Genomic DNA, 288,358 nt, shown 5'->3' on the forward strand with positions numbered 1-288,358 from the left:
AGAATTAGGACTGTCTCACCTAAATCGGGACAGTTGGAAGATATGTTGGACTGAGGCATTAAGGGCCCACCGGGGAAGCAATGGTTGGAGCCCACCTAATAACATGTAATGCTGCAATGTGCCACTGGGATTGTGGTCAAATTGAAAGTCTACATGTACATTGCTGATTTATAGTACAATACAATTAGGTGTTAAAAAAATGGAGAAATGTATTATCAATTCTACCTGTAATTGGCAGATGTCTATGACCTGTTGATTCTGAGTCTGTGTTACTGCTAGATACAGTCTGGTCTGGTCCAGGGCCCCTCTTGTAACTTAGTTCTTGCCATTTCCTTGCACTCTCAACTTTCTCAGATCCCTACAGTACCACCTCCAGTTTTCAGTCTTTAACAACCCTGGACCTCATACCTCATGTCTCCGCTTACTTCCTTCACACAAAAATGGTGTGTGTGTATATGTATGTCTCTGTTTACCTTTACCCCACTCTCTTTATCCCATTTCTATCCCCATGACTCATATTCTCATCCTTAGCTTTCTTTTCTGCCCCCTTACTTCTATCAAGATTCCCAATTAAATTCACAGAGAGAGCGTAGTGAAATAAAGTGTTTTTTATTAACACCGGTTACACAGGTTTCAGGTTGCAGTATGGTAGGGTATGGCAGAATTAGCTAAAGAACACAGTGGATAACAGATGAGTCTTTTTAGGGACACAGGGTTGTTCAAATTGAATAGAACATGAAGGTTACTCCAAGGCTTGGGCAACTGGAGACAAAGAAGATGGCACAAAAGACATGCAGGGAGTATGACCGACAGGTGCTGGAGCAAATTCCTTGATCACTGCCTCAAGTAAAAGCTGTAATTCAGAAAGAATGGGATCTCTGGTCTCAATAAGGGGCTTGCCCATTCCAAAACTTTTCCTGTAAAGTTGGATAACAGGTAAAACACTTGCTTTCGTTGGATATCTAGGAGGTCAGGTACTGATGAAAAACAAGACATACAAAATTTATAAGAGCATTAAATTGCTGAATATCCCCATTGAAGAAAGGTGGTTGGAAGTCTGGAACAGAAGATGAATTTGGTTTAGCACGAGACTTGGTCAGCTCGGGTTAAACATACGTCTCTGGGGACTCAGGCAGGACACCCTTGGCAGAAGACAGCCCAGACTGGGCGGACGACTTGGGAGGAGGCCCAGACAGGGTGAACAACTTGGCAGGAGGCCCGGACAGGGCAGATGACTTGGCAAGAGGCCCAGACAGGGCGGAAAACTTGGAAGGAGGCCCGGACTGGGCAGCCCTGTGAGAAGCCTCAGAGCAGACAGCCCTGTGAGAAGCCTCAGAGCAGACAGCCCTGTGTAAAGGGCTGAACTGCATGGAATGGCAACTTAGGCTGAACCGCATGGAATGACAACTCGGGCTGAACAGCATGGATTGGCAATATCTCTGGAGATGACTGGAGGGACAGGACCCTCTCTGGAGATGACTGGAGGGAAAGAATCCTCTCTGGAGATGACTGGATCAGATCATTTACTGTATCCCCAAACTATCAGGCAGTCCTTGATGCCCCAGAACGGACCTTTGCGTTTCACATACTACATAATTACACACATTTTGTGACTCAAATTAAAATACTTTTAATGCAAAAGCACAATAATAATTTTGGAATAAGACTGGTCAGAGAGCCAGTAAAAAATGTATCTACTGAAATTATATGTGACGGGCAAAGCCTGCTTGTTGTGTACCAAGGACAAATCCCAACCTCTAGATATACTCACAGGGCCCACTTAGTGACATCGCTGTAATTCATTCTTCCCCTCCATCTCTTCCACCCAGTCATTCATGTCTCATCTCGACTACCCCCATGTAATTAATTTCACTGGGACCATAGAGCTGCTGTCACTCACCAGACTGTGAGTGCTTCTTCCCGTGTGTTTAGGAACCGTGGCCGTCCACCATACTGAGGGTCTGCGCATGTGCAGCCCTTTCAAACCTTCTGTTCATGTTCCTTTTAGTTAATTGGTTGATCAGGCAACACTCCCTATTTAAAGCACCTGAGTTCCATACCTCGTTGCCTGATCTTGGAGTCTCATTCCCATGAGCCTCTGAAGGTGTTCCTGTGTTTCCTCATGTATTCAGCTCAGCTGATTCCTGTGGTTTCCAGACCACTTCAACTCTGCTGTGGTTTCCAGACCACTTCAACTCTCCTGTGTTTCATCGTGACTGTATTAGCTGATTCCTATCCGCTGCCTCCGTGCACTACAGTTATCTACTCACTTCAACTCTCCTGTGTTTCATCGTGACTGTATTAGCTGATTCCTATCCGCTGCCTCCGTGCACTACAGTTATCAGCTCACTTCAACTCTCCTGTGTTTCATCGAGACTGCACCAGCTGATTCCTATCCGCTGCCTCCGTGCTCAACAGTTCCAGCTCATCTCAACTCTCCCGTGTTTCATCGTGACTGCACCTGCTGATTCCTATCCGCTACCTCCGTGTACCTGCAGTGTCCTGCTTGCCGCTACCCTTCAGTTCTATTCGTGTCTGCAGCCAGCTGATCCGCTCTCCGTGCTTCTACAGTGTTCCTGCCTGTGTCAACTCGCCAGTCTGCATCGGATCAACGCCTCGCTGCTTTCATCTCGTCTAGACCATCTCTACTCTTCAGTGTTCTCCAGGTGTCCAGTTCTATATACTACTGCTTCCTGAGTATTTGTTTCTATCTCTGCTGGTCTACCTACCTGTGCGCTGCACCTACTTGATTACCGCTTCTACTCTCCTGGGACTTCGCATCCTGCCGGCCTCCAGCCGTTCAGGTATCTCTGCACTCCTGTCTGACAGCCTGCTCCTGAACCACGGTATGCATACTTCTCATTGACTGTGTTGGTGTATTGCATATCTTGCTGGACTGAGTTGTTCTCCTCTGGAGTTTACTATCCGCTGAGACTATTGCCATCATTTGACTGTGTTACCTTTTGCCCGGATATTTCCTGTGACTTTGTATTATTGTGCAGTACTGTTCAGTCATTACTATATTGTGCATATCATCGTGGGATCAAGTTCAGTGTGCCCGTGTATACTCTGTATTGCAGTTCTCTCCCCGTGCTCCTCCTCACATATATATTCAGTGGTGCAACTTGCTAGAGGCAGACCACTGTTCCCTGTTTCCTGAGTCACCTGTTTCCAGTATCCTTTCACATAGCAGTGGTACAACTTGCTAACGCAGACCACTGACTTCCCGGATACCTCCACCTGGATTCCATTCCTTCACATAGACAGCGGTACAACTTGCTAAACGCAGACCGCTGACTCTCATCACCTCCTCGTTGCTTCTGGACATTCCTCCTCACTATAGCAGTGGTACAACTTGCTACCGCAGACCACTGACTACCCTCACGTTTCCTTGTCCATTCAGTTCCTCGTGTACTACTACCTATATATTACCAGTGCTGCTAGTCATAGACTTTCCACGAGCATTCTCTACTGTCTGCTGTCTCCTGTTCCGTGATCACCCCGCTACCAGAGTACCATATTACCATCTATACTGCTCTGGTAAGTCCATCACCTGGTGATCCCTGGGTAAAGACTCCTAGTGCCTGTGACAGCTGCATTATGTTGTCACAGAGCTGCACCATATTGCAGCTTATCATTGATGGAGAATGAGCAGCCAGCAGCACCACATCACTGAGACTGACATTCTCCTTTTCTACATTAGGTAGAAAGTGGCAGGGGAGGGAAGGAAAGGGTATGCTCAAATAATTTAAATACTCAAACACACCCCTCTTCCAAATTGTTAATTATTGAGGAAGGGATGGTGTTTAATTTAAATCCCCTGTAGGGATGATGCCCAGCACAGCAAAAATTAAAACATTAATTAAGTGATATCACTCATTCAGTGCTTTAAATGCCCTTGAAATGTTGGCATCCTATGCGGTTGTAAAGTCAACGATGTTAGCTGTCATTTTCACAACTTTGTTATTGACTTCTTTCTCTTGCAGGTTTTTTGTACTACCTTCTACATTAGGCACTTATATACCTAGTGAAGTTTACTGGATTCAGAAACTTTTAGCTGACCTTTATTTTCGACTGTGTTATGGCTTATGTCTACAAAAAAGTGTTTTGTTTCCAAAAACATTTTTTTTAAAAAGCTAGAGAACTGAACACAAATATAATAGCACTTAGAAAAGGATCTCTAGAACTATCTTGAGAATCCCTATAAGTATAGTCCGTAACATTGGTTCTTTGTTTAGAGCTTGAAAGGACTATAGACAAGCTCCAACCCTACACCAACTCAGAGGTTAAACTATTACAGTTGCAGAGCATCGGGGTAACTGATAAGTCATGGCTTCACCATTTTGTGAGTCGTGACAGGCTACATTTTTTGATGTTAGGAAGATAGAGCGATGCAAATAACGACCACTAGAGGGAGCTGGAGAAAATTCACATGCACATTGAAGTGGACCAGGCTCAAACAGGTAGATTTAATGAAAGTCTTAGGGCTAGATTTACTAAAGGGAGGTTTGAGGAAACCACACATTTACTAAAGGAGAAACTGCCAGTAAAAAGGTCAGAATCAACAATTTTAAAAACCACCATTTTACAGATCTCCATCCCAATTTTAACAATGATGAACATAGAAACAGCTAGATTTATTTTACAAAGCTGGGGTTTGCTAAACCTCTTCCAAGCCACTATACAAATAGCCAAAATAAAAGAGGTGGTAAAGAGAGATAAGATTAATCAAATCACATTCAATTGGCCTCCAGTTAATCATGATGCCTATAAAAAAGTGCCAAAAACGTGATTGCGGGTATGGATTTGTTTGATTATGGTGATTACAGACAATTTGGTGCATTCATGCTACTGCATGTATGTTGCACTGCATGTGATGGTGACAGAAAGGAGGGAGGATTATGATGAACACCAGCCCTAGGTTCCCCAGAGGCCACACAGACCACGTGCTTCAGGTGTTTTTGACGTTTGTTTGAACTTGAACTCCCTGTGTAATAAGGAGGTTTTGCAAATGTTTCGCCTTAACCGCGCTAACCTCCTTGGGCTTTACGAGCAGGTGAGAATTGATTTGGAATCAGAAACATCACGCTCCCATGCAGTGTCTTGGTGGCACAAATTATTGTGTGCTCTCCACTGTTTGGGCACAGGCTCCTTTCATTCTGTGAACTCAAAAATGGAAGGCATAAAACAGGCAACATTTTTCAGGCACTTTTCACAGGTGGTAAGTGCCCTAAACAGAGAGTGTTGCATACATCTATCTGCTTCCCCAGCCAGACAGTACCATGAGCTAAAGGTAGCTTTCTATGGGCTCTCAGGACTACCTAATGTCTTGGGAGCTATAGATTGCACTCATATTGGTCTGAGGCCACACAGGGCAGAGGTTTTCATTAATCACCACCACTACCACTCCTTGAATGTGCAGGTGGTCTGTAATGCTAAAATGCGTATAATGAGTGTTTTGGTTGGGTATCCTGGGTCATTTTATATGGCTCAAATTTGTTTGTTCAATAGCTGAAGCAATTCTATTTAAAGTAATGTTGTTCCAGAGTTTGTGCATTTTAGCTGGATCAGTGGTTTGTTCCTGGAGACTTGAAGATTGTACCTCAGCTAGGTTTAGGGTCACTAATGTGTTGTCTTCTTGCTCTCCAGGAGATGACATCTGTGCTGGTTCAAGATGAACATCATGTTGGTGTTGTGATGTTTCTGTAGATTAATTAAAGTAAACTGTAAGTATTACGAAAATTAAATAATTACTGCTTTCATTTTTGACAATGCAAATAATTAACTATTTTTACTATGGTCATACAAGAGGTTTGGCAGCATGCAAACTCTGTGGCAGAAAAATGTTTCAGGACACAAGGTGTATCTAGCAGCATTTAAACATGCTGGTGTAAAAATAAAAACACAATGTATCATGGTACATAGCATTTGTATTTTTAATCAAATGTATATATTTTAAAAACACTAACCAGATTGCTGTTGAGTTTCCTGCACAGTTACCCCCTCAATTATTTCAGGGTGAGCGATTGGGCACAGTTCCTCCTGAAATTGAATCCACACGAACAGGTGGATCCCCACCTGTGCTTGCTGCAGCCCTCCTCTCCTCAGCCATCGTTGTTTTCAGTCTCCTCAGTCTCCTCTTTATGTCTGAGAAGCACTTCCTACAGTGGGACACAGACCTCTTTAAGGACCCGACTGCCTTCACAGCATCACAGACCTGGCCCCATAATTGCCGTCTATGTCTTAGAGAAATCTGGGTCGCCTGACTACCAAAAATTAGCTCATATCAGGGGAATGGGATGTACTAAGACACAATTTTCATCATGGAGAAACATATTTCTCACTGCCTTTGTCTTCATCCCCTCACCTGCCTCTCTAACCCTTCCTGTGCTTCCTCTGCCCCCTACTACTCAATGTCCCTCACCTCCTCTAGAGTCTCTGCCCCACTCCTATCTCTCCATAGCCCCAAACACTAAACAATAAACAATTAACAAGAAAGTATAGACAAACACAAATTATTATCTAGTTTAACATTACAGACAATCACACCATACTCACACACAAAGGACTACACAATAAAAACATAGACTTAAATGTAAACATACAATAAGCCAACAGGACAGAAAGAAAAGCACAAGACTACTCACACACAATCAGATAATTCACCAGATAACTCCTCAAAACCAGCTTCCACTGTAAAAACTTACCTGCTCCACACTACGGCACACAATCGCGGCACTGGCCTTGTTTACATCTGGCCGGCTCCCTGCACTCATGTGATTCTAATGAGGGAGTTTGAATTTCTCTTCACTATATAAGATATGCTCTGATACACTGCCTGTGTTAGAGCAACAGGTTGCTAACCCCTGCTTCTGGCTCCCCTTGTACTTCTACTGGTTATCCTGCTCCTTGTGAATTTCTCCTGGCTTGTCTGACTACGATGTCTGCTTAAACCTTGCACCATGCCACTAAGGTTATCCGACCCAACTTGTTCATTGACCATGGCTTCTGGATTACCCCCTGTACTGTGCTGTCTCTGTGTACCAGACCCGGCTTGTTTCACTGACCACGCTTCCTGGATAATGCTTTATACCACATACGTCCGTGTATCCCACCAGGCTTGTTTTATTGACCTTGGCTTTTGAATATCCCTGTGCTTCACACTAGCTGTGTATTGGACTCAGCTTATCTTCTGAACTCTCTCTGGGAGATTCCTATTAGAGGTATACCTTTGGTTTAACTCGTAATCCTCTATTGTGGATCATTTGGTACGTGGTGTTATTTCTTCTGCAGTTCCGGATTACCCTCCCGTGTATCCGGTTGCTTCCATCCATCTGCACTCTGTCACATCAGGGGGCTACCCTAAGTGCCGCGACCTTGGGGCTCCCGGCAGCAAAATCCATCCTGCCTTGCGGCGGTTCTTGGTGAAGACCCAGGTGGTCTACTATACTCAGCACCTTAGGAAGGCCAGCACAACCCTGATTGATAGTTGCCCTCGGTGACCGTTATAGTTTGCTCTGACCAACCTAATATGGACAAGTATGGCAACCCCTCCTCGAAGGACCTTTTGGAGAATCTTATGGCGCTGGTTGAGGAGCAAGATAAGAATCAGACCCAACTACTACAATATTTGCAAGGTTTTTTTTCCCATCTAGATGCTCTGCAGAATACATTAGACACTCAGACTACTCCTTCGGTTCCTCCTCCTGTAGTGCAAGGTCCATCTGCATCTGCTTTTGAGTCTTCACAGCTTCAGATTTCAAATCTGCCCAAGTATGACGGGGATCCTAAGGCTTGCCGTAGATTGCTCAATCAATGTGCCATCCAGTTTGAGCTTCAACTTGGGATTTTCACACGGAAAAAAACAAGGAGGCATATATTATTTCCCTTTTGTTCAGCCAAGCCTTAGCCTGCGCCTCCTATAGGGTACTTTGTCCGTGGTCCAGTACGCCATTCATACCCTGACCTCTGAATTAGGCTGGAAAAATAAAGCCCTTATGGCCGGCTCAGAAGAGGCTAAGTTAGGTGTAGCTGCTTCATCTTTGTTTTTTACCCACTCTTATAGAGTCTGGGGCAGCTGGAAACTTCGGTCACCGAGTTATCCTTGTCTACTATTCCCTTGGATCATCCTTTTGTTATGACCGCCATTGATGGTAATAGAATTGTAGGGGGTTCTATCAAGAAGCTTACCACTCCTCTCAATCTTCAGATTGGAGATTTTCAAAAGGGGATGGACTATTCTCTTCTTGGCAATCTCTGAGGCCATTAATCCTTTGGTACTCTGTCTTCCTTGGTTACAACTTCACTTTCCGAGTCGGGATTGACACCAAGCTCAAGTTCTCTCTTGGGGGCCCACTTGCCATTCCTGTTGTCTGCATAAAGTGAAACTTCTACAAAAGGATCCCTCTTCCACTGCCGACCCATCTTCTGCCATTCCACCACAGTACAGAGCATTTTCTGTTGTCTTCTGTGAATTTGAGGCTTCTAAACTCCCTCCCCATAGAACTTGGGATTGCTGTATTGAATTGCTACCTAACAAAACCCCACCTCGGGCTTTTATCCCTGCCTGAGTCTCAGGTTATGTTGACCTACAGTGAAGATAATCTAAGAAGTGGTTTCATCTGGAAGTCTTTTTCCCCTGCTGGTGCTGGGTTCTTTTTTGTAAAGAAAAAATAGGTGGTCTGCACCCTTGTATTGGCTACCAGAGATTAGACGCCATCACCGTTATGAATAGATATCCACTACTTTTAATCTCTGAATATTTTATCACATCAGAGGGGCTTCCTTGTTCACCAAGCTGGACCTCAATGGAGCCCAGAACTTAATTTGGATTAAGCATTGGGTTGAGTGGAAAATGGCATTTAATATGTATGATGGCCACTTTGAGTACCGGCTTATGCCCTTTAAGTTATGCAATGACCCCTGTTTTTCAAAATTTCATTAATGAAATCTTCCGAGATCTCTTATATCAGTTCCTGGTTATATATATGGATGACATCCTCATTTTTTTCTCCCAATATTTTCTCTCATCATAAACAAGTTTCTATTGTTCCCAGCTAGCTCCGCCAATGCAGTTTGTTCTGTAAATTGGAGAAATGTGTATTTGAGAAAGGACAACTCCCTTTTCTTGGGTAGCCGGTATCTGGCTCGGGCCTCCAGATGAACCCCGGGATACTTAAGGAAAGGTCTCAGGGTGGTTCGGCAATTTTTAGGTTTAGCCCACTGTTATAGGCGCTTCATCAATGGCTTTTCCTCTTTAGTTGCACTCATCATTGCCCTATCAAAATAAATTGCCAATTCTAAGCATTGGTCTCCAGATGCTATAGAGGACTTGATGTTACTAAAAATGGCCTTTAGTTCTGCACCTATTTTACAACAGCTCGATTCCTCCTTACTTTTCTTTCTCAAAGTAGACGCCTCCTCCATCAGAGTTGCAGCAATTCTCTCCTAAAAGAGTTATGCAGGGCAACTTCGTCCTTGTGGCTTCTTCTCTCAAAGTTGTCTTTGGCTGAGAGAAACGATGTTATAGGCGGTAGAGAGCCCTTGAAGTCATCTTTTAATAGATTTTATCACAGATCTGCCCTGTTCTAAATCATGGCCCCCTGGTATGGGTGGTCACTGATCGTCTTTCCCATGCAGTTCATTTTATTACATTGAAGCCTTAAACCGCCCAATACTATATGCAGTGACTTGGATCACAAAACTGCCTGAAAATTGTGGTGATGAGTGGCAGTTACAAACCGCCACCAAACACTATTTTTAGTAAGTGTGAGCCTTAGTGTGTCACATAGGCATAGGACGCTATGTCTTTTTTTGCTATGCAATCCCATTAAATCTTGCACAACAAGTCTTTCATTTCAGATAATTTACTTATTTTTTCTCCAATGGTTTTCACTTCACTGCAAGTCTATGTAGGTGAGAAGAAAAACAAACCAGAGCTTTGATTTAAAAGCAAACATTGTGCCTTTTGTTTAGCATTTCTCTCACTTTATTAAAATAAATAGTTTGCACAAAGTTTTGTGAAAGTCTGTGATAGATGTATCTTATCCTTTAAAAATAACTTACTTTGAAGCACCCTATGTCTGTGTATGGTTACATTTGTGGACTTATGCATTGTGTTTCTATTTTATTAGTTTCTATTTTTGTATTCTTTCTATACTATTTTTCATAATACATTTATGCATAGAATGTGCGATGCTTGGTTATCTATCACGTCATAACAGCTGACCAGTGGTTTTACATCTGTCCTTAAGTGTTACAATGACCTATATACTGTACATCTGTACACCATTTCTTACCTATAAATCTATGAACTGAAGTTGCTTTTCAACAAGATTTATGTAAAGCTGTTTCCCATGTAAAAGTAATACATTTAATTTTAAAAAGCTGGTATTTTCAAAGCACTGGATTGAACTTGTCTGCTTATCGGTCATGGAGAATTTCATTAGGAGGTTGCAGATTTGTACACAAGAGAAATATATACAATAGCTATATATCTAGCTTTCCAGTGAATATTCAGCACGCTATTCATTAACATGAAGCAGGCAATAGACAACATAACATATAGTACTCATATAAAAAGTCTATATTGCTCAACTTTTCTTAAAATCTTAAACTTAAACTTGTGCAACTTATTTTACGTGTAAAGCAGACAAGAAAAGCAGAAATCATAGTTGTATCATCATCATCATCGTCAGCTATTTATATAGCGCCACTAATTCTGCAGCGCTGTATAGAGAACACACTCACATCAGCTGTATAGTGTAGTGAGTTAATGTTCAAACTTCTATATAGGATTAAAAAATGTGCATAAATAAATTAGCAAACCTTTACTCAGAATCCTATAGTTGTTTAAGTCCAGGTGATTAGTGGTAACCTCACCATGTCTCCCAGTTGAATAAAACTTCCGAGAAGGATCTAAGTCTCTCTATTGCGATAGCCCATTGCACCTGCAGTGATCCTTAATCATTACCTACGCGTTTCATCATTGATGATGTCATCACTTCATGTGCTGCACATTCCATCCGAGTGCAGATGAAGTCCAGGGGGTAAATGTATTAAGCTTCGGGTTCTTCAACACCCGCGAGTTCGGCGTCTTTGGCGTTTAAATTTAAAGCGGCGCTGCCTTGTAAAGGGAAGTTTCCCTTTACAAGGCAGCACCGCTTTAAATTTAAACGCCGAAGACGCCGAACTCGCGGGTGTTGAAGAACCCGGAGCTTAATACATTTACCCCTAGATGAAACTTTAATCAAGTATTCAGAGAAATTTGAGAATAGACTCTATTGACATCAAACTTTCTATGTTATATTATAAAAGTAACAGAAAACCATTATTTTAATATTCGGTTACAAATATGATAATTTTATGTTCAAACCATAATGCAGTCTTGAAACAATAAGTGGCCTGGGTGCCCTAAAGCTGCATAGTAGTTTCTGTTACCGAAAGCAACCAAGCTAGGCAATATTACTCCACAGGGGTATCAGACAGAGCTGTACTCTTTAAACTAAGGCTTAGAGGTATCACATTGTACTGACAAATATGCATTTTTGGGCTTAATAGATTTAATGGATGTCACCTTTATGAAAGTGGACATGTCCTTTAAATGACACTGTAGTTTAAATGAACTTACTGACGAAAAAGACATCATACCTGTATAAACTATTTCTACATTAAAACCTTAATACATGCCTATTTACATCCACAGATAATATGCTAAGTGTATGTGCTTCTTATTAGCATCTTATGCCCCTGGCTCAGATAAGTGCACATGTGCACACATAACACTAACTAACTCAATATGTTTGTATCAGCAAGTCAGTAATAAGCTATAAATCACCCATGGTGACATGTATTTGCAGTCAATGAAGCATAGAAAAATAATGAAACAAGCTAAAGAAAAGTTAACACCACAGGACTCACAAATTCTCTGAGTATATAATTCCCAGTAACTAATACAATGAATATGAAATACTGTCCCTTTTAGGGAATAACACTGTGCTTTTGATTAGCATAAAAACATGCACAAATGTAGACAGCACAATACTGAAACAATTGCAATGTACATTACAAAATGCAATTACAATGTACATTACAAAATGCATTGGATTGTCTTCTCTGCGATTCCTGTAATTCTGTTATCTGGTTATTGGATATATACATGATCACTCTAGACAATTGTGTACTAGTTGCAATTATTACACAATCAACACATCCTGATTGTAATGTGAATAAAATGTTTTTATGTGGTTGTTATGGATACATCTCGCCCAGGTTAAAGCTACAAAGCAACATTAATATAAACCAGTGATAGGCAACTTGATACTCTTCAGTTGCTGCATGGGGGGCCCTCTAACCTTCAAAGGGGCCTCACATTACTGTTAATCTCAATAATAAATTAAAATAATACATTTAATAAAAGAAAGAGACACCTGTCTGTACTAACAAATCAGCAGGCATTTTAAACAAATGTTATACAAACAAACAAATCTGTCTATAAAGCAGGAAGGAGCTGGAGGTCACGCTGGATGGTTTGGAAGGTAGTCTGTTGCTCATCATTGATTTAAACTATCACTAGTACTAAAAAAAAATGTACATTAGAAATACAAAACGGCAATGAGAGAACCTTTATGAAAACTGGCGCAAAGACAAAGTGTAACTGTGAAGAAATTTTGCTCTAACTCCTAGCAACCAATCAGATTTAGGCTGTCATTGTTTTACAATTTAGATAATGAAAGTGAACATCTATTTGGTTGCTCTCGTTTACAGCATATTTTTTCAGTTATCTGTGTACCAGTATTCATGAGTATATCCTCCCATGTCTTGTCATCTTATTCTAGCCTTTAAAACACTTAACATCTTTGATGGCAAAGTGGTTAGCACTTCTGCCTTACAGCGCTGGAGTCATGAGTTCAATTCCCGACCATGGCTTTATCTGTGTGGAGTTTGTATGTTCTGCGTGGGTTTCCTCCGGGTGCTCCAGTTTCTTCCCACACTCCAAAAACATACTAGTAGGTTAATTGGCTGCTATCAAAAATTGACCCTAGTCTCTCTCTCTCTCTCTCCCTAGTCTGTATGTGAAGGGAATTTATACTGTAAGCTCCAATGGGGCAGGGACTGATGTGAATGAGTTCTCTGTACAGCGCTGCAGAATCAGGGGCGCTATATAAATAAATGATAACGATGTGATGCTTATTTTTGGTATCTTAACAATTTTCTTATCTAGGGTATTCAGTTCCTTCTCAACTCGGGATAGTAATAAATATGGACTTGAGGCAACATCAAATCGACTACTTATGACTGATAATTTCCACTCTCATAACCACACATATCCTACCAGAAAAATGAAATAGCAAAACAAATTAGAAAATGACAATTACTTCCAGATGTTCTCAGCTGTTATTAGATATATATTTTTCGCATGTAGCCCAAAGTGAGACTGCATTCTTTATATATTTTGTTTAGCTATCTTCGTCTGGGAACTTAGGTTGAATTACCAATTGAGAAGAGTCTCACCAACTATTGGCTTCCGCATGTGTTAACATATTACCCTTTGTGGCCATATAATTTTACATTACTTTAGATAAATATAGACAATCTTTGGTTCTCTATGTCAGCTAAGGAACAATGCATGTAGCGTGACATTGGGTTAGTTATAACATTTAATTATAACATATATATAGGAGCACAACGTTTTAAAGATTCTTTCACATTTTTAGCCAACCACATATATAAACATAGATTTTTTGGGCACAATAAAGTACATTTTGAAGGTTTACCTCATGTGACATACTCTATATACAGTTTAGAACCTAAGTCTCCATAAACCCCTTTACATGCAAATTAATAAAATCAATAACTGCTGAGGCGACAGATCCTCTTTAAGACCTAAATTAAAAATAAAGCTTGTCCAAGCACTATTCCATCTGGATCCACAATCTCACAAAAGGTCAAGCGCATCATTTTTTTTTTCCATAAGAGGAAAACGGACATCCACCTAGTTATGCAGTAGGTACTTGTGATAAACTATCTGCAGATTCTGTGGTTTTAAATTAGCCATATTGACTTGAGCAGGATTACAGTTGTTACGAAGATATAGCATGCAGGGTGTTTAAAAAGCAAATGCTTTAGCTTGGAATGGGTATTTTCTGGAACAAAGAAATACACACTGAACCATAACATGCAAAAAATATTATTGAGCTTTTCATTTCCTCTACATGGCAAGTCCATCCTAACGATATGGTATCTTTTATATCTCTCCATCCCTGGTAACTCACACTCAGTTTATATCATCTGATGGCTTTGTTGCACTGGGCAGAGAGAAGACAAGTTTGAAAAAAGGGGGAAATTGGTAAGAAATGAACAGTACTCTTTTTCAAAAAGTAATATCTACTTTAAATAGAAAATGGTTTACTTGATTGCCCATATTTAACATCTGCGGGTAAATGTATCAAGCTGAGAGTTTTCTAGCGGGTTTGAAAAGTGGAGATGTTGCCTATAGCAACCGATCAGATTCTAGCTGCTATTTTGTAGAATGTACTAAATAAATAATAGCTAGAATCTGATTGGTTTTTCAAACCCGCAGGAAAACTCTCATTGACAGACTTATTATTATGCTTTTACTACTGGATATTGTATTACCTAGTCAGATGATGACCCTGCCATGCCACTAGTGGTTTGAGATGTGGAGAGGACCTCTGCAGGACCATGCAATGGAATTTGGACTTCAATATGAGATGCCCACAGGTCTTGAACATCAACCTAGCTCCACAATGGGGCTGTTGACTAAACTTGGCCCCAACTGGGCTGACCTTTTCACGCATCTTTAGTGCAGAGTGAGCGGATCAATGTAAACTTTGTTTATACATGTATGTGGAGTTCAAGTGGTCTGATCACGTTTGGCATAATTGGGGCCCTTTTATTGCAGTTGGAAGATGATTGTACATGCAGGCTCAGGGTTATCATAGTCATATTGCTCTATCAGTATATTTAATCATGATCTGATCAAGTTTGTGCATTGCAGTAATTTTTGGTATTTCGCAAATTGCCTGGTATCATTGGCGATATCACAAGAAATGGGAAGCAAGGGTAGGCAAATAGTCAGGGCAGGTGGCAGAGATGCTAAAATAAGACGCACGCCGCTGATGTTTGGTCAACTGGAGCACTTGTGAGGTCAAACGGACACCAGTTAGCAGACTCAGAATTTCACTTAAACACAACTGTTGCTCGGGCGAAGAGTAGACCGTAGACCATGACATAGGATTTCTATAGTGAAGGCCAGTGATGTCAGTAAGGATGGCCCAAGCATATGCAACCCTCACTGGCAGGTGCTTAAATGTGTTTAAATGAACTAGCACCCAGTGTCTAAGGAGGTAGGCCTGGAAATTTATGAATAGATAAGTGACAAATAATTTGTTTGTGTTATTAAGCTGGAAGCAGCATCATCTGCAAGGGTGTAACATAGTTATAGTTATACATGCAACTACTATGGGAACCTGCGGCATAGGAGGCCCTGTCCCAGATGAAAAAATGTGCCTTAAAGTACAAACGTAATATGGCTTTATAACAAATTCATCCAGACAGTCATATACTTTGGAAAATAATGAGGAAAAAATGACTATATACATAGCTCAGACTAATGTGCAAGACTCCAACCAATGCAATTTGTATGGTGCCCTATTAGATACTGACTGAGGATGGAGCAGACATTGTGGTGAGTATGTTTTGGGGCCCTCTAGTGCATAGAGGGCCCCATGACAATTTCCAAATGGGGACAATACATTTCTAGTCATGTCTGAAGTGACCTGCGTTTGTCTTTTATTGACGAGGAGCTTTCTCACACATACATGGAACATGGCTTCTGACCTGCTGACTGCATGAGTGTCTTGGTGAGGTCAGACATCTTTGAAGTAAACTAATTGAGTATAGTACAGTATATTTCTTTTGGTAGGCACTACAAGTTGTCCTTTTAAACTTATTGAATCATTGCCTTTTAAGAAGCTCACTAAGCTAATTGAGGATGTTTTCTGCATTTAGTTCCGGGTAATAGAGCATAACACAGGTTTTAGCAATGTGTCTGTTTTCTTGCAGTCATCTTATGTTAATGAGGAAACCAGAGCTATACACACATCCTTCAAGATTTACTGCATCAACCCCTAAAACTGTCTGTTTCATGCCTTTTCTTGGACATGATTATGATGTTCTTCACTTTCACCATCTACCGCCTTCAAAACTTAATTTTCACTGTTGATAAATTAAATTGGCTATGTTCAGCCTCAGTGCTGTGATCTGCTTCTCTGTCTACAGCTGTTGAAACACATTTTTAAATCACTGTAAGCTGATTACTGATTATTGAAGTATGTTGGTGGAAGTCATCCATCAGTGACAATAAGCTGCAGTCTTCAAATTCAATTCTATGCGGCATGAAGAAAATGGCAAATAACTCGGTGGGGAAAAATGTCTCAGGACTAGAAAAGATCATTTCCATGGAGCAATTCTTCACCAAGATGTCATAATGCACATGCACGAAAAATCACAAAAGAAAAATAAATTATACATGTATTAAATGTTCAGAGAAAGGGATGTGTGACTACGATTAACGGTTTCTATAAGAGAACATTTTCCCTTTTATCTGTCTCCCCTCAACTTACTTGCTTTAATGCCAATGGCTTTCCTAATAGAGATAAGAGAGGAGACAGACTGAACAGCCATTCTATTAGTTTAAGAAGAAAACTGATCCCTTGCTTCTCTTGCTTTAGGGAAAGTGAGCAGAATGGAATTTTAAAACTGACTTTCTGTTTTTAACACAAAGAAATTATTATTATTATTATCATTTATTTGTAGGGCGCCACAAGGTTTCCGCAGCGCCGCACACAGTACAAACAGTAGACTATACAGTAGACTATACAGGGTAGAACAGTACAAAACAATAAACACACAGTACCAGTACTTCAGAAACTCCGGGAGGGCAGATACAGTAGAGACGGAGCAGAAGAACAGGTATGGAGACTGGAGGGAAGAGGGCCCTGCTCATTCGAGCTTACATCCTAAGGGAGGGTAAACAAAGTCAGGCACAAAAGGGAGCCAGTGAATCAAAGGGGAGAGAGAAGAGGGGTCAAGGGAGGATGAGCAGAAGAGATGAGAGGTTAAATGGATGGTTGGTAGGCCTTAAGGAACAGGTGAGTTTTAAGTGCCCGTTTGAAGGAGCACAGATTGGGAGAGAGACGGATGGAGCGAGGGAGGTCATTCCAGTGAAGGGGGAAAGAAATCTTTTGTTTTGCTGTTTTAAAGATGTCAATGTGTTTCTTTTAATGGGATTACTTTAAAATGCATTTTAGAAGGAGTTGAACAAACATGCAGCACAATTGCCAGGGATACCAAGCACCTACTGAAATAGTGTAGCACACTTTGCACATAATCACATGCACATTGACAGTGAACTCCTTAGCAGTCAGTTGATATTATTAAAATTTTTATAGTTTTCTGTGAATAATAAAGGTATGGGCTGCACATGGGGTCAAAGACAAGGCGGCCAAGAGAGAGTAGAGCCTCCGGTGCAGCAACTCTCCAACTACACACATGTACATAATCACCACATAATTGTAAAATACAAGAAGAATATTATTAATAAGTAATTACACAAAGCGCTGGTCTATACTGTACAGGATAATTAGACAACATTGCCTACAATGATTTTTATACAATCAATTTAAGGTTATTATTACAATCACTTATTACATAAACACCTACTTTCAATGTCTATTCATTCAGACAGAATAAATAAAGAATAACCTTGAAACATATTTTTCTATACTTTACTAACTCAACATTCTAATCTGTAAATCTTTTTAAAGACACCAGGGGGAGCTGTCTACTATTAAACGTATGCTATCGGCAAGTTTCAAGCTTAGCTGCTGAAACTCTTATGACATTCTAAAAATGTATTAAGAGGAGCATTGAATTAATATTTAAAAATATTTACACACATTTGCAGAACCTGTATATGTTACACTGTCTTATAGCAGTATAAGCCTAGGTAAAGTTTAGTGTACCGTTTTTGAATGATTAAAATTGGCAATGTGTGTCTTTAATAGCAAAGCATGCAATGTACTGTTGTGCAAAATATCTTGCTAATAGAAATGTAATAAAACATAGTCGTACAAAATGTGTATTACATCATTTATATGTTTTCCATTTAGCACATTCTCACAGAACTTTGATTTTTCATTAAGTAAAATGAAAAACTTAAAATGTTTGATAAACATGATTTGGGTAATTTCGAAAGAATATTCCCAAATGTTTTAATTTGGGTTTAACAACATTGTTTAAAGGCAAGTGCTGATTTTCTAGCTTTGAAACAGTGAGAGTCTTAGGGTGGCGTCAGATGGGAGTTTTGGACACTAGTGATTTCAGGAAGAATAGCTAGAATAGTAGAATAGTTTGCTTGCAGCATCTTCAGAGAGTAATTACGACAGAGGAGAAGCACTCACCTTTAAATTCAATGTGTCAGCATAGAAGGTACTGAGCACCTTGAACGCTTCTAGTTGGAAGTGCACTAGCATTTCAAGTGCTTGTTTTATACCACCCTTACAATATTGTGTCCTCTAAAATTGTTCAACATCCAAACATCAGAATACAGAGTGATTTAAACGGGCTGTGCGGTAAAGGCCGGTCATTTCTTTTGACAGTCATCAGCTGGAAACTTGGCGCCACTCTCTCTGGCATTGACCCCTTTTAAAAAATTTCCCAATATGAATTTCCTGCAAGGAGAGTATACAGCCCGTTTCATAATATGATGCACAGATGACCTGTAACTTTGCAACCAACAGCACATTTTCTCTGTTGGTCAATTTTGCAGCAGCTTCATGAAAGTGAAAGTTTTTTTGGGTGCTATATAGATTAAAACATGATTTAAAAAGCATTTTATTAAGAATCACTTTGCTTAAACTTTTATTAAACAGAGGATGTCATACCATGTTGTTTGGTAAACAATACTTTTTATTAATGATTAGTGAAAATGAGAGACAGTTGTCTGGGTACATCAGTTAACACAACAGAGTGACAGTTCATGTACACTTTCAAACTGTGACAGAAATTGATCTGCTTAGTACACATCAGACACAACAGTTGGGGGATGTAGCTCATGTGCCTCTAAATAGGAGTTCTAAAGTTGTGTGGCTGTATAAATATACCAAGGGACAGATTTGGTTACAAATATAGGTTCATCATCTAACAATGTACAGTATGCATGTTATTGCAGATTTAATACATTACAGCCTGTACAGTGTCTCCTGGCTGAACTTGCATTACATAGTTTAGTGCATAACACATGATGCACAATCTGTTTTTCTGTAATAGGTTGTGACATTGGTATATTTACCAATTAATTTGTTACTTAGCTCACGCTGTGCCAGAGTTCCTACCTGCACATACTGCATGTGCACATGTGTGTATGAGTTTAAGCTCCATGTGATGTTTTTGCATTGGCGTTGTAAGTAGGTCTGAATGCTGAAAATGAGAGATGAACAAAATTGTGCTGGAATTTTGATCCAATTGAGATTTGCAGCGATACAGTTTTTTTGGCCAAGGTAGCATTTTAATTTTGCCATTCTGTAAAATACCATTTCTCACTGTATATGTCACACCGGAATTCCTGGAAATTATAAAACAGAACAATGATTGTGAATTTATTCTGCTTTGTGGGTTGGTTGGAAAAGAACTGGGCACACTTCTGCACGGAGAAATGTGTGAAATCTTACAGCCAAATGCAGAACGAGGCAGATATTTAATGCTCATCTATAGTGGCAATAAAAATTCTTAAATATACTTATGTTTGCGTGGACACAAGAAAAGTGTGACTAATGTGTGTCTATACTAAAATGTCCTTCTCATGTCAAATAAATGACTGCACAAGGTAATTTTGAGGGAGTCGGGCAACTACTCCTAAAACAGTACGTTATACCACTATCATGATATGTTCTCAAAGATATTATATATTTGACATAAAAAATTACATTCATTTAAATGTAAACTTCTGAACTTAATGACTGAAATCAAAATTGTTTGAAGCTGCTTTACCATGGGAGTTATTGTGTTCACCATGATTGTGAGGGGAAGGTGTGAGCAGGAGCTCCAACCGGAAGCTGCAATCTCTGTGAAACAAACATTACGGCTTATAATTAGTCCTCCCACTCACATTCCCTTTACGGTTTTCAGCTTGGACTGTGAGACAAACCATAGAGCCACTAGAAAATGGCTGCATGACTCAGCCCCCAGGGTTATGGTGAATAGCATGCTGGGAATTCTTCACCCTACCTAGGAGTGCTGCTTTAATTTGCAAAACCTTTAAAATATATGTTATATTACTCTCAGGAAAAAAACCATTTTGTGGTTGCAGAAGTTTTTAGGATACCTCTTTACCAAATTTATTTTCCAATTACGATCTAAACATTGCATAGGTTACATGTGCTGTGTAAGCAGCCTCTGTCAGACAATATCTGTGCTAATCTACCCATGTATATGAAGAACTTCATAAAAATAAAGAGGTGGTGAGAACAATGCTCATGTTGATGCTGTTTGTGCAACTCTAGCCACCAAAATCTCATTAAATTACCTCATTACCTTATCTCATTTACCTACATCTCATGACATTAGTATTTCGGAATAAAAATAGCTTTTTACAGATGATGAATTAAAATTATTTTAGGATGGATTTGTTTGGTAGATAAACAGTGGAACCTTAACAGGCGCAGGCTGGCAAAGTTCAGCCCGGGGGGCGCACAGGCGGCTGCATCACATGACACGCGATGCAGGCGCGTGTAATATTCATTAAATATTGTATTCAACAGGGGGGGGGGCGGCCCAAATAGCTGTCAGACTGAGCGGCCCGAGGGCCCGATGCCCCCCTGCCCCCCGGCCCAGCCCGCCCCTGAACCTTAAGCACGGTCGGATAAACCCGAGGTCTAACTGGGCTACAGCCCAGGGGCCTCGGGCATCCAGGGGGCCCTTGACAGAGCTCAGCAGAATTATTGATCGGGACAGGGGCGGGGGCGCCCCTGGCCCGATCAATGCTGAGCTCTGTCACTGCAGTCCTCCTTCTCCGGCGCTCAATAATCTCCTTACTGAGGAGATCTCGCGAGAGTGTCACGAGATCTCCTCAGTGAGCAGCTTACAGCGCACCGCGGAAGGAGGACTGCAGTGACAGGAGAAGGTAAGCGCTTGGAGGGGGGGGGGGGGGGGGCGGTCGGCTAACAGGGGGGCCAGTCTGCTAATGGGGGGGGCCTCACAGGGGAATGGGGGCCCCCTTAGCCCAGGGGCCTCCATTCCGTTAATCCGGCCCTGACCTTAAGACTTGGAATAAGATAGGTTACATGGAGCCTAAGATTCTACAATTAAATAATGCAGAAATAAGCTATTCTGCTTTATACCAACTAGTATTATCCCACAGAATTAAAGGTTGTAGGAATAAACCTCACCTTAGAAACTCTGGGTAAAATTATGCAAATACTGTAGAATTAATAGATAGATAGATAGATAGATAGATAGATAGATAGATAGATAGATAGATAGAAGGTAGATATATTTTAGATAGATAGATAGATAGATAGATAGATAGATAGATATGATATAGAAAGATAGATAGATAGATAGATAGATAGATAGATAGATAGATATGATGTAGATAGATAGATAGATAGATATTTGATAGATAGATAGATAGATAGATAGATAGATAAATATTAGGTAGATATATAGATAGATAGATAGATAGATAGATAGATAGATAACTAGATAGATAGATAGATAGATAGATAGATAGATAGATAGATAAATATTAGGTAGATATATAGATAGATAGATAGATAGATAGATAGATAGATATGTTATGCCCATGATAAAAAGGTATACTTAGCTGTTTGTTTTCCTGGAGTGCTGGGTGGAATTTGTCTGGAGTCCTGTGGCTTGGGATATTCCTGTTTTCTTTATGTTGGTCCAGACCACAGGAACAGTATAGGGCTTAGACACTAGACCTCCACCAGGCCAGATAAAGAATAGATATGCAACCTAAGGATAGCAAGAATATTCAAAGCTGTGTGACTTCATACACAGACTCCACTCAGCACTCTATGGCAGCAAGCAGCTAAGATTAGAAAAGACACAACCAAAAGTGCACTTGTCCTTTAAGTGTTTTTCGGCCACATGCGCAAGTCCCACAACAAAAGAATGCTTCTGAATGCGCATCCAGTTAGTTAATAATACTTTTGTAATACAGTAATTATTATATTATGGGTTGTTTACAGGCAACTATGAATATATTTACATACATTAAGGTTTGTATTAGAAAATGTGCAAATGTGCTTTTACCAACAATAATAAATTGCCTTTTAATTTCATTAGACCAAACAAAATAAATTGCTGATTGCTAATGGGTTGCTGCACATTTGCACTTCTTTTTCTAAAATAACATTATGAAATGCATGTTCATTAGAAACAGGTAAAGAAAAGAATTAAACATATATATGTAATGTTCATAAAGCTGTTGAAATACAACTACACTGTGATGCTTATGACAAGAGAGAATACAACTACACTGTGATGCTTATGACAAGAGAGGCATTTTAAGCCGAACATACTTAAACGAATACATTTGGGCTCATGGGACCAGATTCATTAAGGGAAATTAAGTAATAAATTTGAGTAAGTAGTCTCCTGGACAAAACCATGTTACAATGCAAGTGGTGCAAATTAGTTTTCTATTTTGCACATAAGTTAAATACTGACTGTTTTTTCATGTAGCACACAAATATCAACTTTAAATGCCAGTGAACAAATAAGCTATCAAGTATCTGTGTGCTACATGAAAAAACAGACAGTATTTAACTTATGTGCAAAATAGAAAACTAATTCACCCCTTGCATTGTAACATGGTTTTGTCCAGGAGACTACTTACTCAATTTTTTTACTTAACGTCCTTTAATGAAACAGGCTCATGGTCTTTAACACTTACCTGAAAGTGTTGACTTTTAGAGTCAGTTTTGAATTAGCCAATGAGAGTTGGTGGGGGAGTGGTTAAGGTGAGGTTATATAAACCCTCATTTGACAGTTATTCAGCTTCAGTTTTTCTTCACAAAATCCCTCCCTCCCACCCTCGTTTAAGGAGTAGTTATAAGATATGTGTTTGTTTGTCACTAACCTTGTTTTCTCCTTGATCCAGAGCAGGCACAGTTAGGTGGGAAAGCACTGCGAACAGCGACTGATACACATTTTGGAAAAAGCAGATGAGCAACAATGTTATGTAGTTTAAAGATAAATTTGATATTCTGTTTCTGATCCATATTTGCACCCAAAGCTTAATTGCAGCTGCTTATCCGCTAAGAATCAATTGCGTGTAGCTTTGCAAGGTCATAAGCTACTTTTTATTTACTGTCCTGTTGGTACAGATTCATAAAATTGGATGAACAGGATCATTTACCATCATACAGTATGCAACCGAATCGACCTCAAGACTCTTCCCTACCACTGGATTACAATATCTAATTTAGCTTCCTCCTTAGACAGATCGCATGGTTAATCACAGTGTTGTGTTGCAAGGTTATCCTCTCTGAACAGATCAATGTAATAACATCTGTGTACAACAGCATTCTTATATTGCTGAGACTGTGCAGTTATTGTTACAGTGAGAACAAAACTACAATCTCTGGGGCTAATAATATCGCAGTTGCAAAAGAGACAATTATTATTGCATAGCATCCTTGTAGAACACCTTAGATATATATATATATATATATATATATATATATATATATATATATATATATATATATATATATATATATATATTTTAATCAAATAAACAAGCCAATTCCTACTAAAGAACAGGACAGATTGGATATATTCCATGTAAGCTGCATGAATAGCCCTTTAGGTCATACAAAGTCAGTGCAGTTCCCATTTTGCAAAAAAACTTACATTGTTAATCCCCACATGCAGTCAGTTTGCTGTAGAATATTATTATGCTTTTGCTATTGTGGAAGTGCACAAAGTGTGATCTCTGCACAGGGCACGTGTAAGACATGGGCTGGCCCTGATCCTAGCCTTGCACTGCAAATAAACTAAGGCCCTGATTCCTCAAGGCACGCATACTGAGCGCAATATATGTTTGTTTCAGAACCCATGTAATTCGGGTCTGGACATGCCTGAAATCAACAAGGAGCGGATCTGAAGATATGCGCACTGAAAAATACGGGTGCAGGTCTGCTCTGCTCTGCTCTACTAGACAAGACACTGCAGGACTGGTCCAATACCTATGGGGAATATAAATTCTCAACAGAACGCACAAAAAGAAAGTCACCTGTTAATAATATAGGCATTAATGACAAAACATTATAAATGTAAAAAAAAAAATCATGAAATACATTTATTAGGATGCTGTTACTGTTTAATGTACATAAAAAAAAATCATTTTAGCAGTTGCTCCTGCTTGCATACACCTGTTATACACAGTCGTCAACACTTATAATCGGTACTCAGGCTAGACTTGTAGTTGGAGCAAGAGATACGACTGAAAAACAAGAACTTTTGAGATGCCCAGAGCTTGAATCAGACACTGCCTTGTGTGCTCGCGATTGGCACGCCCTTACATTGGCTATGGGCATACTCCCTTTCCCTGCACCATTCTCTTATCCAAATGAGAGGTTCTTTCAAATAACAAATATACTGTAACCCATAGCAATCCTATGGGTTATAGTATAATGTGCGCAAATGTATTGTAGTTTCATTTTGTAACCTGTGCTTGAAATATGGCAGTTATAATCTGACGGGTTACAATACATTTGTGCACATTGTAGTGTGTTGTTAAAGAAGCCTCATTATACCACAGCTCAACTGTGTGATTTAACATATAGCAACTAAAAAACACCAGGGTTTTCCCCCTTTTTACATTAGCCTAATTAAAGCCCCTATGGCCTACATAAACTATTTTTACTACAAAAACAAACAAAACAAGCCCATTTGAGTAGATGTAGGTTGCCTTTGCATAAGAACATATACATAACAATATGTCTATTTAGTCTGCTTATGCTAATATGTATATTAGTATTGCACTAGTCCTTGTATACTGTTCTTCCCCATCATTATTCTGCTGTTATTTTTCTTTCTCTCTTCCCTTTCATGTAAAGAACACAATAAACTCCGCATCTCTTCACTTTTTGTCATCTGTCTAATTCAATACGGCTCTCCTTCCTTTAATGAACCAAGCTGGTGTCAATCATCTCCTTTTCTCAGCCAATGAGAATAGGTGCTGTCAGATTGGTTCCACCCTCAGGAGGTGCAGCTGCCTGGAGAGGAGTGGTGAGAATCAGCAGCAGGAGGAGTGGGAGTGTTACAGCAAAAACCAAATAGAGTTGAATGATTGAACTTTCTTTTTTAGTTTGTGCAGCACCCATGCCTATATCCCCTTCCCACTGAGTCTGCTCAGCACAGGGAAGCTAGAGCCATCCTCTCCTTGATTGATCTCTTATACAAGATGTTGCTGAAGGATCACGGCTGTTCTATGACCCTTTTCCTGTGGATTATCTTGCTGTGGGGCAGCCTTTCTGCCACCAACTCAGCTGCTGCTTCTTCTTCTCGCAAGCAGGATGAGTCGTTCTCTACGCTGAGTGTCTATAGAGCAAGATGCACATCCAGGTGCCTGAGTCTGCATATCACTCGTATCTCTGCCTTCTTCAAGCACTTTCAGGTACAACTATGTGCTGCAAGTTCGAGCCCATCTGCACCTACATAGCATGCATTACTATTTTCTATCGCTTACTTATATCAGTTTGGTGCAGAGATAGTAACAGCATACAGTAATATTTAGTGCTGACAAACGTCTGTGTCTTTATATCAGTAGATGACTGTTAGTATTTGCTTTAGTGACCCTTTTTATATAGTACTATATCTTTTGACAGTTTCAATTACAGTAATAGGGTACTGTTGTCAGAGATGCATACCATCCTTAGGTGCCAACTGCAACATCCTGAGTTCGAATCCAGTCTGACATTGATTTTAGTGTGTCAATAAGTTTCGGATTTTTTTCTTGGTTTTCAAATAATGTAGCTGAAAGAAAAAAAGTGATGCTTATTCCATTGGGAATATTTAGCAAATATTAGACTGAGCAAATATTATTCCCATAATGGGAATAATGTCACATTGGACACAACAGACAACTTTGCATTACTCAAAAGGTAACTTGATAACTAATGCAAAAATAATTAAATTTTTTATTTTTTTTACACCTTTCAAGTGGTTATTAACTATTTTACTGCTAGAAGACTAGCGTGCACTATCATCTGCTGAACCTGTACTTGTGATGTGTGTGTGTGTGTGTGTGGGGGGGGGGGGGGGTCACCTTTGTGTGTTATTCACTTACACTTGAGATCTTCCCTGAAAATCTTAGCTTTAAACATTTTTTTTTATTTCTAAATACATTTTAATTGAATACTTGATGTAATTTATTTTGTACCCAGCTATGAGCAGATTTAAGGTTCATCCACTGGTCTTTCTAGCAGTATAACAATTATATTACTGTAACAATTAGTCATGTTCAAGTCAGTTTGGTACAGTCTGGTATTTTTTTCCATTTCACATTAAATAAAATTGCAGTAAATTAAATATGGTTTAATTTGACCTGATTGTGGCTCACGTTTGTTTAAGAAGTGTGTGCATACATTTTACTGGAATGGATCAAAGTGTTTATTTTGTGTTAAATATTTGTTTATTTTGTCTGCTGAAGAGTCCCAGACAGTGATTGTTGTGTGGAAGTGAATAGCACCTGTTGGGTATTATAGTGACAAATGCCACCTCTTAGAATGGTCCCTCTCAACATGCTGAAGTAATAAAAACTAAGAGGAGATGACTTCAGAGATGATAAGTTTACCTCATGCTTCGCTCTTAGCCTCAGGCCGCTCATTGATAAGTCAGCATTGGCTTACACTGAAAGGCTGCATTTTATTTGAGACGAGAAAAGAATATCTGCACTCACCTATTAACCTATGAAATCCACATAATTATTAGTTGACCTTTTGGGGGCAATAGCTGAAAAGCTAAAACTAGCAGTGTACATGTGTGATACATTTATTTCCACAACATTGGGAAAGATCTTGGCTAGCTGTGGGGTAGCATATCATGAATCACACACACCATAAACATTGTCTTTTAATGAGTGAAACAGTGAACTCAGATTATCTGCCTGCCAAGATGACATGCAGAAAATATTACATTCTCTTAGGTATTTCACTGAAATACTAGACACGATGTAGGGCATTCCTCGTAGTCTGAGTGCTTACAGTTATTTCTGTGTAGTTTTTTTGCAAGTGTTCCATCTTTACGTTTTCTGAACTTCATGTTTTGGAGTTCTTGTGTTTGAAATGGTTGCAAATCTGTAGCTAGTTTATTTTTATCAGCAAAAGTGTGTCACTCAGTTGTTTTTCCTATATATATATATATATATATATATACACACACATATGATTCACAAAGGATGCAAGCCAATCAATTTTCACAATTGTGAACGATTTGAATACAAAAAAATTATACATATGTAAATGTTCAATATGAGAATAGAATTGTATACTATAAAATTCATACATTTAAAATTTGTGCCTCTACTTCTCATCATTCTGATGGGCAAAACAGTTAGGAACATCGCCAAATGAAGTGGACGCACAATTGCCAAACTGAGTGTGGCTCACTGGTTGTCTTGTACAGAAGAGGGAGCTGCAACTGTAAATTACACATATCCAAAGTACATGAATGCATGTATGTAATTACTTAGCACCACTAGAGAGAGAAAGTACATCAATGTAACGATACACTAGAAGTACAACAAATAAAAGATTAAAACATAAGTAGATAAACAGGATGCACCAATAGTACATTAATATAAATGAGAGTTTTTTAAGGTTATTAAATGCAAAAAAACAAGAACAAAGAGTAAAAATACTATTTATGCAATTTATAATACCAATATGAGAATTATATTTATTCAACCTGTAACTGGCTCACTTCTTACAGTGAGCTGTACAATGTAGTGCGTGAAAGTAGGAAAACACACATATGTGTTTATGCTTTAAATTATAGAGAAATGATTCATATGCAGATATCATTTATTTTATTATATTATATGCAGTACATACTGATGATAGATAGATAGATAGATAGATAGACAAGGATGGCAGAACAGCTATATAAAGAAGGACAGCATGTGTCTGAAGTACTGTATATTGTTTATTATGCATTTTATAAGTATATAACAAACTGCACTTTTAAGGCGCTTCCATGAAAAGGTTCCATCTAAGAGAAGTGAAATGAAGTGGGAGATGCCTTTTACAATGCAGCGTACTGACAATACAGCTGTGTTAGGGGTTTTCAAAGCACAAATGTCTGTGCTCATTGTTGTGACTTAACTTTCAAGTGACAATATTTTAAATACGGGCTGAAATTTTCCCTCGAGCCATTTGCCTGTGACCATTTGTGAAGCACCAAACTGCTGCAGCTCATTTCTGTTGAGGAAACTGCTTAACTTACATGACCTTTGTCTCATGCTTCTAATACTGAGCTATATTTCAGCCAGACAGTTTCTATATATCATAGATAAGATTCTTGTAGGACATGCACGTTTCCTTAGGAGGATGACTCCATGTGTTAGAGAGACATAAAAACACCACTCCTAAATACAGGTGTTGGCAATCTAAGGATAGGTTAATATAAATGAAAAGAAATATACTTTCTAAATTTAATTGGAGAGGCCAGTATTTGTCACCTCCTGGCTGAGTAACTAAAAACTACCTTTTCTACTTAACTTTACTGGGTTCATCAAAAGAGAGACTGGTGTGAACAATACCTTAGTGTGAGTGTTGTATCGTCGACACCTCCACCCTTTTCTTATGGAGGTGCAAACCCCCGACATTTCCACTAGAGCTGCATAGAGCCTAAAATGAGGCAACCTGAGACATCTGTCTCATGCAACAGCTTTCAAAGGGCAGCATTATATATGGATGTCATTTATGACATGATAAAATTCTTGCTACAATAATCAAAATGAGTCATTTCTACCTTTTTTTTAAGTCCTAACAATGATTAAAGTGACAATATATGTCTTACATAGTGTGAACTGCTCATATACAGATATCTATGGTAGTCTGCATAAGGAATAAGAAGGGCGCTATTAACAATTAGACACACTCTGACTACATGTGTAACTGTGACCGGCATTTGAAACACAGTACCAGTTAAAGCATTTATACCATTCACGCATTGTGTCCCTTTCTTCATAGATTGGTGCTTTGGTGGCACTTTTATATTAATGTCTATGGATACAATATCATTACATCCCAGTAGTGCATCAGCTGATATTCAACACATTGAGAAAAAAATCATTATGGATTCCCAAATTAAAAGCAATTCAGCCTACGCTTATAAACAACTTGTAATATATATTATTTATGTATAAAATGTTTTGCTAATACACATTGTAATCAGTGAGTTATGTTGTCAGAACCCACTAATCATACAGTTATTTTGTATGTTATTATTCCCCTACTCAGCTGTAAGATGTCCCTTATACATAGGACTGTTGAATTGCACTTAATAGAATTCTAATAGAATCACTGTAATTAATGACCTCCTTCCCCAGGGAGTTTCAGTAAGAGGTGGCAGGAAATCTAAGGGTCCTGGATACCATTATGGGAGGTTTAGATGCTGCTTAAAAGGCATCATTAGAAATAAATGTTTTCCATGTCATGATGTTTCTGCTTTAATTTATCTGATGTAGCTCTAACAGTGCAGTATATTTATCATTATAGCAAGTGTAGTTATCATTATAGCCAGTTATGTCTTGATGTAAAGCAGAAAGGGCAACTTTATTATAAACAGCACTTGTAAATGAACACCCAGTCAACCTTTAATATATTCCAGCACTGCAACAGGGATAGAACACTACAACTCCAGGCCTGTAGCAAAATATGGTGGAGTAATTCAGCTCCAGCCTCCCTGGCCCCTGATCTGGCCTCCCTCCCCCTCCAGGCACCATTGCAGCTGCACCCAGGGCCGTCAAGAGAAATTTGAGGCCCCGGTACAGCAACTTTCTGGTTCGCCTTCCGCACACAGCAGGAGAAGGGATGGACGACGCCGCGCAGCGGCTGTTGGAAGGGGGTGTGGTCACATATTGATGGAGGTGTGGCCAACATGGGCTGTGGCTGCGCCTCTTTACACATGACATTATGGGGGATTTCAATTACCCACAATGTGTCTCTGGAACGTCCGTGAGGCACTTTGCAGCTGAGTTTTTGACAGAAATTTTTACTGTAATTGCCGGCAATGTGTGCGGCACGATGTCCGCACAACATCGGCAATTAAATTCCACCCATTATGTATTAAAATAGTGTTGCTCTCACCTACCTGTTATTGCAGCTTTCACAGCCTGGTACTGGATTCTTGTCTGGATCCTGGAATGTTGGGACCTGTTTGGAAAATGTACATGAAATGTGGAAAATAATTAGTGAACACAGTACACAACACAGATCACACAGTATATATGTATATATAAAGCAAAATATGTGTGATAGAAATAATCATAGATATCTATATGTTTGGACTAATGAAACACAAGTGTAACTGTACAAGAGAAATGGCTGCCTTTAGGCGCTCTGTAACCCCATACTAAGATAAATACACAATAAAAATTAAGAGGCGCTTAAAAACACTTAAACATAAACTCAATAATGATGAGAGAAAATGACGCAAAATTTTAAACTCCAAACTAATTTATTCATAAATTAACATGGGGGAGATTCAGTTGCCAACGATGTCACACATGGACAGTGAGCTGTATATATATATATATGCTTTTGAGCACCTCTTATTTGAGAACCTCTCAATAAGTCCCCCCAAGAAACAGCATAAGTCCCCCAAGACACCGCATAAGTCCCCTCAAGACGCAGCAGAAGTCCCTCCAGAGAGCCTAACCCTAACCCCTCCCCCAGACACAGAATAAGCCACTCCCTGACACAGTCAAAAGTCCCCCCCAGACACAGCCTAACCCTCCCCAGATACAGCATAAGCCCCCCCCCCGGACAGCATAAGCCCCCTACACAGCCTAACCCACCCCCCTTGACACAGCCTAAATACCCCCCTGACACAGCCTAAGTTTCCCCTGACAAAGGCTAACCCTCCCAGATAAGGCATAAGGACCCCCAGACACAACATAGGACTCCCTGACACAGTATACTTACTTAAGCTGTGTTGAGTTGGAGATGGAGCTCCTCCTCCTTGCTCTGCTGGCTGCTGGGAACTGCTGACAGCTGTCAGCTCGCTTCCTCCCCCATAGCCCCCCTTCCAAAAAAAATTGCGTGTGCGCGCGCCACCCACTGGGGAAACATTTAGATATTTGCATTTAAACTGCACTAGAACACTTACAGTTAGAATGTGATTGGTTGCTGTGGGCAACACCCCATTTTTCTGTACTCCAGTTTTCATAAATGTCTTTCATAATGCTTAAATTACAATAATATACAATACTTGTCTTCTCTTTGTACCTCCCCTTTTTTGACAAGTGCAGGGGACGTAACATTGTGATTTGCATCATCACAGCCAAGTTCCCTGCTGCTCAATAACGTTATTAATAATGGTCGGGATTCACTTCACCGGCTTCCCCTGCTTCCACCTCACCACCTTCATTCTATACTCAACACAGCTGCGAGACTTACCTTCACTCCTCTCTTTCTCTGCCTCCCCTCTCTGCCTTGCCTTACACTGGCTGCCCTTCCCCTACACAATTCTTTCAAAACCCCTCACCATCACCTACAAGTATCTCCCACTCAACTGCCCCTATATCTCTAACCTCCTGACTGTCACCTCTCCTCACTCTGATCACCTCCTCCAACTGAAGAAGTTTTCTCCAGTGCTGCCCCCTTCACTAGAACAACCTCTCTTGGTCCATCCGTCTGTCCCCTAAGTTGTGCTCCTTCAAACAGGCACTTAAAACTCACCTGTTCCTCAAAGTCTACCAGCCATCCACCTAACCCTCTCTCCCAGCTCATTCTCATCTCCTCTCTTGTCCCGGCGCATTTATTCACTTCTCCTGTGCTATATCCCCTCTACTGACTCCCCTCTGTGCTTGATGTCTGTTTATCCTCCCTTTAGGATGTAAGCTCTTCCCTCCTGTCTCTCTACCTATTCTTTTGCTCCAACTGCACTACAATAGCCATGTCTGGAGTTTCTGAAGTCTTGGTATTATTCGTTTATTGCTCTGTACTGTTTTACCCTGTATGGTCTACTATTTGTATTGTTCGGCGCCTTGTAAATAAGGAATAATAATAATAATGATGACGCATTTTACAGCATTCGGGAAAGTGGTCTACTCTGCTGGATGTCCGGGAGGATTCCTTGAAACTCGGAAGCCTCTTCTAAGTAGTTAGCCTGGTTTAAGCTGAGCACAAGACAATTTATGTTTTGTCTTAAATAATTAACAATTCATCTAATGAGAGTTACTAATAGTGCAAAAGAGCATCACTTCTGAAAGCTGCAAGCAATGCCAAAACTAATATAAAGCAAAGTGAATAATTGTTGGAGAGTATGTGTTGAGGACTCCATTCACTGATATTCATATAGGCTTTGAGAATGTGAACTTAAAACTTTAAAATACTGCCCATGTCCATGGCCTGAAGCAAACAATATGGCATTTGCTTTCATTGTATAACTTGCATAACATCCATCCACGAGTTGCAGACTAATTGCTATAGACTGTTGCAAAATTGTACTTTCTCAGTAGACAGACCCCAGTTTGTTTAATTTCATTTGTTAACATAAAATACATGTCAGGAATATTTTACTTGGTTAATAAATACAACAATATAACAATGTTGTTTTTATGAATGAATTTTACTGGGCAGCACGCATATACGGCAGCCATCTTCCCTATGATCTGGTCAGCTGCCGGCCTATTGTGGCAAGCTGTACAATTAGTGCAAACAGTGGAGCTTTGGCATTAATAAATTTCAGTGTCCTGGCTCTGGACAGTTGATGATTACAGGCACAGTACAAGTGTAGTTACCGGGTGCTAAATCTGCACCTGGGAAAACCATTTTGCACTGGGGGGGGGGGGGGGGGTGGATGTATAATGAACAACCTTATTTAGAGTTGTTTGCTAGCTGTGAGGTTATTTTAAACTATTAGTAGGCATAGTCCTGGCAACAGGACCTTTTACATATGCCTGTCAGGGGCGCACGCAGGGGGGGTTTCTGGTTCTCCAGAAACCCCTCCCCTCCGCGAACGAACGGCACTATACAGCAGCCGCGGTGCTGTCAAAGAAGCGTCCGCGGCAGTGCTGTCCAATTCAGAATCGCCTAAATGGAGCTGCTGCGCATGCTCGGGCGCATGCGCAGCAGCTTGTGCTCTCTCTCCAATTTTTTTTTTGGTGGGGGGGAACTCCCCCTTAAAAATCCTGCGTTTTCCCCTGCCTGTATGGGGTTCAAAAAGCCAAAGCTAAAGCCAAAATGTAGTTATTTATTTAAATAATGCTAATGGCTTTCAAGAGTGATAGCTAAAGTAAATATGTAACACATTATTCATTGTGTTGGTTCAATGTGACTCCAAAAGGGTGTAATGACTGCGTAACATGTTAATGCATACTTGCCTACTTTTGGCAAGTTGTGTCCGGGAGAGGGGTGTGTCTAGAGGGTGGGAAGGGGTGGGGCGCGACCAAACGCGTCATTTTGGCCCCGCAATTGCGGGATGTGGGAGACTTGCCAGCTCTGCCGGGGGGTCTGTGAGACCGACCCGAATTTCGGGAGTCTCCCGGACATTCAGGGAGAGTTGGCAAGTATGCGTTAATGGTGTAGTCGCGTTACTATGGAGTGTGGCCAAGTCATGTGTCTAGCTTCTACGAAGTTCTAGGCTGCCCCCCAGCTCTTTCCTGGAAGCACCACTAGATTGCTGCCAGCACCCGTGCTGTGCATAGCAACAGTGAGCGTAACATATCTCCCAACATTCTCAGCAGTCGGAACAAATGTCTGGGCTGCTGGGACTGACCCGCCTAAATTGGGACATTTGGATGATAAGCTTTCTTTGGGTTACTTGATAGTATATTATGTTTTGAAACCATGCCCTTAATAAAAAACATTAATTTACATACTGGTAATAAATCATCTACCTTGTCACTAAGTTAATGTGCTGACTAGGGCATAGTATATATTTGTGATAATCTGTATACAAAACCAATTTTCCACACTTCATATAGTAAATTATGACCTTGTCTCAACCAACAAATTATAAATTGGGTGAAGATGAAATCAATATTACACATTTTCTCAATGATATATTCTCTAAGTCATTTTTCATTCTCTGTCTAAATGTCGGTAGGCTGCTGTATATATATATATATATATACAAAGTGTCAGCAGAGAACAAAATAAAAACTCATTATTATGAAGCACAGCCAAGGGGAATTAATTCATTATCCAGATGTTTTTATTGTATTGGATCTGAGTTTGGAAACCCATGTCAAAACATAATTATTGTCTATAAAGTAATGAGATAATTATTCTGTGCACATATTAGTTTCACCATATTTCTTATGTCAAAACATGTATGCTTTATGTTTTTGAGTTTGAGTGTTTGTTTCCACGTATAAATGTGGAAAATATTTTTCTTACTGTTTATTTACTTCAGAGGAAAGTGATTAGTTTTGCTGTCTTTCACATTTACAAACTAGTAGCAATCTTGGATTTGTGAGACCTGACTGTTTCAAGAAAGACTAAGGTATATTTACTAATCTGCGGGTTTAAAAAAGTGGAGATGTTGCCTATAGCAACCAATCAGCTTCTAGCTATCATTTTTTTAGTACATTCTATAAAATAACAGCTAGAATCTGATTGGTTGCTATAGGCAACATCTCCACTTTTTCAAACCCCCAGTTTAGTAAATATGCCCCTAAAACAGGTGCTGATGCAGGTGCAAGTAGCGGATGATGATGAGTCACCAGCAATAGCAAGCCACTTGTGATTGGCTGTTTGTTGATGCTCTGCTGATGCTGATAGGTGCTTTCTTTGTTGCACATGCATATATTATGCTTTTGTGTACGCGTTTTAGCATTTTTTTTATGTACACTAGACAGATAGTTTTTCTGTATTGAAAACAAAACAAATGTTTATAAACAGGAGTTAAGTTTGTTTAGTACAAACCAGGTGCATATGCTACTGACCTGTATATATCATGTCCTAGGTGCAGCTTTGTATATGCCCACAATTGCGGATTTTTATAGAATACAATTTGCGCCTGCGATTTGGGTCGCAATTGCGGCCAAGTTTGCATCAGCCCCTTAATGATTTAATTAAACTGTTTATCAGTACTTGGCTGGATATGTTCTTTTGAGGACTTCTGTCATAATTACCTTACTCTATTTGAATCTATAATTGACTCTTAAATAGAGCAAAATATATTTTAATGATAACAAGGTGTGCTGCCAGTGAGTATGTGTTATATCCCTGATTGGAAGTAATATATTACTCATTTGCTTATGTTTCTCAGAAATTAAGCTATGAATTTTCGCAGCCAACAAAAAGCAGATTATGATTAAAATGCATTAGGTGGTTAGGGCACGGAATGTGTGTATGTGCCAGCATGGTGTAAACATCTAGTTCATTGCAGTTTACAAAGTCCCCTATGGTTTAAGTACATATTATTGGCAGGAAAGTTTCTTCCTTTCATGTAGAAATACATGAAGTATCTTAAATAATGCAGAACACAATCAGCCTGCCTCTGAACTAATCCTCAATTGGAAACTTTAACATCAAAGCAACTTCCAAGTAACTCTCTGTAGATTGCTGATTTTACTAGACTATGGTATGCAAGCAATATGTATTTGACAACACAAGCTGCAATATTATATTATATTGTTAATATACTTCGCAGGAAATCAGATGAAACAATGCACTTTTATGCATTACAGCATCATTGTGTAATAAGAACGTCACCATTAGTTTTTCAAATGTGCTACCATGTTAGGATATCTTAAAACTAATATAATACAGTAGCTGTATCTATGCATTAGACTGTCAGTAAGCCTTCTAAAGGACATTACAGGGAACCATTCTGAGTATAAGATAAATAATAAAAGGAGGTAACATAATATAATAAAACGGATAGTGAGGTAGACATAAAATATCAAAATTATAAACCATGTTATTATATCCAGAAAGCTTTCTATTAATTAAAGCAGACATTGTTCATTGTCGTAATTTGCATAACAAAGCTCCTAGGTAGCAGATATTTCCTATAGAGGCTGCAGATTGGGGAAATCATACTATTGTTGGCAGGTTTACAAACTCAGGCTCTCGACTGACTCCATTAGTCTAATTTCAGCTCCAGACTAGTTCTAGGCCAAGACAACCTCTCAACTCCTCCAGGACCCCTGCTCTAGCTCCAGTCCTCTGACCCTCTGCTCCAGCTATGTTTCACATTATTCACCTCAAGCTATTAATTAATTATACTGTATATATTTTTCATACTTGCCAATTTTTCTCCCAGAAGGAAGGTGAAGCTCATGAATCACGTCATTTTTCTTGCCCACTTTACTAGTTAGAGGACAGGATCCGGGAGAATGGCCTGCTCCCCTGGGAATACGGGAGTTCAGGCAGAGTGGGCATATGTAATATTTTTGAAGGTTTAGGGCCTCATTTAGAGTAGGACGCAATGTGCGTCTAAGACGTGGAGGAGTGGGAGTGTCCCGCAGCTTGGTAGGGTATTACGAGTGGCATGCAACCCCAGGGTATTACGAGTGGCATGCAAGCAGTTCATGTAGCTAGCTAACTACTTGTCCGGCCTAATTCTTGCCGCACAGTTTTAGCCCTTTTTTGATGTGTGTTGCGTCTGCGTCCAGGATTTACCTACGGGGTCACACCCCCTGGGTCTGTATTATACAAGTTCAAGCCTTCACAATTCCACGTTTCGCCCTTTCCCTCGTAGTAAGCCACAAGTTGTCGCAAGTGTAAATTGCATCCAAGATGCAGGCGGATATGGTGCTTGCTGCACATGAGTGATAGTGGTTTTGTGGTCGCTGCGCCTAAAACGAACTTTGCGTCCCACTCTAAATGAGGCCTTTAATGTCCATTTTAAGCAAATGTAGTATTTTGGTGGAATTGCACAAACAATGTTATTTCAATATAAATACTTGTCTAATTTTACATTTCATTAGAAAATTGTAAGCTAGCAGAAAGAAGAGCAACCACATAAACTGATCTCTATCTCCAAGCTCCATAGTCCTGCTTCATCAGCTTTGCACCAGATCCCCTGTAGTAGAGCATAGTTAAAAAAATTGATCATCTCCACTCCAGCTCCTGGAGCTGACTCTTAGGGGGTATTCAATTGTCCGCAGGTTCGAGCGCGGAAAAACTATTAGCGTTAATACAGTGATCTCTCGCTGGAGTTCAGCTCGCAGCTCAAGGAGATGCGAGCTGAAATCCAGCGAGTAAATTACTGTATTAACGTTTTTTCCGTTTAGGATTACGGTAATAACGGTAATCCTGCGCAGACTGCGGTATTTTCAGCAATCCCGCGGACAATTGAATATGCCCTTTAGCATTGGAAAGTAGCCAGCTCTAATTAATACACAGAAAGATGAATACTGATATCGCAGTAAGCAAACATGATGTGCTTTGCAATTTGAGATTTTTGATAATCATAAGACCTACAATGTCCTAAAGATGTAGGATGTACGTTCAGCTGCTTGTAATGGGGTTGGAGGGATTGATCCAAACCAATTAACTTTTTAAAAGAACTGAACTGCAAAATCAGGATGAACAATGCATTTTAGATTTTCAAAAGTTTGGGGATCATTTGCACTTTAAGTACAGTTATGAGCATTTACTTATACATTTGTAAATGTTCAAAGCCAGGTAAAGATTAAGCACCTATTTCCTTCCCATCACCACACTGTTATCTTTTCCACTGCAAAAACAGGAAACCTGGGAGACATGTAATAACAGAATATTTAAAATAACACATCATACAGTAGAACTGAATTTTTTATCTAAGGAATGTAATTGCACCTGAGTCAGCAGATGCAGCACCTGCAAATGTGAATTCTCAGCAAATATTATGTCTTTCACATGTCCCATAATTCCCAGGACTGTCCATTTTTCTTATCATGGAAAACGTTCATTTACAGGATTTCATTTTCATACTACTAGGTCTCATGGATTAACGGTTTATGGAAATGTATTCCTCATTTTCCAAATGTAGGTAAAAGATGACCACCACTCCCAATATATTTCTGATCATCATCCTGTTTGTCGAAGTCAGCAAATTGGATAAAGTCATTTCAATTAATATTGAGCAAACTTGGTTGTCTTTGTCTGAAATTATGCGTAGAGCACGTATCCAGCCGCAACACGTGGCAATAATAGGTTTTACACTTTTACACACATTCACACGAACATACACATTTGTAATTAGTACACATTAATTGTAGTTGCAACACATAGTTATTTATGTCAAAATATAGCAGTATTTATGTTTAATATTATAAGTTATATGCATGTTGGTGAAACCCAAGGTTCAGGTTGCAGGAACTGTGTCATGTTTAGTATCATTTTAATCCCCTATTCATCAGCAGTTGTCCGGTTCATTTGCCGAAAGAGATCGCACATTGCATACTCTAGTTAGCGATGTTAGGGAATAAATGTTTAAAGTGCTACCAACTGTAAAATGCAAATAGACTAGTTGAAACTGGATTCTTGGCGGGAAAGTCGGAGCACATCCCCTGGAGAGATGACCGCCACCTTTGGATATTTTGGTTTGAACTGGCCTATGACCTGCAGTACACTGGACCTTCCTGAAGCCTGGAGCAATAGAAGCAAGCCACACCATCTGCATTGCTTTACTGTATTTCTGACTGCATATAAGCAGGGGCTCTGGGCTTAGTGACCAGTCTTCTTTGACCACAGCCTTCAAACCTGAATGACTGTTCACTGGATCCAGAGCGCCTGCGATAAGTAATGGCTGTACTTGTTTTATTTCACATCATTAATCTGCTACTTTTGGATAATAAATTACTTTGTGCTTTGGAATCACAAATCGAGATTCGACAATCGTTATTGGATAGCGACAAAATGTGCATAACATGTTTCATTTAGTTTTCTTTATTTTTTACTTCAAATTTTCATACACAGCTTTAGTACATGTAGGGCAGTTAATATGACTGGGGTGACAGAGTGTTTCCAGTATAATAAACAAATACTCATGTTATCCTTCCACCTCCTTGTTCTTCTAAAAGATACAGCACTTTCTATAAACTATAAATGCCCAGCCTCCAGCTAATAGTCTGGATGCCCCCTCTCCCGCACTATTGGGGCATACAGGGTTATGGAGTAATTATCAGACCTCAGATCCCACTCACAAGGTCATTGTACAATGTACAAGAGGACAACCTGATCCCAGTCCATTATACATCTTTATATATTGAGAAATAAGACACAGGTTTTCAAGTAAAATTTTAATTGAACAAACCACATGCACTTCCCTTGCAGTCTGATTAATGTTTATAAAAAGAAGAGATAAGCAGGAGATAACTTATTCTGGAAGTGAGGAACGTGCTGGAGACATTGGGCCTGAGTCATTAAGGAAAGTAAGGCTAAAAAACGAGTAAATGTTTTCAGGGACAAACCATCTTACAATGAAAGGGGTGCAAATGAGTTTATCATTTTGCACATAAGTTAAATACTGGCTGTTTTTTCATGTAACACACAAATACTTGATAGCTTTATTTTTACACTGAAATTTAAAGTTGATCTAGGATATGCCCTACTCCAACTTTAAATCTGTCCCCACATTTTATATCTATCCCCCCTCCAAATGCAACATGGTTTTGCCCAGGTGTAAAGTTACTCCTTTTTATGCTTTGCTCTCCTTAGTGACGCAGGTCTATGGTGTTTTACTACAGCTGTGAAAATGTAGATGATAATCCAGGGTAAGAAAAATAAATATTTTGTTAGGCAATCTGCATAATGCTGCGTCAGAGCAATAACACTTTAATAATCATTTCCACCTGCAAATTTAAATTAACATTCACAAATATTATGTTAAAATACCTTAAAAAAATGAAGATGCTGCATCCACTGTAGCTTACACACTTCTACAGCTCCAAATAGCCCAGGTCCAGTTGAAATGGTGTGAAAGAGCGACCTCCCCAGAGATTAGCCGGCTGAGCTGTATGGAATGGATAGGTGGACAGCTGGGCTATCATCTCACGTTTCAGGTAGCATCTTCCGAGTGTAATCCCAAGGTCTTAGTATTGTTTTACTATCTTGTCATTTGCTAGAAGGTTGGAATGTTCACTGAAATATGTTTTAAATGTTAAATGGTGTATTTACAGATTTTTCATGGTGTTATTTTAGGACATATAAAACTGACATTAGGGTTCATTTGTGGTTGTGGTGTTTGTAGGCTAAACTTTTGTTCGGGCCCCAAAGAATACTTAACACCTTGTAAAATAAGACCATTTTAAACATCTGTTACAAAAAGAGTGAAAAAAAAAAGTTGTCAGAGGCATTTTTTATGTTACTCGATAATTTATATAATTATATACTTGATAATACTTTAATAAAATAGATTCTTGCAATTTTTGATCATAATGTACAGTAAGCAGACTGCTTTCCGAAAAGTATGTTATTATAATAGTGATTACTCTTGTATTCATCTGTTTACAGAGCAACAACATATTCCTGAACAGAGTATGGCATCTACATAATACATAGGATGCAGAATGTTAGGATATTGCTGACTTACATCTGACCCATTCTAAATAAAAGAGCCACATCTCTCCAAAAGCAATCATTGTGTACCAGAGCTGCCATACTTCATATGGCCAGTAATTAATTTCAGTTTGTTTATAATCTATCATTTTCTAATCTGGTTTCTCTCCAGTTCAGTAATTATTATCATGAGAGCATGATGACATGTTGTTTGCACTCCTAAAGTGAAATAAACCAAACATATAAAATTATTATTTTCTGTTGAAATAGGGGAACCTCTCAAACAGGGGAACCAGGGGTGTGCCGTGTTCAGGACCCCAGTTCCTTAGACACTCATGTCTGCCAACGGTAGTGATTATCATTTCTCCAGGGTTGACACCCTAGGAAAGTAAGGATTAGCACACTGGTGACATTGCAGGGTATGAGGCCAGCTTTAAAAATTCTTCTTTCCTGTTTTATCAAACATGTGCTTTGTCTCTTCTTGGTTTTATACTCATATTCCATATGGACACCCTTCAAGCATGAAGAAAGTGCATAAATAAAAATAAAGACGTTGAATACAGTGGTACGGGTGGGGTACGTTATACTGAAGCTTATAATTCCAACAACTTGTATAACAATAAAATAAAGACGATTCCAATAATGATGATATAGAGGAAATGCAGACTTACTATAAATAAGACAAACCACATGTGCGACACACTTGCTCCATGCCTCCTAATTGGAATTGACGTCACTTGCAATGCAGAAAGTGAGATTTGGGGGTAAATGTATCAAGCTGAGAGTTTTTCGCCTGGTTTGAAAAACCAATCAGATTCTAGCTATCATTTATTTAGTGCATTCTACAAAATGACAGCTAGAGTCTGATTGGTTGCTATAGGCAACATCTCCACTTTTCAAACCCGCCGGAAAACTCTCAGCTTGATACATTTACCCCTTGGTGTTTTAAAGCGGCAATGCCAGGAGAGTAACCCTAATCCTAACCCTAACCCTAATGGTAACCCTAACCCTACTCCTAATCAGGGCTGCCAAGAGGAATTCAGGGCCCGGGTACAACAAATTCATGGGGCCCCCCTCATAGTCGAGTAAGCCCCAAAAAATTTTTGCAACGCCTAACGGCGGGTGTGCTCATCCTTTCAGGGGCATGGCAATGTGCCATTGGGGCGTGGCTAGCCTAACGGCGGTGACATTTTTTTGGGGGGTGTGGTCATACATTCAGGGGCGTGGCAATGTGCCATTGGGGCGTAGCTAGCCTAACGGCGGTGCAAAACATTTCGGGGGTGTGGTCATACATTTGGGGGCATGGCAATGCGCCGAAGGGGCGTGGTTAGCACATCAAAATCACTACATCCTGAATTCACCAGAGTGTCACATATGTCCCAGCACTCCTGACTTTTAAGACATCTAGCACCACAGTGTAGTATACAAACAATGCAGTGTGTACACAAAGAGTTCAGTCTTTGCCTGCACCTTACATTGGGCATATTTATGTATGCTTGTATTTAATAATATGAGAGTTAGCTGTTATGTTGATTGTACAGCCGTAGTAGAGTTATTATTCATAGAATTTCAATGATCAGTGTCCCCCAGTGTCCAAACTACCATGAAACATAATAATAGACTCTTAGCTCAATAAATATTGTATGTTGCCGAAACACGTTCTGTCCTTTTGTGACTCTGTATGTGTTATTGATTTTTTTTTTTTTACCTTTGGGACGCCATAAGCCAAGGCCTAGTGTGGCAGAATTTCAGGGAGAGCAGATTCCCCTTGTTTCATCATCTTACCATAGCTTCTAAAACACATTATTTGATATAGCCGATATGTGGTGGAGGATGGATCCGTAGTAGTAGAGAGAAAGTGAGACTATCAAAAGTGACAAAATCTGAGCTTAATACCTTATTAGAAAACAACAAATGTGTGAATTATATTGCATATGACGCAGAGCAGGACTAATAATACATAATATAACATTCACTCATATTATTGCATTTGTTAAGAATATAAAAATCATTCTCTCAACTTAGAATAATTGTTTCTTACATATATCTTGTGAACTGTGGTCATCAAATGATCACTGTTAGTGGTGCAAATGTAATGGAGGTGATTTACAATGAGCAGACAGAAGGCAACACGACTCAGATTTGCAGGGTGAGTAGGGGCTGTATGTTCAACACGGTGCAAACAATGCACAGATAACTTAGAACAAATACCTTACATTAGAAAACATTAAGAGTTAGATTTACTAAACTGCGGGTTTGAAAAAGTGGAGATGTTGCCTATAGCAACCAGTCAGATTCTAGTTATCATTTATTTAGTACATTCTACAAATTGACAGCTAGAAGCTGATTGGTTGCTATAGGCAACATCTCCACTTTTTCAAACTCGCAGTTTAGTAAATATGTCCCTAAGTGTCTGATTCTTTAAGGCACGCAAAATGAACGTAATGTGCACATGAAAAAGCTATATGCACGTCCGTATTCAACAAGGAGTGGATGTGAAGATATGTGTGGTGATGACTATGGATGTAGGTCTGCTCTGCTCTGCTAGACCAGACACTGCAGGATACGTCCAATACATATGTGGAATTTATACTCACAAAAGAGTGACACAGAAAAAAAAATATTCATCTAATGTCACTTGTTAATAATATAGTCATTAATGATAAAACATAAAAAAAGAAAAAGTTGTTTTTTATATCTTTCTTTTTCCATGAAAAAAACATTTATTAGGATGTAATTAATGTATACTGTACATAAAATATTTTTTTACATTTGCTTCTGATTGCAAACGTATACTCTAGCATACATACTCTGCTGTCATCACTAGTAATAAGCACTCAGACTAGACCTGTAGCTGGAGCAAGAGATACAGCTGAAAAGCAAGTAGCTTAGAGATGCCCAGAGGTTGAATGTGATGCTGCTGTGTGCACTGGAGCTTGGCACTCCTTTACTGTACATTGACTACAGGCATCCGCTCTTTCCACACCCCATTCCCTGTTCCCTCCTTGAAATTGTAGGCTGTAGTGAGCGTCCTTTACACTCGACGGGGAATTGGAAGCTGATGCATTCTGTGTCGTATGGTCTGATTCTAGGCAGGCGCAGAGTAATTATGTGCATTATATGCAAAAAATTGCTAATTACGCTCCTTAATTAATCAGGCCCTAAAAGTCAATTATGTTAAGTTTCACAAAACTGTATTTTGATTAGGAATTTTGTTTGAAGACTAGTTAATAGGTGAACTTTATTTATTTTCAAATGTGAGGAACTGATGTACAGGATTTTTTTTAAAGTAGTCTTTTTCACCAATAATGGCTTATGAATTTTTTTATTGAAATATTAGTTTTTACAAATGTTGCAATCAATTTCCTTGACTTCAATTCCTTCCCAGGATTATACTGATTTCTACAAGTTACAAACCCCTGAGAGGCACACTTGTAACGGTAAACTTTAAAAGCAGGTGTTGTACTACACCAGTTTCACACGTTTTGTAATATTAAATAAACTGGCTACTTTGTGTGAGATCTGTGTTGGGGTTATTCAATACTGCAGTATAGAGTACCTGCCAGACAATTTCACCAATGTTACTTATTGCACCAATATTAAAATGTTCCAGGAACTGCTACATTAGTATGGGTGTTTCCTTTCAGCCAAACACGTTCTTGATAATTGTGTGGGATGCAGTTCTTTATGAGTGTATTTCATTTGGATACCATACAGTCTTAAGAAAATATTACTTTATCTAAAGGAATTTTCCATGTGAAAAAAACTTGATTGACACCTTTCCTTACAAGCATTTTATTCACTATCGGGATGTTGCTGTACAGAATGAACCTTTGCTTGGGAACTCATGCACCCATGCTGAAAGTGCAACCTAATGGTACGGAAACATGTAGCAAGCTTTGCAGGGATCTAAGGCAGTTCTAAAGAGTTGTACTGTTATGACTCATTTGTTGGATAATGTATGTTAGAATTCAGTGAAGGATTCTGAGGCCATATAAAGGGACGAGGCTGCAGGCCAAATGCTTCTATAAAGGGTACAATGCTCAGAAGACATTTTAAATATCCGTCATTTTATCTAACAAAAATTTTATCCAGGAAGTTCTGAAAATTTAAAAATGGAACAAATGATGTAATTACATCTGCTGGTGATAATGTCATGCATAGACATGATTAACAAGTGCATCCACCTATATTCCCTCTAAGGAGCATTGCTATACACGAAGTAGACAAAAAATGCCAGAGACAGTGTGAGAAATTTTACAGAGGTTTATTCTACTAAAGACAAGATCTTTTCGGAATTCTGCAGAGGTTTATTCTACTAAAGACAAGATCTTTTTGGAATTCTGCAGCAGCTGACTGAACCAAAAACAAGTCCGCTCTTGAATGTGGGTGACTTGAGAACTTTCTCTTTTTTTCCATGGTGACACAGATGTGTGCTATAATGGTTACGTCATGTATCCTTCATAATGTTGTAGAACATTGGTATTCAGATTGTTGCCCCTTTTGGGGGCAAGGACAAGCTCATAGGCAAAGCATGGCATCTCACAATAGCACCTTAAAATTGAGTTTTTTGGTTGTGTTGCAGAAGTGAAAAGTGGGTCCAGATCCAAAATGAAATAAAAAAAATCAACTCTGTTGTGGACAGCACGGTAGCTAAGTGGTTAGCACTTCTGCCTTACAGCACTGAGGTCATGAGTTCAAATCCTGACCATGGCCTTATCTGTGAGGAGTTTCCTCCGTGTGCTCTGGTTTCCTCCCACACTCCAAACAAAAACCATACTGGTAGGTTAATTGGTTGCTATTAAATTGACCCTAGTCTGTGTGTGTGTGTGTGTGTGTGTGTGTTAGGGAATTTAGACTGTAAGCCCCAATGGCTCAGGGACTGATGTGAGTGAGTTCTTTGTACAGCGCTGCGGAATTAGTGGCGCTATATGAATAAATGGTGATGATGATGATGAGTTGCTTGACCATTCTGCGAGCAAATATCAACGTTGACTTTACTTTACTGACGGTAATAATGCACACTATTACTGTAGTGTTCTCTAGCATTACGCTGTCAATTAAATTCCCCCATTGAGTTGTACTAGAAAACTACGTACAAGAATATGTCATTTACAAACATGTTTCATAATTTAGCACAATTATATTATTTATGTGATATTCTGAGATAATACAAGCATTTCCTCTTCAGCTTCCCTCTGTTCCTTAGTGTCAGTTTGCAGCAACCTAGCACATGTCTACCTCCTGGCGGTACTGATTCTGTCTGACCATGAGTGTAACAGTGTTTCAGATTATTTCATTGCGCAGTAAATCACATTCAGCTACATTTGAAAGACACACTGTCCACAGTCCTGTAATGATGCAGTCGCAGGTTACATTTTGGTTCCTTCTGTGTAATGACTATGATAGATCTGCAACTGCAGCAGCTGCAAACACATGTCCAGGGCATTGATCACCAAATGATTGTCAGACATCCTGGCTTACCGCTGTGAAAGACCAACATTTCATTGCAGGTATTCCTCAGTGTTTATTTGTTTTGTACCCTTGTATTAAAGCTAAAAAGACAGTGAAGTGTAAGCCCATGTTTGCATAATAATCAAATAAATTTTTATTAATTCGAAACTACTGTTAATATTTTAATAGTTAATCTGCTGGTGTTCAAAGAGCAGGTAAGATAGAAAAGTACAAGTAGGGAGAGAGCTTCTACAAATCCAAGTTATCCAACATAAGAGCTTATTGGACTCAGGGATGCCAAGAGGGAAGGGGGGGACATATCCAAAGTATCCGTCACGTGACTGCATTGGGGGACCTGTTGGTGGCAGACTTTAATGTGGGCGACAGCCCCGCACACAGGGAGACCACAGCACGTCCCCATCTGTCCATCATCTCCCCCATTTTTGCTGGTTTATGAGTGGGGGAAAGTGGAGGCATATCAATAGCTTGATATTGGCTCACACATCCCTAAGATGCACTCTCAGCTTGGGTCACATGAAGCACAAGAAGCCATCCCTGCATTGGGGTCTAAAGCTTATTTTTCTTTACATGCCAGACTTAGTATAATATATGGTATTGCAGAGAACAGTGGTGGATTGTATGAAAAATTTGGTTCTAGGAATCTTATCAAACTGATCCATATGATTATAAAAAACAGCACTTCCAGTTAATATTAAAATTACCTGACTTGCTTCTTCCCATTATTGGAACCTGATTCAACAGGTGTAAGCTGAGAAGATTCTAACTATCTGTCTATCTCATATCTATCTATCTATCTATCTATCTATCTATCTATCTATCTATCTATCTATCTATCTATCTATCTATCTATCTCTTATCTATCTCTTATCTATCTCATTTCTATCTTTTTCACATTTTCATATCTATCTATTTAATTTATGTCTATCTCATATCTATCTCTTTCATATCCATTTATGTATCTATCTATCTATCTATCTATCTATCTATCTATCTATCTATCTCTATCTATCTATCAATCTAAAATAATCCATTACAGAATAAACGTTATTGCAATGTTAGTATTAGTAGTAAATTATCATTGTGCTATGAAAAGACTTTGAAAAGTAAGAAAAGTACTTTGTATTATCTGTAGCTTGCTGGCTAGGGATTTAGCAGGCCACAAAGGAGGTATTTTAAGCATTTAGGTGGATAAGATTCGTCTTTCTTCTGCAGATTTTATATTTGGTGAGTATCATGTACTAATACAAACATTCTTAACACAATGAAGAAAGTATGTGCAGAGAAATATAGAATGAAATTGGATAATCTGTTTAAATTATTCAGTAATTAATTTAACTTTATTGTAAATTGGAAGAAAAATGTTTTACTTTATTTTAAATTAGACCAGCAATTCCATGAAAAAAATGATGTTTCTTCTTAATGTAAATCACTCTGCAGGCTATAAGAAAAAGCTTTGTGATGACCATTTTTCTTGTTTTATTTCTATGGTCTACTGTTAATTATTTATTATTCTACATAGTTTCATGTTACTACCATGTCAACCACAGTCACTTGGCACATGATGTAGTGATCATAGAGACTTTTGAATGCTCCTCTAAGCTTTGTCTGCACTAAAAATTCCTCCTCTTCCATCTACCTACTCTGTCTTCAAATAACACACTAAGAGTCTGAGTCTGTAACTGACAGTTATACTATTCCTCCAGAGTGATTTTGAAAAGGAGATAGTGATTTGTAGGATTTCATCAGATACATGCTTAAAATGTATTTAAGTTGCTATTTAAAGAAAAAATTACAGCTTCTATTTAAGTTTGCTGCTTTAAGCATATACTGTTATTACTGTTCTGCTTAATATGTTTTTATCCATCTTTTTTAATTTTTGAGAAATTCAGAATAGATAATTTTATAACCTTAATCTTGATTGAATATTTTTAACAAGTTTTAAGGTGTAAATTGGTTATCATACCCATAGGCACGAAACAGATTTTATAATTCTAGTACTTGGTGCTGGAAATAAACTGGCCCCATAGGGATAGAAGAAACGAGAAAAGAGGGAATTACATCAATTTGTAAATTAGATATTGAGGAGAAAAAACGGGGTATAAGATGGAACAATGCAGATACAGGCAATATAGAAAATTGCTTTATTATTGAAAAACATACAAAACATTTTGATGAGCGCTGCCATTTATGCATCTGTACAACATTAAGGAACATGTCTGGTGCTTTATAAATAAATAATGATAATAATAATAATAATAGATATAGATTTGTTTTTCCTTGCAATTTTAGAAATGTTGCTCTCCTGAGAACCTATTTATCAATAGGAGAAAAGCCCTAAAGCCAGGTATTTTGTTGACGAAATAAAGCATGATTTATGTATAAAGATTGTAATTTAAATTTGACATTTCTAAAATATTTTTTCGCTATTTTTAACAATTAATTTTTATTTATTTTTTGTCCACCAAGTGGAACTGTAAGCCAAGGTGTGTACTTTCAGCATGTGTGAGTCGGATAGACAGCTTGCGCATGCGCATATAGGCAAACACTGACCTGTCGAATTGGTAAGTCAACTGTAATCTGAGTATAGCTCAGCTACTTGCGCCAAATTTTATTGATGATAAATAAATAAATTATAACAGATTTTCTATCTGAGACAAATGTTTACCTTGATATAAAGGTTGTTTTGTAGGTAGGCGCGGGCTGGCAAATTTCAGCCCGGGGGGCGCACAGGCGGCCGCATCACATGACACGCGATGCGGCCGCGTCATCAATGACGCGGCAGCATCGCATATCATGTGATGAGGCCGCGTCAGCGCACAGGCGGCCGCATCACATTATATGCGTGTCATGTGATGCGGCCACCGGTAATATTGCATCCATGGGGGAGGAGGCAGGCCCAAACAGGGGTCAGACTAAGCGGCCCGGGGGGGCGATGCCCCCCTGCCCCCCGGCCCAGCCCGCCCCTGTTTGTAGGTACTACTGAATTGAGTATTGTTATTTCTTAGTGTCAAGATCACTTACAGACAGCTTAGTTTAACAATTTTTATTAGGGATGAGCGCACTCGGATTTATGAAATCCGAGCCCACCCGAACGTTGCGGATCCGAGTCGGATCCGAGACAGATCCGGGTATTGGCGCCAAATTCAAAAGTGAAACTGAGGCTCTGACTCATAATCCCGTTGTCGGATCTCGCGATACTCGGATCCTATAAATTCCCCGCTAGTCGCCGCAATCTTCACTCGGGCATTGATCAGGGTAGAGGGAGGGTGTGTTAGGTGGTCCTCTGTGCTGTTTAGTTCTGTGCTGTTTAGTTCTGTGCTGTTTAGTTCTGTGCTGTTTAGTGCTGTGCTGTGCTGTGCTGTTTAGTGCTGTGCTGTGCTGTGCTGTGCTGTGCTGTGTTCTGCAGTATCAGTCCAGTGGTGCTGTGTGCTGTGCTCTGTCCTTCTGAGGTCAGTGGTGCTGCTGGGTCCTGTGCTGTGTCCTGTTCAGTCCAGTGGTGCTGTGTCCTGTGCTCTGTGCTTCTAAGGGCATAGTTATTTCCCCAATATTCCCCTGTGTTTAAAAAAATAAAAAATTTTTTTTTTATAAAATACCAAAAACTACTTTAATATTTTTTAATTACCACAAAATTTTCACAACCAATCCTGCAGTATAAGCCCATTGGTACTGCAATATTACCAAGTTCACACATTCAGCAGTAAAAGTCCAGTGGTACTGCAATATTACAAAGTTTACACATTCTGCAGTATCAGTCCAGTGGTGCTGTGTCCTGTGCTCTGTCCTGCTGAGTTCCGTAGTGCTGCTGGGTCCTGTGCCGTGTCCTGTTCAGTCCAGTGGTGCTGTGTCCTGTGCTCTGTGCTTCTAAGGGCATAGTTATTTCCCCATTATTCCCAAGTTTTTAAAAAATAAAAAAAAAGTAAAAAAAAATAAAAAATTAAAAAAAAAAAAAATATATAATAATTATAACCAAATTTGCAAAACCAATCCAGCATTATAAGTCCATTGGTACTGCAATATTACCAAGTTCACACATTCTGCAGTATCAGTCCAGTGGTGCTGTGTCCTGTGCTCTGTCCTGCTGAGTTCCGTAGTGCTGCTGGGTCCTGTGCCGTGTCCTGTTCAGTCCAGTGGTGCTGTGTCCTGTGCTCTGTGCTTCTAAGGGCATAGTTATTTCCCCATTATTCCCAAGTTTTTAAAAAATAAAAAAAAAGTAAAAAAAAATAAAAAATTTAAAAAAAAAAAAAATATATAATAATTATAACCAAATTTGCAAAACCAATCCAGCATTATAAGTCCATTGGTACTGCAATATTACCAAGTTCACACATTCTGCAGTATCAGTCCAGTGGTGCTGTGTCCTGTGCTCTGTCCTGCTGAGTTCCGTAGTGCTGCTGGGTCCTGTGCCGTGTCCTGTTCAGTCCAGTGGTGCTGTGTCCTGTGCTCTGTGCTTCTAAGGGCATAGTTATTTCCCCACTATTCCCAAGTTTTTTAAAAATAAGAAAAAAGTAAAAAAAAATAAAAAATTTAAAAAAATAAAATAAAATAATAATTATAACCAAATTTGCAAAACCAATCCAGCAGTATAAGTCCATTGGTACTGCAATATTACCAAGTTCACACATTCTGCAGTATCTTGTGCTACATATAATGGAGACCAAAAATTTGGAGGATAAAGTAGGGAAAGATCAAGACCCACTTCCTCCTAATGCTGAAGCTGCTGCCACTAGTCATGACATAGACGATGAAATGCCATCAACGTCGTCTTCCAAGCCCGATGCCCAATCTCGTAGTACCGGGCATGTAAAATCCAAAAAGCCCAAGTTAAGAAAAAGTAGCAAAAAGAGAAACTTAAAATCATCTGAGGAGAAACGTAAAGTTGCCAATATGCCATTTACGACACGGAGTGGCAAGGAACGGCTTAGGCCCTGGCCCGTGTTCATGACTAGTGGTTCAGCTTCACCCACGGATCTTAGCCCTCCTCCTCCTCCCCCCCCTACAAAAAATTGAAGAGAGTTATGCTGTCAGCAACAAAACAGCAAACAACTCTGCCTTCTAAAGAGAAATTATCACAAATCCCCAAGGCGAGTCCAAGGGTGTTGGTGGTTGTCAAGCCTGACCTTCCCATCACTGTACGGGAAGAGGTGGCTCGGGAGGAGGCTATTGATGATGTAGCTGGCGCTGTGGAGGAACTTGATGATGAGGATGGTGATGTGGTTATTGTAAATGAGGCACCAGGGGGGGAAACAGCTGATGTCCATGGGATGAAAAAGCCCATCGTCATGCCTGGTCAGAAGACCAAAAAATGCACCTCTTCGGTCTGGAGTTATTTTTATCCAAATCCAGACAACCAATGTATGGCAATATGTAGCTTATGTAAAGCTCAAATAAGCAGGGGTAAGGATCTTGCCCACCTAGGAACATCCTCCCTTATACGTCACCTGAATAACCTTCATAGTTCAGTGGTTAGTTCAGGAACTGGGGCTAGGACCCTCATCGGTACAGGGACACCTAAATCCCGTGGTCCAGTTGGATACACACCAGCAACACCCTCCTCGTCAACTTCCTCCACAATCTCCATCAGATTCAGTCCTGCAGCCCAAGTCAGCAGCCAGACTGAGTCCTCCTCAATACGGGATTCATCCGAGGAATCCTGCAGCGGTACGCCTACTACTGCCACTGCTGCTGTTGCTGCTGTTAGTCGGTCATCTTCCCAGAGGGGAAGTCGTAAGACCGCTAAGTCTTTCACCAAACAATTGACCGTCCAACAGTCGTTTGCCATGACCACCAAATACGATAGTAGTCACCCTATTGCAAAGCGTATAACTGCGGCTGTAACTGCAATGTTGGTGTTAGACGTGCGCCCGGTGTCCGCCATCAGTGGAGTGGGATTTAGAGGGTTGATGGAGGTATTGTGTCCCCGGTACCAAATCCCCTCGAGATTCCACTTCACTAGGCAGGCGATACCAAAAATGTACAGAGAAGTACGATCAAGTGTCCTCAGTGCTCTTAAAAATGCGGTTGTACCCACTGTCCACTTAACCACGGACATGTGGACAAGTGGTTCTGGGCAAACGAAGGACTATATGACTGTGACAGCCCACTGGGTAGATGCATCCCCTTCCGCAGCAACAGCAACAGCTGCATCAGTAGCAGCATCTACAAAATGGCTGCTCATGCAAAGGCAGGCAACATTGTGCATTACAGGCTTTAATAAGAGGCACAACGCTGACAACATATTAGAGAAAATGAGGGAAATTATCTCCCAGTGGCTTACCCCACTTAGACTCTCATGGGGATTTGTGGTGTCAGACAATGCCAGTAACATTGTGCGGGCATTAAATATGGGCAATTTCCAGCACGTCCCATGTTTTGCCCACACCATTAATTTGGTGGTGCAGCATTACCTCAAGAGTGACAGGGGTGTGCAGGAGATGCTTGCGGTGGCCCGCAAAATTGCTGGACACTTTCGGCATTCAGCCAGTGCCTACCGCAGACTAGAGGCACATCAAAAAAGCTTGAACCTGCCCTGCCATCACCTCAAACAAGAGGTTATGACGCGCTGGAACTCCACCCTCTATATGCTGCAGAGGATGGAGGAGCAGCAAAAGGCCATTCAGGCCTACACAGCCACCTACGACATAGGCAAAGGAGTGGGGATGCACCTGAGTCAAGCGCAGTGGAGACTGATTTCCGTGTTGTGCAAGGTTCTGCAGCCATTTGAACTTGCCACACGAGAAGTCAGTTCCGACACTGCCAGCTTGAGTCAGGTCATTCCCCTGATCAGGCTGTTGCAAAGCAGCTGGAGAAAGTGAGGGAGGAGCTGGTAAGCCATTGCGATTACAGCAAGCATGTAGCTCTTGTGGATGTAGCCCTTCGTACGCTTTGCCAGGATCCGAGGGTGGTCACTCTTTTAAAGTCAGAGGAATACATTCTGGCCACCGTGCTCGATCCTCGGTTTAAAGCGTATGTTGTGTCTCTGTTTCCGGCGGACACAAGTCTACAGCGGTGCAAAGACCTGCTGGTCAGGAGATTGTCCTCTGAAGAGGACCGTGACATGCCAACAGCTCCACCCTCATTTTCTTCCACATCTATGGCTGCGAGGAAAAAGCTCAGTTTTCCCAAAAGAGGCACTGGCGGGGATGCTGATAACATCTGGTCCGGACTGAAGGACCTGCCAACCATTGCAGACATGTCTACTCTCGCTGCATTGGATGCTGTGACAATAGAAAAAATTGTGGATGATTACTTTGCTGACACCATCCAAGTAGACATGTCAGACAGTCCATATTGTTACTGGCAGGAAAAAAAGGCAGTTTGGAAGCCCCTGTACAAACTGGCTCTATTTTACCTGAGTTGTCCCCCCTCCAGTGTGTACTCGGAAAGAGTTTTTAGTGCAGCGGGGAACCTGGTCAGTGAGCGGCGAAGGAGGTTGCTTCCTCACAACGTTGAAAAAATGATGTTTATAAAAATGAATAATCAATTCCTCAATGAAGTACAGCACTGCCCTCCAGATACTACAGAGGGACCTGTGGTTGTGGAGTCCAGCGGGGACGAATTGATAATGTGTGATGAGGAGGAAGTACACACTGTAGGGGGAGAGGAATCAGAGGTTGAGGATGAGGACGACATCTTGCCTCAGTAGAGCCTGTTTAGTCTGTACAGGGAGAGATGAATAGCTTTTTTGGTGTGGGGGCCCAAACAAACCAATCATTTCAGTCAAAGTTGTTTGGTAGGCCCTGTCGCTGAAATGATTGGTTTGTTAAAGTGTGCATGTCCTATTTCAACAACATACCTCTCAACTGCAGCTCATCCCTCCTCTGCGGGGATAATGTCTCCTGTGCTCTGACACGTCACTCTGTGTACTCTCAGCCTCAGGATCTGACACTACAGCTACCATGCCTCTTGTAGCAGCCCTCACTCCAGGGCCTCTTCCATGTGCAGTGTCCCCCTCTCTCTTGGGTTCACTATAGTGGCATGGAGTTCTCCCCCTCATCCAGGGCACACATTCCTTGCCCTGGCTCAGTCACCACGCTCAGACTTCCAGGCAATGCTGGGGTAGCCTGGGAGCTTCCACCCCAGGTCCCCAGCTACAACTCTCCTCTCCTGTGTCTTCTCTCTCTTTCTGACACTTTAAAGATCGTGCCTTTAAATGAAAAAGTCAGTCTTCATTGCACGACTATGTGCAAGTGCAACAGGGACATTTTTTTGGGTTTACAAAGTCAAACAATAACACTTCGACCCTGTCTGTCTGGGGTCTCTCAATGACGAATTGTCTGTAGCATGTTTGGAGGAGGTATTGTGGCCCCGGTATCAAATTGGGTACCGGGGCCACCCCACTATGCAGTCCAGATACTTGTTTGGTGGAATTCCGACACGTGGAGGGTTTTTTAATTATATTGTGGCCTCGGTACCAAATTGTGTACCGGGGCCACCACACTACGCAGTCAAGATACTTGTTTGGTGGAATTCAGACCAGTTGAGGGTTTTATTATTATATTGTGTGGACCACTCTATCTATACCACACTACAACTCTATACCACTCTATTTCCTACTTTAATTCTATTTAATTCTATTTCCTACTTTAATTCTATTACTAATTAATTACCATAAAGAGGAACAAAAAAAACCAATTTTACCAAAAGTATAATATGACTTAGACTTACAAACACTACACTTTAAAGATCGTGCCTTTAAATGAAAAAGTCAGTCTTCATTGCACGACTATGTGCAACAGGGACATTTTTTTGGGTTTACAAAGTCAAACAATAACACTTCGACCCTGTCTGTCTGGGGTCTCTCAATGACGAATTGTCTGTAGCATGTTTGGAGGAGGTATTGTGGCCCCGGTACCAAATTGTGTACCGGGGCCACCACACTACGCAGTCAAGATACTTGTTTGGTGGAATTCAGACCAGTTGAGGGTTTTATTATTATATTGTGTGGACCACTCTATCTATACCACACTACAACTCTATACCACTCTATTTCCTACTTTAATTCTATTTAATTCTATTTCCTACTTTAATTCTATTACTAATTAATTACCATAAAGAGGAACAAAAAAAACCAATTTTACCAAAAGTATAATATGACTTAGACTTACAAACACTACACTTTAAAGATCGTGCCTTTAAATGAAAAAGTCAGTCTTCATTGCACGACTATGTGCAACAGGGACATTTTTTTGGGTTTACAAAGTCAAACAATAACACTTCGACCCTGTCTGTCTGGGGTCTCTCAATGACGAATTGTCTGTAGCATGTTTGGAGGAGGTATTGTGGCCCCGGTACCAAATTGTGTACCGGGGCCACCACACTACGCAGTCAAGATACTTGTTTGGTGGAATTCAGACCAGTTGAGGGTTTTATTATTATATTGTGTGGACCACTCTATCTATACCACACTACAACTCTATACCACTCTATTTCCTACTTTAATTCTATTTAATTCTATTTCCTACTTTAATTCTATTACTAATTAATTACCATAAAGAGGAACAAAAAAAACCAATTTTACCAAAAGTATAATATGACTTAGACTTACAAACACTACACTTTAAAGATCGTGCCTTTAAATGAAAAAGTCAGTCTTCATTGCACGACTATGTGCAACAGGGACATTTTTTTGGGTTTACAAAGTCAAACAATAACACTTCGACCCTGTCTGTCTGGGGTCTCTCAATGACGAATTGTCTGTAGCATGTTTGGAGGAGGTATTGTGGCCCCGGTATCAAATTGGGTACCGGGGCCACCCCACTATGCAGTCCAGATACTTGTTTGGTGGAATTCCGACACGTGGAGGGTTTTTTAATTATATTGTGGCCTCGGTACCAAATTGTGTACCGGGGCCACCACACTACGCAGTCAAGATAGATAGATGCGTATTGCGTATCATAGATAAAGTACATTCAGTGGTGTGGGGCAAATTGAAAAATATTCCAAATGCACTGACATTATCAAAAACAAGAGGTTGTCACACGCTAAAACTCCAACATGTATATGATGGAGAGGATGGAGGAGCAGCCGTATGTGTAGTGTAATGCAGATCTGTTGAAGGTTTTTTATATATTTTATTGTGGTGCCCAGTGCCCACTCCTCTACGCAGTCCAGGTACATTTATTGGTGCGATTCATAAAAGTTCAGGGTTTTTAAGATATCTTGTGGTGACCCACTCCTATACGCAGTCCAGGTACATTTATTGGTGCGATTCATAAAAGTTCAGGGTTTTTAATAGATATTGTGGTGACCCACTCCTCTACGCAGTCCAGGTACATTTATTGGTGCGAATCATAAAAGTTCAGGGTTTTTAATATATCTTGTGGTGACCCACTCCTCTACGCAGTCCAGGTACATTTATTGGTGCGAATCATAAAAGTTCAGGGTTTTTAAGATATTGTGGTGACCCACTCCTCTACGCAGTCCAGGTACAATTATTGGTGCGAATCATAAAAGTTCAGGGTTTTTAAGATATTGTGGTGACCCACTCCTCTACGCAGTCCAGGTACAATTATTGGTGCGAATCATAAAAGTTCAGGGTTTTTAAGATATTGTGGTGACCCACTCCTCTACGCAGTCCAGGTACAATTATTGGTGCGAATCATAAAAGTTCAGGGTTTTTAATATATTGTGGTGACCCACTCCTCTACGCAGTCCAGGTACATTTATTGGTGCGAATCTTAAAAGTTCAGGGTTTTTAAGATATTGTGGTGACCCACTCCTCTACGCAGTCCAGGTACAATTATTGGTGCGAATCATAAAAGTTCAGGGTTTTTAAGATATTGTGGTGACCCACTCCTCTACGCAGTCCAGGTACAATTATTGGTGCGAATCATAAAAGTTCAGGGTTTTTAAGATATTGTGGTGACCCACTCCTCTACGCAGTCCAGGTACAATTATTGGTGCGAATCATAAAAGTTCAGGGTTTTTAAGATATTGTGGTGACCCACTCCTCTACGCAGTCCAGGTACAATTATTGGTGCGAATCAGAAAAGTTCAGGGTTTTTAAGATATTGTGGTGACCCACTCCTCTACGCAGTCCAGGTACATTTATTGGTGCGAATCATAAAAGTTCAGGGTTTTTAAGATATTGTGGTGACCCACTCCTCTACGCAGTCCAGGTACATTTATTGGTGCGATTCATAAAAGTTCAGGGTTTTTAATATATATTGTGGTGACCCATTCCTCTACGCAGTCCAGAAAGATACCTTGTTGCAACGTTTTGGACTAATAACTATATTGTGAGGTGTTCAGAATACACTGTAAATTAGTGGAAATGCTTGTTATTGAATGTTATTGAGGTTAATAATAGCCTAGGAGTGAAAATAAGCCCAAAAACTTGATTTTTAAACTTTTTATGTTTTTTTCAAAAAAAATCCGAATCCAATACCTTAAATCCGAACCGAGACCTTTCGTCAAGTGTTTTGCGAGACAAATCCGAACCTCAAAAATAACGAAAATCCGGATCCAAAACACAAAACACGAGACCTCAAAAGTCGCCGGTGCACATCCCTAATTTTTATACAATGTATTAAACTCTTGTTGAAGAATACTTTTTCAGTTAAAATAAATAAGTTGTCTAAGGCACATTATTTCTGAACCCATGCACTGGCGGAATGAATTTGTAACTCACCCTGAACTGTGCAAAAAATAAAAGTTAGAGTCTTCTAAAATTATTTTCATTTACAAACAGAATTTGGGAATCTTACACTCAAGTGAATAGTGCGGTGTTCCTTCTTAAACCGTTTTGAATCAGGTTATCTTTTAATAGTACACATGCATTAGGCAAGTGTCAGACAATGTGTTGATGCATTGTTGAATTTTTCCATGAGAACATCATTAGATAGGAATGTAGTCTCAAAAGAAACATTTACTTGTTGCTAGTAAAAAGCTGTCATTAAGATAAAGCCTAACGATATTCGGTACAAAAGAAGACATACAATTTGTAATAACTAGCAGCATATACAATGACGGCATCATTCCAATTATGCTTTTATGTGGTTAAATGGATATATGAATACACTATTTACCAGTTCTTAAATGTAAAACAATGATGACATGTAATGTTTTATTTGCTCCAGACAAATATTAGGTGTTTTTGTATATATAGGCTTGGAAATTGGGACCCTGCAGTTATTATAGTTGGAAATTTCCAAAAATGTCAGGAACTGCTTTACAAGACATATTTAATCCTCTAACAATATAATATTTTGAATGCCTGGTCAACTACAATAAAACCGATGCTCTACGACCTGCACAAATTTACTTTGAAGCTATGTAACACAAAGTATGAAATTGTATTAAGTGATTAGAGACACAACTGTTATTTCTGCTCTGCATCCCTGTTCACCTGTGTGGTCACAAAGCAGCATATAGTGGTATATAATAATATAGGGCCAAATGGTATAACAGCTTACAAGGGTATAAGATTTGTTATAGCAGCAAAACCTTGCATGTTGTGTCTTATGTTCTTATCCTTATAGCAGTAGCGCTATTAGAGTTGTGCCTTCTATTATGTATCATAGTTACATTGTAACCATTGTATTAGGATAAGAGAAAGTAAGATTATCTGGTATATGTTATTGTTATGCTCTTACTGGTTACATTTATGATATCATTTATCAACATTAGTTTGGACAAATTAAAAGTCAATGTTAGCGTTGCCTTGACCTTTGTTACTTTAGAGACATTGTTGTTTTTCATGTGTCCTCCTAATGATTAGTAATTGGAAGTAACAATCAATCAACTTGTCAAACAAGCCACCTAGTAAAGGAAATAGTTACATAGACAAAAGATAAAGGAGAAGTGATGGTTAGCGAATGACCGGATCACTGCTTGCGACCTACTGCATGTTTATGATGAGCAAGCAAGTGAGGGTATAAACAGAAGTTCTGGGGGAGAATTCTATTTACTCCCTCACTTGCTCGCTCATTATCTGGTCATTCACTGACATGTCACAGCACATCCCTTATTGAATGCTGCCTGAGGTGTGGTACTCGCTGCACTTCATGGCACGAATGCCCTTGATAACTGATATCCGACTGCAGGAACAATTGTGAGGTCACAGAAAATTTTATTCTATAAGATTTCTGCAATGAGCATGTAAAGTTATTCAGTTCCCACATCCAGGCTTTTCCATGTGTTTACACATTGAGCTGTTGGTTGAGGAGTTGAGTTTATAAGGGTATATTCAGCAAAGGGTGAAAAACCCTATTGCTGTTGAAAATGGGTGTTTTTGCTGATTATAGGGCCGCACCCTAAATATCAAAGGGTGAGATTCTCCGGGTCTTGTTAGCGGTAGCTTCCCCATGCAAAGTATGGCAAAGCCTTTTTAACAAGGATCACGTTGTGATATTTGTTCTGTTATTGCTATCTCAGGATATTTTATTATTTGAATTAAGTATTTTTTCATTGAAAAATATTTGTTTTTATTTATTTTTTATTTTCTAATTTAAAAACAATATTAGTCTATTTTGTTATTTTATTTATTTTTAATTTTATTCAATATTTTAACTAAGTGTAACTGCAAGCCCAAGTATAGGCTTTTAGTATAGGCTAGCAAGATCACACATCTGCATACTCCTCGAGACTGGCTCGGCAAAGGAGTAAATTACCCTCTGCCAATCCTGGACAGTGTGGCAGAGGCAGCTGAGTATCGTTCATCTGCCTCGTCAAGATTGTATTGATAAGTTGTGGCTATAACAGACTTTTTACCACTGCAACAAGTAGTGATAACGTATCATGATTATCACGGCTGGTTAGTAAATAGGCCACTATCTAGTACAATCTGACTTGAAATATACACGTGATCTTTATGGACGAAGACTACGGGCCTCATGAGTTGGACATAATTTCCGTCTTAAACGCAGGTGTGAATTGCTTCCATAAAAGACATTCTATATAGTATGCTGAGTTGTATGCATCTCAGCTGATCATCATCATTATCAATTCGTAACTTGGTAGAGCACCCGCAACACACGTATCTGTGTGTGTGTCCAGGACTACATCAGTCACATTTATGCCCTTATTGTATGTGGCTTAAGCTTGAACACCCCTTGCCTTCCCTGATCCGTCTCTATAAATGTAAGGAGTTGTATATGCAAGATGGGATTGACTTTGCATACAGGCTTTGTGGGCATATGCAGTCATAAAAATTGTAGTTTACGCTAATCAAGTGGACTTGCGCCCATGAGGCCCTATGCGACAGGCTGTACTTTTATATTGTAAATCTTCTGTTATATATTTTGCTGTAATGGAACAGGCACTTAGTATTGCGCTGCTAGTTCATACAGACAAAATAAGGGAGTATATTTACTAAACTGCAGGTTTGAAAAAGTGGAGATGTTGCCTATAGCAACCAGTCAGATTCTAGTTCTCATTTATTTAGTACATTCTACAAAATGACAGCTAGAATCTGATTGGTTGCTATAGGCAACATCTCTACTTTTTCAAACCGCAGTTTAGTAAATATACCCCAGAGGTTTTTTCTGGCACAGCAACCTGCTCTTTTCAGTACATTATAGTTATACATTATGTTGTAGCTCTAGTTGCACAGTTAGAGTAGACTGGTATATCGTTTGTAGTACACCATGCTGAGGATGTCACATGATCTCACAGATAACCCACATACACTTCAATAGAAAAAAGAATTCCGGCAATCCTTCTTATTATTGCCAGTTTGATAGGCCAAGTAAGCTAAAATGCTTAAATAAAAAAGCCTCATCTGTATTTTGCCATCAATTCACTTGTAAATAGGGCCATGTGTAAAAGATCAGCTGCCCATACCCTTGAAATATCTGACATGTTAGTCTGTGGGATGTCAGTTGGTCAACACTTAGACTCAGCAATCTGCTTACATCAACTGGTGAATAGAACACTGGATTATCTGCTTTCATTTGCTCTTTATTAATAACATATTATGTTTCTTTAGTAAAACAAACATGACCATATAATTTAACAGACGGCCACAAGTGCCAATGTTTCCTGCTGCTTTTGGGGGGTCTTGTTTTAAAATACATAGCAAAAGGTCTGTTTTAAGAGCAGGCTTGTGGTAATGATTGTTTTCTTATGACATATTATCCTATGTCTTGATGTGCGTTTCTCCGCTGTCAAGAAATGTTTAAGAGCATGATATCTGCAGAGCTGTGGCATTTTCTCTTCCTGACAGACCTGTCTCCGTTCCATTCACAAAACTGTGTCTTGAATCATGTCCACTAAATCATTTATAGCAGCAATAAAACTCAAGTGGGTGTATTGTAGAAATGAGTAATGCAAGTATGTATAAAAACAGTTACTATGTATTTAAAACAGATGTAAAATAGATTGATGTTACTGGGTTCTGTAATTTGTCCTGCTAACTTTGGTATTGATCTTGACCGTACATTATATTAACCTTTCAGTTATTGCCACCAACCACGAACCTGTGCCTGCTCGCGATCTTAGTTGTGCCTTAAGACTCTGTGCTGTCTTTCCTGATTTGTTTGACCTGATCTCCCTAATAATATATACACCTATGTCCTCATTCTCCCTATTCTGTCAGCTCTTTCCAGGATTTCTGTTGTATAGTGTAAACATGACCCACAGACTTATGCTGAAGGGCACTAAAGACATCCACCCAACTTATACCTGGGGGTAAATGTATCAAGCTGAGAGTTTTCCGGCGGATTTGAAAAGTGGAGATGTTGCCTATAGCAACCAATCAGATTCTAGCTTTCATTTTGTAGAATGCACTAAATAAATGATAGCTAGAATCTGATTGGTTTTTTAAACCCGCTGGAAAACTCTCAGCTTGATACATTTACCCCCAGGGTGTCACTTGCCTTCCTATTGGAGTGTGATGATCACAGACAATTATTTATTTAACAACATTTTTGTAAAATATGTGTATGATTCAGTTTTGGAACATAGTTGCCAAAGTGCACACATCAAGATAAATATTCTCATTAAAATGTTTTAATACAGCTATGATTTTTTCTTTTGGGCAGCCTAAAACAGCAAGCATTTAATACGTTTTGTTTCAATTAGGAATACCATGCTGTTAGTTCTTTTAAACATTATTTTTAACTTAAAATGAAAGCTTTGACGGTAATGTCGGTAGATGTTCATAGTTTCTTCGCCTTGAACAATTTGTCTCTATTCCAGCAATAACATTAAGTTGAGTCTTGGTTTGGCAATTACTGACCACAAAACGGGGCCAACAGCTTAACTACTGCACTAATCTCTTCTTAACTATTAGACTGTTAGCCGGTAATTGTATTCCTCTGCCAAGTCTTGTGTGGGTGTTTCATACTGCTTAAATGCAAGACTGTATGGCAACTGCCAGTAGGTTTAGAATGACTGCTTACCAATAAAGCCAAATGATCATGATGCAGTTGTTTCAAATAGAAACAAGATGCACTTCTGTAATGCAAAAGTCACTCATATTTCATAGTTGTTTAATCCTACGTAGAGATCACCTCCACCAATCCTTCAACCAATGTATTAAGAAGCTTAAAAAACACAAAAGTAGCACATGTAATAAAGACAGTCTCAATGTCACCTCTGTCTCATATTTAATTTAAGCCGTAAACCAAGCAGTATTTTAGGAGAAAGAGGCAAATGTTGAAATGGATAAAGTACAGCTGTTCCAGCGGGGTAACGCTGCTTCGCTGGTCCTTGCAGATATTTGTAGCTGAATCCAGTGATGCTGGTCCATCCCCTTGGCCACCATTCTGCTTTTCTAAGCATGCTCTGAGTAAGGTTCATGCTCTGTGAATTCCAAATTGGGCTTTCATTTCCACAAATATAAGTCCAAATGGCCTTCAAATCTCATGTGCTGGCCCACACACATGCTCAGAAGAGCATACCAGGGACCTATGAACCGTCATCGTCTAGCCCCCTGTCACCTCCAGGGCGCATAGTCACCTCACCTCCATGCAATGGCAGTAGTTCTGCCACTGGGTGGCAAGTAGTACTAAGTTGCTTCAGTCACAGGGTCTTAATGTGATAGCAGCTTGGACTTTGTTGAGTCATTTTACTGTTTCCACTATGTGCATTTTCTGGAGCATCTGTCAACCTTTAAAGCTAAGCACAGACTGTTTTTATGGTGGTGTTTCTTTAGACCACTGAGTGGGCGTACATCTTGAAATGTGCTTAGCGGACAATTATGAGCACTTGCACTCATAGAAAAGTATAGTACACATATATGAAACAGTATGGGTCATTCATGACCACAGTCTTCAGCATCACTAATTATCATGCCTTGTTTTGTAACCATACAATGGTCTGTTTGTGTGGCATCTTGTGCACCTAGATTATTTCTATTGCAACATCTAAGGTAGTTCTAAGATGTTTTGCGCTGTGCTAAAGCTCTTAACAGTGGAAGAAATGGGGAACACCTTCAAGATTGTTTATTAAATTTAAACGTGCTGTATTTATGTCAAACAAATATTAGCTTTGACTAGTCTAGTGGACTTTAGGCAAAATCAATCATATGATTGGCTGCAGTATGTGTTATTATCACTATGTTATAGACTATATAAGTCTTTAGTTGACCGTAAAGAGGAAAGGGTCCATTTCTAAGGATAAACCCAACTGTCATTGTCACCTTGCTCAGCAGATTGAACCAACTTGGAAAGGAAGAAAAGAGACACTGGCAAATCCTTCTGTATCAGATATAGATACTATATTGTATATCAGATATAGATCTAACGTTACTTGTTTGAAATTGCTTCTGGTGCATTTGTACTAACTGTGTTTTCTGTTTTGTTGCAGAACAATGGTTCCTTGATTTGGTGCCAGAATCACAAGCAGTGCTCTAAGGTAAATTGATCATTTTTGACGCTTTAATGTTTATTGTTTCTTTAAATAAAAAAAGAGAAAGTGAGAAAAATGAACCATTAATAGATGTGAAAAAATGTTCTCTCTTTGTGTGATTCATCCTTCTGTTGTTACTCCCAGGGCTTTCTAAGCACCATAATAACTCCTTCACTGTTGAGGACTCCATTTAAACATTGCTTTTCAGTGATAGTGCTTATTCAAGACTTGACAAGTCTAGAATAGAACTAAGAACTCTTGTTCATTTAACCCCTTTGTTTTCAGGGAGGGTCTGCAAATCATTTCAGATAGAATAATGTATTAGGGGCTGAAGGCAGCTATAGCTCATTATTTACTGTGGCTCTGACATTACAAACCCGCAGAGCACATAAACTTATGACTAATTGATTCTATTAGACAGAAATCTCATTAAGCTGCGTAGATGAAAGATGCATTACATCAAACCTAATGTTAATTCAGCTCAAGTCCTTCTCAAACAATGATAGGAATGCTCTGTAGTATATAAATTGACATGATATGTTTGAAAACCCTTTCGCAAATGCTTTTCATGTTCTATTTCTGTGCACTGGAAATGAATACATCTGTAGAAAGGTGTTTTTTTCACATGTGTGCTATGAAAACTCTATAGAAGCATTGATGCTTATATGTGTCCATGTGTATATATATATATATATATATATATATATATATATATATATATACATATATATATATATATATATATATATATATATATATATATATATATATATATATATATAAAAACAAAAACAGACATAGGTCCTCTGCACTCAGCATGTACGGACTGGGGTGCAAGAGGGGGTTGCCCACATTTTATAGACAAGAAAACAGGGATACTCTGCACTCTCCAAACACATGATTAATGCTATACCAAGTACTGTTCTATATTAAAAACAGGGAATGTTAGTTCCACATATTGTAATATATGTTAAGCTGACCAACTGACGCCAAAGTCTTCCCATTCTGGTCAGTCCTAACATGATCAAATGCTATGCTATACATATATATATATATATATATATATATATATATATTTATACACATATATAAACACATACCTAGTATGGTGCATGATACTTTGTCAAACAACTGTATCATATCACACCCACTGTGCATTAGCCATTACACAAGCAGAGTACTAAGAGATACCGTGACAAGAATTCTATGTGACCACATTGGTAGTAAATGAATACAGACAGAGATGGGCCAGTAATAAAGGATAACTAAGGCAACAGGCGCCAGGCATTGTCAAAATGTAGGTAATTGTAATCATTTAAATAATGCAAATTTTATTTCTGCAAATGTGTGATCAGTGACAATACTTTTACAGTCCTCACTACTTATATACACATATACTGTAAATATTTATGATGATGGCTTAGGCAACTTGTGGAGCCAGAGATACTGTGACATTTCAAGTGCCAGAAGTTCATACTTGGGTAGTTTGTGCTTGCCTTGGCGTTCTGATACTGGTAGATCCTCAAATGCTAGAGTATACTTGACAACTTTTCCTCGTTAGTTTCCGGGAGATCCCGGGGGAGGTGGGCGTGTGGGGCCGGGGCTTGACGAATCGCATTATTTTGGCCCTGCCCCCTGAAGATTGTCACAATTTTGGGCAATTATGGCAGGGTGTGTGGCTAAGTGATATTTGCATAATTAAGACCTGCCCCCATCACTTATCTATTGCGGGGGCGAGAATCGGGAGGTTGCCCTACTCTCCCGGGAGCCCAGGAGGTCTCCCAGAAATCCGGGGAGTGTAGGCAGCTATGCGTTAAGGAAAAGCAGCTAATGAATATCTAGAGACTGAAGTGTCTTACATTTCTGTCTCCATTACTGAAGTCATGTTGTCTTACCTGTCAGTCTTTGATTAAATCTTGGGGGTCTATTTACTAAACTGCGGGTTTGAAAAAGTGGAGATGTTGCCTATAGCAACCAATCAGATTCTAGCTTTCATTTATTTAGTGCATTTTACAAAATGACAGCTAGAATCTGATTGGTTGCTATAGGCAACACCTCCCTTTTTTTCAAACCCGCAGTTTAGTAAATATACCCCTTGGTCTCCATGAAAATGGCCACCTCCATAGGCATTAATACATGGACATAGGACACAATTTCTGAACTGTGTCATCATGCCACAGATGGTGAAGCCAACCACGTCTTGTACTGGCTCAGCATCAGGGAGAATGCCAGACTCTTCAGGCAGTGACGGAGATCACCCATATTTCCGGGAGACTCCCTGTCATTCAGGGAGAGTTGGCAAGTATGTGCTAGAGAAACACAAGTTGCTTACTTCTGGTGTAAGAGAGGAGAAGGGAGAAGTTGTATTATGATGACTAGACACAGTCCTAAGTGCAGATATTACTATGAGAATGCGATAATATCTTGTATGTGGGAAAATATAGCACAATACCTTTTTGTAAAGTAAAATGTTGATGGCTCAGAGAAGTAATATTTCAATCTAAAATATAAATAAAAATGTGAATGTCTATTTTTATTACTCGTTTGTATTGATGTTTTTGTCAAAAACTTGGTGCCAATTTTCATGACTGAATCATTAACCAACAAATTAGAAACACATTTATTCACAAATCAGATGAATAAGTCTTTACTCATTTTACCACCAAAAGACGTAGGTGGTATAGCTGTTTGCTTTGGAAACCTTTGTGGACTTAAGAAAAAAGTTTAAATTTTTTTAAAAAAGCACAGCTGCTACTGTTGTGTTCCTTACTCACTATGGGGTCGATGCATTAATAATATCCAGTACCAGCAAATATGCATCACTTCAAATCTTAGCGATGCAGGCTTATGTATCGCTGAAATGCATTATGCCGGGGCTTCTCTGGGAGCCCTGGCGAAGTGACCCCTGTGATGCGATTACTATTTCCTGCTTACCGGCAACTTATCACTGCTGGTGAAAGGAGGAAGTGCGCACAGCGTTTCCACTGTAGCAGATTCTGCAGAGCCAGAGAGGCTTCAGTAGAATTCCATAGGAAAAGACAGAGGACTCCATCCTGAGTTGGTGTTAACTGTCTGAGCAATGCAAAGATTATGAAAGCTTCATGCATTGCAGAACATCGCAGGCCCCATAGTAATCTATGAGGACTGGGATGCTGCTTGGTATTTGCCTAAACGGAGGAGATTTCTGCCATATCTCCTCCATTATGCATGTTATGCATAGCAACCATCAACTTTATGCATAGACCCCTATGTACCCCTCCTTCCCCTCCCGCCCAACTTAATGTCTCCCCCTACACTCTTTTTCTTTTTTATTTGTACTCTTATTTGACATTTTTGCAAAACTTAATAAAATTTCTTCAGTTAAAATAAACACAGCTGAGGACCTTATAAAGACATTTATTATTATTAATATTATTATTATTATTATTATTATTTTTATTATTATTATTTTTAAAATTGATTTATATAGCGCCAGCATGCTCCATAGTGCTTTACAATGGAGGCAAACATATTTATGAAACAAGACTGGGTCTTAACAGACAATCAAAGCGGTAAGAGGTACCGTCTCTCAAGCTATAATAGGCCAATGTAGTAAGAATTGAGTTCGCACTCTTAGGGCTAGATTTACTAAACTGCGGGTTTGAAAAAGTGGAGATGGTGCCCATAGCAACCAATCAGATTCTAGCTATTTATTAGTACATTCTACAAAATGACAGATAGAATCTGATTGGTTGCTTTAGACAACATCTCCACTCTTTCAAACTCGCAGTTTAGTACATATACCCTTAGTGTTGATAATGTAGGGAGCTTACCGGGTCTGGAGAAATGCCAGTCAGCCCAATTAACATGCACGAATTGCACTTAACTGCTACTGACCTATGTTATTAACAGCAGAATAAGGAACTGGCACATCTTTTCATCAGGAATTTATTAAGTGGTCAATATTTTATATAACACAAATACACCCCAGATTGAAGATATTTATTTAAAGTTAATAAACTCAATACTGAAATAATGATGACACTGTTTAAAAAAATCAGAAGTGACTACATATCGATTATAACTTTTAAATGACCTCTCACAAATGCTAACAACACATACAGTAGATTATCAGTATCACATTACCTCATTGTATAATTATTCTACAGTGCATTTTCAGAAACATAAGCAGAGCTGAGGTGACCTTTAGACTGATCAAAATAACTTCTAGGCAATGTTAAATGGATTTTTAAACTACCACCATTCTTATTATTCCCACTGCTAAAATATCTATGTATCTCACATATTTTTGTTAAGCCCAAAGCCACAAGTCCCTGTGTCATTTTTGCCATTTTTTAAGTTGAATTATTTTAATTGACTTCCAGCAATTTATTAGATATACTTTATGGTTGTGTGATGCCAATACAAGTATATCTATAATTCACATAAATTACCTCTTACCAGTGTCACCTAACTTTATACCATGGGAGCATGAGAATAGCAAAAGCAAATGTGGTGATCTTAGTTATGAGAACCAACCAACACTTGAGAACCAACCAACACTCATAGCTGCATTCTGGAATAACATTTACATTAGGTCATTTATCATTAAGGGGGTCTATATATTAAGACCCCTATGTTAAGCAGGTTTTATTTTCTCTCCATTGGCTAAACAGACCCCTGTAAATTAGCGAATATGATAGCATGTTCTCTCTTTAAAGTATATTGTCCACGCTTCATACCTACAATTCACTATCATTGTGGAATACATTGAAAATGTACATCTGCCTTTCTTTGTTAGAACCCATTCAATGATAAATCAATAAGATTAATGTGGAGAATACATAGCTTTCTCCCACCTGATTTTAATATGGCACTAGATTAAATCTGCAAACAGTTAAATACTTGGCCACCATTGAAACATTTAGTCTAATCTGATTAGAGATGTCCAAATTATATAAATGGTCTGCAGATTATGGATCATCTTGCTGTTTTATGATCCTCTTGAGATTCCTGGTCTTTAGCCTTTGACAGAGGATAACAACTAAGAACACAAATAACACAGACAATTATTCCACATTATTGGTGTGCTTTCTGCCATAGCAAACAATCTTAATCTTGGCAGTGCTTTCCAGTTCAAACCCAGTTTAAATTAAGAAATAATAAAATTCTACTACAATGTCTTGTCCACATGAGGAATATTGCCTAGAATTTAATTAAAATATCTCCTTTTATTTGTAGAAGATTATTTGACAATTCAGCAACAGCACAGGAATAGGATTACTGCATATTATATTTGTTGCCTGCTCTTGTAATTCTTCAAGTGGGAATGTAATGTATTATCATATGTCTTTATAGATGAAATACAATTCATTTCTCTGTGCAGTCATTTTGTTTCATAAAACACTTCAGGGACAGAGAGTATTCTATAAGGAACAAACATTGGTGATTAGTTTACAAACAAATGTTTTACCTTAGGTGGTATTCTTTAACATAATATAAAATATAAAATTATATTTGCCTTTGGTATAGTGTTAATATGATCTTTCATTACCCCAATCCAATGTTACCCGATGCAATGCCTCTTTGAAATAGGTTCACCTGTATAGGAGTATGGAGTGTAACACTAGACCATTGGATTGTGGTAACACCAGGTCAAGGTGACATTGGATTCGGCAAACATTGCACCATACCTCCCAACAGAGGGGGCATGGCTACGACACAATGGGTGTATGTCCCGATTGGAACGGCGGGACAGTGCCCTCGAATCGGGACTGTCCCGCCGAAATTGGGATATTGCACTGAAGGTAAGTATAACTTTTGATCCTTTCTTAGTGAGCTTAATGAATTTAGTTTTGGGTGGAATTATCTTTTAAATGATGTAGTTTGTAGAGAGCTACAGATCATATGGGCATCACGGTGGCTCAGTGGTTAGCACTTGTGCCTTACAGCACTGGGGTCATGAGTTCAATTCCCGACCATGGTCTTATCTGTGAGGAGTTTGTATGTTCTCCCCGTGTTTGCATGAGTTTCCTTTGGGTGCTCAGGTTTCCTCCCACACTCCAAAAACATACTGATAGGTTAATTGGCTTCTAACAAACTTGACCCTAGTCTGTGTGTGTGTTAGGGAATTTAGGCTGTAAGTTCCAATGGGGCAGGGACTGATGTGAATGAGTTCTCCGTACAGCACTGCGGAATTAGTGGCGCTATATAAATACATGGTGATGATGATGATGTTGGTGCTGTTACTATATAAATAATTAGTAGTAGTACTATAATCACTTATTGTATGTAGTGGGATACATAGTTCAGGGTTATCCTCCTCTCATGAAGTGTTCATGACATACAGTACATTTTAAGGTGAAAAAAAAAAAGCTCAACCATGTTCGCTGAACTAGAATACATCTGTATGTGACAGTGCTGAGAAATGACTTCTATCAGTGGCAGATTATAGTGGGAGCATTTGAGGAAGTAGCCTGGATGTTAGAGCTCTGATGGAGACCAAGCATTCCCCATTCAGAATGAGGCCTTCAACTTTGAACCTGACAAAAGATAACATTAACTTGGGATGGAGGGTCTACTGTATTATCCATGCTATTGCTGTTTATGGCAAAATACTTTGAACGTGAGGACTACTGTGTATATGTGGAGTCACTTGGAGGGATGGGATTGCTCAATGTTCTGTTGAAAACTTATACTCATTTTATCTTGGAAGGAATATCAAAAAATAGTGCATATTTCATTGGGCGATGAGATATGACAAATGGGGTGGTTGCAATAGTCCTGTTTTTTTAGGTTAAAAGGGGTATTACTTGCTGGAAAATCTTCTGTGTAGAATGGGGATTTCGATTAATTTGTCCTGATTTTTCATGTCAGGTTAGTTGGGAGGGTTTAGTCTAATGTTGTCCTGATTTTTCAGTCAGGAATGTTAGGAGTAGGATTTGAGGCACTATAGCTTGATCACTGTCACTCAAGCTATGTGTTAATCAGGTGCAGTAAGCAGGTAGTATCGTCTGTGTTCAGGATGACAGTACAGGTTTTGCATTGCAGTATATGTGTTTTTGCTGCTCTTTAAAAATAAAAACACATTATTTTTGCCTCAGGCCAAATGCTAAGACAAAGCAACAAGAGGATAGTTGTATAGTGTGCAAAATGGTCTTGTTTACCTGGCTACTTTTCAGCGCCCCGAGTTGTAAATATCCCCTGTGCTTTGACAGCAGGAAATGATGTGCTTGTGTTAGTTCTTTGAACAGATGCTCTAAGCCGACAGGTTTCATTACATTGTTTGTCAAGATGAATTATTAGCTATAACGCCTGCAGTCAGAGACAGAAAATATTCACTGCACTACTTGCTGAAGAAAGATAAAGATCAGGCTGTACAGCAATTAGCTAGAAAAGCTTTGAAAGAATCCTGGTCAAGAGCTGGCTGATAAAGATTTTATTTTTTATTACCATTACTTATGTAGAATTTTGGAAGCATTTCAATAAAATACGCTCTGATCGTGGAAAACCACTATTGGCAACAGTTATTATTGCAAATTTTACATTAGTCTATAAACTGCTAAATAGAGTGAGTGATATGCAGAATGGTATGTAGATACAGAGGTCAGCAATAACCTGCATCAATTATCTTTAGTTGTATGCAGAGTTGACAGTTTTGCAGGTAATTATCCTTGTCAAGTGAACCTTACAATCAAGTGATGGTGTCTGGGACACAAAGGAGCACATTTATGTACATTGATGAACTGGTAACTGTGCACAAATGTGTTGTTACTCATAGGAACCAATCATGAAATTGTCTTTCAGCTGCTCAATCATGCTAGAAAATAACAGAATAATATTGGTTGCTATTGGTTACAGTGCTTTTTGCACAAATTTTTGAAATGTTATGTCCAATGTCACATATAGTACCATAATAAGCGTTTCCTGACTCTTAAATTGAAAACTAAGATGGATCATGATCTAGTTTATTCTCCTTTAGAAAAGCCTAACAAAGCAATGACAAGAGTCAAGGAGAAGATTGAGCTACATACACAAGGGGCAATATGCAAACAGGGCCCTTCAAAAAAATAAAAGTCTTCTAGGTAATGACATTTTCATTTCAGCCCTTTGGGTGTTTAGAATATGGCTCACTTGTGCTGATCATACACTTACAGGCAGCATGTTTCATCCTTTTTTAAACTCTTCAGTGCAAGATAGATTGCTGTGGTCAGCATGTAGAGTGCTATGGACAAAACATACATAAAACAATGGCAAGAGATAGAGACAATATATACTGCACTGAGATGAAGCAGGCTATTAGTAGTTGGATGTACTGAGTCAGCAGATGCACATGTAATACTCTTAAACATCCAGTGGGTAAAACAAGCTCAAATGGCTGCCAAATAAATGACATTACCCTAGAGATTGTTTTTATCCCTTTGGAGTTGCTTATTTGCAAAAATCAAAAGCCTATGCATTTGTGCCCTCTTTCCAACATTTACCATAATCAATACTGTACATTCTATTCCCATCACTGGGGCAGTGTCAGTCGGCAGTGAGGTTCCATTGTGGCCTTGCTCGCTGTGATTATGAGCACAAAAGCGGCAATTTTGGTAACAACAACAAAAACAGTGAACGAAGACCATCTGGACATCTCAATAAAACATAACGCATTATGATAATACGGCAAATAGTGGCTAATTGAATTGGCCCCAGTGAGTAGCAAACTACTGTATGACAGCTATAACTTTCGGTAGCCTATGTCTTCATCTGGAGCTCAAGGGTTCCCTTGGGCTGGGTCTTCATCTGGAGCTCAGGGGCTATCTTGGGCTGGATCTTCATCTGGAGCTCAGGGGCTAACTTGGGCTGGGTCTTCATCTGGAGCTCAGTGACTAACTTGGGCTGGGCTACCTGCATTTTATTTTCTTTAAAATGTTCCTAATTGGCTGCTGAGCTGAGTCTTGCCCCTCGGGGTGAAATTTGCCATCCTACCGCTGCTGGAGGAAAGGTATTTTGCTTCTTTTTGCATGAAAATAACAGTTGCAGAGTTGTAGCATCATTGACCATCTCATTAATCTGATCATGATTGCACTAGGTGTTGATAATAGGATTCACACTAGATCTTCTGCAGGTTTTTCTTTGTAAGTTTTTTTTAGCTGTGGTTTATAGAGTAAACAATGTCTATGAGTTTGGCTGCTCTCTGTTTTATCCCAATTCGGTTGTGACTTTTACAAGTGATGCTGTATTTGAAGTCAGAGAAAGTGGCAGTTACCTGTTATGGGTTTGAGGAATGATGCACGATGCTATTAGCATTGCAGAGGTACAGCATGTTCTTGAATAAGTAAAAGCACAAATCAGTGATGCCTGTTAGCAGTAATCTTTACCTGCGAAAAATAAAGAGTAAAAGATAATTTATCATCGTAAAGTAATGTTCTTCATTGTAATTCAAAATCATTTAAGTGAGTACTAATGATTTTATAAAAGATCATTTGTATGCACTCACTAAGCATTTAGCATATGTGAAAAATGATACTGCTGTTAATCTAACTAGCAAAGTTGCTGTAGGCAAGGCAATATTTAGAACTGATGCTTCCCTAAGCTCTGTAAGTGAATATGCCCTCACTTAGTTATTGTGTACATGTAGAGCTCATGTATTTTCTCTCATTTATTGCATTTACTTAAAAAATAGGAAGTCAGTAAAGACCGATTAGCAAAAAAGAAAATTGAAAGAGAAAAGTTAATAACATCATATCATATCATATCCCTGGAGCTCTCTGGACAATTCTGCCCTAGACCCATGACCAGTTTGCCTACAATCATACTTGCCAACTTCATACTAAATCCCGGAAGGGTGTGGAAGTGTGTGGACAGAGGGGGGTTCAAATCGCGTCATTCTGGCACTGCCCCACAACGCAATGATGTGAAGTGGCAGTTTGCCATGAGGGGGGGGGGGGGGGGGGGGCAAAATGACACGATTCACCGCCCACTTTACTAGGAAGTAGGATGCAGGAGAGTGGCCTGCTCTCCTGGGAGTCCAGAGACCTACCTGAAATTTAGCAGTCTCTCGGACATTCCGAGTAAGTGGGCAAGTATGGATTAAATACAGCTCTGACATTCTTTGGATGGGGAATACAGAATACTCCAGTATGTTAACAACACATTCATCCTACAGTATCTTAAAGAATGTTAATATTTTTTCAAACAAGCAGAGGAATTGTCCAGCATTAAAAAAACCTAGTTTTACAATCCTACAGTAGTCTAAACAAATAGAGATTTATGGAGTAGCTAGTGAGCAACCTGAAATGGCATGCTGTGAAAATGGCTATATAAAAGTATTAACAATCTAATATTTCAAAAAGACAGCTACATCAGAGTATGCCAGCAATGAATGTGAACTCCAGACAATAGTTTGATGTTATATTGAAAACGTGTGTGGCGCCTTTAGCTAATCTAGTTTATTTACTATGTGACAGACTTGCAGTGCATTATATTTAGCAGCAATATTCAATCTCTTTACTATTTGGAGAATTTTTTTTTACTGATGTTTTTTAATAGATATATTCTTAAAGAAGAAGTGGACATTTGCAGTACACATTTATCTAGCAGTAAAATAGAAATTGTAAAGTTGGTTTTAGATTTACCTTTGGAAGCATTGTTATAAAATAGTTATATTTATATGTCAGGTCTACGTGTATGTGGGCTTTTATTTCCACATAGCAGTACAGGCACCAAGAGGTATGCTACAAACTACAGTGTTTTTCTCTTTAAAAAAATGTGTTGTTTTTGCTTACAAGTATTTACACTGTGACCACAGAAAAGTACACACATGTAATATGTTGCAGATATAGATGCGATCTTGTATTTATATCTTTGTCAGTCCATTTCCTCATCACTCATTAGTGGGTATAACAATGAGAATGTATACAGATGGACAAACTGTTTTCAGTCTAACATCAGCATCGAACATATCTACTGTGCTGCACCTCCAAGCCACCATTATAGTGTAGGTGAAGTTAGTGCACTGTATTGCAGAGTACCACACGTCCACTGTAAAAGGCACTGGATCAAGTTTACGGGGTCCATTTATTTTAAGGTTTTCACCACATTCCACAGCGCATTTGTGAGTCGGCATGCCGGCTACTGCATATGCAATGTATAAGAGAGCAAAGAGGTAAGATTACTCTTACCGCTACCAGCCAGTATCGCTGAAGAATTGAACATTGCTCAGCTGCCCCAGCAACATTTTCATGTTAAATAGAGGTAAAATAATGTATTCTAACTCTGTGATAAGCAACAATAGAAAATCTGTGTATTTGAAGCTAGACCAAAATAGACCTCCTAGTCTGTAAAGCGTTTGCTCCTGCTGAAGTAGTTTAGGTATCTCGGACCCACTAAAGACTTGAATTTAAGTCCCTTGTTGTCTATTGCCTCCCCGTTGCCTTTTTGTGAGGAAGTACAGGAGTTAACACTTCTGTAGCCTGTTAGGCATATAGGGAATAGGAAAGGGCACTGCATGATGATACAACTATAATCGCACAATATTCTACAATATAACCCTGGCCCCTTATCTTAGTGCTTCTACATTACGTACACAGTGCACTGACTACAGCACCAGGAACCATTCATCATCATCATCATCATCATCATCATCATTTATTTATATAGCGCAGCGCTGTACAGAGAACTCATTCACATCAGTCCCTTCCCCATTGGAGCTTACAGTCTGAATTCCCTAATATACATACACACACACACACACACACACACACACACAGACAGAGAGAGAAAAAGAGACTAGGGTCAATTTTGATAGCAGCCAATTAACCTACTAGTATGTTTTGGGAGTATGGGAGGAAACCAGAGCACCCGGAGGAAACACACGCAAACACAGGGAGAACATACAAACTCCACACAGATAAGGCCATGGTCGGAAATTGAACTCATGACCCGAGTGCTGTGAGGCAGAAGTGCTAACCACTTAGCCACCATGCTGCCCATTCTGAGATTTCTGGTCCTGACACAGAGCCTGAAGGGTATAACTGACCAAGGGCGGACCTAGACTTTATTTTTAGGATGGGGGGGATTTAGCATAGTCACGCCCCTTCATTCTGATTGGCTAGTCCTGTTTGACCCTGCCCCCTGGTCCCAATTGACCCAGCCCTCATCTTGGCAATTTAAAACGTATGCTTGTGCTGCTAGGGGGGCGATTGCTCCGATCGTTCTCCCCCTTGGGATTTGCCACTGTAACTGACATTTGGTGTGGTCTAGTAATGGTAGTGGCGCTGCTGTGGGAAAGCAGCAAACTATATAACAATATAACTTAGCATATTCAGGTCTCATGGCAGTGATGACTTTTGCAACTGTTGCAGCTTGACCACTGTGTAGTAGTATAAATATCTTCTCTACAATAAGTGTTGCTCATGAAATACTTATATTGTCTCTTAAATAAGCTCTAATCTCACATATTTTTTCTGCATACATGTACCTATTACAGGTAAATGCATGTGCGAAACATCATTTAGCCTGATGTGAAAATGCCCAGAATGATGTTAGACCATGCCTAAATTTCATCAGATCCACCCAAAGCGACCAGACCTCAGCCTAGTTTTTTGCATTTTAGCAGAATTATAATACATAAAAAAGACTGACGGAAGGGTTTTAAAAGGCGGCTATGCAACATAGACAAACATAAGGCAGTGCAATAAAATGTTAATTATACATTTATCTATTAATATTTGCATTATATATACAAGTAGAAAAACATAATAAAAATGTAATCTGGCTTTAAAAAGTTATAATAATTTTTGTTACACATTTTTGTAGGAATTTCCTATATTAGACACTGAGACAGTAGCACAAGAAGACAGTATAAACAAGTTAACAAGTTCTACAAATGCGCTACCCTGATAAAGTCAAAATAAAAATGTATTGTCTACTAAATATTCAGTAGTCATTCCAAACTTCCTGGTGAGTCGCTTTTAGGGATAATCCAGGTGGAAAGATGAGTTAATGATTTCAACAAATTTCCTGCTCCCTCTTGTCAGTCAAAACCCACTTAAATCAAATCTTACAATGTGTGCCTTAGCATCAGAACCAGCCAGGGACTGTGTCGGTGATATGCCAAGCTCATGCTTGAGCCATTCTTATGGTAAATGTTTTGTGCTTTCATGCTGAGAGACTTTTATCAAACCTATTAGTCTACGTTTGGGAAATCATTTGTCTTCAAAGACTGAAGAAACATTCCAAGTTCCTTATCCTAGGAACACTCATGTCAGCTAGATGGCATGCAGAGGATACATTTATACAGCCTTTACAACAGATGAGAACTCAGTTTATGTGAATGCTAAAGGTTGTGTCACAATTTTATTATGGGAAAGTTATATCATTTAATTCAAACGCTGCTCTATGCAGCAAGGAATGAGAAAAATGCTGGGACTGATCTGATTAGGTTACTGTAGAAATCACAGATTTGGTTTCACCAAATTAGGGACCTGACACATGTATTTAACTGAAGCCGAGATGGAAAAGTTTAAGTAGATTCAGAATGTCAATCTGAGTTAACAGAACACTTTATAACAGAAATGTATTACTTTTGGCAGATGCTAATGAGCTAATTAATAGGAATGTAGACATATATAGATATGTATTAGATACAGATATACAAGCTTGTTGAGGTTTGCGCCAAAGGCCCTGTTTACCAGTTTTAAAAGAAGCTCTCTAAGCCCAGTGATATTGTATTAAACTACATGACCACTTTTCTATGCTTACTAACTCAGGGCCCTCAAGAGCATTGTTGAGCCTCAGTGGGCAACTTCTTTGGCCTTCTCCCCAGTCTGCGCATCCAGCTTTGGCAAAAGCCGGTGCTGAATACCCAACCTTGGGGAGGGGGGTGACTGCACATTCCAATAGGAAGCTATTAATCTGCACTTTTGCCTTCTCTCAACCATAATCAGGCTCTGATGGGGCCATACACAGGTGGCACCATCTGTCCTCACCATAATCGTCACCACCAGGCTCCCATGTAAGGTGTGGCCCCAATTATATTATGCCCACCAACCATCTCCCTCTTTGCTCCCTTGTGTCTGATTAAATTATGCCACCATACAGTTTGCTGAAGAGCTTTTATTCCAGAGAGAAAATTCTTCTGTTCGTATGTTAATTTATTGGATCTCCATTTCATGATAAGAAAACATTAGTATGCTCCACTAAGAGGGTGCTAAAAACAGAAGAAGTTTCTTTTTCCTTTCTTTCTCAAACGCTGCGTAGTGTACATAGCTTTAAGGGTGGGTCATGTTTCAATGAGGGAGAATTTTATTAAAGCTTTATTGTTTTTAAACCATTCTATGTTTTATAGTTGTCTTTGTACTGAATATGAAGTAGTGCCTAGTCCTAAAGTTATTACACGGTAACTCCAAACTTGGGGCAGCACAGTGGCTTAGTGGTTAGCACTTCTGCCTCACAGCGCTGGGGTCATGTGTTCATTTCCTGACCATGGCCTTATCTGTATGGAGTTTTGTATGTTCTCCCTGTGTTTGTGTGGGTTTCCTCCGGGCGTTCTGGTTTCCTCCCACACTCCAAAAACATACTAATAGGTTAATTGGGTGCTATCAAATTGAACCTAGTCTGTGTGTGTATTAGGAAATAAATGAAGATGATGATGATGATGATGATGATGAAACCTACAAATATTCACATTCTGTCACTGGGGGCACTGTTTCATTAAATATTTGATCTTACTTTCACCTAGCAGTTGGCATGCTAGTTCCCACATCATAGCGGCTAACTTCATAGCGTACAGTTGTCATTGTACAGAGCAGGACTTAATCATAGGAGTGCTGAGCCCCCCCACACACCCATCTTTATAAAACACGGAAGAGGTATGGGAAACAACCAACCTGTTCAGTTGAAGGTGCCCTTTTTATCCAATAAAAGATGAGCCCCCTATTGTTATGGGTGCCAGTATTACATAAGTATATTTTTCACTGAAGTCCTGTGCAAAAGGTTGAGAGGGGAAAGGACTAAATGTATTATGGACATGGTAAGTTAATATTATTTGTAAATGTACATGTAACAGGTTTGTTACTATTTCGTTGCCTTGTATTCGCAACAAGTGTGGTACTGTAAAGAAGTCTAACTCAAATACACTTTGACAACTGGAATCTAATTTGGACAATGTGGTTTAATAATGCTTCCCATATTTAGTGAATTTAAAGTTGCCAAACAAAATGGAAAACCCATTAGTATTGCCAAAAATAATGAATGTGTTCTTCTCTAACCAAGTTTTTAGTTTTGTTCAATTCAGTTCAAAATATTTTAGACTGTATTAAATCCATGCATACAGTAAAGAATTAAGAAAATGAGAAGATATTCAAACAAATGGTGTTGGAAAAATATATAAAATGGATGTGAGAGATAAATTGTTTAGTAGGTTTACAAATCTCCATTGCAACTATTGGTACAATTTGGAGATTCAATTAATGTGGTTCTCTTTGTGTAAGTTTCATTGCTACTAGCTATTGTGAGTTCTAAGCAATCTAGATCCTGTCACTTCAACAATAATGAAAGAGTTTATTATTCTAAGAATAGTTTCACCACTGAATCCTAGACTTGTAACTTTAAACATTGCACTGGTAAAAACCTTAACTTACCAAGTAATGCATTTTAAATTTGCACAGAAATAAATGCAATAAATACAGTTGTGACTTGGAAACGTTAACACACAGAAATAGTATTGATGGTGCCCTGCTTGGGAAATAAATGCATCTTTAAATTTGCTTTATCCGCTCTACTGAACACTGTATTCAGAACGAAGGGGTATTCACACAGCAGATTCAGAGCAATCCTTCTTTCATTAGAGTTACTTGGGCAAAAAATAATCTATGTTTAAAAAGGCAAGTGAACTATGCAGACTAATCAACTGTAAATCTTTGCCATCTAGAGAGTAGTTGATTAGGTAGTGTCTTGCAGTAGTCCAATTACCAGTGAACCATAGCTGATCCAGCACATTAGGAGAAGACAGTGCTTCAGAGATGCAAGGCAAATTAGTGACACAAATGTTTTAATGCAAGTGTCAGTATCTGCCAGTTTCTGTTAAAGATCTGCTGCTTCTATTCTATTTATAAAGGGGATTGCAGTGGGCAAGAACATGGGAGGAAACGAAGAAGGAAATTGAGGGGAATAAAATGCCAGAAATCCATCTATCTATCTATCTATCTATCTATCTATCTATCTATCCATTTCCCTACCTATGTCTGTATAGTTAGTTACCTATCAATGTGTCTGTCTATCTATCTATCTATCTATCTATCTATCTATCTATCTATCTATCTATCTATCTATCTATCTATCTCTCTGTCTGTATCTCTGTCTATCTATCTATCTATCTATCTATCTATCTATCTATCTATCTATCTATCTGTCTATCTATCACAGTGGCCTAGTGGTTAGCACTTCTGCCTTACAGCACTGGGGTAATGAGTTCAATTCCCAACCATGGCCTTATCTGTGTGGAGTTTGTATGTTCTCCCCATGTTTGCGTGGGTTTCCTCCTGGTGCTCCGGCTTCCTCCCACACTCCAAAAAGCATACTAGTAGGTGAATTGGCTGCTATAAAAATTGACCCTAGTCTCTCTCTTTCTCTGTCTGTCTGTGTGTGTATGTTAGGAAATTTAGACTGTAAGCCCCCATGGGGCAGGGACTGATGTGAATGAGTTCTCTGTACAGCGATGCGGAATTAGTGGCTCTATATAGATAACTGATGATGATGATGATCATCATCATCTATTTATATAGCGCCAGCAAATTCCGTAGCGCTTTACAATTGGGAACAAACATTAATAAAACAATACTGGGTAATACATACAGACAGAGAGGTAAGATAACCCTGCTTGCAAGCTTACAATCTATGGGACAATGGGAGTTTGAAACACAAGGACATGTGCTACATCATATTGCAAACTGGACCAGCTAGAACGCAAAGGTAAAAGTACTGAGTGGGCTGTGTGTGTACCAATGTTGGTCAGAGGGTTGTTGTCTTGTGTTAGTTGTGTAGAGGGTGGTAATAGGGGAGATTAAGATGGTGGTTGAGGAATATTTTAAGCTTGTCTGAAGAGGTCGGTTTTCAGAGAACGCTTGAAGGTTTGAAGACTAGAGGAAAGTCGTACTGTGCGAGTGAGGGAATTCCACAAAGTGGGTGCAGCCCGAAAAAAGTCCTGTAACCGAGAATGGGAGGATGTGATGAGAGTGGAAGAGAGATGCAGATCTTATGCAGAATGGAGGTGTTGAGTTGGGAGATATTTTGAGACAAGTGAGGAGATGTATGTCGGTGCAATTTTGTTGACGGCCTTGTATGTTAATAGAAGAATTTTATATTGGATTCGCTGAAATACAGGCAGCCAATGTAGAGACTGACAGATTGGCTCAGCTGAGGAAGAACGGTTTGCAAGGAAAATCAATCTATCTCTGTATATCTATCTCTTTGTCTATATCTCTACCTATCTATCTCCCTACCTATGTCTGTATAGTTATCTATCTATCTATCTATCTATCTATCTATCTATCGCCCTACCAATGTCTGTATAGTTGTCTATCCATCCATCCATCCATCCATCTACCCATGGCTAGTCTCACCTTAGGATAACAAGAACCGGTCACCCCATGCAGCTAGAGGGGGAGGGCTCCTGTGTGGTATCTAGATGGGTGAAGACAAAGCACACTGCACAGACCAGGACGATCATGTCATGTGACATTTAGCATCCGTTTCCAGTATACCATCAGTTGAATCCTATGACACCTGAATTTGGAGATAAGGATTACAGATAAACTTGATTTTATATTTATATTGTGAGTGTGATTCCTATATTGTGAATAAAGTTTACTTTTTATGAACATACTACACTATATGGGACCTTTTTCATTTCTGTTTGCCTTTCCTGAACCTGTGGATGGAGTGAATTGAACAAGGGAGAGTTCCAGCTACATAAAGCAACCTTACAGATAAGCGCTCTATTATTTATTTCTGGTACGCACCATCTATGGTGGCCGGGCATTTATGGGCTCTACTTGATTGATGTTATTGCACTATTGGTTTTTTCTTCTCTCAGTATGAGTATACAAGACTGGAGTGGATCCATATGATATAGTGTAGTACCCAGACTTTGAGTACTGATGAGTATGTTTTCTAGTATATATTTGGTACGCATATGCACACACAGGGACTATATCTCCTAAAATACTACACAAGAGGCGCCTTTTCACCTCTGTTTTGCTTTGTAGATTTCCTTATTGGCTTTACCATCCGGACTTTGAAGGGAGGCTGCCACTTTGCATGAAGGAAGTGTCTGGGTGTGATTAAAGATTAAAAATCGGACTATTACCGATACGATCTTGAATTGAGCACCACGATTATTGTTATTGGTCTTTTGCTATCTATCTATGTGTCTATGTAAACTACTGCTCAGTTTCGGTGCTGTATTTATTACATGTCACCAATGTGTGTGTTGGAATGTTTTTATTACATTGGTCAAAGTGTGCATAGAAGCGGAATTTCCAGTAAAAGTGCATCTGGAAGGTGCAAAGTGCATCCATTGAAGTACATGGACAAAACCCAAGAGGTGGTGGAAAATTCAACCTCTCTTGCGGGGAGTCTGTGCGGCCTCTTGCAAAGCGCCTTCACTGCCCATTTATCGTATTTAAATAATCCCATCACACAAAATGTAAGTTTGTTTCTGTTGTGCAAAAGTAGGTATTAAGTAAAGGTCATCTGATATTTAAGCTCCACCTGTCTGTTCATTTCTATTTCTCTTATTGAATTTATAAAAACATTTGTACATCTTATTGGTACAAAACAACATTATATTTTCTCTTATCAGGTACTATCAACTAATACAACAGTTTTCTAGAGGTTACTGTCTAGTTAACTCTTCACTAGCCTGTGTCAATGTCTGATATCAGCTAAATTAGGTGCTCACTAACATATTAATCCTTTCACAGCAACCTCATCATCATCATTTATTTTTATGGCACCACAGATTCCACATAATTGAAATAAATGAGATACATGAATATATATATATATATATATATATATATATATATATATATATACATCTGCTTATTCTTGCCAGTGTCTATCATCTTACCTTGATGTAAGTGCATTATTACCTTTTTTAATAAATTGCTATTGTTTTTTATACCATACCTTTTTCTTGTTATTATCGCCGCCACGCAACGAGGCTGGGATGGGAATATTTTACATTTGATCTACAAGAAGCAATTACATGTTGTCACTCTGAGACCATCTGGTACGCAGTTTATAATCTTATATATGGTTGTTCCACATGGGTGTTCCATGTATTATATTTATCTTCACCTGGGGCATTTGTGTTGATTCACGTTAAGGAAGCCCGGTGTCAATAGGTGATATATATCCACCAGTGGTGTTGGTTCAACTGTTTGGCAATACTACTCCATGTTGCTTTTCTTTCCACATTGTCTGAATTTCGAAAAATTGGGAGGAATAGTCTATGAGGAGGATTCCCTGTCTTTGATTTGATGATCTACTATTACCTCATGGTACGCATCATATTACATTTATTTATACTATACATCTGATAATACACATTGAGGCGCCCTGCCTGTCTTTTGTTGCAATATATATATATATATATATATATATATGTACAACATATTAAACAGACAGGCAGGAGCATAGTGAAGATTGAAATTTAATGTGAGATATAATAATACATTTACATAGTCATGCCTATATATATATACGTTTATATATATATATATATATATATATATATATATATATATATATATATATATATATATCCCAAAACATAGATCTCACTTTAATTACATATGTTTTGTATCTCTGTAAAAATAGCAGAGTAAACTAGTGGTGTGTTTCATACGTTGATTTAATTTTGTGAAAGTGGACGCAATGACAAGAATATTTTGTAAAAGTATTTCCCTATTTTTTTCCCTTTAAGTGAAAATATATTTTCTTGGTTATAGAAGTCCATATCGGCCCTCTCTACTTGGACAAAACTAAAATACCATTTGTGTGGGTGGAGTAAAATATGGAAGAGTTATTCCTATAAAGGACAGCCAACACATGGAGAAAAAGTGGCATGGCCTCATAATTGCAAATATGGCAAAGACAACTGGAAGGGAAAAGGTTAATACAGTGGGCTGTCACCACTGGGAAGACCCATGTTTAAACTCTGTTTGACTGAAGCCTTGTAGAGTTCTGGGTGGCATGTGTACCCAGCAGGAAGGCCTCGATTGGCTACGGTTGTTAATTTTTGTTTGGTTCTGAACCATGCTGCTGACGGATATTTGTAGGCTTCATTATTCACTCACTGGGTGGCAGATGCAGAAGTAACAACTTCTGAAGGCCTTTTTACACTGCTCTGGCCAGGGTCAAATGCTACTGCTGAGAAGATGCTCAAAGACAGCTGACACATAGAAACAACATAACAATATTATATTAAGTTTCCACTTTATATGCAAACATTCAAATCATTTGTCCATGTTTTTAATTTAGTTTGCAGAAATACAGATACCTTTCTCTAGCTGATAGGACATCACGTGGGTAAAACAGGAAAGTATTATTTTATGCCAATACTTACTTTCAGGTAGTCGTCCCTGGATTTATTTTACTTTTAGCCCTTACTTTTTTTTTTAACCTGGAATCCTCTTGAAATAAATATAGTCTTGTCAAGAATTTAAACATTCCAATAATAAAAAAAAATGGTTTAATAGGCTATATCCTGGTTTGCTTGGAAAACTAAGGACAACATAGTATTGACTTAATTTTAAGGTTGCTGTCATAAAAACGTATATCTATATCTATCAGCAGCAGCTATTTATATAGCATCACTAATTCTGCAGCGCTGTACAGAGAACTCACATCACTGCCTACCCCATTGGAGCTTACAGTCTAAATTCCCTAACACACACATCGAGAGAGACTAAGGTCAATTTTAATAGCAGCCAATTAACCTACTAGTATGTTTTTGGAATGTGGGAGGAATCTGGAGCACCCAGAGGAAACCACACACAAACCTACAAACTCCACACCATGGTCGGGAATCGAACTCATGATCCCAGTGCTGTGAGTCAAAAGTTGTAACCACTAAGCTGTACTTGAAATATTTGCAATATAATAATATATAATATTAATAATATAATAACTTTGGTGAAGGTTAGTTGTAGTTGATGGCACTGAAAATGTAATAGTGTTTTCTATGGGCTTAATTATTGTAGGTGGTCACTTTAACACTGCAGTAAATGTGTAATTTACCACCCTTTGCTTTCTTAAGGTTGTCACATACCATAAAACAGTTATAATACTGTCATTCTTGGGGTGTAAGGAGTACAATTGCTAGGAAAAAACAAACAACTAAATATTTTCAGCTTTCAAAAATCAGGACATTCTTGGGAAAGCCAGGAAACAGTTCAACTTTTCATGTATTATGAAAGTTGCAGCCTTGGGAAAAAGTGGCTAAATGGGTGTTTGTATAGTACAGAAAGGTCATCTTACAATGCATTACATCATTCTTGTCTTGACATCACTGGCCATGCCTCTTTGTGTGTATTCACTAATGACAATGCTTCATTATCCAATAGTCTGACCAGACTGCAGCCTAGGGCACATGGATTTTAGGAGGCGCAAGATTTTTGGGGATGCAAAATTGTGAAGTATAAACTGAAATTACTATTAAAATATAGGAGAATAGTTGTTTTCCAAAAGAAAAAGATATATGAAAGAAAAAGATAGTAAGTTTTTATCTTGACATATTCCCATGGTAAAGGGTGAAGACAACAAGTCATCTTAAGCGGGAGCTTGAGGATAAGCGAGTAGGAGAGAAAAGGGTGGTGACAGATGCAGGTGAGATAGCCCGCCCCACCTCGGCAGTGCTCGTTCATGCCTCCGTTCCGCTATACACTTCTAATTTTAATGAAAGCAAAAAGAGTGTAAAAACTTGCCTTGTTTCAAAAAAAACCACACAAATGTAAACATTGATGGGTAGGTGAAGGAAGACGTTTTTTAAATGAAGGATGAGTTTGTTTTTACTTTTAGCTTGTCCTTGAAGGCGAGATGGCTCTGCGAGCGTATCACCCTAGGGTGGCCTGAACCCTTATTCAGGCCCCGACCGATGGCCTGTTAACTTGGAGATTGAACACTTACATTTCTACACTATCCCAAAGTGAATGTGAAAAGTAACTATCAAAAGATGCCAAAAACATACTGGTAGGTTAATTGGCTGCTAACAAATTGACCCTAGTCTATGTGTGTGTGTGTGTATGTGTGTGTGTGTGTGTGTGTGTGTGTGGGTGTGTGTGTGTGTGTGTGTGTGTGTGTGTAAGCTCTATTGGGGCAGGAACTGATGTGAGTGAGTTCTCTGTACAGCGCTCTGGAGTTAGTGGTGCTATATAAATAAATAGTGATGATAATGATACCAGCTGCAGCAGAGGACATATTAGGACATATCGAATATTGAATAGATTTAGTTACTTGTAAACAATATCTCATCAGATATATTATTTAGCTACACAGATTGTAATAATATTGAATTTACCTGATTTTTAACAAACTGCTGGTGAAATTTAAACATGAAAGATTATGCCACCTTTTACTTACATTATTATATAATATACATTATTTTTTTTCTAACATATGCAGTGATTTTAGTGTAGTTCTTTTTCAAAATTAGATAGTTTAATGATTCCATGACAAATGAAAGTGTCTATATGTTTTATACAAACATAAGGATGATTAATCACAACATCAATAATGCAATGTAATACTGAAAATTGTAATTGATAAATAGTGCTTATATCTGCTCAACTGTATAACATTTACTATGTAAGGTAACATGGTTAGTTTGTTTCAAGTATCCCAATATGCACACAATAACTATATTAACTTGCTTTAATGGGTTATATATAATACAGTTACTATGCTTACATTGCATACAATTATGTTAATCTTAACTTTGCTGCTGTCATACATAATTAGAAATAGTGCTTTACATTAAGATGTTTAGATCTCTCCATAAAAGTGCATTATGTTGTTGAGAATATAATAAGCAAAAATAACCAAACATAACATTGCACTTTTGCAAATAATATGTATCTTAAACATCTGGTTTTGTAGTTTTGAGATATACATTTACAATTTTTACAATGCAGAATAATTGTCTCCCTGCCTACTTGTAAAAATAAACCTTTATCTTCTATGGTTGTCACTATAATGAGCTGTGAAAAAAATCAATTCTGCACAGCTGGTCCAAATAGTTATATTATTAAACAAATCTACAGTTGTGTAACACCTGGGACTTATAGTACATAATTGTGTAACTTCTATACACATCAGACATCTGTCATTTTGCTCATAAGAGCTTTGCTGGAACATTGTTGTCCTTTGGTCCATTCCCCTTTATTTCTATTTATAATTTTCTTGAAGAGTTTATTAACCTTTACAATGTAATTGTATGTTGAAATGGTTTGTCATCATCATCATCATTTATTTATATAGTGCCATAAATTCTGCAGCCCTGTACAGAGAATATTTGTCCCTCACATCAGTCCCTGTCCCATTGGAGCTTACAGTCTAAATTCCTTAACACACACCCTAGGGTTATTTTGGAGTGTGGGAGGAAACCAGAGCACCATGCAAACATGGGGAGAACATACAGACCTATCAAAGAAAAGGCCCTGATTGGGAAGCAGAAATTACAATCATCATCGTGGGCTTCTCTTTAGGACAACAAGCACAAAAGTGTGGTCGCATACAGAGACAGGACTATCATCTGTTTGGTTATAGGATAATGCCATCATCATATACAGATGGGGTGCTCTTTCTTATGTTAATAGTCATAATAAGGAAAATAAAAGAGAAAGAACAGGAGAGGCACTCCAGTCCCCCAAAAAATATTTACATATTAAAACTTAATTTTATTGAAAGTTTGATAAAAATAATTTGATTTTCAGACACAAAGGTGAAATATTGGTTAAAAATGATGGTGTGTGTGTATATGGGGTATGTATTAAAATATAATAGAGGAACCCTACAGTGGCGTTGTCGACTATTATGGGAGCAAAACTCTATTCACATATCATATTAACTCATTATAGTGTGTTTGAATACATATAAGATTCCAACTAATAGTTAATCAGCAATGGGTATCTTAATGACAATATGAAATATTGAGTCTCTTATTTGCTCACAAATTTCTTCAAATAAAGTCCCAAATACAATATTTGTTGGTTTAATTACATATGAAACTGGACTCAAAATGCCAAGGAATAGTTGATATGTGCATGGGTATCAGTCTCTACGCCCAGGTAGAATTTAAATATATGGGTGTTACAGAATTGGTACCAACGGCAACCCCCTATAACCTGGTTAGATGCTGGATTTAGTTGCACTCAATTCCTACTGAATGCGATTTACATATAGTGTATCATATCAAGCTTATCTTTTTATTAATGTATAGATACTTAGTGTTATACACTGAGTTCTAATAAGTGCTATACCTGTAGCTATATATCAATTAGGCACTCCACCTGAGATGTATAATTGTAAGGTTCATTATATATGTGAGAGGACTCAAATTTCCAAGAAATGGTTAATATATGCACTGGTGTTAATCTCTATTTACAGATAATACATTACTGCATAGGTGTATAATGCCAATACAATAGATTCAACGCCTACCACCTGTACCACTGTATCTTAATTAGATACTACACCTAATTGTGCTCAGATATTTCTCAGCATAAGTCACAGATAGTCTATTATGTGAAATGTTTTATTCTATGCCATCGATTCTCATATTCGCCTTCTGTGTGGCTGCATGTTGATTAAATACTGCACTCAATGGTGTTTAATTCCTCCTATCTCCAAGACACAGGTGGTGCATTGTATCAAGTTCCACCATAACCTGATAAATACTGTCTGCAATTATATCTACTATGCTAACAATTCTTTTAAATAATTCTATTACTATGCTAGCACACTCATAGCCTCACATATGTACATTCAAGTATTCAATATCAAGATCAAAGGTATTCACCAGTCTTTAAATAGTGCCTAAATTGCGTGTATATATTGTGCTACATGCCGGTGTCAGACGCCACTGTTCGGTTCCGTGACTTCAGAAATTACGTCACTTCCCAACGTATGTTTCACCTATCGCTTTATCGAGGGGTTTCTCTTTAGGACACATGCAGTGGCGGAACTACCATTGGTGCAGCAGGTGCAGTGCACTGGGGCCTATGGTGAAAATGAGGGCTGCTGCACTGAGAACTAGTGGGTTATGGGCTCTGGTTCCCTCCTCCTTTCTTCCCTGCATCGGGGCCCACAGCTCGCTTGCTCCACCTCTGGACACATGTATGCATTTTCTAAACTTTGCATAACACATGCACTGCAAGGTCTATGCTACACTGAGCTTAGGGAAATATTACATGTGAAATCTCAGTAAAATTAGTTTACATAATAAATGCCACTGTGCATATTGAAAAATGTTGGGTATCTGCAATTACAATACTCTAGTTGCACCTTTAATACTGCATTTCTAGAAGGTTTATCTTACTGCTAGATGGCTTTGCTGATTTCATTGGTCACTCTCTGCAGTTGAAACTTTCCATAACAATTATTTCATTGTTTATCTTGTAAGTAAAATTAAGTTGTTTGGTCTTGGCTCTTTATTTGTTTCTATAAAGCTAAAATAATAACACAGATCTCCATAACCAACAATATCACTCACCCACTCACTGCAATTAAGAATATTTTCCAAAATGAGCACAGTTTTGAATAATGCATTTTCCAGTAAATGCTTTACCATTGCTGGAATCAACATGGCGAATTGGCGTTGCACATTTTACAATACAAGTTCAAATAGAACTGAAAAAATGAGAGAAACTGCAGCGCTACACCCTGTATCTATATGTAATCTCTAATTATGTTCGGTGTCCCAATCCATCAAGGGGAATAATGTCAATATGTAGGTGAATTAAACTAATTGTTACCCAATGGCTTCCTGTTGGTTGCGACTGCTTGTTCTTATTTGCGGTATCATTTGCTTCCAAAGGAATGAAAAAGGTTTCCCTTCGATTAAGTTCTCTTTTCTTATTAGAAAGGACAGTGTCCTAAGATCAAAATAACTGCTTGATCTCAGTACGAACATTCTATCTGCAGTTCAGATGTGAGAGCAATTCTCACTTCTGACTGTTCCTCGAGATTGTAGTCTCCTGTTGTATTCCCTATATGAGTTTCACTGTGGAGCAAACAGCAGTTTCTGGATGCTAGTGTCTCCGTATCTCTGATATAGCAGTTAATTAATGCATCCTGATTGTAGGTTTAGGACTCTTTCCTTGTAAAGTAGAAATTTCTGATTCGTGCCCACACCCAATGCGTTTCAGATGCTTGACAGCTTTCTTCAGTGACAAACTGCAATTTATCTCCTAAACTGCTATATCAGAGATATTAAGCCACTTCCCATCTATAATAGGGAATCACATGCAAAGAAAGGCACGCAGGCTAAGTTACTAATATTACTTTTAGGTGAAATATATTGCCCAATCAGGCACTTGCTTTCAATAGACATTTACTTTCATTATGTTATTTATCACAAAATTATCACAGAGAAGAAACGGAATATAATCATCATCATCTATTTATATAGCACCACTAATTCCGCAGCGCTGTACAGAGAACTCACTCACATCAGTCCCTGCCCCATTGGAGCTTACAGTCTTACAAACTCCCTAATATACTCACAGACAGACTAGGGTCAATTTGAAAGCAGCCAATTAACCTGCAAGTATGTTTTTGGAGTGTGGGAGGAAACCCATGGAAATATGGGGAGAACATACAAACTCCACACAGATAAGGCCATGGTCAGGAATCAAGCTCATGATCCCAGCACTGTGAGGCAGAAGTGCTAACCACTAAGCCACTTTGCTGCCAATATAATGAGCAGTGTAATATATTAGTTATCTTATGGTATTTTTAAAACACTATTTGTGGTAAGAGACTCTGACCTGTTTTTGTAGTTTGCTGTGAGGATGATAGGGATTGTAATTCAGCGCTGAAGGGTAACAACTTCTGATATGTTATATTGCATAAGAGTACAGTGCCTGTCCCTCTAATCAGAGTTTTATTGCTCATGTAGAAGAGCCATATACATACGCATCATTCAAGCACCAGTATTATATGACAGCTTCTTAATGAAATGACTTGCAAGATGATTTAGCTTAACCTTTGCATCTTATGCTTAGCATGTGTATGTGATGCTGATGCACACACAATTGTTTTATTTTATTAATGAAATAATCGGATTAATGAAGTGTTCCAAAATGCTGCAAGATGCAGTATAATATTTCTCAGTCAAGCTATGAATCTGTTGTATGAACTTTAATGTCTTTGGGACCATTTTTAGATTAAGCCCATAAAACAGTATTTCTTTAAACAGATTAGGTGCAGACTTAGTTCCATATAGTAAAAAAGAAAAGACAATGCCTAGAAATATGTTTTAATGAAAACTAATATAAGTATAAACTATATAAGTAAACATAATTATCCATAAAGGTCAAATTAGTGTTGAGTTTAGAGATGTGGCAGAAATACATATCTAAAGAATTGGCTTAAAAATAAATATTGTATTGAAGAAAATTCACCAAAATCAAATATATCTAAATCCTAATAAAAATCATCAAAAAAGGCTTTATTTAAGATGCATATAAAAAACACACTATACTTTCCTAATCCTTAATCACTCTTTAAACTATTGAAACTGACGCATTTTGCCATTGTCTATAACTTTCTCCTTGTTACATATAGGTATGATCGCTACAGTGGTCTTCATATGGAAATATGAATTAGCATTAACAGTAACATTTTACATTGTATGTGCTTATTATTATTTGAAACAATAGTATTTACTCACTATTTGACTCACTATTATGCATAAATATAAATACTTCCAAGCCTATATATTACTGAGCTAAAAATATATCTAAATTAACAGCCGTATTCATATTAAGTCTGTACAACATGCTACTACAGTGTCTGTCACATCTATTTGCTGACAGTTGTTATCTTAAATAAGCTTCCAATGAGGCCAGAGCTTATCTACCCTGCATCCCTCCGGAACAGAACTGAAATCTATGTCTAAGTGACAGCATTACATTCTCATAGCAAAAACTGTGTTCTAGTTCTACATAGCGGCATGGCCAGGCCCAGCCTGGAAATCTGGTAACTCTGGCATTTTCCAGAATGGCTGGTACACCTGACAGTCTTAGTGGAATGGTCAGGATTCCTAAACGTTTGTTAAAATGGTTAGTTCATACTTTCCAATTCTTAAATGTTGGCTTCCAGGAGATCCAGGGAAGAGTTGGGGCGTGTGGGGTGGGGCTCAGGGAATCGCGTCATTTTGGCCCTGCCCCCCATGGTGCAATGATGCAAATGCATCATTTTACCATAGCGACGGGCCAGAATGAAGTAATTCCTTGAGAAATGCGTCTTGGAGGCTCCAAATCCTGCTCACTTCACTAAGAAGGGAGCAGATGCAGGAGGATGTCTTACTCTCCTAGGAGTCCGGGAGCCTATCCGAAATTTGGGAGTCTCTAGGACATTCCAGAAGAGTATGAGTTTGCTCAGCCTCAATCATATAGCACTGAGCTGCAGTTGCTGCATGCTCTGCGTTGTATGTGACAGTAGTATATTGAAACAAAATTGAGCCACCCAATGAATAATGGAACTCTTTGCAACATAATTGGGTTAGGCACAACAATAATTGTTTTGATATGTCTGGAGCAGCTTTATTTTTACTTTACTCTGTGTGCCCGAGCTTGGCACACCCTTACTGTACATTGACTACAATAGCATACGCCCATTCCCCACCCCTTTCAGCCCCTGAAGTCGTAGGCTGCCATGAGGATCCTTTGTGTTCGAAGATTATTTGAATGTACTTGTGTTCACTGCGTATGGTTCGGTTCTGGGGATGCACAGAGTAGTTTTATGCAAAATACTGAAATTTAAGCAAATTTGCGTTCCTTAATGAATCAGGAAAACTATTTTTTTCCCCCATAAATCCCCCTAACCAAACAACGCTGCAGGGGTCTATTAATGCCTGTAATTGGGGTATTCTCCAGGTCTAGCAGCCTGGAGAAATTTGAATGCGTGCAGTGTAAGTTTGTCAGTGGCAGCAATCAACTTTAGGGTACTTATCCATTGGCATTAAAAATGCATATTTTAATAGTAGAAAACTATTCGCTTTCAAAATGCATTTGATGGTGTCTTTTCTCTTGCATTTTTACTAGTGTTTCATAGATGACTGTATGCTTTCAAATGCATTGAAAAGGGTAAAACCAAGAACTTAGGACAAGGAGAAAAACGCTACAATGCAAATGAGTATGAACTTACCTGGAACAATGATTTTTAGTGCTAAATTAACGTATATGTGTTTTACAAATGATAAAAATGCATGTAAAATGCATAATTCAAATACCATTGGATATATAACCTTATACTACACTGTACTGTAGAACACTCATTTTGGTGAGTACCTTCTTACCTGGGAGGGATGTCCACAGTTCTGCTGTTCAATAAGAGTGGGTGATTGGGGGGAGGGGTTGTCTGAAGTGCTTCTTTGACTATTTCTCGTTGTCTATTTAAGGTGTTGGTAGCTACACTGTTAACCATTACTTATGTTTTGCTTGTAGGTTTATTCAACAAAATAGCAATCTCACTATTATAGCTTTTAGGTATTTACAAATAGAATGTTTTGCACAAGGGATTCATTGTCAATTCTTGTTCTCCTTTCATGAATAACAGTATTACTCTGCATACTATAATTTAAGTAAATTCCCTTCAATTCTACTTGTCACCAAAGTAAATCCTAGCTGAAAATGTGCAGGCAATTGTCAGATTTGCCTGTCTCGAGACTTCACCTTCACTATTGTCCCTGTTAAGTTACAGTGCATAGCCTTGACAGTTACAGGGGCACAATCAGTGCTTATAGAGAGCATGAAAGTATTGGCTTAGCATGTACAAAGTATGTGCTAAAATATTATATCACTTGCATTAACTACAATAATCTGCTCTATCCCAATTAATACTTTAGCAAAACACGATTCAAATAACTTTAATTCCTAAAATAATTAATTTACATTTATACACAAGTGATTTTATTGATAGTGTATTGTATTAATTGCTTTAAAACCAGCTGATATTTACAAAAGCTTGACGTTCTGACATTCTTCTCCTTCAACTGACATTAATCAGGTCACCATACATGCTCCATCATGAAAGTCGTTTGAGGAATTAACCATGAAACAATAGTATTTTCTTATTGTGTGAAATCAGAATAGAAAGCCTAAGGCTACTGAGGTCTTTTTATACAGGATGCATCCTTCATGTGTGGATCGTAGACTTAAAAGAGATTTAGAATAACTAAGATACCCAATTTCGGATAACTAACAGAGTTGCCATTCAGACAAAGCAGCAATTTTAAGCCAGTGGGGGTCTAAAAGGCTTTTATTGAGGAGGGAGATGCTATTTGAAGTGTGCAATGAATAGCAAACTGCAAGAAGATGTACACACAATAGCTAATTATATAGGTATTATGAAAAAAAATAGAAGTGTAAACTGCATTTGCTTTGTATGCATTTTTGTGTTTTTTTTTGTTTTTTTTTAAACCTATGTCATTTTATTAATATCACTTTCTTGATTGGTGAATGCAAAAAAAAATTTGGGGATTGGTCAAGGTAAAATGCTAAGCCACAGCTATATAATGAGTGCTTGCTTATACAGTACATTCACTTTTTTCTTATTTGAAAATGTATCTATTGAGTTTATTTAGGAATACTTAAAATAAAAGGGAAGGAAGGAAGGGGTGTACAAAGTCTAATTGGGACCAATGGAATTCTGATAATAAATATATTTGTATATATACATCATTTAAGCATTATTCACAAATAAACATATATATAAATCTTAAACAATATAGTAAAGAGGAGATATGAGGTCCTTTACACTTTGATGCTTTATTTAAATATATTTTTTGTAACATTGTATCTTTCACATTGCTCTGGAATAGATGCCATTCTGTGCAATAGATACGAAAAAGTAGGTTAATTTTCTGCTCAGCTGAATATGAAATGATTTTATATTGTAATTTACCATAGACAACATTATGAATAGAAGATGTGCATAATGTAATAACTAATTGCCACAGGGTTGTTGTCTTCTCATTGCTATGTACTTTCTAACCAGCCAGGCGGAGCGATTATGAACACATATGCTTTTCTGTGTCATCACGGTTTTCTGTTTCTTCTGGCTGTCAAATTCTCAACATAGTGACAAGAGTCACCAGGAACGTTTCTGTATTGGTTACACAGACATGAAGTGTTCTCCCCCAGCAAAACATTAAATACAGAACATGATGCAAAACATTTTTTGGAGTTGTTCAGTGTCACATTCCACCACCCGGGGATAGTATGGCTTCATTAAATAAACCAAATACCTTTTTAAGATTCTACAGATTTTTCTTGACACCCAGTTAACATTTAAACTACATTGCAATCATATCTACATGCATCATGTTCATAGCTATTGATATTCACGCAGATCCAGATTGGATCTTCTCGTTGACAGAGTAACTGGTGACATTGGTGATATGATATGGTGTTGACAGAGCAAGAGTTCAAAGGCATGGTTGAAAGTTGGATTACTCATGTCTTATTAAAATCAATCTAACACCAAAATAGCCTTAGGGGGACGGTTGCAGAGCTATATACCATGGTAAAAAATGACTATCAACTTTAATGATGGGGATGACTGGAAAGTATTGCAATCTATATAATATTATCAGCCTAGAACATGTTTTACATAAAGTTTAGTGTCAGTTGAATCAGAAGGAAGTAGATCTCAACTATGTTTTATCATTCATGTTGTGCTGTTTAAACAGTCTGGGCTACCTTAGGAAGGTAATATGTCTATTTAAAAGAATCTCTCTTTCCATACCAGCGGTGGATAACAGGCGGCTTGGACCCGTTGCCTGCAGCCCCCCAACTGACTGCCTCCGATCTTATCAGAATGGGGGCAGCAGACTTCCGCGTCATATAGCCTCCTCAGCACAGTGCAGGGAGATCACGTGGCATACCCGGAGGAGGCGAGAGGGCACGGTGCACTCCCTTCTTCCTCTGTGCGGCCCTTTTGAAGGCTGGAGGGCCGTTCATGTGACCCAACAGCTTATTCACGTTGCCCCTCACTGATTTATACAATATCATCACTGATCCATCCGCTGGAGTCTGGATTTGTTAGCAACTTTGTAAAAAAAAATCTTGCGCACCTATATAAATTAGAAATGGTGGAGAACAATAGTTAAAGGCTCATTTGGGGCAAGAACTCATATGAAAGCTTTATAATGACAATAAAAACTTAAAATAATAAAAATGTGATGTAACCCATAGCAACTGTAGATGAATAATTAAATTCAGAAATTCTATGGGAATGAAACTAATCCTCAGAATGTGTTTTGCTTTTAGTGTTACTGTTAAAAATACTGCAAAGTCATGTAGAATGGAAAAGTTAGTTTGTTTGTTAGATGAAGTGATGGATCTAAATATCTGGCCTGAGTTTTTCATGATATGGGTGATTCAATTTGGCTGCTTCTAAAATTCAGCTGTATCTCAGAGATTCACCTTCGGCGAAATAAGGATCCTCTTAACTGTGTTTAATGAAAGTCTATTAGACCCCCCACTACAATATAAATGGGAAATATAACTTTATGCTGCCATTTCCCTTTTATCTTGTAATATTTTTGTCACTTGTTTCATGCCACCACTTATAAAGAGCACAGGTCGTTTATTCAACTACGCCTGGAACCATTTTGATGTGAAACCATTACTTTGTAAGGGATAAAATAGAAGAAAGAACATAATCATTAGCAAAATATATTAAAGATAACTCTAATAAAAAAAAATGGGTGGAGTTTAATTAAGTAATAATAATAAAAAAACAAAAAAAAATGCTTTGTCTTAATTTGTCGCATCTGACAGAGTCTCCATTGTGTTTGACAGTCCCATGCCGCACTCCTCTATTCTATGCCCACTTGGCAATCTGCTCCATGGTTTCAGGTGAATGGAAAGTTCACAGGGGAATAACATCCATATCAGTTCGGCTTGTTTCAGTCAGGCAGAATGGAAAGGGAAGAGTGCAATGTGGTGTGGGACTATTAGACCCATTGAGGATCCTGGGCAATCTAGCAAATGGTTTGTGGAAACGATGTTAAAATTAGTCTTTTATCTCATTGAACACCATCTAAAACTTTTATTTTAGTTTTGGGTGGAGTTATACTGTAATTTAATGTTCATATGCATTGTTCTTGGAAAAGCTTATTCTTTTGTTGTTTTACATTTTAGGAAAGCTCTAAGATTTAGAGTGTGATAACTCGCAAAACTCTTTATTTGTCCTTGAATTATGACGCATTGATATCTTGAAAACAATAAAATGTCAACACAGTTTAACAAGTCATGTCTGCGTTAATGTGTATTACTGTTATGTCTGGAGATAGCCATAACATACACATCATTTGTTTCAACTGTCCACTGGCCTGCTAAATATATTCTGGCACTGAGTCAAAATCAACCAATCAATTTACAAGTACTAAGATGTCAGATGGTATCATCCAAATTCTCGAGTATGCACAAATGTATCCTGAAATTATGGCTGAATTACCTATATAATTAAATTAAAACATGGGAATTCAATCTAGAACATACTGTCACATTTTCCAATAACACCCAGTACATTGAAAATACTAATCAGTAGTAGGGCTGGTAATAATTAAGTGAAAGCTTTGGTGAAGGTATGCTCAATTTTTTGTGGGGTACTGTAATTCCTTTTGTAATATGTCATATGTACATGATATTTACTGAAAGGTGTTTATGTATTTTAGAGAAAGTATATCATTGCACTGAAGTGTCCACATTCTGATATCTGATAGTGGCTATTTAACATGTTAATTTACTACTGTTGAGGTCAAGGAACCACAATATTTATTAAAATAGTTTTCTACTCAGGAAGAGTTTTACACATCCCATCAGTCTATTACATCAGTAAGGATCCCTCCCTTGAGACCCCCACAGTTAGGACCAAGCTGATGCTCATTATATAGAGCAGATGCATGGAGGCAGAAGCAGTTTAGAAAGCAATCATCATCATCATCATTTATTTATATAGCGCCACTGACTCCGCAGCACTGTACAGTGAACTCATTTACATCAGTCCCTGCCCCATTGGAGCTTACAGTCTAAATTCCCTAACATACACACACACACAGAGACTAGGGTGAATTTTGATAGCAGCCAATTAACCTACTAGTATGTTTTTGGAGTGTAGGAGGAAACCGGAGCACCCGGAGGAAACCCACGCAAACACAGGGTGAACATACAAACTCCACACAGATAAGGTCATGGTCGGGAATTGAACCCATGACCCCAGCGCTGTGAGGCAGCAGTGCTAACCAGAAGCCAGTAATCTTTCCTAGTAGCATGGAGGTGAGGCAGAAGCTCAAATGGAGATAATTCATCTCTATGGAAAGACACAGCTGCAGTGCACATGACATCTTAGCAAGGTAGATGATGGGGCAGTAATATAAGAAAGAGCAGTAGGTTCTACTTTCTCCCTGTCCCTAGCCTGTTACCTGATTTGGAAACTTGGATACAGTGGTGGAATATTGCCATTGTGGGAGTTGAAGAAGATATGGGGCCTCTATGTGTGGGGGGCCCTGCAAAACCAGTCCATCTGTTCCCCATAGTAATGTTTTTGGGTGGCTGTCAGTGATGCTGGTCCATCCTCCAGAGGACAGAGGATGGATCTAATAATCTACATTACATTTCAGCTGCCATTTAGTTGCCCAGTTTGCCATTTTATCTACATATTTGTGTAGGAAGTCACTCTCCTGCTCTGTGTTAATAATCTACATAGCAATATGGACCAGACATTTTATGCCATCTACAAGTCACTGATAAAAAAATACAAATAGACAGGGCCCAATATTGATCCATCCCTGTGGTGCATCATTAATAACCTTAGCACAGTTTCAATATGTTCCAAAAACTGAAACTAAATGTTATATTATAAAGCTCCAATAGCCAAAAAAGCGAACAGAAAATTTAATGAATAAATGAATTAAGCTTTACATATGAAGGGACAACTTTGCTGTTCCCTTATTCACCTGATGAAGTTGTACTACAACAATACACATAAGGATCATAGCTAATTTAGGGTCTTGGAGTATTTAATCACTTTGGGATCAGAAAATGATTCCTGATTGTACATGTACTTTGGCATCCCATGACAACTACAAACCACTAAAACAAGAATACACATAGAACATATGGAGACATATATTTAATTGCAAGTACTGTTTGCTATGTGCATCCGTTCTTTGGTTTTTCATGTCTATTATTATTAAATTTTATATTGGAAAAGTCTGGTCAGTTGTGCCGGGCATAACAGTTGTATTTGGGACTATTGTTCCTAGTTTACTCATTGTGTGATCATTTATCAATGGTGGAATTGTGGTTTTAAGAATATGTTTGATGCATCTATTAGTGTGATATACTGCAGTAATATGCTTCTTGATATAGACTTAATAACTTAATATGAACCTAAATACTCTTCAAGCACTCCACTGAGTGCTGCCATATTTATACATAATGTGCAACCACATCTCAACAATTACCTATTAATTAAAGCATAGTATTACCACTTAGGTACTCTTAATGGAGGCATCAAAAGCAATAAATGCATTTTTGATTCACTTCTCATATCTCCAAGTTCATGGATAAACTAATAAATATAACATGGATAAACAAATAATATAATATGGTGAATTAATTTTCCTGTGTATTAATACACAGGGAAATTACTGCACAATATAATATTTGTTTCAGTGTACAATAACACAGGGAAATTACTGCACTATATTAAAATTATTTATTTTTTATGTTAAGAGTACATAAGTGGTAAACTGACACTAGTTATATTTTATTATTAGTTCATTCTGTGTTTTTTTTTTATGTTGGAGCGCTATTATTTCTACAGTTTATTGACTAATGCTTATTGATATGTCAGTGGAGTCATACATTGTTTTAGTGATTTAAAGTTACTGATTAATTTTTCGTTTTAAAATTTTGTCTCCCAAGTAAATGTGTTTTATTAGAAAATTGTGTTTGTGTTTTTGGCTATTGGAGCTTTATATTAGAGTATTTAGTGCTGTTTTTCCTGTGTTCTGTGGAATTATATTGAACTCTTTTGCAAAATCCAAATATATTATATCATTAATTTGCATTACCAAGATCCAGTTTAAAACGTCCTCGTAAAGACTAATTGCATTTGTTAAGCATGTCCGGACCTTCATGAAACCATTTGTGTTATCAAATTGCTTTCTACAATATATTTCAGAATAGCAAGTTAATTATTTTCTTTCAAAATTAATGTACGAATGTACGTATTATAGAGACTTGTAAGTAATTGACACATCTTGTGTGAACATTACCGATACTTTAAGGAAACATTGTCTAAGTGCTATGTATATAATATACAATTTCAAGCTCTAAACACTTTATGTGAAAGTGCAAATGTTATGGGAAAGTGACATTGATCCATGTTTATGTTTATGTTTATGTGCCGAGTAGTCCTTAAGGTTAACAAAATGTCTGCTCTTTCCAGCTTGTTATCTTACATTACCCATAACCTTCCATCCACCCCATACAATATCCTTCATTGCTTTTCAAGTAAGAACTCTCACAATCCACGGTTATTATTCATAAGTCTGTTTAAAATTATTTTGTTTCTCCATTTTGCAGATTTCCATTCCACATTGCATTTGTATATCCGCATTTTATTGTCTAAGTCTTGAGCTGGGACCGTCACAGTCAGTTCATTCTGCTCTGTGGTGTAGATCTGTGGCAAAATGTTTGAAATTTTGCAGCCAAATCTGTAATGAGGCGAATATTTCGCTGAAGATTTTTAAAAATTTTGCTCCCCTACCCAAAGAAAAGCTGAAGCAGGGAGGATGCTGTAGAAAACATCCAGGGATATTTTCCGTTAATGAAAATTAATTTGGAAAACTGTCTAATTAACAATTCCTAAAACATATTTAAGTTGTCATTTCAGAATACTTTGCCCTTATAGTATTTGTTTCCATTGTTAATCGGCCCTGTTGACGCATATTATTATTGTATTACCCTCATATGACTAGTTGAGACCAGCACAGGGCCTGATGTAGAGGTGGATGCAATTTATACTGAAATTGTAAATTGCATCCCGTAATTTATAAGTCGTACAAACGGTGTGCAACCCCCCCCCACTGGGGTTGGATAAGCTGATTGGGGGTGGGGGTTGCATTTTTTTTATCTAATAATTTTTTTCTTCTTCTTTTAATATAGTAAGTTCTGTGCTGATGGTGATGATGATCAGCACAGAACTTGCGCAAGAAGAGAGCACCTGCAAAAGATACGTCTCCGAGAGACCTATCTGCAGCTGCTTCCAACACTGCATAGCATGTAAAGAGCATGTTTCTCAGCGTACAGAGGTACAAGGGGGCGATCCGTCTCAGCCTGAGTGCAAACTGAGACGGATCCTTTGCTAAAGTAGTCGAAAGTGCTTACAAGATTGACTGCATCTAACTCTACATGAGGCCCACAGTATTCAACTCACCAGGTTGCATTTCACCCTTGCAAATAGAGTGTGTGTGGTGCGGGGAAAGCTGTATACACCTATCCTTTTTTGGTTTATCTGTGACAAATTTAGCCTTATGTTGTGATACACAGTTGTGTGAATGCTGTAGGGCATTTAAAGTATATTGATTATGATTATTATTATGATTATTATTATTATTATTATTATTATTAATGTGTCCTAGTATCGTATTTTTTTTAAGTACTGTTGCTAGAAGCATATTGTCAGCTTTCTAAGTTATAAATAATTAATTTTGTTAATTGTAAATGCAGGAATGCCATGATAGAATTTCAGAGGGATCCAATTTCCTTTAAACATAGAAAAAAATATAATATGCTTTTTGAAATAACCATTTCAATACATTTTAAAAGAAAAGCTTCATGGGTGGACTGTATTTCAGATATTACACTCCGCTAACCTCTCAGTTCACAGGAGTCAGAGAACATTTAATGACAGATTCAAAGTGAGTCACAGTAGAAGTTATGCTGTTATGTCTGCCGCTGTTATTTTTTTCCTGGTTTTGAGTATTACGTTCCCAAGAAATAAAAATAAAACACATGCAGCAAAATGACAACCGTTTGACTAGGTGTTTGTTCAATCTTTCAACAGTGCTTGGAACCGTGCAAGGAAACCTGGGATTTGAAAAAGAATAGCTGCCAAAGTCTCTGTGAGGTATGTCATATTTATTTTGGGCAAGGAAAGTCACTTCTCTCATGGAAGATGCCATGCAAGACCCTCACCCTTGATGTTGGAGATTTATGATTAATTTAGCTTTCTATAAAGCTATTATTGTAATGTAATTAAAATAAAGATCAGAATGTTGCACCATTTCCAGAGGCATTTTGCCCCCTTCTGCTGCCAGAGGCAGCTTTTGTGAAAGGAATAGGGGGAGAAGAGGTAGAATAATCCCTTTCATTGTCCTGCCCCCCACTGTATGTTAATGATCTGCAGGGATTATAGAAAGGAGTGCAGGTTTGTCATGTCTTCCTGTAATCAATTATTTTGCAGCATCCAGTGACCGTAGCGCTGATATTTCTCAGCTCTTCCCGGGGTCTGACAGGCCCTGCCTTTTGAACTTCTCTTTAAAGACAACACATAGTAGCATAGCTTCCAACGTTGTGGGAATTCAAATCAGATGGTGATGGGGCGTGGCCACCTCACAACAGGGCGTGGTTTTGTCATGGGTGTGTGTACCTTCTGCTTCTCACCCCTCCCTTAAAAGACCATGTAATTGCTGCACACATATGTGGCACCCGTTCACCGCTGCCCTGCTAAGTTGGGAGGGATGTACTAGGGAGCAAATAGGTAGGGTTAGATAGGTGTAAACTTGCATACATTTTATGCTGCAATATTAGCTGATGCTGGCTATACATTGTTCTTTATTAACCTTTATTTTGTGCCAGTGTGATAGGCAGAGTTTACAGAGAATACTTTAATTAGCCTCTGCCCCAGTGAGATTATAATATAAATTCTCTACCACACACAAATTATCACCAGAAGTCAATGAACCAAACAGTATGTTTTTTAACTGTAATAGGAAACCGGAGCACCTGGAGGAAACCCGCACAAACACAAGGATAATAGACAACTCCACACAGTGCGCTGACCAGAATAGAACCCATGGCCCCAGTGCTGTCAGGAAGCAATGCTAACTACTGTTCCCCTCTGATGTATAACAGTCATCCAGCACGATTGTCCAAATGACTGGGGCCGTTAGACCACAAGTGTGTAAGCCCAATTATCACAGATCTCTTATTATTTATGAAAACTTAATAATACAATGATGTATTCCCCCCAATTAAAAGGTAAAGATATTATTAGACTTCACCTTATGCAGCATGAATTTTAATTATAGTTTTTTATTTTCATTTTACTTTTAATTTTACCATGCAGTATTTTATCCATGAACAAGTTGCTTTAGTTTGATAGTCATCTTACCTAGGTGTTTTGCCCTTACACAGTAATGTATATTGTATGTATATCATCATGACAAACAAAAGAACAAGACATGTGACAGGTTTACAAGATATGTATCTTAAAAGCTAATTTCACAGAAAAATGAAAAGTGTTTATTTTTTCTGTGGAGTGAAAGCTGCATCACCACTTGTTGTTTCAAATCAGCTCCTTCCCCACCTTGGAACTCCGTAGGCTTCTCCCTGCTGCCACTTTTCCTGGGACTCCATGATTTGTCTCTCAGCCCTGGCTGAAATCCCAGGATGTGTGATGCTGCAGCAGGGGACCAATCAAAAACCACAATCACAGAGATTGCATCTTCGGATTGGTCCTCCAACTCCTTCCCTACCCCTCTGCAGCTTAAACCTTATGCCTCCTAGGTGACAATGCAGCTTTAAGTAAATTAAGCTAAAATATAACCTTTCTAGGCACTAGTGATACTGTAATGGTGAAACCAAAGTTATTCTTTCTCCTGCTACCACTTGCCTGAATAAAGGAGGAAACCTGATGAGTTTAATTCTACCTTTAACCACATTTTTAGTTTAGACCAATGGATCCCAAACTTTCGCAGTTCGAGGCACCCTTAAAGTCTCCATAGTTTTTTCAAGGCACCCCTAAGCCAAACTAATTACCAAGTAGCCCCACTGCTTTGCTTACCACCGGCCCTGGTTGCGGCACCTCTGTGAGATCGCCCGTTGCAGCGGAATCCCAGGCAGCTGCAGCACCCCGCTTGGGAACCACTGATTTAGACGTTTTAGTTTTAAGTGGAATTAGACTTTACGTACACTGGGGAGAGTTGTGCAATCATGTAAAAGCATGACACAAGGACAAATGAAATATTTTTAAATAAATTGCCTGGAGTACTTGAGATATTTTATGTACAAATATAAACTATTGTAGATACCATATTTTCTTTGCGTGTAATATGTTCTTTGGTACTCGCTGACTGCAGTAAGAGAGACCACCATTAGCAACAGGACATTCTACTTTTAGTAGACACTTAAGCTATCTATCAGTTTTCTTTCTGCTAGCAAACAGTTGCAGTGCAGCTGTAGACTATGCAATTCTGGGTAAACATCTTACTGATTAGTGACTGAACCTAAATTTAGAACTTCAAAGACTAGTAATGAAGAGCAAAACACTTTTGCCTGAGAAAAAAAGCTGCAAAATAGAGCAAGTAAGAGAAGGCCATGGGGTAAATTAGACCCCAAGGGATAATAAACAGTTTTAATTAACTAGCTGCAAATTCACACAGAAGATTGTCCTTTTACCTTCTTGTGTGTATTGTTTTTATATGAAATAATTAAAAGGCCACTAAACCTACAGAAAATTGTAATCTATTGTATATAAAAGTACTATATTAGTAACATTCACAATTTATATTTGGAACATTTTATGAGAGTATGTGAACGGAAGATAGTCAATAGAATGTTTTCATCACAGTGGACGTATTTGTTCCTAAGTACAACAGACTTCCTGACAGAAAGACTATCTCAGCCTAAAATAGCTCAAATCACAGGGCTGTAGGTTACATTGAAATATATAAGGTTACAGTATATACAAGTCATATGTGTTAACTCCTAGTGTATGGGGACTTTTACATATAATAGTAGATGTCACAAGTTTGTGTTTCATCTAGGATAATGGTTCAGTAATCCTTTAACAATGTCCTTTAGTCCTTTAACAATATAATATACCTATCCATTAATTAAGGGACATCAGAATAATAAAAGAAAAATTAAAGCAAAATTCAAAAGCTAATATTTACAGATGTGCATTTTTTTTTGGAACTTGTCTCAGGACAAATATGTTTCACGTGGGAAGTTTTTTTGGCTGCTTACATAACATTATGGGCCTGAGTCATTAAGGAGAGCAAAGCATAAAAAAGGAGAAACTTTGCACCTGGGCAAAACCATGTTGCTTTGGAGAGGTAGGCAAATTTAAAAAGTGGAGACAGATTTATAGCTAATGTAGGGTATTTCCTAGATTAACTTTAAATTTCAATGTAAAAATAAAGCTATCAAGTATTTGTGTGCTAGATGATAAAAACACCCAGTATTTAACTTATGTGCAAAATAATAAACTAATTTGCACCCCTTGCATTGAAACATGGTTTGTCCCGGAAAACTTCTACTCCTTTTTTTGCCTTAATTTCCTTAATGACTCAGTCCCTAAATGTTTAAACATAATCACACTTTAGCAATCAATAGGAACGTGTTATACCTAAATACACAGGGCAATGACATGCACTAGGTTAAGATTTCAAGCAACATCAACTATTTTAAAGGGGAAGATCAACTATTTGGTTCTTAAAGGATACTATGAAAGGAGTGGTTTATTTTTTGCATTAGGGCACCTTACTTCTTTTAGTTTTTAAGGTATACAGTATGCTTCTATATACTGTAGCCTTTATTATTTCAACCTGTTTGCTGGAGGAAACAGTCAACCTGGCAGATAGGTGTGGGTCCACATGACAGTTATACAAGTTCTCCATTGTCTTTTATGCTACAAATGTATGTTTTTTTGTGTTTTGTTTGGTTGACTTAGTAATGCTGTGTCATATACGAGAGCAAATTTTGATGTAAGCTGTTTTAAGACACTTTACCCCTCTATTCCCTCTGGATTTTAAAACACATACTTCAAAAGCCTAGGACAAGTGTAAATATCATTAAACACTTACTCTGTGTTTCTCTCCAAGTACTTCATTTATTATGTGATTTTTATTACAAGGTTTATGTTTATTTACACTCGATGAGAAGAACTTTTTGTTTCTTTCCAGAGTTAAGGTGTAGAGAGTGGCGAACTTTGAGGCATCACAGTTTATAACCGTAAAGTGTAATGTTCTTTTTTTTCAGCCGCTGTTTCCCAAGAAACACTATGAATGTTTAACCAGCTGCGAGTTTCTCAAATCCGTCTTGTCAGTGAAGCAAGGTGATTGCCCTGCTCCAGAGAAAGCCAGTGGATTTGCTGCCGCTTGCGTAGAAAGCTGTGATGCTGATAATGAATGCTCTGGGGTAAAGAAGTGCTGTTCAAATGGATGTGGCCATACATGCCAAGTACCTAAAAACTTGTACAAAGGTAGGACTTTTAGGAAGTTTTTTGTATTATCATAATTTCAGAAGCCAATCTTTGTGTGCGATAAGTTGTATCAAAATTTTTAGGTATATATTAGTAATATGCTTGTATCATTACCCTTGATTTTATAGAACCATACAGGGAGATATAATGCAAACAAAATTTTATTTCACTTTCAAAGTGTAGTTTATATCACAGTCTTCTAAAAAGAAAAATTGGACGTGTTGCCCCTAGCAACCAATCAGATTCTAGCTATCATTTTCTACAATGTACTAGATAAATAATAGCTAGAATCTGAGTGGTTGCTACATCTCTACATTTGCTTGTTAGAAGGTTTTGATAAATATATCCCCAAATGCATTTTGTTTCTCAGTTAATCTGAAGCAGCATATAATGTTAAGACTATATACTATAATAAGAAAATTAAAAGGGTTAAAATAAATAAAATTAACATAAGCCCATTTCTACAACTTTTAGTCTGTATATATGTTAAATAAAGCAATTTGAAGAAAACAGGTGATTAAATGAAGTTCATAGATAAAAGTTCTAAATAAAAAGCAATGTTCCTAACAAAGGACATTAGTCTAAGGGTTTATGAAAGCTGGTGTTAAGGAACAAGTTAGTTTAAAGCATAGACAAAACCATATACTTTGTCCTTGCTTTAACAAAGTGTTGATAAACCCCCCTCAAAGCTTCTCTACAGTATAGTGTTCTATGTACTTAATGAGTGTAAAAAAATATGTGTGCACTAACAAAATCAAAATGTGTTTAATAGGCTGTAGCATTGCATATTAAACATTTAAAATATGTGAACAAGGCATACAAATGTGTGTATGTAGTTTCATTCCGAAAGGCTGACATGTGATGTAATAATATCAAGCTTATCCTTTATCTCTTATAGTGAATAAATATATATAGCAATGTAAAGTTGCAGTCTAGAGAAATGACAGTTCATTATGTTACTACTTCCCTCCCAGCAAATGTTCAGTGAATAGTCTGACATCAGTTCATTGTTCAACTACTCACAGCAGGCTCTCAACACTCAATGAAAGGCTCTTACAAAGCAGATGCTTTTTACCTGGAGGATAAGAGGCTAATTGTGCTCTCTTTATTGCCCTTTCATTATCTAAAGAAAGTGATACTAAAGAGTAGTTGGACATTATAAAAGACACATTATTAAAGTCAGGCATGTCCAATTCTGCAAATGTAAGGTACTTCTCAGTGACTGGAAACTAGTCATTAGGAGGGCATGTTGTTCAGACCAGGAAACCATGTATATATCACACCCTTTCATTACTTGATAAATTAAAGGAAATACCTAGCTTAATAGTACTAATGATATCAACCACATCTGGCAGTGTATATTGGTCTAACTGAAACATGCTGACACGTACTATCACTAATGAATTCATATGAACTAAAAGAAACATTCCAAAGCAGAATCCACTGACTTTGTGAGAACACAAGTAAAGGAGACTTGATATTTACAACAGAGTCTGCTCCGATTAGATGATTTTTTAATATAATTCTGTATTGCTGTAGTTGACTTTCAAATGAACATTTTTAAGTGTATATATCAGAGAATAATGGATGTAGTGGGACCCAGTGAGCCAGGATTTGCCCTTATTTCAATAAATTCCATATTTTATAACAGTAGTATCATTTAAGATACCTGTAAATAAAATCTAACATTATAACAGTAATGAAGCATTATTTAATAGTGGTGGACACTTTACTTTTGTCCTAAATAAGAAAATTAAGTTTAATAGACACAGTAAGTTGCAGATTAAGACCTTCTTGGGCAACAGTCTTTCAGTTGACCCCTTTCCCTGAGAGCAACTACCTACTGTATTATATTTCTGTGTCTGGTCTGGTTGTTCTCTGGTTGCTTTATTTAGATGGTGTCAAAATTAGTCTGAAAGCCAATTTGTGTACATAGAACACATTATTCTGTCACAGTCTATCAGAGAGTTCAACTCAGTTGAATGGATATATGTATCTGAGTTATAGAGATATATTTTGCCTCTTAGCACGTCACTAGTGGTTTTGTCTCAGTGTACCCTGGTGTACTATAATTCCAATCATTCCACGTTTACACACTGGTTATAACATACTTTTGTGTATTTTAAATAATCCTTCTCAATAAATGTTAACGTATGGGGGTATAGTGACTAAACTAAGGGTTTGAAAAAGTGGAGATGTTGCCTGTAGCAACCAATCATATTCTAGCTCTCATTCTGTAGAATGTACTAAATAAATGATAACTAGAATCTGATTGGTTGCTATAGGCATCATCTCCACTTTTTCAAACACGCAGGTTAATAAATTTACCCCATGAAGTTCAGAAAATAAGCATGGAGGATAAGAATTAAAATTAAAAAAGAGTGAGAAATTGGGAAAAGTTTCACATGAATATTGTAATATAAATCTATTATAACAGATTATATTATATCTTGTCACAAAATTAAGAAGCTCCATTCCAATGTGTCCCAGCGCTGATAACTATAAAGTACTCAACTTAGATTGCAAAATAACAAAGTAACTTTATGCACACGTTCTTAAGTCTTAATAAAACAACAATAAGCATACAATAGAGAAAAGCTAAACCTTTTGAATAGCCTAAGTGGTCCTGAGGCCCAAATTAATATTGCTCTAGTTCACTTCTGTTTGGGAAAGGCATAGATTTATCAACAGATAATAAGCGATTATAGCCTTTATCTTGACTTGATGAAAGAAATGTAAAGAACTGGTACATGTGCTGAATACATCCAAAAGACAGTGGGTGTCCAGCGGTGGAACTAGAAATCCTGCATGCCCTGCCAGCCTCCAGATGAACTGGGTATAATTATCAAAGGGCAAATAGCTTTATGGAGGGCATAAAAGGGTGTTTTACCCGCCAATAGGGCTACTACTGGCAGTAGCACTGTGGTAACTCCAGCCAGCAATAAGATTCATCGGGTTTTCTCCATCGGTAGGATTTCACAAGCATTGCAGCACATGTACTGCTGCAATACTTGTTTGACATCTCAAAATAAAGCATTTCTCTATGTTTAATTTTTTTTAGTTTATTTTTTTTTTACTTTTTACTTTTTGTACAAAGTGGAACTGAAAGCCTAAGTCTGGGTTTGCGCAAGCCAGCTAAATGGCATGTGCATATTAGCAGAGACTGTCACGGTGAAGAGGTAAGTTATTGCTCCGGGCCAGTATTGCTGAGGCAGCTGAAATCTTATAGAGAAAAAAATATATAAAAAAATCATACTATCGCCGTATTTTGATAAATATACCCCTATATATCCTGCCACCGCCTGTGGAAAAAGAAGTCCCATCCTGCCCTGTCAGACAGATGCTATTTCTGATAAACTTTATTCACCTCTGGAATTTTTGCAACTTTCTTGTTAAAACATATTTTTTTTATTTTGATTGCTTCAGATTGTAGGTGTAAAAATATTATTTTATGGATTATATAAAACAAGAAACTTCCTATATTAGAATTGTCAACTATTCATATTAATTATATTGAAAATGTTGTATTTTATTTGTCACAGGGCAGTTTTTGATTGTGTATGCCTGAGCTGCTGATTTTCTATCTGTTAAAATGATATATATTAAATAAGTATATAAATATATATAATATTATATAAGACAACAGTGCTAATTCCAGCCAATGAAGATTGCACAAATCGCTTTTATGACATTAACCTCATTGGTTAAATGCAGACTTTCCCTTTTCTGTAGATGTCAGTATCTATGTATATCTGTGAATATGTATCAATGTATATTTACTGCATTTCACTTGGCATAAGATAATTGTCAACTGTCACTAATTCCTATGAGTCCAGTTTTTTTTTACCCTGGATCGGTCCCAAATCCAACTGACCAATATAATTTCTCTTATTCTGTGCATAAGATGCTGTTCTCAATATAAGTTATTATTCAGATAAGGTAATATTATTTAAGAAAATATAAGCTTGTAGATATATTCAGTAATCATTTAAGAACCACGGTCACATAGCATCCACCCTCCAACATGCTAAGTGTTCCTCGCAAATATTTTCAAATGTTGACGAATATGGAATTGATGTGGTGAATTCTCTTATGAAGGAACATATTATTATGTTGTTTTAAATCATTTGTAGAAGATACAATTAAAAGGGAACAGATAGATAAATGAAATATATCCTTTGATAAATAAGTCTTGTTTTTTACCATAAACAAAAACAGCAAATAACTAAATATCACTAAATCTGAGGCCCTTCCTATCAACATACCTCAACCCTCTCTAGTGACTCTACAAAAACAATTCCCCTTTTTGTGGGTAAAGGAGTCTCAAATTTGGGTACATACCGCCTACCTTATCTACTATATTTGAAACTGAATCCTATTTTCCTCCACCTCTCTACCTTGCCCAAGAATTGGATTAACCACGAGGTCTCCTGGATGGGCTGCATAGCGGCCTTTAAAATGATGTTGTTGCAAAAACGTATGTATATTTTCAGCGTATGATGGCCCGTTTCACACACTAATGATGACCTATGTGTGGAGACAGAAGTTCTGCCTTCTCAACCATAAACGTATGTCCTTACCTAAGTCACGAGGTGGCCTAATGCTCCCCAACCTAACACAATACCAAGATGCCTGCATATTGACCCACCTACCAGACTGGGCACTTCCTCAGGCCTCCAAACCTTGGGTAGACATTGAAAGGGCCCTGTGCCCAAACTATCCTTTAGCTGACCTTCTTTGGACTCCCAAGTCTGCCCACCCTCCAGCTGCTCATAGACTATTGTCCATCTCAGATCCCATGAAGGTGTGTGATAGGTTCATTGGACTGCACACAAATTTCACACTCCCATCCTGCAATCTCTGGCTTCAAGCGATATTCAAACTCATTCCGGATCTAAATCTCACCACCTGGAGAGAGAAAGGGATTACTTCCCTATCAGATCTGTTCCCCCAGAGCCTCCTTCTTCCTTTTATTTTGTTCCAAGACTGTTTTAGCCTCCCTGCCTCTGAGACATATAAATACTTGCAAATCAGTCATTGGGTGGTGACCGTTTCTAAAACCCCATAGTCTCTGTCTCCTCCACAAGCTTCGGTCTTGGATAGACTGACAAAGGACACCAATAAAAGTGTAATAACGTTCTGGTACCAATACCTCCATTCCTTGAACCCCTCCCCTGAAGCCCCAGCTCAATTACGCTTGGAAGCTGATATCTGTTTAACCCTCACCTTGCAACAATGGGAAAATATCTATATAACTTCCCACCATATGTCAAAGAGCATTAATCATACAGAAATGCAGGGCAAGCTCCTCAACCAGCTATATCTCACCCCGGACTGGGCACATACCATTTGACCAAGCCAAACAAAATTTTGCTAGCGCCAATGTACTCAGGTGGCGTTTTCCACGTCTTTTGGACTTGCCCGGTGCTTCAACTGCTCTGGGGCAAGGTTTTTGCCCTAACTTCCACTTTTCTGAAAACCACAGTCACTCCAGACCCTGCCTTATATCTTCTCCATGTATACCTGACTTCCATTCCTAAACATGACCGTTATCCTTTCGGTCATATACTGATATCTGCTAGGGCCCAAAACTGGAAGTCCCCTGCCTCCCGTACCATCACCCGAATCATCTAAAAGATTCAATATAGCAGCTTTGAAATAGAAACAATAAAGTTGCCTTTATCCACATCTGCATCAGCACCCATTATCAGATGGTTTTAATGGTATGAATATGTCACAGATGTCCCTGGCGTGCCTCAAGGTGCCTCCTAATCCTCATTCTCTCCCTCTCCAGTGGTCCTTATTGAATCACCCCAACCTATTGAACAAGCTACACCCTCCTGTTACCCTTGTTATATCACTAGTACTCCTTTGATCGGTAATATGGAGGATAATATTGCCTTACTGATCAGTCATTTTCTCTGTATGTAAATTACTAATATTAGAGTGTTTTTTTACTTGAGTGACTCCCCCCCACCCCCCCAACTTGAGGGCTCCCCTTGTATTTTCCCCTGTTTTGACCTTCATTTTTTTTAGTGATGAGCGCACTCGGATTTATGAAATCCGAGCCCACCCGAACGTTGCCGATCCGAGTCGGATCCGAGACAGATCCGGGTATTGGCGCCAAATTCAAATCTGAAACTGAGGCTCTGACTCATAATCCCGTTGTCGGATCTCGCGATACTCGGATCCTATAAATTCCCCGCTAGTCGCCGCCATCTTCACTCGGGCATTGATCAGGGTAGAGGGAGGGTGTGTTAGGTGGTCCTCTGTCCTGCTATATCTCGTGCTGTTCAGTTCAGTGCTGTGCTGTGCTGTGCTGTGCTGTGCTGTGCTGTGTTGTGCTGTGCTGTGCTGTGCTGTGCTCAGTCCAGTGGTGCTGTGTGCTGTGCTCTGTCCTTCTGAGGTCAGTGGTGCTGCTGGGTCCTGTGCTGTGTCCTGTTCAGTCCAGTGGTGCTGTGTCCTGTGCTCTGTGCTTCTAAGGGCATAGTTATTTCCCCAATATTCCCCTGTGTTTAAAAAAATAAAAAAAAGTTATAAAAAATATTAAAATAAAAAATTTAAAAAAAAAAGTAATTATAACTAAATTTGCAAAACCAATCCAGCAGTATAAGTCCATTGGTACTGCAATATTACCAAGTTCACACATTATGCAGTATCTTGTGCTACATATAATGGAGACCAAAAATTTGGAGGATAAAGTAGGGAAAGATCAAAACCCACTTCCTCCTAATGCTGAAGCTGCTGCCACTAGTCATGACATAGATGATGAAATGCCATCAACGTCGTCTTCCAAGCCTGATGCCCAATCTCGTAGTACCGGGCATGTAAAATCCAAAAAGCCCAAGTTAAGAAAAAGTAGCAAAAAGAGAAACTTAAAATCATCTGAGAAGAAACGTAAAGTTGCCAATATGCCATTTACGACACGGAGTGGCAAGGAACGGCTTAGGCCCTGGCCCGTGTTCATGACTAGTGGTTCAGCTTCACCCACGGATCTTATCCCTCCTCCTCCTCCCCCTCCCTACAAAAAATTGAAGAGAGTTATGCTGTCAGCAACAAAACAGCAAACAACTCTGCCTTCTAAAGAGAAATTATCACAAATCCTCAAGGCGAGTCCAAGGGTGTTGGTGGTTGTCAAGCCTGACCTTCCCATCACTGTACGGGAAGAGGTGGCTCGGGAGGAGCCTATTGATGATAGCTGGCGCTGTGGAGGAACTTGATGATGAGGATGGTGATGTGGTTATTGTAAATGAGGCACCAGGGGGGGAAACAGCTGATGTCCATGGGATGAAAAAGCCCATCGTCATGCCTGGTCAGAAGACCAAAAAATGCACCTCTTCGGTCTGGAGTTATTTTTATCCAAATCCAGACAACCAATGTATGGCCATATGTAGCTTATGTAAAGCTCAAATAAGCAGGGGTAAGGATCTTGCCCACCTAGGAACATCCTCCCTTATACGTCACCTGAATAACCTTCATAGTTCAGTGGTTAGTTCAGGAACTGGGGCTAGGACCCTCATCGGTACAGGGACACCTAAATCCCGTGGTCCAGTTGGATACACACCAGCAACACCCTCCTCGTCAACTTCCTCCACAATCTCCATCAGATTCAGTCCTGCAGCCCAAGTCAGCAGCCAGACTGAGTCCTCCTCAATACGGGATTCATCCGAGGAATCCTGCAGCGGTACGCCTACTACTGCCACTGCTGCTGTTGCTGCTGTTAGTCGGTCATCTTCCCAGAGGGGAAGTCGTAAGACCGCTAAGTCTTCCACAAAACAATTGACCGTCCAACAGTCGTTTGCCATGACCACAAAATACGATAGTAGTCACCCTATTGCAAAGCGTATAACTGCGGCTGTAACTGCAATGTTGGTGTTAGACGTGCGCCCGGTGTCCGCCATCAGTGAAGTGGGATTTAGAGGGTTCATGGAGGTATTGTGTCCCCGGTACCAAATCCCGTCGAGATTCCACTTCACTAGGCAGGCGATACCAAAAATGTACAGAGAAGTACGATCAAGTGTCCTCAGTGCTCTAAAAAATGCGGTTGTACCCACTCTCCACTTAACCACGGACATGTGGACAAGTGGTTCTGGGCAAACGAAGGACTATATGACTGTGACAGCCCACTGGGTAGATGCATCCCCTTCCGCAGCAACAGCAACAGCTGCATCAGTAGCAGCATCTACAAAATGGCTGCTCGTGCAAAGGCAGGCAACATTGTGTATTACAGGCTTTAATAAGAGGCACAACGCTGACAACATATTAGAGAAACTGAGGGAAATTATCTCCCAGTGGCTTACCCCACTTAGACTCTCATGGGGATTTGTGGTGTCAGACAATGCCAGTAACATTGTGCGGGCATTAAATATGGGCAATTTCCAGCACGTCCCATGTTTTGCCCACACCATTAATTTGGTGGTGCAGCATTACCTCAAGAGTGATAGGGGTGTGCAGGAGATGCTTGCGGTGGCGTGCAAAATTGCTGGACACTTTCGGCATTCAGCCAGTGCCTACCGCAGACTAGAGGCACATCAAAAAAGCATGAACCTGCCCTGCCATCACCTCAAACAAGAGGTTGTGACGCGCTGGAACTCCACACTCTATATGCTGCAGAGGATGGAGGAGCAGCAAAAGGCCATTCAGGCCTACACAGCCACCTACGACATAGGCAAAGGAGTGGGGATGCGCCTCAGTCAAGCGTAGTGGAGACTGATTTCCGTGTTGTGCAAGGTTCTGCAGCCATTTGAACTTGCCACACGAGAAGTCAGTTCCGACACTGCCAGCTTGAGTCAGGTCATTCCCCTGATCAGGCTGTTGCAGAAGCAGCTGGAGAAAGTGAGGGAGGAGCTGGTAAGCCATTGCGATTACACCAATCATGTAGCTCTTGTGGATGTAGCCCTTCGTACGCTTTGCCAGGATCAGAGGGTGGTCACTCTTTTAAAGTCAGAGGAATACATTCTGGCCACCGTGCTCGATCCTCGATTTAAAGCGTATGTTGTGTCTCTGTTTCCGGTGGACACAAGTCTACAGCGGTGCAAAGACCTGCTGGTCAGGAGATTGTCCTCTGAAGAGGACCGTGACATGCCAACAGCTCCACCCTCATTTTCTTCCACATCTATGGCTGCGAGGAAAAAGCTCAGTTTTTCCAAAAGAGGCGCTGGCGGGGATGCTGATAACATCTGGTCCGGACTGAAGGACCTGCCAACCATTGCAGACATGTCTACTCTCGCTGCATTGGATGCTGTCACAATAGAAAAAATTGTGGATGATTACTTTGCTGACACCATCCAAGTAGACATGTCAGACAGTCCATATTGTTACTGGCAGGAAAAAAAGGCAGTTTGGAAGCCCCTGTACAAACTGGCTCTATTTTACCTGAGTTGTCCCCCCTCCAGTGTGTACTCGGAAAGAGTTTTTAGTGCAGCGGGGAACCTGGTCAGTGAGCGGCGAAGGAGGTTGCTTCCTCATAACGTTGAAAAAATGATGTTTATAAAAATGAATAATCAATTCCTTAATGAAGTACAGCACTGCCCTCCAGATAGTACAGAGGGACCTGTGGTTGTGGAGTCCAGCGGGGACGATTTGATAATGTGTGATGAGGAGGAAGTACACACTGTAGGGGGAGAGGAATCAGAGGTTGAGGATGAGGACGACATCTTGCCTCAGTAGAGCCTGTTTAGTCTGTACAGGGAGAGATGAATAGCTTTTTTGGTGTGGGGGCCCAAACAAACCAATCATTTCAGCCAAAGTTGTTTGGTAGGCCCTGTCGCTGAAATGATTGGTTTGTTAAAGTGTGCATGTCCTATTTCAACAACATAAGGGTGGGTGTGAGGGCCCAAGGACAATTCCATCTTGGAACTTTTTTTTTTGCATTATATGACCAATCAACAGTCGTTTGCCATGTTAAAAAAGTAAAACCAAATTTAAACAAATTCAAGAAATTAAACCAAAAGTAAAATGCCCTGTCATAATTTAAAACAAGAGGTATTGACGTGCTCTAAAACTACTGTATTGTTGTTTATATTTTATAAACACTACACTTGAAAGCTTGAGTCTTGCAATGAAAAAGTAACTGTCCATTACATTGTCACTCACCGGACTGTGAGTGCTTCTTCCCGGACATTTAGGAACCGTGGCCGTCCTCCATCCTGAGGGACTGCGCATGCGCAGCCCTTTCTATACCTCCAGTGTATGTTCCTTTAACTCAATTGGCAGATCAGGCAACCTCCCTATATTAAGCACCTGTGGTCAACACCACGTTCCCTGATCTTGGAGTCTCATTCCCCATGAGTCTCTGAAGGTGTCCTGTGTTTCCTCGTTTATTCAGCCCAGCTGATTCCTGTGGTTTCCAAACCACTTCTACCTCTGTGGTTTCCAAACCACTTCTACTACTGTGGTTCCCATACCACTTCTACCATCTACTGTATCATCGTGACTGTGAGCTGATTCCTATCCGCTGCCTCCGTGCACTACAGTCTTCTAACCACTTCAACTCTACCTTGTATCATTGGGACTGTTAGCTGATGCCTATCCGCTGCCTCCGTGCACTACAGTCTTTCATTCACATCCACTCACCTGTTCATGATTGTGACTGCCAGCTGATTCCTATCCGCTGCCTCCGTGCACTACAGGCTTCAACCTGCAACTCGTCTGTGTTTCATCATCGTGACTGTTTGGCTGATTCCTATCCGCTGCCTCCGTGCACTACAGTCTTCAACCTGCAACCCGTCTGTGTTTCATCGTGACTGTTTAGCTGATTCCTATCCGCCGCCTCTGTGCGCTTCAGTCTTCAGCCCTTGTCAACTCTCCCGTGTTTCCTTGAGTCTGCTGCCACTATTGCTACCCGCTACTCTCCGTGATCAACTGTTCCAGTTCAACTCTGCTCCGGTGTCCCATCGTTACTGCACCTGCTGGTTGCTATTGGCTACCTCCGTGTTCCCGCAGAGACCCGCTGCTGTTACTTCTCAGCGCTACGCATCCATCTACTGCTGATCCGCTCTCCACGCCTTCCTGGGTTCCCTGCTGGTCTACCTACCTGTGCGCTGCACCTGCTAGACCACCGCTTCACCCATCCAGGGACTTTGCATCCTGCCGGCCTCCTGCCGTTCAGGTATCTCTGCACTTCTGTCTGACTGCCTTCTCCTGAACCACGGTATGCATACTTCCCATTGACTGTGCTGTGTATTGCATACCTTGCTGGACTGTGTTGGTTCTCCTCTGGAGTGTACTATCCGCTGAGTCTATTGCCATCATTGACTGTGTTATCTCATGCTGGATTACTTCAAGAGACTTTCTATATTGGCAGTGTTGTTCAGTCATTTATACATTTATATTGTGCATATTACTGTGGATCAAAGTCAAGGTGCCCGTGTATATATTGTGTTGCAGTCTCTCCCCGTGCACCTCCTCACATATATATTCAGTGGTACAACTTGCTAGTGGCAGACCACTGACCCCTGTTTCCAATTTCACCTGCTCCAGTATCCTCTCACATAGCAGTGGTACAACTTGCTAACGCAGACCACTGACTCCCCGGATACCTCCACTTGGATTCCATTCCTTCACTCAGACAGCGGTACAACTTGCTATCCGCAGACCGCTGACTCTCATCACCTCCTCGTTTCTGTTGGACATTCCTCCTCACTATAGCAGTGGTACAACTTGCTACCGCAGACCACTGACTACCTTCACGTGTCCTTTGTCCATACAGTTCCTCGTGTATTACTACCTCCATATTGCCAGTGCTGCTAGTCATAGACTTTCCTGAGCATCTCATCATCTGCTATTTCCTGTTCCGTGATCACCCTGCTACCAGAGTACCATATTACCACCTATACTGCTCTGGTAAGCCTATCACCTGGTGATCCCTGGGTAAAGACTCCTAGTGCCCGTGACAGTAAGATCAGGCCATGACAGACCCAGATACGGAACCTACCGCTAAAGAGATGCTGCAGCATCTGGTCAGCCGTGTGGAGCAACAGGATGCTCGCCAACAGCTGTTACTTCAATGTTACCAATCGTTAACCTCCCAAGGAACATCTGGACAGACTGTTACAGCTAATATTGAAGCTCCTGTGCTTTCCTCCGTTTCCCCAGTGCCATCCCAGGTGTCTACAGTTCCTACGCTTCACCTGCCTACTCCGTCAAAATACGACGGGGACCCCAAAACTTGTAGAGGTTTCCTTAACCAATGTTCAGTCCATTTTGAACTTCAACCTCAAAATTTTTCTACCCATCGTTCCAGAGTGGCCTATCTTATCTCATTGTTTTCTGGACAAGCCCTGGCTTGGGCCTCCCCTCTGTGGGAGAGAAACGATCCAATTCTACAAGATAGTGCCAAATTCATTTCCACGTTCCGAAGTGTGTTCGATGAACCAGGTCGTGTGACCTCCGCTGCTTCCAGCATCCTTCGTTTGCGACAAGGCTCCCATACAGTAGGACAGTATGATATTCAATTTAGGATCTTAGCCTCTGAACTTCAGTGGAACACTGAAGCATTAGTTGCCGCCTTCTGGCAGGGGCTCTCCGATAAAATTAAAGATGCACTGACTACCCAAGAGCTTCCTTCGTCACTAGAAGATTTGATCTCTCTTTGCCATCGTGTAGATATGAGATTTCGTGAAAGAGAGTCTGAGAAAACAACAGCTGTCAAAGCACCTCTTCGTTTAAACCCTCAATTTCGTCCAGCTCCATCCTCTGTGATTCCCATGGAGATAGGACGTTCCAAATTATCTTCAGAGGAAAGGAAACGAAGAGTAAAGAATAGACTCTGTATCTATTGTGCTGATTCCACGCATATGCTCAGCTCTTGCCCTAAGAGATCGGGAAATGCCAGGCCCTAACTAGTTCTGGAGAGGTGAAGTTAGGGTCCCTGGAGTCCTCTCCATTGTCTATGAAATCTAAAGTCTGCGCTTTTGATGTTACGATTTCCTTTGCTACCAAATCCTTTGAGTCACAGGCATTGATTGATTCCGGAGCAGCAGGAAATTTCATTTCTAAATCACTAGTGAATCAATGGTCCCTACCAGTGATCATTTTAAAAACACCCATTACTGTGACGGCTATAGATGGATCACGCCTCATCAATGGTCTCATCACCCAGAGTACGTCTCCAGTAACCCTTCAGATTGGTGTACTACACCATGAAGAAATTTCGTTTTTAATTCTTCCAGTTACGACAAGTCCGATTGTCTTAGGCCTTCCATGGCTTCAGTGTCACTCTCCCCAGATTGACTGGCGCACCCCTCAAGTTACGTCTTGGGGGTCTGAATGTCACCATCGTTGTCTCTCTCAAGTTATTCCTCTTAAAGTACAGCGATCTTCCATCTCATCTTCCTCCCCGGGACTCCCTCCTCAGTATGCTTCATTTGCCGATGTGTTTGATAAAGCTCAGTCTGAACGTCTTCCTCCTCATCGTTCTTGGGATTGTCCGATCGACCTTCTACCTGGCAAGACTCCTCCCAGGGGTCGGGTCTATCCTCTCTCGTTACCTGAAACTCAAGCCACATCTGAGTACATACAGGAGAATCTCCAGCGTGGGTTCATTCGACCTTCCACCTCTCCCGCTGGAGCTGGGTTCTTCTTCGTCAAAAAGAAGGATGGATCATTACGCCCTTGTATAGATTTTCGTGGACTCAACGCCATTACTATCAAGAATCGGTATCCCATTCCGCTGATCACTGAGCTATTTGATCGCATCAAGGGAGCTCGGATATTTACTAAGTTGGATCTTCGTGGTGCCTACAATTTAATTAGAATCCGTTCCGGTGACGAATGGAAGACCGCGTTTAACACCAGAGATGGGCATTACGAATATTTAGTAATGCCCTTCGGGCTGTGTAATGCCCCCGCTGTTTTCCAGGGTTTCATCAATGAGATCTTTCGGGACTTATTATATGTATGTGTCGTTGTCTACCTGGACGACATATTGATCTTCTCACAGGACCTGCCTTCTCATCACCAACATGTGGCAGAGGTCCTCTCCAGACTACGGAAAAACTCGTTGTTCTGTAAATTGGAAAAATGTTCATTCGAGTTACCCCAGATTCCATTCTTGGGGTATATAGTTTCCGGAGTTGGCCTGAAGATGGATCCAGACAAAGTTAATGCTGTACTACATTGGCCTCAGCCAACTACTCTTCGTGCCATCCAGCGTTTTTTAGGTTTTGCCAATTACTATAGACGCTTCATTCAAGACTTTTCATCCATTGCATCTCCCATTGTGGCCCTAACTCGGAAAGGGGCTAATACTAAGCAATGGTCATCTGAGGCTCTCCAAGCCTTTCAAATCCTCAAAGAGGCCTTCTCGTCTGCTCCCATTCTGCGACAGCCTGATGTGACACTCCCCTTCTTCCTAGAAGTAGATGCCTCTAATGTGGGCTTAGGAGCTATTCTCTCCCAACGCTCGGAGCAACAAAAATTACATCCTTGTGCCTTCTGCCCGCAGAGAAAAATTATACTATCGGGGACAAGGAGTTGCTGGCCATCAAAGCTGCATTAGAGGAATGGAGATACTTGTTGGAGGGAGCTCGCCATCCGGTGACGATCTTCACGGATCATAAGAACTTGTCATATTTGCAATCTGCCCAATGCTTGAACCCTCGTCAAGCAAGATGGTCTCTTTTCTTTTCCCGTTTTGAATTAATTATAACCTTCAAACCAGCCGCTAAGAACAAGAAAGCTGACGCTCTATCTCGAGCTTTTGTGACGTCCTCTGATGTAGAAGAGGTTCCCAACCATACTATTCTAGACCCCAAATGTATTTCTCTGGCTGCTTCATCCACCAAAATGCTACCATTTGGGAAGACCCTCGTGCCTCCTACTCTGAGGAGGAAAATCCTTTCGTGGTTCCATGCCTCTCGTTTTTCTGGACACGCCGGTGAACACAAGACCTTTGAGATTCTCTCTCGAAGGTACTGGTGGCCTTCAATGAGGAGAGACGTCAAAGAGTTTATTGCTTCCTGTGATTTATGTTCTCAGTTCAAATCCTCCCGCAGAACTCCAGCAGGGTTGCTGCGACCGCTACCCATTCCGTCCAAGCCTTGGACCCATATTAGTATGGATTTCGTTACTGATTTGCCACCAAGTAAGAATCACAATACTATTTGGGTAGTGGTAGACAGATTTTCGAAGATGGCCCATTTCGTCCCTCTGTCCGGTTTACCTTCCTCGTCTACTCTGGCTGAACATTTCATTAAAGAAATCTTCCGCATCCATGGATGTCCGTCTGAGATTGTGTCGGATAGAGGAGTACAATTCGTTTCCAGATTCTGGCGGGCCCTTTGTAAAACCTTGGGCATACGATTAGCACTCTCATCGTCTTACCATCCGCAATCTAACGGACAAACGGAACGAGTCAATCAAGATCTTGAGACTTTTATTAGGATGTTCTCTTCAGCCAACCAAGACAACTGGGTAGAATTGCTCCCTTGGGCTGAATTCGCCCATAACAACATGTACCATGAGTCATCATCCAAAACTCCATTCTTTGTGGTCTACGGTCACCATCCGTCTTTTCCGGAATTTCCTGCCCTCCCGCCCACCCAAGTTCCTGCTGTGGAGACTGCTTGTCAGACCTTCAAAAATATCTGGTCTCAGGTCAAAACCTGTTTAAAGAAGACATCTAATAAATATAAGTCTTTCGCAGATAAGAAGAGGCGGGCTATTCCACCACTAAAAATTGGAGATCGTGTCTGGTTATCTACCAAAAATATTCGTTTGAAGGTTCCATCTATGAAATTCGCCCCTCGTTTTATTGGTCCATATAGGATCATTCAAGTTATCAATCCAGTATGTGTTAAACTTCTTCTTCCTAAGAATCTTCGGATTTCCAATGCCTTCCATGTGTCCTTGCTCAAACCTCTCATCATCAACCGTTTCTCGACTCCTCCCTCAGCACCGCAGCCAGTTCAAGTTCATCAGGAGGAGGATTTCGAGATTACTGAGGTATTGGATGCAAAAATTTCGCGAGGAGTCCTCCGTTTCCTCGTTCATTGGAAGGGCTTTGGTCCTGAAGAGCGTTCATGGATCAAAGCTGAAGATCTTAATGCTCCTGCCCTTCTGAAGAAGTTTTATTCCAAAAATCCGGACAAGCCCGGTTCCAGGCGTTCTGTGCCCACCTTTAAAAGGGGGGGTACTGTCACTCACCGGACTGTGAGTGCTTCTTCCCGGACATTTAGGAACCGTGGCCGTCCTCCATCCTGAGGGACTGCGCATGCGCAGCCCTTTCTATACCTCCAGTGTATGTTCCTTTAACTCAATTGGCAGATCAGGCAACCTCCCTATATTAAGCACCTGTGGTCAACACCACGTTCCCTGATCTTGGAGTCTCATTCCCCATGAGTCTCTGAAGGTGTCCTGTGTTTCCTCGTTTATTCAGCCCAGCTGATTCCTGTGGTTTCCAAACCACTTCTACCTCTGTGGTTTCCAAACCACTTCTACTACTGTGGTTCCCATACCACTTCTACCATCTACTGTATCATCGTGACTGTGAGCTGATTCCTATCCGCTGCCTCCGTGCACTACAGTCTTCTAACCACTTCAACTCTACCTTGTATCATTGGGACTGTTAGCTGATGCCTATCCGCTGCCTCCGTGCACTACAGTCTTTCATTCACATCCACTCACCTGTTCATGATTGTGACTGCCAGCTGATTCCTATCCGCTGCCTCCGTGCACTACAGGCTTCAACCTGCAACTCGTCTGTGTTTCATCATCGTGACTGTTTGGCTGATTCCTATCCGCTGCCTCCGTGCACTACAGTCTTCAACCTGCAACCCGTCTGTGTTTCATCGTGACTGTTTAGCTGATTCCTATCCGCCGCCTCTGTGCGCTTCAGTCTTCAGCCCTTGTCAACTCTCCCGTGTTTCCTTGAGTCTGCTGCCACTATTGCTACCCGCTACTCTCCGTGATCAACTGTTCCAGTTCAACTCTGCTCCGGTGTCCCATCGTTACTGCACCTGCTGGTTGCTATTGGCTACCTCCGTGTTCCCGCAGAGACCCGCTGCTGTTACTTCTCAGCGCTACGCATCCATCTACTGCTGATCCGCTCTCCACGCCTTCCTGGGTTCCCTGCTGGTCTACCTACCTGTGCGCTGCACCTGCTAGACCACCGCTTCACCCATCCAGGGACTTTGCATCCTGCCGGCCTCCTGCCGTTCAGGTATCTCTGCACTTCTGTCTGACTGCCTTCTCCTGAACCACGGTATGCATACTTCCCATTGACTGTGCTGTGTATTGCATACCTTGCTGGACTGTGTTGGTTCTCCTCTGGAGTGTACTATCCGCTGAGTCTATTGCCATCATTGACTGTGTTATCTCATGCTGGATTACTTCAAGAGACTTTCTATATTGGCAGTGTTGTTCAGTCATTTATACATTTATATTGTGCATATTACTGTGGATCAAAGTCAAGGTGCCCGTGTATATATTGTGTTGCAGTCTCTCCCCGTGCACCTCCTCACATATATATTCAGTGGTACAACTTGCTAGTGGCAGACCACTGACCCCTGTTTCCAGTTTCACCTGCTCCAGTATCCTCTCACATAGCAGTGGTACAACTTGCTAACGCAGACCACTGACTCCCCGGATACCTCCACTTGGATTCCATTCCTTCACTCAGACAGCGGTACAACTTGCTATCCGCAGACCGCTGACTCTCATCACCTCCTCGTTTCTGTTGGACATTCCTCCTCACTATAGCAGTGGTACAACTTGCTACCGCAGACCACTGACTACCTTCACGTGTCCTTTGTCCATACAGTTCCTCGTGTATTACTACCTCCATATTGCCAGTGCTGCTAGTCATAGACTTTCCTGAGCATCTCATCATCTGCTATTTCCTGTTCCGTGATCACCCTGCTACCAGAGTACCATATTACCACCTATACTGCTCTGGTAAGCCTATCACCTGGTGATCCCTGGGTAAAGACTCCTAGTGCCCGTGACATACATGAATATTTGCAACAGGGACAATTTTAGGGTTAAGAAAGTCAACTAATAACACTTCGACGCTGTCTGTCTTTATAAACACTACACTTGGAAGTTGGAGAAGGTATTGTGGCCCCGGCACCAAATTTACTACCGGGGCCACTCCACTGTGCAGTCCATATTTAGGTGTATCAGATATTAAACAACGGTGACAGTTGATGCCCAATTTTTTAATTATATTGTTGGCGCTGTAAAAAATTGTGTTCCGGGCACACCACACTACGCAGTCCATACCCTTTTTTGGTGGAATTCTGACCCGTGGAGGGTTTTTTAATTATATTGTGGCCTCGGTACCAAATTGTGTACCGGGGCCACCACACTACGCAGTCAAGATAGATAGATGCGTATCATTGATAAAGTACATTCAGTGGTGTGGGGCAAATTGAAAAATATTCAAAATGCACTGACATTATCAAAAACAAGAGGTTTTCACACGCTGAAACTCCAACATGTATATGATGGAGAGGATGGAGGAGCAGCCGTATGTGAAGTGTAATGCAGACCTGTTGAAGGTTTTTTTATATATTTTATTGTGGTGCCCAGTGCCCACTACTCTACGCAGTCCAGATACTATTTTTGGGTGTAATTCTGACCTGTTGAAGGTTTTCTATATATTTTTTATTGTGGTGCCCAGTGCCCACTACTCTACGCAGTACAGATACTATTTTTGGGTGTAATGCAGACCTGTTGAAGGTTTTCTATATATTATATTGTGGTGGCCAGTGGCCAGTCCTCTATGCAGTCCAGATACTATTTTTGGGTGTAATTCTGACCTGTTGAAGGTTTTCTATATATTTTTTATTGTGGTGCCCAGTGCCACTACTCTACGCAGTCCAGATACTATTTTTGGGTTTAATTCAGACCTGTTGAAGATTTTCTATATATTTTTTATTGTGGTGCCCAGTGCCCACTACTCTACGCAGTCCAGATACTATTTTTGGGTGTAATTCCGACCTGTTGAAGGTTTTCTATATATTTTTTATTGTGGTGCCCAGTGCCCACTACTCTACGCAGTCCAGATACTATTTTTGGGTTTAATTCAGACCTGTTGAAGGTTTTCTATATATTTTTTTATTGTGGTGCCCAGTGCCCACTACTCTACGCAGTCCAGATACTATTTTTGGGTTTAATTCAGACCTGTTGAAGGTTTTCTATATATTTTTTATTGTGGTGCCCAGTGCCCACTACTCTACGCAGTCCAGATACTGTTTTTGGGTGTAATTCTGACCTGTTGAAGGTTTTCTATATATTTTTTATTGTGGTGCCCAGTGCCCACTACTCTACGCAGTCCAGATACTATTTTTGGATGTAATTCTGACCTGTTGAAGGTTTTCTATATATTATATTGGGGTGGCCAGTGGCCAGTCCTCTATGCAGTCCAGATACTTGTTTGGTGGAATTCAGACCAGTTGAGGGTGTATTTATTTTATTGTGGCCCCGGTATCAAATTGGGTACCGAGGCCACCCCACTACGCAGTCCAGATACTTGTTTGGTGGAATTCAGACCAGTTGAGGGTTTTATTATTATATTGTGGGGACCACTCTATACACACTACCACTCTATACCACTCTATTTAATACTTTAATTCTATTTAATACTTTAATTCTATTACTAAATCCCATAAAGAGGAACTGCAGCTTCTATTTAATACTTTAATTCTATTAGTAGTTACCATAAAGAGGAACAAAATAAACCAATTTTACCAAAACTATAATATGACTTACAAACACTACACTTGAAAGATGGTGCCTTTAAATGAAAAAGTCAGTCTTCATTGCACGACTATGTGCAACAGGGACAGTTTTTTGGTTTACAAAGTCAACCAATAACACTTCGACCTTGTCTGTCTTTAACATACTTGATGGGATCTCAATGACGAATGGTCTGTACCATGTTTGGAGGAGGTATTGTGGCCCCGGTACCAAATTGGGTACCGGGGCCACTCCACTATGCAGTCCAGATAGAGGTGTATCAGATATTAAACAACGTTGACTGTTGCTGCAAAAATTTTAAATAATATTGTGGGGAACACTACACTACGCAGTCCATAAACTTTTTGGGTGGAATTCAGACCTGTGTAGAATTTTTTAATAATATTGTGGTGACCCACTCCTCTACGCAGTCCAGGTATATTATTGGAGCGAATCATACAAGTTCAGGGTTTTTAATTTATATTGTGGTGACCCACTCCTCTACGCAGTCCAGGTACATTATTGGTGTGAATCATACAAGTTCAGGGTTATCTTATTATATATATTGTGGTGACCCACTCCTCTACGCAGTCCAGGTACATTATTGGTGCGAATCATACAAGTTCAGGGTTTTTAATTTATATTGTGGTGACCCACTCCTCTACGCAGTCCAGGTACATTATTGGAGCGAATCATACAAGTTCAGGGTTTTTAATTTATATTGTGGTGACCCACTCCTTTACGCAGTCCAGGTACATTATTGGAGCGAATCATACAAGTTCAGGGTTTTTAATTTATATTGTGGTGACCCACTCCTCTACGCAGTCCAGGTACATTATTGGTGCGAATCATACAAGTTGATGGTTTTCTTATTATATATATTGTGGTGACCCACTCCTCTACGCAGTCCAGGTACATTATTGGTGCGAATCATACAAGTTCAGGGTTTTTAATTTATATTGTGGTGACCCACTCCTCTACGCAGTCCTGGTACATTATTGGTGCGAATCATACAAGTTGATGGTTTTCTTATTATATATATTGTGGTGACCCACTCCTCTACGCAGTCCAGGTACATTATTGGTGCGAATCATACAAGTTCAGGGTTTTTAATTTATATTGTGGTGACCCACTCCTCTACGCAGTCCAGGTACATTATTGGAGCGAATCATACAAGTTCAGGGTTTTTAATTTATATTGTGGTGACCCACTCCTCTACGCAGTCCAGGTACATTATTGGAGCGAATCATACAAGTTCAGGGTTTTTAATTTATATTGTGGTGACCCACTCCTCTACGCAGTCCAGGTACATTATTGATGCGAATCATACAAGTTGATGGTTTTCTTATTATATATATTGTGGTGACCCACTCCTCTACGCAGTCCAGGTACATTATTGGTGCGAATCATACAAGTTCAGGGTTTTTAATTTATATTGTGGTGACCCACTCCTCTACGCAGTCCAGGTACATTATTGGAGTGAATCATACAAGTTCAGGGTTTTTAATTTATATTGTGGTGACCCACTCCTCTACGCAGTCCAGGTACATTATTGGTGCGAATCATACAAGTTGATGGTTTTCTTATTATATATATTGTGGTGACCCACTCCTCTACGCAGTCCAGGTACATTATTGATGCGAATCATACAAGTTGATGGTTTTCTTATTATATATATTGTGGTGACCCACTCCTCTACGCAGTCCAGGTACATTATTGGTGCGAATCATACAAGTTCAGGGTTTTTAATTTATATTGTGGTGACCCACTCCTCTACGCAGTCCAGGTACATTATTGGTGCGAATCATACAAGTTGATGGTTTTCTTATTATATATATTGTGGTGACCCACTCCTCTACGCAGTCCAGGTACATTATTGGTGCGAATCATACAAGTTCAGGGTTTTTAATTTATATTGTGGTGACCCACTCCTCTACGCAGTCCAGGTACATTATTGGAGCGAATCATACAAGTTGATGGTTTTCTTATTATATATATTGTGGTGACCCACTCCTCTACGCAGTCCAGGTACATTATTGGTGCGAATCATACAAGTTCAGGGTTTTTAATTTATATTGTGGTGACCCACTCCTCTACGCAGTCCAGGTACATTATTGGAGCGAATCATACAAGTTGATGGTTTTCTTATTATATATATTGTGGTGACCCACTCCTCTACGCAGTCCAGGTACATTATTGGTGCGAATCATACAAGTTGATGGTTTTCTTATTATATATATTGTGGTGACCCACTCCTCTACGCAGTCCAGGTACATGTTTTGGTGCGATTAAGACCAGTTGATGGTTTTCTTATTATATTGTGGGGACCACTCCACTACGCAGTCCAGAAAGATAGCTCGTTGCAACGTTTTGGACTAAGAACTATATTGTGAGGTGTTCAGAATACACGGTAAATTAGTGGAAATGCTTGTTATTGAATGTTATTGAGGTCAATAATAGCGTAGGAGTGAAAATAAGCCCAAAAAATTGATTTTTTTAACTTTTTATGCTTTTTTAAAAAAAAATCCGAATCCAAAACCTTAAATCCGAACCAAAACCTTTCGGCAGGTGTTTTGCGAAACAAATCCGAACCCAAAACATCGAGAAAATCCGGATCCAAAACACAAAACACGAGACCTCAAAAGTCGCCCGTGCACATCCCTAATTTTTTTTTCATTTCTGTAGCTCCATATGTTCTTGAAAACTTTCAATAAACACTATTGACATTAAAAAAAACAACAACAAATAAAGCTAGCTAACGATAGTATTTAACCTTCAACTTCATATTTGAGTATATTTGAATATTTCAGTTTTAGTGCTTCATAGTCCTTATAAAGTGTATCTGAATGAGACATCATTGGGGTACTTCACACAGGACTTCCTAGTGATTTGTAACAGAAAAAAATGTGCATTTAAATCTCTGTATTTTCTTCTCATTATAAGCTACATAGATTGCAGGATCCTTTCAAATGACCAACTGTTCCACGTGAATGTTTTGCAGCATTACCTTGACCATAATGGAAAGGGTAATGCAGAGATTAAATTAGCTGCAAAACGCTGTCTAAGTGTAATTCTGTGTCACATTGCCCTTATATGACAAAGTGGTGGATTATGAGCAGAGCCACACCCACTTTTACCATTTTTAGGACTTGATTCTAAGCAAGTCATAAATGCATACTGTACTGATTAAGGCAGGACAGCCTCGATTTATAGACCCCAGAGGACACAGTGATTATAGTGAACTGGAGGGGCTTTGGCAGAAAGGTGCATGGTTGGGCAGATTAGGGTGTGTTTTGTGGGGAATGGGGGTGTGGATTGGCGTGGGGCATATTTTGTCCCAATTTTGCTTGTATAAATGTTAGAAGGTGTGTAAATGATCAAACATGTTTTATTCATCTGAAATATAACTAAAATGATTTGGAGATTGGCAATTTAACTTTATATGTTATTCTCTATGGATGTTATGTTCCCACAAAGAGGTACATACATTAGTACCAAGAATTGCACATTGTTTGTCTGCACTTTACCTCACAAAAACTACATGAAACGATTATCAGAAGAATCAAAGTGCAAAGTACAATATCCAACACAATAGTCCAAATGACCATCTTGGGCACCTGTGTCAAATTGTCTGGTTTACACTTTGTAGCTTTTTGTTTCTTTTTAAATTGATCGCAAATGACTTGTTCTATATGGTAGCTTTAAGACCATGTATTCTTTCACTGTCTTGAGTTTGGTAGTTAATTTCTATTTTATTTCTTTAGATACAGATTGAACAGTTACACAATGAAATAAAAAACAAAGCATACTGATCAGCACACATCTGGTTTAGGTGTTCATGTCTGTAGCTCTATAGAGCAGTACACTGAAATGCACTTGCACTTGTTCACCTCCTTTGTGATTTTGAAATCCATATGCTGACAATTACATTCAGCAGAGCGAGGTTGAGTTATTTCCAATCAAGTGAGTCCAGTGGACTTTAATGTAAAGCAGATGGGGCATTTCTGCATGCAAATTGCACATCATTGCACATCACAATTAAGGATGAAGTCTGAAGCCTACAAATTCAACCTGACAGAGTTTATAATTCTCATCAACTAAAGTTAGAATTGATGACTGCTGGCTTACAGGCAACTTGTAGAGTGTAATGTTTAGTGCCATATCAGATGTTTATCTTGCTCTTGAAAGACAAGAAATATTTGTCAGTGTTCGCTATAATTGATGGTATAAGTACATTCATAGTACAGTAAACTTTTAGCTTTGGAAAACAAGTCCTTCATACAGTTTGGGCAACTTAAAACTTGTGTCATTCCCTGTGGATATTTCACCTGCACAACACGTAGACAGCCATGTTGTACACTGAACCATGAGAATGCAATATACTGACCTCACTGAGGCATCTTTTGATGGCATTAGTTCGTAGTGTATCTAAACTTAGCATCATTATAAATATAGGTTCATGCCGCACAACAACTACCTCCACTGGAAGTCATTTGTAAAGCACAACATGGTAGAGATGTAATTCACATCAGCTTTGGTCCTGATGGGCACCCAGACTTGCTCACCTACATCTATATTTCTGTCAGAGTGTAGGTTTGTGGAGCAAGATTGTGGAGATCAGAGGAGCAAAAGTCTGGACAGGTCAATGGGAGGAGTTGGGCGGAGTGAAGATGAACCTTGCAAAGTACCTAGTAGGCACTCTGGTGCTACTTAGTTTTGTGACGCAGTCTAAAAAATAAGATTGATTTTGTGGAGTGAGATTTTTGAAACAAGATAGAGGAGTGTAGAGGGTTCATTTTTAGGGACTTCCCTGGCTGTGTTGTGTCTTCATGTTTCACTTTGGCAGAGAAGCACATGATACATACCTCCCAGGGGGAGGTGAAGTGCAAGTATTGAGGGGTGATGGGGCGTTGCAAAGTGCATAATTTTGCCCACCCTTTAGGAAGTAGACAGGATGTGGGAGAATGACCTGCTGTCTTGGGAGTCCAGGAGACTTACCCAGATTTCGGGAATCTCCTGGAAATTCCGAGAAAGTGGGCATGTATAACATGATATAATAAAAAGCTTCACACAAAAGTCTCACGTCTCCGCACTTTGGGCCTTAGTCTTTAAGGAGAGCAAAGCATAAAAAGTGTCACGGGCACTAGGAGTCTTTACCCAGGGATCACCAGGTGGTAGGCTTACCAGAGCAGTATAGGTGGCAATATGGTACTCTGGTAGCGGGGTGATCACGGAACAGGAAATAGCAGATGATGAGATGCTCAGGAAAGTCTATGACTAGCAGCACTGGCAATATGGAAGTAGTAATACACGAGGAACTGTATGGACAAAGGACACGTGAAGGTAGTCAGTGGTCTGCGGTAGCAAGTTGTACCACTGCTATAGTGAGGAGGAATGTCCAACAGAAACGAGGAGGTGATGAGAGTCAGCGGTCTGCGGATAGCAAGTTGTACCGCTGTCTGAGTGAAGGAATGGAATCCAAGTGGAGGTATCCGGGGAGTCAGTGGTCTGCGTTAGCAAGTTGTACCACTGCTATGTGAGAGGATACTGGAACGGGTGAAACTGTAAACAGGAGTCAGTGGTCTGCTACTAGCAAGTTGTACCACTGAATATATATGTGAGGAGGTGCACGGGGAGAGACTGCAACACAATATATACACGGGCACCTTGACTTTGATCCACAGTAATATGCACAATATAAATGTATAAATGACTGAACAACACTGCCAATGTAGAAAGTCTCTTGAAGTAATCCAGCATGAGATAACACAGTCAATGATGGCAATAGAGTCAGCAGATAGTACACTCCAGAGGAGAACCAACACAGTCAATGATGGCAATAGACTCAGCGGATAGTACACTCCAGAGGAGAACCAACACAGTCCAGCAAGGTATGCAATACACAGCACAGTCAATGGGAAGTATGCATACCGTGGTTCAGGAGAAGGCAGTCAGACAGGAGTGCAGAGATACCTGAAGGGCAGGAGGCCGGCAGGATCCAAAGTCACTGGATGGGTGAAGCGGTGGTCTAGCAGGTGCAGCGCACAAGTAGGTAGACCAGCAGGGAACACAGGAAGGCGTGGAGAGCGGATCAGTAGTAGATGGATGAGTAGCGCTGAGAAGTAACAGCAGCGGGTCTCTGCGGGAACACGGAGGTAGCCAATAGCAACCAGTAGGTGCAGTAACGATGGGACACCGGAGCAGAGTTGAACTGGAACAGTTGATCACGGAGAGTAGCGGGTAGCAATAGTGGCAGCAGACTCAAGGAAACACGGGAGAGTTGACAAGGGCTGAAGACTGAAGCGCACAGGGGCAGCGGATAGGAATCAGCCAAACAGTCACGATGAAACACAGACGGGTTGCAGATTGAAGACTGTAGTGCACGGAGGCAGCGGATAGGAATCAGCTAGCAGTCACGATGATGAAACACAGACGAGTTGCAGGTTGAAGACTGTAGTGCACGGAGGCAGCGGATAGGAATCAGCTAGCAGTCACGATGATGAAACACAGACGAGTTGCAGGTTGAAGACTGTAGTGCACGGAGGCAGCGGATAGGAATCAGCCAAACAGTCACGATGATGAAACACAGACGAGTTGCAGGTTGAAGCCTGTAGTGCACGGAGGCAGCGGATAGGAATCAGCTGGCAGTCACAATCATGAACAGGTGAGTGGATGTGAATGAAAGACTGTAGTGCACGGAGGCAGCGGATAGGCATCAGCTAACAGTCCCAATGATACATGGTAGAGTTGAAGTGATTAGAAGACTGTAGTGCACGGAGGCAGCGGATAGGAATCAGCTCACAGTCACGATGATACAGTAGATGGTAGAAGTGGTATGGGAACCACAGTAGTAGAAGTGGTTTGGAAACCACAGAGGTAGAAGTGGTTTGGAAACCACAGGAATCAGCTGGGCTGAATAAACGAGGAAACACAGGAACACCTTCAGAGACTCATGGGGAATGAGACTCCAAGATCAGGCAACGTGGTGTTGACCACAGGTGCTTAATATAGGGAGGTTGCCTGATCTGCCAATTTAGTTAAAGGAACATACACTGGAGGTATGGAAAGGGCTGCGCATGCGCAGTCCCTCAGGATGGAGGACGGCCACGGTTCCTAAATGTCCGGGAAGAAGCACTCACAGTCCGGTGAGTGACAGTACCCCCCCTTTTAAAGGTGGGCACAGAACGCCTGGAACCGGGCTTGTCCGGATTTTTGGAATAAAACTTCTTCAGAAGGGCAGGAGCATTAAGATCTTCAGCTTTGATCCATGAACGCTCTTCAGGACCAAAGCCCTTCCAATGAACGAGGAAACGGAGGACTCCTCGCGAAATTTTTGCATCCAATACCTCAGTAATCTCGAAATCCTCCTCCTGATGAACTTGAACTGGCTGCGGTGCTGAGGGAGGAGTCGAGAAACGGTTGATGATGAGAGGTTTGAGCAAGGACACATGGAAGGCATTGGAGATCCGAAGATTCTTAGGAAGAAGAAGTTTAACACATACTGGATTGATAACTTGAATGATCCTATATGGACCAATAAAACGAGGGGCGAATTTCATAGATGGAACCTTCAAACGAATATTTTTGGTAGATAACCAGACACGATCTCCAATTTTTAGTGGTGGAATAGCCCGCCTCTTCTTATCTGCGAAAGACTTATATTTGTTAGATGTCTTCTTTAAACAGGTTTTGACCTGAGACCAGATATTTTTGAAGGTCTGACAAGCAGTCTCCACAGCAGGAACTTGGGTGGGCGGGAGGGCAGGAAATTCCGGAAAAGACGGATGGTGACCGTAGACCACAAAGAATGGAGTTTTGGATGATGACTCATGGTACATGTTGTTATGGGCGAATTCAGCCCAAGGGAGCAATTCTACCCAGTTGTCTTGGTTGGCTGAAGAGAACATCCTAATAAAGGTCTCAAGATCTTGATTGACTCGTTCTGTTTGTCCGTTAGATTGCGGATGGTAAGAAGATGAGAGTGCTAATCGTATGCCCAAGGTTTTACAAAGGGCCCGCCAGAATCTGGAAACGAATTGTACTCCTCTATCCGACACAATCTCAGACGGACATCCATGGATGCGGAAGATTTCTTTAATGAAATGTTCAGCCAGAGTAGACGAGGAAGGTAAACCGGACAGAGGGACGAAATGAGCCATCTTCGAAAATCTGTCTACCACTACCCAAATAGTATTGTGATTCTTACTTGGTGGCAAATCAGTAACGAAATCCATACTAATATGGGTCCAAGGCTTGGACGGAATGGGTAGTGGTCGCAGCAACCCTGCTGGAGTTCTGCGGGAGGATTTGAACTGAGAACATAAATCACAGGAAGCAACAAACTCTTTGACGTCTCTCCTCATTAAAGGCCACCAGTAACTACGAGAGAGAATCTCAAAGGTCTTGTGTTCACCGGCGTGTCCAGAAAAACGAGAGGCATGGAACCACGAAAGGATTTTCCTCCTCAGAGTAGGAGGCACAAGGGTCTTCCCAAATGGCAGCATTTTGGTGGATGAAGCAGCCAGAGAAATACATTTGGGGTCTAGAATAGCATGGTTGGGAACCTCTTCTACATCAGAGGACGTCACAAAAGCTCGAGATAGAGCGTCAGCTTTCTTGTTCTTAGCGGCTGGTTTGAAGGTTATAATTAATTCAAAACGGGAAAAGAAAAGAGACCATCTTGCTTGACGAGGGTTCAAGCATTGAGCAGATTGCAAATATGACAAGTTCTTATGATCCGTGAAGATCGTCACCGGATGGCGAGCTCCTTCCAACAAGTATCTCCATTCCTCTAATGCAGCTTTGATGGCCAGCAACTCCTTGTCCCCGATAGTATAATTTTTCTCTGCGGGCAGAAGACCCCGAGAGTAGAAGGCACAAGGGTGTAATTTTTGTTGCTCCGAGCGTTGGGAGAGAATAGCTCCTAAGCCCACATTAGAGGCATCTACTTCTAGGAAGAAGGGGAGTGTCACATCAGGCTGTCGCAGAATGGGAGCAGACGAGAAGGACTCTTTGAGGATTTGAAAGGCTTGGAGAGCCTCAGATGACCATTGCTTAGTATTAGCCCCTTTCCGAGTTAGGGCCACAATGGGAGATGCAATGGATGAAAAGTCTTGAATGAAGCGTCTATAGTAATTGGCAAAACCTAAAAAACGCTGGATGGCACGAAGAGTAGTTGGCTGAGGCCAATGTAGTACAGCATTTACTTTGTCTGGATCCATCTTCAGGCCAACTCCGGAAACTATATACCCCAAGAATGGAATCTGGGGTAACTTGAATGAACATTTCTCCAATTTACAGAACAATGAGTTCTTCCGTAGTCTGGAGAGGACCTCTGCCACATGTTGGTGATGAGAAGGCAGGTCCTGTGAGAAGATCAATATGTCGTCCAGGTAGACAACGACACATACATATAATAAGTCCCGAAAGATCTCATTGATGAAACCCTGGAAAACCGCGGGGGCATTACACAGCCCGAAGGGCATTACTAAATATTCGTAATGCCCATCTCTGGTGTTAAACGCGGTCTTCCATTCGTCACCGGAACGGATTCTAATTAAATTGTAGGCACCACGAAGATCCAACTTAGTAAATATCCGAGCTCCCTTGATGCGATCAAATAGCTCAGTGATCAGCGGAATGGGATACCGTTTCTTGATAGTAATGGCGTTGAGTCCACGAAAATCTATACAAGGGCGTAATGATCCATCCTTCTTTTTGACGAAGAAGAACCCAGCTCCAGCGGGAGAGGTGGAAGGTCGAATGAACCCACGCTGGAGATTCTCCTGTATGTACTCAGATGTGGCTTGAGTTTCAGGTAACGAGAGAGGATAGACCCGACCCCTGGGAGGAGTCTTGCCAGGTAGAAGGTCGATCGGACAATCCCAAGAACGATGAGGAGGAAGACGTTCAGACTGAGCTTTATCAAACACATCGGCATATGAAGCATACTGAGGAGGGAGTCCCGGGGAGGAAGATGAGATGGAAGATTGCTGTACTTTAAGAGGAATAACTTGAGAGAGGCAACGATGGTGACATTCAGACCCCCAAGACGTAACTTGAGGGGTGCGCCAGTCAATCTGGGGAGAGTGACACTGAAGCCATGGAAGGCCTAAGACAATCGGACTTGTCGTAACTGGAAGAATTAAAAACGAAATTTCTTCATGGTGTAGTACACCAATCTGAAGGGTTACTGGAGACGTACTCTGGGTGATGAGACCATTGATGAGGCGTGATCCATCTATAGCCGTCACAGTAATGGGTGTTTTTAAAGTGATCACTGGTAGGGACCATTGATTCACTAGTGATTTAGAAATAAAATTTCCTGCTGCTCCGGAATCAATCAATGCCTGTGACTCAAAGGATTTGGTAGCAAAGGAAATCGTAACATCGAAAGCGCAGACTTTAGATTTCATAGACAATGGAGAGGACTCCAGGGACCCTAACTTCACCTCTCCAGAACTAGTTAGGGCCTGGCATTTCCCGATCTCTTAGGGCAAGAGCTGAGCATATGCGTGGAATCAGCACAATAGATACAGAGTCTATTCTTTACTCTTCGTTTCCTCTCCTCTGAAGATAATTTGGAACGTCCTATCTCCATGGGAATCGCAGAGGATGGAGCTGGACGAAATTGAGGGTTAGAACGAAGAGGTGCTTTAACAGCCGTTGTTTTCTCAGACTCTCTTTCACGAAATCTCATATCTACACGATGGCAAAGAGAGATCAAATCTTCTAGTGACGAAGGAAGTTCTTGGGTAGTCAGTGCATCCTTAATTTTATCGGAGAGCCCCTGCCAGAAGGCGGCAACTAATGCTTCAGAGTTCCACTGAAGTTCAGAGGCTAAGATCCTAAATTGAATGACATACTGTCCTACTGTATGGGAGCCTTGTCGCAAACGAAGAATGCTGGAAGCAGCGGAGGTCACACGACCTGGTTCATCGAACACACTTCGGAACGTGGAAATGAATTTGGCACTATCTTGTAGAATTGGATCGTTTCTCTCCCACAGAGGGGAGGCCCAAGCCAGGGCTTGTCCAGAAAACAATGAGATAAGATAGGCCACTCTGGAACGATGGGTAGAAAAATTTTGAGGTTGAAGTTCAAAATGGACTGAACATTGGTTAAGGAAACCTCTACAAGTTTTGGGGTCCCCGTCATATTTTGACGGAGTAGGCAGGTGTAGCGTAGGAACTGTAGACACCTGGGATGGCACTGGGGAAACGGAGGAAAGCACAGGAGCTTCAATATTAGCTGTAACGGTCTGTCCAGATGTTCCTTGGGAGGTTAAAGATTGGTAACATTGAAGTAACAGCTGTTGGCGAGCATCCTGTTGCTCCACACGGCTGACCAGATGCTGCAGCATCTCTTTAGCGGTAGGTTCCGTATCTGGGTCTGTCATGGCCTGATCTTACTGTCACGGGCACTAGGAGTCTTTACCCAGGGATCACCAGGTGGTAGGCTTACCAGAGCAGTATAGGTGGCAATATGGTACTCTGGTAGCGGGGTGATCACGGAACAGGAAATAGCAGATGATGAGATGCTCAGGAAAGTCTATGACTAGCAGCACTGGCAATATGGAAGTAGTAATACACGAGGAACTGTATGGACAAAGGACACGTGAAGGTAGTCAGTGGTCTGCGGTAGCAAGTTGTACCACTGCTATAGTGAGGAGGAATGTCCAACAGAAACGAGGAGGTGATGAGAGTCAGCGGTCTGCGGATAGCAAGTTGTACCGCTGTCTGAGTGAAGGAATGGAATCCAAGTGGAGGTATCCGGGGAGTCAGTGGTCTGCGTTAGCAAGTTGTACCACTGCTATGTGAGAGGATACTGGAACGGGTGAAACTGTAAACAGGAGTCAGTGGTCTGCTACTAGCAAGTTGTACCACTGAATATATATGTGAGGAGGTGCACGGGGAGAGACTGCAACACAATATATACACGGGCACCTTGACTTTGATCCACAGTAATATGCACAATATAAATGTATAAATGACTGAACAACACTGCCAATGTAGAAAGTCTCTTGAAGTAATCCAGCATGAGATAACACAGTCAATGATGGCAATAGAGTCAGCAGATAGTACACTCCAGAGGAGAACCAACACAGTCAATGATGGCAATAGACTCAGCGGATAGTACACTCCAGAGGAGAACCAACACAGTCCAGCAAGGTATGCAATACACAGCACAGTCAATGGGAAGTATGCATACCGTGGTTCAGGAGAAGGCAGTCAGACAGGAGTGCAGAGATACCTGAAGGGCAGGAGGCCGGCAGGATCCAAAGTCCCTGGATGGGTGAAGCGGTGGTCTAGCAGGTGCAGCGCACAAGTAGGTAGACCAGCAGGGAACACAGGAAGGCGTGGAGAGCGGATCAGTAGTAGATGGATGAGTAGCGCTGAGAAGTAACAGCAGCGGGTCTCTGCGGGAACACGGAGGTAGCCAATAGCAACCAGTAGGTGCAGTAACAATGGGACACCGGAGCAGAGTTGAACTGGAACAGTTGATCACGGAGAGTAGCGGGTAGCAATAGTGGCAGCAGACTCAAGGAAACACGGGAGAGTTGACAAGGGCTGAAGACTGAAGCGCACAGGGGCAGCGGATAGGAATCAGCCAAACAGTCACGATGAAACACAGACGGGTTGCAGGTTGAAGACTGTAGTGCACGGAGGCAGCGGATAGGAATCAGCTAGCAGTCACGATGATGAAACACAGACGAGTTGCAGGTTGAAGACTGTAGTGCACGGAGGCAGCGGATAGGAATCAGCTAGCAGTCACGATGATGAAACACAGACGAGTTGCAGGTTGAAGACTGTAGTGCACGGAGGCAGCGGATAGGAATCAGCCAAACAGTCACGATGATGAAACACAGACGAGTTGCAGGTTGAAGCCTGTAGTGCACGGAGGCAGCGGATAGGAATCAGCTGGCAGTCACAATCATGAACAGGTGAGTGGATGTGAATGAAAGACTGTAGTGCACGGAGGCAGCGGATAGGCATCAGCTAACAGTCCCAATGATACATGGTAGAGTTGAAGTGATTAGAAGACTGTAGTGCACGGAGGCAGCGGATAGGAATCAGCTCACAGTCACGATGATACAGTAGATGGTAGAAGTGGTATGGGAACCACAGTAGTAGAAGTGGTTTGGAAACCACAGAGGTAGAAGTGGTTTGGAAACCACAGGAATCAGCTGGGCTGAATAAACGAGGAAACACAGGAACACCTTCAGAGACTCATGGGGAATGAGACTCCAAGATCAGGCAACGTGGTGTTGACCACAGGTGCTTAATATAGGGAGGTTGCCTGATCTGCCAATTTAGTTAAAGGAACATACACTGGAGGTATGGAAAGGGCTGCGCATGCGCAGTCCCTCAGGATGGAGGACGGCCACGGTTCCTAAATGTCCGGGAAGAAGCACTCACAGTCCGGTGAGTGACAAAAAGGAGTAACTTTGCACCTGGGGAAAACCATGTTGCATTGGAGGCGGAGGTAAATTTAAAATGTGGGGATCTACTATATAAAAGCCTAGTGGCGTGTGTCTGTGTGTGGAAAAAAAAAACAAGCTGCAGCGCCACCTGCTGGGCGAAGTTATACACTGACCTACTAAATTCTTAGTGTGTGTGGAAAAAAAACTCAGAAAGGGCTGAAATTTGCTGCAGCGCCACCTGCTGGGCAGAGTTATACACTGACCTACTAAATTCTTACTGTGTGTGTGGAAAAAAAACTCAGAAAGGGCTGAAATTTGGTATACTAAGATGTTTTTAATTTGTTAATTTAATTTGTTAATTGTTAAAAGTGTTTATAAAGATTTAAAAAAAAAAAATATATATATTTCTTGAAGGAGAAGTGACAGTTGGGAGTGTTTGGTGGTTGCCGGGGGTGACAGTTGGGAGTGGTTGGTGGTTGCCGGGGGTGACAGAGCGAGAGGAGTGTGATACTCAGGACCGCTGAGAGAGATCCCTGTGTCTGGATAGACATATGGATAGATGTGGCGATAAAGATGAAGGATGAGGTGATGGAGAAAAATGATGAGGTGGTGACATGTGGACAAAACCACGTTAAAAAAGGGCGCTTACGTTGGGAAGTAACGCTCTTCCCCTGAGGAGGACTGGCCTAGCCCCAAATGCATGACAAGAACCTTTTTAACACCTTAAGTAGCTTGATTTGACTAGAATGCATGAGTATCATGCACAGGTTAACTTGTAGATTTATAGTTGGGGTAGGGCATGTCTAGGTCAACTTTAAATTTCAATGTAAAAATAAAGCTATCAAGTATTTGTGTGCTACATGAAAAAACAGCCAGCATTTAACTTATGTGCAAAATAATAAACTAATTTGCACCCCTTGCATTGTAACATGGTTTGTCCCAGAGAACATTTGCTCCTTTTTTTTTTACCTTACTTTCCTTAATGATTCAGGTTCTTTATGTTTAATTTAAGGCTAAACTGAGCAGTATGTTAGGTAAAAAATTTAATAATTAAGTTTCATGGAAGAAGTGCTTCTTAAGTGGTAAGATATGTGACAACACATTTGTATAGGGGGCAGATTTTTGTGCCTTTCTGCATATTTTAGTTTGCAGACCTGTCTCCCCATATTGGAGAACTGACATGTACCTTGATGTGTGTTGCTTCCTGGTGCATAACCAAGGTGGTTTGTGATGTACATCCAGTGTTTCCTAAATGATGTGCTCTGTGCGTAGGTGACATGTATGCATGAGGTTACACATTAAAGAGGTTCTTACAAATTGATTTACATTGTTATTGGTGCTAAAATAAATCAGCAAGAAAAAAAGGTTGTCTGTGTCTCTATTCAAGCATAATTAGATGGAAAAACTATGATTCACATGTTTTTTCCATGTGGTAAATTGCCTTCTATGATCATCTGAATTGGTACCATTTGTTCCTAATATTTTATAATTGTCGGAGGAACTATCTTACTAATTGTTATCAGACATTTCAGCCTCTGAAGGAGCCCTCTCAGTCTTTGCTTTGACATTTCAGTGCATAAAAGGTTACAGATTTCATTTTCCTCTCCATGTTTTAGGGGTTCCGTTGAAACCAAGAAAAGAACTTAGCTTCAGTGAACTCCAGCCTGGAAACCTTGTAATTAAATGGTCATCAAAATTCAACATTTCAGTTGAGCCAGTGATCTATGTGGTTCAAAGAAGATGGAATTATGGGATACATCCAAGTGAGGACGACGCTACAATCTGGCAAACTGTCACACAGGTTTGTTTGATCTTGTTATCTAATTGTTATATATTTTGTTACGAATCATGAGCATATACAATAAGTAAACTCACCATTGCTTAAGAATTGCCTTTTTTCTGTGTTATGGTTTTGGCACTCAACTGGGAGGTTATTGCACCTGGCTAATCAGGTACTTCTTCCATCCAATTGGGTGTAGCCCCCTCTGAAGAGCTCAGAGGGCCTGGTCGTACCTCCCTCCCATAGGACCACCACTGTTATTGCATTCAGTGCAAATCCTCAACAGCAGATAAGAGTCCTCCACTAAGCACTGAAGAAGGCATGTAACTCAAATATACCGTATCTGGAGGTTTGTTGTGCATGTTACATCTGATTGGACAGGTGCTACACCAATAAAAAAAATAACAAAGCAGGTCTTATTTAGATCATACCCCAAAGCAGAAATCTCCCTTAAGCAGTCAGTGTATATAGGCATATAATTGCTACCTATCCATAGTTGGGCTGAAGGCAATTCTGTTACAAAGTTCATTTGGCAATACAATTAACCTAAATTACAACATGTTATTTAGATTTGCACAAATTGGCTCTACACTGTGTGCATTGGCTTTAGTGACTTTCATGTACAGGTATAAACCCCGAATGAGTGTCATTTGGTGTATATTCAACATGTTTAATTTATATTTTAAATAAAAAATGCCTCATCTGGCTCAATACTGCACCAAAACCAGTTTTTCCATCCAAAGCAGAAAACGTCTTTTACATTACTTATATTTAAAATAATGCCAAAATAAACCTATGAAAGGGAGTACAATTTTGTGGTTAAGCACTAGTCTATGAAGTGGGAGCTTTTGGCCCAGGATCAATATTAACATTGTGTGGCCTTCCAAAAGTCTCCAACTGGCTGCATTACAATAAATTAGATTGTAAGCATTGAGGCCATATGGATTTTCTCTATTTGCTGACAGGTCAATAGAGTTGAGTTATTGAAAGTAAAACATGAAATCCTGAAAATCAGTATAGAAAGTATGAAATATTCACATCTTTGCTACCTGACATCTCTGGATATTGGTTAAATGTGAGTATTTAAGGTCATCTACATTCAAATAAAACAATGTTCTTTTAATCACTTGCACATAAATAGTTGCACTTTCTTTATTTGGGAATGTATCCGTGCAACTATTTGCAGGATTGTGGTCCTAGATGGGAATGCTCATTTGGTAAAAGTGTAGTCAGTCCTTCAATGTCCTTCATGCTTTCAGTTTTAGATCAGCACATAATTGCAAGTTTTCCATTGTCCACAGTAAAGAGACATTGGCATAATTGTCAACTTCCCTACATTTTAGGGACAGTCCCAGGTTTTAAAGTTTTGTCCCTGAAAATGTAACTGTTTTTCAATTCTGACCTGCTACCCAATACCAACTTATCTTATTCTGTATATTTGATGCAATTATCACTCTCTATTCTTAGCTCTGTTCTTTACTATTAATATTTATTGGAGGTGAACATTTAAAATGCAGAACAATATTACCTTATAGCCTAGCTTTGTAAACATGTTATGCTGGGGATTGTATTACACAAGTAAACGTCTGCCGAGTAAGTACACTCCGTGTGATATTTGTATATAGCTGGTCAAGTGGTGGTCAAATGCCTTCTTGGCGTTGAAGGGACGACTCCATGCATTTGTTAATGTGATGTAGTAAATTTATGGTCCATCTGGTGTTGTCTGCTGCTTTAGAGAGGGCTGCATAAGGATTCACATTTAAACCTTTAAAGGCTTACAGCTTATTCAATAATTTCAGCTGTATAAATCTATATTTGAAGGAGTTTGCACTTGCAAGTTGGTTGCTGTATTCTACTATCTATGGTTGCAAAATTGTACACGTCTGTGTATCTGGTGCTCTCAAAACAAATGATAGTCAAAATACAGGAGAAAAGACAGTGTTATTTTTAAATGAATGTGGCTAAAATACAAATTTGTATGAATGTAACCACAAAATAAGTAATAAAAGGGCAAACTGTAACTTCATGTTCAATTTCTTTTTCTGCTAATAATCCTTTATATTTTTTATCTTGCAAATTTTCAGAATATATTGGAGTTCATTTATTGGAGGTCAAAACATCCACTCTGCAGTTTTTACCTAGAGTGTGCCTCGATTTGTTCAAATATGTCTAGATTATTGCTTTGAATCATAGGGCCTGAGTCATTAAGAAGGGCAAGGCAAAAAAAAAAGGAGTAAACTTGATCCTGGACAAAAACCATGTTGCAATGCAAGGGGTATAAATTAGTTTATTATTTTGCACGTAAAGAAAATACTGGCTTTTTTGTCATATAGCACACAAATTCTTGATAACTTTATTTTTACACTGAAATTTAAGGTTGCTCTAGGACATGCCACTATAAATCTGCTCCCACACTTTAAATTTACCTCCAATGCAACATGGTTATGCCAAGGTGCAAAGTTTTTTGCTTTGCTCTCTTGAATGACTCAGGCCCATAGTTATTTGGCTTTGAATGACCCCATTTGTGGAAGAGCAGATGGAAGCGGTTGGATGGAATTGCGGAGAGTGACTCTCAGGATTTATTTAAGCCAAAGATAAGGCTAAACCGAACAGCATTTTAGTTGGCAATCTTTATTTATTTGGAAGGTGTAGGGGCTTCTCTGCACATGGGTTGTACAAAGTTTGGGTGTTATGTGCACTCGTCAAGGTGCAAATCCAAGGTGCACATGGTGACATGTCTTAAATCAGATATCCATTGACGGTAATTTTGCTAGATTTTTGGCTGTAATTGAAGGTAAACTGTGTTCAAATAAACCTTTTACAGAAATTTTTCAGAGGATTGGTTGCAATCCTTCAGTTAGTGTCTAACAATAATAACAAGCAACTGGAAAGAAAGTCTTATGTGTTAATAAGAAGGAAAGTATAGTTTGGGCAAATAATAAATTATTAGGCAGATATTACCTTGTTCTCTGAGTTCCATTTGAAGGATATATTCTGACATCCCAAATCCTCTAACAGCCGGCAGGCTTGGAATAAATTTCAGCAGAGAACCTGAGCATCCTTCCTGGGGTTAATGTCAGCACATGTAGAGATAAAAATGGAGATCAAATACAAAGAGCAGTGATAGGGCCACACAGTGTTTGAATGCATTTGACCTGTATGGTAGTAACCTAGTCACATACATTTAGCCGAATAGCTACATTAAACTAATGGGGTCATTGAACAGTCCTTTTACAAATCCATTGATTCTTAGTCAGCTCCATCCTTGATGGCCAAATAAAACACATTTGCTGCAGCAATGCTTGGATGGTGAGACTAACATAATAAATGCCGACCATTCTAAAAATACTGCTTAGTTTTATATATTGTAAATTATCAATTATGTAGTAAGAAAAACAATTGGAATGTGTGCAGAATTATAGACAAGCTTATTTGTGCCAGTTTTTGCAGGTAATAAATTGAAATAATTTGAATTTATTTCTTACTGCTATTTTGAGTAATATATTTTAAATATGCAGTTAATGTTGGACTAAGCCAAATTGGCGTTTAAAATGTAAGCCTCACTTAAATGTTTCACAAATACTGCTGGTCAGCGTAGTCTAAATTTGTGGAGAAAGGCATTAATGCCATTACAGTAAGACAATCGTATATATAGACATGTGGGTGTGCCCCTATCTTTGCCTACATCATAGCTAACATGTGACATTCTGGGCTGATCTGTTTGGCAAATGTCAACCCCATCTTTACCAAGAGTGTATAGTGAAAGAAGACACACAAAATGAATACTGTATAATATACATTTGCTCAGTCAAAATTCTTAGGGCCTCATTTAGAGTCGGACGCAAAGTCCATTTCAGGCGCATCCTGCACATTTCCACTGATGGTACATGCGCAGTAGGCAACAGTTCCCTGCAGTTCCATCTGCTTTTCAGACGCAAGTGTACACTGCGACAGCTTGCACCTCAATACGAGGGAAAGGGCGGAACACGGGGATATGTAGGCGTGACCGTGAATAATTTAGATACTGTGGGCGTCTACTCGCAAAAACTATCCTAGTCGGATCAAAACACAAGCGGAACACACTTCAAAAAAGACAGAAAAAGTGCATCAGGAATTAGGTGGCGCAAGTAGTTAGCTAGCTGTGGGAATTGGTTGCAGAATTGGTCCGTTTCAGGCGCATCCTGCACATTTCCACTGATGGTACATGTGCAGTAGGCAACAGTTCCCTGCAGTTCCATCTGCTTTTCAGACGCAAGTGTACACTGCGACAGCTTGCACCTCAGTACGAGGGAAAGGGTGGAACACGGGGATATGTAGGCGTGACCGTGAATAATTTAGATACTGTGGGCGTCTACCCGCAAAAACTATCCTAGTCGGATCAAAACACAAGCGGAACACACTTCAAAAAAGACAGAAAAAGTGCATCAGGAATTAGGTGGCGCGAGTAGTTAGCTAGCTGTGGGAATTGGTCGCAGTTTGGTAGGGTATTGCGAGTGGAACGCAACTGGGGTTGCATGCCACTCGTAAGACCCTAACAAGCTGTGGCACACTCCCACTCCTGCTCTTTCATGTACGTCTTAGACGCACATTGCGTCCGACTCTAAATGAGGCCCTTAATATGCATCAAGTAGCAGGGGAGCAAACTTTATTAAATGATTGTAGGTGCTCACATAACCCTTCCCCCACATGACTGAAAAATGCCAGGCAAAGATATGGTTAGTGGCTGCGGCTCTTCTCAAGCACGCTCATCACTCACAGAACTTGCTACTATGTCAAACAGATAATACTGCCTATGCAACTGCTTGAATTAAATCAGGCATCTGGTATTTTAGAACCAACCTGTCAGTTTTAGGGTACATACTCATGAGTATACCCATGGTGTGTTAGTCTGCACTGCATTAAATACACACTTGCCTAGTCTCCCGGAATGTCCGCAAGACTACCAAATTTTGGGCAGTTCTCCTGGACCCCAGGAGAGCAATGACATGTTCGTGGGGGGTGGGGTCGCTGAGGTTGCCTGCACTTGCCAATGGAATCTCAAAGTTAGCAAGTATGATTCAATCAAATGTGAATTAATATTGTGTTAACTGAATTCAAAATATAAGCCCATTATAGGGGGTAATCTATAGTTTATTATGAGCACTGCACTCACATTACTTTAAATATGGAGACCAAAAAAGTATCAATCTGCAGCCAGAGTCCATCTTGTATTTGAAATTGGTACCATAAGTAGCAACACTGCAGCCCTACTAGTAATCTATTGATCACAATTTTGAATTCCGGTAAAGGGCAAACTTGGCATCTGCTGTAGAATCCCCAGTGAGTATGTACCCTTTATTTGTTGTGTGAAATTAAATGTAACATTCAGGGGTGAATTTCTGGCATGAAATAGCTTCATATAAAATAGCTTCATATAAAATAGCTTCATATAAAAATTGGACTTTGAAAGGAATCTGGAACATTTCTGTAAGCTGGTGCTGGGTGGTCAAACTTTCATGGAATTCTCAATTTCTGAATACTCAAATAAATTGAAAAAAAAAAAAAAAGGAATATTTTTCTTTCCTTTTTTCCATAATACATATCAAGATATTCCTCAAAAATGTTTTTAAGTATAACCAACTAATAGGGTAAAGTAATGGAATGATTATAAAAGCATATAATGCTTTTCAGTATTAACACATAAAACTATTGTTTTTAAGCTTTTGTGAATATAATATAATCTTTACATTGTAACATTTTTATAGCATGTTCAGCTGCCTTTTTCAATGCATAGGTTTCTCTGACAATTTGTGTGTGAGTAAATTCAGCATTTATTGAAAATTACAAAACCGTGTATCAAACAAAAAGTTTAAATGTATTTAATTATTTCCTAATCACTTTTTTATGAAACATCTTGTGTAAGTAACAAGCACGCTGTTTCTATTTAAATCTAATCAGTGTGTGGAATTTTCTTGATCAGACTACAGATGAAAGGATACAGCTCTCTGATGTCAGACCAAGCAGGTGGTACCAGTTCAGAGTGGCCGCTGTTAATGTGCATGGAACACGAGGCTTTACAGCACCCAGCAAACATTTCCGTTCATCAAAAGGTTAGTGGCACTTCTCCATATATATTTATATTCTTTGTTTATAGCACAGTATATATTCTCTTGCAAGACTAGGACACTAGCAGTGCTGGTCCTATCTGTCCTACAGGTGATATGACATACACTTAAACTGCTGGAGCGATTCCTGTGCCTATAAATGGCTCAATCAGGTGCATGTTTAACCAAATAATATGCAAAAGATCTCACTCAATCTTCTACATTCTGTTGTATAGGAAATGCAACGTACCCAGGGACATCTTAACAACATTATGGGCCCCCGGGCAAAGCAGTGCACCGGGGCCCCTACATATATATATGTATATATATATATATATATATATATATATGTATAGCGATACAGATATAGATATATAGAGATAGAGATAGATAGATGTACTTGCTCAGTGACCCTTGAAGGTTTTTTTTTCAGGACTATTTATTCTAATTAAGAGCCCTGCCTATAGGGCCCCCTTGTCTGTGGGGCCCCCGGGCACCTGCCCATCGTGCCCAATGGAAAAGATGGCCCTGAACGTACCGTTCTAGAAGTAGCAACACATCTTCATAGCATATAGATTGCACCATTTCTAGTAGAAAAACCTGCTTCACCTGTATCTTGTGCTATAATATAATGCTCAGTTACCTTGGAATACATTCTTCTTGTCATTTACTGTGTGAAGCCCTACTGTACTGTGACGCCCTATACTTACTTCAAATTTGCTATTCATTGAGCCTCACTGTGCTAACATGGACTTCTACTTCATTGAAATCAATGATAGCAAGATTGAAAGTTGTTTGGGCGCCTTGTGATTTTATAATTACAAACACAAACTGCGTCATAGAAACGCCTGTGTCTTTATGCTTAACCTATGTATAGTACTATTTTATTAGCCTCTTTTCAGTATAACAACACTATATTCTTCACTTTGGTGTAATAAGGGAGATGAGTATATCATAAAATTTCAATAAAGGAACATACATTGACACAAAGGGCTAGCTGGCTCTGTTCACTAGAGATTTCAGTCTAAATATATATACTTGTATCATATTCAGGCTTTACATCACAAACTCTCCTTATCGGTTGAGCGCAGCAAAAAATTCAAATTGGTAATCTGCGCTAGACAGGGTGGCCCATTTTCACCCCTAATATGTGTCGAACCACTAGCAACCAGGATAAGATTTAACTCAAATATTCTATGAGCCTAACTAGGTCCACATCAATATAAAGTTTCACTCTTCCTCAAAGCTCCCTTGCAAATTTGTTTCAAGAACTTGAAACTTATGTAACGTATCTGGTTCTAAAATTAACTATTCCAAGTCAGATGTTCTAGTATTCCACCTCTCTCCTCACACAGAAAAGACTGATAGAAATGGATTTCAATGTTTTAATGTAGATCTAAAGCCATATAATATGTAGGTATGTCAATCACCAAAGAATATAGCCAACTTTTTCAATTGAACATACTACAAACATACAGAATTAAAAATCCTGGAACTCCCTATACATATCATGGATAGCTAGGATAAGCACAATAAAACTGAGCATCCTTCAAAGATTGCTCTAGCTTTTCCAAACCATTCCCATGTTCATCCCAAAACAACTTTTTCAATCTTTCAAAACATACTGTAGTTAATTCATATTAGCCAGGTAATAAAACTATTATAAGTAGCAGGGGGTTAGGACTTCATGTAATTAGGAAATATTACCAAGGGGTTAGGACTTCATGTAATTAGGAAATATTACCAAGCCTCTCAGCTAAGCCCCTTAATCTTGTGGCACTCTTGCCCCAGGCTGAATAAATGGAATTAAATTATAAAATCTCACTTTAGATATGACTAGTTGGACTTTCTTCCCTGGATCCCAAAGAGTCTTCAACTGGCATAGGGCTAGGAAATCCTGACAACCAAACTGACAGTTACAGTCTAGGATGAAACTAACACTTATTTTAACCTAGTGTGATATCCCTCCCCACTCACCCCCCACACCCCCACGGGAAATCCTCTAGTTTTACTCTTTCCCTTGACTCAAAGCTGATATTAAAAAATAAAATCTGTACCTTAGGAGACTTTTTCTCCAGCTACCTTTGCTGAATTAAAGGACGAATGTGGACCTGCACAAACTAATTTGTTACAATATAAAGTTAGGAATTTCATTCAAATGCAGATGAAAGTATTAAAATGATGAAAGTTTAGCTTGGTTTGAGTTTATCTGTACATGCTCAGTATATTGCAGAGGTATGATATCCATACTCTACAGCTCAGTATTCTGCAGTGAGAAAAAAAGCACCTGAATTACATGAAACCCTATGAGAGTGAGCTCTAGACATCACACTAGAAGAGAACTGGGTACACATTAGCTAAAGCTAAAGTCTCAATTAACGGGGTGCTAAGTATACAGTAGACGGTATTTAGTACCATCTAGACTTCATTAGATGTACCCACAGACTTTGCTGGAGAAATTGCGGGAAAACTGGGATCTTTCTACAGGTTTGTTGGGAATGTCCCTTTATAGCTCAGTTCTGGCTCACAGCTATCAGTCTAATTTATCAAGTAACAGATGTTCAGGTCCCAGCTGACCCATAAGCCCTACTCCTCAATAGACCAATTAGATCAATAAACAAACATACAGATAGGCTGGGTACTTCCAAAATGACACAGCAAAACACTTGATTGCGAGGTAATGGAAGAAAATGGCAGACTGCGCCGTTAAAGCAAATCTAGTTTAGTTCCTTAAAGGAGTATTTGTCTTGCCTACTTAATTATAGAATACCTGCCTTCCATAGAATTTGAAACCCCTCTCTCTCAAGAGCTTCATAAATAAACCAATCAACCGCCTTTTTCCCATTGACCACTTCTCTTGCCCCACCCTTTTCCTAGTCTTGGATCCCTCTCTTCCCATCACCTCCCTGTATTTCACCCCCTATCTTTTATTTTACTGTTTCACACACTGTAATCCCCAAAAAATAAAAAATACTGAACAGAATCTCAGCCTTTTATATTTTGATGTACCGCACTGCCTAATATTTTGTAAGATATATATATATATATATATATATATATATATATATATATGTTATTTGTTGAATATTCTGGTTGTCAAGAAAACAATTGTACAACTGAGATGGTTTACAAATGGTAAGATGCAAAAAAACATTGGGTATTAGCATACAAGTATAGAACACCAGAACATTTCTTTTTGTACATGAAACATAGTGAGTGGGAAGGCAGGTACGGTAAGAAGAGGGGGAGGGAGGATTTAGAGCCAAGGACCATGAACTAGGGAGACCAGAACCAGAGAATGTAGAAATGTTATAAGTGCATTGAGGGTGAACATGCCAGAGTAAGGCAGCGTCATGGAGACCACGGAGGTATGGGTTATAGACTAGGCACTCTAGATACCTGAACTGCAGGTGAGGCTAAGTCTCTATATCCCAGGATTCCGCACAATTGGCTTTGGAATCGAAAAGCTCATCATGCAGTATCGTATAGATAATACAGAAATAGAAGTGGCTCAATCAATTTATAGGTTCATAGCAGGTTCTTGAAAGGGTGGGGTTATACTGAAAGGAACAAATACAGAGAAAAAAATCCCCCAGCACATGAGTATCGTATATGACATGTGTGAGGCATTCTGTTAAGCACAGAGGGTCTCAGATTGGGATAGGTCCCTACCAGATATTGTGTAAATTTAATATATGCAAATTGTATTTTGTGTGTATGGCAAAGTTCAGAGTTTGCCCTATTTGTTCACTTACCATTCTATTATTTTCATAAATACAGAGATTTAAATCACAAACATTGAGGAATCCTAGTATTAAAGTGAGGGTCGTACCTTTGGACTTGTGTTATATGAAATTGTCACCTGTATAAAATGAAATAATAAACAATATAATAAGATATCTCAAGCCTTTGCTATTGACTTAAATAAATATCAAACATATATACTCTCCCTGTAAAATGAAGATATTAAACTTGTTAACTTGCAACCACGACAAGAGACTCTCGCGTGACAAACTGAACTTTGTGTTCTGAATGTCATTTAGTCTGACAAGTTCCCTTTTTTCTCCTCTCAATTCCTTAATATTCTTCAATTATTCTCTGTGTTTTGGTTGCTTAACTGGAAATGACAGTTCACATTCTACAACTTGTATTTCTGGTTTCGCTTCAAAATATTTACGTAATAGATCTGGACACGACCTTTTTCGAATGGTATTTTCTTTATCATCTGTCTGAGAGGGAACAGGTAACAGAAATGATGTTTTACGTCATACACTACAGATAGCTGACAGGGAGATAAGAATAGATATCTTTTTTTTGTGCTGTCACTAAATATAACTTTCTCTCATATTCTCATGCTCCTCATATTATCTCACTGTATTTAGTCATTTGTATTTCACTGGTAATTGTGCACCCCAAATTTATGCTGCATTGCTCAACAAATCCTGCTAAGTGCTTTTAACTGCATAAATGGGTGATTGGTACCACTATCAGCACAGAGCCCTCCTCTCCAAATGTTGCAATGGAGCCCGGCGATGTAGCATTTCGCCCATTCAGACCAGAACACTACCATGAAAATGCGAATGTGGCTGGTATCTATAGCAGCCGGCAATGCTGCTTTGTTCTGTACTAGACATGTACTCTCCTTTGCCTGTACACACTATTCTATGGGGTAGATGCAATAAGTGTCAGAGAACCTAGTATGAAGTGTACCTGTGCAAAATACCAGCAATTATGCTACACAAATCTTTGCTTATTTTTACTTGCACTTCTGCAAGCAAAAATGAACAAAGACTTTAACCATAAACACTGGTGGAGCCACTTGTTGCGAGTTCTGCATAAGATACAGGCAAATACAACACAGTACTTCTGGCTAATTGAATCTGCCCCTATATATCTGTTTCAAAGTGTGTAAGATAAGGGAAACCCACTATCTATATATTTTAGTGTCTTGCCGTCTATGGACAAAATATCCTTGTTAGAAATATGTTGCCAGCTGGGTATAGTCCATTGGGGATTAGGGCACAGCATACACTACAACACAATGAAATGCTAACATTTTCTCATAGTCATCTCTTTGCGGTATTTAAAATACAGTAAGAGGAACCACAAATCTGGATGCAGTAATGTCAGGGACATTGTTTGTAAGGACTCTGGGCTGAGTGGGAAAGGAATTAAATGGCATTTAGCACACCAGCAACATAGCAAATTCTTATTTAATATTTTAAGGACAGCCAGATGTTTTGTAGGATAACCATTACATTTTTGCTGGTATATTTCCTACTATGATTTTGTTGTTGTTGTTGTTGCTGCTCTTTTAACCTATGAACAAAAGCAAATAACTCATAATAACACAAAGTAAATCTTGTTTTCAGGAAGCATTTAGCTTTACTCAGTTCAAGTAAAAGGCAGGTCAAATGTTATCATATATCAGCCACTTTCTGCCCATTATCTGCTCTCAAAGGCACCAGTTAACAATTAAACATGAAGGCAACAAAAGAATCAATATATACTTTACAAATGTACACTTATCAAGTTAATGTATCCACTGAGATGACAGTGTTGCAGATAGTAAAGATACAAATACAGCAGATACTTTGTTTGCCAAGCACAAGAACAATGATTAATACACAGTGTATGCTTTCCCATAATATACTCTTGATACACCCAAATTAACAGGACAGGTGGGTATAGGTTCCTCTACCTGTTTAAACTTCTTTGAATTCTAAATAGAAGTACGGGGTGAAGTTAATGTCATACTGATGTCCCTATTTTTTGTTTTAAATTAAGTGAACCATAACTAGAATGTAACAATCTTTAGCAGTCAGCTGTTATAAACACTAATGCCACACCAAACACAACATAACAGTTAAATCATGTTATTGTGCGTACTGAAAAAATTCAAAGTTTGAATAGTTCACATGAGTTGTGTGTGTGTGTGTGTGTGTGTGTGTGTGTGTATATGCTTTTTTTTTATTTAACGCTTTAATGATATTTGAAAACAACATCATCATCATCATCACCATTTATTTTTATAGCACCACTAATTCCGCAGCGCTGTACAGAGAGCTCACTCACATCAGTCCCTGCCCCATTGGAGCTTACAGTCTAAATTCCCTAACATACACACGTACACACACACACACACACACACACACATACAGAGACACAGACAGACTAGTGTCAATTTGATAGCAGCCAATTAACCTACCAGTATGTTTTTGGAGGATGGGAGGAAACTGGAGCACTAGGAGGAAATCCACACAAACACGGGGAGAACATACAAACTCCTCACAGATAAGGCAATGGTCGGGAATTGAACTCATGGCCCCAGTGCTGTAAGGCAGAAGGGCTAACCACTGCGCCACCGTGCTGCCAAGAAAGTTATTGCATCTAATGGCGTGGAAACCCCCGGCTGCATGGTTATATTCATCCCAATTGGCTGACAATATGACAGTAGTGACAATAGTCGTGTTTGAGTGGATTACATGACACTCACATACAATCATGGTAGCTCTCTTAGACCATGTAACCCAAGCTGTTGTTAAGTCCCTTTGCTAATCACAATTAACTTTATGAAACAGTCGGGCTTTTCCTTCCCTTAAATTTCTGGACTGCAATGCTTATCATATACCTCAGAAGTGTCCTAGATTGCTTGGGAGCAATGCCACTGTCTCAGATTATCTCTTAAAGATCCCATGCTATTCTAAAGTGCTCTTGGCGGTGTCCAGTGTCTACTCTTTATTGCATTTCTACCATTGATATTACTTGCTCACCACTTCCACAGAGAGGTCTTCAGTGCTGTTTTGACAATAGACTCATAGTGCTCACACACATTACAATCTGATCATTCAGCATTGCAGCCAAATGTTTGTATTAACGAGCTATTGGACCACACACATAGATGATTCACACTGTAGCCTGTACTTCCAGGTCAGAAAATGACCCCACGTGTTTTATTCTGCATGCATTGACAGTAACATTCCATGATAGATCATGGTCCTGTGATCCACTGGTTGGGGCTTTATTGGTCCTTAAGCTTCATAAAGCACACCTACAATGTGAACTTTTCTGTATTGCGTTGTCATAGTTAAATGCTTCTCTAAACAGATATTCTCAAAATAGCAGGGTGCTGCTTCAAAGTGTAATATTAGTCATATATAAATAAATGGCTACTTTTACTACCTCGTAAAAATGTGCATTTGGTGTGTAAAAGCATTGTTTTAACACTTTAACCCGGAAAATTGTACATCCAATGTGGAACAGCAAACATTTTGTAGATGTTTTGACAGAGCTTGTTAATACACTTCCCAATCCCAAAGTAAGCAAATACTTCACAGATTGCTGGAAAAGGCACTGTGTTTATATTTAGACCTCTTCCGTGCTTATGAGGATAGGCAAATAAACAATTTTGTTGAAAGATTTTCTCTCTCATAGCTGTTAATTTGCCTAATTGTTACTCAATTTGCGAGATAGATACGAGGCCATTTACTTTCTCTTAATGCAAAAATGTATATATTTGACAGATTTGTATACCTTTCCACATGACCACAGAAACATTGATAAACTAACAAGACTGTTGGTGAATAGGTAATTTTTCCTAGAGTCAGTAGCAGGTGCAAAGCACAAAAACGGTGGTGCCTTACTAATATTCGATGATAATAATAATAATAATAATAATAATAATTGGTGAAGAACTCTATTGTCCAAAATCCTCTGAGCCCTGTACTCCATGAACAAAAAATAAATACATTTATTTTACCGGCAATTAAATGATCATTGATGGTTTTTTTGTGACAAGGATATGGCAATGTGATAAGATAAAGAAACAAGGCAACCTGCCATCCCTGTAACTCTCCCATTCTAGGCCCTATTTTATTTGACCTTTACACCAATCCATTCCTGTACAAGCAGTCAGTTCTGCTTTTCCCCCAGATGAATGCTCAGTATTGACTATCACCATAAAACACAAAAAGCTGCTATCCGTTTTTTCTTTCTTCAGACATAAATCCCATGTTCAGAGCGATTTCATGGTTACATTGCTGTGTGCTTGTAAAATTAAAACAGACACCCACAGCCTTCAATAAAAATCTTTCTCTCCTCCTCTTGGGACTAATGATTTTTAATGTTGAGCAGCTGGCTTATGTGTGTCATTTGCTGAACACTGAGGAATCCTAAGGATATGTCTTTAATGGTTTAAGTGCTGGAAAGCTTGTCTTTAGCATCACTCCAAGGCTTCAAGGTTGCAGGTCAGAATAATAAAAGATAAGAATTTTGTTTTTGTTTTTTTAGACAAAATCTTCTAAATTGTACAGTACTCAGAACACTTATTAGAATCTGAAACTCTACAACAGCGATCAAATTACATTTAAATTTTTATAAGAACATGTATTGAACACTGTATAAAAATGTACATCCATATACTTGTGTTTTCTGTTATACTTATTACTTGCATTTTACCATAGACAATTATTTCTCCAAATAATTATTAGATGAAGTTAAATAATGTTTTCTTTAAAGACAGATCATTGGAGCTTACAGTCTAAATTCCCTAACACACACAGACACACGGGGAGAACATACAAACTCCACACAGATAAAGCCATGGTCGGGAATTGAACTCATGACCCCAGTGCTGTGAGGCAGAAGTGCTAACCACTTCGCCACCGTGCTGCCCAATCACAATCAGAGATATGACAGAATCTGAACAGATATATCAGCATTCCATAAGTACAAAAGGAACAGACAAACACTTGAATTAAATTTTCACTCAGATCAATAGTTTAAATGGGAAGGTAGAAAAGGGTGTTGTGTGGAAGAGGGAAGGATAAGGTTGATTAGGGTTTGGTATTAGTGATGGATGGCTAGGAAGCCATCCATTGAGTTAGATCAGGGTGCCAGTTTCTACAGATGACCAAATAAGCCATAGGGGGTTGTTCTCCTTCCAAGAAAGCGCAACTAGGAAGTTGGCTGCATTTCCAATGTCCCAGACAAACATGTTGGTATGTTTAGTAGCACCAAGGACTGAGAAGGACATAAGTAGATATTCTGGTGAGCTATGGACTTCTACTCCTGTAATGGTATGTACCAATCTCCTGACTTCCTGACTTCCACCCAGAAGGGTAGTAATTTGGGGTAATTCTACCAAATGTGCTTGAATGAGCCTAACTCGTTGCAGTGGCTCCAACATAAATTGAACGAGGTGGGGGAAAAGGAGTGTACGTTAGAAGGAACCAGATACCACCTTTAAAAGGAAGTATTGTGTGTCTATGCATGTTCATTTTAACCAAAAACCATGCACAATACGTTCAACATGTGGCATTGCTACATGCACTTGGCGGTTGCCTAATGCATACTTGCTATTCTGGAATCCTATTTTATGTTGTAATATTACCTTTTCTACCCTGATTGTGTTCTCCTGTTGCAATGAACAGTCACACTTGTGAACAAGCCTCCTTTTTCTGTCCTGCTTTTTTTTACTTTGTTCATTATGTGAACATCTGGTCACCTCAAACAAGAGAAGAAAAGCAAAACTGATTGATATTAGATAATTAAATACATAAAAAAGTTACTAAAATAATGTGTTTATAGACATGGAAATGTACATTCATGGGCAAAAGTTTTGAGAATGACACAAGTATTGGTTTTCACAAAGTTTGCTGCTTCAGTGTTTTAGACCTGTTTTGTCAGATGTTGCTATGGTATACTGAAATAAAATTACAAGCATTTCATAAGTGTCGAAGGCTTTTCTTGACAATTACATTAAATTTATGCAAAGAGTCAATATTTGCAGTGTTGACCCTTCTTTTTAAAGACCTCTGCAATTCCCCTGGCATGTTGTGAATCAGCTTCTGGGCCACATACTGACTGATGGTCACCCATTCTTGCCTAATCAATGCTTGGAGTTTGTCAGAATTTGTGGTTTTTGTTTGTCCTCCCGCCTCTTGAGGATTGACCACAAGTTCTCAATGGGATTAAGATCTGGGGAGTTCCTGGCCATGGACCCAAAATGTCGATGTTTTGATCCCGGAGTCACTTAGTTATCACTTTTGCCTTATGGCAAGGTGCTCCATCATGCTGGAAAAGGCATTGTTCATCACCAAACTTGGATGGTTGCGAGAAGCTACTCTTGGAGTATGTTTTGGTACCATTCTTTATTCTTGGTTGTGTTCTTAGGCAAAATTGTGAGTGAGCCCACTCCCTTGGCTGAGAAGCAACCCCACGCATGAATGGTCTCAGGATGCTCTATTGTTGGCATGACACAGGACTGATGGTAGCGCTCACCTTTCCTTCTCCAGACAAGCGTTTTTCCAGATGTCCAGATCTGAAAGGGGATTCATCAGAGAAAATGACTTTACCCCAGTCCTCAGCAGTCCAATCCTTGTACCTTTTGAGGAATATCAGTCTGTCCCTGATGTTTTTCCTGGAGAGAAGTGGCTTCTTTTTTGGCACCAGGCCATCCTCCAAAAGTCTCACTGTGCGTGCAGATGCACTCACACCTGCCTGCTGCCATTCCTGAGCAAGCTCTGCACTGCTGATGCCCCAATCCCGCAGCTGCTTCAATTTTAGGGGATGGTCCTGGCACTTGCTAGATGTTTTTGGGCGCTCTGAAACCTTCTCCACAACTATTGAACCTCTCTCCTTGAAGTTCTTGATGATTTGATAAATGATTGATTTAAGTGCAATCTTCCTAGCAGCAATATCCTTGCTTGTGAAGCCCTTTTTGTGCAAAGCAATGATGACTGCACGTATTTCCTTCCAGGTAACCATGGTTAACAGAGGAAGAACAATGATTTTAAGCACTGTACCCTTCCAGTCAGTTATTCTAACTCATTCAGCATTACAGAGTGATCTTCAGCCTTGTCCTTGTCAACACTCTCACCTGTGTTAACGAGAGAATCACTGACCTGATGTCAGCTGGTTCTTTTGTGGCAGGGCTGAAATTCAGTGTAAATGTTGTTTTTAGGAAAAAGTTAATTTTCATGGCAAAGAGGGACTTTGAAATTAATTGCAATTCATTTGATCACTCTTCATGACATTCTGGAGCAACGGTGGCCAACCTTTGGCTCTATAGCTCTTTGAGCTTTGAAATGTTGCTCCTGGCCAGGGGCATCAAACAAGTATAGTGTTCCAGGCAGGGGCAGATTCTAAAACATTCAGCTGCTCAACTGACAAAGAGCAACCATATCTTGTAGCCTCCTCTGTACAATGCAGGGAGATTGCAGTGTCACAGATGTTCAAGTCAGGGAAGGAGGCAGTGGCGCACGCAGGGAGGGTTTTGAGTCTCTAGAAACCCCCCCCCCTGCGCTAACTAAGTGGCCACTGTCCTATACAGCAGCCGCGGCGCTGTCAAAGAAGCATCCGCGGCGGTGCTGTATTGTATACAGCACCGCCGCAGACGCTTCTTAGACAGCGCCGCCGAAACGGAGCTGCTGCGCATGCGCAGCAGCTCTCTTTTCGTGTTTTTTTTTTCTTCGGTCGGCGGGTAGAAACCCCCGCCCCCCGACAATCCTCCGTGCGCCCCTGGGAGGAGAGAGTGTAGTGTGCTCTGCAGGGTGGGAGAGGTAAATAGGGGGCATGTAAGATCTGAGGGCATGTAAAGAGACTAATGGGCATGTAAGGAGATGTGATGGCATTTGGGCAGATCTGATGAATGTGTGGATGTCTGTTGACATGTGGGGAGGTTTGATTGGCATGTATGGAGCATGTAGGGAGGTCTGATGAGCTTTTCTGGGCATGTAGGGAGATTTGATGGCAGTGGCGGAACTACCGTTGGTACGGTAGGTGCAGAGGGTTAGGGCCCCAGTTCCATCTTCCCCGCCTCCCTGCACCAGGCCCACAGCTTGCTAGTTCCACCTCTGTTTGGTGGCATGTGGAGAGTACAGAGGGGCATATACCCAGAGGTCTGAGGGATTGTTTATGCAGTAGCAGTGTGAGCTACTGTGAAGAGACTATAAGTAACCCTTTGAACCCTCATCCACTGGACACAGCAGAGAGGTAAGACCTGTGCAGTACAGAGCTGTGCTGATTTGATGATTATTCTGAACATTTTGTTAAAGTGTTGGATATTTTCTTTTTCACTTAGAAAGATATTGTAATTTCTGTTATATTTTAAATGTATGTGTGTAAGGTTTGTATGAGCATGTTTATACTGGGTATATGTATATGCACACACATATAAAAGTTAAAGTTGGCTCTATGCGGCACCTATAGATATTTTTTGGCTCTTGGTCTTTGACTGGTTGGCCACCCTTGATCTGGAGTATATGCAAATTGTCATCATAAAAACTGAGGCAGCAGACTTTGTGAAAAATAAAATCTGTGTCATTCTCAAAACTTTTGGCCATGACTGTAAAATTGATAGATAGATAGATTGACCCATAGATATTTGCAAAAAGCTATAAGAGAAATACATATATATGAAGCCAGAGCATGTGCAGTTTGGACTGATCGTTCTAGAACTCCCCCAAATCTTGCTGTATAACCTCACAATTTAATTTTATTCCTCTGGATAGATAGATCTGACATTTGAAGCATGTGAAATTTAAAGAACATTTGTCTCCTACAGACAGAGTAGTTGCAGTCATTTTGTAGGCTGAGCCCAAAATCTTACGTATGCAGTCAATCATTTCAGCGTGGAAAGAAAAAAATAATTTAACAGATTCCAAATCACGTTTGCATAATATTAGTTAATTTATAAATGAATTTAGCCCACTTATAGTGATTTTTTTCCATGAGTTAGTAATAGAATGCACAGTTTCAGCATTCTATTTATACCTTAGACAGAATAATTGCCTTCTCTAGTCATCTAATTTTTACTGTGAATCTTTTTTTATTTTTCGTTTCCTTATTTTTAACATCTGTTATTCAGTGAATAAGAACTACTGTTCCTTTCAGCGTGATAATGGAAGATTACTTCAAACAAAGACTGGGGATTCTACTTATTATGTTGATTATTTGACTAATGCAGTGAGTGTGGAAATGTATTAAATAGCTATTTTAGCACTGCAAAAACATCCAGGTGCATTCTGAAGTTAAAAGAATGCCTGACCTCATTTTGTTAAATGCTTTTAAGTTCTGTCTCTTTTTGTTCTCGATCTATGAGTGACGCTCCACTTGACCTGCTATTTTTGTACTCAGCGAGGCTCATGTGAAATACATTTCTGTGACTGTATTGTGACATATATCAAATTGAGCAGAAACGCATTCTAAAAACAGCTTAGCATACAGTATAAAATAACACAACAGTAGACTAAAAAAAAAAAAATCACACCTAGCAAAAATAGACTTTATGCCTGATGTGTATTTCAGAAGGTGAACATTAACAATGACAGTGATTTACAGAGCAGTTCTATTAAATTGATAATGTATTATTGTTTTCAAGCATCATGTGTGATTTTCTATAGATATGTATTTTAACAGGTTATCTCAGTTTCATGATGTTATTCACATTGTTGTCAATGAAAACTGTTGTGTTGTAGGTGGATGTGAAAAAAAATGGGCGGTACATACTAATGTCATTTTAATGAAAAATTCACATGATGTAAATCAAATAATGAGGCTTAACGTCAATAACAGCCATAAGTTAAAATATTAAGCCTAACAGTTTATGTTTTCCTTAAATAAATGATGAATATAAATATAGATTATTGTGTATGTAGACTATTCGGGTGACTTTACATGTTGTAAGTTCACAAACTGCACTGTACCAAACTTAATTTATTCATAGTTTGGAAAACATTACCCACTGCTGAAGTGGCAGGGGTATCTGAGGACCAGCTACCTCTGGATTATACGCACATAATTGCAGTTCACATCCTTAATAAATTGGGCCCATGATGTCCAAATAACAGAATAAATAAGAATAGATTCATATAAATATTTTACTTTACTTGGGAACTAAAATTTAATATTGGCCCATCAAGCTTCAGTTCACATGGGTATCCTGGCTTTTCATTTAAAATTATGGGAGCCCTAAGAATAAGCAGTTAACAGTAGGAATCCTCTATTTAGATTATTCCCATCCTACCTGACATGTCATTTTTCACAACTATAGAAGTTACATAAATAAAACATGGACATTCTCAGCAGCCAGCAATAACAGTGCCAAGATCAAAAAAGACCAATCAAGGTGGTGCTCTATATTTTTTTTTCTAAAAGGTCAGATTTGCCCTTATTAACTTTGGAAAATAAATAAATAAATATCTCTAACATAAAAATGTAAAACCCCCAAATCCACTTTCTTTTCTAGATCCATCAGCTCCGCCAGCACCAACAAACCTCAAAATTGCCAATTCAACCACAAGCAATGATGGCACCATGGCTGTACGGGTTACATGGGATCTCCCAGAAGAACCTGACATTCCAGTACACCATTATAAAGTGTTTTGGAGCTGGACATCCCATGGCAAATCTATTGTTCCTGCAAAGAAAAAGCGTAGAAAGACAACAGAAGGGGTGAATAAATAGATTTTTTTTATTAGCACTTATTTGTTATTTGTTTTATATTCATACCATGTACCTCGTCATCAGTTGTCCACATATTAAGATATTGACATTCAGCATGATAGCCGAACTACCAGATATTTGTCCATTATCACCACACATGTGGGTTTCCATTTTGGATAGATCTACTCGTTTGGAGGTCATTTTGAATGGTCAGGTCACATAATTTTGGCCAGTGTGGTCTACACTGGCCAAGTAAGTTGATAAAACTGGCAAATGTTTTGCCAGCTTTAGTATAGTCCAAGAACTAGATTTACTAAGCTGCGGGTTTGAAAAAGTGGGGATGTTGCCTATAGCAACCAATCAGATCCTAGCTGTCATTTTGTAGAAGGTATTAACTAAATGAAAGATATAATCTGATTAGTTGCTATAAGCAACATCCCCACTTTTTCAAACCCGCAGCTTAGTAAATCTAGCCCCAAATGTTTTATGAAAAATCTAATACTATATGACTGACATGAAATGCAAGATAAGATATGTATCATGGATATAACTATGTATATAATTTTACATTTCAGAACCAAAACTATGTGATGTTAGAAGGATTACAGCAAAACAGCAATTATATGGTAGATATTCAGGCCATTACATACTGGGGACAGGTTCGTTTGAAAAGTGCAAAGGTCTCGCTATACTTTTCCTCTGGGCCAACAAGTTCATCTAGTAAGTACATGTGTGTGTAATCGTGCTATACATCACAGAAATAAGTTTGCAGTTGTTATCAAATATCTATAATATAAAATTAGTTATTCAGAGAAAAGCAGCAATCAAACTTATCTTAGGTACATAAAGGAGTGCAGAGGTATAAAATATGGGCTATCACGTTAGGGCCATAGATTTTCATAAATGTTCTACTTGGTCCATGATCATGAACCACAAAACTCAGCGAGACTCATTTTCTGAGTGTAGTTTATAATAGAATATCAAGAACATTTGTCAGATCTTCATTTAAGCTAATATGTACATTGAAACAGATGATTGTCAACCATCAACATATTGCACCACTGGTATTGCACAGAAAAGAAAATGGATAAAGTGTTCCCTGTATTTCCTTGTTTGCAAGCTTTTTGGTGAGATGCCCGGTGGTCCTTCCCAAACGTATTCCCTATCTGGGTAGAACTCTATTTAGTAGAAGTAGATTGAGATCGGAGGCTCAATATCTGGTTTGTGGTAACTGACATTAGATGCATAACTGTCATAATAAGGGGTAGGGTACAAAATAGCGACGCAGCTAATGCAGACACTTACATTATGCAGATGGGTTAACAATGTTGTCAGTGTGATTGATGACATTGACAGTGTCGCCAATCACAATGCCGACAGTAAAAGACCAATGTCGCCAGTTTCGGGGTATAGCCGCTGTACCAGGTGACATTGGTCTCTTAATATCAGCATTGTGATGGGTGACATTGTAAATGTCGCCAATCGCACTGACGACATTGTTAACCTGTCTGCATAATGTAAGTGTTGGCATTTAGCATGTTGGCGGGTTAAGTGCCAACATTAGCTCCCTCAGAATTATGGCCGCCAGCGATAATAAGTGGATGGGCAGATATGCCCTGACAACTACATATCTCCTGATTAGGAACATGGTCCTGAAAGTTTTCTTTCTTTTTTATTAAGCCTTGTACTCTCACTTAACTAGTTCAATGGTCTAATGCTGTTCAATATTATTTAAAACAATTCACAGTAAATTCATGTAAATATAGTTTTCTAGCTAAAAAAAAGATGCAGGTTCGTTTCTAATAATTATTTTCATTATTTTCAGAGGATCAAATAACAAAAGTCAGCAAAATGAAGACTGATATTCTAGTGCCACCTCAAAGAAAGCTTACGGGTCACATGCTTGAAATTGGAGCTCCATTCTACCAGGATAATCAGCTTCAGGTTAAAGTTTACTGGAAAAAGACAGAAGGTGAATACAGTTTATTTTTATAGTACCTGATTTTTCTATGCATCTCTGTTATACATATGAACATGTCAATGTGCACAGATAAAAGACTTTCTGTGCAGTAATGATACAAAGAATGGGAGCTGGGAAAGTTGCCAACATTTCCCATTCTGTCCACCAGTTAAGTAGTTAGTAGCTGTAGTAATTATGGGACTGAATCACCCCTATATCATTGAAAAGCTCAAAGAGCTAGTCCCACTCTCTGCTTCATGTTTAGACTTTTTCATACAAAGTAGCGCAAATTCTGTTTGCCAGTATGCAAAACGTATGTTATAATGCAGACTATAATATAACACAAACCTTATCCTGGTAGTTGATATATAAGACAGACCATATTCTGGTGGCAGGTATATAAACCAGAGCTGATTCTTAAGTCTAGTATAGAAAGCAGAGGCGAGTTTTATGTCTGGTGTACAATATATAGTCAAAGCTGGATGCTACGTAACTAGTGTACAGTTTAGACCCATTTCTTAAATGGCTAACTGGTAGTTAGTGTTAAAAACAGACCACCTGTTCCTAGTAGCTAATGTACAATACAGAGTATTTTTTGGTACTGGACAGCCAGTGGATTGACGTAATTCCTGCTTCCCCAACATTCTAGCCCTATTTCTTTGAGTTCTTATATTTATCTATATGTGGGAGCTATAATTTTGCTTGCAAGAAAAAAAACTTTATAACTTCTATAGGGTTTGTTGATAATATGCAATTCTGGAAAAATGTCATCCTAAACCAGTGGATCCCAAACATTCTCAGTTAGAGGCACCCTTAGGGTCTCCATAAGTTGCTCAAGGCACCCCTAAGTCAAAATAATTACCAAATAGTTCCCCACCTGGCATACCACTGGCCCTGGCCGCGGCACCCATGTGAAATCATCGTGGCACCCCAGAGAGCCACGGCGCACAGTTTAGGAACCACTGTCCTAAACATTTATAAAGGTCAAACATATATATATATGCTAGAGCGTAGTTTTACAGTGAAACAGGCCATTTTGCAGAGAAACAATGTTGTGGCAATATACTCCTTTGCTTTAAAATCCATGTGTATAGTGCCATACATACAAAAATAAATAATTAAAAATGAGCATTTTGTCCCTGTTCCTAAATCTTCAATCTGCCCCAGTGTTAGAAAGCCTGGGCTTCCATTATAACAGGAAGACCATGGGCATGGCCTTCCTATGCTTTAGTTAAAACCAAATTCAAGCTAGTCAGTTCAAGGCTGGTTCTCCAAGGGAACGAAAAAAGACAGTGTGCCCTAACACCCATAGACTGTGGGGTCCGGGGTAATTAAAAAGTCTCCCCTGAAATGACAAATTTGCCATCCTACTGGTCGAATTATAATGAGCAAGGGTTCCTAGGACCTAAAAGTGTAAAAAAATACACTTTCATAATTTTAAAATAAAATTTAATTGAATTAACAACTCTTCAAACCCCTTATTAGACACTTTATTAAATAAAAAAGTAATCTCTGCATATTTAAATTTTTTTATTATACAGTGCACTATGTATGGGAAGTTTTTGTCCCAGCTAAATAAAAATGATAAGGGAATCATAGGGGAATTCTGGGTGCTGGACAACTTAAATCCCAATTCCACCCGTGAAACATTAAATATTTTGTAGAACCGTTTTGAAAATGTAACTTTTTTCAACCATTTTGTATATTAAAAATGTAACTAGATCAATATTTTGCAGGCATTAGTATTTATTAGTAAGTGGTTACTGTAACGTCAAATATGAAGTTCTGGATATGCCCTAAAAAAGTCACATTTTAAATTGAAAAAGAAATATTGAAAGTGCATTCTCAGTTCAACCATGTGGACATTGGAATTTTCTACTTTTAGGATTATTTCTTTAAATAGGATTAGTAAATTTAATTCAGTGTCAACTTTTTTTGTGCATAGTGCATTTTATAAATTAAATGGTCCCATAGGTGAAAGATTAATTAGTTTAATATATGGTACACGCTGACACAAAAAATAAAAAATTACATTTGCACAGGGACAGAGAAAACTATAGAAAGACCTAATGGAAAAAATGCAGTTCTTTTTTTTAATCAAAATTCATATTTTATTTATTAAAATTCATATTTTATTTATTAAAATTCATATTTTTAATAGAAAGTTACCAATACATCCATACTAAAAAAGACATAAGAAAGTTAACACATATGTGAGAGATTTATGTTACCTACACACTGGAGTTAAAATGATGCATAAACATGTGTTTTCTAACACTAGTGAGGCGCATGTATATGCCAAAATAAACATGAGACCCTGGATTTTTACATGTCATTGTGTTGCACTGTAGTGCATTATTTTGAACATTTTCCATTTCGCAGAACCTGGCAGGTGAAACCGTACATTAATCTCAATTGGAGTCTTTTATAAACCCAATGACATGTGGTTCAGATGAGTTTACATATGCAATTTCACATGCTTTTGCTTGACAAAAATAGCAAAGTCCTGTTTTGCCATAAACATAGGTTTACAAAACACAGATTGATGCAGTTGTAAATGTCAAGTGCATATATAAAAGCAACACTGTTTATACATGCATATTAACATGTATTTAAAAATGCATGACAAACATAAGTGTGTACATACCTTAAAAGAGATTGAATATTGGTTCTCCAATCGCAGGTGTGTGAGATAAAAATATTTTTTTCATGTGCTGAAGGGAAAATAGGAAAATGGCATCAGAAAAAACTTGCATTACCCACTAGGAGAAGAAAGTAATATAGTTTGAACAGGAGAAAAATAGTTTGAAGAGATACCTCATACTCTTTTTTTTTTAGCGGATGGTTTAATGTTTTGTGAAAGCCTATAGGAGTGCCTGTTCCCAAATATGAAACTTTGTTGTGGTTTTATAGTGCGGGCAAACACCTTCTGTTGGGCAATGAGTCTGATTATTATTCTGCCTGGTGCAACTACAGCTAAGGCATAGAAAGCGATTCCAGGTGCCATGTGCCCCACCGGGCACCCCCAGCGCACCTGCACAGAATTTTTTTTTTTTTGGTATGGGCTCTAAACAAAGCAGGTATTGAAACAGGCACGTGGGTATGGAAGAGTGATAAGGGGCTTCAGAGCTCATGCATTGTCTCTGGGCAGGGGCACTGGAGATCCCAGGACCTGCCCTTGTGCACCATATAGTACACACAATATTTGTCAAAAAGAAGATACAAATATGGGCAATTAATATCTACCAAACCTGGATCTTCCCATACATGCTTCTAGCTAGGCTATGGTTTTATGAGACCAAAAGGTTGAAGTCACAGTCAAGTGTTGAGAATGCACATTCAATTCCTAAAGAATTGGAGATTATTCTTTTGGAAGAAAAGTCTTGTATCTCAATCGTAACTGTTCAAATATATACAACAGTATTCCAGGAACTTTATTCAATTCAGAATGTTCAACTATAGTTAAATTATAGTCATACATTGTTTGGATACATTTGTTTATTCTCGATAATTTAGTCTACTGATTTTATGTAACCACTTATCAAAAATATTATTAAATATTAAAATATATTTTGTTGGATTCAGTACCCCACTGTGAAGGAGACTAAGGTTAACTGTGACCTGCTGATTTCTGAATTAGTTCTGAACAGGGTCATCTTGCATCATACAACAACACTACACTAAGGGGGAATTCAATTAGACGCAAGGTGCTTGAGTCATTAAGGAAACTAAGGTAAAAAAAGAAGTACATTTTCTGCAGGACAAACCATGTTACAATGCAAGGGGTGCAAATTAGTGTATTATTATTTTGCACATAAGTTAAATACTGGCTGTTTTTTTCATCCAGCACACAAATACTATAGCTATAGATAGCTTTATTTTACACTGAAATTTAAAGTTGATCTAGGACGTTCCCTACCACAAATGTAAATCACTCCCCACATTTTAAATTTACCTCGGAGGGGCATGCAACCCAGGTGCAAAGTTACTCCTTTTTTATGCTTTGCTCTCCTTAATGACTCTGCATTCAGGTGTCTCTGGAAGGTCCACAAGTCACCTCAAGGCAGAGATTTGACAGAAATCTCTACTCATTTTTCCTCATACCCCATAGAGATGCAAGGGGAAATAAGTTAATAATAAGTGATCTTTACCGTAATCGCCAGCAATGTGCAGATCGCGTTGTTCACGCGCCACATTGTCGGCATTTGAATCTCTCCCTTAAAGTGCTGTTTCTCTAACAACCAATCAGATTCTACTGTAACTGTAATTTCTGTAGCAGTTTCGAAAATTAAAATGAACATCAGATTGGTTGCTGTGGGTCCCAAGAAATTTGTTTATGTTTTTTTGATTATTCGATATATTTCTTTCATTGAGCGGATGCAATTTGAAGTATTTTAAGTTCTACCAATACCAGCACCATTTGTGGTGCATGCATGTTATATATTGCTTCCCAACAACAATATATATTCTTCCAATTTTATTGTCGAAATCCAATATTTTTATTGGTTATAAAGTTGAAATTGCCTCTGTGTAAACCGTAATATAAATTAATTTAAAGGATGGACAGTTTTCTTTCAAGAATCGGTAAACCCTCTAAAAATATGTTTTTTTCATCCCGGTCATTATAAATGCATTCCTGCTATTTGTATGTAGGGTTTCAAATTAAATAAAAGCCCCGCTGGGTAACACCAGTAAAATAAAGAGTTCATCTTTTGCTTGGCAGCATAGCTTAAATGTGTAGAGTAGGCTGCATGGACTGGAATGACACCCCGTTTATGCATTTCATAACAAAAGGGGGGGGCAGAGATCATATCTGCTGCTGGGGTAAGAATATTACCCCAGTGGAACCACTGCACAATAAGGGGGGGGGGGAGAGGGGCAGGGATGTATCAGAGGTTTTTCACAGAAATTGTATTTAGGGAAGGTTTATAGGTCCTTTAAATTCTCCAACTAGGTTATATACCTAATGCATTCATTTTTCCTCTGCCAGCATTGAATTGTCCAGCCATGCATCAAAAATTCCCCTTCAGACATAGCAGCTTTTTCAAAGTGAGGGCTGTAGTGTTAGATCATGTGAAATAGTAAGGAGATTAATAGGGTGTCCTTATATTATTTGAAATAGCTTCCTTAAGAAAAATATTCAAACAAAATATATATTGACATTGATGTGTATTCATCTCACTGACTCATTTGTATTTGAAATTGTTTTGACATATCTGAAGTTTATGTATTTTGAAATGGCCTTTACGGCAGTAATATTTAGAATATACATGGATCACTAAACTTAACTCCAACTGCTTGTAAAACCTTTAAAATCGTCTCAGTGATTTTTCCATCTACAGTGGACTCACATTTTAATTAAAAAGTAAATGGGTTCTTAACTAAATACTAACTGAAATTGCTAAAACTTTGAAAGTTGGCTGATATTTATATTAATAAAACCTTACATTTCTTTTTTACTGTCATGTGATGATGATGATTACGATAATATCATGGACTGCAAAGTAGAGAGTAGCCCTTTGGCCTCCTTCTGCACACCTTTACTTTCTTTCTGTTCTCACTATCACATTTTTTTTCTTAAACATTTGATTCCTTATTGTTGAATTAGGTAGGGTACCATACTGAATAACAATGTGTATATCCCCTGTATCTATTTTAATTGCCACATTCTCTCTGACCCAATGTGAATGCTGGGAGTTACTATTATTGTATAGATGACATAATCAGGAATAATCGGGTCAATTTCTGGAAATACCATAAATCCCAGTTTTAGGGCAACATAAATGCAGGAAAAGTCATTATTTACTTATTTTATACTTATTTGAACTTCTGGGGGTAAATTTATCAAACTGCTGGTTTGAAAAAGTATAGCTGTTACCTATAACATCTAATCAGATTCTAGCTGTCATTTTGTAGAATGTACTAATAAATGATAATTACAATCTGATTGGTTGCTATAGGTAACACCTCCAATTTTTCAAACCCGCAGCTTGATAAATTTCCTCCCTGGAGTGTGCTGGGGGTCACGTGACTGCCAGCATAAAGAATCCATGTTAAGATCTAATTAATAGAAAAATACATATATTTAGTTATGTTATATTAATGGGATAAGGTAGAGGTGGGGCTGTGAAACTCTGCAGTGATGGCTGGGAAGGGAAGTAACACAGCAAATGTGTACCAGAAAATGTAAATCCGGGCAGAAAAACAAATCAATTACTGATGCATTATTAAAATAAAATATATCCAGTTTGATAATTTACCAATAAAATTAAAACCATTACAACCTTGCAATGCAACACTGTATATAATAGGGTTTTTAATGGATCTATTGTTTTGTAAAGTTTTTGTTCACAAGCTGTTTATTCACCTATACAAATTTCTTATTAAAAGCTATTCATTGAGTGAAAAAAGAAAGGATGTTAAACAAGTGAGCTGAAGCGTTAAACCAAGCAAAGCACATCACTTTCAATGAATGGTTATGCTAGAAAAATATTACTTTTCAAAGACAAGCACATTAAGCCACCTGAATATCAATGGTATTTCTTGATACAATACAACTTTGTTCTTCTTCCCTTACACTATATGGAAGTACAGTGCGATGATCGTATGATTTACGTCTTCCTATCTCTTCCTTCTTGTTTCAAAAAAGCTTAAGGATAGCAGCAAAGAACCAAGCATTCCTGTCTGATTAAATGGATTAGCAACAGACTAGAACTAATCACTGTGACCAATTCTTAATTCAGCCAATGTGCATCATGTTGTGCCCCATTTTCCTTAAGGCACTTGTAAAAGAATGTCATTTGTATCTCTTCTGTCAATTAACTTTGCTTTGAGCCTTATTTATACAGATGTGCCCTGGATTTTTTTTGTCTTGCTTCTTTACCTTGTACATGGCAAAAAGAAGGAATTTTAAATATTCATCTTTTTTTTGTATTTTATGTGTGAAGATAATATAAATGGTTTTTGGAATGTAAATAGTAATCATCTGTGTAATGCAAACTACACATTGCCTGTAATTTAATATTTACCGAACAAATTGTACATTTCCTCCCTTGATTTCCCGTAGATGTTATTGGAGCTCTTAAGCTTTAACCACTGATTAGGCAGAAGATTTGTTCTCGGGTCTAGATTTAAAGTTTTTGCCATACTTAGCCATGTTTGTTGTGTCACTCCCCAGCCATCACTGCAGAGATCCATGACTCTACCGCCACTATTTCCCATCAATATATGTACTATATGTAACCTTCCAATAATTATTTATTAGCATGGATGGCCTGCAAGCATGTAGGTCCCAAAACACATATTCTAACAGAAGTAAAAACATATAAAATACGTGCAAAAAGTTTGGTGTTCAACTTAAAGTTCTTGAGCTCTTATTTAATGCATATTTGCAAAGTTAAAGAACTTGTCCCAAATTCTTTTTCCAACTTCCAGCCATTCTTTGTAGCTCTGAAAGAGTTATCCTCCCTTCCCAAAAACCCCTCCTCCAGTGATTGTAGGAGGAAGTGCTGGGTGACATGTGTCACTGTGTGCTTCCTCCAGCTGTCATTGTAGGAGTAAAGCAGCACCAAGGTACTGAGATGCTGGGTTTGGAGAAAAGGCTGCAGATCTTGGAGACAAGGTTATATCTATGTCTAAGCTGTCCCTATAACTATAACTCATACCACACTAAGTACAGTTTTGAATTGGTTGGTAAAAAATTATATATTCAATTCAAAATATTTGGCAAGGGGGAAATCATAAACCAGATAGCATTGTAAAAATAGAAATAAACAGGGAGATTTTTTTTAAAGTTGCCAGCTATTTGTATTTTTTTTACAACAGACTAATCTTGCCAAAGTGTATCTTTTTTGTGTATGAGGCTGTGTGGTCAGAAAAAGATGCATAAAAATAATATAATAGTAAATCCAGAAGATTATTTGTAGGCAAAGTCATATGTGGGAAAGTATAACTAGAGAAATTGGTTGCAATGGGGGAAGGGGGGGGGGAGAGTCAGAGGGAGGAAGGGAAGAGTATAGTAAGAAAGAGTATAGTTCCCGTTTTCTCTGATTTTCTTGACTTAATGGAGAAGTTCGTGTAAGGAGAGTCTTATCATCATGCATGGGTCAGAGAGGAGAATCAGAAGACAATGGAGGAGGACTGGGACCTGTTCTCTAAGCAGAACCAGTGGGCTTTTATGTGGTTAAGTACATAGATTCTGCAAGGGATATAATAGGTGATTTTCTCCATTGTCGCCATCAGGATGTAGTCATCCTGGCAAAAATGAATATGTCGACACTTATAATGTTGACATTAAGATGGTAATAGTATAAACAACGAAATATTCATTCTGTCGAGATGTTTAAAATACTGACATTGTGACTGTTGACGGGAGGAATGTCGACAATTACAATGTTGATATTCAATGACAGTACATCTGGTGGGTCCTGCACAGAATAGTTAATAGTAACAAAATAAAAAACACAAACAGCTGTCGACGGGCCCACTGGCTCAATGCAACCAACACACCCGCTGGCACAATACAGTAAATAAATAAATAAACAAATAAATAAAAACAGATTGTGCATTTTTTCAATCATTGTGTATTTACTTTGAGTGTCAGTATATATATATATATATATATATATATATATATATATATATTTATTTAAGACTTTTTATTTTAATATTTCGTATACACATAGTAACAGACATTAGAAACTGACGAGAAAATAAAATTGTAATTAACCAATGAACAGTAATAATTTTCAAAACGCACATTACATGAAATTATTATAGTGTATAAGGTGACTTAGTTATATGTCTGAGTGCAATAAGAAGAATTAATGAGTTTGGAGGAGACGTGAGAAGTGGGAGGGGGAGGGGGAGGGGATTGAGACTAACGCCGAGAACCCCAACAAGATCAAGGTGGGTTCATATTACTTTAAAACATAAATATATTATAATGGAAATATTTATTATTACTCTTTAGTAAATAAGCTCTGAAGAACAGTAGAACAGTGAATAAAATAACATATAATATGTACTTGCTGTATATATTTTATAATATGAAATAAATTGTACAGTATAATACACTGAGCGTGAATCACTGATTCCATTTGCATTATCCTTCCACGTCAATGCTCAAAAAATATTTAACGCTGCAAGCAATGTATTCTATCAACAATCAAAGCTTGAACAGTAGCTACATAATTGGACAGTGTCATAAATATGTCAACTCTACATCAATTAACAATAGTTGACATTTACAATTTAAAGACTATGGAACATGGCAAAATGTAATCTTTAGTAACCCATCTAGAAATATTTAGCATTCATTAGATTAATATAATTTCAATACTATCTTGAAAAGAAAAGATATGGGACAATTACACAAAGTACAAATATTTACAATTCATTTAACAGGTACTATAGTCATTTGCTAGATTTAAGAAACAAAATGTAAATTTATTGTTATTTTTCATATTTTTATTTGGACTATATACTGTTTTTTTAAGCTTTGCACTTTTTCCTTTTTTTTATTTATAAAAATGTCAGTTTGTAGAACATGTTTTGTACTAGTTTATTTCTAAAACACAGAAACCTGGAAACAGTCCAGCTTTGATAAGATGATGAAAGATTTCGGAGTACGATGCTATCTGAAGATTGTGAGATACACGTTGATGTTTTCAGTCAGATGAATAAAGATAATGATAAAGCAATTCCAAGAATATGTAGACATGGTTGGTTTTCAAAATGACCTTTATCAGAATGGCATCTTTATTACAATCATTTCACTTCAAATCTTAATTTAGTAGAAAATGATACACCCTATCAACAACCTCAATCAATTAGATTTGATGTGATCACTTATGATAGGTTTTTGTAAGCATTTTAAAGCTTTGAAAGTTGTGAACTAAATCCTAGGGCTGGTGGAACATTCTGCCAATACCTTGTATTGTATGTCTCAATGATTGTGTTGCTAAAATCATTGCGTAGTGGTCAATTACATTTTCAATAGATTGCAAATACCATACTACAGTATACACCGGCTCGCGCCTTTTTAGTACAATCTAAATAAATACAGTCTCAATAGATACAATATTTCAAGGAGCTAATTGGTTGGCAGTACTCCATCAACACTTGAGTGTAGCCCTGTCTATACAGCAAGGCCACACCTAATGTACATAGGATACTCTCAGTTTATTGCAGAACAATGTCCATGTTTCAGTTGTGTTGTAGGTACCATATTAAACAGTATGTCTTAATAAATAAATTAATTAATTAATTGATTAAAGTCTGTAAGATTATAATTTGCTTTCATTTGCAATCATCAAACAAACAATTATCAAAATAGTAATGCTGTCTAACATTTCAGAATTTAATATTGTTCATAATCTTTACTTTCTATTTGCTTGTTGCAATGTATGTGGGCATTGCTTAGCCTCCTGTCCAAATATATAGAAAATATATTTTTAAAAGCTACTTTTGCACAATGTGCAGATAGGAGGGCATGGCTTTAAGTGCTGTAGAGGGAGGCATACAACTGGTTATGTGCAGATAGGAGGGCATGGACTTTAGTGTTGTAGAGTGAGGATTATAACTGGTTATGTGCAGATAGGAGGGCATGGCCTTAAATACTGTAGAGGGAGACATATAACTGTTTATGTGCAGATAGGAGGGCATGGACTTTAGTGTTGCAGAGTGAGGCATATAACTGGTTATGTGCAGATAGGAGGGCATGGCCTTAAATACTGTAGAGGGAGACATATAACTGTTTATGTGCAGATAGGAGGGCATGGACTTTAGTGTTGTAGGGGGAGAAATATAATGGGTTATGTGCAGATAGGAGGGCATGGACTTTGTGTTTTAGGGGGAGACATATAACTGATTGCTTGCAGATAGGAAGGCATGGCATTTAGTGCTTTAGAGGGAGACATATAACTGGTTATGTGCAGATAGGAGGGCATGGCATTTAGTTCTGTAGAGGGGAGCTTTCGATTGGATTTATGTATGTCCAAGTCATTTATAGGTGAAATTTATGCTCCAACTCCTTACAAGTCAGAGAGATAGAAAGATAACTTTCTAGTTAGCAGGTTTTGTGCACACATATATTCAGCATGCAGATAGTATTGTGGTAAATGTTTCTAAGTATAAGGTCTTGAATCAAACAGCTGTTGCACTAACCTGTTTTGACTGTTTCTGCACATTAAACTATATAACATAACCAGTTTAATAAATGTATAGTATATGGGTAGGAGCATGAAAATATTTTAAGTGAAAGAAGAATGGGGGGAGGAAATGTTATGATAGGCCATGCTTTGTAATGTCATTTTCACTTCTGACATGAGCCTTTAAATTTTACCTTCAAAACCACAATAAGCATTTACATAAGATGCACAGATGAACCATGAACTTGAGGGCATGCACCTGTGTATGCACAGACCCATAAAAATATGCACTATTGTGCATATATAAATGTGGAAAGTACATCTGAATTAATGACACCCACTGTGTGTTATTGAATATTTCTGTTCTTGAAGATGTTAATAATAAGTTAATAAGAAATTTAATAGCTTGATTTTGTATGTAATGCACCATGATCATGGATTGAACCAGCAAACGGAGGTCATACATTCTGCTTTGAAATGTGTCCGGACTGGGAGAAGGTTTGACGCCCCTTCACCCCCAACCATCTGGCTGTTCACATTATGAAGACTACCTTACCAGAGAGGGCAGAAGGTACCAGTGCGTTCACATGTGGGACAAACCTGTGAATGCTTCCAAGCTGCATTCAATTACTAACACGTTTCTATCAATCATTTTATATATACGTGATGGATTTACATGCATCAGGATCAATTTAACTCAAAGTTGTTGATAAATATTTTCCTTAAGATTGCATTGACAGTAATTTTTCTTGTCGAACATTTCTTTTCAACAAATAAGACATTTGATGATAGAATGAAGTTTGACTTTGGTGATATATCAATTTTCAGTGTAATTTCAAGTTAATATTTTTAGGAAAATATCAGTTTAGTTGCATTTATCTGTCTGTTTTTATTGTTACTACTAACTGGATGGGGAAAGCAACTTTTTATTCTTTGGATTTGGCAAATTAACAAACTCTAACACCAATATTGATGTACAATGTGTATCTGCTTAACAGTTAATCAGCATTGGTAACAACTATTAAAATAATATAGTCCATGCCACATTTTTGTTACTAGTTAGTAATAGAAATCTAAGTTTACTATAAGAGAATAAATGTCTGGTGTTTGGTATTTTAGCAAATCTTCCTTATTTAGATGCCAACTCACCATTAGATCTGGTTATTTGGCCTTATTTTCATTTGTGTTCAGTATTACAGAGTTTAGTGATTGCGCTGAACACAGTAAAACAAAAAGTTTTTAAGCTGTCAAAAAAAAAATACTTTCCTTTGAAAAATATGGCTTACTGATACATCTGACATTATTTCTATACTTTATATAGCACAGCGCTGCATGGTCATGTTGTCTGTGTGTTAACTAGTGATTTTATCTTTATGTTTAATGTAACACATGGCTCTATAAGGTCTAATATAAAATGTAATTAACCTGTTCTTTCCTGTTACCACTTACTAGCTATGAGTTATGAAACAACCACTAAGCCTAAAATGCTATATAAATGTTTATGCAAAAATCCCTATACAATGACAGGAATAAAGAATTTTACATTTGATGTAACATTGTCATCTACCTCAGTGTCTGTTATTGTCTTCTGCTATCTGTTATTTTAGGCATTAAAAGGCTGTCCATATCAGGACAACCCCCATTTATTTCAACCTGCCCCTCCATGTGACAAATAGGGGGTCCCCTCACTTTATTTGGCACTTTAGCGGAGACAGGGAGTGAGCAGGTCATAATTAGGGGTTAATGGAATTTTTCTGAAAGTGGACAAACCCATTAGAAGCATTCCTTGTCTGCCCTTCTAAGCACATGGGCCAGGAGCTGGAATCAAAACATGTTTGAAGTTTGAAATCTTGCCAGTATTGCTAGTCAGATGATTTTATATTCAAATTGCATTATGTATCAGTCGTAAGGTATAATATATGCTTTGGTGACATATGGTATTGATTTCAAGGTTTATGAAGACACAAAAATATGTCTTTGTTCTAGTATCTGTAGAAACAAGGTATTATATTACTAACTGTAACAAGATATTATGGGTTGTGATTAATCAAAGTGAGCAGTTATACTTAAGTTGACTTAACAGTCCAAAAATTGATTTTACTTTAAATAGGCTTAGATAGATTGTAATAGGTATAAGTTGATTGTAAGTACACTGTAGGTGGATGATCATGATCTTTTTTGACCATTTTCTGAAAAAATATTATCTATTTTCACTAACCGAAAAGGGTATGGCTGAGTGTATTCTTCAACGTTTCCCTATTTTTAATTCAGTTGAGATAAAGCGATATAGATAATTAACATAGCTGTGTGAAACACAGCAGCTGCTCCACTTATCATTAAAGCAAACTTGTAAATTAATCTTTCATTCCCTAATTAATTATCATTTGTACTTACATAATGTATAAGCCATTTAGGGTTTTATTACTAATTGACTGGTTCTGCTGTCTAGTTATTTACAGCAGCCAATTAAGTTTATGTTTAAGGCAATTTAACAAATCATAATTATTTCGGGTAAATCATAAATTAATGTGAGATATTAATAACAGTATACTAATTAATTAGAATATGTATAAAACATTTTGTTCGATCTTAACCATTTTGATGTGACTTAAAGGATTGCTTTCCCCCAGGATAACTCCCCTACCAGGCTTCACCTACTCTTAGGTAGCAATGTAGGGATCCCTCCCGTGTCCTCACTGTAATATCTCGATTACCACTTCATTGTCCACAATTCAGTAACCAGACTTCAGTGCTCCACTTGCCAATAACCATTAGAGCCATAGAGAATACATATCACTATGTAAATATTGACAGCTTATTAATTGAGTCCAGGGATCATCTGACTGGCCAACCTTCAGTTTCAAAGGCTAAAGGCTTGAGACTATTATTTTTTGTGATGTCTATAACTAGAAATATGAATGAGAGCTGCATAATTTATTTCATCAGCAGCAGCTATTTATATAGTGCCACTAATTCCGCAGCGCTGTACTCACTCGCATCAGTCCCTGCCCCATTCACTCATATCAGTCCCTGTCCCATAGGAACTTACAGTTTAATTCACTAACATACACACACAGACCGAGAGAGAGACTAGGGTCAATTTTATAGCAGCCAATTAACCTACTAGTATGTTTTTAGACTGTGGGAGGAAACCGGAGCACCCGGAGGAAACCCATGCAAGCACAGGGAGAACATACAAACTCCACACAGATAAGGCCATGGTCGGGAATCGAACTCATAAACCTAGCGCTGTGAGGCAGAGGTGCTAACCACTAAGCCACCATGCTACCCTGTAATTATGTTATTTTTTTGGCTGTTGATTTCATGTTTTAGTGCTATAAACTGATATGTACCTTTGCTAAAACTTATTTGTCAACCTATACCACTTTAATCCATGCAGAGGATAACTAATTAATGATTTGGGTCTTTTCCTCTTCTTTCAACACAGATCATGTTTTGGAACTCTACCATGTTCAGTGGCTTCCTGATTCATGTGCACATAATGAAACCAAAGGACCAGAGAAAGCAATAACACAAGTAAGTTTTGTGTAACTGCCATATTAGTTCTCTAAGAATATGGGGTAGAAAAGATTAGGGGCTAGATTTACTAAGCTGCGGGTTTGAAAAAGTGGGGATGTTGCCTATAGCAACCAATCAGATTCTAGCTATCATTTTGTAGAAGGTACTAAATAAATGAAAGCTAGAAGCTGATTGGTTGCTATAGGCAACATCCCCACTTTTTCAAACCCACAGCTTAGTAAATCTAGTCCTAGGTCTTTTGACATGTGATAAGTGGCTCTGACTTTGCAACAGGCCCACAATGACCATCTGACAATTTTGACATGTGCCAAATGGGCTGTTGTGCTGAAAGGTATTAGTGGGCGCTCTGGTTCCCGGAACACTTGCCAAAATGAACTGTTCAGTGTCAGTCATCATCCGAGCCATGGCTTCAGTATAGTGGTAATAGGATGTAGTATGCGGTCTGCACCCACTACGTAACAAGTGCCAATAGATAGATATGAGTATGGGCTGTTCCACAGTAATAATAAAAACATCAGGTCAAAATGGCTTTCAGATATATCTTTCACAAATGGGACACTGAAAGTGTGAAACATGTTATAAAAACTGTTTATTCACATCAAAGCTACTTGTGATTTTTGCAGTTAAGGGTATATATTTTTTAATCATCCCATATCTATTAAAGGGAAACAAACATAAACTTTATTTTTATCCAAAGGAAGTTTTAAAAAAAAACACATATATAACTTGAATACGCATTTCACACACTATAAGAGAATGGCATGTTTTTTAAAATTGTAAGCAGCAGTCTTGTTACCAAGCTGAAGCAACATAGGCTCCAAATGTTATTTGAGACTGGAATCAATGGGCCTGAGTCATTAAGAAACGGAGTAACTTTGCACCTTCGCAAAACCATGTTGCATTGGAGGGGGAGGTAAATTTAAAATGTGGGGACAGATTTATAGTTGGGGTAGGGTATGTTCTAGATCCACTTTAAATTTCAGTGTAAAAATAAAGCTATCAAGTATTTGTGTGCTTGATGAAAAAACAGCCAGTATTTAACGTATATACAAAATAATAAACTAATTTGCGCCCCTTTCATTGCCACATGGTTTTGTCCATGTTTTTTTTTTCTTTTCTCTCCTTAATGACTCAGGTCTAAGGTTTGCATTAATTGCTTACCCCACAAGTTACAGCTTTCTATTAAATATTTTCATTGCTGAATTGTATACATTATAATTAAGACGAGAACATTGATATTCCAGTGTTTTGTTTCGCAGGTTGTTTTGCAATATTGAGTTAATAGTTTTATTTTTAGAACATTAACAAACCTGTAAAGCAAAAAAAAAAGATAATTCAAAAATGTGTTGTAAGTGTAAAAATAGCCGTGTACAATGTATATTTGCAATTATCGTTGATGGTTTTTACACATTGTTGTTCAAAGATGATATTTACAAAGACAATCTGATTCCTAATGGAAATTACAGGGGTCAGGGTGTATTGGGTATCAAGAGATGGGTGTGCTGAGTTACCACCCAATCATATGATTCAACATCCAAGATATCACACCCTTCTCTTTTTAAACAGGAACTCTATACCCCTGTAGCCTTTAGTAGTACTGCCCAGGCAACACCTAATATATCAGAAATGTATATTTTAAATGTATTATTTATTTATGACCGTTTGAAAAACAGCTCACTTTCAATGCACATTTTTTAAATAATAAATATATTTAACACATTTTGTCAAAATGTTAGTTTGCAATAAACTGCATTTAGTGTCCTATTCCATCCCGTGACTGATTATTTGGTATTGAAATGGGATAACATTAGCAAACCGTAGAATAAAAAACTGAATGTGAATAACACTCCCTTATTTATACAGTATGATGTAGAGGACTTGGTGGTGTATCCTAAGCTGGCCTTTTATGCTGGCTCTAATACCCAGTTGTTTTGCATGGATAAACATTTACATTCATACAATACTACACCAGCTATCATCACGTCATGGGAATTTTGTTTTCTGTTAGAAGTAAGAAGCTTTGATGCAGTGCAACCCAGGTGATTCATAACATACGGCTGAACCAGCGCCTTTCCAGATCATTTTAGTAGCCACCCACTGTGTAAACAAGTCTGCTCTGTTTACAGTACAGTACTATAGTATCATATATTAATGCTAAGTAAATACTTTGATTTTGCAAACAATACAAGTTCAATCAATGTGTCACAACCGGTTTGCAGTCAGTATTTTTTTTTTTGTAACATAACCAAAGATCTCAGTAGCTGCAGTTTGAATGAACGGCAGAAGTAATGAGCATGAAACGACTGATGAGGTGGCTGTGAATAAGAAATAGATGTTTAACGATATATTTATGAGTGGCAAAAAATAATCAATAAGTATTTTGAAAACACATAATGCTGTTTTTTTCGAACCCAAAAAATCTTAAACACTTTTTAGCCCCATCAGAGCTGGCTCACTTCTAAATGAGAACTAGCTGACTCTCCAGTTTTTCCCACAGATCCAACCATTTTTTTGTTATTTGCACCGATTTACTGTTTGCCACAAAATGACGTAGATTTTGACATATGATTGACGTTTTATCGATATGGTCAGCGTTTTTTTGTCCAGAGTGGGTGGAACAGGGCATTCTGTGCAAAATGTGGGATATATGCAATACTACTTACACAGAAATACTAAATTGAGAATTACATTTTGAGGACAGCGTATTCTAATAAACTTCAAGGTATAGAGATTGCACCAAACGTGACAATAATCAGTATGTGGCCACTACACCCTTTCCTCAGTTTAGGATCATTTTACAGAGAAAGTGCATCAAACGTCATACATATAGTAAAGTAATTTTAAATTTTAAATTGTGACACTTGGAAATAAAGGTAGCACTGATGTCTATTTGCTTCATTGAGTAATATAACATATATAGTTTTAATGAGCAATATATTTGGAAAGAAAGGGGGGTTGTTCCAAATGTGATAGTAGATAGTACAGTATCCCTTAGACTCCAACACCAAATGCAGAATAGAATAGCATGTAGCTGTATCTGTGCTGGGTGGTAAATTAGGCAGTATTTCTTTTCAAGAAATGCTGTACACACAAAAGCACTGCTGAATTTCTTGTAATAAATAATTTACCCAATGTTCTAATTGTTATAAGGATATTTGACCTAATTTCAACATCTCAGGACCTTTTTAAAAGCACTTCAACTGCAGTCGCACTCCAGAATTTAAACATCAAAATAATTATCCCATAGTTAATTAATCCATACATAATGTATTGCTCCGTTCAGTAACCTAACTCTAGCTTTTTCCAAGCAAAGTTAAGTCTGATGTATAAAGTTTATAGCGTGTAAATATCATTGCAACAAGCATATGTGTTTAATCTATATTTGTCATATCTGTTACCTATTATGATACATATCCAACTTTCTTACTTAGGATCACCACATTATACTACCAGCTTTAATGTTTTCGTGCAAATACAAAGTTACAATACATCCAGCCAGATCTAAAGGCCATTTAAAGGCTGAAAGTATTTTCTTCACAACTCCTCCCTGTTCAGCGCTGAAAGGCAAAAACCACAAACACATTAACTGTCCAACTGAAGGAGGTAAGAACAAGTTTGGCCATGCATCTGGAGCAAGGAATGATCTATAGTTTATATTCTGTATGCTGGCAAGCTGCTGTTTTTGGCTTGCATGTAATTTTGCTTAATTAAGAGTTATATCAATGTAAACCGTGTGATTTGGCTGCTAATGTTGTTTTTGTTCACCTTCCATGTTATATCTCAGGTCTGGCTTTTGTTCAATAAATCTAAATATACTCAGGCACCCATACAGTGCAATATGTCCCGGTTCTCTCAGGACAGCTCAAGATTTTTTAGAATGTTTATTTTTTTTAGAATTGTGGCCCCTGATACACCTATAACAGGGGTATTTTAAAGGCCATTTAAAATGTACCTGTCACCTACACAGAGTGTAGATGACATTCATGAGAATGCAGCGTATCAGTTCACTAGGAACCAATGACTGAAGCATTTAAACACTCGCACATCAGTTTGACACATGGTACAATCATTTAACCAGTGGCTAGTGGATAGACAAGCCACATTATCATCATCATCACCATCAACATTTATTTATATAGCGCCAGCAAATTTCGTAGCGCTTTACAATTGGGAACAAACATTAATAAAACAATACTGGGTAATACATACAGACAGGGAGGTAAGAGAACCTTGCTTGCAAGCTTACAATCTATGGACATTATCATGTTTGTGTTCACTGTGTGAAGCCAGTGGGTCCACTGTAATTATTTTAATGCTTTTTTGTACTTGAAAATGTGGAAGAGAAAAGCAATATTGTATTTATTTTTATGGGTCTTTATCGAATTTTGTCACACATTAAAATTTTATAGGTCAGGGTTTGGAGGGGGGGGGGGGGGAATTGGTGTAGTCACGCTCCTCCTTCACGCTGATTGGTTGGCCCCACCCCTTTACTTCCCGATCATTAGACCACTCAGCAGTAAACGTAAGATATGAAGATTACTGCTGGGGGGAGGGGCGATTGCCCTGATTGGCTCCCTCTGGATCTACCAGTGGGTTTGGTAAGCTGTTACTTTATTACATCTGTCATGATGCTCAGTCAGCCTGGTGTATCTCAATATCTGGAATGTCAAGTTTTCGTTTTATGTCACTTTCATCATTTTTGTTTTCCCCCAGGTTGGTGACATATACATTATAATAGAATGCATGAGTCTGATGTAATTTAATAAGACGCCATAAGTTAGTGGTTATCCATTGTTTGGGTGAATTGACACCTACATAAAACCTTGCATTCAGCCCATTAGCTGGACAATGCTGCCTAAAGCTGGGTACACACTACAGAAATTTCGACCAACTTTTTATGCTGAGCGATTTTACATGCGACCGATGGTCCGATCGCTCAGTCCATGGACTGCATACACACTAGCCTTGTTTAGGACGAGAAAGGGAAGAGCGGACGTCCCGTTATTGGACGAAAACAGTGTAGTGTGTACCCAGCTTAAGCTAATCAACACAATTATTTTCGAATGGGACTACATGTTGAGATAGGAAGCTAAAAAAAAAAAAGATAGTTATATGTTTTTGTTGCCTGATTCTAATTTAAATTCTCTATTCAACCTTAGTTTGAAAGACAAAAAAAAACACCTGGCTGTACCCAAAGTACGTTTTTGTATTACAAAATAAACTAATGTAATGGAATGTAAACTCTTTAAGTTAGAGCTTTTTGGGTCAATCAAGTTACTTTTATTACAAAACATTTCCAATTGATGTTTAAAAACGTAAAGGCTCAGAACAAATAGAGACTTTCTTTGTGTTTGGCGAGGTGTTGAAGTTCAGTTAGCAGTCTTTCATACCCCTGTTGCTTTTACAGAGATTTAGCATTGAAGTTAACTGTAATTCAGTGAAATGTTTGTGAAGTCCTGCCAGATACTGGTAAAAAAGCTTTCATTGTTGGCATATCTGCCCTTAGTCAACAGTGTTTCAGAAGGAGTTAAAAATCTATTTGTGGGACATTCAAAATTTTACTTGTCTTACAAAAATAACACAAACTGCAGAGAACAAATAATTCTGGCATAGCACTGCCATTCAATAGTATGTTTCCTACTTTCCAATTTTTGTATGGACTAAAATGTATATTTTAATGTGAGCTATACCTAAACATGGTCCTTTCTACGTAGATGTAGGAAAGTCAATGGCAGAGGGTGTTATGATTGTATAATATATGAATTTTGTTTCTTGCATTCACAAATATGAGTAAAACAGTTTTAAAAAAACTATTATCTTTTATTTCATAGAGAAATTAATTTTCCTCTGCACTTCTCACTTCCTGGAGCCTTGTAACTGTATTGTATTATACCATGGGAAAATTTAACTACAGTTACCAAATCAGTTGCACAATGAGTACACTGTGCTGGACCTTTTAAACCCCTTCCACTCAATGTTGGTAAATTTATTTCCAAATTGGGCGGACTTTGAGGTCAATTTACATCATACTTGCCAACTTATGGCAAGTATCATCCGGGATCCTGCCGGAGAAGGTGGGCGTGCAGGGGGTGGGGCTCAGAAAATCACGTCAAACCACCTAGTGGGCAGTGAAGTGGGCAGATCCGGGAGATTGCCACACTCTCCCGGGAGTCCGTGAGACTCTCGTGAAATGCGGGAGTCTCCCGGACATTCCGGGAGAGTTGGCAAGTATGATTTACATGGCAGCCTTAGGTTGTAGGGTTCTATAGGTAACGGATCCTGGTTCTCAGATCAGTGGGAAAATAATTATTTGCTCATCACAGGAAATCCCAATAGTGATGTCATCGGCTCTTCCCTGTGGGTAGGGAATCTCACCCCCCCCCCCCCCCCTGTTAGTACTGATAAGTACAATACATGCTGAACATAACATAGGCTGAGATGCCAGCTGCTATTATATACAGTTTACACTGAATATCTCAGTGATGGCTGTAGGGTAAGCCTGAGATACATCCCCTTGGTTACATAATCATAGGGTTACCTTGCATAACATAGCTTATGTTACCTTCCATAATACACATATATATTGCATTACTATGTGTGAGAGAACTAGCCAATTAATGTCTGGGGTAACTTTCCAGGGTTTGACTAACTGGCTAAAAGAAACACATAGAATATCTGTGAAATGTGGTCTGGTCACAGACATATAAAATACCCCAGTCGTGAAGTTATAGATATAAGTATTTATTGTATATTTTGTGTCTCTGACAGAGAACTGTTTTGGCTCCTACCAATGTTTTTTTTCACATTGTAAAACTGTACAGGTATGGATCTGTTATCCAGAACAATTGGAACTTAGCGTTTTTCAGATAATCATGCCTCGTATATACAATATTACATTTACAACTATTCCTTGTCTTTTCCTATACAGTCCCTGACATTTCTCACCTGATTAAATAGTGCAACAGTGCTCCTCACTGTGAGGGTTGGTGATCATATCTAAGTGTAGGACCTCATCACCAAGCACCATTATTTATTTACATTTCTTTCTGTTTTTTGAAATTTAATTTTTGCTTTTGGAAACATAGAAATATAGAAACATAGAATTTAACGGCAGATAAGCACCGCTTTGCCCCTCTAGTGTGACCAATTTTTAACCTATGGTAACCTGAAACCCTATTTGCTCCCTTTTTCTTTGTAAGGACACCCTTGTCAGGATATCCTTATGTCTATACCAAGCATGTTTAAATTGCTTATCCATTACCCTTTCTGTGAAGTAGATTTTCCTCAAATTTCCTCTGCACCTACTTCCCTCCAGTTTCAGTCCTCATATTCTAATATTTCTCTTCCTTTGAAGACAGTTTCCCTTCTGCACCATGTTAAAGCCATTGATATATTTGAAAGTTTCTAGCAAGTCTCCCCGTTACCTTCTCTGCACTAAACTATACATGTTAAGATCTTTTATTCTTTCTAGGTAAGTTTTGTGATGTAGCCATACACCATTTTAGTTGCCCTTCTTGGTACAGTCTCTAAGGTATTTATATCCTTCTGGACATATGGCCTCCAGTATTGTACACAGTATTCTAGATGAGGATGACCTATACAGTGACATTATTACTTCTTTCTTTCTGCTACTGATTCCTCTCCGTATGCAATCAAGCATCTGACTTGCCTTTCTCATTGATTTGTTACATTGCTTATTTGCCTTTAAGTTACCTGAAATTGTGACTCCTAGATCCCTTTCCTGCTCAATAGTTTATGTTATAGTGGTGTTAATACTATATTTAGCCTTTGTGTTTTTTAGACCCAAGTGCATGATTTTGCATTTTTTGTCATTAAACTGTAGTTGCCACCAGTGTTCCCTCTAAGCTGAGCAATCTGGAAATTATAGAGTTAAACCTGTATCTTACTAGGAAACATCCTGCAGATTGTGAATGCAAACCTTTCGGGTGGAGCCCTCATTAGAGTGACCTTTTAACTCTTTCCTTTCCAGATTGCTCAGCTTAGAGGGAACACTGGTTGCCACTCTCCTGACCATTCCGGTGATCTACGTAGATCATCGAGCATTTGTTTTATCCCTCCTGGTGTGTCTACCCTGTTGTATATCTTTGTATCCAGTGGAGGAACTACCATTGGTGCGGCAGATGCCGTGCACCGGGGCCCATGGAGATAATGGGGCCCGCTGCATGGCAGATTCAGAGGGTTGGGCCTCTGGTTCCCTCCTCCCCGCCTCCCCACCTCCCTGCATCGGGGCCCACAGCTCTCTAGTTCCGTTTCTGTCATCTGCAAAAGGGCATACTTACCCTTCAATGGCATTTGCAGTTTCACCAATAAAGATATTAAAAAGCACTGGTCCAATTACAAATCCTTGGGGTACTCCACTGTTAACCTTTTCCTCCTGTGAATGCACTCCATTTACTATAACTCTCTTTTTTTTATTCTGCAACCCAGATCTTATCCATTCAACCATCTAAGAATCTAATTCCAAGCTTTGAGTTTATTTAACAGTCTGCAATGTGGGACAGTGTCAAAAGCCTTACTAAGATCTAGATAAGCTACATCTACAGCCCACCCTTGATCTTTAACTTTAGTCACCCAGTCAAAAAAGTCAATAAAATTTGTTTGACATGATTTCCCCCCAGTAAATCCATGCCGTTTGTAATCCTGTAAGTTACTGGATTTGAGATATTCTACAACTCTTTCTTTTAAGAGTGTTTCCATCAATTTCCCCTTTACTCTAAAACTAAGAACTCAGGCTAAATAGCTAGGACTAGTAGGAATGGGTTCCTTTGGTACCAATAGGGATATCTATTATCTATTTTGTACTGAGTAAACTTGTTGTTACATGTCATATGCGTTTTGTATCTTATTTGTTATCAAACCATATGCAAAATATATCAGCTTGCCATTTACAAACCAAGTCATGTGTAAATGTGTGTATCAAACCAATCATAAAATTAATTAAATTGCCTCATTGAGACACTATGTGATTTGCAGTGCAAAGATGCAGAGCATACATTTTATGGATAAAGGATAGAAACAAAGCAACCCATTTAAACCTATATGCCAACTGCAGAAACAGTAGCAGATTTTGCAAATCTGTACACAGTCCAATTATTATTATTATTATTATTATTATTATTATTAGAATTGTTTTACAAAAATAATAATGTTACCATGGATAGGTTTACTTTTCATTTGTCACAACTTTGAATGAACGGTTCTTTTTAATAAAACTCAATAATGCTTTTGACGTGAGTATAGATAGCATTTGTCTGTTGCAACTTGACTAGTTGGGGTTTATTGCTAAATTTCATGCCTGCACAATTTTAGAACCTCTCATAAACATATTTTTATAGAAATATACTGCACCTGTTTTACCTTCAGTATAGACTATAAAACATAATCTGTAGATATTTATGAATGCATGCAAAGCTAAAACAATCTCAGTCTATGTATACATTATTTATTAAGTACCTCCATTCTCTCTTAGAATTAGCATACTGAATTAATTTAGACTGCACATGAACTAGGTCAACAAAGCCTTTCTGAAATGCACTAATAACATTTTGCTCTTGAAACAAGCTAAATCTTTCGCTGTGTTTTCATTCTTTCAATTACAATCATTTTCAGAGGTTAAATAACAATACTACATATTGCAATATTTGTTTCTATTATATACAGTGTAACATATCTGTGCATCTTTACCTGTTTGATTATTAAAATTGTAAACATTAAAAATATTTTAGCAAACACATTTTACAGTTTATATATTTACTAAAGACGCACAAGAAAACAAAATTTGCTGACTGCATTGAAAAGATTAAATATAGGGAATATTAATGTTATTTACAACGTATGAGTGATGTGAATCTATATAATTTTTATGATATCAAAACACCCCATTACCTTATAATAATCATATAATTTACAGTAGAGAGTACGTTATTTCTTGTACTTCGATCAGCCACAACATTAAAACTACTGAAAGTGATGTGATAAACATTGATTATCTCGTTACAATGGCACTTATCAAGGGGTGGGATAGATTATGCAGCAAGTGAACAGTCAGTTCTCGAAGTTGATGTGTTGGAAGCAAGAACAATGGGCAAGCGTAAAGATCTGAGCAACTTGACAGTGGGGAAATTGTGATGGCTAGACAACTGGGTCAGATCATCTACAAAACGACAGGTCTTGTGGGATGTTCTCGGTATTCAGCGGTAAGTACCTACCAAAAAAGGTCCAAGGAAGGACAACCAGTGAAGTGGCGACAGGGTCATGGGCACCCAGGGCTCATTGATGTGCTTGTGAAATGATGGCTAGCCCGTCTGATCCAATCCCATAGAAGAGCTACTGTAGCAAAAATTGCTGAAAAAGTTTATGTTGGCTATGATAGAAAGTTTTCAGAACACTCAGCTCATTGCAGCTTGCTGCCCATGGGGGTGAGTAGCCACAGACCAGTTAGAGTGCCTATGCTGACCCTTGTCCACCGTCGAAAGTGCCTACATTAAACATATGAGCACCTGATGAATCATGTTTTCTTTTGCATAATGTAGATGGTGCATATGAATTGTTTACCTAGGGAAGAGATGTCACCAGGATGTACTACGGGTTAGAAAGCAAGCCGGAGGAGTCAGTGTGATGCTCTAGGTAATGTTTTGCTGGGAAACCTTGGATCCTGGCATTCATGACGATGTTACTTTGACACGTACCACCTACCTAAACATTATTTCAGACCAAGTACATCTCTTCATGGCAATGGTATTCCCTGATGACATTGGCCTGTTTTAGCAGAATAATGCCCCCTGCCATACTGCGAACATTGTTCAAGAATGGTTTGAAGAACATGACAAAGAGTTCAAGGTGTTGACTTGGCCTCCAAATTTCCCAGATCTCAATCCAATTGAGCATCTGTGGGATGTGCTGGAAAAAAAGTACGAGCCATGGAGGCCCCACCTCGCAACTTACATAACTTAAAGGATCTGCTGCTAACATCTTTGTGCCAGATATCACAGGACACCTTCAGAGGTCTAGTGGAGTTTCTTCATCAACGGGTTTGAGCTTTATTGGCAGCACGAGAAGGACCTACACAATATTAGGCAGGTGGTTTTAATGATGTGGCTGATCAGTGTAAACAATTGTGAAACATAACCTTTGACATCTCTAGTCATCAAAGGTAATAATATATTTTGCTATGATGGTCATGTTAAGACATTCTTCACCCAAGTTAAAGAGTAACAAAGATAATATATTACACATTTGTTCATATACTGTGTTTGAACACTATGTTAATATTTTCTTCTTCTTCCCTATCTTTCTATTTCAAATTCACTTCACATTTACCTCAGATAGACATTAGTGTATACAATACACTTCACAGCCACTTCAGATACAAGTTGAGATCTTACATTATCTCATTAAACACCAAGAACATAAATAATGTACAAAAAGAACTATACAGAAACATAATTCAGCATAATGGTAATTCAAATAATAAAATGGTTTAATTTCCTAGACTTCCTAAACTTCTACTCATGTATTATAAAGAATAATGCATGTCTTACTGTGAAATATAAGCATATTAGAAGTCACTTAGGAGTTTTGTGGCCTGTATAAAATACTTGTTCTTTGGACAAACTGACCGGTCTGTTATTTAATATTGGAAATATATTTGTTAATATTTATTATTACTTATTATTATTATTTATTTATTTATACTTATTTGTTGACTAGAATGGATTCATTTTATATGCTCAGACATACCTCTAATTATATCACTATACAATTGCCCCATGCTTCTGAACTAATAACATTTTAATAATGCCGAAATTGTATATTTCATACGTGTCGAGTTTTAAATAGAGGACCATAGTGGACCTTACAACTGTAATGGTATAAGTAGGGCAAACCATATTCTGTTCGGTGGGTTCAGTGTTGAGGCAAAGGATCATGCTATTTGGTTCCTATCTCTGTACTAGGTGCATCTGCATAGTGAAAAGTCAGTCCTGTGACTCAGTAAAGTAACGTAACTAGAATAAACCCAAAGAGAGGTGAAGTTAGTAACATAGTAACATAGTTGATGAGGTTGAAAAAAGACACCAGTCCATCAAGTTCAACCTATTTGAATCTCCTGCGATCTTTCACTTATATTTAAAATTGATCCAACCTCCAAACTGTTTCAATTGTGAAGATCCCCCATACCCATAATTGCAGTCCTATTTTTACCCTTTACCATCCTTCATTTTGATTAACGGTCGTATCCGCTAAAAATTTGTCTAACCCTTTCTTAAACATATCTATTGAATCTGCCATCACAACCTTCCTTGGCAGTGAATTCCATGTCTTGGCTGCCCTTACTGTAAAGAACCTCTTCCTCTGCTGGTTGGGAAATTTCCTCTCCTCTAACCTTACGAGGTGACCGCGTGTCCTGTGTACAGTCCTTGGGGTAAAAAGTTTGCATGAAAGTTCTCTGTATTGACCCTTAATGTATTTGTACATAGTAATCATATCTCCTCTTAGACGCCTCTTTGCTATAGTAAACATGCCTAAACTGGTTAATCTTTCTTCATGGAGAAGCATTGGCACTGGTACCTCCTCCTATCCTTCAAGGCTTTGAAATGAATAAAAACAATAAATATAAGTAAACAAATACACTGAAATATAAGAGAGCTTAGTAACTTTAGCTGGGCTCACGATAATGGGCCCAAGATAATATGTAAACTGGTATTTTTTTAATGGCGTGTAAAGAATCATTTATATTGCGTTCTGCTCTTACCTTACACCTAATAATTCACATATTTGATAGGAAAAGTTTATTATTTTACGTATATTCTAAATCAGTTTGTGCACTCTTTTTCTACTTTAAAGGACAAGTTGTCTCTAAAGTGTTGGCAAAACCCGAAAACCTGTCTGCTTCATTTAATGTACACGAGGGTAACATCACGGGACATTTTTCATGGAAACTTTCAAAAGTAAATCTTCAACAGCCTATGACAGGATTCCAAGTCACGTGGGCAGAAGTGACGACAGAGAGTCGACAGAACAGCTTGCCAAACAGTATCATTTCCCAGTCTCAGATATTGCCAGCGGTAAGCGGCAACACTTTATATCATTTTTACAAATATATAGATAATATTTTTATTTATATTATATTTTACATTTACAAATTATATTACTATATTATTTAAAAATAGATACTTGATTTTAAGCCCTTGCTCATAACTAACATAAACTATCTGCTATACACAGGACCATTATGTTCTCACTGTCCATAATCTTAGAGCTTCAATGCTTTACCGACTGGAAGTCCAAGTATTGACAACAGGAGGTGAAGGGCCGGCAACAATAAAGTCTTTTCGAACACCAGATGTGCTTCTACCGTTGCCTCATAGTAAGTGAACTGAGGTGTCATAATATTGTAGATATTTATATTTATTATCCATCTCTAAGGATGTTTTTTTCTAGAATCTTTGTTCATCTGTCCTTTCTATATATTCAGAACATTTTTTTTCGAGGCTTAACTGGTAAAAGATTATGACATAAAAAGACACAGAGCCTGAATATCACTATAACACATACAAAACAAGACATATTTACATATTGCTATGACCTGTATAAAAGCGTGTTAGTAGATAGGTTAAGCTGGCCACACATGGGTTGGTTCTGACTCTCAGGACCAGGTCAGTGTCCAGTGGCCAAATTGGACTAGATCTAGCCGTTTTGCAGCTTGTTTTGTACGGCCGGATCACTGTCTGGGGCCTGTTAATGCAGTCACACACAGGCTGTTATCTGTGATCATTTTCCAAACACATTTACAAACATGCTGATAATACCTAATCGCAATAATATTCTCATTGCGTGAGATATGTATTAAATAGAAGACAAGATGGAATCTAATTATGGGTATCTGTAGTAACAGCAGAGCTCCTGAACAGGGACCCAGTATAAAAACTCGTTTGGTAGCAAATTTGTATTTATTTCCATTAATAGAAACTGTGATATGTACGGTGGCACAATGATTAGCATTTCTGCCTCACATTGCTGGGGTCATGAGTTAGATTCCTGCCCAGAGGAACACACAGACATCTCCACACAGATAAGACTTTGGTCTCCACCGAGTACAGAGTCTTATCTGTGTGGAGTTTGTATGTTCTCCCCATGCTCAAGTGGGTTTCCTCTGGGTGCTCATGTTTAATTGACTGCTGACAAAATTAACCAACCATAATGTGTGTGTGTGTGTGTGTGTGTGTGTGTGTGTGTCTATGTGTTAGGGGATTTTGATAGTAAGCTCCAATGGGAACTGATCCAATGGCGCTATATAAATAAACAATAATAATAATTGTGGATGCATAAATGAATTGAATGATGTGATGTTTTCTTGCTAAACAATAATTTTTGAACAGTACAATAAGTAGTTCCTTGTTTTATTCAGTAACTACAGTACTTTGAAATCTGATACATCTGGCACAATGAATGTTCTGTATAGTTCCCCTTTAAACAATTGTTTCATGCATTTCTTTGAATTAAATTGATTATATTGCCAATTCACAAGCGTTATGTGGCTCAGGGGCATATGTTGCAGGTGCCACTAGGCCAGGGGCATCCTTCTCTTCTTCTGCCAGACAAGACAGCAATTGTACTGACATCCCTATAGACACTCTAGTCAACAGCCTCTGACTTCTGTAGCACAGTGACTGATTCTGTGAGTGGAATAGGAGGAGAGGAATTCTTCTTCTCCTCCCTCTTGTCCCTACATCGCTCACTTTGTTAGTAACTGCAATGCTTACAGGAAAGAGCCAAGGAGACTCATGCCATCCTATGCCCCTTCTGCAATTAATTATTGCAGAGCGTCCAGTGACTGGAGCACTTGTGGAGGGAAAAAATGGAAAGTTGGGGGCAAGGTGGTGAGGTGGAAACCTTGTCTCTGCCACTCTTAAGGTCTCATCTCGCCTCCTGAGAGGAATGGTCCTGACCTTACTTCCAAATGTTTAAAAAAAAAAAAGCAAAAAAACAAAAACTCCTTACGACTAGTAAACTAATGGGGTTCCTTTCATTTAGTTGAATGTGTGGTATAATTAATATTGGCAGCAGCATGGGGATGTACCATTTATTTTATACTGTACACTGAATTGTTATTTGTTTTTTTACATACAGAAATACTGTATAAGGAAGCTTTCTTTTAAGATACTTTTCTTGAAAAATTCCAGGAACCTTCTTTGCTTTTGACCTTTCGCAATGTTTAAACACAAAACATGGAACACAAAACAATTTGGTTAGTGGTGAGTGCAGGTGCCATTATCATGCACAGCTGCACAGAAACTGTGGTGTAATTGGCAATTAAGACCAAAACTGTGTTTGTTGTCAAATTCTTCCCTTAGTTTACATTCTCTGCTGGGTAAGGAGTGCACTGTGCAACCAAGCACAAATGATTGATTCTAAAAACCACCTTTGATCATTCTTTTTTTTTCTTCTGTTTTGCTTTACTTTTCTTTTACTGTGATATTTATATAGTGGATGTCAACATAACAGGTTAAAAGTGTTACTATCATTTTCTTATACATGGTTTAATGAATGTATATGTTTGAAAGTTTACCAGTTGCTCCATGTGTTTAAATATGTGTGTTATCTTGTTTACACTTATATTTTTATTGTCATTGTTATTGTGGTGATTAAGAAATCCAGCTACATATCCTTCAAGATCAGCAGGGTTTAACAAACTAAAGCTAGGTACACACTACACGGTTTTCGTCCAAAAATCGGCTCAAACAGCCAACATACGACCGCTCGTTCAAAAGTCGGGTCAGTGTGTGTTGTGACACGATGGTCAAAAGTCTGCCCAAATGGATGATTGTCGCCTCATTTGGTTGGTCGGACCGTTAAATATTTTCGTTCCAATCTCGTTTCTGTTGTGTAGTGTGTATAAACTTCCCACCGATCCATAACAGTGAGTACGAAATCATTGCTCACGACAACATGGCTGTAAAAAGTCGCTAAATGGACGTCCGCTCTTCCCTTTATCGCCCTAAACAAGGCTAGTGTGTATGCAGTCCATGGACCGAGCGATCGGAACATTGATCGCATGTAAAATCGCTTGGCATAAAAAGTTGGTGGAAAACTCTGTAGTGTGCACCCAGCTTAAGACTTGGGCACAAAGTACTCTCTTCTACCAGAACAAAATATCGTTCAGTCTTCTTTGGTGACTAAGTTTTGACTGAACAGATACACAGTTTGTACTACTCTTTAAATAATGTAAATGCAAGTTCTCGCTCTAGAACGTCTTTGTAACCGCACTGTTGTTTTAATTTTCTTCAGGGCCTCATATGAAGCAACACCATCCTCATCACTACAAACCATCTCCGGATAAATTTTGAAACCGTTTGTAGCCACAATTAAATGAAAGGACTTTGCATGATGAAAAACAAACATTCGGAAGGACAATGTATGCATTTTCCTGAAGATTTATCAACTTAATGATAACAGGCGGTCATTTCTGCATCAATGTGTCCTGGATGTTCCGTGTGGCTTCTTCTCAGCTCCCAGTATGCAATGTGTAGCACATATTGAAGGATAGATTTCAGCTACCCATGTTGCTTTTCCTTAGATTTCACATAGATTGTAAAGTGCTTTGTATGGCACATCTGTTTTTTTCTGTGTACCAATTATTCCTTGTAGTTAATGGGTTTGTGAATATTATATATTGTAAATACAACTTAATATAGATACTTAAATAATTATTAAGGAACAGGAAGGAGGCCAGTAAAACTAATGGAAGCAATAAGATATGCACAAGAGATAAGACATTTAGCATTTAAGGATGCTTATTAAGAATTCCATGGATTAACAATTAATCAGTAAAACAGTCAGGGGAGGGCTGGCAAATTTTAGCCTGGGGGGCAAGACTCAAGTCAGCAGCCTATTAGGAAGAAAAAAATGCAGGTGGCCAAGTGACCCAGCCCAAGGTAGCCCACTATGAGCCTTCCCAGATGCCCCCCTGCCCCCAGCCCAGCCAGCCCTTGACAACAGTAACTGTAATATTTATCCATATTTTGCAAGAGCATAGTTTATTTCCATTTGGCAAAGCCAATAGACACAATACCATTAATTGAAATGTGTAATCACTTTAAGACAATTTTGTTCTTTATAAAAGTCTATGTTCCATTCAGCCATAAAATAGTATTGTATATGTATCATAATATCCAAACTATGTAACATTTCAGAATTGTCATGGACAACATTACAGATAAAAGCACAGAATAGAAGTTATTAGGGCCTCCATTTTATATAACTTATTTGTGCTTCATTTGATAAGTTGGACTGTATATTAAAATAAAATATATTTTTTTCATTTACCTATTCTGTTTTCCAATGCAATGTCTTCCAGTGGATACTTGCGTCATCTAAATATCATGCAGAATTTGTATTCTCTGTAAACGTATATTAGTGACAGAACACAGTAGCTTGAAGATATAATTATCAATGTTAGTATATATTTTGGTAAGCTTAAGTATTTCTATTAACATAAAACATTGTTTTATGTGCGTTGTTTTAATTATAATAACATAGCACTCCTCTTGTTTGTATATGTATGTAAAATACGGATTTTAAGGCAATTTCACAAAATTAATAATGGTGAATTGTATATGCTTAATGGTGTGTAGATTATATTGTTTTTTGATTAACTTTGTTGATCCAAAGTACATTTAAGTAATAAGCTATGCAGTATTTTTCTAGTTTAACTTGCTGAAATTTAATTTTATGTTTAGCATGGCAGCAATAACAATAGACATAGATTTAAATGGTGGCATAGATAGTTTGAGTACTTAGAAATGGTAATAGCTAATTAGATTGCAAATGAAATAACACAGCTTGTAGAGAAAAACTCTGAAATGTTTGCTGAGTTTTAAGCCTACAATATATCCATATATATATATATATATATATATATATATATATATATATATATATATGTAGATCTATATATATGCATACACATATATATATATATATATATATATGTATACATATATATACATAGGTATATGTATTCACGCACAAACACACACTGGTTGAAGTGGAAATTTAGAAGTGGCAATATGGAAAATAGTAAGTGAATGGATTTTGCTAGTTGTACAAGGAAAGCACAGTATACCAGCCAACTTTGGACCTTGACCAGTGTGAGTTTTGTGTGTGTATGTGTATATATATATATATATATATATGTGTATATATATATATATATATATATATATAAAAGTAAAAGTCAAATCTGTGATATATATATGTATATATATATATATATATATATATACAATCACAGGCGTCATATATTTACAGTACTGATATTGCAACATTTGCATATACTTGTTCATATTACTAGAGGCTTTCCCAATTTACAGTTCTATGTTAACGAGAGTAATTATAGTAATGGGAGTAACCATTTTTCCATGTGCTTTTGACTTCCGATCTATATTCACAGCTCTCATATTCATACACAGTCTGACCTATTGTCAATGCAGTGATACAGTCATACAAGTTCTGACTGAAAAACAAGTATGATTCTATGAGATAAATATTTTTCTATGCAAGTTACAGTATATCAGGCAACTCATGAAACATTTCTGCATATCTTAGTTTGTACTTTAATACATTTTCTTAATGGTATATCCTTTTCTAGAAATACATTTATTTTAATTTATGTGCCATATTAAAGATAATTCTAAAATAAATATATAAACATAGATACATGAACAGAAACATAATACCTTTTTAATTGATTTATTTTATGGGGAAACAAAATCTCAGTTTATTACCAAGTAATGGCCATACCTTACTATATTCTGTAGTCAGTACCTACCGTTATGTTTTTGGTGCATGTTATTAAATCCATTTCGATTATTGTCAACATGTTATAGCAGAGCATAGAGCAATGTATGCATTTATTGCCTTTAATGGGATTTGCTTGTGATGCATAAGCCATGAAATAATATAGAACACTAGTAATAATTGGCATTAGTTAGCGGGTTAATATTCACATTTAAAGCCACAAATTGTATTCTGATCAGTAACAATGCAAACACTTCTTCTGTTGAAAATAATATTACAGTTTGCTTTCAGTTTACAGTAATGAAAATAGGTTCTGGCCAACTTGCATTTGCTTGTCAAAGCAGCTTTACCACCTACATATAATATTTTACTACTGTGCAACCCCAGTAGCCAGTAATATAGAATTGGCAAACCAATTTTGTTTACCAACATCATATGGCCATGGAGATGGATTTGGCGTTGAGATGGGGCAATCACAAGTCACAATATTTATGATTTGTTATATTTATGACTTGTGGATTAGTCCTCCTGCTAACACCCACTTAGTTTTTGTCCGATGCTGTAGGAGGAACGTAGGGAGCTAGTGCAGCTTGAAGAACACAATTTTGCCATCTGTTATTTTAGAAATAAACTGGAAAGGCACACCATTGTTTTTTTCTTTAATGGATCAGTAAACCTAAGATGCATCTTAATTAAAAATAAAAATAAAGCTTGCACATTTTACAAATATGTAAAAGTTTCCATACATTGAGATGTTTTTATTAGATTTTCCATAATTGTGCACAGTCTTCTAGTAAAAATAACATATTGTGTATTTGGAGATACAGTTCCCTCTACTGCATTCTACATTCTGTTACAAAATGTAACATTTCCAATATGAGGTTTGCTTCACATCTGGTTGTGTTGTGCCTTTAATCATTATATTAAAAAATAATTTTCTAAAACAGTATTCAACCTTGTGATGCTTAGCTTCAACAGAGGGACATCTGTCGATTCCATGCATACAGATAGTCATACATACAGATCAGGGCATCTAAAATAGAATTCTGTACACAAATTTCGATACAGTGGAGTGGATGGAACAAAAGTGCCAAACATTGTATTTATATTCTACAGTGGCACAATGGACAAGTTTAAAAATATATCATTAGCACTGAGAACCAGTTAACAGTTTCTCTTTTATGTTCTGTACCTTCATACAATATGTATTCTGCTTACCGTTCTTATATTGTATTTATTTCCTTACGTTGTGGACCCACACTACTCATAGTAACTTTATGCATTAGAGAAAAAAATGCTTTGTAGAAATTGCTATGATGTGAATAAAATGTTGCATGTGGTAATAATAACATTTTATTTAAGCTGTAAATGTATACATGTGAATGCTACTTATAGTGTTTAATGTATTGTGCATGTCAAAAAGTCTTCAGTTGTAGGCATGATTCATTTATACACATCTAGCATTTCCACAATATATCTGTATAAAATCAGTTGTCATCCAAACAGAGCAGTCTGTAGAGTGACCTTTAATGTGTCTAGGCTAGTTTGGCTAAAGACAGTCATGGCTATCACATACTTATTTATATGTAAAAGAAAACTTTTTTTTTATGTCCCATTAACTAAGTTTATTGCATAAAAGGAAAACGTGTAAAGATTAAAGTGCTTTGTAAAGAAATTTATAAATGTAAATATTATATGTTACCAATTTTCATGTTAGAATTTGTACATAATGTTTATGTAATAAACTATCCTTAAATGTAGAAAAAATGGAACTAGTGTTCATCCTTTCTAATGTGAATGTTTTCTTTGTACTAGATTGTTTGACACTAACTAGATGATATTTGGTATAAATTTTAGTTTATAGGTCGACGGAGTAGGATTGTTTCATTTGGTTTTCAATGTTTTAAGTGATTGTACAATTTATACACTTGGTAGGGATTTCATATCACTCAATTGTCTTTTGGCTGTATACACACACAAACATACACCACAACAGCAAAGATTCAACACAGCATAATAAAATCTGCCTTTGTGTCATTATTATCAATTATACACATACCAATTGCAAGTTAACATATGACCCAACAGTTGATATTAAATCAAGAATATAGTAAATGAACACCTGCATAGGGATGAATGCACTTAAACTCCAAACTTGTAGGTTTCTGTCTTAACTTCAGGGGTTTATATTTTCCCTGCTTGTTGTGAATTTATATCCAATAGTCTGCCACTGGGAGTGGCAAACAAGCCTATATAGCATCCAAGAACAGCAGTTCTCCTTCTTTTGCTTCACGAAATCAAAGGAATAAGTAACTGTCTCTGTGATTGGTAGCTATTGTATTCTATAGTCTTTACCTGTATCTGCTCCTGGAATTTTCTTGTCTATCTTCTTATTATCTTGTCCTTTTTCAGCTCCCTCCTCTTCATCTCTCTTGTTTTTTTTTTTTTTTTACTCTTTGATACTATTTTTCATATTCCATTTCTTTCTTCCCCTTTTCTCTACCACCCCAGCCCCCCTTCACCATCGCCATCAATCCCTGCCTGTGGTTTTCCTCATCCCTGTACTTGCACCTGTCATTTTCCCATCATTTACTGCCCATGACACTCAGCCGCCCCTGCCATCACCCCCCCATCTTGACTATAGGACCATAGCCCCTCTGCCATTTCCCCCTGCTACCTGGTCTGCTTGTAACTGCGGCTGCAACTGTGCTGTGGTCTGTTTAGGGCAGCTGGCAACTGTTTTCAGTTCAGGGCAGATCTTTTGCCCACATGCAGGGGGGTCTCCCTCCCACCACCACCGCCCCCGCATGTCTCAATAAAGTGTCTCACTGTCCTCTTCCTACTTAGATTCATTACCCCGCTCCCCCTCCATGGTAGTTCTGGTGCCTTCAGTATCAAAGTATCTGACATCTGCAGGCAATAACCAGTTGCCAGCAGTTGTTGGCCCCCCATTGACAACTGTTGATCCTCCCTCATCAGTTTAGCATCCACACTCCCAACCCCATGTCCTATTTCAGGGCTCCAATGTTCAGATGCAGAAATGGACCCGCAAACTGCAGCTACAACAGTGGGTGCACATCTGCCTGGCATAGGTGGCTCAGGGCGAATCTGGGATTTCTGCGGGTGTATCCAGCATGCTAGTTCCCGGTGAGTATGAAAGAGAGCAGGGGACTGGGGGCTGGGCATAGGTTCGGACATTGTAAGTACAGGGAAGGTTTCCTTCAGATCGGGGCAGAGCCACAATACATTTTTGCATCTGCTGCAATAATGCATGGAAGGGAGTAACTATGGGGATAGTGGACAGCTGAGTACTACAGTTGAGACGTAACAGCAAGGGGCAACATGATGCACTGCGCAAACATAGCTATACAGGTTCTGTGGGTTAGTTCTTGAAAAAATATTGATTGGTGTCTCTTTGTGGACTTGATTAGAATTACTGATGTAGAAGGAAAAAAGTTAGCACAGACCAGTGTGAAGGATGGGATTGGAAAGAAAAATTTCATGTCCTACATTAATTGGAGTCTAGGCCCAGTGATTACCAGGATGTGTTGAAATATTTGCACATGATCCATGATATGCTCACTAATGGTGATACAGTTTGGAGGGCTTACAATAAAGCGTTTAATAAAAAAATTAACAGGGTGGCTAGCATTTCTTTTGAGTACAAGGATGAAGAGATCTGGATGGCAGTGCAGCAAGCTAACAATATGGTAAGGGTGTGATATGCAGATACAAGCACGCTTGCATGTGGTGCAGGGGTTGAAACACTGCCAAGGAATGCATCCGAGGGTCGAGTCCTGTCACTACCAGTAGAGGGGCACAGAGCGTTCCTACTAATTAAAGCCTCTTCCCTATCACTGTTGAAGTCCTAGCTTGTTGGCTTCGGGTGTACCTTGATCAGGAACTGGTGGTTTTCCTGTTTCAGAGTTTTAATGAGGGCTTCAAGTTGCCCATAGCAAGGACTTTGCGTGCAATCAGATTACGCACACCTTCACATTCTGGTGGATAAAATACAGAAGGAAATTGATTTAGGATGCTTCCTCCCCTTTAGATGGGCTGATTGTTTAGCACATAGGTTTTGTACCCAAAAAGGCCTCAAGTAAATGTCATCTGACCCAGCACTTATCCTTTCTGGAGGATCAGTAAACAATGCCATTGACCCACAGCACACTAGACTAGTTTACCAGACTTTTGAGTTTGCCTGGGTTTAGTGAGGGAATTTGATGAGGGGGATTTACTGGTGAAGGTTTATATATAATCGGCCTTCCACTTCCTTCCATTGCAACCTGAATCCTTTAGATTTATGGGTTTTCGAACCAGAGATGGTGCTCTATATCATGAGCCAACTTTGAACATTTCAGTACATTTTTACACTGGTGCATAGAAGCGGGTACAGGTCATACAGGAGTGGCTCACTACTTACATGATCCCCTTATTATTGGTATTCATGACTCTCTGCCATGTGGCACGGTTTAATCCAATACCCAGGCCCTGTTCCATGTGATTGGTGTCATGATAAGGCAGAAGACCCATCTATGTATTTGTCCTTCCTGTGCATCAAAATTGACATATAGTGTGTTACTGATACTTTCCTATAGAAAAGGTGGCAAAATTGAGAGAGCAGGCATTCAGTTAAAGCATCCTTAGGCAGATCCATTCAGATGTTATGGTCTCTTAATTTTGCTTGCTGCATTATCCATATGGGTAAAGTTTTTTGTTGGAAATTGCAGAGGGCAACAGCTGGTAAAAAGCCCAGGAGCATATTCGGGTTTCCCTAGAAATTAGAGATAGCTTGTCGATTTGGGTGCATTTCCTTGAAGAATTTATCATGCTGCCCATATGGCCAAGATCTGTAATATCCAGCCATGTGTTTCAGCTGCATATGGATGCTGCAGGTTCTAGGGGTTTCGGGGCCTACCTCGAGGAACATGGTGTGCACTACCGTTGCCGTCAAATTGGGTTTCGTCAGGCATAATCTGTTGGTGTTAGAGCTTTTCCTCATGATTGTGCCTGTAGAGCTCTAGGCTTCTTGATTAGGGGTCGTGACATTATTTTCTGGTGTGACAATTTAGGAGTTATCCAGTCCATCAATAAGCAAAGCGACACATCTTTCTCTGTAATTAGGTTTATTAGGAATTTAGGTTTGCTCTGCCTAGAGCATAGCATCGGTTTTAAGGGCTAGGCATATGCCGGAGATCAATTACACATTGATTGGCGCTCTTTCCCATTTTAGCTAGGTGAAATACAGGGAACTTGTTCCTCATACTGACCTTAATAGTACCCCTTATCCTTCTCATGTTTGGCAGATTATTGAGCCAGCATAGTGGGACTTGTAGAGACATCTTTGGCATCATCCACCCTGAAGGCATACAGGGTATCTTGGTAGGACTGGGTTCAGTTTTCAGACAGTAAAGAAGCCAGCACATGAATCATTGGCACTGCAGGATGGATTGTGTGTATTATATGTATACAATAGGTTTTTCCAAGGTGGAAATCTCAATCTCTTTTACAGCCCAGTTGCAGGAGGAAGTGGATTCTACAAATGTTTTTTTTAATCAAGAAGGCTTTGAGGAGGTGGGCCAAAACACAACCCAGTAAAGCTGATGCCGGTGGCCTATTGAATCTCCATAGTTGTATAAGATGATTGATGTGGTTAGGGGTGATGGATAATGAATATGAAGTCTTATTATTTAGCAGAGCTTTTCCGGGGCATTTACAGTTGGCGAGCTAGTCTATGCATCTAAACTATCACCTACTTTGGGTTTATTGGCTCAAAATAATATTTTAAGAGATGCATCCCTAATTTGCGAGTTGCACAAATCAAAATCTGATCAATTTGGCAGGGGGACTTGAGTTACGATGGAGGCACAACCAGATCCCATCATTTGCCGAGTTGCTGTTGCTAAGGCTTATGTGTTAGTTAGACCTATCAGTGGGCATGTTTGGTTGCCACATCTGGACTTTATGCCTATTACAAAATGCTTATTTGAGTTTATATTTAAACAATGTATTACAATTATAGGTGTCACTCACCGGACTGTGAGTGCTTCTTCCCGGACTATTAGGAACCGTGGACGTCCTCTATCCTGAGGGACTGCGCATGCGCAGCCCTTTCCAAACCTTCAGTGTATGTTCCTTTAACTTAATTGGCAGATCAGGCAACCTCCCTATATTAAGCACCTGTGGTCAACACCACGTTGCCTGATCTTGGAGTCTCATTCCCCATGAGTCTCTGAAGGTGTTCCTGTCTTTCCTCGTTTATTCAGCCCAGCTGATTCCTGTGGTTTCCAAACCACTTCTACCTCTGTGGTTTCCAAACCACTTCTACTACTGTGGTTCCCATACCACTTCTACCATCTACTGTATCATCGTGACTGTGAGCTGATTCCTATCCGCTGCCTCCGTGCACTACAGTCTTCTAACCACTTCAACTCTACCTTGTATCATTGGGACTGTTAGCTGATGCCTATCCGCTGCCTCCGTGCACTACAGTCTTTCATTCACATCCACTCACCTGTTCATGATTGTGACTGCCAGCTGATTCCTATCCGCTGCCTCCGTGCACTACAGGCTTCAACCTGCAACTCGTCTGTGTTTCATCATCGTGACTGTTTGGCTGATTTCTATCCGCTGCCTCCGTGCACTACAGTCTTCAACCTGCAACTCGTCTGTGTTTCATCATCGTGACTGCTAGCTGATTCCTATCCGCTGCCTCCGTGCACTACAGTCTTCAACCTGCAACCCGTCTGTGTTTCATCGTGACTGTTTAGCTGATTCCTATCCGCCGCCTCTGTGCGCTTCAGTCTTCAGCCCTTGTCAACTCTCCCGTGTTTCCTTGAGTCTGCTGCCACTATTGCTACCCGCTACTCTCCGTGATCAACTGTTCCAGTTCAACTCTGCTCTGGTGTCCTATCGTTACTGCACCTGCTGGTTGCTATTGGCTACCTCCGTGTTCCCGCAGAGACCCGCTGCTGTTACTTCTCAGCGCTACGCATCCATCTACTGCTGATCCGCTCTCCACGCCTTCCTGGATTCCCTGCTGGTCTACCTACCTGTGCGCTGCACCTGCTAGACCACCGCTTCACCCATCCAGGGACTTTGCATCCTGCCGGCCTCCTGCCGTTCAGGTATCTCTGCACTTCTGTCTGACTGCCTTCTCCTGAACCACGGTATGCATACTTCCCATTGACTGTGCTGTGTATTGCATACCTTGCTGGACTGTGTTGGTTCTCCTCTGGAGTGTACTATCCGCTGAGTCTATTGCCATCATTGACTGTGTTATCTCATGCTGGATTACTTCAAGAGACTTTCTATATTGGCAGTGTTGTTCAGTCATTTATACATTTATATTGTGCATATTACTGTGGATCAAAGTCAAGGTGCCCGTGTATATATTGTGTTGCAGTCTCTCCCCGTGCACCTCCTCACATATATATTCAGTGGTACAACTTGCTAGTGGCAGACCACTGACCCCTGTTTCCAGTTTCACCTGCTCCAGTATCCTCTCACATAGCAGTGGTACAACTTGCTAACGCAGACCACTGACTCCCCGGATACCTCCACTTGGATTCCATTCCTTCACTCAGACAGCGGTACAACTTGCTATCCGCAGACCGCTGACTCTCATCACCTCCTCGTTTCTGTTGGACATTCCTCCTCACTATAGCAGTGGTACAACTTGCTACCGCAGACCACTGACTACCTTCACGTGTCCTTTGTCCATACAGTTCCTCGTGTATTACTACCTCCATATTGCCAGTGCTGCTAGTCATAGACTTTCCTGAGCATCTCATCATCTGCTATTTCCTGTTCCGTGATCACCCTGCTACCAGTGTACCATATTACCACCTATACTGCTCTGGTAAGCCTATCACCTGGTGATCCCTGGGTAAAGACTCCTAGTGCCCGTGACAGTAAGATCAGGCCATGACAGACCCAGATACGGAACCTACCGCTAAGGAGATGCTGCAGCATCTGGTCAGCCGTGTGGAGCAACAGGATGCTCGCCAACAGCTGTTACTTCAATGTTACCAATCGTTAACCTCCCAAGGAACATCTGGACAGACTGTTACAGCTAATATTGAAGCTCCTGTGCTTGCCTCCGTTTCCCCAGTGCCATCCCAGGTGTCTACAGCTCCTACGCTTCACCTGCCTACTCCGTCAAAATATGACGGGGACCCCAAAACTTGTAGAGGTTTCCTTAACCAATGTTCAGTCCATTTTGAACTCCAACCTCAAAATTTTTCTACCCATCGTTCCAGAGTGGCCTATCTTATCTCATTGTTTTCGGGACAAGCCCTGGCTTGGGCCTCCCCCCTGTGGGAAAGAAACGATCCAATTCTACAAGATAGTGCCAAATTCATTTCCACGTTCCGAAGTGTGTTCGATGAACCAGGTCGTGTGACCTCCGCTGCTTCCAGCATTCTTCGTTTGCGACAAGGCTCCCATACAGTAGGACAGTATGTCATTCAATTTAGGATCTTAGCCTCTGAACTTCAGTGGAACACTGAAGCATTAGTTGCCGCCTTCTGGCAGGGGCTCTCCGATAAAATTAAAGATGCACTGACTACCCAAGAGCTTCCTTCGTCACTAGAAGATTTGATCTCTCTTTGCCATCGTGTAGATATGAGATTTCGTGAAAGAGAGTCTGAGAAAACAACAGCTGTCAAAGCACCTCTTCGTTTAAACCCTCAATTTCGTCCAGCTCCATCCTCTGTGATTCCCATGGAGATAGGACGTTCCAAATTATCTTCAGAGGAAAGGAAACGAAGAGTAAAGAATAGACTCTGTATCTATTGTGCTGATTCCACGCATATGCTCAGCTCTTGCCCTAAGAGATCGGGAAATGCCAGGCCCTAACTAGTTCTGGAGAGGTGAAGTTAGGGTCCCTGGAGTCCTCTCCATTGTCTATGAAATCTAAAGTCTGCGCTTTTGATGTTACGATTTCCTTTGCTACCAAATCCTTTGAGTCACAGGCATTGATTGATTCCGGAGCAGCAGGAAATTTCATTTCTAAATCACTAGTGAATCAATGGTCCCTACCAGTGATCACTTTAAAAACACCCATTACTGTGACGGCTATAGATGGATCACGCCTCATCAATGGTCTCATCACCCAGAGTACGTCTCCAGTAACCCTTCAGATTGGTGTACTACACCATGAAGAAATTTCGTTTTTAATTCTTCCAGTTACGACAAGTCCGATTGTCTTAGGCCTTCCATGGCTTCAGTGTCACTCTCCCCAGATTGACTGGCGCACCCCTCAAGTTACGTCTTGGGGGTCTGAATGTCACCATCGTTGTCTCTCTCAAGTTATTCCTCTTAAAGTACAGCGATCTTCCATCTCATCTTCCTCCCCGGGACTCCCTCCTCAGTATGCTTCATTTGCCGATGTGTTTGATAAAGCTCAGTCTGAACGTCTTCCTCCTCATCGTTCTTGGGATTGTCCGATCGACCTTCTACCTGGCAAGACTCCTCCCAGGGGTCGGGTCTATCCTCTCTCGTTACCTGAAACTCAAGCCACATCTGAGTACATACAGGAGAATCTCCAGCGTGGGTTCATTCGACCTTCCACCTCTCCCGCTGGAGCTGGGTTCTTCTTCGTCAAAAAGAAGGATGGATCATTACGCCCTTGTATAGATTTTCGTGGACTCAACGCCATTACTATCAAGAATCGGTATCCCATTCCGCTGATCACTGAGCTATTTGATCGCATCAAGGGAGCTCGGATATTTACTAAGTTGGATCTTCGTGGTGCTTACAATTTAATTAGAATCCGTTCCGGTGACGAATGGAAGACCGCGTTTAACACCAGAGATGGGCATTACGAATATTTAGTAATGCCCTTCGGGCTGTGTAATGCCCCCGCTGTTTTCCAGGGTTTCATCAATGAGATCTTTCGGGACTTATTATATGTATGTGTCGTTGTCTACCTAGACGACATATTGATCTTCTCACAGGACCTGCCTTCTCATCACCAACATGTGGCAGAGGTCCTCTCCAGACTACGGAAAAACTCGTTGTTCTGTAAATTGGAAAAATGTTCATTCGAGTTACCCCAGATTCCATTCTTGGGGTATATAGTTTCCGGAGTTGGCCTGAAGATGGATCCAGACAAAGTAAATGCTGTACTACATTGGCCTCAGCCAACTACTCTTCGTGCCATCCAGCGTTTCTTAGGTTTTGCCAATTACTATAGACGCTTCATTCAAGACTTTTCATCCATTGCATCTCCCATTGTGGCCCTAACTCGGAAAGGGGCTAATACTAAGCAATGGTCATCTGAGGCTCTCCAAGCCTTTCAAATCCTCAAAGAGGCCTTCTCGTCTGCTCCCATTCTGCGACAGCCTGATGTGACACTCCCCTTCTTCCTAGAAGTAGATGCCTCTAATGTGGGCTTAGGAGCTATTCTCTCCCAACGCTCGGAGCAACAAAAATTACATCCTTGTGCCTTCTACTCTCGGGGTCTTCTGCCCGCAGAGAAAAATTATACTATCGGGGACAAGGAGTTGCTGGCCATCAAAGCTGCATTAGAGGAATGGAGATACTTGTTGGAAGGAGCTCGCCATCCGGTGACGATCTTCACGGATCATAAGAACTTGTCATATTTGCAATCTGCTCAATGCTTGAACCCTCGTCAAGCAAGATGGTCTCTTTTCTTTTCCCGTTTTGAATTAATTATAACCTTCAAACCAGCCGCTAAGAACAAGAAAGCTGACGCTCTATCTCGAGCTTTTGTGACGTCCTCTGATGTAGAAGAGGTTCCCAACCATGCTATTCTAGACCCCAAATGTATTTCTCTGGCTGCTTCATCCACCAAAATGCTACCATTTGGGAAGACCCTTGTGCCTCCTACTCTGAGGAGGAAAATCCTTTCGTGGTTCCATGCCTCTCGTTTTTCTGGACACGCCGGTGAACACAAGACCTTTGAGATTCTCTCTCGTAGTTACTGGTGGCCTTCAATGAGGAGAGACGTCAAAGAGTTTATTGCTTCCTGTGATTTATGTTCTCAGTTCAAATCCTCCCGCAGAACTCCAGCAGGGTTGCTGCGACCACTACCCATTCCGTCCAAGCCTTGGACCCATATTAGTATGGATTTCGTTACTGATTTGCCACCAAGTAAGAATCACAATACTATTTGGGTAGTGGTAGACAGATTTTCGAAGATGGCCCATTTCGTCCCTCTGTCCGGTTTACCTTCCTCGTCTACTCTGGCTGAACATTTCATTAAAGAAATCTTCCGCATCCATGGATGTCCGTCTGAGATTGTGTCGGATAGAGGAGTACAATTCGTTTCCAGATTCTGGCGGGCCCTTTGTAAAACCTTGGGCATACGATTAGCACTCTCATCGTCTTACCATCCGCAATCTAACGGACAAACGGAACGAGTCAATCAAGATCTTGAGACTTTTATTAGGATGTTCTCTTCAGCCAACCAAGACAACTGGGTAGAATTGCTCCCTTGGGCTGAATTCGCCCATAACAACATGTACCATGAGTCATCATCCAAAACTCCATTCTTTGTGGTCTACGGTCACCATCCGTCTTTTCCGGAATTTCCTGCCCTCCCGCCCACCCAAGTTCCTGCTGTGGAGACTGCTTGTCAAACCTTCAAAAATATCTGGTCTCAGGTCAAAACCTGTTTAAAGAAGACATCTAATAAATATAAGTCTTTCGCAGATAAGAAGAGGCGGGCTATTCCACCACTAAAAATTGGAGATCGTGTCTGGTTATCTACCAAAAATATTCGTTTGAAGGTTCCATCTATGAAATTCGCCCCTCGTTTTATTGGTCCATATAGGATCATTCAAGTTATCAATCCAGTATGTGTTAAACTTCTTCTTCCTAAGAATCTTCGGATTTCCAATGCCTTCCATGTGTCCTTGCTCAAACCTCTCATCATCAACCGTTTCTCGACTCCTCCCTCAGCACCGCAGCCAGTTCAAGTTCATCAGGAGGAGGATTTCGAGATTACTGAGGTATTGGATGCAAAAATTTCGCGAGGAGTCCTCCGTTTCCTCGTTCATTGGAAGGGCTTTGGTCCTGAAGAGCGTTCATGGATCAAAGCTGAAGATCTTAATGCTCCTGCCCTTCTGAAGAAGTTTTATTCCAAAAATCCGGACAAGCCCGGTTCCAGGCGTTCTGTGCCCACCTTTAAAAGGGGGGGTACTGTCACTCACCGGACTGTGAGTGCTTCTTCCCGGACTATTAGGAACCGTGGACGTCCTCTATCCTGAGGGACTGCGCATGCGCAGCCCTTTCCAAACCTTCAGTGTATGTTCCTTTAACTTAATTGGCAGATCAGGCAACCTCCCTATATTAAGCACCTGTGGTCAACACCACGTTGCCTGATCTTGGAGTCTCATTCCCCATGAGTCTCTGAAGGTGTTCCTGTCTTTCCTCGTTTATTCAGCCCAGCTGATTCCTGTGGTTTCCAAACCACTTCTACCTCTGTGGTTTCCAAACCACTTCTACTACTGTGGTTCCCATACCACTTCTACCATCTACTGTATCATCGTGACTGTGAGCTGATTCCTATCCGCTGCCTCCGTGCACTACAGTCTTCTAACCACTTCAACTCTACCTTGTATCATTGGGACTGTTAGCTGATGCCTATCCGCTGCCTCCGTGCACTACAGTCTTTCATTCACATCCACTCACCTGTTCATGATTGTGACTGCCAGCTGATTCCTATCCGCTGCCTCCGTGCACTACAGGCTTCAACCTGCAACTCGTCTGTGTTTCATCATCGTGACTGTTTGGCTGATTTCTATCCGCTGCCTCCGTGCACTACAGTCTTCAACCTGCAACTCGTCTGTGTTTCATCATCGTGACTGCTAGCTGATTCCTATCCGCTGCCTCCGTGCACTACAGTCTTCAACCTGCAACCCGTCTGTGTTTCATCGTGACTGTTTAGCTGATTCCTATCCGCCGCCTCTGTGCGCTTCAGTCTTCAGCCCTTGTCAACTCTCCCGTGTTTCCTTGAGTCTGCTGCCACTATTGCTACCCGCTACTCTCCGTGATCAACTGTTCCAGTTCAACTCTGCTCTGGTGTCCTATCGTTACTGCACCTGCTGGTTGCTATTGGCTACCTCCGTGTTCCCGCAGAGACCCGCTGCTGTTACTTCTCAGCGCTACGCATCCATCTACTGCTGATCCGCTCTCCACGCCTTCCTGGATTCCCTGCTGGTCTACCTACCTGTGCGCTGCACCTGCTAGACCACCGCTTCACCCATCCAGGGACTTTGCATCCTGCCGGCCTCCTGCCGTTCAGGTATCTCTGCACTTCTGTCTGACTGCCTTCTCCTGAACCACGGTATGCATACTTCCCATTGACTGTGCTGTGTATTGCATACCTTGCTGGACTGTGTTGGTTCTCCTCTGGAGTGTACTATCCGCTGAGTCTATTGCCATCATTGACTGTGTTATCTCATGCTGGATTACTTCAAGAGACTTTCTATATTGGCAGTGTTGTTCAGTCATTTATACATTTATATTGTGCATATTACTGTGGATCAAAGTCAAGGTGCCCGTGTATATATTGTGTTGCAGTCTCTCCCCGTGCACCTCCTCACATATATATTCAGTGGTACAACTTGCTAGTGGCAGACCACTGACCCCTGTTTCCAGTTTCACCTGCTCCAGTATCCTCTCACATAGCAGTGGTACAACTTGCTAACGCAGACCACTGACTCCCCGGATACCTCCACTTGGATTCCATTCCTTCACTCAGACAGCGGTACAACTTGCTATCCGCAGACCGCTGACTCTCATCACCTCCTCGTTTCTGTTGGACATTCCTCCTCACTATAGCAGTGGTACAACTTGCTACCGCAGACCACTGACTACCTTCACGTGTCCTTTGTCCATACAGTTCCTCGTGTATTACTACCTCCATATTGCCAGTGCTGCTAGTCATAGACTTTCCTGAGCATCTCATCATCTGCTATTTCCTGTTCCGTGATCACCCTGCTACCAGTGTACCATATTACCACCTATACTGCTCTGGTAAGCCTATCACCTGGTGATCCCTGGGTAAAGACTCCTAGTGCCCGTGACAATAGGGCTGAATGCAGTCGATTACAGCACCCATTCCTTTAGAATAGGTGCGGCTACCTCCGCTTTACCTTCATATTTGTTGCCTTTTACCTCTCCCCCCTGGTCTGACACTGAACTAGGCCTGCTTTGCTTACACGATTGCATTTAAATTTTGTTTATGTTGTGATTGCTCATAGTGTTTGAAGATAGCTACTATGCATATAACTGACACTCGGGGTGTATTCTGAATTACAGATCATTTCTCTAAACCCCTTCAAGTTTGAGTGGTTGATCACTCTTTCATCTTCTGAGCTGCCAGATATTTCTTGGCACGGGTCTTGTCCTTATTTACCATCCCGATGGAGATCAATTGGTTTGGCAGAGTTGGGATGTGTTGGCCCGGTTTCAAGGATTTAGTGTTTAACATGATTGCCAGGAATCAAGCTCCAGATTTTTTAATGATTAACAACTTGGGTTAAGGTAAATCTATTGGGCTCATTTTACACATCATAGCAGATTTGCGGCTGATAGCCGATAGTTGGCAAGCGATTAAGATTTCTTGTTCCAATATCATCCCTAGAGTAACTCGGAGGGGTGCTCGTAGTGGAATGGTAATGGACAAAGTTAGATAGCAGGTTAATAGATTTATTTCTAATATGATGAGGCGCTCATGGGGTGCAGTTATACAACATCCTTTCGTTAAATTTTGTCACCTTCATCATGATGGAATGCATCACACAGACGACAGAATGGTTATTTTTATAGTACAAATTTATAGCTCTTCAGCGGAGATTCTAGGGTCAGGTGGTGGGCTGTGTGTCCATTAAAGGAACACAGTTTTGGTGGGAATGCAGTGCAGTCAGCAGTTAATACATTGGGCAAGAGTTTATTTTTGGCCACAAGATTCTTCCCCTTTCGATCTATGTCTTTCTTAGGGTCCTTTCTGCAATGGCAGATGAGGAGCCTATATCACCCATTGTGTACCTGTTCAAATCACAGGTCAGCAGTGGCATGATCCTCGTCCTTGCACTCTGGGCAGTTACCCATGTTGCACAGCCCTGGCTACAGCTGTAATCACTATCATCATGAATCTCCAAATTCTGTTAATTGGGAAAGGTGGCCTGCTGGTAGAAAGTATTGTCCACTGAAACTGTAAAATAAAGGCTAATATACATTCAGGATATTGAAATGACCTGCGGTTCCGGCAGCTATCTGCTGCGGCTTGTCTGGGTGTCCATGACAGCGCTCTGTCACCCCCTTTGCCATGTAAAAATCTAAAAAAGTAATGGGAGCCAGCAGAGGAGAGCGTGCTCCTCCCTCGCCTCAGCTTCCTGCTGGCTGAATGACACTGACGTGACCCTAAAGTCGCGTCAACATCATTCAGTTCACAGAGAGCACGCCGAGGAGGAACAGAGAAGATCCAGGACCAGGACAACACCTGAGTGAAGGAAAGTAAATAAAAAAAATATTTTCTTGGGGACTGCATAATAAAAAAGGGACCTACAAGAGGGGACTACATTTTAAAAAATAAGACCTACAAGAGGGGGCTACATTATAAAAAAATAGAGCCTACAAGAAGGGGCTACATTATAAAACATAGGACCTATAAGAGGGGGCTACATTATAAAAAAATAGGACCTATAAGAGGGGCCTACATTATAAAAAAGGGACCTACAAGAGGGGGCTGCATAATAAAAAAGGGACCTACAAGAGGGGGCTACATAATAAAAATGGGACCTATAAGATTGGGCTACATAATAAAAAATAGGACCTATAAGAGGGGGCTACATTATAAAAAATAAGACCTACAAGAGGGGGCTACATTATAAAAAAAATAGGACCTATAAGAGGGGCCTACATTATAAAAAAGGGACCTACAAGAGGGGGCTGCATAATAAAAAAGGGACCTACAAGAGGGGGCTACATAATAAAAATGGGACCTATAAGATTGGGCTACATAATAAAAAATAGAACCTATAAGAGGGGGCTACATTATAAAAAAATAGGACCTATAACAGGGACCTACATTATAAAAAAGGGACCTACAAGAGGGGGCTGCATAATAAAAAAGGGACCTACAAGAGGGGGCTACATAATAAAAATGGGACCTATAAGAGGGGGCTGCATAATAAAAATAGGACCTATAAGAGGGGGCAGCATAATAAGGGTTTTGTGGCTCTCGAGATTTTTTTTTCTCCGGAAAATGGGTCCAAATGGCTCTTTGGGTGTTTAAGGTTGCCTACCCTTGGTGTAGACACCTCCCCCTATCCACAATACTGCTCAGATGGGGCACTTGGGGACCCCTACTGTAATAGCCACAGCCAGGTCCTCTTCACAAAGTGATACTCTGTCCTATTCTAAATGAGCACTAGTGTAATCTTTTTTTTAATTTTGCTTTGTTATGGCAGTAACTCAGGTAAACAGCTGACTAACCATATTCAAGCCCCCAACTGACTAACTCCAGACCTATCATTTGTTGCCCTGTCCCCTTCCTCAGTTTCAGTCCCATTGGTTGAGTTTATTATACTATCTCATATTTATCCCTGAATTTGTGAATTTAAAACTAGAATCTCTAACTGAGCTCAGTGGAAAAAAGATGCTCACTTTGAAACTGCACTCCCCTGTGGTGATTAGCAGGTGTCTGCAATATAAAAATCACTCATTAAACTGACTTGAATGGAGAAAAAGGCTCACTCTCCTGTTTTGTGCCACGGTTTATATGCAATGACCATGGAGAAACGACCAAAAGAAAGCCAGATAATTGTCTGAGGAATTCAGACAGAAGATTGTAAGCAACCATGTGCAATCTCCAGACTACAGACCAATCCTTGATGTCCCCATTTCCATAATGTTGCTAGGAAGTTAAAAGCCCGTGGCATTTAACCTGTAAAGAGAAAACTTGGAAAATTAAAGCATTCAGTTCAGGATTGTTTGAAATGGCGGAAACAGCACCTTGCTCAAATGCTAAACAGATTCCAGCTGACCTTCAGACACAAGGTACGTGGTCATGGCATCATGACATCTGGAGATTAAGGTAATTTTGGAGGGCAATGTAGAAAACTCAATGTCAGAATGCTGGGTCTCTGTTGAAGTTCATGGGTCTTCCAGCAGGGCAATGACCCCAACACACAAAGATCATCCAGGAATGGTGCAAGACAAGATGTTGGACTATTCTCAAGTGGCCAGCAACGAGTCCAATCTAAATCCTATAGACTATGGAGAGGTCTGAAAATAACAGTTGGGAGAAGGCACCTCTCAAACCTGGGAGAATTGTAGCAGTTTACAGATGAAGAGTGTGATTAACTGTCAGTAGAGAGATGCAGGAAACTCATCCTTAGTCATAGAAAACGGTTGATTGAAGTTATTTTGGCCAAAAGCTGTGCTACCAATTATTAAATCTAAGGTATCAATAATTTTGTCAATTGCATTTCTTTTCATTTTCTGATTTAAATGATATGCAGTATCACATTTAGAATACAAAGCAAAGGTTCTGTATATTAACAGAAAAGGAATACTTTCTGCTGTTAATTCTACTTGAAGTTTAGAGAAAATTTTTATTTAAAAGGGTGCCAATAGTTTTGCCATGACTGTAGATATTGTGGGATTCCCACCTTCTGGTCCTATGAAGACCAAAAGGTGGGATACCATAAGTGGGGTACCTTAATTGGATACTATACTACTACTACTATGGATATTGGAGCTAAACAAGATTTTAATGATAACTTTCGTTTGTCAAAAATCTAAAAAAGTAAAGAAATAATAAAGCATATATTTTTAAAATGTTTAACAATAGATTAAGAATAAATATTTTAGAAGAAAAAAGCAAAATACCAATGGTTTTAAGAATAGTTGTAAAATAACATTGATACTTGCTAAATTTATAAAATATAATTGCCCAGCATCCAGTGAACAGTATTTTCCTTTAAACTGCTAGTTATGTAATTCAAGAAACTAAAAGTTAAAGTCTATTTTATGAGGATTTAATATGTACAAATAGAATTCAGTAACCAGAAAATAGATGGAAGTAGAAAATAGGAAATGTGTTATGGACACAAACCATTAGTTTAAATTACTACACAGCCATACACACCTGTGGTTACTAACAACATGTTTATGTGAACAATTTTCTGAAAGCCTTAACATCTGTCTCAGTAGTCCAAATACAGATTTAGGAAGGAAATCATTTAAGACCACCAAGAATTCTGAAAATACTAACCCAGTCACTGTGAGTCATATTATCTCACATTTAAAAAAAAATGTGTATAGCATATATATATATTGCTGACTTGCACTAGTAAAGATGTGGGTTTCTTTAGCCAAGAAAAATGAAGTTCCTTCATTCATATTATCATTTACATGAAAAATCTAGCTATGAGGATTATATGGTTGAATATAGTTCATGAAGGCCAGCTTTCACCCACCATCCTTCTTACTGAGATGAGAACAGAAGGTAAAAAGCTTACTGGAAGCCTTTGTGACTACATCAGGACATTCCATTCTGACTTGAAGAATGATAGTTTTATTTCTCCCTTAATCGACATCTTGCCTATATTAAGATACCATTTCCTCAGTAATGAAAGCTAAAGATAGATAGAGATACACAGACAGACACACAGATAGATAGATAGATAGATAGATAGATAGATAGATAGATAGATGAAGCCAGAGCATGTGCAGTTTGGTCTGTCATTTCCAGAACTCCCCCAAATCTTGCTGTCGGGCCCTGTGATTTAATGTTATGCTCCTAGACAGTGGTTGAAGTGGACCTTTAGAAGTGGCAAAATGAAAATTGTAATGGGAATGTAAGTGAATGGAATTTGATGGTTTTACAATGAAGGTAGTAGGAGAATGCATACCACTGTATACACCCCCACTTCGACCACTGCTCCTAGATAGCATTATAAGCACGTGTAGATGCATTTGCCTTCTACATACACAGTAGTCGCAGACATTTTGTAGGCTGAGCCCAAAATCATAAGTATGCAATCAATCATTTTATTGTGAAAAAAAGTACTTTAACAAATTCCAAGGGCTAGATTTACTAAGCTGCGGGTTTGAAAAAGTGGGGATGTTGCCTATAGCAACCAATCAGATTCTAGCTATCATTTTGTGGAAGGTACTAAATAAATGAAAGCTAGAATCTGATTGGTTGCTATAGGCAACATCCCCACTTTTTCAAACCCGCAGCTTAGTAAATCTAGCCCCAAGTCTGATTGCACGTTCATATAATATTACTTAGCTTCTAATAAAAACATGGATTGTCTGCACTCACCAATTACATAATTAATGCTGTACTAACTATTTTTCTGTATTAAAAACAGGGAATGTTAGTTCCACATATTGCAATATATGTTACGCTGACCAACTCACGCAGTTAGCTTATAATAGACGATTTTACTGTTGGTTGCGGCTACCAGTATAGTTAAGGTGTAACTGTGGCTTCCATTAAACCCATCATTTTAACAAATGATAATAGCTTCTGAATAGTATAACCGATGAGCATGAGAATTGTCATGCACAGAGTTATTGACAAGATATTTTTTTGGTATATTTTCAGGGGAATCTGTTTAGCAAATTTTTAGATAACGCACACTAAAAATAGAGATTTTTTTTTTAGCATTTTTTCCGATCTAAAACTAAATACAAGAGCATTAAAAGCTCTCCAGAAATTGCTTAGTTGAAAAAGTGAAAATGCATCTTCTTTATTTAATTTGATTTCATTTATTTGATTTGCATCCTTAAAAAATGAGATTGATAGCAGCGTATGCGTTTCAGGCAGCTCCTGTCCTTAATCATAGCTCGGTTTGCTGGCAGCTGTGATTAAGGGCAGATGCTGCTTGAAAGGCATAAACTGCTATCACTCTCATGTAAATTCAATAAACAAGATACATTTTAACTTTTTAAACTAAGCCGTTCCCTTTTGGAATGCTGGCATTTTTCCTATTTTCAACTGATCTATCGAGTTGCACCATCTACTTGTAAGTCCCAGTTATAGTCCTGATTTAATTACAAATAGTTGGTGAGCTAGTAGGAGCTTTATGTTTGTTTGTTCACTCTAAAACTAAAGACTCACAGCAAAGTTATCAATGAAACTTGACATAGGTGAATCCTTTATGCTGGAATGCTGTGTGCTTTTGTTTAAATAATTTTTTTACATTTTACCAATTTTTACAATATTTAGGAATTCATCATCAAAGTATTTAATAGTCTCTGTTCTCTCAAAGTGTAAACATTGATTGAAATAAAAAAAGGATCTCCCCTAAGTGGCGGAAGCAAAGGCATTGATAACAGGAGCCCCTGATAGGCTAGCTGATAAAAATTTGGGAAAATTTGCTTGATTATTAACGATATTATTTATATCACGGACTGCAATCCTTGTCATACAAAACGTCCAAGCAGAGGTAGATTTGATGTTTTTATATATATATATATATATATATATATATATATGTTTTTTTGTTCTTATATACTGTGCCCTGAAATCAATTCAATTTAGTCATCCACGCTACAAAGACCTCATCAATACCATCCCTTTATATAACTCAAACCTCGGCTCAAAATCCTCTCTATCACACTCTCTTAAATCGACCTCTGATCTGTCAACAAGACTTTTCCCGTGCCCCTACAGACATATGGAATTCTCTACTATGGCTGATCAGACTCTAGTCAAGCATTCAAGTCTTCGGATGTTCTCTCAAAATCTATACTAGCCACACTGGTATAACCATGGGCACCGATTGGGGAAAGGGGGGCATCTGCAAAGCACTGGAGCCCGGTCCTGTCTGAGGGCCCTGGTCTAGCTGTGTAGTGGGGGGAGCCACCAACCTGGTATGGTCACGCACCCTCTGGTGGCTAAAGAAGGGGCCACAAGAAGATGCTGTACCGGGGCCCTAAATGTCTCTTTGCGGCCCTGGGTATAACTGCTCTACTTTCCCAGTCTCTATACTTGCTCCTCTAGCCTTAGCTGTGCTCTTTTCCCAGTAGCTCATAAGCTCTTATGACCAAAGCCGTCTGCCCTTTGTTTTCACATGTGCACTTATTTTATATGTCCCTGATTTATGTATACTCTGTTTCCCCCACAGTCTGGCACTGTGGTGTCTTACAAACCAATCACAATAATAATAAAGAGTGAAAATAAACACATTTGTGCAGAAAATATGCTCTCAACTTCTGCATTTTTCCAATTCATAAAAGAGCATTTGATTTTTACTTTTAAAATGACTAACTGGTCCGCTTGTATCATTGTGTATGGGAGAAGAGCTTTGAATGGGACATGGGTTGTGTTATAATGTCGGTGAGGTGGTTGGAGGCAGACAGACTTAGATTTAGATAGTGGAACAAGCAGGGAACACAAGATAATGATGGAAGGCTCCTGTCAAACTGGGAAAATTTCGATGTCAAACACACCTCTATTTGAAACAACAATCTATATTGACACAGATATTAGATCTCTTCTCCAGAAACCCATCGTCCGAAAACCAAAAATGAAAAAATAGTAAATAATTGCTACTGCTCGATAATAATATCATAAACACATAATTGGTTGCAATAACAGTGGGAAGCGCTGTAAAATGATTTAATAAAGAGGGGAAGGTCAGAGGCACTGGGGGAAATGACAGGGGTAATTATTCATGTAATTTTGTGTAATTTAGGCATATTTACATTAAAAACACTTATTTGTACAAGACAAGTCCCAAATATTCTGTGGTATGTACATCACTGTATATGTAATATTGTTTGTGCTGAAAAAAATAACAATAAGTGTTGATCACTGGCTTTAAAAATAAATATTTACAGAATAAATGTATTAATTTGTATTAAAATAAAATTATTGAATGTTGGGGTGCTCTTGTGATATTGATGGCATGCTCTTATCACCAAATCTGCGGCTATGTAGTAAGTATCTTAATACTGTAGACATAGACATAGCCTGCCCATATCATAAGAAAACTTTAGTTGGTAAATGATAGGTGTAGGAAGAAACTGACAAAATAAACAAATTTTAGGAGGGTGATAATGAAAGAGCAACACAGCTGTTTTATACCTGACCTGAATACCATTTAAAAGAAAAAATAATGTGTTTGTTGTTTGGCAGTATTTTCAACAAGAAAACAATACTTTTATGCTATGCATATTCTATGTTTGGAGTAAAAATCAACTGCAGTTATCAGAGGCGAACGCAGGATTTAGAAGGGGGGGTTTCCGCCCCCCTGGGAAAAAAAAAATAGAGCGAGTCTGAATTCTACAGCAGCCGCGGCGCTGTCAAGCAGCATCCGCGGCAGTGCTGTATTATACTACAATACAGCACTGCCGCAGACGCTTCTTTGACAGCGCCGCGGCTGCTGTGGAATACCGTTGGTTCCCGGAGGGGAGGGGTTTCTGGGGAACCAGAAACCCCCCCTGCGTGCGCCACTGGTTATATACATTTATTAGCACATGTGATTTTGTTTTATGGTATCTTAGGTATTAACAGTTCCCCACCTTTTCAATCTTGTACCAGCATTTGCAAAATTCTACCTACAGAATATCAGAGGAGGACCTGTAGTGTGCACAGACAAAGCACATTGCACAGAATCATTCTTATTTGAACTAATGATGCTGACATTTATGTTATTAAATTATATCACTTCAAGGCATTTATTGATTTATTGCATGCTTTATCAAATGTTAGATACTCACTAAGCAGTGTTGAATCCCATGATGACTGTACTTCCCCTGTATTATGACAGTGCACCAGCGCAGCATAGTCACAACAGTGGCTTTATCTGCGATTGGCTGAAAAAGGTGGTGGACAATACATTAAACATTTGCTACCCCTCTAGCCATCTAAACGACTGGAGAGATGTGAGGGACTACATGTGGTCATTAGAGATTCCCAGAAACTTTAATACCACCTCTTTCCACTTATCTATGGTGTTCATCACATATGGGCGTGATTATTTGTATTATTTACTCAGTATGTTTATGCATTAATTGTGAATATTAATGGCACATACATTTTTATGTGTTTCTTAAGTATTTGGGAGCTACAAAGTGCTTTCTGTAGGTTGTTTAACATAAAATATAAATGTCACTTTATACTATATTATACATGTATACAAAATAAATAGATCCCTTCTTACAAAAACCTGATATGCAGTATTACACTACTACTACTGTTACTAATAAGGGAATCACAATTTCATCAACAGTAAACTTGTCAGTTAACTGAAAAATATAGCTGACGGGCTTTTGGAAACCCCACCCCCCTCTTTTGGGGATATTGTAGTATCTATTAAAACCTTTTCAATGTATGATATTGCATATGGCATATCAAGTGACATTATGGCAGCAGGACCAGACGTTTATAGTTTCACCATTCATTACCTATTTTTTTTTCTATCTACAGTAATGTCATTCATCACAGTTTATCAAATTGCATTGTAATGTTTACAGCCATTAATTTTTTCCAGTTTGCACTTTGTTTACTGTATACTGTTCCATGCAATGATGACTTGTAATGTGTGATGAACAGTGAACGGATGTATAATAATCATTTTACCACTGTTTAATAAGAGGACACAGGAGATTGATGAAATATGGATAATCACATATTTGAAAGATCATCTACTTTATAATACTTGCTTGGTGATGACAAGTTCTCATTTTTTTCAATAGCAATTAGCCACTGAGTTTCACTCTCTATTTAGATCTGCCCCCTGTCAAAAATCCTGCCCATGTCAATGAACCCAATGAACCATGCATATAAACTCAAAGCTCCTGCTTGTCTGCTTGTTGCCATGGTGACTATGCTGTAAACAATTAACTTTAGTGTAAGAATAAAGATTTGAACTTTTTGGACCAAGGAATGGTTGCTGAGGAAAGACTTCTTTTCACATATGCCACTGATGCAGGAGATACAGGACAAGAATCCTGATGACTTCAGGAATTTCCTGCAGATGAATGATACTACATCCTACATTCCAGGAGCTATTTCAACTTGTCACCCCCCCTCATAGAAATGGAGGATACCCATTTAAGGGTCTGATAATACCCGAGACCTGTGAGGCCCTCATTACAAGTTCTCCAGGAACAATATATAATGGTTGGTGAAAGAAATACTCATATTGTAAAAATAAAAGTAAAAAATGTTCTAAATGATAGTGTTCAAAACTTTCTAGGGAGGACTGACTTCCACTATATTGCACTATACTAGCAATGCTTGTTGGTGTTGTAGTCCTACAGGCAGGAGGGGGTACTGGACTGTCTTTCCATCAGGTGATGTTGCCTGTGGGGAGGGAGTGGTGGCAATAGAGGGGATGTGGCAGGCCTGTACAACTTTTGGCCATGCCTGGGGGTAACTCTGTCAAGCCAGTGTACTGCCTATAGAGTACGTCATTAATTAAATGCTCTACCTCTAGTTGTTTGGCAAACATTTGAGTTTTTCGGCTACTGACGTATCCATAAGGTCACACTCTTCATCCTCTTTTTCCAGTAGCTCATTTGTTGAGTCCAGTATCCTGCGAGTCATGACCTCAGTGTGTTCTGGCTTTGGTTTCCTTTTCTTCCCCTTCTTGTTGCTGGATGGTTTGCTGAGAGGGTCCTTGGGTGGGTTACTGGGTGTTTTCTGTCCTCTGTTGGGTGGAAGCCAGTGTCTAACAAACCATCCTCAACGAAAGATAAATTGCTGTGTAACAAAAATACAAATACAAAAAGTTAGCTAGTTTGATAACAATAGATGCATGTATTGATTTAACATTACAACAATCTTTCTTTTGCAATTTCCATCAATGGTTGAGGAATGGCAAGTTATCGCAGAAGAATTTTACAAATTGTGGAATTTCGCAAACTGTGGCTTGGCCATGGATTGCAAACATGTCAGAGTGATGCCACGTTCTAAAAGTGGTTTCTATGTCTACATCTACAAGGGATTCAGCGGCATTATCCTGATGACCATAGTGGATGTAAAATATAAATTTATATTTGTGGACATTGGGAAAAAAGTCAAAGTGTCAGATGGTGAGGCATTGGAACAGATGCCCTTCTATGACAAACTTAAAAACAATGCACTGAATTTGCCAACACACACCCAAAGTAAATTAGGCCTTAATTTTGCATTTGTGGCTGATGAAGCGCTTGCACTGCAAGTTAATATTTTAAAACTTTACTCCCACAAAGCACTGACACCTGTAAGGAGAAAATTTAATTATCGATTAGCAAGTGTAAGCCAAATTGTGGATAATGCTTTTGGTGTGTTGATTTTCCATACCGCCATTAATCTTTGCCTTGACAAAATAGACAAGATGGTGATGTCATGTAGTCTCCTAAACAACTATCTTAGGTAGAAAAGCTCCAGTGTGCGCAGCACAGTATCTACTATGGAGCATATTATAGAAGTTGAGAAAGTGGAAGAGTTGACACCACTGGAGTCTTCTCAAATTAATAATGTTAGCAAAAAAGGCCACGTTAAACAGGGAGGAGTATTTGCAATATTTTAATGGTGAGGGTGCTGTTTCCTGGCAGAGTGACATGTTATAATGTATGTACATTGATATACTATGTGAAATTGAAGTTCAGGGGCCTGATTTATTAGTGATCTTATCTTGTACAAAAGTTAAGATGCTTATTTTAAGAAGAAATGGGGAGATAAGAGTGAAGTTAAGATGGATTTTCATCTTAATTCTTCACTTACGCAGTGGATTTTGCTTCTTATCTCCCTTTTCTGGGCATGCACAGAGTGGATTTGCTGAAGATAAGCAAAAAACAGCAGATAAGATCACTAAGGAATCAGGCCCCTAATGTTTATTTATATTTAAATAAATATTTTTTTTCCTTTGTGATAATGGTTGTTTACTAACTATGCCACTTGCTGGTGTCAGGATTGCGCATAGGATGAAGTTACTAACTGGTATTGGAGCAATGAACAAGAAGGCACGGAGTCTAATGCACTCTTGGTTTTCATCAGGGACCCTCGGTTTGGGTTTGATTGCAAGAGGTGCGCAGGTTGTGGTTCTCCAGGACAGTTACCAGTGTAGTAGTGGTGAGAATAGTCAAAACAATCCGGGTCAAGCCAGTCAGGAAATCAGGTACCAAGGGTGATCCAAGAGGAAGGTCAGAATAGCTGAAGTCAAGCCAGAAGGGCAATAGTAGCAAGTCAGTATCCAGGTGAATGGTCAGAAAGCAAGCTAGGTCAAAACAGGAGTAGCAATAGGAAGCAAGATATCTCACAAGAAACTGATACTCTGGCACCATAATAGTGTCAGAATCAGTTTTAAATAGAGACACCTGGGAGCTGATAGGCTTGTGGTCAATGACGTCACTGACCATGTTGAAAATAGCATGCCTAGCAATGAGACACGCTTCTGCGCATGCCTGGTAACAGGGCGTCCCTGGCCGGAATTGACAGGCGGCCATCCCCACTCTAAGGGAGAGATGTGGAGATAGTGCCTGACAGCTGGTATATCTTCATTTTTCCTGAGGGACAGGTGAGGAACTGGACTCCATCTTAGGCAAGTTGCCAGTGTCTGGCTATTTCCTTGTCAACTTGAAGCACATGACGTCAAGGTACCCCAACCTGGTCACATAAACACTTTTTGCCCCTGCCACAGATCTTTTTAAGGCCTCCAACTTTTGAGTTCCTTCTTGAACACAGTCTTCATGTTTTGTATCTTCCTCTCTGACCCAGTGTGCATTAGTCTCTGGATAATAGGGAATCCCTCATCCTTTTATGCCTGTTGGAGTAGTCTTTTGACTTTTATTGTCACAAACATAGATGAGATCTGTAAACCTCAATTAACTCCTTCATGAGCTGTACATTCTAATCAGATTACATCTCTAAAAACTACTAAAAAAATTCAAAACATGTATTGTAATATTTCTATCCACACAACAATCAGATCTAAACCAAGTCTCATGTAGTGTTGAAAATAGATATAACAATTGTGAAATCCGTTTGGAAAATACAAAAACTCTAATCACAAGTCTCAATGTTGATCAGAACTACCTAAGCAGACGAAAGCTGACGGCGAATGAACGTTCATCAACAATGCTCCACTCTGCTTCTAGAGCTGCAGTGATTGCTCCATACCAATTGTTAATGCCCATATATGCACAAGTATTGTCTAGATAGAGAGAAGCCAGACTGTCACCAGCGGTGCATGACAACCTGGCTGAAGAGAAATAAAAAGATAAAGATATTGAAGGAGAAGTGGAAGGGGAACGAGCAGAAGGGATGACATCAAAAGATGTGAAAAAAGTCAAACCAATGAGTCAGAAGGACATGGAGATGATGGTCAGAGTGCTGGACCAACAAAACTACGATTGCCACAAAAAATTACAGAAAAACATATTACAGAAAGAAAATAATAATGCAGAAACTAATTATTATGCTACAAGTAAAATCTTGGAAAAAGGAAACAAATTCCAGATACAGAAGTGATGGTAAGATTTGAAGAACATGAAGCAAGAAAAGTTGTAGAAAATACGAACGAATATTAAAAAAAGTGAGTATTAACAGTAGTGTTTAAAACTTGGTAAAACTTATTAGTAAACAGTGTTCGTAATTAATGATAACAAATTAGTAAACATTAGTAAAACAGTGAAATCTATTTGCAAAAAAATACATGATCAACTATCCACATCAACACAGAAAAAGTAAAGAGAAGAACAGACATTGGGAAAGTGGTAATTAATGATAGATAGATAGATAGATAGATAGATAGATAGATAGATAGATAATACAGAATTTAAGAACTTTACACATGGCACATTAGTAAATAAATGAGACTTTATGGAGAATATGTATTTGCAACACATGTTGTATACACTTTCATACAGGAACACATAGATGACATATAGAGCATGTAAAGCAAGGTTTATTATTGATTCGCTATGAAAAGATGACTATTTCCATGTGCTTTACGTTTTACATTTAGACAAGATAGCAGATAGGAGACAACATCATAGATTTAAATATGCACGCCCACAAGGGCGTCGCTGCTGGAGGACCTATCAACAAAATTGTTGGACAGATGGTTGTGAGTACGTACACACTTCCCAATATATGCACAACATTGTTCCATCGTTGATCGTGATATTAAGAAATTTGTAAAACCAAATAAAACAATACAATGTGCTTTGGTATGTGATATCTTACCAAACGGTTGTTTATTGTATGATCGGCAAGATTATTGGATGAAAAACTTGTATTGTTTACCCAGCTTAAATTTGATCAGAAGAAACTGTATGGGGTCCGCAGGTGATGGCTGACCAGGCAGCTTCCTTTTTCTCACCACTGATTGATATCCTAATCCTAAGATAAGTTTGTTCTTTAGTTGCTAATGGAAACAATGCAGCTCTTGTGTGTACTCTGCATTGAATACATTTATATCGAGAGTAGTTTTGTGTCATAGTCTAACGTGATGAAAAACAATATGTTTGAAAAATACAATACAAAGCGATAAAGATAAAACTATTATATACTAAAAGTTGCAGGGGACAAATTAATAAAATGATTTGAATGTGGAAAACCCCTTTAAATCGAGCCCTGTTAAGTATAATTCTTTGGATTTCATCCTTAATTAAGAATTACACAATCAATGTGTGAATCACAAGTCGGTGGTTCTAAAAATTGTTAAACAATTTAAATGTTGTTCTTGACCAAAATTGTCTTTTAATACTAATTTTTGAATAACACATACTCTAAAATTAGAGATGATGAAAATTTCAAAAATGTTCTCTAAAATATTCACCTCATTCTGTATTTGGCCACATAATTTTGATTTCAACTGCATAACTTGACCTTAAATGTTCCTAGTCCTACCCCAACCACACAGCACATCAGAATAAATTGACTGGTATTTTCCCAGTTCTTGTCCTGGAGTATAAATGTCAGAAAATGCAAAATTGCATAATATTGAAGCATTGCATCTCTCCAAAAAGTCCTGTTCCACCACAAGACACAATGGGCCTGATTCATTAATGAAAGTAAGGGGAAAAATGATTTTTTTTTCCTGGACAAAACCATGTTACAATGCAGGGGGTGCAAATTAGTTATTTTCCACATAAAATAAATACTGAATGTTTTTACATGTGGCATGCAAATACGTGATAGCTTTATTTGAACACTGAAATTTAAAGTTGATATAGAATATGCCTTACCCCAACTATAAATCTGCCATCACATTATAAATTTGCCTCCCCCTCCAATGCAATATAGTTTTGCCAAGGTGCAAAGTTACTCTTTTTTTTAGCTTCACTTTCCTTAATGAATCAGGCCCAATTTTTGCTAAATTTTGCCACCTTATCACTTATCTCTGATCAAAAGAAACAAAAATTATAACACCATATTGACATGAGATTGTTTGTTTTAGTGATTTCACTGGTTCCTAGTGAGTTTATAGATGCATTTTGAATTTTGATTCAAAATGGCTGCCTTCATAAAAATGTTATGGAAACTCTTTAAACTTTTGCATTTGTGTGTGCAAATGAAAATATAATCCTAGTCATATGCAGCAACAGGTTTAGCATTTCATAGCTACTATTCTTTTAATGTTGCACCATATCTGGCATTTTTTAAATGTGATTTGCATTGAATTTTATTTTGACCAGTGCAAACTACAAAAACACTCCCATATAGCAATGTTGTAAGCTAGTCTGTCTGCCAACTTTATTTCAAGCAGCGTTGAAACTCTAAAGCTTACTCCAAAAAAAAATTTTTGTGAATAATGTGTGAATAACTATTCTAAATTCAATATCTTTAATTGAAACCAAATGCATGGGATGAATAAACCTACTTTTCTAACATGTGCTAATTACATTTTTAAAAGTCTAAACAATACCATAGCCGTTGTATGGAAATCCAAATACCATGGAATGTTCTTTCACCATTATGATATATGTATCAATATATTGCACGTTTCTAAAAATATAAAATGAAAATCTTCCTGTTCATGAAATGTTTAGAACTGAGGTAAAATACATGGTGGCTTAGTGGTTAGCACCTCTGGCTCACAACATTGGGGTTATGAGTTCAATTGCCTTATCTGTGAGGAGTTTCTATTTTCTCCCCATGTTTGCGTGGGTTTCCTCCAGGTGCTCCAGTCTCCTCCCACACTACAAAAACATACTGATAGGTTAATTGGCTACTAACAAATTGACCCTAGCTTCTGTATGATGTATGTTATGAATTTAGACTGTAAGCTCAAATGGGGCAGGGACTGATGTGAATGAGTTCTTTGTACAGCGCTGCGGAATTAGTGGCGCTATATAAATTGATGATGTTGAATTAGCTACCCTAGCTATTGAACATTCATCCACATAATTCCCCCATGCATATATAAATTTACCTTCCATATTTCTCCTATCAACTTTCACTATAATTATTTTCTCTCTCTATAGCATACTATTTATCCCAGTCCTTCCCTACTTCACTCCTTGCAGTCTGTACCCATGAACTGTTTTGTATTTCGTGCCCACCATGCCTACCTAAGCAGAAACACACCTCCCAAGCAAAAATCATCATCGCATGTTCTCTTTTTCGCTCTGCTTCTTTTCAGAGCTGCTGGATGCATCTCACCAAACTCTGGGCTCCATGCAAACTCCACTATCTTCTCCAGCTCAACATTCCATCCCAAAAATATCCTTCCATCTCATAGTTTCAGTCTCTCCAACCTCAGTCACATATCTCCTCTACACTCCCTCCCCTTTTCCTGTGCACTTTGGAATGTAAGATATGTTTGTAATAAACCCACATCTCTCCATCTATTCATTTAAAAATTCTAACCTCTTTGCCATTACAGAAATCTGACTTGCCTTCTCTGACACTGCATTCTCTGCAACTTCCTATGGGGAACTCTCCCTCTACCACAATCCCAGACAAGATGGTGGACTAGGCATTCTTCTCTCTCCATTTTGCATCTTTAGAGTGATACACTGGGATCCCCTACCTTTCTTTCTTTTTCTCTGAAGTCCACACTATCATCTATTCTGTTATCTCCACTTTCATGATGTTGTCATTTATTGTCCCTCTCCCATTCCAGTTTCTGATACTAGGTGATTTCAACATTCCTATTGAGAACTCCACTGTCTTTGCTGTCACACAACTTGTTTAATTTGCTTCCTCCTTTGGCCTCTCTCAGTGGGCTTCATTTCTCACCGACTGGGCTGAACGTTCTGTTGACCTTGTCTTCTCCAGCTTCTGTTCCAACTCTAATTTTTCCAACTTGGCCTTCTTGTTCATTGGCCACTATCTCCTTCCCTTCAGTCTCACCTTTCCTCATGCTTCCACTTGGACCAAAATCCACCTTTTCATCTAAATAATTTTAACTCCTTTCCTGGTCAGGCTGACTCTTGCGACAGCAAAACACTCTCTTCAGCCCTAGACAATGCAGCTCCAGCCACCATATGTAGTCTCTGGCAATCAAAACATTATCCATTGCATGCTAAACAGACCTGCTACCTGCAAAAATACTCCTGTACTGCTGAGAGCTACTGGAGTAAGTCTCACGCCTATGCTGGCTTCTTCCAATATAAATTAATTTCTCCACTATAGATTCATCCACTATCTACTCACAATAGTTGTCAATGAACTACTGACAATAATGACTAAAGACTAATTCTCCATATTCATCCTCCTGGACCTCTCTGCTGTTTTTGACACTATTGTTCACCTTCTTCTCCTGCAAACCCTTCATTCCATTGGCCTTCATTACGTAGTTCTATCTTGGTTCACTTTCTCCCTATTGAACCACTTCTTTAGTGTCTCCAAAAAGCTCAACATGCCCAAAACAGAGCGCATCATCGTTCCATCTTCCCTTCTCCCAGAGTCAACACCTCCTCCAAATCTCCCTTGCTGTCAATAACACCACAATTTATTTTCACAAGCCTGCTCCCTTAGTGTCACACTTGAATCCACCCTCAGCTTTATTCCTAACATCCAGTCTATCTCCCTGTCCTGTCTCCTCCTCCTTTGAAATATTGCCAGAATATGCCCTTCTGTTGTCCAAAATGCTACAAAATCTCTTATTTACCTTCTTTTCATCTCCCTTCGACTGCAAACTCCTCTTATCTGGCATTCCCCTCACCTGTCTTTATCTACTTCAATCCACTTTCATCATCATAATCATCAACATTTATTTATATAGCGCCAGCAAATTCAGTAGCGCTTTTGCTGGCGCTATATAACGTCGTGGGGCATTTTAAATGCCACAGGAAGACTGATCTTCCTCTCTCACCACTCCACATTTGCAGCACCACTTTGCAAATCCCTTCACTAGCATTCCATGCCCTCTAGAATCCAATTCATCCTTTCCTAAAAAACCCAAACAAATACACCCATTCATACATCTCAAATCTCCTCTCTCACCCTCACCATCTTATATCTACCTTTGACCTGAACCTCATCACTGGTAACCACCTCTCACACCCTCCTACAAGACTTCTCACATGACACTACCTACTTATGGAATTCCCTACCACACCTGAACAAACTTTCCCACAACCTTCAAATCTTTGAATGTTCTTTGAAAATCTCTTTGTTACAGCTTACCCTACTCTTACCTACCCATGCTAGTGCACACTCACAATTGTCTCAATCTCCACTCTGAGTCACACTCATTCATCTTATTTCATCTGTGTCCTCTTCCAATTGGAATGTAAGCTTTCCCTCACTACTGTATGTTTTCCTGTCTGCATTTAATTTGACTACTTTGTATTTCCCTGTTTTATTTATGTCCTGTTTCTGCCACTATCGGGCACTGCAGAGCACTGTGGTGCCTTACAAATCAACAAATCAACCTATATTTTCAGGGTACCAGTTGTCTGGCAAATATAAATGCACACTATGGTCCTAATTTATTAAGGAATGCAAAGTAAACACAATTTTCATTTTTTTAACTGGACAGAAAATGCAAGCAGGTACACTCATATTCAACAAGAAGAGAATCTCAAGAAACATTTGTAGTTGAATATGGTATTATATACGCTCTACCTATAAGGCACTTGCCAAATACAGACAGACACAACACTGCAGGGTACCCACAGAGCATATGTATATATAACGTTCCAGCAGAACACACAGACAAAAATAAAATATTAAAGATATTAACACCTGTTAATAATATAATCAGTAAGGCTTTTATTGACAATTACATTAAGTTTATACAAAGAGGCAATATTTGCAGTGTTGACCATTCTTTTTGAAGACCTGCAATTCACCATGGCATGCTGTCAATGAACTTCTGGGCTACATACTGACTGATGGCCCTTTCTTGCCTAATCAATGCTTGGAGTTTGTCAGAATCTGTGGGTTTTTGTTTGTCCACCTGTCTTTTGAGGATTGACCACAAGTTCTTTGGGTTTGAGGTCTGGGGAGTTTCTTGGTCATGAACCCAAAATTTTGATGTTTTGATCCCTGAGCCACTTAGTTATCATTTTTGCCTTATGGCAAGGTGCTCCATCATTCTGGAAAAGGCATTGTTCATCACCAAACTGTTCTTGAATGGTTGGGAGAAGTTGCTCTTGGAGGATGTTTTGGTACCATTTTTTTTTCATGGCTGTATTCTTAGGCAAAATTATGAGTGAGCCCACTCCCTTGGCTGAGAAGTAACTCCACACATGAATGGTCTCAGGATGCTTTACTGTTGGCATGACACAGGACTGATGGTAGCGCTCACCTTTCCTTCTCCAAGCATTTTTCCAGATGTCCCAAACAATCTGAAAGGGCATTCATCAGAGAAAATGACTTGACCCCAGTTCTCAGCAGTCCAGTCCCTGCACCTTTTGCAGAATATCAGTCTGTCCCTGATGTTTTTCCTGCAGAGAAGTGGCTTCTTTGCTGGCCTTCTTGACACCAGGCCATACTCCAAAAGTATTTGCCTCACTGTGCATGCAGATGCACTCACACCTGCCTGCTGCTATTCCTGAGCAAGCTCTGTACTGTGGTGCCTGATCCTGCAGCTGAATCAACTTTAGGAGATGGTCCTGGCGCTTGCTGGACGTTCTTGGGCGCCCTGGAGCCTTCTTCTCAACTATTGAATCTCTTTCCTTGAAGTTCTTGATGATCCGATAAATGGTTGATTTAGGTGCAATCTTCTAGAAGCAAAATCCTTGCCTGTGAAACCCTTTTTGTGCAAAGCAATGGTGACAGCACGTTTCCTTGCAGATAATCATGGTTAACAGATGAAGAACAATGATTTCAAGCACCACCTTCATTTTAAAGCTTCCAATCTGATATTCTAACTCAATCAGCATAACAGAGTGATCTCCAGCCTTGTCCTTGTCAACATTCTCTCCTGTGTTAACGAGAAAATCACTGACCTGATGTCAGCTGGTCCTTTTGTGGCAGTGGACTTGTTGTTTTTGGGACAAAGTTAATTGTCATGACAAAGAGGGACTTTGAAATTATGAGAGTGCATGACCGGCCGTCCTGAATTCTTGGGACAGTCCCGAATTTGGTTGACTGTCTCACTGAGTTAGGAATTGGTCTGACTGTAAGGATAGTTGGGAGTTCTGTCGACTCCAGCTTAAAAAACATTGCCAGAGCATGCTAGTCTCATACAAAATGCTACTGAACCTCTTATTCATTCTCTCATCATTTTCCATCTTGACTACAGCAACCTTCTGATATCTCTCAATCCTGACACCCATGTATCTCCACTTCAATCCATACTACATTCGGCTGCAAGACTAATCTTCCTCTCTCACTGCTCCACATCTGCTGCACCACTTTGCAAATCCTTACACTGACTTCCTGTGTCTTCTACAATCCAAATCAAATTATTCATTCTTACCATGCCCAATCAGCTTCTCATGTCCTTCAAATCTTTAGATGCTCTCTGAAAATCCATTTCTTTTTTAGAGCTTATCTTATCCCCAATGATCCTATTAAAACTAATGGACACTCACAACCTTCCAATCTCCACTTCGGGCCACACTCACTTCTCTTGTTTCAGCTCTGCCATTTTCCACTTAGAATGTGCAAGGTCTCTAATAAACAAGGTCCTCTATACCCTTTATTCATGTCTGGAATATTTTTTTCTATGTTGTATATCCCTGTTTTATGTATGTACTGTCTACCTTACTGTACAGCACTGCGGAATACTGTAGCGCCCTACAAATCTACAATAATAATAATAATAATAATGATTAGGTGAATGAATTTGCCTTCTTTTGTACAAACATGTAAAAATTAGATTTTGTTTTGAGGAACAACATTATTTCAGTGATAGTTAGGTGCCCATTGTCCACAGCAATAGCAAACCTTCAAACACACAAAAATTAAACCTGTATTATAGGCAGCCTCAGTATATGCATCTCATGATTAATTCAAATTACGTTTTAGATTAATTAACATAATCTGAGCAATACTTTTGTAGATTAATGAAGGGTGTTAGTTTAAAGTGGATGTAGTTTGAACTTTGATATGAACACTTTGCTGTTTTTACCATGAGTAAAAGACAGAGTATTCATAAAGGCCACAAATGTAGACATAGATTGATTTTACAGGTGTTTGTCTAACCATGAAGTGGGTGTGCACCTTAAAACGTGATAGTCAGAAAAATAGGCTCTTTTTTTGCTGTTAGTAAATGAGTGTAAACCCAAGTATATGCCATATGTATACAATACGGCCCTGATTCCTCAATGCGCACATTTCAAGGGTAACATGTGTTTGTTCTATAATGCACGTAAGATAAGTGCCTATCTTACCACCTCCTAACTATTCTATCCATAACCTCTTCCTTGCCTGCCATCTCCATTTTCTTCCAGATGGTCTTACTACCTCTCACCACCCCTCCCTTTAAAATGTAAGATCCTCTCTACCTATTGTCCCACATCTATCTACTGTTTTTTGTACACTCTGTCACGTCTTTTGCTGCACTCTGTTTGAGTCCCCATAGCATTACTCACACTCATCTGTGCTACTTACATATATTACCTCATCTATTTGTTACTGGCTTCTGTATCCGGCGCTACGGAATCTGTGGCGCCTTATAAATAAATAATAATAATAATAATAATATACACTGATAAAGTCAGGGGTAGGGGTCTGCTGTGCTCTACTACACAAGAAGGATACGTCCAATACCTATGTGGATTATAAATTTGCAAACAGAAAAAACAAAATATTAAATTAATGTCACTTGTTAATATTATAGGCATTAGTGGAGAAAAAGTGTTTTTTATATGTTTCCCCACTTGAAATACATTTATTAGGATATTTTTAATGTCTATTGAACATAAAATATATTTTGATACGAGCATGCATACGAGACTGTCATCACTACTGATCAAGACTTGGCGGTATATTTACTGAACTGCAGGTTTAAAAAAGTGAAGATGTTACTTATAGCAGTCGATCAGATTCCAGCTGTCATTTTGTAGAATGCACTAAATAAATGATAACTAGGGGCCTGATTCATTAAAGATCTTAACTTAAGAAACTTCTTATTTAAGTCTCCTGGACAAAACCATGGTACAATGCAAGGGGTGCAAATTAGTTATCTATTTTGCACATAAGTTAAATACTAACTGTTTTTTCTTGTAGCACACAAATATCAACTTTAAATTTCAGTGTACAAATAAGCTATCAAGTATTTGTGTGCTACATGAAAAAACAGTCAGCATTTAACTTATGTGCAAAACAGAATACTAATTTGCACCCCTTGCATTGTAACATGGTTTTGTCCAGGAGAATTAAATAACAAGTTACTTAAATTAAGATCCTTAATGAATCAGGCCCTATAATCTGATTGGTTGCTATAGGCAACATCTCCACTTTTTCAAACCCGCAGTTTAGTAAATATACCCCTTACACTAGCCATGTAGCTGAAGCAAAAGATACGGCAAAAAATCAAGCAACTTTGAGATGCCTAGAGCTTGATTCTGACATGACTGTGTGCGCTATGGTCAAACGCCCCTTTCCTGCCCCTTTTACTCCCCGAAATCATAGGCTGTAGTAAGTATTCTTTGCGTTCGAAGAAAGAGCGGACAGGGCTGTGTTTATTGGCATATGTCCTGGTTCTGGGCATGCGTAGAGTGATTTAGCGTACAACACGCTCAAAATCGGTAGATATGTGCCTTGATGAATCAGGCCCTATATCTCTTTATACTCATTTATCGTGACACTTCAGAAATAATACTGCTGTCTTGAATATTAATGTACCAGTGTTTGACCAGTGCCTAGTTCTTGTTATTGCAATGCGAAGGACGAATACAGCCTGAAAAGAAAATGCTATTTTAGTTAGGCATCCACCAAAACAAGGCCACTGAGTGTTATTAGGTCTGGATGTAATTGTATCCCTGTGATCTGGACAGGGGGTAAGAATTATAACATCCCGTCAGATGGGAAAAGGTATCACCACTTCCAAAGATTACAGGAATGCTATTATTAAGCTAACACTTTAAAAACCCAAGAGATGACAGAATCCCTTCATATGGCTCAGTGCTCAGTGACCACACACATGCAAAATAAATTAAAAGGCATGAAACTACTCCACTATGCTTCAAGTCATGATAAGCTAAAGCAGTGAGCTTAAGCAGAAAAACCCCACGGGTTGGGTGGATAAGTGATTCCATGTAACTATTATGTGGATTGAAGAATACAGTATGTATTTACTTAAATTTATTAATGCATAATGTGGAACATTAAAGTGGTCATGAGAATAGCAGATGCTGGGATTTTTAAAATAAAGTATATGTTAAACAGTAACAATAACATTTGTTTTTTGTTTCCTCTTTTTGCCCAAGATCACCCCTGCAATATAAATCTACGCTTCTGAGATAAGTTTTCTGTTTCTTCCATCGATTTACCATCTTCTGTATAACAACTCCGAATTAGTGTTTACAACAAATATCAAGAGCACTGAGAGTGCTTAAGAATAAGAAGGAGCTGGCAGCAGAGAGAAGACCACTGCTCAGCTCGACACAGAACAGTATATGGTGGTCATCAATTGCAAGCAGTGGAGGCCATGTAAAATAGAACAAAAAGCAAATGTTACTGTGAAGCATTTTGTTTATTATAAAAAAACACTACTTGAAGTTAGGAAGGTTGCTCCGTCTGAATGGCCTGCCATCCCCCATATGAAGGAATTACTTATCTATTTGGGACTATTTTTTACATAGTGCTGTCAATAGCATCCACTATCGTAGGGTTTCAACACCAAGGGGTATAATTACTAAACCACAGGTTTGAAAAAGTGGAGATGTTGCCTAGAGCAACCAATCAGATTCTAGCTTTTATTTTGTAGGCTGTACTAAAGAAATGGTAACTAGAATCTGATTAGTTGCTATAAGCAACATCTCCACTTTTTCAAACCCGCAGTTTAGTAAATATACCCCTAAACGTTATTTGCTGTTTTTGCTGCTCACTGCAGGGATCAAACTAACCACCACTTATTGCAGGGATGATTTATTACTAAATTTGAGGCTCATAGCGATCTTGTTGTGCATCAGGATTTCTTTTGCATGCATATTCCCATCTTGGACCATAATGCCTCAAATGATAACATAGAATATTTGCTCGCACTTCCCAAGGAAGAAGTTGGTCACGCACCTAGCTACGTGCACAGTGGACAAAGAGGCACATTTGCTAAAAAAAATATCTATGGGTCAGAATTGTTGAAGCTTTCTAATTGATATTCTTTGACCCTGACTCTGTATCCAAAGTTTAGTTTGAAACAAATTAATACGTTATCTAATCACATAATGTACACATGACTAAAGCACATATACCTGAACACTAAAACATGTCTTCTCAAGTTAAAAATGCAACAGTACAGTAAATGACCTAATATGTTACTCGCTATATAATACCACTCTAGCTTACAAAAATCTTACCTGCACAACCTTCCTACAGTAGCTTATAGGGGAGCTGCCCCCATCGAATAGAAGTTGTCTAAGGCTGAATCACACTCTTTTACAACAAGCGTACTATGCAATATCCAATCAATACATTTCTATGGAAGACAGCTATGCACAGAGTTCTCAAGAGCTGAGGGCCAAACCACAATTCATTCCTAGATAATGGTAAAATAGTGCTTAAGAGGACAACTTCTTGAGTTGTTAGACAAAAACATATTTTGAAGTGTAGATATTCAATGATGACCTCTGGTTAATATACAAAGGAAAGACTGTCAACTTAGTTTTTTAAATTGTTATCCCCTGCCAATGCGGCTATCAATTACACTTACTAGAGAATCTATCAATTAAGCCACGACGTCATTGTGTACTACAATGAAAACATAAAAAAGACACTTTAAGTTCTTCTGATGACTGAAAATGTTATCAAGTTTGTCAAAGCTGTATATTACCATTTAGCATTTAGGATATAAATTATGTATACCAAAAAAAACCCAAAGAATTGACTTTCAACTCTAAAGTGAACCCTGATAATTGGAATTAATGGTGGGATGTGCATAAATAAATGAAGTTATTTTTTTGCATGCAGTTTGTTTTATAACATATTCGAACAGATTTGTTATAGTTAGGGGTCTGACGGCAAAGATGGGTTAGGGTTATAACTTATTTTATTACAAACCAGCCTCACAACTGGAATCTTGCTAGAATACTGCAGCTACTTATCAGTCTAACAATCTTTACACTAATATTGACCAATATTGTATAACTCTATAGTAATGTTTAAATGTATGTTTTACCGTAGAGAGTCTAAAAATTGGTCAATTGTAACAATATAACAATACAACTATGCAAAATATTAATTTCTGTGGTTAGGATGTCATTTTTGGCAATATATAAGATTGTATCTTTTATTTAATGTTTGTAGAAACCTATGAACAGGGGACTAATATCACTGATTAAATTAGACATCTTAAAACAGGCTACACTTTTTTTTACGGATTCCATGAGATTTCTGATAACTTCTTTTAGGGATTCCTGCAGAGTTGTAAAAATAAATATGACCTATTAGTAGAAATGGCTGTCGTCAATCCTAGGCTATGTACACAAAAGATTTAAAGATCTTATTAGTCTTGTCAGATAGGCCAGGCTTCAACAACCATCTATCTGACATTTTCTTGATATGGCATATTGTTACACAATGTCCCACAGACTTATGTGGAGCCTCTATTATGACAGTAGATTATATTTTGTCTGCCCAGTAAGGAAAAAAATCTATATGGAAAAACATTATTACTGAAATGTTATCATATAAAACTGTAATATTTTTCTTTTTACTTAGTTTCATTGGCTTGTAATAATAATTGCTATAGCTTATCTTTCTCAGCTTCTAGATTATAATCAACTGGATTTTGCTCAGTACACATCACATAACATCATATCACATTCCATTGAAATATAATGATAAATCAGACCGCTAGCCAATATGAGAATGATAGTTGTACTACTAAGCATGCTGTGTTTCAAAATGTATTTCATGTCTTGGAATCTAATTTGTATACTTGCATGTATTTCCTGTCACAAAATGAGTTAATGTACATTTATTTTATTTACAAAAAATATTTCTATCACAAAATTTACTCCATGTTAGAAAATGCAATTTACAGTGGTGCAAATTGCATTCTGTATCACAAAATGAAACAGGATTGCAGTAATTTGATACCTAAACTCCTCTCGATTCTTTGTTTTTTCACATAGGAGATGAGAGTTATTTTCACAATTTTTCATCCACCCCCCCTCTTATTTCATCCACCCCTCTGCCTTTCCCTACTTCTCACCCCCCCTACTAACATTTCCTGATTCTCTCCCCACCTTTTTCTTCCCCTTGTTCACTGCCTCTCTTACGATCTATAAATCTGTCGTACTATTTTGATGCATATATCCGCAATCTCACACTGAGATACTCTCATACTTTCATTCTCTTAATAAAAAATGGTATTGTGGATTTGCACTTGTTCTGATATTTATATTAGAGATGAGCGGGCTCGGATTCCGCTAATCCGAGCCCACCCGAACGGGATCCGAGCACTGTTCGGATATTTTCAGCGGGCAAAAAAATTGAAAACGAGGCTTTGTCGTCCAAGTCTCACGTCGAATCTCACGAGGGGTGGGAGGGAGGGCCCAGAACAATTCCATCTTGTACCTCTTTTTTTGGCATTATGTGCTCAAGCTACCTCGGTGCAACCTTTTGGCCTAAAAACAATATTGTGAGGTGTTCAGAATAGACTGGAAATTAGTGGAAATGATTGTTATTGAATGTTATTGAGGTTAATAATAGCGTAGGAGTGAAAAAAAACCCCACAAAATTGGTTTTTAGCACTTTTTATGCTTTTTTAAAAATAAATCAGAACCAAAACCTTTCGTTGGATGTTTTGGCAAAACAAATCAGAACCCAAAACCTCAAGCTAATCAGAACCCAAAACACTAAAAGTGGCCGGTGCACACCCTTAATTTATATGTTCCAATCCCAATCCCATCCCTACTCTCTTCTTTTTTGTACCCCTCCCTCACACCCCTTATTTCAATGAAATTTCAATAACATTTTATTTTAAAAAAAATAAAAAAATAAATGACAGTAATTATTTTTGGGAACCAAATGCTCAACGACCATGGGTTGTAGAAAGGTTTGCGCCCTGAATGTACGTAGGAAAAGACATACACAAGCAAATAGCCATTTAGATGTCAAGATATGTCCAGCTGTAAAATAGTAGAAAATATTTCAGACATATTTAAGAATTGCAAATGTGTATACTTGCGCCCTAGACAGTGTTATTAGTAAATGCTAAAGTCGTATTACCCAATGTGTACACAATGTCAATTAACTATTGCAAACAAAAGACATCGACTTAATACAGTATAGCCCCAAACCTAATATTTTAAGTACTATCAGCTGGTGATGTTAGTCCGTAATCAGAAGTAGATAGTTCTGCTGATCATCATCAACATCATGTTGCATTGTCTGCGTCTGTCAGGTTACTTAAGTCACAAGTACATTACAGCTCATCTGGCATAACCAGTTGTAAGAGTAGAATACACAGAGATCTGGATAAGGTAAGCATAGTTCTTTTTGGTATGCATGCATAAATTACTAAAGAAAATGTTCCACTCTACATGAGCCCCATTATTTCATAAAAATATATTTTTTAATGACATATGAATTGTTTACTAGACAGAATCTTACTTGTTTATTTATTTTTATTTTGTATTGGCATACTATATATTGTGTCACTATGAAATGTATTCATTTCTATTTTGTGTTACAAATTGTATTCATTTCTATGTTATATGCAATGTTAAAATGTATTTTGTATCAAACATAAATTTGTTTTGCTGAAACACATATTTTGTAAAATAGAAGCATTTTGTGAAAACTGTATTTTTTGTTATGTAATAATTGGAGGTAACTGTCATAACATATTGTTTTCACAATAGAGAAGTTTCTTGTGGAGAAGCAACACCCCATATGTGACATAGGATCTAACAATACTGAAGGGAAGGGTAGATCTGGACACCATCAATTCAGGCATTCCTTGTTAATAGCACAATGACATCACTGGCCTATTGGCAACCCCAGTATGGAGGCTTGTCACCTTCTGAAAGCAAATAGCGGTCATGTACGCATATGTTTTCTCTTAATGCCTATTTGTTTGCTTACTGTATTTTGAGTAACTGGAAGAGTAAGCTATTGGCTAGGTATTTACATGGATCCTTATACAACTGACCGTTCTATGCTGGTGGACAGAATGGATAATAATTATTATTTTATGATTACTATCTTTAATTTAGAAAGCACCACCATATTCTGTACATCTGTAATCAGACTATGAGCAAAATTCAGTAAATAAAAACCAATTCTAGGAGCTACAATAGTTGATCAGTCCTCCATGTACAACAAACATATGAAAAGCGACAGTGATCAACTCCTTTCAATATGTATAGAAGTGGGGTGCATTAAGAATGTGATCACTTATTGCAATATGTGGAAGTAACAATTATTGATTTAATATTAATGAAGATATTTCAAAGCATGACATCTCTAAATTCTAGCTAAAGTAGTAATATTCCCCTCCACTTTCATAACCTGAGACCCCTGAAGTCTCTGTTATACTCACCCTTATGGTCGTTAGTTAATTATGAGTGTCAAGACACCTACATCCTGGAGAATTTTATGAATAGAGTGAACAATGCAAGTATATGCGTAATGCTGATTGGACAGTACAGTAGCCCATCCAATTCTTATAAAAATATTACCTATTTCTTAACTGCCAAAAACTTATCTGAATCCTGTTAGAAACCACTATTCCATAACAGGATTTAGATAAATGCCCTAATCATCAGCATCGTCATTTATTTATAAGGCACCACAGAACTCTGCAGCGCAGGACAGTTGGCAGAACAAATCATATAAAAACAAATCAAATATAGATACAGATCATGAACATACAAGGTTACCAAACAAGGTGCAGTTATGAGATAGAGGGTAGAAAGTGTCAGATATTTGGATTTGGCTCTGCCATATCAACATTGTTGTTCATGCCTGAAATACCATGTTTCACCACTGTGTTGTTTTACGGGGCTGTTTTGCAGCCTGCTGTTACACATGATGCGTTATGTTTGTTTTTCAGTTTTAGAGCAAAGTGTTTTACAGCATGCGTAGCACAGCTCCTGGTCTCCATGTTCTGCTTGTATGAATGAGCACATACATAGACACTACAGAGAGAGCCCTGCTAATAAGAGATTATGCTTTGCCATTTTAACAGCCAAGGAGCATATTCTAACATGCTGCTGCTGGAACCAGACTGTCACTGACAACTTCTGCTTCTAGTTCTGTATATATAGAGTTTAATAGGAATGCTAGTATTTCCATAGTGGGATCGCCATGGAAACCTAGTGAAATCATGTTGACATCACCAGGACTTCCTCTAGGCTGAGGACAGCCTCATAAGGGCAGAGGGGAACTGATCAGGTTCTGCTTTCTGACTCTCCATTATTAAATCACTGATAATAATGTTTATTGCTGATTGGCATGCCAGATAACACTATTTCACTATTATAAATAAACTATTGCTGCAGACATGTTGTGGGAATATGGATCAGGATCCCCAAATATAGATATGGCCACTTCCCTAATTCTAAAGATAAAAAATGTAAAAAGTAAGACTTTCATAATAAAATAAATACAATATAAAAATGCCTGCTACGCATGCGCCCGTGCATGCGCAGCAGCTCAGTTTCAGCAGCACTGTACTATACAGCAGCCGTGGCGCTGTCAAAGAAGCGTCCGCGGCGGTGCTGTATACAATACAGCACCGCTGCGGACGCTTCTTTGACAGTGCCGCGGCTGCTGTATAGTACAGTGCTGCTATGTGGGGCACTTAGTTAGCGGAGGTGAGGGGTTTCTGGAGACCCACAAACCCCCCCTACGTGCGCCACTGCCCACCACTGGTGGACAAGGTCCTTCCATGCAGGGGAAAGTTAAGTTATTGGAAACCAGCCTCACCAAACAACAACTGTTAGGTTGCTGGAGTATGTAACTTCTTTATTGGTAACATTACATTTTAGAAGGAGTCCCTAATAGGAGGGATAATTTGCAATTGTTGCAATAGCATGGCCCTTTACTACTGATACTCTCACTCATGACCTTTACTGGTCTAAACATACAGGGTCAAAGCTGAGCACTTCAGTGATATCAGACCATAGCCAGTGGTCTTGTCCCACTGTTTTCTATGCAGTGGCCGAACTACCATTAGTGCGGCAGGTACCGGGGCCTTATGGAGATAATGGCAGATGCAGATAAGCTGCATGGCAGATGCAGAGGGTTGGGAGCCCCGGTTCCCTCCTTCCCACCTCCCTGCTCCGAGGCCCACAGCTCGCTAGTTCTGCCTCTGGTTCTATATATATTCTTCTAGAGGCTATGGAAAGTTCATTATGTTTAGAAAGCTACTCCCTGATGTATATCTATATATTGTATTTTATCTTTTTATGTTTTTAGATAGAATCAGCCATCAAGGAGTTGCACAATGTAGTGTTCTGTTTCCTATCTACTAAATAGAATAAGAATCTTCCTAAATATATAACTCCTGAATACGACAGGGATCACCTTTCTTTAGAGCAGATGTGACCTGTGAACAAAAATATTCTCTCTTAAACTGTTAGTAGAGAGAAAGTGCAGATTACATGAGGTTCTCAGAGTTTATCACTGTATGTGGTATTTAAAGATGTAAAGAATAAATAGAGAGAAGGAATATAGTTATTGTGCTATTGGCATACTGGTATACATTTGTAGTATTGTGTACAGTTTTCCTGTATTCTATGTTATTTTGATCATTTATGAGACCTACCCACAGTGCTGATTTAAACTTATTTTTTTAAATTAAGCTTTGTGTCCAGGAATACCAGATTATATATGCTGTTTAATTGCTTTTGTTCCATTTACCTGTGGTATAGGTATGAATCCAGTAAGCTCTTGAAATTCGTTCTTTAATAGAATAATTTCTTTATTTATTTTTATGCTATTCTGCTCATACATTGATATATTTGAAATCCCATTCATTTTATTCACACCAATTCACACTAATCTAGATCTAAACTTGGAAAAATCATGCCGAATGTCATGATTTGTGGCTTGTACTGATGTATCAAGGATTCAATCTGGTTCGTCATTGAGAATCAGTGAATCGTGATTAACTTCCTCCAGTTTTAAAAATGCAAGTGTATTTGTAGAATGGAAATGGCTGCACATCCTTCTTCAAAGCTAGGAACAGTCCTAAAAATGCACACTTCTACCCCTTTAATTAATTGCACGATTACATCTCATTTTGTGGGGACACAAAACTAAACACAAGGAGCTTGATGCAGAATTGAATGCAAATTAGATGTAATATATAGACTAAAAATGTGCACGTAAAAAGAAAAAGGGTTTCTCCAGCTCTGCATCTGTCGCTTATGTGCCAGGTTTACACCTACATATACATACACAGAACCAGGTCATAAGCACAGCAAAACTTTGAAAACATTTATTTTCATAGAGGACAAATGCTTCATATAAGGCAGTAGGTACAGTCTTCCTTCTGGTGTACAAATGAAAGTAAGAAACAGTTTAAAAAAACACACACACACAAAATCGTATAAAATATGCGTGCTCAATGAAGAAAGCATTGAGCAGCTACAGAGGTGAAACTGCAAGCAAATAAACTGCTGGTGCAAATAAGATAGCTGTAAATGAAGCATCTGCATCCGCGTTCAAGTTGGCATTGGCTCGAACTTCCGCGAGCATGCCCTTAATGTACTCGCCCAATGCCAGAATGCCCTATCCTTCCCCTGTCCCGCCTCTGCAATGCCTTGAGAAAGATCCATGCAGGATCGAAACAGCCTCTGTCGGTGAATATAGTATGTCTTCTATCTGCTGGCCATGGATTTGATGTGAATAAGGGACTTCTTTTCTTTGTTCGTTGTGTGCTGGCTTCTTGTACTTCCAGGAGTTTTCCTTTAATCTATCTATCTACCTATCTATCTATCTATCTATCTATCTATCTATCTATCTATCATATATATTTATATATATATATATATATATATATATATATATATATATATTATATATCTATATATATATATATATATATATATATCTATATATATATATATATATATATATATATAAAAATATATAAATGTATATGTAAATATATAAATGTATATATAAACACATTTATTTATATATATATATATATATATATATATATATATATATATATATGTATATAGATATACACAGTGCTTCTTTTGTAAGAAAAAAGGTGTCGGAACTCACATCATGTTAATCTTTCATTAAAAAAATGATTTACCTTTCACACGTAGTCAATCACTGTACACACACACACACACACATACACACACACATCAGTTGTGTAAGGAAACCTAACGGTCGCCACCTGCAGTAAGCACTCAGCGCGCAAGCACACGACCAATCACAAGCTGAGCAGTGCCATTACAACCAGCGCGGATGAAGTACGCATGCATCGGACTCGACACACAAGCAGCCTGCATGCACCGTTTTAATGATTTTGCCGCCGACCTGTTACGCTCGACAGGGCGATTCAAGTCCACGTGGACCAAACATCAAATGTTCAAAAGTTACTTTTAAAACTTAAAAAATCCGTCGAAAAAAGGTGCAGGAGCTCAGTAATGGTGTGTTCTATGGCAAAAAAGCACTATATATATAGATACATATATATATATATATACATATATATATATATATATATATATATATATAAATTCTCCAATCCTTGCAGAAAACGTATTTTATGGCCCCTGTAACTCTGTACCATAGTCCTGAAGATTCCCACTCCTCTACATCATCGCCTGTTGTAACTAAGCTTTACAATGTTGAAATATCTCTTTTACCAAGGCATATTAATATAATTTGATACTATAGCTCAGACTAGGCTTGACCCGCATCCTCACTACACTATATTAATTTATATTAACCTGTCCCGATTGTTTCCTGAAAAAGGATATGTATAGAGATAGTTCACTTCCAGTAGATTTAAGGTATGTCGGAATTAACTTTATTAGTGGAAATGAAAAATGTGGATATTTCCCTGTGGACAAGGACATGAGGATCAAAGGCATTTACAAGGATGACCAGCTTAACTAAACAAATTGCAGTCAAACCACCACATATGATCTTTAACACATTTAAAAAATTCCCAAGTGTTGACTTTTGGCTTTCATTTGCTCATTACTACAGCTGTTTTACCACCTGGATTTCTGCTTACAAGAAGCCAGAAATCGATTCAAGATCAAGGCCTCAAAGACAATGTATCTATATCCTAAGCACCAATCTCTTATTTACATATAATAGTTTCGTTCTTTCTTTTAGTACAATTTATCTTATGGAAATTTATTGATTCACAATACTTTAATTGCGAGAATAAAATTAAACAAATTGCAAGCTATAGAGGTTTAAGGATTGGTAGGTAAGGTTAGCAGGTCATTTGAGACCTAGAGCCTGATTCATTAAGGATCTTAACTTAAACTTCTTATTTCAGTCTCCTGAACAAAACCATGTTACAATGCAAGGGGTGCAAATTAGTATTCTGTTTTGCACATAAGTTAAATACTGACTGTTTTTTTCATGTAGCACACAAATATTAACTTTAAATTTCAGTGTACAAATAAGCTATCAAGTATTTGTGTGCTACATGAAAAAACAGTCAATATTTAACTTATGTGCAAAACAGAATGCTAATTTGCACCCCTTGCATTGTAACATGGTTTTGTCCAGGAGACTTATATAAGAAGTTTCTTAAGTTAAGATCCTTAATGAATCAGGCCCCTATTTATCAACTCACTAATATGTGTATTAAAAGTATGAAGATATATTTATTATAATAACACTTTTTATTTATATTAAATATCAGAACCAGAGGTGTAACCCAGATGCATTATTTGGCTGTGTGATTTAAAAATACCAGCAAGCATTTATTAGTGCACCATTATTGTAATCCTCAACTCATAAAGCATTGTCATATTATGAAGCACTTCACTTTGATGGAATCATGATATGGACAATTTATGTACACTGGCATGAAACAGAATGTAAAGATGGACCTGCCCAAACACGCTTACAACCTAAGGGGTGAGAGGAACAATTTATACATAAAGTAGTGGAATAACAGTTATAGCTGTTGGTGGGAAAAGTTATGATGATTCTGTAGAGTGCAGAATAGAAACAACATTGTTCCATCGTTAAACAGGATTTTCAGTTCAGTTTGAAAATTTTGGTCAATGATTTCAGATGCTTTGGATCGATAATCTTTCATCGTTCCAGGGTACTCACATTTCTGTGATATCAGGCCAATCAGTCATTTATCCTCTTATTGGTCTGATAATTGACTGAAAACACGTAGTAGCATGTACTCAGCCAAGGGGCCAGATTTACTAAGCTGCGGGTTTGAAAAAGTGGGGATGTTGCCTATAGCAACCAATCAGATTCTAGCTTTCATTTATTAAGTACCTTCTACAAAGTGATAGCTAGAATCTGATTGGTTGCTATTGGCAACATCCCCACTTTTGCAAACCCGCAGCTTAGTAAATCTAGCGAAAAAGTGTCTTCCAGGTATCACCTCACAAATGTTCTTCCCATATCTAAATCTGATACTGGAATTCTATAGTTTCCAGCTTATAATGCCATTCTTTACATGACATCTATCATAACAGCATGTTGCTTGGGTGTTATCTTTATTTCTACCATGACTCTACCTGTCTTTTATTCCTCACATTCATTCTAAATCTTTAATTTTTATGTTAAATAGAGATTCCATGATTTCACCTCTGTCCATTTGGTAACACTGGATTTCACATTTTTGCAGACTATACAGGAACTGCATCTATGAAATCATTTGGATTTATTCAACTCCTTTATAGGTTTGGAAATCACACTTTTGACTAATATATCCTTTATTGTAGATGCTTTTTTGTAAATAAAATGAGGGAAAACTGGTATAATATCTTCTAATTCAGGATCTTTTCTTAGGATAAACAAATGTTTCCTTAAAATTCGGCAAGGGGTGGAGAATTAGAGACACAGACAGGCCAGAACGTTTGGACCTAATCTTACTTCTAAAAGCTTGTGGATTTAACCAGCCGGCCACCTAGTCTGCAGAATGGAATGTAAAGTTTTTTCTATGTGCTTCTAAAATGCGGTAAGGGTCTAACGTGAACATTATATTTTTACTTATGTTGGGCAGCACGGTGGCTAAGTGGTTAGCACTTCTGCCTCACAGCGCTAGTGTCATGAGTTCAATTCCCGACTAGGCCTCATCTGTGTGGAGTTTGCGTGGGTTTGCGTGGGTTTCCTCCGGGTGCTCCAGTTTCCTCCCACTCCAAAAACATACTAGTAGGTTAATTGGCAGCTATCAAAATTGACCCTAGTCTCTCTCTCTCTTTCTGCATGTGTGTATGTTAGGGAATTTAAACTGTAAGCTCCAATGGGGCAGGGACTGATGTGAATGAGTTCTCTGTACAGCACTGCAGAATCAGTATTAGTGCTATATAAATAAATGATGATGATGATGTATATGTGCATTAAAATTGTTTTTTACTTGGGATAATGCACTCTCTTTTTCGGTATTTACTGCAAGAAGTCTGGTTACTGATCTGACCAATTAGTAGGAGATCTTCCAAATACTTCTATAACAGGCTGATTTCATACTCGATTCTTGTAAGTTTGAAATTCAAAGGGGGCGGAATTTTGAATCACGTAGTGGTATCATTCTAAAGATTTTATTAACATGAGTGATATAAAGGTGTTTATATGATATCAGTGATTATAAAAGAAGTTACGCTATGATGTGATTCTTTTTTTTTTTTTATGTGTGGATAAAAAGTGGACAAGACTACTGGATTTTACATCTACTCTGGAGAAACAGACTGTTGCTGAACTCTGTTTGACAATATTCTTCCTGGGACTTGTGCTTATATATTTATCAGGTTTTATACCTTTCCTGTTGTATATTACCTAGTATTTATTAGTTGTTAGCGCCATTTCCACTCATCATTTTTTGATTTTATCTGTTTCTCATGACACTCTTAGTGTATAGTCTGTAGGTGAGCGGATGGCTGCTCCATCTTGTCAGCACAGAGATTCCTCCAGTTTGTTTTCGTATACAGAGCAAAGTATAATTTTGGTGCTTTCTGAATAATGAATGATGATATTAATAATGATAAATCAATTCCTCTGTTGTTTTTTTAAAAATTATTATTATTATTATTATTTATTTATTTATTTATAAAGGTGCCAATATATTACATAGTGATGTACATTGAGGCTATCATAATACAAAAACCTATTATACAACAGCAGGAAATAGAAAGTAAAGGCCCCCTTATCTAAATTTTCACCTAAATTGACCTAACATATGTATTGGAAGCTGCTGAAAATATATATAGCTTTTATTAATAATCAATCACTTGTTCTTATGGAACATGTTGCTAATACGATCCCACAAAATAAGGGATAAAATATTTATTATTACCAAAAATAGAGTTTAAAATTTAAATCTACATGTTTTGTCTTTTTTCTTTTTAGCATGCATAACTCTCATTGGAATACCTTAATTTTTTCCACTTACTGCCCTCCAAGTCATTGAATTATTACTATTATTATTAGTATTTTTATTAGTACCACTATTATTATTAACCTTTATTTATAAATCACCACATATTATGTAGCGCTGTACATTGAGGGGCTCATGATAGAAATAAATGACATACAATTGCATGAAACAAAAGCTAAAGAGGTCCTGCCAACATGAGCTTGCAATCTAAGAGGTATAGGTAAAAAATTATATATAATGGAGTAAAATAACAATTGTGGCTAGTGGTGAGGAATTGTTTGATGCTACTATAAGGCAGAAGCATTATCAGCGGCCAATATTAAAGCAGCTATTGGCGACTGGCATTTCTTTGCACTACCAGTGTAACACAGTTGGAATGAGGAGAGGTAGTGGAAGCTGGAGACATGAATAAATCACTATAGAAATAGGCATACTATCTGCTGGTGGTATCTCAACTGACCCTCCTTCCTCTTCTGGATTTGTAAAAGGCTTTTGCTCTTAAGCTGCATGGCCACAACTGTGGTCGTCTATCTGCTTGGGTATCTGTGTTCCAGATAATTTTCTTTGGTATCATGCTCATTAGAGAGCTTACATTCTCTCACTCTATTCTCGACTCTCTGCAATCAGGCTTCCGTCCACAACATTCCACTGAAACTCCTCTAACAAAAGTTACCGATTATCTTCTTACTGCAAAGTCTAATGGTCGTTTCTCCATTACATTATATCTCCGTTACATGAGATATTACAGAAGGGGAGAGATCAGGGGAAGAGGTATAGATATTATAGAAGGGGAGAGATCAGGGGAAGAGGTATAGATATTATAGAAGGGGAGAGATCAGGGGAAGAGGTATAGATATTATAGAAGGGGAGAGATCAGGGGAAGAGGTATAGATTTGGGTATCATCAGCGTAGAGGTCGTATAAGCAAATTAGTAATTATTTGTAAACTAAACTTTTGCAATGGAGCACATTTTCCTAATGTATTACTATCCCCAATGTATCTTGAAAATGTATGTTTCAGCAAATGACCCACTTTCTTATATTCATTGTTTAGTGAAGATTATTCATCTGCCCTTTATATGAGATTAAAAGACATGGAAATGGACAGTTATGTGGTCAATTGGGTACATGAGCCTATGAATGTTTATTGCACCTATTTTCTCTGTATTACATGATACAAGACTTGTAGCTGAATACAAACTGTGCAATCTTACCTTTTTTTGGATGTCTGTTCAGCTCTTATAAAAACTTCATAACTGGATGTTGCTATATTTAGTTGATTGTCTACCTCATATTCCAAATTACTTACCCTTTATACTTCAGCAAATTTTAATTCACCTTTTGCACCTGAAAGATATCACTATTGCAACTCCAAGCTAATGATAGCTAAGGTTTCTGTACAGACAGTTTGCAGGACCGTATTCTTACCTTCCAGTGTATTACGGTTTTAATATCTATATTAATATTTTGTGCTAAGTTCCACATGAATAGTAAAGCAATGCAAATATCATGATGCTGCAACAGCTTTCATTATGCTCTATACCAAACCATAATACAGATAACTTCATTTATATATTTAGTTAACAGCATACATGACTGTTAAAGTTGTGGTGGCAGCACCATGGCTTAGTGGTTAGCACTTCTGCCTCACAGCACTGGGGTCATGAGTTCAATTCCTGACCATGGCCTTATCTGTTTGGAGTTTGTATGTTCTCCCTGTGTTTGCATGGGTTTCCTCCAGGTGCTCTGGTTTTCTCCCACACTCCAAAAACATATTAGTAGGTTTAATTGGCTGCTATCAAATTAACTCTAGTCTCTCTCTGTATGTACGTGTGTATGTTATGGAATTTAGACTAATGGAGCAGGGACTGATGTGAGTTCTCTGTACAGAGCCGCAGAATTAGTGTCACTATATAAATAGATGATGATACCTGTTTAGATATTTAAACATTACCAAAATATACAGTCTAAGTAGTCATTTTAATTCTTCATTTATTGGTCCCTTGTTCAGTACATTGAGTGCACACTGTGCATGTATTTCTAACAAAAGGAACACATTTGTCCAAATACTTATCTAAATGTGCTCCCTGAAGAAAACCAGCTTTATATGACATAGGTTTACCATATAAAATAGAGGAATAAACCATACATTCTTTATAGTTCATCTCCTGGGGAGCCAAGAAGGAAAGAGTCTGCAGAACAGTTTATAATAAAAAAAGAAGAAAAAGAAGGTTGCACTATTTGGAAAAATAAGTTTTGAGAAGTGATTAAGAAAACATTGCACGACCTGGTCAGAAGCAAATGTGTGAATTTTAAAGAGTGTGTTGTTTCTTCTTTCTTTGTATGGATACACTGTATGTATGTTACCTACACTAGGACTATGTAGTGATTATACATTCGTCATCATCTATTTATTTATATAGCGCCACTAATTCCGTAGCGCTGTACAGAGAACTCATTCACATCAGTCCCTGCCCCATTGGAGCTTACAGTCTAAATTCCATAACATACACAGACAGAGAGAGAGAGACTAGGGTCAATTCTGATAGCAGCCAATTAACCTACAAGTATGTTTTTGGAGTGTGGGAGGAAACCGGAGCACCCGGAGGAAACCCATGCAAACACGGGGAGAACATACAAACTCCACACAGAAAAGACCATGGTCGGGAATTGAACTCATGACCCCAGCACTGTGAGGCAGAAGTGTTAACCACTTAGCCACCGTGCTAAGTGGTTAGCCCATTAATTCTATTGTTTAATGCATATTTCAGGCTGTACGCCCATTATATTATTCAGAAAGGTACAATTTTATAAAAATAAGAACCCTAGCAATCATACTAATGATGTTGTGGGATTCGGGAATCTGGAGCCGGTCTATTTTAGACAAATGTCCTAAAAGAACAGATTTTAGAGGCGGCAGTACATGGTGGCTAGTAGTCAGGGTGATATATATTTTTGGGGGATTTTAGTCATCTTTAGGAAGGTCAGGTGATTTTGTGCTGATTAACCCTTTTACACCCACAAGTCCAGATGGGTCTTGTCATGACAGTATGTATAAGATTTTTATCATGAAACAGCTCAGTAGAAAACAGGCCATAAGATCAATGTGGTTAGGCTTTTTTTTGTTTCAAATATTTTTATTGCAAGACATCTTTTATACATAGCTGAGTTTTACATCAAATATGAGGTATCTGTTTTTTAGTTGTTTTAAAATAGTTGTGTGGGTAGAGAAATAGTAGTGCATAAATGGAAGGAGTCCATACCTGGAGGAAACCCACGCAAACACAGAGAGAACATACAAACTCCACACAGATAAGGCCATGGTCGGGAATTGAACTCATGACCCCAGTGCTGTGAGGCAGAAGTGCTAACCACTAAGCCACCGTGCTGCCTTCTGTTTCGACCATTTGTGGATAAAAGATGGATGGTGAGGTCCATATTTTGTCAAAAGGTCAATAGTCAAGAGGTCATTTAGGTAGACCATTATTATTTTCATATTCCCACGCTGCCAGCTGCACCATCAGTAAATTAATAACATTCCCATTTAAGAAACAACATATTCCCAACCTCCATCTCACCCCACTCTCGCCAGCCCCGGCATTAAATTAATAACAGTACTTGTAGAGGGCTAGCCATTTACTAAAAAGGCCTATTTCCCCACGAGCCCCAAAATCAAATTAATAGCTTGCAAATTACACTCACATATAATAGAGATTAATATTGCTAATATTTTAGTGATTCATTTTTTATAGTTATATTTAATTACTTATTTTGTGTTACAGTATTAATGTGACATATATTTATTGCCCACAAAGAAAATCCCCCTTCTCTCCAACTCCCAGCCCTCTGATATTCTCCAACCAAATGTCCCCCCTATTTTCTCCATCCTCTTCTACCCCTCCTTCTCTCCAGACCCCCTGTTCTCTATAGCTTCCTCTGCACACAGTTTTATCTATCCTCTGCTCCCCAGCCACCTCTTCTTTCCAGCCACCTCTTCTTCTCAGCCACCTCTCCCCCATTTTCTCCAACCCCCTCTCCCCATGTACTCTGCAGCTATTCTTCAGCTGTTATTTCATAAGTAATGTATTTACCTTATCTTCTTTTATTCCCGCTTCTCTGTTGCTTCTTCTTTCCTTTTTGCCTTATAGGTTGTTTTCCACTGACAGCGTCATGAGCCGGGCACTCTTTCGTTTAGCGCCGGACAAGTGTTGAAATGCAGTCCTTCCCCTTGTAAGCACCACATTCATATACACCTGTATAATACAGCATGGGCAAATAGTGGGCGGCCATGAGGGCGTGGGCTCTGGGCGATTACATTGTCTGCACTGCCCCCTATATGGCCCTGGTGTTAGTTGCTAAATCAGTGATTCAATTTTGCAGAGATTTTTTTATCTAAATTGATGAACCCTGTTCTGCAAACATTAAGGTTTCCGATTCCATTTCACAAGTAACAGCAGAAGAATATAAAGCAGGAATATGTTCATATTGTTTAACTAACCGTGCTAAATCCTCTTCCGAAAGATACTGTAGGTGCCGTTCCATTTCACGAGACAACTGAAGGATTGGGAACTGGAGTATTTACATATTTTTAACTAACATGGATTTATTTGAAAATTATGCATGCTCTAATTATGCAAATGCAGCTCTATAGGTTGCAGTGACCTGTGAATGCTAATTAAGTTTGGTATGTTACATCTGATGCCAGCTGATACATTTTGTAAACTATTTTTATAATATTAGTTCCAACACAGAAAAGTCGGATTTTAAATGTGTTGTATAAGATATGCATTCTAAACTTAATTTTTTCTAATATTATGTGATTTATCAAAACATGATCTTTTTTAAATATATATGGGGCTCTTTGACAGGTATTCCTAGGCCTTCTTTTACCTTCGGTTGTGGTATGTTCCATATTCTATAATGAAGTTCTCCTTAAGTGGAATATCTTCTAGCGAATACATTCATAAGTGATCATCCCAAGGTGTGAGAAACTGAGGATCTACAGTCCAGAGATTCCAACCTTAGGTTGTCTATAAGATTAAGGGGTAAATGTATCATACCCCGTTTTTTTTCAACTTGCGGGAGATCGGCGTCTTTGCAGCTAAAATTTAAAGGGGCGATGGCTTGTAAAGGCAAACTTGCCTTTACAAGCCATCGCCCCCTTTAAATTTTAGCTGCAAAGACGCCGATCTCCCGTGAGTTGAAAAAAACGGGGTATGATACATTTACCCCTAAATTGTTTATACAATTATTATATTTTTATGCTGCACTTTACTAAAGATTTATCCATATTGTCCAAACTACTTCACAGTCTGCACTATCCATTTTTTTTTTTTGCTTCTATTTTATATGCGGTTAATTTTCCAGTTGAGGACTAAACAGGAGAAGTAGAGAATTTTCTTTATGCTATTTGAACTCTAGAAAAAAAATGTTATGATGTGAAATTTAATTTTGGCGCAGATGTTGGGATATTTGCTATATAAATTTAAAGTATATATTCAGATTTTAATACCATGTAATTCAGCAATCTTATGATTTTGAATAAGGTATACAGTATAGTCCCGGATGCTGTAACATATAAAATATAGTAGATATTGCATTTTAAAATGTAACTCTGTTATATAATAAATAATTAGTACATGTAAATGATAGATAAATTAACATTAAAAGTTCATTGTTCTTTATTAGAAGACTGTAAAATGTTTTAGTCCGCTGCTCTCCTTGTTAGATAATCAGCAATAACAATAGGCATGTCACAATTGCCTCTCCATCTTATTTCAATACACAGAAATCTTTAAATACAGAAGTGTGTATTAGTATAATTAATTTTACATCTACAGTCATGGCCAAAAGTTTTGAGAATGAAAAAAACATCATTTTTCAAAATATCTGCTGCTACAGTTTTTATGATGGCAATTTGTATATACTCCAAAATGTCATGAAAAGTGATCAGATGATTTGCAATTAATTTCAAAGTCCCTCTTTGCCATGACAATGAACTTTATCCCCAAAACAACATTTCCACTGCATTTCAGTCCCGCCACAAAAGGACCAGATGACATCAGGTCAGTGATTCTCTCGTTAACACAGGTGAGAGTGTTGACAAGGACAAGGCTGGAGATCACTCTGTCATGCTGATTGAGTTAGATTAACAGACTAAAAGCTTTAAAAGGAGGGTGGTGCTTGAAATCATTATTTTATCTCTGTTAACCATGGTTATCTACAAGGAAACAAGTGCAGTCATCATTGCTTTGCACAAAAAAGGGCTTCACAGGCAAGGATATTGGTGCTAGTAAGATTGCACCTAAATCAACCATTTATCGGATCATCAAAAACTTCAAGGAAAGAGGTTCAATAGTTGTGAAGAAGTCTTTAGGGCGCCCAAGAATGTTCAGCAAGTGCCAGGACCGTCTCCAGTGTAGAGCTTGCTCAGGAATCACAGTAGGCAGGTGTGAGTGCATCTGCACGCATAGTGAGGCGAAGACTTTTGGAGGATGGCCTGGTGTCAAGAAAGCCACTTCTCTGCAGGAAAAACATCTGGAATAGACTGATATTCTGCAAAAGGTACAGGGATTGGACTGCTGAGGACTGGAGTAAAGTAATTTTCTCTGATGAATCTCCTTTCAGATTGCTTGGGGCATCTGGAAAAATGCTTGTCTAGAGAAGGAAAGGTGAGCGCTACCATCACTCCTGTATCATGCCAACAGTAAAGCATCCTGAGACCATTCATGTGTGGGGTTGCTTTTCAGCCAAGGGAGTGGGCTCACTCATAATTTTGCCTAAGAACACAGCCATGAATAAAGAATGGTTCCAAAACATCCTCCAAGAGCAACTACTCCCAACCATCCAAGAACAGTTTGGTGATGAACAATGCCTTTTCCAGCATGATGGTGCACCTTGTAATAAGGCAAAAGTGGTAACTAAGTGGCTTGTGAATCATAACATCAAAATTTTGGTTCCATGGCCAGGTAACTCCCCAGACCTTAATCCCATTTAGAACTTGTCAATCCTCAAGAGGCAGGTGGACAAATAAAAACTTTCAAATTCTGACAAACTCCAAGCATTGATTAGGCAAGAAGGGGGGGGGGCATCAGTCAGTAGTTGGCACAGAAGATGATTGACAGCATACTAGGGCGAATTGCAAAGCTGTTCAAAATGAATGGTCAACACTACAAATATTGACTCTTTGCATAAACTTAATGTAACTGTCAATAAAAGCCTTCGACACTTACGAAATGTAATTTTACTTCAGTATACCATAGCAACATCTGACAAAAAGGTGTAAAAAACACTGAAGCAGCAAATTTTGTGAAAGCCAATACTTGTGTCAGTTTCAAATATTTTGCCCATGACTGTACATTAACACATGCAAATAAATAAAAGAAGGTCTAGATTATATATGTTATTTAGAATACCTTTCTTTATTTATTTTTATGTGTCAATGTATTCTGTAGATGTAAAATTAATTATATTAATAGACAGCAACAAAAGGGAGCCAACTAGCTTGCAAATACTAAAAACCGCACTGACACTTGGTGCAGGAGACTGATGCCTGCATCTTCTCGCCAGCCGCGTCCCATTGCCTAGCAGCGTGACACTTCTTGTTCCTTGCATGCAATGCGTGCGCATGCTCTGTTCAGTCACGTTCCGTTGCTAGGCAGCGGGACGCTATCTCCACTCACCTGTGTGCCACACTGCTCATTTGCCTGTGACCTGGACTGCCTGACTATGCCTGTCTACCCCTGTCATTACACCAGTGATTGTCTTGAAGAACCGCAACCAGCATACCCCCTGCAGCTAAGCCCAAACTCCCCTGTGTGGGTCCCTGGTGCATACCAGGGGTACGTTAGATTCCGCGCCTCCCTGTTCAGTTATATAAATACCGGTTAGCAGCCATCTCTGAAATTCCGTGACAGTATACTCTGGCCATATGAGTGGACAGGATGAACCCTCAGCTCGAAACTTTCTGCTCCACTTAGCCCATTGAGTGGATCAGCAAGACTCCAATCAAAGACAACTCTTGCAATGTCTACAGGGGGTTGTTTCCCATTTAGAGACCATCTAGGGTTCTCTTCCAGCAAGTCAAGTGGCCTTAGCAGTAATGGTTTACTCCGCAGTCACAACATCTACTGCTAGCACCTCTAATTCCAGTGGCCTACGTATTCCACTGCCGGAGAAATATGATGGCGATCCTAAGAAATGCTTTGGGTTCCTTAACCAGTGCGCTGTTCAGTTTGAGCTTGCCCCAGAAAATTTTGCCTCCGAAAGGACTAAAGTGGCTTATATAATTTCCCTCCTGTTAGGTCAAGCCTTGGCATGGGCTTCTCCTCTCTGATTCTTCCGAGATTCTTCTACCTTCATTAAGAATTTTTAAAGGGTCTTTGATGAGCCCAGCCATGTTTCCTCCACTGCTTCTGGCCTATTAGCCCTCCGTCAAGGTTCACTCACTGCCGGGCAGTATGCCGTGCAGTTTAGCACCTTGGCTTCAGGACTCCGCTGGAACAACGAGGCCCTGGTAGGAACCTTTTGGCATGGGTTAAACGACCGCATCAAGGATGATCTGGCTTCCAATGAGTTCCCGTCTAATCTTGATGACCTGGTCTCTCTGTGTGTTAAGGTGGACATCCGCCACAGGGAACAATCTCAAGAACGAGAACGGACCTGGTGCTCCTTCCCTCACCTGGCGCCTCAGTTCCGACAGAGGTGTACACTTCATTTCAAGATTCAGGAGATCCTTTTGCAACAATCTAGGAATTTAGCTAAAAATCTCCTAGGGATACCATCCCCACACCAATCGTCAGACTGAGCGGTTCAACCAGGATTTGGAGACGTTCCTCCGTTGTTATTGCTCTGATCACTCTGATCAACTCAAACTCAATATTTCAAAAACTGAATTAATCATATTCCCACCCAAAAACAGAAGCATCCTGCCTGACATTTCTATTTCTGTTGATAACATTATCATAAATCCCACCCCGCAATCTCGATGCCTAGGTGTAATCCTTGATTCACAACTGTCATTTATTCCCCACATCAACTCTATATCTAAATCATGTTACATACACCTAAAGAACATTTCTAGAATACGCACATATCTGACACAAGACACCGCAAAAACATTAATTCATGCACTCATCATCTCCCGCATCGACTATTGCAATTCCCTCCTTACTTGTCTTCCCAAAGTCAGACTTGAACCCCTACAATCTATTTTGCACGCAGTGGCTAGATTGATTTTCCTTACTAACCGTTATTCCTCTGCTGAGCCACTCTGTCAGTCTCTACATTGCCTGCCTGTATTTCAACGAATCCAATATAAAATTCTTCTTCTAACATACAAGGCCATGAACAAAATTGCACCGACATACATCTCCTCACTTATCTCAAAATATCTCCCTACTCGACACCTCCGTTCTGCACAAGATCTACGTCTCTCCTCCACTCTCATCACATCCTCCCATTCTCGGTAACAGGATTTTTTCTGGGCTCCACCCAATTTGTGGAATTCCCTCCCACGCACAATAAGACTTTCCTCTAGTCTTCAAACTTTCAAGCGTTCACTGAAAACCCACCTCTTCAGACAAGGTTATGATATTCCTCAACCACCATCCTCTACACTGCTAACGCAAGGAAACAACATTCTGACCAACATTGCAACACACACAGCCCACTCAATACTTTTACCTTTGCGTTCTAGCTGGTCCATTGTGCAATATGATGAAGCACATGCCCTTGTGTTTCTAACTCCCATTGTCCTATAGATTGTAAGCTTGCGTGCAGGGTTCTCTTACCTCTCTGTCTGTATGTATTACCCAATATTGTCTTATCAGTGCTTGTTCCCAATTGTAAAGCGCTACGGAATTTGCTGGCGCTATATAAATAAGTGTTGATGATGATGATGATCACCTATCCTCCTGGAGTGATTATCTACCTTGGGCAGAGTTTTCACATAATATCCATCAACATGAATCATCTGGAACATCTTCTTTCTTTACCATCTTTCACAGACATCCCATACTTCCCACCTTTTCAGAAATTCCCAGTGCATCAGTACCTGCAGCTCAAGAGATGGTCAGTGACTTTTCAAAGATTTGGACTCAGGTATGATCTAAACTATTACAGTCCTGGGAACGGCATAAACACTTTGCTGATTGTCAAAGTAGGAAGATTCTAGTTCTTTACATTGGGGACAAGGTGTGGCTGTCCACGCGTAATTTCAGACCCAAACTACCTTCAATGAATCTCGCCCCCTGATATATTGGGCCCTTTCACATTTCTCATATTATTAATGCCGTTACCTATAAGCTCCATCTACCTTCTTCACTCCATGTGCATAATTCATTTCATATTTCCTTATAAAAACGTTTGCCTCTTAATTAATTCTCCAACCTTCAGCCTCAGCCTCTTCCCATCAAGACGGCCTTGGGCGACGAATATGAGATTGAATGCTTCTTGAAATCCTGATCCATTCGTGGTAAGACTCAGTTTCTCATCCATTCGAAGGGTTATGGCCCTGAAGAAAGGTCCTGGGTGGATAAGAAAGACCTACATGCCCCCCATCTGCTGTCAAAGTTTTTGAAGAATCAGATTTCCAAAGCTTCTTCTTCTGGGGAGGGGGATACTGTCGGGCGCCGTCTCCACACTGACACTTGGTGCAGGAGACGGACGCCTGTACCTTCTTGTCAGCCACGTCCCATTGCCTAGCAGCGGGGCGCTCCTTGTTCCATGTACGCTATGCGTGCGCATGCTCTCTTCAGTCTCGTCCCGTTGCCAGGCAGCGGGACGCTATCTCCCCTCACCTGTCAGCGGTCAGCATGTCTGACCACCAAATCTCCATCAGGATGCAACTTATGGTATATAGAGCACCCTCTGACACATGTTGGGGGCCAGAGTATTGGTTCACTCCTGCTCCAGCGCTTCCTGAAATTCTGATCCAGTGTTCTTCGGTTCTGATTTGGCTTCCTGCTACTATTATCCTGTGTTTCATTTTGGTACCTCGCTGCACGCCTGGTTTGGCTATTTGGCTTGACCTGACTTCTCTCTGGAACCTCCCTGTGTACCACACCACTCGTTTGGCTTTGACCTGGACTGCCAGACTATACCTGTCTACTACTGTCGCTACACCGGTGACTGTCTTAGAGAGCTGCGACCTTGTGTACCCTTTGCAGCTAAGCCCAAACTCCCTTGCGGGGGCCCCTGATGAATACCGGGGGTACATTAGACTCCCCGCTTCCCTGTTCAGTTGTGCTAATACCGGTTAGTGGCCATCTCTGAAATTCTGTGACAAAATGGTTGCTCAACCATGAAGCATTAAGCTGTTTGTTTATTAAAATCTTGTGGGCAAGAGGGTATGTAAGAAAAAAATGGCTGGCAAGTGGGCATGTGAGAGGAAAGCTGTTTGGCAGAGGAGAATGTTTGAGTAAAGTATGGGGGCATTTCAAAGGAAAGCGGTTGGGCAGAGGGACATGTGTGAAAAAAACTGGCTAGACCACCTAGGGCAGGGGTGTATGTGAAAGATAAGCTGGTGGACAAGGGGGTATGTGTGTAAAGATGGTGTTATGTGGATAGCATGTGTGACAAAAGCTGATGGGCAAGGGTTGGCATATGCAAGAATAGCTAGTGGATAGATGGGCATTGTGAGACAAGATGGTCGGCAGCATGGGACATGTCAGTGTGTAATAGGTTACAGCTTACAGTCATTCAATCCTGAAGTCTGCAGTCAAAGAGACTGAATGCTTGTTCCAGAGAGCAATATATATACATTTGGTGCTACAGTAAATACAATACAGATGACTTGGCATGTTTCCGTAGGTTCAGGCTCCAGGACAGTCCAGTATAGTGTAGTTCATAGGTCAGTTCAAACGATGCACTCCAAGGGTGGGGGTCAGCTCTCCAGCACCTGCATACAAATCTTCCCGCCGAAAGCTAGTTCAAACTGGTCTATTTACATTACACACACACTATACCATTCTGATAATTTTTTCCCCATAGTCCATATCTTGCATATGCAAGGTGCGATCCTTTATGCAATTGAACCAGATCACTAAGGATAAATAGGGGATTAGAATGACACCAAATATGTTTCCTGTAACCTGAACCTTAGATCTCAATAAAATGCTTCTAACATTATCATATTTAACTATAAATTCAATAACATCTGTTCAAAAACAACTGTGGGTTGGAACTATTATAAAATGAACTACGTACAAGTGAATGTAAGCGTCTGTGTGCGTTGTTTATCTTGCGATTGCGTCGTAACACATGGCGTACTGATCACAATCACACGGTAAAAGAATATTGATCAATATAGTTTCTTTCATCCAATTATTTGACTTCGACAGCTCCACCCTTTGAAAGTATACCTTACACTGTAACTCTGAAAAAAAACTTTATTGCAGGATCTTAATACGCTTCATTGTTCTGTAATGTATGTCCCCCTTTTTTGTATGACCACACTCTCTGTGGAGATTAGTAGGTTACCATAAAAGAGAGTCACAAAATCCTAGAAACAATTTTCTTTTCCTATGGAACATAGACTTTTGGAGCTTGGAGATACCCTTTTGTATGCCCTCCACCCACACATGTAATACATTATCTGGAAGGATACAAAGTACAATAAAATATGCAACGACAATATAGGGTATTCTACTAACGTTCTTCATGATTAACTTTTTCATCTGTCCGAAGCATGTCTTTAAGCTTAGATGACATTTAAATAATACATTTTCATCAATAAAATCATCCTATGTCTGTCAACAATGTCATTTTGATCTCCTACAACCTTATGTCAGTAAATATACTTTAATAATATCAACAGTTTTTTCATAAACACTTGTGGGGCGAGCTATTGTCTGTTCGTTCTTCCCAGTCTCCCAATACTCAAGTTTCTTTGTACGTGAAACAGTAATCAGCCTGCCGAATATTGGGAAACTCCAAACTAAGGGACCTAGCTGTATTACCTTTCCCTACTGACCTCCCACCCCATATCTCGGGTACCTCAAGAATATTTAGTGGAAAGAGAACTAGTCCTACTTGATATAATCTCTGAGGCACGTGAGAGCACACTCAGCACTCAGTTTGGTCTGAAACCTTACCCACCCAAGAAGGATAATTATTGTCAAGGATGCCCGCTCAAGTCCAAATTATTACTGGACTGGTATAGCTGGATGCACCTCTCTTCAACTATGGGGTGAAAGTACTTACGGACGAAATACTCCTCAGACAATAGCCCCTCACACTGTCTCCGAGCTCCAAGGTTAGCACATTTTCCTTCTACCCCTGAATTGAATAGAGTAATTGGCTGGACTGATTGTGTTAACAACTTCTCCTTCATTCCCAGCTCCTCAATATCACTACCTGAACCAGCCTCTGTCACCTATTCACAATTGAAAAAATTGACTGTCCTGAAAAGAGAATGAGATGAGAGAAACATTGGACAGTGGAAAACGTCTGCTCCATGTTGGATAACCGTCTTTGCAAAGTCCTTGGCTCAGGTGTTGTTAACTGCGATCTTGGGCCTCCCAGAACAGATTCACGAGTGTAATTGGAACCTTCTCCGGGTGTTGACTCCTCTGCAGTGGATAGAATGGGTACCAGTGTCTCTCTGCTACTCCTAAGGACGTGATGTTGGTCGTCAACACTTGCTACCTTTCTGTCAAACAACCTGAGCGTAGGAAATTACAGTCCACAACATTGTCCCCCAGTCCAAAACCATAACAGTTATTGTCTTTTTCTTTCAGGATCTTGAACAGTCTCTCTATTATAAACTCATCACAGGAAAAGTCAAAAGTATTTCAAAAGATGACAGGTTAAGAGGCAGTTTAGGAGTGAGTTTGATAGTGAGAAGGACTAGTGGCCAAAGCTATCAGTCACTCCATTCAAGTGTCAACCATAATTCTATTCAATTTGCTCTAGCTAGTACCGTTTTACTCTATTTTCCCACTGGTTTGTAGCTGATCAAAAGTATGTAACTTACTATCACTACTCATACATTATAAAGTTATTACCAATAAAACTAATAGCCCTATCACTTTCTATAACTCTAGGGATACCACATCTACTAACAAAAACCCTGAGTATGACACAACAATATTAGAAACATTACAATAAACCTTAACTCAGATATATTTCATCAGTACACCAGTACATACTTGAGAATCCTGCAAGATGGCAATTGGATGAAGTTGATTTGTTTTACCTGGAGAAAGTCTGTCTGTAGGAGGGGCATGGAATGGCTCTATTGGTATGGACTTCCTGACCTTTTCTCTCATTTAGGTAATGCAGGACATTGCCTTCCTACCAGCTTGTGTAGAAACGTCTGTTGCACACTAGTATGCTCTTACCGGCTGTTTCACCTAGGCCTGGAAGATACACTCTGGGAGCCACAGGCCTACCTTGTCCATCTCTCCAGAGTCCAGAAGTCTCCTGACCACATCCCTTCCCTTTCAGACCGCTTTTTCTACAGACAACACAAATCTCATATATTAGCTAATTTATGTGTCTTTGTACACTTTAAAACAATACAAAGAAACAAGACAAAACATTGATTTGTCGGTTGTCATGTAAAAACCCTGCTGGCCACTTGACATCTACGTCCGCCCTGTTATTAAAGTCATGTACAGTGATGTGTGTAAGTTTTAACTTAAACAACAACTACTTCAGTTGGTAACTGTGTCATTGTCACAAGTCCTTCATGTAATGTGAGTGTTCTACTTATGTACTGCCATTGTCATAAAAGTTACTCAGTCACCTCAACGTCGCCCCCTATCCTAGAAAAATACTGAAATCCAATGTATTTCAATTGATTTACCCTCTGCCAATTCACATGCCATTCTCAATCCCACAAGTTCAGCTACCTGGCTAAGTGAGGAGGGCAAAGGGGTCAATTTTTATAGCACCTTCGTCAATTATAACAATATCCAGTACATGTCTAACTACGAAAAATATAAAACATGAACATTTTACATTTTCTAAAGGGTTTCACTCATATCGAGTCTTGTGACCAAAATCTTACTCCAATGTTCTACACTGAGATGCATATCTGTATGTCTACCTTAATTACCTTCAGCGAGTCTCCTATCACCTTCCACCCTTTGGGCATCTAGAGGCACACTTTGCACAGGAGACAAAAAAAACAGATACCACAAGCAATCTATAAAACATGAATCATATTTCCACAACAAAACTTCTGATTAAAATCAGCAACTTCTATAAACATAAGACAAACCCTTAGCTACTTCTGTGACTATGTCGGTGTGGTGTGTACCCCTGATTCTGTCCGACATCTGGGTGAGACAATGTCTACGCATTTTGTATCTCTATATAAGAAAAGAATGAGATACTGACAGAGATGTAAAGGATGAGAGATAGGACAAGGATAATAATAACGAAAGGCTTTGCAGACAAATAGAAAAGCAGAAAAGCAGTGAAGGAGATTTTACAGCAAAGTGACAGCTGGATTGGACACTATGGTAAAATGGCTCTACTATTCCACTAATCCCTTTAGCTATTCACTAATCTATGATCCCTCCCCATTCTTATCAAGTTTAACAGGAAGTTACATCACCCATCCAATCCAGTGTCATCCATAATTAGCTCGTATGGAACTTGGTATCTTATGATCGCATTAACTATATATCTTTGCGATACACTTCATGACTATAATAGAGAAGTGCAAAATTAACCATTTGTGACACATACTCTGTATTTCTCATGTGTTTCTTCCTGGAATACACAAAACAACATTAGAGCAGAGTATGTACACACTTCATTTTAAATAATGAATCTCAGCCAAATAAGGTATCATAGGCCACTGCACCTAGAAGAAAGAGGGTTACAATGACCCATTGTTAACTTGTCTTTCAAGGGATATTTGGTACCTCTCCTGTAATCCCCATAATTATTAAGTATATATTTCTTTGTCTGTCCTTATCTACTGAAAAGAGGAACAAAATAAATTAGTTTCAAATAACAAAGAAAAGCAAATATTTTCATTCCTTATGATCGACCAGTGACAGGAAAGTAAACAGAAGACAACAGAAGACAAACAAACAACAAAAAGAAAATATACATTTAAATTACTTCTCTTTAAACTTGAACAATTACACTTACCACAGATAAACAATTACCCTACCTGGTTGTAGAATTACAGGTATGACCTGACCCCTAGTGTTGGCTAATGTTCTTCCGCAAAGCATTTGCTGCAAAGATGTGTATGGGCAACTGTTGGGGAAACCTCTGAGACTTGTGTGCACCCTCTTTGTGGTTATCTATGTGATTTCCCCTTAGGTGGTCCCAAATATCCTTGCTTCTGCTCTTGTTCTTTACTTACAGTCCTTTGCTAGCTGTCCTGTTTTAGTGCATCTACTGATTCTTCTATCCCTAATAATGTGTGTCATGAGTCTGAGGTTGTGTATATAGTCCTTCTAAACCTGGATACTTACCATCATTAACCTATCACTTTGCGCTTCTTTAATCTTACTTATATTTTTGTCATGCTCCATGGCAGACTCTCTAAGAGCATCTACTGTGGTTCTCCTCCAATTAGGTAAAGAGGTTTATACCCTAGTCTTTAGATTCTCCTTGAGACCATCCATTAGTTCCCTTTGGTGCACATCATCCTTTATATCTGATATCCCAGTGTATTTGGTCATTGATGAAAGAGCTCTGACAAAATAATCTGCTGCAATCTCACTATCTTTTTGTTTGATAGTGAACATTTTGCTCCAGTTCACAACCACTGGAAAATATATGGCAAACTCTGAGATTATACGTTTAATATTTTCCTGATTATCATCATCTGTTAAGGATCTATCCTCCTCCAACATACAATCCTTAATAAGCTTTTGCATATCAGTATTGAGCGGAAGACAGGCCCTCAACACGACTCGCCAATCTTTATTAGTTGGCTCATGTGCATTACCTAAATCTCTAACACATTTCTGACACTTGGCCAAACATTTCCTAGGATCAGGGAAATCAGACATAATTGAATGCACTTCAGATCTAGTCCAATGACAATGCATTGCTACATGTTTTATGGGAACTACACCATCTTTGTCCGCCTTCCCATTAGGACCTGCTATTGCGCGGACAGGATGTAAACCTACCAAATCACTACATTCTGGACTAATTGCTGGAATTACTGTTGCAGTACAATGAATGTTCCCCCTTCTATTAATTTCTACATTATTTTCAACAATTTCAGCTGCTGCCCCTGCTGGTGGGACCGTTCCTTTTTCTTGTCTGTGTGGTGCCTTTTGCATGTCACTAGCATGGGCAATGGCTGAAATGTCGGTGGGTTCATCTTCTTCTTCTGAAACGTTACCTCTAACATGACTTAATACAGGATACTAGTTACTAGTTTAACATTTTTGGTATCGGCTGTACTTACTACCCCAACAGCAAATGGCGGCTTCTCTTCACTTTGCAACGCTTACTTCTGGTACGCATGTGCTACCCTGCTACGTGTTCCCTTCCTGTTGCCACAGTTTTACGCAGTCATTGTGTTTAATTCTCTCTTTCATTGATTTAATCAAACAAATTTTATCTCTAACAGTACTTAGTGCCTCTGAATTGAAACTACCAATCTTGGGAAAAGGTCTCACACATCCCCTGGTCATCTTGACCCATTTGTCGCAGTACACCGTTACATACACACAATATTTCTTAAACATATAAAACCTCGCCGAACCAATCGGCCCTTCTATAGGCAGCACCTCATTGACCATCTCTAGCGTTTCCATAACACACCACTACCACTAGAGATTTTTGTTGGCCGTGGATGAATTGCTCAAGCTGTGTCCACTCACTTCATCTCGATTAAGTATCACTGAACAATAACACGCAATTGTCAGCGTACCCAACGAGGAAAACCTACCACAGAGACTGGGAGTTTAAAAGTACCAATTTCGCGGTACCCTGTATTTCCAACACACCTGTTTGAGTGTATTACTACTGGTAGCACTAGTGTTAACCAACCTTGCCAGTGTAATTCCTCCAGTTACACTCCCAAGTCACAAGTATGGTCTCACTCTGAACCGTGCAGTCCGATTGCACTGCTTAGAGATACTAACTATCAGTAAACTTTACTATTGGGTGTGCTGTGAAAACCTCCTGTTTTCGCCACCAGTATACCTGTCGTGTATATCGATCATCGGCCGTGCTACCTTTCTCGTCAAACAGCAACCGATACAGGTTTTGAACACATTGAGTTCTTACCCATATATGACGCGTCTCCACCCTTTCTTGAGGAACCAAAATCCGTAGGCTTTGCGAATCTTCCGATAGCGTAACCTCCGCTGCGAGCCTCCATATTATTAAAGTTATTTTATTGTTTACCAATAATCATTGTCTGCTGCAATTTATGTGGTCCCAACTCACAAAGCAATTTATTAGCATAAGCAAAAGAATAACAATTAAATAAATAAGTACAGTCGATACATACGCCATCCCCTGCTGGATCCAGCTTACAGTCATTCAATCCTGAAGTCTGCGGTCAAAGAGACTGAATGCTGGTTCCAGAGAGCAATATATATACATTTGGTGTTACATTAAATACAATACAGATGACTTGGCATTTTTCCATAGGTTCAGGCTCCAGGACAGTCCAGGATAGTGCAGTTCATAGGTCAGTTCAAACGATGCCCTCCAAGGGTGGGGGTCGGCTCTCCGAAAGTGGGGGTCAGGTCCCAACAGCTGCATACTAATCTTCCCGCCAAAAGCTAGTTCATATTGGTCTAATTATATTACATACACACAATACCATTCTGATCATTTATTCCCTATAATCCATATCTTGCATACGCAAGGTGCGATCCTTTATGCATTGAAACGGATCACTAAGGATAAATAGGAATTAGAATGACACCAAACATGATATGTTTCCTGTAACCTGACCTTAGATCTCAATAAAGTGCTTCTAACATTATCATATTTAACTATATTTTCAATAACATATGTTCAAAAACAACTGTGGGTTGGAACTATTATAAAATGAACTATGTACAAGTGAATGTGTAAGTGTAAGTGTATGTGTGCGTTGTTTGTCGTGAAATTGCATCATAACACATGGCATACTGATCGCAATCGGACAGTAAAACAATATTAATCAATATAGTTTCTTTCATCCAATTATTTGACTTTGACTATATTAATTTTATTAATATTATTATATATGTCAGATTCAATGCAAATTTTCAATGAGTAACAACGAGCTTCTATAACATTAATAGAAAGTTGATGATTCTAGAGATTCTGAACTGCCTCCTGTATCCTTTACAGCTATGTCTACAAAGTCTAATTCCTTTCATCTATAATTTATAGAGGTTTCTAAAAACATATTTTATGATGTCAAAAGTTATGCAAATAATTTCCTTCCTTAGAAGGGAACTAGTGAAATTGTTTTTCCTGAAATTTAAAGTGATGCCGATGAAGTGGCTTACTCTTATTATGTTTTAGTACATCGAGCGGAAAGTTAGGTATAAATATTTTTATTTCAAAATTAGACAATTTGACTTTTAAGACAGCACTATAGTAGTTATGATAACTCTTTCTGGCTTACTTACTTTTATTATTAGTTATATGACTTGCAACATAGTTAACACACTATGGGCTTGCTTTACTAAGCTGCGGGTTTGAAAAAGTGGGGATGTTGCCTATAGCAACCAATCAGATTCTAGCTTTCATTCATTTAGTACCTTCTACAAAATGATAGCTAGAATCTGATTGGTTGCTATAGGCAACATCCCCACTTTTTCAAACCCGCAGCTTAGTAAATCTAGCCCTATGCGTGCTTTGAATATACACCAACACTAGCAGCCTCAATACATGAAGTGTTGTCATCCTCTTTTATAGAACTTTTTATTTATTTTGCTTCTTCTGGTAATTCATTCTAGCTTGGCCTTCAACATTTAGGTAGCAAGGATTTTTTCATAAAAACCATTCATATGTTTCACCTTGCTGACTAGTTATTACCCAACTCTTTTACCCTTAAGGCTGATTCTGCTCTGGACACATTGTTATTGTTGCACTCCCTGTTTCCCACCTCTTTTCTTCCACAACCTTGCCTTTGATATATTTTAACATGTGGTCATCATCTAGTCAAGCATCATGTGTGATAACAAGCATTTAATAGCTGTCTGGGAGACCACCAAGAAGCAATATACAGCTATCTCCACCCCTCTTCTTTATCGTTCTATAGTAACCTTACTTTACCTAACTACATCCTACTTATTCCTGTGCTTCTCTCCCCTCAGTGTTCTCGTTCCTCACCCCACCATTCCATTATGTGTCTCCTGTCAGTCTCCTCCTCACCCTTAAACTGTAAACTCCTTTGACCACACTTTCCTTCTGTCCTTTTCCTCTTGGCTACCTATCCTCCTATCTCCAAATCTCCTTTCCTTCTCTGCTTCCGCTTCTTCATCTCTGCCCTGATCCTTTTTGTGGCGTCCTCACTCCTGGGCATAGGCTCAGCACCTCACTCACTCCCCTCCACCCTCTCTCCCTTTCCATTCTGTCTGTAAACTGAAATTCACTTTTATGTCTTTGACCTTTTTCTGCTTAGTTGGTACTTCGACTTATACCTATTGCGCTTTGTCTATACCTATTGTACTTTGTTTTTACTGCACTTTGTTTTTGGACAACTCTGTATGCCATGTATTGTTACCCTGTACTGTTATCCCATTCTCTAATTACGTTGCTGTGGACCCTTTGCGGCACCTCATAAATAAAAGATAATAATAATACATGTAAGTCCTTTATTTTCTAAGGTATTGTTTTATGTAATCTTAAATATTCTGCCTCTTAATTGGCTTAGTTTGACATAATGTGCTGATTAAATACAATTTGTTGCTTAGATTTGCTGCTATATGCATTTTTTGTAGCTTCTGTAAATTTTTTTTAGCATTTTCCAATTTGTATATGTGCATAATTTGCTTAACACCTATTGTAAGGTTGATTATATTTTAGGCTTTTTGGTTTTTATCGATCCAGTCATCTAGAAGTAGAACAAGCCCTCTGTATATTTGTATGTGCCTTGCCTTATTATTAGCATGATTACTTTCATGCATGATATTTATAATTTATCATATTGACCAATGTGAACTTCATTGAGCTGCTATTAAGAGCTATTTTTATTAATCTTCTGACATTAACTGTTGACCCATACTTAAATGCTAGCGGCAGATAATTCAGGACTTCGTCCACGTATTTTGAAGTTAAAGAAAATTTTTCTTTTAGTATATGGCAAATTTCACAAGCTAATGGTTACATTACAACAACACATATCTCAGCCAACTGTCAGTTTCTAGTTTCCTCTCTTATTTTTTTGCTTTAATAACATCTTAGCAATAACACAGGCAGTGCAGTAGTTTTTGCAATGAGCATTATGGGAACACATATACAGCTAGTAAAACTGTGGACTTGTGTTGATTCTGGCAACATCAATGCTGCCCTATCATACGATTCCTCAAGTATCTTAATTATTTCCAGGAATTCACCTATATAAGACCTGTTGCTTTACTCCTCCTGTACCCCTCATTAATTCTCCCACAAGACTTTGCAACAGCCTCTTAAATTTTGAAGTCACTTGAAAGTCCTAAAGACTATTTTGTCCATTAAACTTCCTGTTTATCAGGCACATCTGGAAACAGTATTGATGACTAGTTTGATAGTGACTCCAGCACAGATTAAACTAACTAGTTCTAGAACTGGTGGCACACAAGAGTAAGCCAACTAAATCATGTGTTTTTATTCCATTTCTCCCTTTAAGCTAGCATCACCTGGTACATTTGAATCCCACATTTTCAGGATAAAAATATACTGCATTTTGAAGCATTCCTTTAATGAATAATGAAGGGCTCATACACACACAACCTCAACGCTCTTTGAAGCATAGGTCATTTGACTGTGCTTCAGAGGTGATTTAAAAAGCATTTATTAACACATTTCAAAGCTCTGCTCGAGAATAGTACATAGTGTTTTGACAGGTGTTTGCACAGAACAAAATTTTACCGAGCTTTAATTAACATTGCAGACAGTGAGGAATTTGCCATGAATCAAAACATATGCTTGACAGAAAGTGTGTGTTTGCATTTACTTTACATTATTTTAGAGCACCAGCATCAATGAGTGTTTACTAGGCCTAAATGACAAGCATTAGCATCACTTTGTGCACATTATTTTAATTCAGTTTATTTGAAGTCTATAGGTAATTTCCAGAAAATGTGGATGTGCAATACATTTTTTTCATCTGCAAATGCTTCTATTTGTCTGGAATGCATATATGGTAATCAGGTTTTGGTGTATGAGATCGGTGTTGTAGGCCTAAAGTTCACTATGGGAAGCTAGAAAACTGTGTGTGTGTGTGTGTGTGTGTGAGGAGTGGTTAAATAACTTATTACCTAGTTTTGTCCTGATACTTCTTTTGTTTAATGATTTTCGCCTCAAAGGAAGTCGGTAACATCATCCAGACTGCACCCACAGAGAGGCAGAAATACACTTGAAGCACCCTGGAGAGTAAAGACACACATTAGTAAAAGCATAGGCAAGCTGCTTGAAAAGGGAGAGCTGCGTACACCTAACAGTAGTGCATGCAACATTGCCCATGTATATTATGGGGATAGGAAGTGTTGGAGAGCAGCCAAGCACTGTCTAAATTATAGCCATGCCCCCATGCATGCTGGTCACACCCACTGGCTGCATGGTGTGAAAACCCCCCTCTACAAATCCTGTGTTTGCCCCTGAAAAGGAAGGATTTATTTACCTCTGCGATCTTCTTCGATACTCCCGTGGATGCAATTTAAAATACCTGCAGCTCTGAGATACAATTTTTGGTAACTATAATTTGTTGCACCTTTCAAACCATTAAATAGTCCCCATTTGTAAATGTCTTCCCTGGATAAACCCCTCTTCTTTATTAAGGTGGTGTCACACACTGAAGTCAGGATGTGGCAGATTCTTGGTGTCAACCAAGGGTAGTGCTGGTGGAATAGAGGTATGAAGTCTACCAAACCCCCTGCAAGGAAGTTTGTGCATAGCTGCAGGGATTTTACAGGTAATGGCCCTTAGGCCTGCCTCTTGGTGTGACAGGCTGGTAATAGCAAGTATGATGATAGAGAAAGTATGGAAGACAAGTGTATAACAGAACAATTGTCAATTAAACCAATGTTTAAAGCATGGATGGAGCACAGAGGAAGAATGGTCAAAACTAGCCAAGGTCTGGTACACATGAGCACAGGAGAATAGGTCTGGAAATCAGGACCCAAAAAGATACAGAACACTGGGGCAAGAAACAAGTCTTTATACTCTGGCAGTAAAATATATTCAGAGTGTGCTTTAAATGCCAGAACCTGTATGAATTTAGTATCTAATGATGTCAGCAGTAACCTGACCGCAACTCTAGGGAGCAGATAAGAGGAAAGAGATAAGTACTTGCTCCAATACATCAATGCGGGGCACAGTGGCAGGTAAATAACAGGTTGGTTAAGTGGACTATTCAAAAGATTTCCTATTATTTCTGACACCTGTTAAACAGAAAGCTAATTTAGTATATTTTTTTATTTTCACATAAGGCTTGTGATCAAACAATGTCAAATTATATAAGCAATTTGTTTCAAATACGGGTTATTTTAAACTAGAAACTCAGCTTTGTAATGTAGCTGCACCAATAATATGTAATGTGATTTGCAGCAATTTGTTTAATCTACTAATTACCTGCTCAGTACATTACCTCCTACACAGTATTACTTTGTGTGCATTGGTCGCAGCATCTCCTCTTCTGCTGAGTGACCCAACATTGAAAACTTCAGGTTTTCCACTTTCCAGTCAGGACACAATTATTCTTCTCTCTTTATTTATGCCACAGTCTATATTTCCTGCTACAATACTTGAATGCTCTTTTTCATTAATTAAATTCTTATTTGGATGATTTGCTATATGTAACTATATCTAAGTCTATTAACATATTTCTTCAATAACAGTTTTCTTCAAATATTATAATGTCTGCACACACTTTAATAATTATTGCTCACTTTCATTCTCTCTTTCTAATCTGGAATTTATTATTCTATCCACTTCTGACTCTGATATTGCAGACCAACTTGATTTATTTCCTTTTAATCAATTCTTCTCTCATTTTTTACTATTTTTCCTGTAAAATGTTAACGTAACTGTACCTGTTTTTCTTCAGTTATCTCATTTTTTCTCAGAGTGCATAAAATGTTTTCTGTTAAAGTTAATTGGCACACATGCTGTCACTCCTTTCTTCTCTTTCTAGTCTTGATCACAAGATAGGAACTAAAAATGACAGTATCATGCTGCAGTGCAGCACATGCACAAAAAGTGCACTTTTAACCTATTAATTATCATCTGCAATCAAGTGATGGCAGATGAATGAATGGGGCAATTTACTATTAACAGCACATCCAATAAGAGCAAGGCTGGATTAATACAATGTAGGCCCCTGGGCTAAGAGTACTGTGAGGCCCCCATTAATATGCCCCCCTTGCAGCAAACTCACCCCCCCTCAGCCCCAACCATGAGCGGTCGGGGGGATCTGGTGCCGAGAGGGGGGGAGGGGCAGCGATCAAATCATTGGTGGTCAGTGGCAGCAACAGGCAGCCAATCATGAGGCTTCCTGTTGCCGATTGGCCTCACACAGGAAGTGTTCACTTTACTTCCTGTCTGAGCAGAAGTGCACCTAAAGGTAAGTGAGAGGTGTGTGTGTGTGTGTTTGTGATGGCACAGGGGGCTTGTGGAAATATAGTGTGTTTGTGATGGCACAGGGGGCTTGTGGAAATGTAATGTGTGTGTGTGATGGCACGGGGCTTGTGGCAATGTAATGTGTGAGGAAGGTGGTATCTAATTAATGGGTGTTATTTTGTTTGTGGGGTTATGGTGAGGCAATGGCAGCACGGTGGCTCAGTGGTTAGCACTTCTGCCTCACAGCACTGGGGTCATGAGTTCAATTCCTAACCATGGCCTTATCTGTGTGGAGTTTGTATGTTCTCCCTGTGTTTGCATGGGTTTCCTCTGGGTGCTCAGGTTTCCTCCCACACTCCAAAAACATACTGGTAGGATAATTGGCTGCTATCAAATTGACCCTAGTCTGTGTGTGTGTGTGTGTGTTAGGAAATTTAGACTGTAAGCTCCAATGGAGCAGGGACTGATGTGAGTGAGTTCTCTGTACAGCGCTGCGGAATTAGTGGCGCTATATAAATAGATGATGATGATGATTTAATTTAATAGTGGGGTTGATGCAGACTTATTAATGTACTTACACAGTAAATAAATGCCAGGCAGATTTACCACATCATCTGTCCCTTACCCCAATAACTTAAGGAGATATAGTCACCTGCTGTCCAGACTTCATGACCCATGGATCCCTCTCAGCTGCATATATAGACTCGAGTTAGAAAACGACAATTCAAAACTTCATCTTGCACCTTCCTGAATGAAATCCAAGCATGACCACCCCTCCCCCCTGGAGTTGTTCCTTATATATCACAGGTCTAATTTCCACAGTCTTTCCCCTCCCTGGGCAAACCCCTGCGTCTATTCTACTTAACCATTGGTCAGTGCTGAACTAAGGGGGGGGGGGGGGTTGGACAGGGGAGTGAAGATGAGCTGTCCTTTCAGAGAACCTCCCCTGTTAGATGGCCTGTCTGGACTAGCCTGGTGAGAACAATGGACACTAATTAGTTTTCCTACTCAGGCACATGGCAACCTGATCCCTACCCATAATCCCCCTGGCTTTACTTTAAAGACAATGAATACTTCAACCTTACTTATCAATATACAATAAACAATATACATATGTACACTGAACTACAATGTCCCCTTAGCCACATGTTATTGGACAATGCAGTTATAGTCTGGTGAGCTGGGGAAACAAAAGAAGGCTATAAAAAGTATTTGCTATAAATTCACATATCACACTCGTTTTGTCACAGGGTTGTTTGGGGGAAATAGATCTTTTTATTAAAGGTGAATAACATTATTTTACAGTCGGGCTGGTTACAAGAGAGGGGCACTAATAACATGAGTTGTTTTGATTTAAAGTTGGACTGCATAGAGGCAGGGAGGCCTACTGTGTTCACTCATTACTGGTATTTCTATATCTCATGTACCTATTATATTTCCAAACAGGGACCCAACATTCCAGGATCCAGACAAGCACAACTGAGCTTAGGACACGAGCAACAGCAACAAGTTTTGAAAGCAGGAAGAACAGGTAGGAGAGAGCAGGACAGTCTGCCAACTGTCCTGATTCTGGTGGGGCAGTCCTGAGTTTGGCGACTAACCCACTCAGTCAGGACTTTGTCCCGACTACAGGGACAGTTGGGAGGTATGTCCAACTTCACACTGCTCTGCTCATGAAGGGGGAGCTGCATGCACCTAACAGTAGTGCACGCAGCTTTGCTCGTATATTTAAAGTGGGATTGGAAGAGTTGGAGAGCTATCTAGCACTGTCTAAAATTATAGCTACGCCCCCATGCAATATGCTCACGCCCACTGGTGGTGTGCTGTGAAAACCCCCCTTCCCTCAAATCCTGCATTTGCCCCTGACTGCCTAATTCAAGAGTTATCTATGATAGGCCTAAGGGATAATAATAATAATAAATAAAGGTCACTAGTGGCAAACGATTGTACTTAACACAAATATCTAAATTTCAAAGAAGTCGCGCAAATGGACCTAAAAGTAAAAGAAAATAAATATATATATGTACTGTTCAATTAAGTGATTCTTAAAAGTGATAAGAAAATCACACTTTAAGTGCATATGCAAAAATCTTAAATCTTAAAATATCCTGGAGATGAAGAGGAACTCTTCTGTATTTACCAGCCAAATTTCTGGTGCAATAAAAATGATAGTTTCAAAATGGAAAACAAAATCTATTTCTTAACACAGTTAAAACATTAACATAAAAATATTATGTAATATTACCATATCTCCCTAGGTTACCCTATTACTCTACACAGCTAACAAAAGACAACAACTCTTTGACCAACATAATATGTGGCTGAGCATCCAACCCACTAAATACATTGCAACCTTTGCATTCTATCTGGACAAATATTCAATATGATGTATCACTTAACCTTGTGTATCAAACCATTGTCCAATAGATCGTAAGCTTACGAGCAGGGACCTCTTGCCTCTCTGTATGTATTACCCAGTATTGTTTTATTACTGTTTGTTCCCAAATGTAAAGCGCTATGGAATCTGCTTGCGCTATATAAATAAATGTTGATGATGATAATGATAAGGATGATTTGTAACTATTGTTCATTCACATGTCTGTGGAGAAATTAAATAAAACTTGTACGATAAAGGAATCTCTTCTTTTAGATCAATCTAATCCAATCTTTCCAACATAACTGGGTAGTCAAATCTAATTTTTAAAAACATGAAAGTGTGTACTTAAAAAGATGTGACTGTTCCTATGGCTGGATGTTAACTCATAATTGCTCTCTTATGTTATTGGACCTGCTAATTGGTGTACAGTGGCTCTTTTTAAATCACATTTATAACATTTTTGAAGTTCATTTTATATCAGAGGATTTGCTAATATTTTATTAACTTTTTTTTATCATATAATTAATAGTGTAACATAGCAAATGAACTTTTATGTAGTTTCGGTGTGCATGGGTTCTGAGTCTAAGACACTTCTGTCTCAGTGATTGCAGTTTTGTACAACTGCAGAGATGTAATTAATATCAATAATGGCTTTTAAACATATTAAAACATTTTTGATAAACTGATCAAGCTACTTCTGTAGCTAATTAAACTATATTGTTACATAATAATCATACTAGTGTAAGTTCTGTAGATGATATTTACCATTGTGTTAAAAGTTAATTAATGGATTGTGAAAGCGGATTAATTAAATTGAGTTAATTGCCAAAAATGAATCAAAACAATAAGATTCAAATATAAATGGAACTATTTGCACTGGAGCTCTGCCGGTTTTATTCCTTATATGATAGCTTTAATAAAACTCTCACATGTGCAGTTAGATTAAGGTGGAATTATTCATATTGGTAATTTAACTTGAAATAATATTTTAAATATTTTGTAGTCATTATTCCAGCACTATAAACTTAAGCTAGGAAAATAAAATGAGTAACATATCTACATAAAGCAACTTTGATCTCCACTTTTAATAATATTACTGCTTTTAATACCATGGAGGTGTCACATATCACAATTTGTATTTCCATACTTAAATATGTAGGGACAGGGTCGGACTGGGCCACCGGGGGACCGGGCTATTCGCCAGGTAAGCCCCGACCCTGATAGCTCCCCTCTTCATTGGTGGGGGGAGCGGAAAATTAAAAAAAAAAGTAGAAAAAAAATAAAAATACTCACGTGACCCAGTTGCTCCCCGACTCTTCTCTGCTCCATTCACACTGAATGTCGGGCGTGATGACGTCACGCCTGACATTCAGTGAGGAGCGCCGCAGAGAGGACTCGGGAAGAAGAGAAGAAAGAAGACGATAGAAAAGGTAGGAGGAGGATTGGAAGCAAGGGGGAGCAGAGTGATGAGGGAGCACGGCAGAGTGAAGGGGGAGCATGGCGCAGAGTGAACGGGAGCATGGCAGAGAGTGAAAAGGGGCAAAGACAGCATGGCAGAGTGTGAAGGGGGCCAGAGCAGCATGGCAGAGTGTGAAGGGGGGCCAGAGCAGCATGGCAGAGTGTGAAGGGTGGCCAGAGCAGCATGGCACAGGGTGAAGGGGAGCCAAAGCAGCATGACACAGGGTCAATGGGAGACAAAGTAGCATGGCACAGGGTGATCGGGAGCAAAAGCAGCATGGCACAGGCTGATGAAGGGGGGCCAGGAGAAGGGCAAAAGTAGCATGGATGGCGCAGTGTGATCAAAAGGAGGCACAGCATGGTGATGAAGGGGCACAGTAATGTGTGTGTGATGGCACAGCGGGCTTGTGGCAATGTAATGTGTGTGTGGTAGGTGGTGGCTAAATAATGGGTGCTATTTTGTTTGTAGGGTGAAGGTGGGGCAATTTAATTTTATAGTTGGGACTATTAATTTAAGATGGGGTGGTTTGGGGGCTATTAATTGAATGTGGGGCTGAGTTTGAGGAGCATGACGGCTATTTATTAAATGTGAATATGAATTATTTAATGGCAGTGAGAGTTGCGGGAAATAGGTATATTTATTATACGTAAATGCGATTAATTTATTGCAGGGACTGTCTGGAGGGAGGGAATTAGGTATATTAAATGGGAATACTATTACTTTAATGTTGGGGCTGGAGGAAGGCCTAAGTGTTAATTGTGGGTCCTATTGATTTAACGCCGGGGCTGGTTGGAATTTTCTTAATGTACCCATTATTTTTTCCAAATAGGGCCCCCAACTGAGTCTAGTGCAGGCTTGGCTAACCTGTGGCACTCCAGGGGGTAAATGTATTATGCTCTGTTTTTTCCATCTCACGGGAGATCGGCGACTTTGCATGTAAAATTTAAAGCGGCGCTGGCTTGTAAAGGCAAGTTCATGCCCCAGTCCGACACTGTGTATGGGCCAAGCATGTATTTGTGGGACAAGATGGCTTCTATTACGGAATGAGCATATTTGGCACCCGTTTGTGGGCAGAAAAAGGCAGTTTACAGACATTCCTTCTAGCATTAGTGTGCTAGGATGAAACTGAGCCCAAAGAAGTGGATAATCTGCTAAAAGAAATAGATTTTCAATGGTCAGAAAAAAATGGAAAGTGTGCATATAAAAACTTATTTCTTGGTTCCATATATTGCAATACATGTTAAGCTGAGTAACTCAATTCAAAGTCTTCCCCTTCTATCCAACCTTAAGCTAAATATAAAAATGAATTCAATCTGAATCTTACATGATCATTCCTATGCTTTTTAACTGGGTTCAGTCTTACCTGCCCACAACACCTAGAGAATCCCCTGACACAAGCGAGATAGGGAGCAGAACTACAATAAGAGATTGGTCATCACACACCCCATTTTTAACAAAAATAAGACTAGAAAATATTGTGCTCTACCACAAGTATTTAATAAATGTAAAAAAATAAATGAGAACTGAGTGCAAGAGGGGCATGACAACATTGTGCAAGAAAAAAAGATATTGATCCTCTGCACTCAGCAAAGACATTATAATTGGTATCTATTTCAAGCTGCATTCGGTATTAAAACAGGGACTTCGGCATGAGTTGTTAAGCATAATATGAACTGTAATATATGGAACTAGCAATCCCTACTAGCTCCATGTATTGCTGTTTAAATACTACAGTAAAAAGGCAGTAGGGAACAATATAATAACTATAGATCTGTGAGTTATAAATTATTTGCTCCTGGAAAACTGTGTTAAACAAACTTAGTACATAAGGCCCACAAATATTCAATAGCAGAATACAGAGTGAATTGTGATGTAATGTCAACAATAGATAAAAAGAATCTTGCAGCTATAGTTTCAGATTATTTGAAAGCAAACAGTGTAATCAACCAGTAGGATGCATGCTTGTTTTATAGATGTATTCACAGCAGGAATAGGTTACTATGGCCCTTGGTAGGCCATGAAGACATCACCTTGAGATGTGTACAATTCTGGTTGCCATATCTCCAAAAGTAAAACAAAAACAATCAGTGAAGGAATAAGAAAATGGTACATGAGCATATGAAAAATTAGGCAAGACTTAAAGGACAAAACACGCACAGCTAAGAGTACAGAAATGGCCCAGGTGATATAATATAAACATTGAAATATATCAAAGATTTAGGAAGGCAATTTTTCTTTTAAATAAAGGAACATATGGAATTGAAGAGAGGAAGACTGAAAAGTAACTTAAGGAATAATTTTGTTACAGAAAGGGTGACAGATCCATTGATCAGTTTCCCAGCAGTTGGGTTGGTGACACATACAACAAAATAATTCTAGAGTACACATATATAAAAATGCATTTATTTAGTTAAGCATAAACAATTACAATTAGAATATATAGCTCAGCAATTCACAGCCTTTGATATAGAGCATATTCATTTCAAATTGGTGGTTTACTTACTCTGTAATATGGTGTTTGTATCAAACTACTTAAATCGTAGAGTTTTTTTCAGTATATTTTATGCTTTTGGAACATAACATAAGAATAAACATATGCATAAAACACATAATAACTTTTTTACAATGTATTTTTCTAGATGTAATTTTGCCTATGCTGGCTATTCATGCAGTCTGCAATCAAGTTAAACACACACAGACAAATCTGCTTTATTCCTTATCAGCACTTAACATAGTACCTGGCTTAATATTAGTCCAGCTGTTTAGATAGCTTAAAAATTAAAAGTAAAAAATATTCATTACTTAACCTATAAAACAGATAGTTTACCATGTGACTTGTTTGAATTTTTTTTGTAATATTATTACATATTATTTCAATTGATATCGCATTGACCAAAACTAATAAAACAAAATGTGCCTAATTTAAAGCCATCAAATTCATACTAATTCAACTAATTAGTATAATTCAAATACTACATGTTATTTAATGTTGTTTCCTATTGACTATTGCCTCTTTTCATTTAAATTAAAGGTCAGTATAGTAATTGACCATATGTTTCAGCTTTTTAGGTCTGTTTGAAGTATTTCTACGTTTCTATTTTCTACTATTTCAGTATCGGTTACAACACCCCAGGCCTGTACTCTATATGAAAATCAATTAGTGAACATATTGTTTTAGGCTATATTTTCTTTTATATTCTTGGATTCTCGAACTTACAAATCTATTTTCAAAAACCTTTAAGATCACTCTAGAAGTTGTACTTAGAAAGGTCAAAAAGATTTGCACAAAGCGAAATAATGTTTTTAAGAAAGGCTGGATGCCTGAAGAACATGGCTTGTGCTTCCCCATACCATGTGAATGACAGCCTTTTGCTAAAACCTCTGAAAAGCCTTTAATTGTGGTGATTAAGGTACACTTAACCCTGAAGACAACCATCTTGACGTTGTTTTTTTAATGGATATGCCTTGACTTTTAGTTAAGACTGCATATGGTTGAAAAATGAAAATAGGAGTATTAAAGTATTATAACTAATTTTTCACTAATTATATAAAATACTGTTTTAATGATCAAGTAAAGACCAATGTCTGTCAAACAGTGGAGAGGATCAACTGTGTATAAAACTGTCCTGTCTGAACAGGTTAAAGTTGATCGGTTGGCTTAAAAAATGTTATGGTTGTTACACGTGCAAGTACAATTCTAAATCCATCATTTAAATAAGAAGGGCATTTATAAATCTATTTTTTTTGACATTTTTAATTCAAATCCATGTACCCTCTGGCAATCAGCATAGTGGGATCCATGAAATGAGGCCCTAAAAAAATATAATTAAGCTGAACTAATCTCAGAAGGTATTCACTTAGATGGATGATGTCATCAGCGGCACCTGTCCAATCTAGTGAGGAAAATTACCAATTGTGAGCTCACAAACCATTAAAGTCTTATTGACCTATAACTTGTAATAGTGAATTTCTTATAATACAATTTTTACAGTGCTCTATAAGGTTGGTTGCATGCACAATTTCCTTGTTGAGTTCAGCGCTGCGGAATTAGTGGCGCTATATAAATAAATAGTGATGATGATGATAGTTCAATTTACAACTTATTGTTTTGTGCCTATCACAGAGAGACAAGGGATGAGGGGCGTTTATGAAAGTAGAGAAACATACAGGAGTAAGAAGGCATATTACTTGTGATTCCATAGTCACAATTGTGGAGTTATCAAATAACTTTTCTTTCCCCTGCATATATAAATGTTGTTCTAACTGATAATGAACATACATTTTTCCACCTTCTGAATCTACATATTGTTTTTTCACTTAAGCATACATGTGCAAATGACGAACCTATAAAAGTATCAGTTCACGATTTAAATATTATAACTAATAAAATATAGGCATCAAGCAAACTTTAATTTATCAAATGGTTCAACACCCTAATACAGCCAAAGGCCTATAGCAGCTGGTAATTTCTGTTTTAAATGATGTATACGTACAGTATGTATAGGTAAATATTGTATAGGTAAATATTAATATACATTTCCTTTATTAGATGTTTTCTATTCAAGTTATTCATGGTGATGATACTTGTTACAAATGTTGGCTAACATTAGTTTTGATTAAACAGAGAAAAAAAGAGCATGAATGACCCCCTCCTAGGCTATGTCCAAAACTGTATAAAACAGCACTGGTTTCTACTGAAATGTATCATTATTGTACCATCTATACTTCTGTAAAGATCGCTAGTACCACAGATTGGCATATGAACTGTCCTTATCAGGACACTTAAACAATTAAATATCACTTGCTTTAAGAACCTGCTTTGATTACTACTTACCCTGCTGTAAATTTATGTGATAAGCAGATTAGACCCAAATCTAATCCGTTCTCCGGTTGTTCTGAGGTGGACCCAGCATTCCAGTATCAACATTTTGCCTGCAAACTGCAGCTCTGGCCAGTGTGATATGCCAGGGGGACCTACTGCTGACAACCTGTTTTAAAAACTAAGGGATATCATTGTAGCATGGCTTATCCTTCTTGAACTCTCCTGAGTATATGTAACTTCTGATAACACCACCAATGTTGTAACAGCATTACAGCAAGGAGAATTTCATCACATTCCCTGTTCCCTGTGCTCACACAATCAACTTGGTGGTACAGAGCTTTTTAAAAATGACAGTGACATGCAGGAGATGCTGTCTGTGTCCCGAAAATATTTCAGGTCATTTTCGGCATTCTGCAACAGCATGTAGGAGATTGCAGCAGCAGCAAAAAGAATAGAATTTGAGGGGGTATGTACTTTAGTCCAACACAATGTAGAATACTTTTCGTGTTGTGCAAGGTGCTGAAACCACTCTAAGTAGTCACCTGTGAAGTGAGTTCAGACACTGTTAGCTTGAGTCAAATGATCCCCCTAATTAGACTTTTGGAAAACAGCTAGATAAATTAAAGGAGGAGATGAAACAAAGCAATTCTGCTAACTATGTCAGACTTGTAGATGAAGTCCTTTATTAGCTTTGCCAGGATCCAAGAGCTATCAACATCTTGAAATAGGATTACTACATTTTGGCAACTGTGTATGATCCTAGGTTTAAGAGCTAGGGGCCTGATTCATTAAGGATCTTAAATGAAGAGGTATCTTATTTCAGTCTCCTGGACAAAACCATGTTACAATGCAAGGGGTGCAAACTGGTTTTCTGTTTTGCACATAAGTTAAATACTGACTGTTTTTTCATGTAGCACACAAATACTTGATAGCTTATTTGTACACTGAAATTTAAAGTTGATATTTGTGTGCTACATGAAAAACAGACAGCATTTGACTTATGTGCAAAACAGAAAACTAGTTTGCACCCCTTGCATTGTAACATGGTTTTGTCCAGGAGACTGAAATAAGATACCTCTTCATTTAAGATCCTTAATGAATAAGGCCCTAGGTCTTCTCTTTTTTCCAACTGACCCAGATCTCAAGAGATGTAATGAGATCCTGGTCAGCAAGCTGAAGTGGTACATGACACAACAACTCATCCTCCCTCAGTTTCTTTGGCAACTGCTGCTAGGAAAATACTTAGGTTTCCAAAGACAACCAGTGGTGATGTAGATGAGTCAGCACAATATTTTGAAATTTGGTCTGGTCTGAAAGAATTGCCAAAAAATCATGACAGTTCTGCCATAAAATTAACTACAAATTACACGAGGAAGACCATTACCAGCAATTACATCAAAGTACAGAGACTTCTGTAATGGTGGATTTCAGCGGGGATGAATTAGTATTGTGTGAGAATGATGTACACACTGATGAGGGTGAGGATGAGGGTGATGACAGTGTAGATTGCAGATGCTGGGATCGAGCTGAGAGAAGGTTTCTAGCTGGTGTTGCTATGCTTGTTAATATTTTGGGTAGAATGGCATTCTGGCAATTTTTTGTTTTTCTACAGTACACTTTCATCTTTATTAGAGAGGTGTTTTTTTCTTTAAAAAGATGAAAGCTTGTTTTTTACATTTTTGTTTCCCTGTCTTAAAATCACTATGCACTTGAACATAGGCTTTAGCAGATGACGTAGAGGGATTAGTATCATCATGACTGGTGCTAGCAACTACTTGGTGCTCCAGGGTCTTCTGTGGACTGATGTGAACCCATATCAATGACACAAAACAATGTGACTGAAGACTGGAGAGTGACAAGAACAATGTGACTGGAGACTGGAGAGTGACAAGAACACAACGGGACAGAGCAATGTCACTGGCTACTTATAAGAACACTACCACCCCTCCTGTTTCTGTATGAACAATGGCACACAGCTATGTCACTGGAGACTGATTAGAAGAACACTGCCACTTCTCCTGTTTCTGTATGAGCAATGGCACAGAACAATGTCACTTGAGACTTATAAGAACACTACCACCCCTCCTGTTTCTGTATTAGCAATGACACAGAGCAATATCACTGAAGACTGATAAGAAGAACACTGCCACTTCTCCTGTTTCTGTATGAGCAATGGCACAGAGCAATGTCACTGGATACTGATAAGAAAAACACTGCCTTCCCTCCTGTTTCAGTGTGAGCTATGGCACAGTACAATGTCACTGGAGACTGCCAAGAACACTGCCACCCCTTCTCTTTCAGTTTTAGCTATGACGCTGGCCAACTGCACTGGAGACTGTCAAGAACGCTACTAACCCTTCTGTGTCTGTCTGTGAAATGGCGCTAGATCTCCATGGAGGTGGTACTTTATAGAATCCAAAACTCGTGAGATCCAACAATGCAATAATGATGTTTTGCCTCGTTTTCAGTTTCCGCGAAAGTACCGAGCTGGCTTAGCTCTGAACTAGGCTCTGCGACGTTCAGGTGGGCTCGGTTTTCGGAAAACCGAGCCTGAACATCTCTAATCATAACAGAATGAGAAGTCAAAGGAGTCCACTGTTACATTTTTGCCTCAGCTCTGCAATTGGTAAGTAACAAGTCAGACGCCATATGTGATTCCGCTAAAACTTTGAAACCAGATTTATCACTACTTCAGGCATTACAGTTGGAAATGATCTTGTTACGGTCACAACTCAGTCAGCTTCACACCATGATAACAGACTTGCTGAAATGTTTTTTAGCTCTGTTTAAATTCAGTTCATGTGATAATTCTTGCGCTTACAGTGCCCTATAAGACATATAGGGCCCTGTTTTCCAAAAATCAAATTCAAACAAAAGGCATTACTTCACATCTTGCATACACTTACAAGTCTAATGTCCTGGCTGCAGAGACATCCAGATTATAGGTGGCATACATCCCTCCTGCAACAAGAGAAATACCATTGCAGAAGGACTTATAACTTGTTTAATTATTGTGACAGTTCTGAACATTTTTTGTAGCAATGTCAAATAGAAATTCCATTAGACCTGCTGAACACTCCTGACATAAATTCTGCCCTGTCCTCCATGCCTGAGGTCAATTCTGCCCTAGCCTCTGTGTTTGAGGTCAATTCTGTTCTGACCTCCACACCTAAGGACAATTCTGTATTGGCCTCTGGGCCTGAGGACAAATCTGGCATCAGTTACTGAGTCCACCCAGCCTGAGGTTCCACAAGTGACTGATTTGTCCCAGATGCCACAGATAACTGCCCAGTCCACAATGTCTGAGATGACTGCCCATTTTACTTTTCTACCTTGCTGATCTGATCTCTGTATCTGTCCCTTTTCCATCTTGCCATGCTCTCTTTGTGGTTCTGGCCAGAGCTCTGCTCTCATAAGCCTCATCACAGAAATGCTGAAGTCAGTTGTTTTTATCTCACAGCTGTGGAGGTTTCAAGCCTTTGAGAGCCTCAAGCGGATTGTTGATTGGTTAAGCCGGGGGTGGGGTGGGAGGATCACATGTTATCTGATGAGCAGCAACAAAAGCACAACTCGGATAGTCACTTCCATGCCCCTCTTCATATCTCTCATGACACACTCTTCATTCACACAATTAAGAGCAGGGATGGTCTGCGCTGAGATAAGATATTTAAACCAAGCCAATTGTAATGTTCACCTATGTAGTCCTAGCCAGCTTGTAGCTTTCCAGGTGTTATGAAACTACAAATCCCACCATGCTTTTCCAGCTATTGGTTGGCTATCTAGTGGCAAAGCATACTGGAGCTTGTAGTTTCACATCTCCTGGAGAGTCACAGGTTGGTCAGGCCCTTTTCCCATAGAACTTATACATGCTCACAGGTACTCAGCTGCTCCAGGACTTAAGCACATAGTAATATTATCTTATCTTCCATGCAATCATGTGGCACAACAGAAGACTAACTTTGGAGACATAATAAACTAGATAATAATAGTCACTCACATGTAGTTGTCCAGATACCAAGAACTGAGGAAATGCTGACAGATGACGATGCTCAGAAAGAGTAACAGCCAGTAGAAACAGATCCAAACACAACGTAAAAGGTAAATGGCACTCAGGAGGCATAGACCGGTCCAGGCACAGAAACAGTGTCAGGCAACTAGTATAGTCAAGCCCAGAGCCGGACTGGCCATCTGGCAGTTCTGTCAAATGCCAGATGGGCTGGTGGCTGGCTCCTCCCCAGGAACCAGCCACCTGATGATATGTGCCGCGTTCCAGACGCAGCCACAGTGCTGGGTGGCAGAGTCTTTATTGGTGGGGGGAGCAGGGTAATAAAAAAAATACTTACCTCATCGTGGCGCCCCTCCTCCCTGCTGCATTCGCACTGATTGTCGGGCGTGACGTGATGATGTCTTACCTGACATTCAGTGAGGAGAGGCACAGAAAGAAGCAACAAAGACGACAGAAGAGAAAAGTAGAAGAGAAGAAGAGAAGAAAAGAGAATAAAGAGGCCAATAGAAAGGTAAGTAAAGGAACGGAGGCAAGGGGGAGGGGAGCAGCATGAGACAGAGTGATGAATGAAAGGGGGGCTAGCATGACACAGTGTGATGAATGAAAGGGGGGGCAGCATGGCACTGTGTGATGAATGAAAGGGGGGAAGCAGCATGGCACAGTGTGATGTATGAAAGGGGGGGAGCAGCATGGCACAGTGTCATGAATGAAAGGGGGGAGCAGCATGACACAATGTGATGAATGAAAGTGGGAGGAAGCAGCATGGCACAGTGTGATGAATGAAAGGGGGGGAGCAGCATGGCACAGTGTGATGAATGAAAGGGGGGGGAGCAGCATGACACAGTGTGCTAAGGAGGGGGCAGCATGGCCCAGTGTGAAAAAGGAGGGAAGCAGCATGGCACAGTGTGATAAACAGGGGGGAAGCAACATGGCACAGTGTGATGAATGAAAGGGAGGAGCAGTATGGCACAGTGTGATGAAGGGGGGTCAGGTGAAGGGGGTAAAAGCAGCATGGAGAGTGCAGTGTCATGATAAGGAGGCACAGTGTGGTGATGATGAAGGGGCACAGTAATGTATGTGTGATGGCACAGGTGGCTTGTGGCAATGTAATGTGTCTGTGTGTGTGTGTGTGTGTGTGTATGGCACAAGGGGCTTGTGGCAATGTAAAATGTGTGTGTATGGCACAAGGGGCTTGTGAAAATGGAAATGTATGGTATATTGTGATTTTGGGGCAGTACTCTGTGGTATATTGTGATTTTGGGGAACTATTCTATGGTATATTGTAAATTTAGGGCACTACTCCGGTATAATTTGATTTGAGGCTCTATAGTGGCTAAATATCAATTGGGGGCACGCACTCAGGTGTGAGGGATGTGTGGTCTTTATTTCCTGCTCATCTCTGGAGGGGGGCCTCAAAAGTTCACTGTACCCAGACCCCAGATTTCTCTTGGCAGTCCTGTACATACCATTGTCTGATACTGATGTGCCCTATGCTGCAAATAGAGAGTTAAGCTGAGCATAATAAATTTGTATCTCACAGGAGACTGTATAACAATGAGTTTTACAAAAAGTACTGTAATTATTATTATTATTTTTATTATTATTGTTATTGTCTGAAACAGAGGTGGGCCTGTGTGCTTTAAATTCCAGGGCTGAATTTTTGTCCCAGTCCGGCCCTGGTCAAGCCCAAGCACAGGGTCAGCAACAGTGACCAAACCAAAACACTGCAGTAAACAGGAACAGAACCTATACCCAGCACTGATAGGTGTGAGAGGCAAAGTTATAAGGCCACAGCACATGTGCATTCAATACTGGCAGGAGGATTGTGTTAACTGTCACATTTTTGGAGAGGAAACAGTTCAGCAAACAGCAACACTTGAGGTGGGAGTATGTTACTGCCTAAATAGTGCAGGATCAGAGGTCAGTACTGTAAGTCCTGACACACAGGCCAAAGGCATTATTAATAAATGAACACTCATATATACAAATCTGTTTCCATGTACTGACTCACAGTCAAATATATTAGATAGAAGCACATCAATAGGCACATGTATATATGTGTACTGTCCTTCATATTTGACCCTGTATACTGTATGTTTTCCATGTCTATGTTCTTAATAAATGACATTAAGCAATCAATTCATTGACATTGTATATAGGTGGTGGATTGTGCAGAGGAGACAGTATGACGACTCCAAGGGGTATCAAGATGTGAGTTTCCGTCACGTTTGAAAAGTGGAGATGTTGCCTATAGC

At 39.1% G+C, this 288,358-nt stretch overlaps 1 protein-coding gene across 1 annotated transcript; it reads left to right on the forward strand.

The window, feature by feature from the left end:
- Positions 1–25,373: 25,373 nt before the first annotated feature.
- On the forward strand, positions 25,374–199,460 carry ANOS1 (anosmin 1). Its single transcript, XM_075196468.1, has 14 exons — positions 25,374–25,732; positions 64,005–64,052; positions 102,387–102,449; positions 106,586–106,808; positions 141,528–141,712; positions 147,651–147,780; positions 162,023–162,228; positions 162,795–162,939; positions 164,045–164,191; positions 178,778–178,866; positions 182,301–182,472; positions 191,734–191,954; positions 192,115–192,256; positions 195,178–199,460. The coding sequence occupies exons 1-14, from the start codon at positions 25,520–25,522 to the stop codon at positions 195,234–195,236; spliced, it is 2,043 nt and encodes a 680-aa protein (XP_075052569.1). The 5' UTR covers positions 25,374–25,519; the 3' UTR covers positions 195,237–199,460.
- Positions 199,461–288,358: the final 88,898 nt, after the last annotated feature.

The sequence above is a fragment of the Mixophyes fleayi genome, chromosome 2, assembly GCF_038048845.1.
Source record: "Mixophyes fleayi isolate aMixFle1 chromosome 2, aMixFle1.hap1, whole genome shotgun sequence".
NCBI classification, from domain to species: Eukaryota; Metazoa; Chordata; class Amphibia; order Anura; family Limnodynastidae; genus Mixophyes; species Mixophyes fleayi.

What these genes read in the sequence shown, in the direction of transcription:
- ANOS1 (XM_075196468.1), top strand. Translation starts at nt 25,520, where the DNA reads ATGTTGCTGAAGGATCACGGCTGTTCTATGACCCTTTTCCTGTGGATT. An exon ending in ACATTTCCGTTCATCAAAAG is followed by an intron (nt 147,781 to 162,022) that starts GTTAGTGGCACT and finishes TTTCTTTTCTAG; the next exon opens with ATCCATCAGCTCCGCCAGCA. An exon ending in TGGGCCAACAAGTTCATCTA is followed by an intron (nt 162,940 to 164,044) that starts GTAAGTACATGT and finishes CATTATTTTCAG; the next exon opens with AGGATCAAATAACAAAAGTC.